The sequence below is a fragment of the Polyodon spathula genome, chromosome 27 (genome assembly GCF_017654505.1).
Source record: "Polyodon spathula isolate WHYD16114869_AA chromosome 27, ASM1765450v1, whole genome shotgun sequence".
Lineage (NCBI taxonomy): Eukaryota > Metazoa > Chordata > Actinopteri > Acipenseriformes > Polyodontidae > Polyodon > Polyodon spathula.
Genome location: NC_054560.1, coordinates 1,841,905 through 2,128,247, shown reverse-complemented (window position 1 = coordinate 2,128,247; position 286,343 = coordinate 1,841,905). Strand labels below are relative to the sequence as shown.

The 286,343-nt window shown below is 40.7% G+C and overlaps 6 protein-coding genes across 16 annotated transcripts; 2 read left to right on the top strand and 4 right to left on the bottom strand.

The window, feature by feature from the left end:
* The first annotated feature begins 14,292 nt into the window (after positions 1-14,292).
* LOC121301636 (ras-related protein Rab-3A) lies at positions 14,293-26,373 on the top strand. The gene is made up of 5 exons (XM_041231195.1): positions 14,293-14,374; positions 22,140-22,367; positions 23,890-24,008; positions 25,031-25,155; positions 25,926-26,373. The coding sequence occupies exons 2-5, from the start codon at positions 22,140-22,142 to the stop codon at positions 26,114-26,116; spliced, it is 663 nt and encodes a 220-aa protein (XP_041087129.1). The 5' UTR covers positions 14,293-14,374; the 3' UTR covers positions 26,117-26,373.
* Positions 26,374-38,362: 11,989 nt separating this feature from the next.
* Positions 38,363-54,595, bottom strand: LOC121301467 (gamma-interferon-inducible lysosomal thiol reductase-like). 3 transcript variants are annotated; one of them, XM_041230905.1, is made up of 11 exons: positions 54,414-54,595; positions 52,457-52,636; positions 51,897-51,971; positions 51,631-51,726; positions 50,723-50,875; positions 50,215-50,283; positions 43,381-49,351; positions 42,383-42,544; positions 41,939-42,015; positions 41,662-41,790; positions 38,363-39,622 (listed from the first exon to the last, which is right to left on the bottom strand). In XM_041230905.1, exons 1-7 carry the CDS (start codon positions 54,537-54,539, stop codon positions 49,286-49,288), a joined length of 765 nt encoding a protein of 254 aa, XP_041086839.1. In that variant the 5' UTR covers positions 54,540-54,595; the 3' UTR covers positions 38,363-39,622; positions 41,662-41,790; positions 41,939-42,015; positions 42,383-42,544; positions 43,381-49,285. The 3 variants fall into 3 exon arrangements, with proteins under 3 accessions (XP_041086839.1, XP_041086841.1, XP_041086842.1); XM_041230907.1 differs by lacking the exons at positions 41,662-41,790; positions 41,939-42,015; positions 42,383-42,544 and having other exon boundaries at positions 43,355-49,351; XM_041230908.1 differs by lacking the exons at positions 41,662-41,790; positions 41,939-42,015; positions 42,383-42,544.
* On the bottom strand, positions 39,521-43,570 carry LOC121301162 (mpv17-like protein 2). The gene is made up of 4 exons (XM_041230300.1): positions 43,381-43,570; positions 42,438-42,544; positions 41,662-41,790; positions 39,521-39,622 (listed from the first exon to the last, which is right to left on the bottom strand). Exons 1-4 carry the CDS (start codon positions 43,568-43,570, stop codon positions 39,521-39,523), a joined length of 528 nt encoding a protein of 175 aa, XP_041086234.1.
* Positions 54,596-92,241: 37,646 nt separating the features above from the next.
* Positions 92,242-137,813, bottom strand: LOC121301490 (phosphatidylinositol 3-kinase regulatory subunit gamma-like). Of its 3 annotated transcripts, none has more exons than XM_041230946.1 (16): positions 137,643-137,813; positions 125,784-126,499; positions 112,554-112,646; positions 111,221-111,295; positions 107,215-107,352; positions 105,712-105,904; positions 104,551-104,636; positions 103,718-103,823; positions 103,186-103,284; positions 102,485-102,665; positions 100,333-100,458; positions 99,473-99,615; positions 98,927-99,103; positions 97,529-97,600; positions 94,462-94,632; positions 92,242-93,503 (listed from the first exon to the last, which is right to left on the bottom strand). In XM_041230946.1, exons 2-16 carry the CDS (start codon positions 126,163-126,165, stop codon positions 93,314-93,316), a joined length of 2,232 nt encoding a protein of 743 aa, XP_041086880.1. In that variant the 5' UTR covers positions 126,166-126,499; positions 137,643-137,813; the 3' UTR covers positions 92,242-93,313. The 3 variants fall into 3 exon arrangements, with proteins under 3 accessions (XP_041086880.1, XP_041086881.1, XP_041086882.1); XM_041230947.1 differs by having other exon boundaries at positions 105,712-105,901; XM_041230948.1 differs by having other exon boundaries at positions 125,832-126,499.
* A 5,989-nt stretch (positions 137,814-143,802) lies between these two features.
* Positions 143,803-223,007, bottom strand: LOC121301233 (microtubule-associated serine/threonine-protein kinase 3-like). Of its 7 annotated transcripts, none has more exons than XM_041230384.1 (28): positions 222,884-223,007; positions 216,589-216,620; positions 180,698-180,786; positions 179,341-179,413; positions 176,263-176,283; positions 174,274-174,352; positions 172,119-172,276; positions 169,822-169,897; positions 168,063-168,272; positions 166,766-166,867; positions 165,753-165,885; positions 165,528-165,595; positions 165,007-165,095; positions 162,872-163,080; positions 162,033-162,171; positions 160,726-160,858; positions 158,855-159,020; positions 157,224-157,325; positions 156,458-156,580; positions 155,648-155,775; positions 155,187-155,317; positions 154,711-154,832; positions 151,961-152,161; positions 151,139-151,365; positions 150,784-150,906; positions 149,746-149,879; positions 149,049-149,230; positions 143,803-148,387 (listed from the first exon to the last, which is right to left on the bottom strand). In XM_041230384.1, the coding sequence occupies exons 1-28, from the start codon at positions 222,920-222,922 to the stop codon at positions 147,336-147,338; spliced, it is 4,341 nt and encodes a 1,446-aa protein (XP_041086318.1). In that variant the 5' UTR covers positions 222,923-223,007; the 3' UTR covers positions 143,803-147,335. The 7 variants fall into 7 exon arrangements, with proteins under 7 accessions (XP_041086318.1, XP_041086313.1, XP_041086314.1 ...); XM_041230379.1 differs by lacking the exons at positions 216,589-216,620; positions 222,884-223,007 and adding exons at positions 202,939-203,028; positions 210,871-210,962; XM_041230380.1 differs by lacking the exons at positions 216,589-216,620; positions 222,884-223,007 and adding exons at positions 202,939-203,028; positions 210,871-210,961 and having other exon boundaries at positions 155,663-155,775.
* A 17,036-nt stretch (positions 223,008-240,043) lies between these two features.
* LOC121301556 (bone morphogenetic protein 4) lies at positions 240,044-245,518 on the top strand. Its single transcript, XM_041231045.1, has 2 exons — positions 240,044-240,364; positions 243,448-245,518. Exons 1-2 carry the CDS (start codon positions 240,046-240,048, stop codon positions 244,230-244,232), a joined length of 1,104 nt encoding a protein of 367 aa, XP_041086979.1. The 5' UTR covers positions 240,044-240,045; the 3' UTR covers positions 244,233-245,518.
* The last annotated feature ends 40,825 nt before the right edge of the window (positions 245,519-286,343 follow it).

Below are 286,343 nucleotides of genomic sequence, written 5' to 3'. Positions count from 1 at the left end.
TTGTTCAGATAAGTCTATTATTAAAATAGACCTCCCCCACTGTCATAATGGTGAAATTAAGGACACCCCCAGAAGCATGTCGGTGAGCTGCAAACAAAGTAGAAGAGGGAGAGTAACAGATAATTTAATAGAAAATTATTGTTGTAATGCAATGTCGAGAAATAACTAACCGTTTATGTTTGTACATCTGCTATCATCACAAAATCTATAAAGCAGGGGGGTGACTTCATTCCCCAAACGCTACTTCTGAGCTTAAACCCTCAGGCATCAGGTTGCTTGCTGGCTTGATTCACCATGGCAAAATACTTTTTAAAAAGTTATTGTATTACAAACAAACTCTAAGCAAAATATACATCAATAATGCTTCATTAGTTTTATTGTGTATCTGAAAAAAATTGAGTAACATAATCATTTAAGATATTGAAAAGTGAATGGGGCCGGGCACTTTGGAGAGGGTGGGTACTTACTACCCCATTACCAGTTAAACTGGGCACTAACATGAATAAAGATTAACAGTCGCTATTTCGAGCATATACAGTATATAAATAAATGGTGCAACCATGACAATCCAAACGTGTTTGTTAGCAGTGTGTATTCATGTCTTCCATCTTATGACTGTAGATGTGTCTTTTCTGTCTTCATTAAACTAAAAAAAGTGTATTTTTTCTGCTCCGAGAAATAGCTCTCCAGTGTCTGTCTGTACTAGTCAAAGCAATGTTCCTGACTGTAGCATAGCATTAGAACTAGGGCGTCTGATTTGGGGGTTTTACCTGATTTCTACTGTCTACTGCTAGAGCTGAAAGCTGATTGCCTGATGATTCTGAAAAAAAAAAAAAAAAAAAAAACAACACACATACCTGGAAACTTATAAAATGGATCATCTTATTAACTTTATTAAATGTGGATGAACACTTTTCTCAAACGAAAATAATACCAAAATTCCAAATTCCCCACGACACAGCACCTGCAATGTAGTTGAAGCTTGAATGTAGTTTGCAACTCATGGACGCAGGACTAGTGTGAGCTTTAAGTGCTGCTAAATATCTTGCTGCTCGGTCCTGCACCAATTAATTCTATTTTGTTGGCAATCTTGTGAAATGAGCCAGAAAACGATCATGCTCTTTGTCTAAGTTCATAAATCATGAAATGCTGATGGAGCACTGTCAATTAAAAAACAAAAAAATAGAGAGAGTTTCCATGGCAATAGCTGTTGCTATAGTAATTAAAATTAAGCAATACATTTGCTATTGGGTGTTCTGAAGATTACAAAACAAATATGCTGTATCTCTGTCATACAGTACAGAGTTAAATTATACAGTGTTCAGAACATGAAAGAGTCTATGAGGACATGCTGTGCTGTATGTGTGTGCACTGGCGTGCACAGTTTGTTAAACATTATAATCAGTTCTCTGAACAAATCAACCAGATGTATATAACCACGTGCATAGGTCCCAAGTTTCATCAACTGGAATGCAGGGGGTGGGGGGGTCCTCATTCCTCAAGAACATTTTGGACAATGATTAATCTGAGCTAACTTCTTAAAACTACATTTCAAATCAATAAAAGAAAAAGAAAACAACAACAGTGATTGATTTCAAATGATATAATTTGCAGCTTGAATTAAGAATCCATCAATGAATGTAGTGTACATACAATCATACTGCACTACCTATAGCAAGCACTTTTGGTAAGGTAGCTGTGGCACGGATAGGCTTGAGGGTCAGACAGACAGGAAATGCAGGACACAGTGTCTTCATTGAATGCGCTGGTGCCAGATTTAATAAATAAAAGAGTTAAAAAAACAAACCACTCAAAATAAATAGACAAACAAAACAGTGAACACAAAACACCAAACAAGTATCATGCTGATCCTTCCAGCACAAGTAGCAATTGTTTATATCTTCTGTTATAAATTTCTCCTTCTCTCGCCCGCTCTCCACCACAAACACCCAACCCCCAAGTGTGAGACACGTGACTCTTTAAAAGCAGCTGTGCTGGGACTCAATGGCTAATCATTCAATCTGGCCCTGGTACTGTCTGAACTACTTTAAAAACCTGTTCCCAAATAGAGAATTTGTTTCAATCTATGGATAAGCATGTCCCTGTACTGGTCTGTTCCCTACTCTATTTACAGTTGCCATGGAAACAGCAGAGCAAGACTAGTGTGGTTTTCTCAGTGAAAATACCAAGGTGGCATTCTGGGATTGTTACTTAATGAGGGTCCAGTGCTAAGAGGTGGGTTTTAAATCTCTAACTGCTGGAAAAATCCTGAACGACTGTGAATATATTATACTGTCAGGGAAATGTTATGATAGGTGAATTAATTTATAAATTGCTTTTCTACAAAAACATGATTGTGACAGGGAGGACCATTTTGTTGGTTCTTGCGTGGATGTGTGCAGCTGGGACGGGCAACTGGAAACACGTTGCTAGGCAACCAATTGAACAGGTAGGCTGGCTAGATGCTGAGCTGACAGGGAGGTCCTGATTGGCTGGGAGGAGTGCCCAGGGAGGCTGCACGCATCTCAAGTAGCGTCTGCGCCACAGCCTGAGGTGACTGCACTGCCATGCTACACAGAGGGACGCTTTTTTTACATCAAGGAGGAGAGCGTCCGCTCTGCATGGTAACTACAACGGAACCCTTCAACTGCAAGACGGTGCCTGTGAGGCTCTGCTCATCCAGGACTCAGGACTCAATAAAGACCCGGAGTCACTGGGAGGCCGGGACTTCGGGAGCAACAGCAGTAGGCTGCATTAGGGGAGGTTGATCCCAGCCAGTATAGAAAGTGTTTCGTAGTGTAGTAGGTTCCTGGAGCGGGAAGACTCATTTAGTGAGACTAGCGCTTGCCTTGTGTGGCAAACTTAAATTTTGAGCTTTGTTTTGTTTTCTTTGTTAATCTGACACTAGGGCTGCTATTGCTGGTACCCTAGTGGCAGCACATGTGTTGTAATTAAATCTGAGTGCTTGTGCGGCATATCGACACCCAATGCTCTGTGTCTGATTAATTGTTATTCAGTGACAACCCACACATGTAACAAGTCCCCCTTACAGTGATACATACAGGTGATCTGTAACTTGTGTATTGTTCGGTCAGATTGTAAACTGTAGACTGCAGATGGATGAGATTTTGTTTTTGGTTTTGTGGCACAGATGGAAATGTGGCATAATATAAGAAATTGTACTACTCTAGACACTACACTGTACATCAATTCTATTTACACTTTTAACACAAAAGAAGCATTATAAAGGGCTTTCTGTGCTCTCTGTTTGTGTGCACATACTGTTGTTTCTCTTGAGATATTCTTGTACGTTGTACAGCTTTTTTTATAAAAGAGCAAACATACACACAAAGCCAGGCTAAATGTGACCCCAAGGAGTTCTGAATGATTCCATCAAAGCAGCCCGAGGTTCCATACTGCATGAGCTAGCGCCATGACAACATGTCAAAGATATTCTGTCCTTAGTGCCTGTCCTAGCACAGGATGCATGTATTCTTCAGAGTACAGTCAGCTGATATGCTAATGATTCAAATTCATGCAATGTGATACCTATTAATATCATACACTGCTGGAGATGTATTCATAGGCAAAAATGTGTTTTTAATCAGTCCCGGGACTCTCTCAAGCAGAGTCTGACCACCTAGATTAGGAGTGGCCAATCCTGCAGGCTTTCTGAGTATCTTTAAACCATCAATGGTAAAGACCTGGGAAATGATTTAGTATTGACCAGTTAAGAATATAATGGGTTCAATTAAGTAATTGGGAACTCAGGTGGAACGAAAATCAGATGACCCTGCGGCTCTCCAGGACCTGGGCTAGCCGCCCCTAAACAAGCTGACGAAAAGCAGCATCACACTGAGACTTAAGGAGCTCTGAGAAACTGGACTAAGCCCAGTGCTAAGAGGTATGAAGATATTGTTGAGGGAACTTCTCATATGTTTTTGTGTTCAAAGTGAAAATAAAGTCTGGGTCTGTCTGACATAACCTGGAGCAACGTAAAGAACACCTCGCCCTGCACGGTTGTCAGGGTTAGGGTACGTTCCTGAACACCTCGCCCTGCACGGTTGTCAGGGTTAGGGTACGTTCCTGAACACCTCGCCCTGCACGGTTGTCAGGGTTAGGGTACGTTCCTGAACACCTTGCCCTGTACGGTTGTCAGGGTTAGGGTGCATTCCTGTTTTTCAATTCTATTTCCAGTTCATTTTTAAAATAAGTTCGCAATTCCAGTTCCCATCCCATTTCAATCAATTCCAACATATCATTGATCAAAACTGCAATTAGCATTATTCTGTTAAAAAGAGCTTCTCAATTAATTGGCTTCAAATGAAAGCAGCTGAACAATCGCAACCAAAATATTCAAATTTCAATTCCTTCAAATGAGACACAAAGATAGGGCTTTCCACAGTATTTAAGCCAATGTTGCCACCTACTGGTAACTGTGGTTACTACTTGCTGAAGAGGAAAGGCGTCATTATTAAACTTGCAGATAGACTAAAAAAGGTTTGAACTCTGTATACAAAAATACATCAGACAGATTTCCCAAACCATGACCTTGATGCATGGTTCTGGCAGTGAAGCAAAACTGGTTCAAGCAAACATATTGCAAGCTCAAGCCTTGGAAAGGCACATTCATTTAAACTAAATCCTTGCTAATCAAATCTGTTTTCGTATATATATATATATATATATATATATATATATATATATATATATATATATATATATATATATATATATATATATTTACACACAGAGAGTGATTGTCTAATGTAATTGATGTAATTAAGTAAACAACATATTATTACATAACAGAAACTATCAGAAAAATAGCAGAAAGTCGGTTTACTGAAAAACACTGTGAGGGCTATTATTGACAAACACAGAAGAACAGCAACTACTGCAACTAGCTCCAGGTGTGCAAGACCAAGAAAGATATCTGCAAAATCTGGAAGAATGATCATTCCAGCAGCCGGGCAAAATCCTCAGATTACTGCAAAAGATTTGAAAGAAGATGACAAAGAAATTCACGAGCAAACAATTCAACGATACCTTAACAAGATGCAAACCTTTGTTAAAAACAATACACAGAAGAAAGCGATTGGAGTTTTCCATTGAATACTTGAAGAAGCCTGATGATTTCTTCAACCAAATTTTATGGTCAGACAAATCCAAAATATAACTTTTTTCACCAAGAAAGCAACAATATGTTTGGAGGAAGAGAGGAGAAGAATTTAAAGAAAAGTTCATCATGCCCAGTGTTAAACATGGTGGAGGTTGTGTGATGGTATGGACTTGTTTTTCTTCCTCAGGCACTGGTCACCTTTGTATTGTAGAAGGATCAATGAATGTTGGAAAATAACCAGACATTTTAAACTCTCATTTGATAACGAGTGGTAGAAGGGTTATTGGATGGAAGTTTGTATTCCAGCAGGATAATGACCCTAAGCATTCTGCAAAGTCTACAAAGGAATTTCTGAAAAAAAGGAAGATTACAGTTATGGATTGACCATTAACTGAACTTCCGGCGCAAAAAGGAACTAGGAACTAGAGTCGAATGCAGAACTCAAAGCTATTGTGTTTCGATATAACAACTTCAACCCGTATTTCCAGAAAGGTCTGCCTACGGTCCTGGTTACCTGATACAAAAAAAAGACTGCAAGCACTAAAGCAAGCAAAGGGTGGGTAAAGTATGGCAATGTCTTATAAGTTATAAACAGATCAATATTTCTGCAGTGTATTTTCATGTATGGGAATTAGGTTATATGTTGTAGAAACCCCTGTGTGTTTCTAGACAATTGAATATGTGTTTTTATACCATGTATTCCCTCTCAAAAGACAGTAATTTACCAGTCATGGTCCTCTAGCTAAAATCAAATAAAATCTGTATATATATATATGTGTGTGTGTGTGTGTGTGTGTGTGTGTGTGTGTGTGTGTGTGTGTGTGTGTGTGTGTGTGTGTGTGTGTGTGTGTGTGTGTGTGTGTGTGTGTATGTGTGTATGGGGTAAATGGGCTTGCAGAACAGGTAAAGAATATAACTGAGAAGTTATCCAGCAGCAAACTCCCCATCCCCAGCTGTGCTGCTTTCCTAGAAAAAGGAGAGCATTATGGGCACCATTCTACTTGTCAGATGTCTTGCTCATTCAGCATATTTTTTAAGATGAGACAATTATCTATACAGGGATACCAAGATATTGAGTAACTTAAGAGTAGAGGGTCTAAATAAGGAAAAATGGGCAATACAATCCCCACCCCTAGTCTTGCTGTAAATGATTGTTGTTTTCATAAATTGTGCCAGTACTGTATATGGGGTTGTGACAGGAAAGTATCACGGCCCAAGATGTTACCAGCAGGAATTAGAGACTCAGAGACATGAGCTGCAGTGACGCGTTGAATTAGAGACTCAGGGACAGGAGCTGCAAGTGAAGCGCTGAATTAGAGACTCAGGGACAGGAGGTGCAGTAAAGCGCTGTTTTAGTAAACAAAACAAAAAAAACACAGAAAAAATAAACAGGCACAAGGGGCAAAATAAAAGGTATAACAAACCAATTTTGCTGTCAGGTTGGGCATTCTCCAAAAACAAAAATCACAGCACTCACCTAAACACCACTTACTCCCTCACTTCTTCCTTATATACTTGTGGCAACTCCCCAGTTACATAACTGGAGAGTGGCCACACCCTTGATTGCTGGCAGGGATAGATTTTACCCTGCCCCTGCCAAACTTACCTTCCCACACACACACTGTTTACAGCAGCAGGGCTTCTGCCCTGCCACAGGGGCTCTAGCTACTGCAGCTGCGGCAGCTTTTCAGCTTCATGCCCAGCGTTTTCAATCTCTACGCCAGGCTCCAGTTACTTTCTCAGTGCAATCCAGTCCAACTCTCTCTCTCTCTCTCTCTCTCTCTCTCTCTCTCTCTCTCTCTCTCTCTCTCTCTCTCTCTCTCTCTCCTCCCTAACCAAGCAGATGAGCACAACCCTGCAGCAACAGCCAAATATGCAGCCAGCTTATCCATGCTCCACAGAGAGATTTTTTCTGACAACAAAGGCCTTCTGAAGCCTCTCACAGAGTCTGTTTCATCTCTCTCCTCCCATCTCCAATCCATTGAGGCACAGCTCGGACAAGGGCCCGTGCCACCCCTTCCCTCCTCCGCCTCAGCCTCCACGCCAGCCTCAGCCTCCATCCTACCCTCAGCCTCAGTCCCTCAGTCTACCCTCAGTCCTCAGTCCCTACCTCAGGCCCTGTTCTTCCCAGCAACCAATCCCGAGGCCCGAGGATACTAGTTGGCCACAGCTGCCTCCGCTTCCTCGTCTTACCAGCCTTCTACTTCCTTCAGAAGCCAATCCATCTCCTCACAGCTGTCCGTTAGATATGGGGGTACCATATTTTATGATTACCATAAAGCTTTCTCCCACAAATCTGGAATCCGACAATGTCATCATCAACTGGGCGACTCCGGATATGGATTTATTCAATCGGATTTTCAGCTGGCTGCTAGCCCAGGCCTATGGGATCTGTGCTTTTACAGCCCATTCTTGTCCCGCACCAGTCCTAGGATCGCAATGTTTTACTTTAGTAGTCTTCGAGGCATTTATGAAATGAAATAAACTGTGTAACTTGTGTTGAGTAAACCATGCTTAATGAATTCTGAGTATGTGCATAATTAATTAAACATAACAAAACATAGCATTGTTTAAGTTCAAATGCAAAAGGTAGATGTATGCTTTTGAGAATGTAAATTATTATATGATCAGATTGCATGTGCAGGTATATGTTCATATCTGTCGCTTTGTTTCAGCATAGATAAAGTGATTGTGTATGAAAATGCATGACAATGTTAATACAGTATCTGACTATCTGACTAAATGTTGTAAGGTAAGAATGCTTTCAAAAATAGACATGTTAACAGATTATATTTATCAATTAACTAAATGCAAAGTGAGTGAGGAAAAACTGGGTGAGGAACAGCCAAACTCAGCTAACAAGGTGAGGTTGCTGAAGACAGTTTACTGTCAAAAGTCATACACCATGGCAAGAATGAGCACAGCAACAAGACACAAGGTAGTTATACTGCATCAGCAAGGTCTCTCCCAGGCAGAAATTTCAAGGCAGACAGGGGTTTCCAGATGTGCTGTCCAAGCTCTTTTGAAGAAGCACAAAGAAACGGGCAACGTTGAGGACTGTAGATGCAGTGGTCAGTCAAGGAAACTCACTGCAGCAGATGAAAGACACATCATGCTTACTTCGCAATCGGAAGATGTCCAGCAGTGCCATCAGCTCAGAATTGTCAGAAAACAGTGGGACCCTGGTACACCCATCTACTGTCCAGAGAAGTCTGGTCAGAAGTGGCCTTCATGGAAGACTTGTGGCCAAAAAGCCATACCTCCGACATGGAAACAAGGCCAAGCGACTCAACTATGCACGAAAACACAGGAACTGGGGTGCAGAAAAATGGCAGCAGGCGCTCTAGACTGAATAGTCAAAGTTGGAAATATTTGGCTGTAGCAGAAGGCAGTTTGTTCGCCGAAGGGCTGGAGAGCGGTACACGAATGAGTGTATGCAGGCAACAGTGAAGCATGATGGAGGTTCCTTGCAAGTTTGGGGCTGCATTTCTGCAAATGGAGTTGGGGATTTGGTCAGAATTAATGGTCTCCTCAATGCTGAGAAGTACAGGCAGATACTTATCCATCATGCAATACCATCAGGGAGGCATCTGATTGGCCCCAAATTTATTCTGCAGCATGACAACGACCCCAAACATACAGCGAAAGTCATTAAGAACTATCTTCAGCGTAAAGAAGAACAAGGAGTCCTGGAAGTGATGGTATGGCCCCCACAGAGCCCTGATCTCAACATCATCGAGTCTGTCTGGGATTACATGAAGAGAGAGAAGCAACTGAGGCTGCCTAAATCCACAGAAGAACTGTGGTTAGTTCTCCAAGATGTTTGGGCCAACCTACCTGCCGAGTTCCTTCAAAAACTGTGTGCAAGTGTACCTAGAAGAATTGATGCTGTTTTGAAGGCAAAGGGTGGTCACACCAAATATTGATTTGATGTAGATTTTTCTTCTGTTCACTCACTTTGCATTTTGTTAATTGATAAATATAAACTATTAACATGTCTATTTTTGAAAGTATTCTTACTTTACAGCATTTTTTCACACCTGCCTAAAACTTTTGCACAGTACTGTGTGTGTGTGTGTATGTATGTGTGTGTATATATATATATATATATATATATATATATATATATATATATATATATATATATATATATATATATAAAAAACTGATACTTCCTTTAACCTAAAGTCCAGAAAAGAACATTCTTACTGAGATACTAAGAACTAATGTCAGGTGGGCATGAGGCTTTCATGTTTGAATATTCTTCGACTTTAAACGAATATTCAAATATTCTTTAGTTTTGAACAGTAGCTGAAATACAAAATGTGTACCATAAATACCTAGTATAGAAAGTAGAAAGTGTGTTATTTGTTTACGCACGATACTTTTTTGATTAGTGGTTTATACATGATGTTATAAAGATTAATAAAACATATGTTTCCTAGTTCCAATGCACCATATTTTCAGTCTCTCTCTACTGCTAGTGTTGGAGTTCTTCCAAGCACTGTTGATTCTAAATGTGCCCACAGCACTGCTGCAGCATCCTAGTGATCCACTAAAGGGCAGCACATTGTTCCAAACTCTTCTGTTCGTAATGTGTCATCCTGCAAGGTGTGCACTCATGTGATCAATACACAGGGGCTGCCTGCACTCCTCCCTCAGGGAGTTCAAACCAAAGGCTGAATCAATATGTAGCAGCTGTCCCTGCCTCCAAAGTCTCCTGCTAAAGTGGAGATCCTGGGAGGTATTGTTGATTCCAAGCTCCATTTTGATAACCATGAGCATACAATTTGTTAAAACACACAACAGCATACACCAAATGATAGTTTTAAAAACAGACACCTATATCTACACATGGACATCGGATAATAACATGTTTTAGCTTAAAATAAACAAATACACTGTTTTAATTAAGTTTTATTTGTTGACCATCCTAGCCAATGCTTTAAGCTCAGCACAGAAACCAGGTTGGAAATAGGTGGAGACTTAGAACAGAGGGTAGGAGATCATTCTTCACACAGAGAAAGGTGAGGGTATGGAATGGTTTATCTAGTCATGTTGCTGAAGGAGACACTTCTTCACACAGAGAGTGGTGAGGGGATGGAATGGGTTACCTAGTCATGTTGCTGAAGGAGACTCTTCTTCACACAAAGAGTGGTGAGGGAATGGAATGGGTTATCTAGTCATGTTGCTGAAGGAGACACTTCTTCACAGAGGGCTGAGGAGATGGAATGGGTTACCTAGGCATGTTGCTGAAGGAGACTCTTCTTCACACACACAGTGGTGAGGGGATGGAATGGGTTACCTAGAAGGAGACACTTCTTCACACAGAGTGGTGAGGGGATGGAATGGGATACCTAGTCATGTCGCTGAAGGAGAGTCTTCTTCACACAGAGTGGTGAGGGGATGGAATGGGTTACCTAGTCACGTTGCTGAAAGAGACACTTCTTCACACAGAGAGTGGTGAGGGGATGGAATGGGTTACCTAGTCATGTTGCTGAAGGAGACACTTCTTCACACAGAGAGTGGTGAGGGGATGGAATGGGTTACCTAGTCATTTGCTGAAGGAGACACTTCACACAGAGAGTGGTGAGGGGATGGAATGGGTTACCTAGTCATGTTGCTGAAGGAGACACTTCTTCACACAGAGAGTGGTGAGGGGATGGAATGGGTTACCTAGTCATGTTGCTGAAGGAGACACTTCTTCACACAGAGAGTGGTGAGGGGATGGAATGGGTTACCTAGTCATGTTGCTGAAGGAGACTCTTCTTCACACAGAGAGTGGTGAGGGGATGGAATGGGTTACCTAGTCATGTTGCTGAAGGAGACACTTCTTCACACAGAGAGTGGTGAGGGGATGGAATGGGTTACCTAGTCATGTTGCTGAAGGAGACTCTTCTTCACACAGAGAGTGGTGAGGGGATGGAATGGGTTACCTAGTCATGTTGCTGAAGGAGACACTTCTTCACACAGAGAGTGGTGAGGGGATGGAATGGGTTACCTAGTCATGTTGCTGAAGGAGACACTTCTTCACACAGAGAGTGGTGAGGGGATGGAATGGGTTACCTAGTCATGTTGCTGAAGGAGACTCTTCTTCACACAGAGAGTGGTGAGGGGATGGAATGGGTTACCTAGTCATGTTGTTGAAGGAGACTCTTCTTCACACAGAGAGTGGTGAGGGGATGGAATGGGTTACCTAGTCATGTTGCTGAAGGAGACTCTTCTTCACACAGAGAGTGGTGAGGGGATGGAATGGGTTACCTAGTCATGTTGCTAAAGGAGACTCTTCTTCACACAGAGAGTAGTGAGGGGATGGAATGGGTTGCCTAGTCATGTTGCTGAAGGAGACACTTCTTCACACAGACAGTAGTGAGGGGATGGAATGGGTTGCCTAGTCATGTTGCTGAAGGAGACCCTTCTTCACACAGAGAGTGGTGATGGGATGGAATGGGCTGCTTAGTCATGTTGCTGAAGGAGACCCTTCTTCACACAGAGAGTGGTGAGGGGATGGAATGGGCTGCTTAGTCATGTTGTTTGATGCTGAGAATCATTGGGATCCTTTAAGACCCAACCTGACAAATTTTTCAGCTGTAAGACCTGGACAAGCAACAATAGCCCAAATGGCTTTCTCTAGTTCACAACTTTTGTTCTTATATTAAAAATCTGACAGCAAATATTATTTTAATGTAGTGTTCTACAAAGAACATAGACATATAGGTGGAACTTGTGAAGCGCTTTGAGATACTGTGGTATGAAAGGCGCTATATAAATAAATAAAATTGAACTGAATTGCAATTGAAAATTTAATTGTATGACATGACATGGTTTAAATGTACTCCAAAGCACACCATTCTCTAATTAGTGCATTTCACTTTTATTAAGTGACCCTCCAGCCATGTCCTATATTGGGGGCAAATCTGCAGGAGGGAGCATGGCTTGGATACACTGCAATCCTAGAAGAGAAATGATCTTACTTACACTGCGGTCCTAAAAGAGAAACAATCTTTCTCCTGTCGAACGCTCTCGAGTACATGTTCAAAAATGTTGTACCCCAGTTGATTTATACAGTTAAACATTTTCAAGAGAGTAGTTTAAAAATACAATGCTGTGCTACAGACAACATGGGACACAGCAAAGATAACACTTTAATTCTTAAATAAGCATCACCTTTATTTGACTGTAAACTAGGACATAGGTTTATATGTGCAAGGCAAGATATATGTCTGTTCATTTTAGGATTGATTAAGCCTCAGATCAATTGGATTTGACATGCATTCAATGTGGATTCAATAAAAAGTCGATGGGAAACCATTTGTGTAAACAGTATGTCACACGTATGTTATTCCAAGTATTGTAAATCAGTTATTTTAATTTATACTTTACCATGATGCTAACACCCCATTTACTTATCTAACAGTATCCAGGTCTTAGATACCACATATCCAGTTATTCATTGCCATGTATTGTTTTATATGGTCATCAACTCTAATTTTGAATCTTTTAAATTTCTGAGGCTTTGTTTTGTATTGTTTCCTGATTGATGATATGTTCAGGTAGTCTTGTCCTTCCAAGATCACTTCACTTGGAGAGTGAAATTGTCCACGTCCCTTCAATGCCACCTTCTACCACGCCCCTTAATAATAGAGCATGACATTTTCAAGCACAATTGAACATCTGTGGTACATTTTTGGGATCAAGTGAACACATTTTAGAGTACTGTGTTGATAGATTGCCTTGTATATTCAAGAGAAAACAAACACTTTCGGTTTTGATAATGTGCAAGTGATCTAAGATCCCAGCAAAAGTGAGTCATCGTTCATTTTTGTTTCTAATTAAGAACTTGTGATACAGATTCTGTTTGTCAGCCATTTACATGAAAAGACAAAGTGGTTATGCAGATGCATTAACATTATGATGTTACTCAGCAGAAACACAGAATACTTTTGAACCCTACTCACATTACCAGCACTAAGAATAATCATCATTCTGTCTTGAAACCAAGAATGAAGTCAATAGAAATCATGGAAACATGAAACATTCACTGCCTGGCCACTATATTAGGACCGGTCTATCTGGTGTCTGTTTGGCATCTCTCTGGTGTGGGGCATGTTCTCCCAGTTTATATAGTGGGTCCCTTCATTATTCTGGAAGGTTAAGGAAATTAACTCCACCCAACAGTGGTACATTAACCTGAAGATCATGGCTTCTTTCTAGAGGATAATGCACCCATCCACCAAGCCAGGATTGTGAGCGAAGGGTTTAAGAAGCAAGACAGAGACTTCAGGCATCTTCCAGGGCACTACAATCCCTGGACCCCAATCCAATCGAGCATGTGTGGGATGAACCTGTGTGTATATGGACCCATCTGAAACGCTTGTCCTCTGTACTAGTACACACCTGACTGATTCATGTGTTACTCCTGTTATACATAAAAGCTTAATCTCGTTTTTTTCAAGTCAATTTTCACCAGGCACAAGAATGATAGCCAGTGCTCAGTTGTTAGGTGCTTCCATGTCCACGACTCCACCTTTCCACATTAACTCAATATTTTTCTACTAAACGTAAACACTTGCTAGTATGTCATCTTGGCAGGACTTTCTCAATGTAAACCTTCCTGGTTAAACAAACAAACAAATAAATACAATAAACAAGTCGGTGACTGTACTATACTATTAACACAAGCAGTGATACAGTGAGTTTGAAAATATTAGTTGTTATTAGGCAGTTGTTTTGTTTTTAAATCACATTTAACCTGCTCAGCAGTTAGTTACCCGCCCTGGTAATATACATATGGTCCTTTAAATTACAATAACACAAGTAGTGCATCAATTCCATAAAAGCTAACATTTGCGTTAAATAAGGTGTGATATAACGGCTCAAGAATAATGATGACGTTTCCAGATACGTACCCCTACAAACCGTGCCAGCATGGTTGTTGTGTTGTATTAAACCTAACTGTCAGTCAGGCCGAGTAATTCTAGTCAAAATTTCTATTACTATTTTTCTCGTTAATTATTGACAGCTCAGCTGGCAGCTTATGAATAATAGATGACGTGCGGTCTTGTGCGTCTTGAATATTTTACGATCTATGATAATATCGCGTCTCCATTGGGGCTCTGCGGTGTCAATCAACTCCTCTCACCAAGAACACCGCCTCTTAGTCTGCAGCTGTCAATCAAATGACGTTGTGTTTCTCCAGGTGCAAGACCAACTGCTGCATTGGTGCAATAGGAGCTGCAATACAAATATAGGGTAAGCGTTCAAATAATATTACAAATAATGATATATACCTATGTATATGTATCCATGTATTTATCCATCATCTTGCGAGATGATCCATATTACCTTTATTCATCTCAGTATGAGCTTTAGAAAGAAATGGTTGTTTTACTAAAAAAAGGACAAATAACCTTCATTTGACATAGGATGCTAAATAGAGATGAAATGTTTATTTTTCTGAATGCTACGAGAATGATATATGTTTTGCATTGTGTAGGATAAAATGGCAGGGTTGCAGGATCAGTGGTAATTGAAAAATGTCGAGTTTTTTTTTTTTTTTTTTTTTTTTTTTTATCAAGTCATCACCCTTTCTGTAACAGAATTCATTTAAAAACATGTATACATTACCGTACAACTACGGCTAATATTATAGCAGTACATATCATGTCTCTTCACATTATCCGGACGTTAAATTTTCTTAAACCTGATACAATGTTTAATTAAAATACAACTAAGTATTATTATTATTATTATAGTGTTTGTATATATATATATATATATATATATATATATATATATATATATATAGAGAGAGAGAGAGAGAGAGAGAGAGAGAGAGAGAGAGAGAGAGAGAGAGAGAGAGAATCTATCTAAGGGTATACATTCTATGTAATGTAATATTTAGCTTGTCTTCGGGCCGCTCCACTGGATGTAGCCTATAGTGCATTGTGAATAGGTCTTTTTTCCGGTTTACTGTTACAGAGGGAATGTTTAAGGTTTCATTCTTAGATAGATATAACGCGAACAATAGAAGGGTGATCATTCTGTCGGTGATTTAATAGCCTTAGCCCGTCTGTCTCCATTCAAGCCTCCCAGCACGGACAGTCATTTGTACCCTCATCCAGTGAAGCATGCAGCCCTTTCTCTACCATTCGTCAGGGTATGGCTAGTGTTACTGTACGATGCTCATGTTGTACGCTGATATATGGGTGCGCTGGCATCGGTCCGTTTTTTTATTTTTATTTTGTTAAAACACGTCATTCCAATTTGATTGGCATTGTGAAATGGGTGCATTTGTTTAATATTGGTAGTTTTGGTCATCCTTTTCATAACAGCGCATTCGCTTTAACTGCGGCTATATTTCGTGCATTAGCAATTGCGTACCGTAGTCTGGGTTAGGCAGTGTCGCTTTGGATTCGAGAGGCGGATTTTTAAAAACACCTACATTTTGCAACTCACATAGTCGTGTGTGATTCATACACTGTATATTTTAGTATTGTGTGTTGATTGTTATATCAAAATGAATCTACAATCTGACAAAGATGACCCATCTTGGCATCCCATAATATAATATTGCTAGCATTTACAACACGCAGACGGTTTTAATGAGAAAGCTTCTGTCACAAGGTCATTCTTACAAGTGCAGCGGGACCCCACATTTCCTTCACTACTATAAAATGCCAGGGGGATATCTAATCTTTCATCAGTGGTAGTCAGAATTGCATTTTGGGGTTCAAATGAAGCTACTCTTTCTATGCATTGCTAACAGATAGATATTTGGGGTACCTGTTTTTTTCAGAATGTTTCCTGAAAAGCATATGCCAACAAACTAAACTTTTCACAGCTCTGCTTGATTGCCTTTAATATCTGTAGAGTGGTATTTCTTGGAAGGTGTGAGTTTTGGGATTTCATTCTAAGAATGTGTACAGTGGGATGTAGGCTTCAGATCTGAAATGTGAACCCAGAATGTTGGGATTAGGAAGCAAGACTCTTGTCCGGTATACTGTTGTCAGTTAGACGCTACCATACTCCACATTTAGATTTACAGAAACAGAGCCGGGCACCCCTGCAGTATCTGTGGCTATAGCTGGTTTCATTGAAACGATACAGACATTGAGTTAGTCAGCAGGACCTGCCCGCTTTGCAGATTCACTGCTGAGCTGAGTTGGACTGGGGTTTGGTGAAATATTTTTTTCTCAATCTGAGGCTATTTAGAAATTTATTTGACCATCAGGTTTTTCCTGAACGAGTCTCAGATGCGTTAGTGTTTTAGGGTTTTTCAAAATTTTCTAATTTTGTCAAAATGTGCAAATATAAATATTAGTCATATATAGCTTTTTTCCCAGATTCTCCAGTATTCTGTTAATGCACAAATTAAAGTATTCTTATTAAGCACAGATATTAGAAATACTAACAAAATTTCAAAGGCATGAGTATGTTTGTGTGCAGAGTGAGTCATGCAGTCAGGGAAATGCAGGATTGTGTCCTGGGTGTGCCAAATTGCTGGTCTTTGCTGGGTTAGGGAGGCAAAACTGGCAGGGTGCTATAGTGGCCCCTACTGGCCAAGAACCTTGTAATCTTAAGCAGACACCTGCAGTGCTGGCCTTTGTCCTCTAGGGTCCGGTAGGAAATTGTACATTGAGAGGAAATTGTAAACTGAGAGGACATTGGTTTATGACACTAAATAAAAAAAGTGGATCGTAAATTAAAAGGATTATGCAAATTATTAATTTAACTTTTTTTTTCATTTTGAGATTCTTGATTCATGATTCTTGATTTAGTTAAAATGGGCTTTATAAAAAGTAACATATTTCTATGAACTAACGAATATAAAAAGACAATATACAAAATACAAAAACGCTCTCTAATATAAAAAAAGAACACCCCTAACAACCATCCTACCGCACCCTATCTCCGGTCAGCTGTGAGAGCTGTAAGAAGCAAATAAACACTGGGGTTTCTTGTTAGACAAGGCCAACCTTACAGTACTGGCTTGTCTGATTTCTTTAACTTGGGAGACAGGTAAGTTAAAAACTAAGGGTGAAAATGAAGTGTTAATGATAACATTCTCATCCAAAATGAAAGACTAAACGGTACACTGTCAAATGTTAAGGAATTAAATCTTATGTAACAGATTATAAACACATTTTGGTATTGATGTACTTTACAATGTAAGGTTTTTTTTTTTTTTTTTTTTTGGGTAGTTATTTTTGTGCATTTAAAGTCTAAAACAATTGAAATAAACTGCAAAGGGCTTGGATTCTGTCTGGTTTTGGGGGGTCAGACGGACATATTTCCCTTTTTGGGGGCATAGATAGAAAATGTATAACACTCGGCTAGGATTTTCTCTACAATTTACTGCTACCAAAATATATTCAGTGCTGTTGTATTACCAGACGACACAATGCTGAATCTAGAGGTTTGTGTTAACGATGTCAGCCTGTATTGCAGGCCGACTGTACTGGAGTTATATTACAAAAGGAATCAGCGGGATGTTTTTAATAGTGTTTCCTGGCTTTCTGTTCATGTAAAATCAGGTCACATTTCTAAAAGGATTACTAGATAATAATGTGCGATTCTGGTGCATCAGGATATAAACTGCCCTATGAAGTCATCACAAATGTTCCTTACAGACATTTCAAATCTTCTATGTAGAGCTGCAACTATACACTAAAGCAGGGGTCAAGGGGGTATGCAGGACAACTCGGAAATGCAAAAATAAAAAAATGAACATTGAAGAAAATAATGATCTTGAATTTTTTTTTTTTTTTAATGGTATTGTATATTATCTCTAAACCACTGTGCATAAATATTTCATTTTTGTTTAGCAGCTCAAAGGTAAGTATAGTGTAGTTTCACAATGATCATCCACCTGTACTCATGCGTGACTTCGACTGAGCGGAATTCCACTCTGATGTTAGGGTGGGTGAAGCAGGCGCCTGGCGATATTGCCCATGGAGAGGTCATGAACTTTACAGTTTTAAACTTGTCTTATAATTGAATACTAATCAGTGAAGCAAAAATCTTTCTGTGTACAAATGCTTCGTTTTACTAATCACATACTTTTGACGTTTTTTTGTTTTATTTAGGCAAGGTTACATTTTAGAAACAGCAATAGTGGCTGGTTGAATTGGTTTAGTTCAGTGTTTGAGAGAGTATCCAGATAATTCTGTCTTGCAAAAGAAAAACGAAGGAAGAAAACACAAAAGGGTCTACCGAGTCCCTTTGGATAAACTTTTTCATTAAAGCCAACATAAAAATGATCATTATTAATTGTTATAGTCTTATCTGAAGGTTAATGTTTTTGATGTTGTAAACATTTAAAATGTCACACACGGTTATGCTGAAGCAAATGGTAACGTGATTACAGTGCAGACTATGTCGGATCATTTATAATAACTTTGCCGAATAGAAAGCAAATATGGTTGATTAACAGTTACCAAAGAGATTTCCAAATATTGTCTTTTGATTCTGTGCATTCTACAACAAGAATTATTGTTTGGTATTCTGTTCTAAGCCAGCAGTTTGTCAGTCCCAAACTGTTATGACATAAATTCTGTATTACATAATGGGGGAGATTTTTAAATATGTTAATCAAGACTATTTTGCCTTTTATTGCAACTGTGGCACCATTCAGTAGAACGAAAATTGTGAAGGGGTACTTGAGCTGAAACCTCCAGACAGAGGGGGTGCAGTTTTTTAAAAAAGTTTGAAAACCACTACACTAAAATAAAGATCAAACTGGCAAAAACATGTCTGGTCACTTTATTAGGATCTGTCCCTAATATTAGTTTGGGCCACTGACTGTTTGCACTGACCACAGCCTTGACACAAGAGATCAACTCCCCATGTTGCTGGAGAGCCATTCAGTCATTAAGAGTTCAGGCTTGTTTCTTTCCCCTCTGTCCGTCACTGTTTGCAGCCACAGCTGTCTCTCTTGCCTTTGCCTTTGTCATTGCTGATCTAATCTGGTGGCTCTTGGAGCAGCTGATCCAATAGGACTGCCCTTGTTGCTGTGTCACCTGCTCCACCTGCACCCACTAGCATGCCTCTTTCCAGCACCGTTAGATCTCTCTCCATTTCTGGTAGACTTTTTGCAACTGTGCTGCTCCCACAGCTTTATAGTGCTATAGGAATCTAATTCAGGACGAGGATAAATCTAATTGGGTAGATGGGACCTAATAAAGTGGCCAGATTGGTAAAATTTGTAATATTTGTTTGTAAGAAAAAATCCAATATACTAACATTTAAAAATTCTAATCTGTCAAACTCAAATATTCAGACCAGCATAGGAAATATGAGGTTTAAATGCTTTTATATGAATCTTTCAGTCTTTAGAATATGATTGTCCCAGATTTCAAAGAAATGTTTGTATCTTTATTCAAGCCATGTTTTCCGGTTGTTGTGTACCTTGGTTGATTAGCTATTCAATATAATTTCTCTTTTACATAATTATCTTGGTGCTAAGATCAAATATCTTTGAATATTCTTTTAAACTGTTAGCAAATATTGCAATACCTTATTTTGAATTAGCTGGAAATAATTTATACCATATTACAGTAAAATAAAGTAAAATTCCTCAGGTAAAACCAGCAGGAAACAGCAAACTGCCCGTAGTGATGCGCAGTGCAGATACTGCCTGTAGTGATGCTCAGTGTGTGTGCAGATACTGCCTGTAGTGATGCTCAGTGTGTGTGTAGATACTGCCTGTAGTGATGCTCAGTGTGTGTGCAGATACTGCCTGTAGTGATGCTCAGTGTGTGTGCAGATACTGCCTGTGGTGATGCTCAGTGTGTGTGTAGATACTGCCTGTAGTGATGCTCAGTGTGTGTGCAGATACTGCCTGTAGTGATGCTCAGTGTGTGTGCAGATACTGCCTGTAGTGATGCTCAGTGTGTGTGCAGATACTGCCTGTAGTGATGCTCAGTGTGTGTGCAGATACTGCCTGTAGTGATGCTCAGTGTGTGTGCAGATACTGCCTGTAGTGATGCTCAGTGTGTGTGTAGATACTGCCTGTAGTGATGCTCAGTGTGTGTGCAGATACTGCCTGTAGTGATGCTCAGTGTGTGTGCAGATACTGCCTGTAGTGATGCTCAGTGTGTGTGCAGATACTGCCTGTAGTGATGCTCAGTGTGTGTGCAGATACTGCCTGTAGTGATGCTCAGTGTGTGTGTAGATACTGCCTGTAGTGATGCTCAGTGTGTGTGCAGATACTGCCTGTAGTGATGCTCAGTGTGTGTGTAGATACTGCCTGTAGTGATGCTCAGTGTGTGTGCAGATACTGCCTGTATGATGCTCAGTGTGTGTGTAGATACTGCCTGTAGTGATGCTCAGTGTGTGTGCAGATACTGCCTGTAGTGATGCTCAGTGTGTGTGTAGATACTGCCTGTAGTGATGCTCAGTGTGTGTGCAGATACTGCCTGTAGTGATGCTCAGTGTGTGTGCAGATACTGCCTGTAGTGATGCTCAGTGTGTGTGTAGATACTGCCTGTAGTGATGCTCAGTGTGTGTGCAGATACTGCCTGTAGTGATGCTCAGTGTGTGTGCAGATGCTGCCTGTAGTGATGCTCAGTGTGTGTGCAGATACTGCCTGTAGTGATGCTCAGTGTGTGTGTAGATACTGCCTGTAGTGATGCTCAGTGTGTGTGCAGATACTGCCTGTAGTGATGCTCAGTGTGTGTGCAGATACTGCCTGTAGTGATGCTCAGTGTGTGTGTAGATACTGCCTGTAGTGATGCTCAGTGTGTGTGTAGATTCTGCCCATAGTGATGCTCAGACTGTGTGTAGATTCTGCCCATAGTGATGCTCAGACTGTGTGTAGATTCTGCCCATAGTGATGCTCAGTCTGTGTGGAGGTACTGAGGACACGCGTACTGCCCTTTATCAGTGGAAATCAATAATCTGTGAATGTTATGCTGCCCTGCTCCAATAGCAGCTGGTATTTATATCTTCCATGGTTTTGGGTAGCTGCAGGATATTTCATTCCAGACTAACAAATTAGGTTTGTTATTGATTTCAGTGCCATAAAAAAAAGTTTATGTCGATCCTGTTGGGACTTGACATAAAGGTCAAAAAGTGACTTTTTTTTAAAGAAAAACCTTTGCTGCAAACTTCCATTTATTACATTTATATTATTATATGAAAATATGTTGTTGTTACCTTGTGAGTTTTGACTACAAAATCATATTTAAACATTATAACTGTTAGGAAGGTAATTCTAGGAAAGACAACAAAGTGCTCTAGTAGTATAGGAAAGAGAACTCCACTCAACACTGCAGAGCACTCTAGTTAGGGTTCTCCCCAGGAATTCTGCATAGCCAGGCGGCAGAACATTATAGCCAGGAGCACGTTTAACAGAAAAATAAACTTTCCTTACGTTAAATATATAATGCATAAAGTCACTGTTTACTGTCACCACTTTGCCCTTTGCAGTGATATTTAAAGGGTTTGACCTGCTGGGAAACAGTGGCAGTGTTGTAACGTACTCACAGACGTTCTTCTGTGTTCTGAGAGTTATATAAATATTTATATAAGAATGTCCCAACCAAGTGTCATCACTGTTGGATCAACCATTCTATAAATCCAGGGAACGGAACTTGGTAAGGCTATCCTGTAGCATTGAGAGTATCAGAACGTGGATTTGAGTTGGGTGATAAAGTAATAATTGATAATCATAAATCATGTTGTAACTATAGTACCAATAATTCTCTCTCTCTGTCTCTCTCTCTCTCTCTCTCTCTCTCTCTCTCTCTCTCTCTCTCTCTCTCTCTCTCTCTGTAAAGACTTAATATATTATTGGTAATATAACGTCATTTGATTATTGTTCAAAGCCTCTGTATGCCCTTCAGTAGCTCTAATTGTGTATTCCCAGCTGAAACAGGGGATGTTGCTATTATTGAATTCTGAACGGGATCTCTGGGTTTCTTTGAAAGAGGGCCCATTTTTAACAACAGTAATGAAACCCCAGTGTTGTGCAATAGAGAAGCTGATTGCAGGAGCGTCTCTTGTTTCGTTGCAGATGGCTTCAGCTACAGATGCACGATATGGGCAGAAGGAGTCCTCCGATCAGAACTTTGATTACATGTTTAAGATCCTGATCATTGGGAACAGCAGCGTGGGCAAGACCTCCTTCCTGTTCCGCTACGCAGACGACTCTTTCACGCCAGCCTTCGTCAGCACAGTGGGCATCGACTTCAAAGTGAAAACCATCTACAGGAACGAGAAGCGCATAAAATTGCAGATCTGGGTGAGGCAGTCTAGAGCTTTGATTTGTGTTTTTTTTTTTTTTTTTTTTTAAATAAAAAAGTCCTTTTAGTTAACAAAATACTTTCCTCTGCCATGCACATCCAGTCCTACGTCTAAAATGTGCAGTTTTGAAAGAAACACATATTTTAGCAAACATTTATTTGCATTTTAAAACATGATATCTGATACTGCACTAGGGTTAAAGGAAACTCTGCACTACCTGGGTCATCTGGAGGGTAAAATTGTCCCACCCTTTCACTCGGTTCTTTCTTGTCAATAACCAATCCACTGCTTCCCATGTTGGCTTAATTTAGTACAAGGTGCCTTTGCAAAAAGACAACTGTAATTCAATAGGTTCAGTGCGGCATATTTAATAACAGTGACAACATTTTGTTAAAGGGGCGTTTGTCTAAACCTAGATATTTAATAAGCAATTGGATGGGGTAAACTGGAATTCATTTGTACAATAATTCTAAAAGACATTTATACATTGAAAACTACTAAACCATTAGTCAAAAACCATTAGTTATGGCTGGACTGTTACTGTAGTATAGACATGGTTGTTTTTGGAAGGCCATTTCATTGTCTGTGAGATAAGGTCTGTTAGCAGCTGAGCATTTGTTATAGGTTACTGAGTAACTCAATCTGTCGTGGAGGAGCTGGGAGGCTGCCAGTGTGAACACTGAAAGGGCTGTAAATAGAGGCCATGGAGCAGATTACAGTGCAGTACTGGAGGCTGACAAGACCTCAGGAGACCTTGCTCTATTGAATAGGATGAGAAGCACTCAGGAGACCCTGCTCTATTGAATAGGATGAGAAGCACTCAGGAGGCCCTGCTCTATTGAATAGGAATAGAAGCACTCAGGAGACCCTGCTCTATTGAATAGGATGAGAAGCACTCAGGAGACCCTGCTCTATTGAATAGGATGAGAAGCACTCAGGAGACCCTGCTCTATTGAATAGGATGAGAAGCACTCAGGAGACCATGCTCTATTGAATAGGATGAGAAGCACTCAGGAGACCCTGCTCTATTGAATAGGATGAGAAGCACTCAGGAGGCCCTGCTCTATTGAATAGGAATAGAAGCACTCAGGAGACCCTGCTCTATTGAATAGGATGAGAAGCACTCAGGAGACCCTGCTCTATTGAATAGGATGAGAAGCACTCAGGAGACCCTGCTCTATTGAATAGGATGAGAAGCACTCAGGAGACCCTGCTCTATTGAATAGGAATAGAAGCACTCAGGAGACCCTGCTCTATTGAATAGGATAAGAAGCACTCAGGAGGCCCTGCTCTATTGAATAGGAATAGAAGCACTCAGGAGACCCTGCTCTATTGAATAGGAATAGAAGCACTCAGGAGACCCTACTCTATTGAATAGGAATAGAAGCACTCAGGAGACCCTGCTCTATTGAATAGGCTGGCTCTCTGAAATGCCTATTCTTACACGCAGAAAAATAAAAACAAGTCATGTCCAGTTTTCTGTTTCAGACAGTGAAAGCTGTTTATTCCTGTATTTCTAGGATACTGCTGGCCAGGAGAGGTACAGGACCATCACAACAGCGTATTACAGAGGAGCCATGGGCTTCATTCTAATGTACGACATCACAAACGAGGAGTCTTTCAATGCAGTGCAGGACTGGTATGTATCACACCTCCTTCATGTTTCTATACAGTGAGGTCCACGCCTCCTTCATGTTTCTGTACCTTGAGGTGCACGCCTCCTTCATGTTTCTGTCCAGTGAGATGCACACCTCCTTCTGTCTAAAAACGGATTAATGAACAGGCAGACAATTATAATCCAGGTGCAATGTTGTTTAACGGTTTTTAAATCCAGTGGCCTGATGGCAAAACAACAGTAAATAATACTAATGTTAATAAAGCAATACAGCGGCGTTTATTGCTTATAATAAGTGCTCTAGTGCTCTAGTGCTCGTGGTGAATACAGTTCTTTAGTGAAAACAAAGTGCAGTGCTGTTGATCCGGGTTTAGTGCTGGCCTTTGGCGACAGCTCCGGATCATGTTGGCTGTCAAAATAACAACAAACAGTATTTAATAACGACAAAACAAACACTCTCGATTTTCACAGCTCAGTTCTCTTTTAGTTACTAGTTTTAACCATTCACAAAGGAACAGATGACATCACTACGTCCCCTTAAATACCGTCAACAATGACCCCTTGATTAATGAGCGCATCCGCTCCTCCAATCCGCGGATGCCACGCCGTTTCCTGTCCGTGTCATTGATTTAGTGTCTGTAGCTCCGTCCCCTTTCTAGATGGCCGACTTTGGCCTTACCCTGGGAATTAACTGTTGGGCCATTCAGTCCAGGATACTCCGTTCCCTTTACACAGCACCAAGAATCTAACACCAAGAATCATTCGATCTCTGTCACACTTCACAGTGTCTTTTTTTGCAGTGAGGTGATCAAAACTGGACACAGTATTCTAGGTGGTATCTAACTGGGGCATTATAGTCTTAGCATTGCATCCCTAGACTCCACACTTTAGACAGTGTACCCTAACATTCTGTGTGCCTTTTTAATTGCCTCACCACATATGCGGGAGTCCACTGTAACCCCAAGATCATTTTCAAGTCAAGTCTTCTCCATCCCATTCATTTTGTACAGTGCATTTAGTTTCGTGGCTGTTGTTTGTGTTCGCAGGTCCACACAGATAAAGACATACTCGTGGGACAATGCTCAGGTCCTGCTGGTTGGTAATAAGTGTGATATGGAAGATGAGCGTGTGGTGATGGCAGAGCGGGGCAGGCAGCTGTCTGAGAGCCTTGGTATGTATCAACACTGCCAGGAGCTGGATTAATGCCTACAAATATTACATTCATTCATTAACAGATAAGGTTCTTTGGTTTGGGTGTTTTTTCCCTAGAAGAGCACAAAAGACACAAATTAATCACTCAACTTGCGGATTCAAATACTTCTTGTGAGCTCTTCATGGAAACATAATGAAACTAGTTAATTGTCAGGTTTCACCCCTATTACACTACAGGAAAGCAAAAGTTAACTTAACAAGTAATGTAGAGTTTCAAAGTTTAGGAAACGTATAATACAATTACATTAATAGTCAAGATTATAAATAGATAGTACATCTTAAATTATGTCACACTAAGTAATACCATTATGGTACGCGACGTGCGCTCCTTAAAAGGACCAAGTTGAAAAACCCTTGTAATCTTTGATGATATGCATTTGTGCATGCAACATTGTAAGAGAGGTTCTAGTGTGTGTTTTGTGTATTTAGATTTTATTCTTTTAGGAGTTCTCATTAAGCAGCATTAAGCAGAGCTGCACACTGATACAACTGTTTTGATTCACAATATATTCATGATAAGACCTCTCGTCAAAGGCACAAGAAAGGTTTGGCGTTTCCCATTTTGTTTTGTATTAATAAAAGTGTTGATTTCTTTGTATTTAAATTGAATGGAAAGTGTTTGGTGGATATTGCTGCATGTTAAATCTGTGAAAGCCCTAGTTAAGATCTGTCTGTGTTGAGATCACTCTGTGCGGCTCCGTGAATGTGTTTTTGTGGCCTTGCTTTTAGGATTTGAGTTTTTCGAAGCCAGCGCAAAGGACAATATTAACGTGAAGCAGACGTTCGAGAGGCTTGTCGACATTATCTGTGAGAAGATGTCAGAGAGCTTGGACGCTGCAGACCCTGCCGTCACCGGAGTTAAACCAGGACCCCAGCTCACCGAACAGGCCCCACCACCACACCAGGACTGTGCCTGCTAGAGACCCCATCTCCTCCTGCCCCAAATACCACAACCATCAGGAAGGAACAACATAGAATACACACACACACACACTCAGTAGTAATAGCCAATGGGACCTTCTGTATGTAGCCAATGTTCCAATATTCCACAGGATTACATAGCAAGCCTACAGTATCCTCCCAGTATATTCTATGAAAAATTATTCCATTGTCGTAGTGGATTCTTTTAAGACCTCAAAAATGTATATAGGGGACGTATATATTAATAAAATATGAATATCTATATATATATATTATATATTATATATATATATATATATATATATATATATATATATATATATATATATATATATATATATATATATATATATATATATCGAGGCCTACATTTGTTTTTAAAAAACCTAATCTAGGTTCAAGACAGACTTTACTTTTCATTATAGTATGGAAGTTTATTGGTGGTGGACAATCTAAGGGTAATTTAATGGTCTATTCTGCGTCGTGGAGAACAGTGCTTAGTGTGGTTTACCTCTGTCACCAATACTGATCCACAGAAGCATTACACAAACACGAAACTTAAGACACTGCATAGTGTGGCCCATCAGCTAAAACAGAATGTGGAAATGTTGTCTGCATTTTCATAACTGCTGAGATCAATATTTTTTCTTAGAAATTAATTGTTTTAATAATTTTATATGTGCGTGTTTTATGACTTTGACCAGTGCAGATGGCTCCTGTCGCCTTATAATGTAACAGCAGACTAGCATACAAAAACAACAACAAAAATACATGACCACTCAGCACCAGTATTCAGAACCATGATCTCATGTAAAGCGAGCAGCGTCAGTTTTACATTGCTATGCTATGGTGTTTTCAATCATTCTCAAGTTCTGTTTCTCAAAGTGCTGGGACTGAACAACCATCCTCTTTCCATTTCAATCATGTGACAATGCGACTTTTCACCTGGCTCCACCTTCTTTAGATTTATAGGAAGAGAGAGCGAGAGAGAGAGAGCAGTGGGACTGACAGGTTGAACAATCACATAATTTGAATGGTACCAGGTCATCTGTTCACTCCTGCCACTTAGGATTCTCCAGACAAAAGCATCTCAAAGCCAGGGGAAGGCAGATATAGAGAACAATGCTCAGCAGAGCCATTCAGAACGACCGCGAGCACCATGAAATAGCCGTGGAAGAAAAAAGCAATTCAAATGACCTTTGAAGCCACTTGCTGTTATTTGTTATTAATGAATGGTTTGTTTTGTGTGTTTTATTGTCTTGCAGTGCTTTGATAGACCCGTTAGCCTGAATGCATTGCTGAACTCAGTTTAGGAGGCCTATCAATAGTTTTCTAGCTGCATTCCTGCCATTGCATGATGGGCGTTTGACACGCATTATCCATTGCTGGCAGTGGCGTGGAACAGTATCAAGTTGTTTTTCAAAACCTTTAGTTCCCCTTACAGGCCAGACTTCATCAGTATCTCCACTTACAGGCTTTCTATGCATGTTTCTGACACCTTGAATTTCTTTTTTCAAAGCATCTGTTGGGATTAATAAGCCAAACCGTAAGTGTCCCTAGGGAATGAGAAATATTAACTTGAACTCTTATTTAACAACAGTTTGAATGAATTAAACAAAGTTTCCAGAATGCTGTTGGCTTTTTCAAGTGCTGTGGCTTATCAAAGTTATCAAAGCAATAATATGCAAATACCTTTTTTTTTTTTTTTTTTTTTTTTAAAGACAAGGCCAATTATCTAAGGACTGCTCCAGAGGGCATTAATGTGTCTTAAAATGCATTTTTAGGACTGGTCTGGTTTGTTGGTTTGGGAGTTTTAAGATTCTAAAGTCCTGTTTTAAGATTCTAAAATCACTGCTCCTTTATGACCTGCCATAGTTTTCCAGTTTATATATTACAGTCCGACATGGGTACTGAATGATAACAAGCCCTCTGCAGTTAATGCAAGCTTAGCTTGAATCACATCTTAGTTAATGTTTGTCTAATAAAACAATTAGCTCATTAACCAAGGCATTGGTTTGGCTTTTTATCCTGAACTGTAAAAGAACAGATATTTCAGAAGGATACATATTTTCTAAATAGTGTCAGATGATAACCTGATCATGTCAGAATACTGACTGTCGGATAGAGGAGGAATTTGACTAGTTTTCTGTGGGTCTCACTAGCTGCCTGACATTTCCCTCCTCATTCTTCATGTGCTGTGATAATCTCTCTCCCCAGGCGCTCTATCTGTCTTCCTTTTGTAAATACAAATTGTAAATAGAATTAGCCTCTGTCCCCCTGTGTGAATTATGCTGTACCTTTCCCCAGGCTTGTAACCGTTTCTTTTTGCATCTAGACCTGCTTGTGAATGACTCTTTCATATTTAATTAATAAAGCAATATACAACCAGGTTGTTTGATGGTAGCTTGGACAGTGCGTGGGTTGAAAACGTTTTAGGGTTCCTCAGTGATTTTTAGGTATTTATTTTTTGTTGTAAAACTGTCTGGCCACCATAGTAGGCATACAACTATTTCGACAAACAGTTTCTTTATGTGAATTCCCCTTGCATGTTATTGAAATATACACAGTCCACCAGTGAAAGCACTAGCCATAAATGCTGCTCTATTGATTACAGTTTCTTGTACTTTATAATTTGTACTTTAGAATTGTGATTGAGAAGTTATGGGTAATCTTCAGATACATACAATGAGCAACCCATCCTACAATTACCTCAAATATGAATTAATATTACTTAAAATATTCTGAAATTGTAGGCAGCGTGACATTAAGACATTTCAGGGTGGAAAATGAATAAATGACAAACCAGGTGCATATTTTCATGTTGGAGGGTCGCCCCAAGAATTCCTAATAAAGTGTCCAGGGAGTGCCGAGCAGGCCCAGTTCAGCTTTTATTAACGTTTCTATGTCTGGCTTTCTGAATAAATATACTCTGACACTGATGAAGCTTTCTCGACTGCACCATCTTTAGCAATACGATTGTGTGGTGAATAATAACATTATTTGTGAATAAGCTCCAATTGGCTTTGGAGCTGGAATAAAGGTCTCCATAGCAACAGACTGTCTCCATAGCAACAGTATTATATAGACACCAGATACAATATTACTTGTGTGAGAATTGCATATAATTGCTAGGTTCCTGGCTGCTAAGTTGCAGTCTTGCACTCCCCAGTAAGAGTTCGGGTCTGTGTTTCCTGTGGAGAGGATGTGTTAGTGGATCACCCCCAGCTTTTTGAGGTGTTGCTTGTTTGTTTCAGGTTTTGAATCATATCTTTAGGCAGAGCTGCAAAGTCCTGTTTTATTGGTTTACATGGATTTTGTTATAATTTATGTGGGAATAAGAGACAAGTTCGTTAACTTGTATTATGCAGTAGTTTACTCAAATAACTGTACAAAACTAAAATAAAAAGAAGTGTCAAAAATGTTAGATTGTGAACATTTCCTAATTTGCTGTACATGTTGTGAAAACGAAATAAAAATACCAAAAAAAGCTTAATAGCTGGAGTTTCTTCTACATTCAAACTATTACTGCTATATATATATATATATATATATATATATATATATATATATATATATATATATATAATTTTTTAATTTTTTATTTTTTTACAAAATTGCTGAATGTATAATTCAAATTTACATAGACAGAAGCTTAAAATATTCTTGCAGGTTAAACCAGTAACACACTAACCAAACTAAACTACTGTTAGTGAATTGAATAACCTGTCCAGCTATTTAAATTGTGTGTGTCTGGCATGAATGGCCAATACAAAGAGTGTACTGCAGGGAGAGATTGGTAGAAACATTCAGAGAAATCTTCACTATTAACATTAAACATAACTAAAATATACAAAACTATGGACATTTAAGATTAGGAGTACTATCTGAATAATATGTGGTTTAATCAAAGATACTAGTCATAATCTGTACATACTAACAATGTCTAAACATACAAAAAATATCGGGCTCAGATCATGAGATATAGCTCAATGAATGACAATGGCTAAAGATTACCAGAGCGCTGCACCCATGAGCACTGCATTACCAGCACCTACTACCAGAGCTCTGCACCCACGAGCACTGCATTACCAGCACCTACTTCTGCAGACGCACTGCATTACCAGCACCTACTTCCAGAGCACTGCACCCACGAGCACTGCATTACCAGCACCTACTTCCAGAGCTCTGCACCCACGAGCACTGCATTACCAGCACCTACTTCCAGAGCTCTGCACCCACGAGCACTGCATTACCAGCACCTACTTCCACAGCTCTGCGCCCACGAGGACTGTGCATTACCAGCACCTACTTCCAGAGCTCTGCACCCACGAGCACTGTGCATTACCAGCACCTACTTCCAGAGCTCTGCACCCACGAGCACTGCATTACCAGCACCTACTTCCAGAGCTCTGCACCCACGAGCACTGCATTACCAGCACCTACTTCCAGAGCTCTGCACCCACGAGCACTGCATTACCAGCACCTACTTCCAGAGCTCTGCTCACGAGGACTGCATTACCAGCACCTACTTCCACAGCTCTGCGCCCACGAGGACTGTGCATTACCAGCACCTACTTCCAGAGCACTGCACCCACGAGCACTGCACTACCAGCACCTACTTCCAGAGCTCTACACCCACGAGCACTGCATTACCAGCACCTACTTCCAGAGCTCTGCACCCACGAGCACTGCATTACCAGCACCTACGTCCAGAGCTCTGCACCCACGAGGACTGCATTACCAGCACCTACTTCCAGAGCTCTGCACCCACGAGCACTGCATTACCAGCACCTACTTCCAGAGCTCTGCACCCACGAGGACTGTGCATTACCAGCACCTACTTCCAGAGCTCTGCACCCACGAGCACTGCATTACCAGCACCTACTTCCAGAGCTCTGCACCCACGAGCACTGCATTACCAGCACCTACTTCCAGAGCTCTGCACCCACGAGCACTGCATTACCAGCACCTACTTCCAGAGCTCTGCACCCACGAGCACTGCATTACCAGCACCTACTTCCAGAGCTCTGCACCCACGAGCACTGCATTACCAGCACCTACTTCCAGAGCTCTGCACCCACGAGCACTGCATTACCAGCACCTACTTCCAGAGCTCTGCACCCACGAGCACTGCATTACCAGCACCTACTTCCAGAGCTCTGCACCCACGAGCACTGCATTACCAGCACCTACTTCCAGAGCTCTGCACCCACGAGCACTGCATTACCAGCACCTACTTCCAGAGCTCTGCACCCACGAGCACTGCATTACCAGCACCTACTTCCAGAGCTCTGCACCCACGAGCACTGCATTACCAGCACCTACTTCCAGAGCTCTGCACCCACGAGCACTGCATTACCAGCACCTACTTCCAGAGCTCTGCACCCACGAGCACTGCATTACCAGCACCTACTTCCAGAGCTCTGCACCCACGAGCACTGCATTACCAGCACCTACTTCCAGAGCACTGCGCCCACGAGCACTGCATTACCAGCACCTACTTCCAGAGCTCTGCACCCACGAGCACTGCATTACCAGCACCTACTTCCAGAGCTCTGCACCCACGAGCACTGCATTACCAGCACCTACTTCCAGAGCTCTGCACCCACGAGCACTGCATTACCAGCACCTACTTCCAGAGCTCTGCACCCACGAGCACTGCATTACCAGCACCTACTTCCAGAGCGCTGCACCCACGAGCATTGCATTACAAGCACCTACTACCAGAGCTCTGCACCCACGAGCACTGCGTTACCACCACCTACATCCAGAGCACTGCACCCACAAACACTGCATTACCAGCACCGACTTCCAGAGCACTGCAGCCACGAGCACTGTATTACCAGCACCTACTTCCAGAGCGCTGCACCCACAAGCACTGCATTACCAGTACCTACTTCCACAGCTCTGCGCCCACGAGGACTGTGCATTACCAGCACCTACTACCAGAGCTCTGCGCCCACAAGGACTGTGCATTACCAGCACCTACTACCAGAGCTCTGCACCCACGAGCACTGCATTACCAGCACCTACTTCCAGAGCTCTGCACCCACGAGCACTGCATTACCAGCACCTACTTCCAGAGCTCTGCACCCACGAGCACTGCATTACCAGCACCTACTTCCAGAGCACTGCACCCACAAGGACTGCACTTCCAGAGCACTGCACCCACGAGCACTGCATTACCAGCACCTACTTCCAGAGCTCTGCCAGAGCACTACTTCCAGAGCTCTGCACCCACGAGCACTGCATTACCAGCACCTACTTCCAGAGCACTGCACCCACGAGCACTGCATTACCAGCACCTACTACCAGAGCACTGCACCCACGAGCACTGCGTTACCAGCACCTACTTCCAGAGCACTGCACCCACAAGGACTGCACTTCCAGAGCACTGCACCCACGAGCACTGCATTACCAGCACCTACTTCCAGAGCTCTGCGCCCACGAGGACTGTGCATTACCAGCACATACTACTAGAGCTCTGCACCCACGAGCACTGCACTACCAGCACCTACTTCCAGAGCTCTGCACCCACGAGCACTGCATTACCAGCACCTACTTCCAGAGCTCTGCACCCACGAGGACTGTGCATTACCAGCACCTACTTCCAGAGCTCTGCACCCACGAGGACTGTGCATTACCAGCACCTACTTCCAGAACACTGCGCCCACGAGCACTGCATTACCAGCACCTACTTCCAGAGCACTGCGCCCACGAGCACTGCATTACCAGCACCTACTTCCAGAGCTCTGCACCCACGAGCACTGCATTACCAGCACCTACTTCCAGAGCTCTGCACCCACGAGCATTGCATTACCAGCACCTACTTCCAGAGCTCTGCACCCACGAGCACTGCATTACCAGCACCTACTTCCAGAGCTCTGCACCCACGAGCACTGCATTACCAGCACCTACTTCCAGAGCTCTGCACCCACGAGCACTGCATTACCAGCACCTACTTCCAGAGCTCTGCACCCACGAGCACTGCATTACCAGCACCTACTTCCAGAGCACTGCGCCCACGAGCACTGCATTACCAGCACCTACATCCAGAGCGCTGCACCCACAAGCATTGCATTACCAGCACCTACTACCAGAGCTCTGCAGCCACGAGCACTGCGTTACCTGCACCTACTTCCAGAGCACTGCACCCACAAGCACTGCACTTCCAGAGCACTGCACCCACGAGCACTGTATTACCAGCACCTACTTCCAGAGCGCTGCACCCACAAGCACTGCATTACCAGCACCTACTTCCAGAGCACTGCGCCCACGAGCACTGTGCATTACCAGCACCTACTTCCAGAGCTCTGCGCCCACGAGGACTGTGCATTACCAGCACCTACTACCAGAGCTCTGCACCCACGAGCACTGCATTACCAGCACCTACTTCCAGAGCACTGCGCCCACGAGCACTGCATTACCAGCACCTACTTCCAGAGCGCTGCACCCACGAGCACTGCATTACCAGCACCTACTTCCAGAGCACTGCGCCCACGAGCACTGCATTACCAGCACCTACTTCCACAGCTCTGCGCCCACGAGGACTGTGCATTACAAGCACCTACTTCCAGAGCTCTGCGCCCACGAGGACTGTGCATTACCAGCACCTACTACCAGAGCTCTGCACCCACGAGCACTGCATTACCAGCACCTACTTCCAGAGCTCTGCACCCACGAGCACTGCATTACCAGCACCTACTTCCAGAGCACTGCACCCACGAGCACTGCATTACCAGCACCTACTTCCACAGCTCTGCGCCCACGAGGACTGTGCATTACCAGCACCTACTTCCAGAGCGCTGCGCCCACGAGGACTGTGCATTACCAGCACCTACTTCCAGATCGCTGCACCCACGAGCACTGCATTACCAGCACCTACTTCCAGAGCACTGCGCCCACGAGCACTGCATTACCAGCACCTACTTCCAGAGCACTGCACCCACGAGCACTGCATTACCAGCACCTACTACCAGAGCTCTGCACCCACGAGCACTGCATTACCAGCACCTACTTCCAGAGCACTGCACCCACGAGCACTGCATTACCAGCACCTACTTCCAGAGCACTGCACCCACGAGCACTGCATTACCAGCACCTACTTCCAGAGCACTGCGCCCACGAGCACTGCATTACCAGCACCTACTTCCAGAGCTCTGCACCCACGAGCACTTGCATTACCAGCACCTACTTCCAGAGCTCTGCAGCCACGAGCACTGCATTACCAGCACCTACTTCCAGAGCACTGCACCCACGAGCACTGCATTACCAGCACCTACTTCCAGAGCTCTGCACCCACGAGCACTGCATTACCAGCACCTACTTCCAGAGCTCTGCACCCACGAGCACTGCATTACCAGCACCTACTTCCAGAGCTCTGCACCCACAAGCATTGCATTACCAGCACCTACTTCCAGAGCACTGCGCCCACGAGCACTGCATTACCAGCACCTACTTCCACAGCTCTGCGCCCACGAGGACTGTGCATTACAAGCACCTACTTCCAGAGCTCTGCGCCCACGAGGACTGTGCATTACCAGCACCTACTTCCAGAGCTCTGCACCCACGAGCACTGCATTACCAGCACCTACTTCCAGAGCTCTGCACCCACGAGCACTGCATTACCAGCACCTACTTCCAGAGCACTGCGCCCACGAGCACTGCATTACCAGCACCTACTTCCAGAGCTCTGCGCCCACGAGGACTGTGCATTACCAGCACCTACTTCCAGAGCTCTGCACCCACGAGCACTGCATTACCAGCACCTGAGCTCTGCATTACCAGCACCTACTTCCAGAGCACTGCATTACCCACCTACTTCCAGAGCACTGCACTGCATTACCAGCACCTACTTCCAGAGCACTGCACCCACGAGCACTGCATTACCAGCACCTACTTCCAGAGCTCTGCGCCCACGAGGACTGTGCATTACCAGCACCTACTTCCAGAGCTCTGCACCCACGAGCACTGCATTACCAGCACCTACTTCCAGAGCTCTGCACCCACGAGCACTGCATTACCAGCACCTACTTCCAGAGCTCTGCACCCACGAGCACTGCATTACCAGCACCTACTTCCAGAGCACTGCACCCACGAGCACTGCATTACCAGCACCTACTTCCAGAGCACTGCACCCACGAGCACTGCATTACCAGCACCTACTTCCAGAACACTGTGCCCACGAGCACTGCACTACCAGCACCTACTTCCAGAGCTCTGCACCCACGAGCACTGCATTACCAGCACCTACTTCCAGAGCACTGCGCCCACGAGCACTGCATTACCAGCACCTACTTCCAGAGCTCTGCACCCACGAGCACTGCATTACCAGCACCTACTTCCAGAGCTCTGCACCCACGAGCACTGCATTACCAGCACCTACTTCCAGAGTGCTGCACCCACGAGCACTGCATTACCAGCACCTACTTCCAGAGCTCTGCGCCCACGAGAACTGTGCATTACCAGCACCTACTTCCAAGGCAGTTATCGCTGGAAGGTCTCGTGGACCTTGATCCCTGACCCTCCGTTCTGGCCCCTGGCACCAATGGGATTTAGTTGTGGCCCGCAGAAAACAATCGCAAAATGTTCTCAATACTCTTTTTTCACAGTGGAGACTGCAAGACAGACCATGTGCGTGTGTTCAGCAAAATCTATCATTTAGGAAACTCCATCGTACCAAACAAATCTGTTGATCACACAATAAAACCACAACACCAATGCCCTGAGAAGGTGTCTCCAATTCACTACAAACCTCAGAGAAGCTATGTCATCAAGTGCACCTCCTTGAATGTAGCATGGAACACACTTGGAATAAATATCCACACAGCTGCAACGTAAGCTTTTGGTAAAAAGACTAGGCGATAAAGACTGCTGTGCAGCATACCTTGATGACTCCCAGTTAGTGAAGCAAAACGCTTGGTATATCTCCATCGCAATATGAACCCCCCCTCCTGTGACATGTGCGAAGCTCAAAGTGGTCAGGAGCTGAAGCCTGTTCAGGTTAGTGCTTTAGTCAGAGTGCTCAGTGTCATCTGTGCCAATCTAAAAATGCCTTGTTTTTACACTAAAAACCTTTCAATAATAATAATAATAATAATAATAATAATAATAATAATAATACTGTAAATGTGTCACAAACATTGTACTATCACCCATAACTATTAGACATGCAATAGTGCTGAATTTTGAAACGCTAAAAGAAACTTAATACATTCAGTGACAAACGACTTGCAGTCGAAATGTTTTTAATTGAATTTATTATGTTTTGCTATTTCTAAACTTTGCAATCAGCGTGCATTTCAATGACAGCGTGGATTGGATTGTGGGTTTGGCATTAGGATCTGAGAGAAGGACTATGTTAGTCTAACCCACTGGGACTGCTACAGTCAAGCAGAGAGAGCATTGAAGAGCAGAGTTGGGATGCACCACTAATGTCCTTATTGAAGCTCAACTGCAGGGATTTCAATCTGAACCACGAGATCTCTGGAAGTAAGTCTATTAAAACAGATCCGCTAACCTCAGTTATTTTTAGCCCAGCTTTCAAAACGGGTGGTGGCAGTACATTTAAACAGCACTCTAGCCCATCTGTTATGCATTCCTCAAAAAGATGTAACAAACGACATTAATAACAATCTTTATTAATACAAAAGATTATGGATTGTATTCATTCACTGATGCAGAGCACTGGTTGCTGGCTGTCTTAAAACATGGCCTACCTCTGCGCAGTACATGATTCTTGTGCTACCATGTATTGTGTCGAGTCACAGTAGCTTTGTCCTTTACCTGAGCAGTACAGCACCCATAACCTTACTAATTAGATGTCATCTCCTGCAATGATTCCTGTTAGAAGACACACCTTACACATGATGTATTAAATGAGCAAATAAAGAAAATGGTACTCATGAGCTACCAGTGTTGAAGATCTAATGGAACTCTGACAACCCTTAGCAGTGATTGGTTGTTTCTCTCCTTTCTCCAGTTTGATTGGGTACCACGTTTATTTCATTCCCAAACTATTGTCATTGCTGGAATATGGAACAAATTATATTTAAATATCAGTTTCAATTTTGAAACAATATTCGAACATGCAGCCGTGTTTATCCTGCACATTATTCCTATCTCTTTTTTGTTGCTAGTTCTGCAAATATACACACACACACACACACACACATACATACATACATACATACACACATATATATATATATATATATATATATATATATATATATATATATATATATATATATATATATATATATATATATTTAAAACACCACTAGAGGTTTATCACAAGCAAAGGCAGGCCTGTCAGCAATGGACTTGTGGGTGTTCCAGGCCACACTACTCTTCCCTTTCTGTGAAAGCTTGTGTCTTACAGTTACAGACAAGAAGGTATTGAGATTGATGGTTCATGAAGCACCTGTTCCTCATTTTCAATAAGAGGGTTACAGCATTACACACTATGAAGAGGATAATCCTCATCTTTGAATTATCATTCATCTTCTCTGATAACTCCAATCCAATTAGCAGCCTTATTCTACCTGCTGCCGTCAGTCTAACAGTATGGGCACTACAGTGATGGCGTATCCTTTAATTCAGTCTTATGCCTGGTGTTGTATACGTTACCAGCTCTTTCGATCGTAACTACAGTTGACAGTAAATTGTAAAACGTGCTTCATTTTAAAAGGCCCCTTATTAAGTCTTTTCAGTTTTTCATGTAGTCAGGTAACGAAATTAAAAGAGCACCTTAAAGATATAACCGTAAGAAGAGTTCTGTACTGTGTATCGTTATTTGTTTCATTGTAAATCATTTTTGTTCAGTTGTTTCTGCTGCCCTCCCAGGAACCCACTGCTTTTGAGAAGCCATAAAGCTATCCTAGAAAACTTGGCTGAAGCCATTCACTGACAAAGCAGTCTGTAACAACCAGGAATGGACCTGTGGCTTCTGTTACTGGCACGTGGTGTGCGGGGTGAGGCATACAGCCAGGGTAGCACAGGTTGATGGACGTGCAAAGCTGCCAGTCCTCACTAGGGATTCCACAGGGAGGCAAAACTAGCAGGGAGTTTCTCCTCACCACGCTACAGCACACCATGCTTGCCAGGTGCCTGCACCTTCCTCCTGAGCTGTTGTGGGGAGTTGCTAGGGTGAGGGAACATAGTTGGCATTCTAAACTTGGGAGAATAATGGGGGTAAGATAACTGGGCACTATTATAAATAAAATGCCAAAGAAACAAAGCTGTAAACAGAAAAGAATCTTTAATACCAATGTTATTTTTTTAATTAAATAATTTTCTAGAGCTCTAATTTGAAAATGTACATAAAAAAATATAATGGTGCCAACATCACGAAATATAGCGAGTCACCAGTGTTAATCATTTACTGTTACACAAAGCATGAGTTTGAAGCCAGAGCCCCATAAAAAATGTAGGGAGAGCAAGCTCCATCAGTAATCATAAAACCTTTCCCATGACGTTCCTACATTCCTTAAAACTATAATCATTCATTTTTCTTTTTAGTAAGAAAACATAATTGCAATGGCAGAATGTTACATTTTAGCAGTGTTGATTGATTATTCTTGCATGAGAAACACATCACCATATTTGGAACGGACACTAAAAATTAGTTCAGACACACAGCTGATGAAGTGAAACAGTGGTATTACTGTGGGAATGGGTGGATACAGTTGGAAAAAGTTCTTCTAAACATCGAAGTGGATCCAATTCACGCTCCCTCCTGCAGCAATGCAGGTACTCTTTGAAATGAGTGGCACGTATGGAATTATTCACTTAGCTACAAGCACTTTAATGAGATACCCTTCAGTGAACACAGACAAGCTGGAATACCACAATGTGTGTTCTAATCACCATATCATTCTGTTACTGCTTGCTTGAACACTCTCACTGCTTCAGTGACTTGAAACTGCTCAGTATAGCAGAAACAAAAGAATGTGAATTCCTGAGGCAAAGTACATTTCCCATCCCTTTTCAAAACCATGCACTTAAAAAGAAACAAACACGTTAAAGGCACACTTCCAATCATCTACCTTTCCTATCACTTCATTTCTTACCCAGTATGTGTCCGGTGTGTCTAGATCATTAGTTTCAGTGCTCTTTTCTCAAGGGAAGCACATTCGTGTAGCACAGGATTCAGTGCACAACAAGTCACCAATGGGCTTCACTGCACATCGCAACAGTAGTGTGCTTCCCCAGAAAACTTTTAGTAGTCTGGAGTGTTGGAATAGTTGAGTATTGAAAACAATGATCTATGCAGAGACAACAGTATGGAGTGCTACTGAGCACATGTATTATGATATTAAACAAGAAGGAAATGGCACATGTTCACTACACTACACTACACATGTTTGGCGCCAAAGCAGTGCCTTCAGATTCTGAGATCACTACTGTGTCTCTTCTAAGCACTTCGACACAGAGGTGTCTGACTCCTGGTCTCCAGGGTTACTGCTGGAGTCAGTAGGAAGAGCTTCTGTCTTTCCATCCTTCTGCAAACACAAAATACATTTCATTATTAGGGGTGTAGATACACTAATGTCACAATCAACCATGTGATAGTTACTTAAGAGGCATACAAGTAATCATTTCAATAATGTACTGTTTTGTTAAAAGGTTTTTTTGTTTTTTTGTTTTTTTTTAATTCAAGAAACACCTGGTGAACTTCAATGAGCTTTTGGCCTTGCATCACAACAAAAACCATACACAGCCCCCTGTCACAATCCGAAATATCATGTAAAGAAAGCACCAGGATTCATCGATATGTAATTAATGGATACAAAGTGTGGTAGGCCGAAGCCCTGCACATGTTAGAGGAATATTTTGTTCATTTATTTATGTAAATTTTTAGAGAGCCGGACGCTCTGTCTGCGACCGGCTCTCTAAAAATTTACAAAAATAAATGAACAAAATATTCTGCGGGGAAAAGCAGCCGGGGATCCCTAACCAGCAAGGGGCATGTCCCAGCAGAGCATCATGTGATAAGAGGTCAGCTGATACACCCTGGAGCTGCTGAAAAGCTAAGATCCACGCTATGTAGACAGCAAACCCTTAAATGCTCAAATCCTCCGCTCACCGTATGTGTATTTTATTATCATTCTTTCAAAACAGGGATGAGTTTAGGGATTTTAAACCCCAGCCAGGCCAGTGTGTGTCAGCGAGACCTCCCGGAGTAATAGGAGTAGTGTTCCACTTCTTGACGGCAACTTTTTATCTTCTGTACAGCTGTCATACAGTCGTCCGTCACATACCACTGTCGGTATAGTCACACGGTTGTTTTTTCCATTTGTAAATCTTCTGTGTCCTCCCCGTCAGGAAGCGGATTACCCACACCCCTATTCATTATGGACTTACATTTCACAACATGCATGTCAGTTTTCTAGTTGTAGCTTATTAAACACACCTCAGCTAAGACACACCTTGTACAGCAGACTTACAATGAAGGCGAACAGAGAAACCTGGAATGGAACTGCAGTGCAATGGGAGCAAACGATTCCCATTTCTGTGCAAGAACTACGTGGCGCATTGAGTGTCCTTCTACGATATGGTTTTGTTTCATCCTTTTTCTGCGTAGCACATGCTGTACTATAAAAACATATTAAACCACTGGACATATTGGACATCACTCCAGTCAAGCACTTGATGATCGCTTTTATCACACTGTCTTTAAAGAGAGTGACAGCTGCAACGCCAATCACATCCACTATCTTCAAAACAAGCAGCCTGCCAATCAAGCTGTGTATGTGATAATATACCAAACATCTACTAAACTACTGAAAACTATCACATCAATTAAATGTCTACACATAACTCCACCAAAACAATGTGTTACCTTACTTTCACCTTTATGGTGCCAAGTGGTGGTAAAAGCATGAAAATAATCCACTGAATAAGTGAACAAGCAAATTTAAGTAACGCATTAACAGAACTTATTACAAAAAACAGTCCCGCACCTTAGTGTTAATGTCTTAGATGTTGTTAAGAAGCAGGATGGCATCCACATTTTTTCTGAACAGGAATGCAGCTTGTTACACCTGGCTGAAAACCTGCTCGCTGGGGGCTGGCGCTGCTGGCATGCTTAATATGCTTCTGGCCAAACTGGCTGCTTCTAGAAAGAGATCTTGGTTGTTTTTCCACCATCCATTTATGTGTAATGGTATACAATTAATACAAATACAGTCACCTCATGCTTCTCTGCACGGGGGGCAAATGTGTACAGAGAAAACTCAAGCAGGGGTGTCGATACGATGGATCGATGCAACACCCCAGCCTTATACAGAAGCGTCACAGCCATCTGAAATGTCTTTGTGTCACATAGTTTCTGATGGTTTGTATCAGATGGAAATCACATTAAAATTAGCTATACTGTGTATTTACTTTTATATAACTTATATTATAAGCATAGTCTAGGGTGCTGTGCGAGACACAAGCTGGCATTCCCCCACTCAAGGTCAGGGGCCAGTAAGCCCACTCGTGGCCAGTGGGATATCAGAATCTCCTGGCCTGGCACCAGCTATCCTGGAAGTCTTACTCTGTGTTTGAGGTAGGAGAGGTAGGTGTCCCATCCCAATGTGATCACATTCACGTAGATCACACGGAGGTTGGCAGGTAGGAAATAGAAATTAATCATCTGCGCAGGAGGCCACACACACCAGTCAGCCTGCAAAGAGAAAATAAATAGTCAGACAGTTATGTACATAATATTACAAAATAAAATCAGTATATTGAACATTTTTATTCAGCAAGTAGTTTGCATTGTTTTCCCGTACTGTAAACAGACTTGTTACAGGCAGGACAGGCTTTGTTACCTTATAAAATTCCCAAAACTTGCTCATAAATTCCTCCCAGCCTTACTTCATAGTATGTCCTTCCAAAACTCCCATTCCTAAAAAAACAACACATGAATATATTAGCATGGCAGAGCTGTGCGTGCAACAACAATAACAAAATGGATGAAAACTGACTGAACATTTTTAGACATCGACTAGTCTCGGCTGCCAGTTGAATTTTACCCAGTTTGATGCCGAGTAGCTGAGCTTAAATTCAGTTTTTTTAAAGCTAAAGTTTGTTCACAGTGTAAACTCTTTTAATGAACTACTGATTCTTGGTTGATTTTAAACCCCCAAAACAATAAATGCATAATGGACCTATTATTTAAAAAGACGTCAGTTGACATGACTTAAAAGTGGAATTAACCATTTTCTGAAACGGTAAAGAATGGTCACGTATCCCCTAAACAATACACAGCTTACCCACAAAGTACCATCCGCCCAGGGTAGGAGAGGCAACAAGCTGATAGATAAGCACCTTCTTAGTGGCCGTCTTCAGAGCCCTCCCCACATACACTCTGTCCAGCCACATGTACCAGTAGTGCATGAAAGGCCCCATGGAACATCCTATAGCAAGCATGCGCCCTGTTGCAAACACAAAACAGGATGGAATTAAAATATGCAGAGCGGCCGTTTTCATCTGAGGCTTCTATGAGCAGATTTCCGAAGCTTGCAGATGTAGTTGAGCGTATTGGATAAGCAGTTACTTCACACACAGTGCAGCTAATGTTACATTTCAAAAGGGTCATTCCACCTCAGATGGACCCAGGATTCTTTTGATACTGCATATTGAAGTACCAGATAGGGTTTTAGGCAGAATTCTAAACGAGCACTGAAAAGCAGCCATGTTTGAGAGGTCAGATCTTTCACTCATTCAAGATCTCCTCTTGATACTCGCTGCACACACAGAACTGCTCTGCCGGTTTAATAATAAGGTCATGGATTTTAATGTGAAGGAGGCAAATGTTGACCAAAGTGCAATGACAGCAAGAGCATGTCATGTTGTACTTGTGATAACTCCTGAACCACTGCAGTTATCACCTTCTCTCTAGTTACTGCAGATAATTCACCACAGCAAACCCTATATATGCAATGTCAGCGTCACGGGGTAAATGGGTACTTGAGTACACGTTATTGCATCATTACACTATGTTCTACATTTGCCTCCATCACATTAAGATGTACTCAATTTGGTTTGGCATGTCCCAAAAGAACACGACTGTGGCAAATCAATCACAGGGATTAGTCAGAAAGTGACAAAAGGATATATGTGCTCCTGAAAGTTCTATATTGGTCTAATAAAAAAATAAACTTTGTTCAGGCATTTTTTTTCCCACTTGTTGAATTTATCGTTCTTTGTCTGCTTTCGAATGCACACTTCGGTATAACGCGTACCTGGGGTATACCCGTGTTACACATACCCGTCCTGGTCCAGTCCCACTTCGTGCCCGGATTCTTCCTGCTCTCCCGTGCCTGCTGAATCGTGTCTCCCACGGCCAGCATTGAACCGCAGCTCACCGTGTTGGTGACGAGGAGAAACCTACCATTGAAAAGCGGCTTCCAATATCCAGACAGCCGTACCAGGAACTCTCTACCCCGCTGGGGGAGCATGATTCACACGCGCAGTTAAAACAAATATATATATATATTACATATATTCACTATACATCCAAACTCGTCTCACGTATTCTTGTAAATAATTCAGAGTAAAGGTTGCATTTACTCTTCCTAATTTCCAAAGTGGCCTACGTCGGGGTGTAAATACGCACTCGTTAAAATCTATAACATGCTAATCGAACAATCACTACGCACACACTATGTCTAATATACAACATCCAACCAGCTGGAAAACGACACAAACGATATTCCGGTATCAATTTAACAGTCCGAATAGAACTTAGCAGTTTCTAGAACTTAGCTTACTTTCCAAGTACTGATTAAAACTAGCTCGTTTCATAATTAGAGGCATGCTTTCTCTGTACGTCTTTATCACAGAATACAGTTTCCATTCATTCTGTGACGGCAATCATTTCTAACAAGCTGTAGTTTGCTTTCAGGCACCGCTCACGTGTTCTGGTTTCCAATAAACACGGGTGCACAGTGACAGGTGCACGGGTACTGGCAGCAGAAGCACCCAATGGACATGTGCGTAAGTGACACGCAGGGTGCGTTCTTGCAGCACAGATTTCCGCAGTTCTGCACAGAATCCCGTTCTGGGAGGGCTGCTACGCGACGCCACGAAGCTCCACCCTCAAATCTGTGCAGATCTTTGAAAAACATCTGCGGGAGGCTTGGCTGCTGCTGTGAATGAAAGAACCGATCCTGCCAATCGTAATTCAAATTAACAGGTTCTTTCTGAAGTCTGCAACTGCGTGACCCGGTGACGTTGTTTGAGGCAGTTGGCAATGTTGGACAGGTTTGCGTAGATCATGCTCTCCCTGAACGCACACACTGTCTCTTAACCTGTTGCAGGCAGGTACACAGTAGCCTGCTCGATTTGCAGTCCGCTCCTCCTCTCCCAGTAGGATGGGGACTTTAATGCTGTCTGAGAGAAGTTTAAATTTTGGTGCTTGGCTCTCAAATTTAGGAGTATATTTTCCCCGTATTTCTATATATTTTGAGCACGACAACACGAAGTGCATCTGTGTATCAATCTCCACTAGTTCACAATGACGGCACAACCGTTCCTCTCTGCTAACCCAGGATTTTTTATATGTGCCCTTTTCAATGGCCAGGCTGTGGTCACTGAGTCTGTACTTTACAGTATTTCTCAACTGTTTGAAAGCATTTTTTGAAACTATAGTGCTGCTTTTTGAAATATTTGACAGGATGCAAAACAGCAAATGCATTTGCAAAATGTGCTTATTTATTCAAAACTGCAAATACATTCAACATAAGCATGTAATGCTTTCATAATAATTCATTCAAAACATAAATATCTCTTTGGTCAAGCAAACAAAATAAAAATTCTCTCCATCATTCAAATAATCTAATCCAATTTTTACAGCCCGATAGCATTTCAGTTTATTTGTGAATTCTACTTCAATTTTCAGTGTATTTGTTGTACAAGATACGGTAATTGAATTTATGATGTCATATACTTTATCCCTACACCACTTTGGAGGAGTTTAAGGAAAAGTCCTTCATGCCAGATTGAATCAAATGCTTTTTTAAAATTAACAAAACAAGCCTTTTTTTTTTTTTTTTTTTTGATGGACTTGTTTATTTGTTAGTGTGTGCATGGTGTAAATATCATCAGAAGTGCGGTGGTTTGGGAGGAATCCAATCTGACTCTTACTCAAGACATTGTGTTCGGTAAGGAAGGCCAGTATCTGGGCGTTAATGATACTGCAGAACACCTTCCCCAGGTTACTGCTCACGCAGATGCCGCGGTTGGGGTCCAATTTGTCTCCACTTTTATACAGATAGGGGTAATTAGTTCTTGATTCCAGATTTCAGGAACACACCCAGCTCCCAGTACTAAATTAAAAAGTTGAAGCAGTGCCTCCTGCATTGTACGGTTCCTTTGTTTCAGCATCTCATTGCTGATGTTATCTGTGCCACAGGCTTTCCCAGGTTTGAGGGTGTGGAGTTTCTTCTTTAGTTCCTGCATAGTTACTGGTGAGTCTAATGGGCTCTGATTGTCTTTTATCGTTTGTTCTAGTTTTTTTTTTTTTAGGATTGAAATTTGTTTGTTTTTTTTTGTTTTTTTTTTTTGGTAAAGATTTTCAAAATCGTTTTTCCATATATTGCCATTTTGGATTGCCAAATCTTTGTGTTCATTTTTTCCCATAATTCCCAAAAGGAGTTCTGATTGTTTCATTGCTCAGGTTGTGTTCATGCAGTCTTGTTTTTTCTTGTCTAGGAGGGGTTTGTGCTGCTTCAGTGCAGTGCAGTCATTGAAGCATGGCTCCAGCTGGTGGGGTCCCTGTGTTTTTGGTTTGACATCCGTCTCAGGTGTTTCCTTGCTGAGCTGTCAAACCATTTGTCTTTCAGAGGGTTTTTTTGAATTTTTTTTTCATTAGTATTTTGCATAGATTAAATTTTTTTGACAATTTCTCAAAAATACTATTAAAATTTTCAACAGCTAAATTTACTTGTTTTTTTTGTTTTTGTTTTTTTTGGAAGCAGGTTAGCATACTTCCACCTCGTCTCTGGTTAGTGCTCTCTGGTAGTCTGCAGTGCTTGACTGTGTCCATTTGTACCCGGGTCGCAGGGTGACCAGTTTTTCTGGAGAGTTGTGGTCTGTGGTGGGCTGCTCTGACCTTTTTAAGTATAGGGTTATGTGACTGTGGTCTGACAAGGGAGTCTGTTGCCTCACTATAAATGCATTAATATTTTTTGTGTCTATGTCAGTTATGGTATAATCTACCACACTACTACCTAGAGCTCTCACCTGCGAGTCCCCCCTGGTCCTGTTGTTGACCATGTACAGACTCAGCCCTTTACAGAGATGCAGTAACTGTTTCCTGCTCTTATTTACCACACTATCGTAACTGTTCGTCTGTGTGGTGTCTCCAAATAGGCGAGTGTTTCCCTTTGTGCTAATCAGGTCAATATCTCTGCCCGTCCTGGCATTGACACAGGTAGATTTGCTGATTAGATTTTAAGATCTCTCCTTTGATTTGGAGACAAATGTGTGTGCTCCCCACCCCATGAATTCCTATTTTATCATGCTGATAAATGAGTTCATACATAATTCATTATGAATTACAGACTTATTTAAGTGTTACTCACATAAATAAATAAATGAATTAATCAATATAAAATGGTAATTAATAATTAAACATAATGTACTAATCCATGGTAAGTAATGTATACTTTACAATAAAGCTAATGTTCAACAAGTCATCAAACTGACTGTATGGTCCAGACACTAACTATAGGACGTTTAAAACTTTAAACTAAGTTATAATGGACTGCAAAGGAATGCAGCCCCCATTTCATTATATACATCATTATAAGATACAACAAATAGAATCATTATGCAACTATAGTATAAATAGGTGATGTTGCTGGAATTTTCCCAAAGGTTTGGAGAAGGCGTTACTAGTAGCAACGTGACGTCAAACGGCGAGCAGCCACGTGCAGCAAGCACAGCTTGCTTTGGGATACGAGAACACACTCAAAGTATCGCCGAACATCCTTTTTCAATGCGTTGCACTGTCGTCAATGTAGTTTAGGTGTACTGTGTAGCTGAACTCCAATACAATATTATTTCTGGGTTAGAATTAACCACATTCTTTTATGTTTTATCTTTCTATTTGCTACTTGTTTGATTTCGTTTTACCACTATTAACTGAGAGAACACAACACAATGCCATTTCCAGCTTTTGGCTTGAAATCTTATTCTGGGAGACCGGGAGGGAAACTCCCCTGGTGTGCCATACAGTGGTCTCAAGCCACAAAATGACTTTGTGTTCCCTCAGGGAGTGTGTGTGTGTGTGTGTCCGTCTGCCTGCCTGTCTCTCTCACACCTCTGTCTTTAATGAGCTCTGTACTAAACAAAAAATAAATACAATGATATTCTGAGGGATCCAAACTTTGAATCTACGTCAATCACTGTACAATTTTTATCTAAATGGTAATAAATGTCTCTGTTATAGCTTTGCCCAAGCTAAGTTTTATCTGTGATGAAAATCCTTATGCAGTTGAAAATGTGGGTCCTATTCACAATAAAGAGTAAGCAGCTGTGAACGTCATTTAATTGTTTTTTTTACTATTTCCCTTACTTTTTATGGTGTTGGCGGTCTGTATTCTGTTGCTTCATTACAGTAAAGCATTCTGGGTAAACAGGATCAAGCAGCAGCTTTTCAGACCAGCCTTGCATTCACACTGGAGCAGAGTCCCGATTCTCAACCTCTACACAGCATTCACACTGGAGCAGAGTCCCGATTCTCAACCTCTACACAGCATTCACACTGGAGCAGAGTCCCGATTCTCAACCTCTACACAACATTCACACTGGAGCAGAGTCCCGATTCTCAACCTCTACACAACATTCACACTGGAGCAGAGTCCCGATTCTCAACCTCTACACAGCATTCACACTGGAGCAGAGTCCCGATTCTCAACCTCTACACAGCATTCACACTGGAGCAGAGTCCTGATTCTCAACCTCTACACAGCATTCACACTGGAGCAGAGTCCTGATTCTCAACCTCTACATAGCACACACACTAAAGGGATTGTCGCTAACAAAACAAGTACGTCAGAAACACATCCTCGCCACCACAGTCAATTCAGAAGAAGAGCTACTGTATCAGGTACCAATGACCTACATCAACAATATGTACAGAATAAGAATTAGCAATGAACTATTTGATAAGCATGAAAACAAATATTCCATAAATCTTACCTATTGTGCACTTCCATTCATTATATACAGGTCTTGTACATCCAGTTTGGAAAATAACACGTTCTAATAAGCACAGTATTATTTTAAAACGTGCTTTCAGTTAGTGTTACACTTCCAGGTCATGTCATTTATAAGCTAGCTGCTTCCCTTTATGATTAAGTACTGACGTAAATGCACCATAATGAAGATGATTGACTCCCATCTTAAAATAAATTCACACCATCTAAAATCATACAAAAAATCATTTATTAGTATATTGCAAGAGTACTACTACAAAAAAAAAAAAAAAAACATTCTGAAACATTAGTTTCCAGTTTGATTGTTGTCTGTGGAGAGTCACTTATTCTACCACCACACCATAAATTCACGTCCTGAGCAAGTTGATAAAAACCTGTGGTAGTGTTCGTAAATACAAAAATATACACTAATACTACAATTCAAGGCAGTTCCTAGTAGGAGATTCTTAAACTGCAGAGCCATATTTAATTAAGAAAAACTGTAGATTCGAAACATGTACTTAACAGAACATTAGCACAAGACCTTAATATTTTGCGGTTGATGTTTTTGGAGGTGAAACTCAAACTTCCTTTCTGTGTTACATGAAATAGGACTCCACCTGCACCTTACACTTACTGTACACAGGAAACAATGGGTCCTATTATGTGTAACACAGGAAGTAAACTGGTTTTACTTCTATCAAAGTAAAAATGTATAAATTTAAACAACACACACACACTATACTATACTCGTATTATATTTTTGAAGCCTTCGGAAACAAGAAGTAGCCCATTTACAGATCCATAGTAAAGAAATATTTCGGAAAATCAAAAGAATCATGGTTTCAGAAAATGCACCTTTGGGTACTTTGTACTGAACAATGTCCCCTCTTTAAAGTTGTGCAAATGTAATTATTAATTACAAAAATCAGCAGTTTAAAAACAATCCTATTTCCCTGTGCTAGGCAGCTCTTAATTCATACAGTAGTTAGTGGGCTTAGTCTTCATTGCTCCTGTACATGCTGCAGGCTTCTTACCCTGAAAATACACAAAGAAAAGTGGTGAGATCCTTTATTCTCTCTCCCTCCCTCTCAAGAAACAACGGTAAACTCAACTGAACTAAGAACGAAGAAGAAGCGCTAAAGGAATTAACAGAGGATGAAAAGACCAGCAGATGATATATAAGATGTAGAGCCTGAATTGCAAAATACATATGAAGTAGTAACAACAACAACGGCAGATTAAAAAAGGAGTGAGAATTTAAAATATAAAAACGGGTTTGTCCCGAAATAAATCAGTCCCAGAACTATTCCTCCAGCATACAAAATAACTAAGTCATTTAGCAGACGCTTTTATCCAAAGCAACTTAGCTGCTGCAGAGTCACTTACAGTAGGACCTCAGTTTCACATCTCATATTATTCAAACTATAAAGAGTCATTAGAAATGAAGCAAGCATGCCACCTAGAGGCTGGTGGTTTTAAATTAGGGGTGTGCATCACTGGGTTCACAACAATACTTTTTTTTTCCAATAAAACTGTACAGCCTACATTTCTGTGTTTTTATTTCTTAAAGTTTACCTTGCATTCATCTTGTTTTGTTGTTGTACAATTAGGTTCTGAGAAGTTGTGAGGTCACACTTATTTACTTGACAGCACACCTGAATTATTCATAAATAATCCTTATGTTTCCATGGATTGAACACCTATTGAACATTTATGAGACAAATGTTTAGTAGACATATTTCAGGCTATTCCATTACTTACCCTGGTGAAACATTAGCATAAAGAACGGTCTACTTCAGAGGATCAGATAAAGAATGCCCATACCAAGTCTCATCACATATTTGAAAGCGTGCATGGAATCAGAGGGGCCTCGGCTGGCTTTGTGCTCCAGGACTCACCTTGTATGTACTGCAGACTAGACTGAAGAGAGAACTCATGGCTTTATCCTGAATTGCATCTGTGTGCTCCTGCAAGCAACCAACACATTGCATTAGAATATAAAGGGATGAAAGCACTTGAAGCAAACACTACCACTGCACCATTTCAACTCTTTCGACTATTGGGATCACCCATTTTGAACTGATTTTGCAGTTGAAGTCAACTGCAACGATATTGAGCTTTTACCATGCTTTACTCTCAATATGGTACAGCTGATGTCAAGATCCTTACCAGCCTATAATACTCTTTATTAAGAAGACAGCTCTGTAGAGTTCAGCTGCTTATGAAGAGCGGTACCGAGAGCAATGTTAAGTAAATGTTAAGCAATGCTAATGTTAAACGGTAGTGTATCACACAACATTGCTAAGCTAACCCCTGAAGCAATAATCAATACTGTAGGAACTGATAAAGTGAAGAATCTGCTCAGGGTTTGCCTCGTCATTTAGTCTGCCTTGTTAATGCTCTTACCCCATTGACAGTCACCCAGGGCACATACTGGTGGGGTGGTTTCAGAGCGTCAGTCAGCTGTGCGTTGGCGTGCATCAGTTTGTTTCCCTGGTCTCCTTTAGTGCATGTCATAATGGACTCCCACTGCACGGTGGGTTCATACAGTTTCAGGCACTGAGAAAATTAAACCAATAGAACAGGACAAAAATGCAGGCTTTAATACAAAATTCAATTTTCACCATTATGTGTAAAAGTAAAATATAATCAATTATTTTTAATTATTTTTAAGAAAACCAGAAACAAAATGGTTAATTTAAAAAGGACTCAAAGTGGTTGTTTTGTTTCCTTTAACAAAAAAAAACGGTGCCTCTCGCACTTTTAGAAATCTGGCCCTTGCGTCTTTCTATTGAAGACATGATTTCAAAAGATAAATTAACATACAGCGGACCAATTGATCTGCATTGCTAGCTTGAACACTTCATATGCATCTACATATAAAATGCATATTTGTTATTAAAAGATGTAGATCATAATAGATACAATATTGCATTTGTTTCCGAGTTGGACAGGAGTTTTCATCTTTGGATATTCTTTCAAAATTTAAAACAAAGATTTGAATATATTTTGAATTAGCTGGAAACAAAAGTATTTTTTTTCCCCAGTAATACAGTAATATAGCTGGTACACCATTAAATAACATTTTAAAGAAAGGATAGAAACATTCTTCTGTACAGTAGAATGTGTGCTATTTCAGACGGCAGTTATGCAAGGATTTCAGTCTGTTACATGAATGTATACAAACACGGTTTGTTGCAACCGAATCATGCCAAGCAATAGCCCAATATCTGTGCCTAAATCTATGCGAGGAGAGCCATGTGGGGCAAACCTGATCTGCAGAAATAGTCTAAAGCTAGTTAGGTGGCACTTACAGCTTCTCCTGAGTGGATGACATCTTGAGAGGATTCCATGCAGAAGATGACTGGGAAGTATTTCTCAATATCACCCAGAGTGCCCATTATGCATGCCTGAGAGGGATAAAGGGTGTTCAATGACTATTCGCAAGACAGCTGAGAACAAAGACCTTGAGCAGCAAAGGAGAGAAGACACTGAATTAGTCAGACTTTGATTTCAGGGATATTGTGGAGCGGTGTGGATTGGAAAGCCTTGGCTAGCAGTGGCGATGTGTGCTACTGACCTCAATCATGTTCCCAAGACACTCCTCTTCACCGTGCTGGCACATAAACTGCCACTGCTTACCATCAAACTTCTCCTGGAAAGAGATGACAGAGTGGCATTATGAAACACCAAAAGGAAGGGAAAAATACAGTAGAGTTGGATATACCTGGCGAGAACATTTGGTTAATACAGTAACTTCACAAGTCACTCAATTGCTTTCATACAGTTCCCTTAATATTTTATGGTCTGCAATCATTCTGTGAGGTTCTGGTTCTGTTGCTCCAGTATGGCGTTACAGTTCTTCCTTTGCCTGGCTTTGCGCTTTTCTGAAGAATCCTAAGTGCCTTCCACATTCTCTTCAAATCACGCGACAACATTTCAAATAAGACTAGGATTATTACAGACAGAACTACGCTTAAGAGACCCACATGCACGGTTACCCGTTTGATTTTCATAAGCTTGGCCCAACTCAAACGGAACCCAATGAGATTGAAATGACTCCACATCTTGTCCCATTCATATTGAGCAGAGTCAAGGACTGGACGTGAACCACTGATCTCCACAACGACAATACTCTACCTGTGCATTCCCATAGGGCACCAGTGTAACGTTCATGATGTCCATCAGCAAAAGCCATGTGGGAAACAGCTGCATGACAAGGAAGCCTCTGCAGCCAGGACACAGACTCTCGTAGTACAGGCTGATCTGCACTGGAGCCTCACTCTGGCTCCTGTTGAACTCAACACATTGCTGTTCAACCTAATCAGACAAATACACACAGATTAAACAAGCTGGTTCATTGTAGGGTTAAAGTTCATGGAATTTTCAATAATCTTTTTGTTTCTCTTTGGTTTTGCCTTAGGTGGTGGCTTTTTAAAAATATAATCATATCACAAAGTAAGGGAACAGAATTCAGCTCACTTTACAATGCTGTTTAATTTACAAGGGATTTCCCCCACATTTCATCATTGATAAAGCCATTGTCTACTACAGGAAGGGAGCGGAACAGAACAGTGGGGCGAATAGAGAAAAGTGTAAGGTACTGCACGCAGGAAATAAAAATGTACATTATAAATATCATATGGGAGATATTGAAATTGGAGAAGGAATCTATGAAAAAGACCTAGGAGTTTTTGTTGACTCAGAAATGTCTTCATCTAGACAATGTGGGGAAGCTATAAAAAAGGCTAACAAGATGCTCGGATACATTGTGAAAAGTGTTGAATTTAAATCAAAAACAGTAATGTTAAAACTGTACAATGCACTTGTAAGACCTCATCTTGAATATTGTGTGCAGTTCTGGTCACCTCGCTATAAAAAAAATATTGCTGCTCTAGAAAGAGTGCAAAGAAGAGCGACCAGAATTATTCCAGGTTTAAAAGGCATGTCATATGCAGACAGGCTAAAAGAATTGAATCTGTTCAGTCTTGAACAAAGAAGACTACGTGGCGACCTAATTCAAGCATTCAAAATTCTAAAAGGTATTGACAGTGTCGACCCAAGGGACTTTTTCAGCCTGAAAAAAGAAACAAGGACCAGGGGTTACAAATGGAGTTTAGAAAAAGGGGCATTCAGAACAGAAAATAGGAGACACTTTTTTACACAGAGAATTGTGAGGGTCTGGAATCAACTCCCCAGTAATGTTGTTGAAGCTGACACCCTGGGATCCTTCAAGAAGCTGCTTGATGAGATTTTGGGATCAATAAGCTACTAACAACCAAACGAGCAAGATGGGCCGAATGGCCTCCTCTCGTTTGTAAACTTTCTTATGTTCTTATGAATCTTTCTTTTAGCTTTAGATAGTGCCATGGCTACCTCTAATCAAGCTGAGAGTGTATTTCTTGTTTACTCTTTGCTGTGTCTGGTGTGTCATATTAGAACTCTACAAATGACATGGGGGAGTGAAAACACTAAACTTTGGAAATTCCCTGAAGGAACTTCATTAGGTCGCACAATTATTTACATTCGAGTTCTGGAAAATCCTAACTGGGGTAAGTAAACACTCGTCAAATTACTGCATATTAATAATATTATTCAAAGCATTGCCAGCCCACAGCCTTTCACCGCCATGTTATTTTAGGTAATTTAAAGTTTTGCAACAAAATACTGACCAATCTCAAAAGGAACAGAAAGTTGATAAACCCTTAAAATTCCACAAAGTATGGCGCCTCTATGAAAAACGAAAGTGTGAATACTATGAGACTGTTAATCTCTAAGCACATTTTTTCGAATGTAACTTTGAAAAGTATTTAAAAAGTTCGATCTACTTTGTTTCTTATCGATTCGATTTACTTTGTTTCCTATCAGTACAGTCTAGACGATAAACGCTCAGTCAATTACAGTGCCTTTTTTTTTCTTTCTTTCTATATATATATATATATATATATATATATATATATATATATATATATATATATGTTATATTATATGTCTGTGTGTTTGTGTGTGTGTGCAATTTACCAATACAGATATTTGGCAAAACCAACAGCAAAATAACAGAAACTCAGCTAACGCTTGTTCTGTTGAATTACAATACCTGGCAGGAGACGGCTATCTCGTACGAGCTGCACCACTGGGACGGAGGGTACCTGCAGGCTGGCTTACAGACGCTCTCCTTCGCCGCCCAAAGAGCCAGAACCGACACAAACAAAACACACTTCATCCCGACACCTCCTTTCTACTACCCAACACTCCTGTTGTAGTCTGCCCGGCGCTGCACAGATACTTATTCGTTTGGTACTAAACTCCTCCCTCACATCTGCTTCCTCTCTTCCCCCCTTACTTGTGACTCGTATCACATGACTCAAAACCAGTATTGTGATAGCTCTAATAATAAACATGTAATAAAATAAAACAAAACTTTAACTCAGGTGAAGTTGTTTTTGTACACAAATCAGGGCCTGTGTGTCTGGAAACCAGGTATCGGTCTGGTAAAAAATAAACAAACAAACATCAGCCTGACGTATCTATCAGCAACTCTGAAGTCATGCGTGCAGTGAGAAAGTCACAAGTTTGTGCTTCATTCTTTTTCCATATTGAAAGAAAGACTTGCACCTGAGACATTATAGAAATAAAGCGTGCTTTATGAGTATCAGTACAAGTATTGATCTAGAATTTACAGGCGGTTTAAAAGCAAACCTGCACTGTATAAGCCGGATGTTCACAGATACTCATTTTGTGGGGTAAAATGTTGAGCAAACGTCTGAATGGAAGGTTTTGTGTGACGTAGGGCGGGACAGTCCCGAATTCCGAAATGTAAAGATTAAGTCCCGGTCCCGGGCTTAATGCCTCCGTGACGACATTTGTCCCGAATTCGTACACAGTGCAATCTTACAGTTTAGCGCCACAGTCAAACCATAGCATATCTGTTTATAGCGCATCATAGCACCGCCCCTGGCGTTTTATTTTGCAATGCCTTACACTCACTCGCTCACCAGTTAAAACAATACAAAAATATAAATGTATAGATCCAGGCGCCCCGTCAGAAAGCTTTCACACTGTACGCACGCCTGAAGCACACCGACATCTCGTCTCATGCCGGTAACGACTCTGCATCCCATGCTGTAAAGTGTTTCAGTCACAATGCTGCATTTCTGTTCTTTCCTGAGTTCTGAGTTTCCCTTTTTAAAAACGAATAAACACAGCGCGCTGCCATCGGCACAGAACAGCAACTACAGTGACAGCCAAATAGTCCACAATAGTAAAATCAGCAAATAAACCTATTTGAAATAAAGCCTTAAAAAAAAATAAAAAAAAAAATTATCTCACAAATATTTAATGCTGGTTCCATTTCTAATAATTTTACTCTCACAATCACTACAACTAATAGTTACTCCCCCCTCCCCACCCTCCCTTTCGGGGGAAACAGTATAAAAAGTTTAAAAATAAAAATGTAAATGTACCCCAGCATAAGAAATGGCAGGTGTCCCGTTTTTGCATTTTGAAAAGGTGCCCACCGTAATGTGACGGCTTGCTCGTGAAAACCTTTTGAACGCATTTGAATGAGCGGATAAACTACTCGGGGATAGGGTTACAGTCTAATCCAACGCATTTCCAATGGCTCAGCTGAACTAAATGTGTGCACTCAAATCAAGTTTTGCCACATTCCTTTCTATTTAGTTACCAACTACTAAAAAACAAAATACAGATATTGTACAACACATACAGATACTGTACACATGTACAGGTACAATACAATTCTGGATATAACATTTTAATGGTATTTTTGCAGTTTCTCAGTTCATACAATGCATGTTCCCTTTTTTTTTTTTTTTACCATACGTGTAAAATGCCCTCTTACTGGGCACCCAGCATGTATCTCATATACTGTACCAGTCTATAGGAAAGACTCATGAAATGAAGTCCCTTCAGCATGTGACTAATCTTAACCTCCTGTACTGGGGTGGGAGAGAGCGTGCGACCGGCGTAAACGATCCCAGTTATCGTAACGTTTGTACTCTTCTTAGATTCGTTGTTTTGTTTCAGTCATCACATCCTAGGAACTTTTTCAAGCTTAGAAGCTTCAGTGTGGCCCTAGTGCTCTCCTGATTACCTGTAAGTACAGCTGGTACACCAGAGTGTAACCATTAACCTGTCCCCCCTGCATCCTGTGAACGATGCCCACAGTAAGAAGATACATTAGCAAAATGAACGAGTACCTTTTTTATCTGCACCCTTGTCCCTCGACTGTCATTTCTTTCGTAGTGGTTCTTGGTTATTGAGTGTTGCGGACTTGCACAGTAAATTAGTATGTGCTATTATAGGGAAATGAAACATTTGCTGCTTATTAAACTATTATTAAGTCTTTCCTGAGCTGCTAGAAAATTCATGTTGAAAAGCCTAATTAGAAAATGTAGCCTAGGTCTGAAACCTAACACAAGCTACAATTCTACACCTAGGGACCTATTTTCAAAATGTTTCCTCCATTCTTCAATGAACTGCTAAGGAAAAGTAAAAACACAGCGAGTGTGCTGATGAGAATTTAAATTGAGTTGTTTGGTTCTAGTTTGATAAAATTAACAAGTCTTTTACCTCTTCCAAAAATAGGAGTTAATTAAAGACTGGAGTAAACACTTTGAAAGTATGGTCCCTAGTGACCTAAGTTGGTTACTAAAGGGGGAGAGGTTGCTAAATCGAGAAAGTAACAATTGATGTTAAACTCTTGAAGATCACTAAATGAAGATTAGTTCAGCAAAGACTAGCCCTGATTTTCAAAGGAAGACAATGCAATCCCCATTCAAATCAATAGCATCACACAAAAAAGACTTGCTCCTCGAAAGATTCTTATGATTTTCTCAAAAGTATAAGGTTGAATTTGCAGACAGTACTCAGTGCCAATAGCATCGCTTTTATTCCTCCTCACAGACCGTCGCACTGTTATAAAAGAGAACGAGAATCTAAAACTGCATACTGTCCTTGCTCATTTCAGTGACCCAGACTGCCAGGTTTTGCTTTCTAGTCCGTGGTTTCATTCCCCTCTCCAGCTTGGCTTGTATTAAGAAGTAGCAATGCTATCGGGTGACTTACAGCAAACAAGCTTGGATGAAACCTTGCCAAGATTAAGTGAACAAGAGTTTCTCTGTATAAAAATTCATTGGCAGAAGCCATCAAAGTAATTTCACAAATCTAATCTGCCCTTTGCTATGCAGGTCACAAGTGTGCAGTTTTGAAATAAACTCATGTTACAGGGTGTATTTTTGCATACACTAAATTAAATAAATATATATTCTTTCAACTAGTGTTGAACTTCCTTGGTGACCTGGAGGTCTGGCATTTATCAAGCAGCTGCTGTTTCTATTGCCTGACCAGCAACACAATCCAGGAAACTGCTGAGGTGAAATGGACTAGGAAGTGCAAGGGTAACAGAGAAGAAGGCATAGAAACAGAGAACTTTCTTTCACTAGACATTTGAAAATTAAACTACATGTTCATTGTAATATGGGTTTCTTTCAGAGCTGCATTTTGGTTACCTGTGTAGGGATAAGAAATGCAAAATAGGAAAGATTTATGGAATTATTTAGTTTATTATTTAAGAAAAGGTCATAGTTGTAGTGCTTTAAGTGTATTTCCTATTCTCTATTGTCATTTCTACTTTAAATCCTATGCTTACTAGCTATCCCAGCAATAGGGTTCAGTGCACAACGCAACGTGAATATGCTTCCCTGACTCACAGAATATCCATCTTTTTGGGGCCTATATCAAATGGACTATCTTAAAACTCCTAAATAGTTACATATAAATTGCTGAGTAGGTTAGGTTAGTAATTAAAGCGTTATATACACAGCCTGAGTTAATTTATCACCACTACTAGGTTTACTATTTAGGGAAGAAAAAAAATGTCACAGCAGATTTGAAACAGTTTAATAGCTCATGGGTGCAGAGGTTTATCATTATCACATGTTTGAGTTGGAGTTTGTATGCCCAGGTTTACTGCACTGCACAAAATAATTCAATTTCATGTAAAAACCTAAATCTGGTACTACTATCTTTTCTTTAAATAATGTTACTGGCTGAAAGCATGCCAGCCAATAAGTGATCATTTTCTTTGCAAGTTTTGCTGACATTTAACCTCCCCTGTTCAGTTTAGTCATTACAGCTTTGAATAAAAAAAGTTCGTTTAAAAAACTATGCATAAATTATTTGTAATTCAATAAAATGTGACATTATTGGTAGGGGGTGAATACTTCTGCAAACCATTGTATATATAAACATGTTGCTTTTCAAACTGAAGAGGGATGGAATGATGACAGGTAAGATTTACAGAATGATTTAGTTAGCCTCAAGCACTTTACATACATTTTAATGACAGCATTTTGCAAATCATTAATAAGTTATATTGTTAGGTATCCTTAGGTTTATATGAGTGTATTATCGCATTGTCAGGGGATGGCACATGATAGATTTATTAGTATCATATTACTAACTGCTAAAACAGAATTATGCAAAAAGATTCTTAAAAGTTAGCAGTGCTGCAGCATTTTCTTACCTCTTATTATGCCCTTGTTGAAATGCAGTTAGTGGAGATGTACTTCACAATTGTAATTTTGTATAAATCAATGTTCTTAAATGAAAAAAGAATAATAACAAAAAGAAAAAGCAGAAGTGTTTTTTTATTTCTATAGTTTTTTATTCAGAAACTGCTGAAATAATGTATATTTTCAAAGTACATTAAAAAAAACAAGGGGAGGTCTGCTTTGTGCTTGGACAACGCCAGTGCATTATATGCAATATTAGTGATGGTAAAACAAAAGGATGGATTATATTAACAGATAAACATGATTAATGGATATTTTGCATTCTGTTCTTTAATTTTGTTTCTCCCCACTGAACACGACTTTGTGGGGTTTGTATCAGCAAATGTTTTTTGTCCTTTTACTTGCTCTTGTAAAAACATCTCCTTACACTGTTACAGTCTTTACATTGAATGTGTAGGGTCGCAAAATGAAATGCAGAGATGATCACAGACAATCGATCACACATAAGAACATAAGAACATAAGAAAGTTTACAAACGAGAGGAGGCCATTCGGCCCATCTTGCTCGTTTGGTTGTTAGTAGCTTATTGATCCCAAAATCTCATCAAGCAGCTTCTTGAAGGATCCCAGGGTGTCAGCTTCAACAACATTACTGGGGAGTTGATTCCAGACCCTCACAATTCTCTGTGTAAAAAAGTGTCTCCTATTTTCTGTGTGAATGCCCCTTTTTCTAAACTCCATTTGTGACCCCTGGTCCTTGTTTCTTTTTTCAGGCTGAAAAAGTCCCTTGGGTCGACACTGTCAATACCTTTTAGAATTTTGAATGCTTGAATTAGGTCGCCACGTAGTCTTCTTTGTTCAAGACTGAACAGATTCAATTCTTTTAGCCTGTCTGCATATGACATGCCTTTTAAGCCCGGAATAATTCTGGTCGCTCTTCTTTGCACTCTTTCTAGAGCAGCAATATCTTTTTTATAGCGAGGTGACCAGAACTGCACACAATATTCAAGATGAGGTCTTACAAGTGCATTGTACAGTTTTAACATTACTTCCCTTGATTTAAATTCAACACTTTTCACAATGTATCCGAGTATCTTGTTAGCCTTTTTTATAGCTTCCCCACATTGCCTAGATGAAGACATTTCTGAGTCAACAAAAACTCCTAGGTCTTTTTCATAGATTCCTTCTCCAATTTCAATATCTCCCATATGATATTTATAATGTACATTTTTATTTCCTGCGTGCAGTACCTTACACTTTTCTCTATTAAATGTCATTTGCCATGTATCTGCCCAGTTCTGAATCTTGTCTAGATCATTTTGAATGACCTTTGCTGCTGCAACAGTGTTTGCCACTCCTCCTACTTTTGTGTCGTCTGCAAATTTAACAAGTTTGCTTACTATACCAGAATCTAAATCATTAATGTAGATTAGGAATAGCAGAGGACCTAATACTGATCCCTGTGGTACACCGCTGGTTACCACACTCCATTCTGAGGTTTTTCCTCTAATCAGTACTTTCTGTTTTCTACATGTTAACCACTCCCTAATCCATGTACATGCGTTTCCTTGAATCACAGTTTGAGAATTAATCTTTTGTGCGGGACTTTGTCAAAAGCTTTCTGGAAATCTAAATAAACCATGTCATATGCTTTGCAATTATCCATTATGGATGTTGCATCCTCAAAAAAATCAAGCAAGTTAGTTAGGCACGATCTCCCTTTCCTAAAACCATGTTGACTGTCTCCCAGTACCCTGTTACCATATAGGTAATTTTCCATTTTGGATCTTATTATAGTTTCCATAAGTTTGCATATAATAGAAGTCAGGCTTACTGGTCTGTAGTTACCTGGTTCAGTTTTGTTTCCCTTTTTGTGGATCGGTATTACGTTTGCAATTTTCCAGTCTGTCGGTACCACCCCTGTGTCAAGAGACTGCTGCATGATCTTGGTTAGCGGTTTGTAAATTACTTCTTTCATTTCTTTGAGTACTACTGGGAGGATCTCATCCGGCCCAGGGGATTTGTTTATTTTAAGAGCTCCTAGTCCCTTTAACACTTCTGCCTCAGTTATGCTAAAGTTATTTAAAACTGGATAGGAACTGGATGACATGTGGGGCATGTTGTCAGTATCTTCCTTTGTAAAAACTTGTGAAAAGTAATCATTTAACATATTTGCTATTTTTTTTTCTTCCTCTACGATTTTGCCATTTGTATCTCTTAAACATTTAATCTCCTCTTTGAATGTTCTCTTGCTTTTGTAATATTGGAAAAACATTTTGGAATTGGTTTTAGCTCCCTTAGCAATGTTCATTTCTATTTCTCTCTTGGCCTTTCTAACTTCCTTTTTGACTTGCATTTGCAGTTCTGTGTACTCTTTCTGCGTACTTTCTTTTTGGTCCTTTTTTAATGCTCTGTAAAGTGCCTTTTTTCGCTGAATATTTTTTTTAATTGATCTATTAAACCATTTTGGCAATTTAGTTTTACATTTAGATTTGTCTACTTTAGGGATATAATTGTTTTGCGCCTCTAGTACTACATTTTTGAAGAACAACCATCCTTCTTCTGTGGGTGTTTTCTCTATTTTACTCCAATCTACTTCTGTTAGTCTCTGTTTCATGCCTTCATAGTTTGCTTTTCTAAAATTGTAAACCTTAGCTTTAGTCTTTACTTTTGAGGATTTAAAAAACACTTCAAATGAGACCATGTTGTGGTCTGAGTTTGCCAGTGGTTCTCTGACCTCTGTTTTAGTTATTCTATCTTCGTTATTTGAAAAGACTAAATCAAGGCATGCCTCCCCTCTAGTGGGTGCCTTCACAAATTGTGTTAGGAAGCAGTCATTTGTCATTTCCACCATTTCTATTTCATCCTTCGTGCTACCCACCGGGTTTTCCCATTTTATTTGGGGGAAGTTGAAATCCCCCATTAGTATGGCTTCTCCTTTGCTACACGCATTTCTAATGTCATTGTATAACAGATTATTGTGCTCACCGTCTGAATCTGGCGGTCTATAGCATGCTCCTATTATTATGCCTTTTGAATTTTTGTCTGTTATTCTGACCCATATTGATTCGGTTTTATTTTCTTTGTCCAGGTTTAACACCTGGGCTTCAAGACTGTTTCTTATGTATAGCGCTACCCCTCCTCCTCTTCTGTCCTGCCTGTCTTTCCTATACAGTGTATACCCACAAATATTATATTCGTCCCCATCACTCTCAGATAACCACGTTTCTGTAACACCTATCACATCATAGTTACCTGTTAGTGCAGTAGCTTCAAGTTCTAGAATTTTGTTTCTGATACTTCTAGCATTTAGATAAATACATTTAATGGTTGTCTTACCTGAGTTGTTGTTCTTGTTTTGATGCGGTCTCCCTTCTGTTTTTTTTGTTGATTTCTCCCCCCTTCCTTTCTAGTTTAAATGCTTCCGAACCTGCTCGAGGATCTTTTCTCCGAGTAGACTGGTTCCCTTGTTATTTAAATGCAGTCCATCCCGTCTATACAGATAGTCCTCGTTGTAGAAAGTGGTCCAATGATCAAGATAGGTGAAGCCTTCCCGTGTGCACCACGTCTTCAGCCATGCATTTTGATTAATTATTTCCAGCTGTCCATATGGTCCTTTGCAAGGTGCGGGTAGTATACCAGAAAATACCACAGTTTTGGTTTTCTCTTTTAATTTCCTTCCTAGCTCTCTGAATTTGTTTTGCAGGGATTTTGGTCTGTCTCTTCCAATGTTGTTTGTACCGATGTGGACGACTACTACCGGGTCGTCTCCTGTTCGTTCTAGGAGCCTGTCCACGTTCTCAGTGATGTGCTTGACCGAGGCTCCCGGAAGGCAGCACACTGTTGTAGTAAGGGGGTCCAAACTGCGAACTGAACTTGCTGTGTTTCTCAATATGGAGTCCCCAACAATCATGACCTCCCTTCTTTTTGCTGTCTGGTCACCACTGTCAATAGGGTCCTGGATGTTGTTCCTTTCATTCTCTTGTTGTTGGTTCTGCTCATCAAAATTCTGAAGTGACTCAAATCTGTTGGTTGTTTTGATTTCTGGTGGTTGTGTTTGACGAAGTTTCTTTTTTTCCCTGCTTCTGCCTACCTGAACCCAGCTGTTCTGACCTTCTATCTCCCTGGTGGCTTTCAGTCTGTTAGGGGTGATGCAGACTTCCATGAATTGTGGGTGTGCCAGTTCCTCAAGATCCTGTTGCTGTCTCACTTCTTCCAGCTCCATTTCTAGCATGCTTACTAGTTTATGCAAATCCTGGATCGCGCGTCACTTTACGCACACTTGGTTTAGCTCCGCTGGGTTTTCTCGGATTTCCCACATCAAGCAGGTGTCACAGATTACTGGCTTGAAGACCATGTTGAGGGTTTTTTTTTTTTAAGTTTAGTTTCTTCTGCAGCTGTCAACCTGCTTTCAAACTGCTTCTAAACTGCTCTGTACTTTTCCACGCCTGTACTTCTCCCACTCGCTGTCGCTGGAAAGACTGCCTCGTTTAACTGCGTTGTTCTGCTGTGCTGTCGGCTCCTCCCCTCGCCCGTGTCTCAAAACGGCGCTGAATTTGAATCAGCTGCTCCGAGTTTCAGCTTGTTTGTTATCAGAAAAACACACGCGGCTGTTTGACTTTGAGCTGCTGCTATGTTTCCCCAATGTCCTCTGTTTTCTGATTATAGCAATTCAAGATGCAATTTCTCCTTTCTGCTTCGAAACTGCTCTGTACTTTTCCACGCCTGTACTTCTCCCACTCGCTGTCGCTGGAAAGACTGCCTTGTTTAACTGCGTTGTTCTGCTGTGCTGTCGGCTCCTCCCCTCGCCCGTGTCTCAAAAAGCTTTGGGGTATGATCGCCCCCTCCGTTGAGGTTGTTATGTTCACTTCAACCTGGAATTTATGACCTAGCAAGCAAGCCGGCATTGCCCTTCTTCTACCATTCCCCCACTGCCCCTGGACATCTGACCCAACCTAATGGTGTACTGAAACATTCCACCCTTCCCCCCTCCTTTCACAAATTCCTTACGAAACATTGTAAAACCGCACACAAATGATCGTTGGTTGATCAAGTTATAATATTTGGTTCCTTCAGTCCCCCCTTATGGTCCATGACCACAGGTCAGATAGACCATAGGACTTGATCTTCGGGTCCCCGCCAGAGGTTACTAGCACTTGTTGGGGACCTAATGTCTTAAATGCTCAAAGCATTTTGGTAGATGGGTGCAGGTCTCGGGGGTTGATGTTGTAGATGTCTGCGCTCTCGTCGTATGGTGCGCATGTTCCTCCTCATTCTCCAGAATAGGATGAGTACAATAATCAGGCACACAAATGAGCCTAAGCATGCAATCCTACCCGAGATGTTCCACCACCCAAACCAGTCAGGTTCACCTTTACCAGATGTCCGGGACAGACTTATTTTAGCCAAATCAGTAGCCATATTAGCATGTACCTCAGCTAACACTGCTTCATATTGAATTTCAGTTAGAGCCTCGGTTATTTTCTTAATTATTTGATATAAGGGTTTATGGTCTATTGTGTGCAAAAATGCCTGAGCTTGCTGGCCCTGATACCTAATCAGCTGAGGGGGTGAGGGATGTATAACATGGCTGCCTAAAGTCACAGTATAATTTACATATAAACAGTAACTAATATTAGTAGCACAGAGCTGGGTACCCATTGATAGATGACGCCGATCGGATGTCACACACCAATGGGTTTGGTTTAGCTGCACAATCTGCTCAAACCCCCGTAATGGGCGTACTACCGCCCTCAATGATAGATTAGTTGCGTTCATGCGAGCATTACAAGTACATACAACAATTCTTTTGACTTGAAAACAACATTCAATACTAAACATACTACCATTAGCTACCCATCCTATATTATTAAGGGTATAGACATGGTTTCCCTCTGGCATCCCCAACGCTTGCACCCGACGTAACGCCTGGCGTTGCATTTCGGTGTCCTCGAAAGGATCATAATTTGGTAATGTATGTCTGGAGTCTCGATTTGGGCGGGTGAGTACAGCGTCCCGTATGTCAGCCGCCCATTTGATTCCAAAGCCTCCTTTTTTATTCTGTAAAGATGATCTGTGTGAGATAGGGAGCCTATTATTTAATAGATCCGTTATATCACGATTAACGTGTGCCACCATGAGGGTCCCCATTCTATAACATCTCTCTTCATGTTGTGTAATATTTACATCTGTCATTACGGCCGTAATTAAGTCCTTAAAAGCTTTCACCACTAATTTAATAGCAACAGCATTATAATGTACCCCTGTAGCTGTATTGATAAAGCTTTGAGCATTATACCAGTTTGTCCCATCATTCTGCTGTTTCTGAAACTCAGCATTCACATTATTCATGAGCTGCCCCAAACCAACCTGCTGCTTCAGATAGAATATCTCGCTTGCGCCGTTTAGGGATATCAGTGGACTAGTAAGTACTCTGTTTTATGTATTGGGTGAGTGCATCTTTCATTTGGTCTGTGAATATCTTAGTCAGAGATAAGAAATCAGAACAATGGGTCTGTAACCATTCTAATGAGTAATCACAATGCACTGTGACTCTCTGCAAGAGCACCTCCTCAATGAACCCTAACGGTTCCCCCACCTCTATGAACCCATGTGGTGAAGGGGTGAAGGTCTGGGGACAGGGGAGGTGTCATTGCGGGGTGTAAAGACGTCAATACAGTATTGTTCAAGGGGTAAAGGTTGTTCTGCCCCTAGGTATGGAGGTACAACCTGTTTTTCCTCCTGGTTGCATGCGTTGTCCCCGGGGATTGATCTAATGAGTCAAGACAAAACATTTTATGGTTATACATTCGACACAAAACATTTCATGGTCATGCCTTCGTTCCAGACAATCCATATCCTCTCGCTCCTCTGTCCATCGAGGGGAGGCCTGAGACCTCCTTGACCTGTGGGTAGCAAATGCGTTCACATACAAGCTGAGCTACCCGATCGCCAGCTCTTATTTCAAAGGGCTCGGCCCCAGTATTTTGGACCAGGATACCTACATTTCCGGTATAGTCGGCATCCACTACGCCGGCCCCTATGCATATGCCATGCTTCACTGCTAAGCAGGAACGAGGGGCAAACCTGGCATAGCACCCAGATGGTACTTTTATTTGCATATCTGTCAAAATGAGCCTTTGACTTCCTGGAGGCACCAGGTAGTCATACGCGCTGTATAAATCAAGGCCAGCTGCCATTGGAGACCCCCTAGTGGGCAAGTACCCCGCAGGGATCAGTTTTGACCACTTGGAGGACATCCGCTTCTACGGTTAGACACGCCACCTTTTGTGGGGGTGGCTCGTTTGTCAATCGTTTTTGGTAGAGCTTTGTCTGGGTTTTGTGTACCCATTGCCCTTGGTTTTGTTTTTGGATGCATACACAATCTATAGTGTGTTTTCACTATGATTTGGAGATGAAAATCCCTAGCTGGACTGGGTGTGCCTAGTGCAGGGGCCTCACTGATCTTTTCTTTCAGGTCGTTGAACCCCTGCTCTGCTTCCTCAGTCCACTCAATACCTCCATATTTCTTGGGTGTGTCTTTTAGTAATGAGTACATAAGCCCTGCTGCAGTAGCATAGTCTTCTATGTACTCTCTAACATAATTAGTTGTTTCCAGAACCTGTCTTAGCTCATTGACAGTGCGGGGTTTGGGTATTAAGGTGAGGGCTAATTTCCTATCTGGGGTCATAGTCTTGCTGTTATAGCTGAGAATATATCCCAGGTATGTTACCTCTTGTTGTAGGAGCTGAGCCTTCTTTGGGTTGACCTTGAACCCTTGGACTTTTAGGAGCAGCAAGGTAGCCCTCAGCAGTTCCTTCGCTTCTGTAAGAGAGGTACTACACAACAAGTCATCCACATATTGCAACACAGTGCCATGTGGTTTGTCTTTCAAGGGTCTCAGAGACTTGGCAAGACATTGGTGGAACACTACTGGGGTAATAATATGATACCCCTGTGGCATGCGGGTCCAGGTGTATTGGACCCCTTGCACCATGAAAGCAAACTTCCATTAATCTGCAGGCCTTATTAGTAGGCTCCAGAATCAGTTGCTTATATCATGGATTGAGAACCAACTGGCCTCAGCTGGTACTTCAGTCAATATAGTGTGGGTTTAGCTATTATCTCTATCCATCTTGGGCAGGGCTTGGTTCAAGCATTGGTAGTCAATTGTAAGCCTCCACTTGCCCTCTCCCTTAGAGACTGGCCAAATTAGGCTGTTGGTGGGGAAGTTACACTCGACTACAGTTCCTTGCGTTAGTAAATCAGTAATAATGCCCTTTACTGCTGTCACTGCTTCAGGCTTGACAGGGTACTGCCGTTGTGGAAGATGGGCGTCTCCTTCAATTGTGATAAGCACGCCCACTGCCTTACCGCAGCCATTGCTGTGCAGAGCCCACACTTCCACACTTACATTTCGACTAACGCGTTTTAATTGTGAGCCAATTACAAATTCCACGGGTTCAGTTTTAAATGCTACTGCGTACCTCCATGGACTCCTTCAATTACTACAAACTCTTTTGTTACCGGGATTGGCAGATTCCAGCCCCAGTATCAACTAACATTTTACATGGGTGGCCTCTTACCTCCCCCCTTTGCTCCGACCGAGACCACCGCACGTCACTCCCCTATCTGTGCCTGCAGCCATGCAACATTCTTACATATGCATTATAATCTCCTTGCGATTCTTCTGCCGTTTCAAACTTTCCTGTAGCCACTGCCACTTTCCAACAAATCATCTTTAAGTATAAATACAGCCACAATTAAAGCATTGCTTAAAATCATATTCATTCTAAAACTTGGTGTGATTTCGCAGCTGTGAGCTGTGCCTCAACATCTACTATTATCACTTCTCTGCTGCTGGATAACTGCCCAGGCACCTGATCTGCATATTGTCTGCTCTCTGGCAACACACCCAGAATCTTATCTTACCCTGCTTCTTTGAGCTAAACTTTTAGCTTCCAGTCCTATTGCATCGCTGTTGCGATCCATATTTTATTTTAACCCACTCTCTTATATCAACTCCTGAACTAAAGCTGTCCATTCTCAAACTGTGACAGATTCTGTCCCTTTTCACAGTCTGAGCTGCACTCGGCTATTTTGTGAACACAGTTTACGTGTTCCCACTCATACCTATGTACAGGTCACATAGTGTTAAACACCTGCCTTTTCTAAAATGTTTCTTTATCTTTTGCTTAAACAAAACGAATCTAACCCAAGCAATTTATTAATAAAATTATCATTCTAAACTGACTTCTTACCAATATAATTTTCCAATATGACAAGTTACTCTACTTTGTGGATTTTATTAATGGTTTGCTTTCCTTTGCACCTTAAATTTACACATTGTTGGTGCGCTCATGGACTTTAACTAGGGTTTTAGGCCAATACCCTCATCCACCCCACTTCATGACGGTTAATGTAACAGGTTTTCTCTATTAACAGGTTGTCCTAACTCACAAATAGGTCAACATGTAATAGCCAACAGACCAACATATATTAGATACATATGTAACACCCGGTTCAGAGACTCAACATTATGCTCAACTGTTGCTACTTAAAATATGACTATAGTCTTACGTGTATGGTATAATCTTCACAAACATACAGCTTGCTAGCATGGTCGGCCACAATACAACTGTCCTTTACAACACACACACTAGTATCTGTCGCGAAAATATCTTTAACGTTCTCATCTAGATCCCTTATTTTGTTTCAGGTTTAGTCCCTGACTTATACTATCATTGCGTTATACATGATTTATTAAGGTCTCAGTTGCCACATTAATCTAGTTATCATCACCTCTCCTGTTAGAAGCTCCGTATAAAATTAATTGTGACCAACATAAACAAAACATCTCGTATATGTGCAAATAAAAACAGTTAATACTAGTAACTTTGGTGCGTCATTAAACCAAGTGTTCTCCATTCAAGAAAACACTATCTCCCTGTTTAGTTCAATACAAATTAAACAATCATCAATATGCAAACTCTTGAAAATAAAACGTTGACTTAATTCTGGATTTTAGAAACCAAATATTATTCTACCTGCCATTCTCTGGCTTTCCACTCTAAATAACCCCAATCTATTTTGTCCTTTTCTTCTCCCCTTGATTTGACATCAAGAAAGGATTCTGCATGCTTACTCGTAGTCAACGCCCTTTTGGCACTGTACGAAGTCCTTTGTTCCTTTTTGAAACCACTCAGTCTGCTTGTGGTCTGTGCTATCTGGTTGCCAATCTTTTTTTTTTTTAGTGCTGTCTGCTGTCTGCCCATTTCTCAGTCAAGTACTCTCGTACTCCTGGCTGAGACTTTAGCTTGTCATTTTAACTACTGTCCTATGACACGAACACCACCCCGATGTATCTCGCCAGCAAAAAATGCTTTTATATTTACACCATCTGAGCTGTATCATCTGTTTTCTCCTCAGATACACTCTACTGCACGAGTTACTCATTCCTAAGCTTCACAGAGACTCCCCCTGTTACTAGAGCTTTCTCGTCAGCACAGTACTAACTATGTAGTGACGATGCCTACCAGACACACACTCACCTGCCTAGTTACAACCAGATGAACACACTCAATACCTTTTACTCATTACACCTATGCAACTTCACAACCCACAGGTTTTTGGATTCCAGTTCACCCGCTATGTGCCCCAAAGTGTATCGCTTACCCGACATCTAGTCACGAGCCCACATACCAACAGAAGCGTAACGAACATCCTGGAATCCTGCCGACAACGCCAATTTGTAGGGTCGCAAAATGAAGTGCAGAGATGATCAGAGACAATTGATCACACCGATCGTTGCATCAAAGGTTTATTGCAGTGGTCATCAAAATACAGAGCGCTCCGGAGAATAACAGTCACTTCATCAGTAACTAGTGTATTCTGCCGGGGTAAAGCACATACATGGGTTATATAGTTCCTACATAAAATTCCCTGCTCCTATCAAGATTTGGCACACAGCAGACAATTCATCCATCCCTACCCCCTAAACTCATATACTCAACCAATAGAGGATAGCTTTGGGGCATGATCGCCCCCTCCGTTGCTGTTGTTATGTTCACTTCAACCTGGAATTTATGACCTAGCAAGCAAGCAGGCATTGCCCTTCTTCTTCCATTCCCCCACTGCCCCTGGACATCTGACCCAACCTAATGGTGTACTGAAACATTCTGCCCTTCCCCCCTCCTTTCACAAATTCCTTACTAAACATTGTAAAACCGCACCCAAATGATCACTGGTTGATCAAGTTATAATATTTGGTTCCTTCAAATGTATTGTTTCTACACCCGTGCTTTGCTTGTTGTTGTGAGAATGATGGTACGCATAGTAGAGAGAAAGAGGAAGGAGAAGAAAACATGTAGCTTAAGACAAAAATATCCAGTTCTGAGAAAGTTATGCGGAAACTGTGTACCACAGTCAGGGACTGGCAGTTCCAGTTTTGAATCTGTTTGCAGATCTGAGAGAATAATTGCTGAAGCATTTCAGATTACTGAAATAGTGCATGGTATAAAAGCAAAAAAACATAATCCAAGCCACTGGTTCAACCTCAATTTGCAAGTCAGTGCCTCAGAAGAACAAGTGTCAAACTTCCATTTTACAGTATTTGTGGTAGTATGGATGGGTAGTTTTTTTGGTAATTAGTGCAGTTTTTTTATTGCAAAGATATTTTAAAAATGAGCCCTTTTTAATCTGGTTGGTATTTCCTTGGTTTCCCAGGAGCACCATGTTGTTTGTGATTCTGACAGAACTATACAATCACATTCACAAACATGTACAAAAATTTTTTCAAAAGGATGGTTCCCTGAAAGAGAAGATGACCGCCAAAGCAGTACTTTTGGGATATGCCTGCTTGTCAGGTATTCGCTGAGCATTTTATATCAAAGCTGCCAATAGACCCCTCCATGGAGTGACATCCTGGGTCCTGCCTCCCGAAGTAATCAATAGTCACGGCGCAGAGACGTCGGTCGAATTTGCATTGAACTCGTGAATGCGAGTGATGAGGACCCTCCCTGGAGAGAAGGTCCACTGCCCAGTTTCCCACTCCTGGAAGATTTATAGCCCGAAGGGACGGGAAGTGTCTCTGTGCCCAGATCAGCAGCCAAAAGGCAACGCATGTAATCCCGGGGACCAAAGCCCTCCCTGGTGGTTCACGTACGTAACTACTGACACGTTGTCCATGCGGACAAGGTCATGTAGGTTGCACAGCACAGGGAGGAAATATTGAAGCGCAAAGCGGACTGCTCTCGGCTCTAGCACATTTATGTGCACGGATGTCAAGTGACCTGACCAGGATCCGCGGACTCCTCTGCCTGCCCAGATGAGGGGCTTGCCTCCACCAGCGTAGCGCTTTCCAACATAGGCAAGACACTGTCAGCTGACATTTTTGACACAAAATCAACTGTACTGTGGACCCTAGTTAAAACAAGGCCAGACAGTTGCGAATGGCAGCTACTCTGCCGTTCGATAGGTAGGCTCATATTATAAGAGAATCCTGCCGGAGACCCAAGTAGACCGTACTCTGCACCGGTATTAATTGGCTTTTTGCATCGTTGAGAGTGAGACCCAGCCTCGAAAGATGCTCCAACACAATCGCTGTGTGGGCCACTGCTCCTTCCTGGGACTGGGAACAAATCAACCAGTCATCCAGGTAGTTCACCACCATTGCAGCCACAAGGGATCTTTGAAAATGTGCAGGGGGATATGGAGAGGCCGAATGGCAGCACGGAAAACTTAAAGACTCTCCCCTGAAAGGCGAAGCGGAGATATTTCTTGTGCGCTGGACAGATAGGAACGTTAAAATACACGTCCTTTAGGTCCACTGCTATAAACCAGTTGCCCGGCTGGACAAACTGGAGGATGTGGCATGGGTGACCATCTGGAACCTCCTCTCCTTCAAGAACCCGTTGAGGTATCTTAGGTCTAGGATGGGGCAAAGACCACCGTCCTTTTTTTGGCACCAAGAAATATCCTAAGTAGAACCCCTCTCTTTGAGAGGTGTTTCCTACAAGACAGATGGCTTGTTTTTGAAGTAGTATTTCTACTTCTTGTCTGAGAGCCAAGACCTGGAGAGGATCGTTTACGGATGTGACTGTGATCCCTCAAACAGGAGGAAGTCCCGAGTGGAATTGCAGTGTGTAGACGGTGTGTACGACGGCGAGCACCCAGGAGTCTGAAGTGCCATTGCGCCAGCATTGCAGCTGGTGTTGTGCAAACAGGTAGATCTAAGGTGGCAAGCCTTCAGGGTCCCTGCTAGGGCTGCTGAGGTGGAGGTGCAGGCTGCCTCGGAGGCTGTCTGGGGAGGTTCCATTGGAATTGTCTTGCTGCTGCACTGGGGCCCCACATCCGGCATTTCCCCATCCTTGCTGACGGCCCCCTCAATAAGCTGCCTCGGAGGCCTGGAGGCTCTGTGGCACCATAGATATTGGAATAGTCTAGGTCCAGTAACTGCCGTACGCCATCACCTCCCCCTTCACTGTGCCGGGGCATAGGAGGGGAGCATTGCAGCCACCTGTCGGGACGCCTCTCGTTCTCTGTGAGAGTGTTGTAGGATCTCCTCTTCCACAAGTCCAAAGGTATAGCCAGTGGAGATAGGAGTGTCCAATAAGGCGGACTTGTCCACATCCGGGACCCTCGCCCGATTCTGTGCGCCACCACGAAACTTGCCAGACTTCTGCCTAGGGCTTGCCCTTGGAAACCCGAAATCTGTAACAAAGTGCCCGAGACCGTGCCTAGCTCTGAAGCTAGTGGCTTAAGGAGGGTAATAGAGCGCAGCATGCCATCAAGAGGCCTCCTGTGTTGGCAAGACACGTTACCGGCACTTCAGTCACGTAAGCCTTTTTCAGATGAGCTTCCATGATTCTTCATTGGCTGTTAGGGCATAAAGGACCCTTGGACAGACCTCCTACTGGGGAGGCTCGCACTAGTCCCACTATGGTGGAGTCCACCGGAGGGAACTGTGCCAGCCCTACCACCTCTGCACCTTCCATGGAGGAAAGTGCGGCCGCCCTCTTGGCCGGGTGTTGCCAGGAGGATTTGACCTCCTCCAGAAAGTTTGGGAACACCGGAAAAAGCTGGGGGGGTCAAAGCCTGTGCTGCCTTCCAGGAAACCTGGAGGAGGTTGGCGGCTCATTCCATAAGCGCCTGTACCGAGTTCAGAGCTCAGAGTTGGGGACCATTACTGGGTTCAGGTCTGGATCTTGAGTCTCTCCCATAAAGGAAAGATGCCTCATCTCAGGAAGCTGCTATAGAAAGCGAGTCCTGTTTCTCCTCATTCATAACCACGTCCTGCTCTGAAATGTCTGGAGCGAACACTGACGAAGCCGGAGTCTGCTCTGGGGCAGGCGCAGGGGGGCGGAGCCTGCTTCCTGGTAAAGTACTTGAGTATTTGGCCATCTGGCCCTTTAACTCAGCAATGTCCCTCACCTGGTCCTCATTTCTCGCTCGATTCCTACCCCTCGAGGAAGATCTAGAGCAGTTGTGGGATGAATGGGCTGGAGCCTGCGCACAAGATATACTCTGTGCTGGACTCGAGGGCAGGCGGAGGGGGGGAGACCTGAGATCCAGAGGCAGAAGACAGCTCTCCCAGGCTGGCCGCAAAAGGTCTTGTCTGTGAATTGCTCCATTCTATTCTGCAAGGTCTTTTCCTTGGATCCAGTGCAAATAATGCAGAACATTATCTGCCAAAGCAGCAGAGGCGTGCTCTATGCCCAGGCGACACACAAAGTGTGTTTGTCCTGCAGGGGCAGATTCTGCCTGCAGGATGTGTACTGGTGATAGACCGACATTGAGGCCGATAAATGCCAAAGCTTCGAAGCTCTGGAGCGTCGACAGAGCCGAAGCATTGAGGCGTCAAGGCTACGAGCACCGAGGCACCAAAAACGTTGAGGGGATCGAGTGCGCTGGTGCAATAAGTGATTTAGGAATGAGGGCGTCGATGCACTGAGGCATCGAGGTGCTGGAACACTGAAGGTGTCGACGCATCATGGCTCGAGGGTACTGAAAACACAGAGGACACCGCTGCAGGGAACAATGAAGCGCCACCGGCGTCAAAGTGCTGAGGCCACGTGTCCTTGAGGCACCGAGGGTGTCGAAGCACCAAGGGGTACTGAGGCTATGGAGCGCAGGGGCACCGAGGCCACTGATGCACAGGGCTTAAAAGCCTTGAAGGCATCAAGGTGTTGAGGTGTGGAGTCCTCGAGTCACCAAGGTACTGAGGTTCTGGGGCATAAGAACATAAGAAATTTTACAAGCGAGGAGGCCATTCGGCCCATCTTGCTCGTTTGGTTGTTAGTAGCTTATTGATCCCAGAATCTCATCAAGCAGCATTTTGAAGGATCCCAGGGCGTCAGCTTCAACAACATATATTACTGGGGAGTTGATTCCAGACCCTCGCAATTCTCTGTGTAAAAAACTGCCTCCTATTTTCTGTTCTGAATGCCCTTTTGTCTAATTTCAATTTGTGACCCCTGGTCCTTGTTTCTTTTTTCAGGTCGAAAAAGTCCCTTGGGTTGACATTGTCAATACCTTTTAGAATTCTGAATGCTTGAATCAGGTTGCCGTGTAGTCTTCTTTGTTTAAGACTGAATAGATTAAATTCTTATTTTTGAGACCAGTATCGGGTTATTTTGTGGTACCCGTTAAAAAGTGGTACATACAGCATGAGCAAATGATTTTAGCTCAGAAAACAAGGAAACACCCATCTGAAAGGTTTACTTAAAGTTACTTTTAAAATAATTGTTTTAACAATTCAGCAAATTTATGTGACTAATAGATGAAAGAGCAGCTTTGTCCCTTGAACACATTTATGTTGTAAAACATTTACATGGTCCATTTACATTCTAGCAACATAACACAAAGTAACACTGCTTCTGTTTTGTATGTGTTGTATGTGGGAGTGTGTACAGAGTAAGAATGAGAAATTAGTATATTTTTTACACATACTGCAGATAGAGATTTCTAAACAGCGATTTCTTTAACACTGCTGTGGTAGCAGATATCAGAGCAATGAAACTGAAGTAGTGTGGCTTAACCACTGCACTGCAATGTCAGCAAGTAACTACACAAGAGTCATCACAAGATTAAACCACAAACAGACAAGGCGAGTCATGCCAGCATTAGCGATTTGTTTGTATTGTAGGGATGTACAGGAGATTGTGTATCAAACACATTGATGCAAAACTATTATACACCAGGATGCCTCCTAAAAGTTTTACACAAGAATTTACAAGTCATGTTATCGTTTTCCTATGCTTTTCCCATGGTTATACTATGGATTTACTACAGTTTACCATGTTTTTTATCATGCTTTACCACACCTCTCTGTGCTTTACAATACTTACCTATGCTTTACCATGTTTTCACTGTGCTTTATTAACTTAGCTTAGTATGGGGAACTTTTAAAAAGGACAACACTGTGGATAGTGTAAAATGACAACTTGAATATATGGAAAAACACATAGAGGTGATGGGGGAGAGAGAGCTGGCCTTTCTCCTCCAGCGGCCGGCACCTCACATCCGCTGTGGAGCTCCTGCGTGTAAAGAGGGGACTGGCTTGGGGATCAGAGGACACCCGCTGACCTTCAGTCCTCCTGACCTGTGTGGAGAGTGGCTGTTGTGAGGGAACGTAATTGGACATTCAAAATTTGGAAAAGGGAGGATACGAAAGTTAGCGCTCAGTATAATGAATAGCAACGAATAGTTTTGAATAAGTGGTATTTAAGACCTAGTGTCACTGAATAAGCAAAAGAGGTGCTAGCGTTACCGTGAAGGATATTAAAAGGACTGATTTACAGAAGAGTACAAGACCGATATCCCCTATTTCAGCAGAATATGATACTCAGTAACTTCAGCTAAATAATGTTACTAGCAAGCTTCATCACAATCAGATAGACGGTTTTCAAAATATATGGAAAAATGTGATATATCTACACAGTAGTACTGTATTATCTCACACCAGCCTTAGTGCTGTATTACATTTTGCTGTGCTTTTACCATAGTGCTGTATTATTTTGCTTGGGCGAGTACGATCCATTTATAAAATATGACATCCAAAAATAACATTCTAGTGCCAAAACAGATTAAAAAAAATTAAAAAACACCAAGTGTCCAATCAAAAGAATCCGCTGTAGTTAAGAGCCAGTACTATTGGCTTGACACACGTGTATCCGGGGAGATGTGTCTGTGTGTGGCTAGCATGCAGCAGCACTGCGTTAGGGAAGCTGAAGGTGAAATCTCTGAAACCAGTCGCTCACTACTTCTTATCAGAGGAAAGCACCTAATATTCCAGCAGCTATCAGAACAGGCTGAGACTCAGACACCGGTTACAACACTGCACAATGGAAACATTGTCATGGAATTAAAATGATTCACTTACACCTCCCTACCCCCCTACTTTATTGTTAAATAAGGAACAGAGATAAGACAAAAGCAGAACCAAAACTGTACAGAAAATATAGCTCTCATTAACATGAAAAAGTGTACCACCCGTGTGCGGAAAAAATTTCAGACAGAAGGCTTCTGGTTCTGGAGCTGTGCGCTGAATAAATGATTCACCACAGGTGTATTGAATCACGGGTGTTAGCTTAGAGATGTGATGGCGCAGGAACGCTGCGGTGGACTGATTTCAGTGGTGTTGTTTTGCTTATTTGTATAATATAAATAAATGTGTGTGAACTGCAGCTTCCAGGTCTCAGTCTCCTTACCGAAGCTACCCGGTCACATACCCTTGCCCGATATACACTCCTTGCAAAGGAGCTGGCTGTTTTGTACAGCGGTATGGGCAGTGACAGAGGTACCAGGTTCGCGCCCGCCTTCAGCCTGCATGTGGATTGCCTCGCCCTGTGTGTGATGCGCCTGCCTGCGGGAACTGAGGTCGCTACAATATTCTGATTAAACTATACTCTTCTGTACAGACTGTTAATATACGGCATTGTCCTCAGCTTTTTCATCACACTGGTAGGTTAGATAAGTATTCACCCCCCATAGTCAATACTTGGTAGAACCATCTTTGGCAGCAATTACAGCTGTGAGTCTTTTGGGGTAAGTCTCTACCAGGTTTGCACACCTGGATCGTGCAATATTCACCCATTCTTCTTGGCAAAATTGTTCAAGCTCTGTCAAGTTGGATGGGATCGTTGGTGGACAGCAATCTTCAAGTCTTGCCACAGATTCTCAAATCGGATTCAAGTCCGGGCTTTGACTGGGCCACTCTAGGACACTCACTTTCTTGTTTTTAAGCCACTCCAGTGTCGCTTTGGCTGTGTGCTTGGGGTCATTGTCCTGCTGAAAGGTGAATCTCCATCCCAGTCAGGTCTTTTGCAGATTGAAGCAGGTTTTCCTCAAGGATTTGCTTGTATTTAGCTCCATCCATTTTGCCCTCTACCCTGACAAGTTTCCCAGTCCCTGCCAATGAAAAGCATCCCCATAGCATGATGCTGCCACCACCATACTTCACAGTAGGGATGGTGTTACCTGGGTGATATGTTGGGTTTGCACCAGATGTAATGCTTTGCATTTAGGCCAAATAGTTCAATTTTTGTTTCATTGGACCACAGAATCTTTTGCCACATAAGAAACGGTGCAGAAAACACCCTCAGAGGGTGTACGGAAAAACTTTAAAAGTTCGTCCTAAAGTGTACCCGAAAAAAGTCTTTATCAGAAGGAAGAACGGTCTAACACCTCATGGATTCGTAACAACTGTTTACCTGTCAGAGAGGACAGAGTTGGTACCTTACTACATACAGAACATCTCAACAGTAACTGGAGAACCACCGAAGACTGGTTACATGAAGAATGGATCGACGAGTCAAACCCTCTTGTTAATTACTTTTCAGGTTGTAACACAACAAACTGTGAAAACGTCCAAGGGGGGTGTATAGGCACTGTGTACTGTAGTGCCTTGTTGTTATTCACTACCATGAATACAGCCCACCAAAAGGAACCTTTACTCCAGTCCTACAGAATGATTTGGTAAGTTAATGTAGAACATCAATTACAGTGCTCCAAACATATTTAAACCTGTTGTGTAAACTGCGATTCTGCTTAAACAGTCAGACACTTTTTCAATGAAATCAGTCAACTTGATACAGGACTTATAGTCCTCTTTATATTTGTCTTTATTTCAAAGTGATAACTGAGGTTCTCATGTAGTATTTAATGACAGGGTGTTATTGAACCCACATAATTGAATGGAGAGGCAAGGGCTAGGCGTGAACTACAAACCACAGGGTTCAAAGAGGAGCGACCTGAGAAGAGCAAGCTCTGCAGCACAGAGACAAGGGTCTTGTATGCAAGGATTCTGAATGGAGGGAATTTGCACGATATTGAAATGTGAAGTCATAGAATTCTGACGTGAACGATTTCACTGTGTAACAAAAAAAAAAAAAAAAAAAAAGTGTTCCTGGGTAGTAAGTGTTATTTCCTAATTGCTTATGCCTCAAAAGTATAGAACATGGTAATTATTCCCCACAAACTTTCAAATAGTGGTATTTCAAAATATTTAGAAGTGAGTAGTTTTTCGAGATTTACAATTATACTGTATTTACAGTATAATTGTAAATCTCGAAAAACTACTCACTTCTAAATCTTTTGTAGTCATCTTTGTATTACTTTAGTATAAATACATGTTAATTTGGATTCATATGTTGTTTTTTTCTGACTTTATGTGAACGAAAATAGTGGAAATAGTGATATTTTGAAATATCACTGTCCTGGTCACAAAAGCAAAGTTTGTGGGGAATAATAGCCATTTTCTATACTTTTGAGGCATAAGCAATTAGGAAATAACACTTACTACCCAGGAACAAAAATTGTGTTACATAGTGTTTTCAAATGGCATATGAAATATGGAAAGAACATGCCTGATTTAGTAAGAGTTTGAAAAGTTTATGTAACCAAAGGAATTTGTTTAAAATAATTCTATAGGGGGATGCAAAACTGCTGCCATAGCTGTAGTTGCCTGCCAGAGGTGCGTGTAACACAAGCTAGTTCAGGCAGTGTCTACAGAAGACAGCGCCCTCTAGTGCCAAGTTTGTTTTTCTGGCAATACACAGCTGTGTACTAGGAACCAACTATAACAGGCAACTGGAACTACAGAACAACTCCTGAACTCAACACAGAGAAACACTGACTTTTAAAAAGACACTTTAGTAAAAGGATTGAAAGCATCATAAAACAATACAGGGAAAGTAAATAAAACAGACTTTTGAAACTATTTAAATCATAGAAGAACATATTTCACAAGACCAAGAGAAATAAAAACACAACTCCACTGCTTGAACCTCAAATCCAATTTATTGTCCATTGCGGTGGTGTTTTTTGAAATCTTTTTTTAAAAAGTACCATAGAAAACAGAGAGAGTACTAGTCTGAAACAAACACTGTGTCCGATTCAACTGTACAGACCTGTAACAGCAGAACCACTGGACCCGACAGCAAGCCAAATGATGAAAACAGAAAGAAATCTGGCTTCTGCACCTTATCAGAAGAGCTTGTGCTGAACTCACAACACTGCTCCCCCTAGTGTCCACTTTAAACACAATTCTAAAAACCTTAATATCAGCTACTGGAATACATTGCATATTGTACAGCGCCAAGCAGTTTAGACATTTTCAAATTACGCATTAAGTGTTTCTGACTTTTCTGTTCAACTTTTATAATCATAACCATCAGACCTTTACTGGAAAACTGTACACCTCATCATCTGCATATACTTCTGTGCAGTTTACCCAAAATGCATTTATCACATCACTTGAACAGTGTCATTACTGAAGGCAGCAGGATTCCCTAAAAAGCAGAACTTTTAACTTCAAAACAATAAGAAATAAACACAAGATACAGGATGAGTTTCTTTCTAAATGATCTAAGGTCAAGATTAATTTGAAACATTTCTATGTGGTTAATTGAAGTACACAAAATCTACAAAGTAGAAAATATTTCAAGCTAGCTTATTTTATTAAATCCATCAGGATAAAAAAAAACAAAAAAAAACAAGCAAAACATAAAAAAACAACTTAAAATAAAACTACAAAATAAAAATGACTTAAAGAAAGCCAGACGCAGTCAGGCCCCATTATTTAAGCTGTCAGGTGTTCCCAGATCCCAGGGGTTGGGTTAAAGTACACAGTGCTAACACAGCAATCCCAGGAAATCTCTCCTTGTGTACATTGCATCATTTCATAGGTACCACATTTTCCTATCAAGGCAAGTCTGTTTTTTGTTAGTTAAGGACATGTATGTATTGCTCCTTGCTGAAACTAGACTTTAACAATGTGGCAGTCATAAGACAAGCAGCGATTTGTACTCAAATGCATCCAGCGTCTGGGATTCTGTGTTCCTTGAAAGTAAATGGCAAACATTTAGAATGCTTTATTTCAATTGCAAATATTAAAAGGCAGGGACGCGGTGATCACATCTAACGATGTCCACTGTTTGCATGGGTCTTCATTGAAACACATGAAGGGAACACATGGGGAAAGGAAAACACCTCTCATTAATCTGAAACCAAGATGCATCTTTCTCTTTTAGTTCCTTAATCAAGCTGTCTTTCTTATCTTTCTACCTATAAAAATCTATTTAACTATTATCTGGACGTGGTTATATTTATGAAAAAACACAAAGGATGTATTATAACTTGTTATATTAAAATGGCAATGCTACAGATATACTTTGCTTCTATAAGCCATCTCTTCAGAAACAGATATGCTGAAGTTCTCCCTTCAAGATAGAAAGAGCCGGCAGCACCATCAGGGCCAATCAGAGCAGAGCAGCACCATCGGGGACAATCAGAGCAGAGCAGCACCATGAGGGCCAATCAGAGCAGAGCAGCACCATGAGGGCCAATTGGAGCAGGGCAGCACCACGAGGGCCAATTGGAGTAGGGCAGCACCATCAGGGCCAACTGGAGCAGGGCAGCACCACGAGGGCCAATTGGAGCAGAGCAGCACCATCAGGGCCAATTCGTGCAAGACAGCACCACGAGGGCCAATTGGAGCAGGGCAGCTCAATCAGGGCCAATTCGTGCAAGGCAGCACCATCAGGGCCAATTAGAGCAGGGCAGCACCACGAGGGCCAATTGGAGCAGGGCAGCACCATCAGGGCCAATTAAAGGATGAAGGGAACATTCTAAGCAGTTTAGAAATTTTAACTTCTGTCTCTTTCAGATCCAATTTGTTTCCAACAGAATCCACTTCAGACTGCTTAAGAATATGAAGTGTTTCAACTCAAGTCTGACCTTTAAACATGGAGGTAACTGATAAGATTACATGTAATGATTGTACTGTTTATTTCGCGTGCTATGCAGCAGCTCAGCTGGACTGGGCTGTAGCCAACTCCACCACCTAGAGACTTCGGCATAAACATACTGTTCCATGGAGCTTTCAATGCTGGTAAAAAGAATTAAAACTGGCGTAAAACTGTTGTACATCTAACTAAAGAAAGCTACTGTCCTCACTTGGGAATGAATAAAGCATGGGATATATTTGAGTGTCTATGTGTAAAATACCTGGTACTAAATGACAGAAAATACAAATTCAAATGAAAAAGCCCAATTTTTACTACAGAAAACACTAATACCAGAAATGCTACAACAAAAATTCCACACAGGAATTGATAATATACCACGGTAATTCAAACGTTATTTTAGGGCATACATTCAACATGAAACCTCTTAATCTTTAAGAGTTCACGAGCATGCTTTGCAAAAATACCTTCAAAAACCGACAGCTACTGGGGTGAAACCTGTTCAACATGGGCTCATTTCTGTGCTAAAATACTCGGTTTCCTCAATTCACACACAATTAAAAGAAATTGAGGTATTTTCAATTAACCTAAACGTCAGCACTGTTAAACAAAAACGATTGAATCTAGCTATGAAACTCCAACACAGTGCATGCTAGTCTCTATAGATTATTTATCTGTAAACATTGAAAAAAGTTTAATATTTTAAATTATATATATATAAAAAAACAAACATTTATCAACTTCAGTGTCCATTTCCCAAAAATATTCTCTCACTAATTCAAAGCTAAAATGGTACCCAAAGATTCTGTAGCCACTGGTTTATGCAGCTGTGTTAAAGTGCACACTGCTGTAGTAATATGCCTTTTCTTGGCTGTTGCTTATCTGAACTAACACTGGCTAAAAACGACAGAATTGCTTTCAGAGTTCCAAGACAGAAAGGTTTGTTCATTGGGAGACATGTGTGTGTAAAACTGGTTTAGGTATGGCGTCTACATGGCTAGTAGTTTCTCAATGATATTGTACCTGGATGTATTAGTGTGGTTAACAGTTTTGAGTTTATTCATTATCCTAATACACTGGACAGTGTACTTTACATTTATGTAATCTATTTTATCATATACCATCCTACAGACTTTTAATCACACTCTCCTATACTTTTCTGATTGCACTGATAAGCTGTTCATGTTACACAGTTTTGTAACCCTATGGATCCCAGCACAGACGATGAGGACACTGGTTACACAACTGGACTGGTTTATAAAACTACTGATACTGAAACTTTGGGTAAATGCTTTTCTAAGCTCAACACTCAAATGAAGCAGCTGCGTTTGAATTTCTAAAATACAACTTTTCATTCGTACATGTTAATGCCACTTAAAAAAAACTACTTCCAACACTGTTATGAATGTTTCCAAGCAGTTTGACAGCAGCTGTGCACAGACGTGCCCCGCCACTCACACATACAGGGGTGCAGGGCTGGCACAGGAATGGAAGCACCAGCTCAACACATGTGTCACACACTTTCTTTGGCAATATGGGGTGCTACCTTGTGTTGATCAGTAAAGTAACTGGCAACATAGAGGTTACACTGAAATAGCCTTTTTGGATTGAATTTCAGTGTGCAGTTTAGTTAAATCTTTGAACACTGCAGGCAAAAGAGGTCTCGGAAAAATCCATCAAAACAGCCAATTCAGCAGCAATAGCTAGTTTTGTAAGACTTATTTCCATGAAAAGACATTTAACGAAGACGCAGCTCTACGTGTCATTTTAATTGCTTTAAAACATCTTGTTACAGTTCCCTAGTACTACATTGTGTTTGCAATCATTATGATTGTAGCTCCTCTAGTTATTTTACTCTAAATCTGTCTTACCCTGGCTGTGAGCTTGTCTGGAGAATCCTAAGTGCCAGCAATGAACAGCCTATCTCATTCCATTCAAATCATGTGACAAAGGGACACTTCACCTCAGCCCCACCTCCTGTACATTAATACAGACACAGAGAGCAGACAGGCTTCACAGGATGTGAATGGAATGAGGAAGGCGGCTCTGTCCCGGCACTTAGGATTTTCCAAACAAGCTCAAAGCAGGTAAAGAGATGTAGAATGATTGCAAACACAATAAAATAGTAAGGCAAAAAATAATCATTTAAATGGTATTTGAAGCTATAGTTTAAAAGTAAGGTTATCATTTTGCAAAGTTACTGTACGTTTGTAACAAGTCAGAATTGTTATGGCTAGACTGATACTAAAGGATTAATGTCTTACTCGAATGGACAAAACATGTTTTGTACCAGTCACTATGGGCAGTGCGGGTGGTCGGGATCGGAAGTACGGGGCCCGCCTTCAGCCTGCATGTGGATTGCCTCGCCCTGTGTGTGATGCGCCTGCCTGCGGGAACTGAGGTCGCTACAATATTCTGATTAAACTATACTCTTCTGTACAGACTGTTAATATACGGCATTGTCCTCAGCTTTTTCATCACACTGGTAGGTTAGATAAGTATTCACCCCCCATAGTCAATACTTGGTAGAACCATCTTTGGCAGCAATTACAGCTGTGAGTCTTTTGGGGTAAGTCTCTACCAGGTTTGCACACCTGGATCGTGCAATATTCACCCATTCTTCTTGGCAAAATTGTTCAAGCTCTGTCAAGTTGGATGGGATCGTTGGTGGACAGCAATCTTCAAGTCTTGCCACAGATTCTCAAATCGGATTCAAGTCCGGGCTTTGACTGGGCCACTCTAGGACACTCACTTTCTTGTTTTTAAGCCACTCCAGTGTCGCTTTGGCTGTGTGCTTGGGGTCATTGTCCTGCTGAAAGGTGAATCTCCATCCCAGTCAGGTCTTTTGCAGATTGAAGCAGGTTTTCCTCAAGGATTTGCTTGTATTTAGCTCCATCCATTTTGCCCTCTACCCTGACAAGTTTCCCAGTCCCTGCCAATGAAAAGCATCCCCATAGCATGATGCTGCCACCACCATACTTCACAGTAGGGATGGTGTTACCTGGGTGATATGTTGGGTTTGCACCAGATGTAATGCTTTGCATTTAGGCCAAATAGTTCAATTTTTGTTTCATTGGACCACAGAATCTTTTGCCACGTCTTTTGTGGGAGTCTCCCACATGCCTTTTTGAAAATTCCAAGCAGGATTTCACATGGGCTTTTTTCAGAAATAGCTTCCTTCTTGCCAGATGTGTGGAGTACCTAAGCTATTGTTGACAAATGGACAGTCTCTCCTGTCTCAACCATGGAATGATGTATGTCTTGTAGAGTTGTCATTGACCTCTTGGTGTCTTCTCTGACCAATGCCCTTTTTACCTAGCTGCTCAGTTTGGGACAATTAAGATTTCAGGTTGTAACACAACAAACTGTGAAAACGTCCAAGGGGGGTGTATAGGCACTGTGTACTGTAGTGCCTTGTTGTTATTCACTACCATGAATACAGCCCACCAAAAGGAACCTTTACTCCAGTCCTACAGAATGATTTGGTAAGTTAATGTAGAACATCAATTACAGTGCTCCAAACATATTTAAACCTGTTGTGTAAACTGCGATTCTGCTTAAACAGTCAGACACTTTTTCAATGAAATCAGTCAACTTGATACAGGACTTATAGTCCTCTTTATATTTGTCTTTATTTCAAAGTGATAACTGAGGTTCTCATGTAGTATTTAATGACAGGGTGTTATTGAACCCACATAATTGAATGGAGAGGCAAGGGCTAGGCGTGAACTACAAACCACAGGGTTCAAAGAGGAGCGACCTGAGAAGAGCAAGCTCTGCAGCACAGAGACAAGGGTCTTGTATGCAAGGATTCTGAATGGAGGGAATTTGCACGATATTGAAATGTGAAGTCATAGAATTCTGACGTGAACGATTTCACTGTGTAACAAAAAAAAAAAAAAAAAAAAAAAAAGTGTTCCTGGGTAGTAAGTGTTATTTCCTAATTGCTTATGCCTCAAAAGTATAGAACATGGTAATTATTCCCCACAAACTTTCAAATAGTGGTATTTCAAAATATTTAGAAGTGAGTAGTTTTTCGAGATTTACAATTATACTGTATTTACAGTATAATTGTAAATCTCGAAAAACTACTCACTTCTAAATCTTTTGTAGTCATCTTTGTATTACTTTAGTATAAATACATGTTAATTTGGATTCATATGTTGTTTTTTTCTGACTTTATGTGAACGAAAATAGTGGAAATAGTGATATTTTGAAATATCACTGTCCTGGTCACAAAAGCAAAGTTTGTGGGGAATAATAGCCATTTTCTATACTTTTGAGGCATAAGCAATTAGGAAATAACACTTACTACCCAGGAACAAAAATTGTGTTACATAGTGTTTTCAAATGGCATATGAAATATGGAAAGAACATGCCTGATTTAGTAAGAGTTTGAAAAGTTTATGTAACCAAAGGAATTTGTTTAAAATAATTCTATAGGGGGATGCAAAACTGCTGCCATAGCTGTAGTTGCCTGCCAGAGGTGCGTGTAACACAAGCTAGTTCAGGCAGTGTCTACAGAAGACAGCGCCCTCTAGTGCCAAGTTTGTTTTTCTGGCAATACACAGCTGTGTACTAGGAACCAACTATAACAGGCAACTGGAACTACAGAACAACTCCTGAACTCAACACAGAGAAACACTGACTTTTAAAAAGACACTTTAGTAAAAGGATTGAAAGCATCATAAAACAATACAGGGAAAGTAAATAAAACAGACTTTTGAAACTATTTAAATCATAGAAGAACATATTTCACAAGACCAAGAGAAATAAAAACACAACTCCACTGCTTGAACCTCAAATCCAATTTATTGTCCATTGCGGTGGTGTTTTTTGAAATCTTTTTTTAAAAAGTACCATAGAAAACAGAGAGAGTACTAGTCTGAAACAAACACTGTGTCCGATTCAACTGTACAGACCTGTAACAGCAGAACCACTGGACCCGACAGCAAGCCAAATGATGAAAACAGAAAGAAATCTGGCTTCTGCACCTTATCAGAAGAGCTTGTGCTGAACTCACAACACTGCTCCCCCTAGTGTCCACTTTAAACACAATTCTAAAAACCTTAATATCAGCTACTGGAATACATTGCATATTGTACAGCGCCAAGCAGTTTAGACATTTTCAAATTACGCATTAAGTGTTTCTGACTTTTCTGTTCAACTTTTATAATCATAACCATCAGACCTTTACTGGAAAACTGTACACCTCATCATCTGCATATACTTCTGTGCAGTTTACCCAAAATGCATTTATCACATCACTTGAACAGTGTCATTACTGAAGGCAGCAGGATTCCCTAAAAAGCAGAACTTTTAACTTCAAAACAATAAGAAATAAACACAAGATACAGGATGAGTTTCTTTCTAAATGATCTAAGGTCAAGATTAATTTGAAACATTTCTATGTGGTTAATTGAAGTACACAAAATCTACAAAGTAGAAAATATTTCAAGCTAGCTTATTTTATTAAATCCGTCAGGATAACAAAAAAAAAAAAAAAACAAGCAAAACATTAAAAAACAACTTAAAGTAAAACTACAAAATAAAAATGATTTAAAGAAAGCCAAACGCAGTCAGGCCCCGTTGTTTAAGATGTCAGGTGTTCCCAGATCCCAGGGGTTGGGTTAAAGTACACAGTGCTAACACAGCAATCCCAGGAAATCTCTCCTTGTGTACATTGCATCATTTCATAGGTACCACATTTTCCTATCAAGGCAAGTCTGTTTTTTGTTAGTTAAGGACATGTATGTATTGCTCCTTGCTGAAACTAGACTTTAACAATGTGGCAGTCATAAGACAAGCAGCGATTTGTACTCAAATGCATCCAGCGTCTGGGATTCTGTGTTCCTTGAAAGTAAATGGCAAACATTTAGAATGCTTTATTTCAATTGCAAATATTAAAAGGCAGGGACGCGGTGATCACATCTAACGATGTCCACTGTTTGCATGGGTCTTCATTGAAACACATGAAGGGAACACATGGGGAAAGGAAAACACCTCTCATTAATCTGAAACCAAGATGCATCTTTCTCTTTTAGTTCCTTAATCAAGCTGTCTTTCTTATCTTTCTACCTATAAAAATCTATTTAACTATTATCTGGACGTGGTTATATTTATGAAAAAACACAAAGGATGTATTATAACTTGTTATATTAAAATGGCAATGCTACAGATATACTTTGCTTCTATAAGCCATCTCTTCAGAAACAGATATGCTGAAGTTCTCCCTTCAAGATAGAAAGAGCCGGCAGCACCATCAGGGCCAATCAGAGCAGAGCAGCACCATCGGGGACAATCAGAGCAGAGCAGCACCATGAGGGCCAATCAGAGCAGAGCAGCACCATGAGGGCCAATTGGAGCAGGGCAGCACCACGAGGGCCAATTGGAGTAGGGCAGCACCATCAGGGCCAACTGGAGCAGGGCAGCACCACGAGGGCCAATTGGAGCAGAGCAGCACCATCAGGGCCAATTCGTGCAAGACAGCACCACGAGGGCCAATTGGAGCAGGGCAGCTCAATCAGGGCCAATTCGTGCAAGGCAGCACCATCAGGGCCAATTAGAGCAGGGCATCACCACGAGGGCCAATCAGAGCAGGACAGCACCATCAGGGCCAATTAAAGGATGAAGGGAACATTCTAAGCAGTTTAGAAATTTTAACTTCTGTCTCTTTCAGATCCAATTTGTTTCCAACAGAATCCACTTCAGACTGCTTAAGAATATGAAGTGTTTCAACTCAAGTCTGACCTTTAAACATGGAGGTAACTGATAAGATTACATGTAATGATTGTACTGTTTATTTCGCGTGCTATGCAGCAGCTCAGCTGGACTGGGCTGTAGCCAACTCCACCACCTAGAGACTTCGGCATAAACATACTGTTCCATGGAGCTTTCAATGCTGGTAAAAAGAATTAAAACTGGCGTAAAACTGTTGTACATCTAACTAAAGAAAGCTACTGTCCTCACTTGGGAATGAATAAAGCATGGGATATATTTGAGTGTCTATGTGTAAAATACCTGGTACTAAATGACAGAAAATACAAATTCAAATGAAAAAGCCCAATTTTTACTACAGAAAACACTAATACCAGAAATGCTACAACAAAAATTCCACACAGGAATTGATAATATACCACGGTAATTCAAACGTTATTTTAGGGCATACATTCAACATGAAACCTCTTAATCTTTAAGAGTTCACGAGCATGCTTTGCAAAAATACCTTCAAAAACCGACAGCTACTGGGGTGAAACCTGTTCAACATGGGCTCATTTCTGTGCTAAAATACTCGGTTTCCTCAATTCACACACAATTAAAAGAAAGAAATTGAGGTATTTTCAATTAACCTAAACGTCAGCACTGTTAAACAAAAACGATTGAATCTAGCTATGAAACTCCAACACAGTGCATGCTAGTCTCTATAGATTATTTATCTGTAAACATTGAAAAAAGTTTAATATTTTAAATTATATATATATAAAAAAACAAACATTTATCAACTTCAGTGTCCATTTCCCAAAAATATTCTCTCACTAATTCAAAGCTAAAATGGTACCCAAAGATTCTGTAGCCACTGGTTTATGCAGCTGTGTTAAAGTGCACACTGCTGTAGTAATATGCCTTTTCTTGGCTGTTGCTTATCTGAACTAACACTGGCTAAAAACGACAGAATTGCTTTCAGAGTTCCAAGACAGAAAGGTTTGTTCATTGGGAGACATGTGTGTGTAAAACTGGTTTAGGTATGGCGTCTACATGGCTAGTAGTTTCTCAATGATATTGTACCTGGATGTATTAGTGTGGTTAACAGTTTTGAGTTTATTCATTATCCTAATACACTGGACAGTGTACTTTACATTTATGTAATCTATTTTATCATATACCATCCTACAGACTTTTAATCACACTCTCCTATACTTTTCTGATTGCACTGATAAGCTGTTCATGTTACACAGTTTTGTAACCCTATGGATCCCAGCACAGACGATGAGGACACTGGTTACACAACTGGACTGGTTTATAAAACTACTGATACTGAAACTTTGGGTAAATGCTTTTCTAAGCTCAACACTCAAATGAAGCAGCTGCGTTTGAATTTCTAAAATACAACTTTTCATTCGTACATGTTAATGCCACTTAAAAAAAACTACTTCCAACACTGTTATGAATGTTTCCAAGCAGTTTGACAGCAGCTGTGCACAGACGTGCCCCGCCACTCACACATACAGGGGTGCAGGGCTGGCACAGGAATGGAAGCACCAGCTCAACACATGTGTCACACACTTTCTTTGGCAATATGGGGTGCTACCTTGTGTTGATCAGTAAAGTAACTGGCAACATAGAGGTTACACTGAAATAGCCTTTTTGGATTGAATTTCAGTGTGCAGTTTAGTTAAATCTTTGAACACTGCAGGCAAAAGAGGTCTCGGAAAAATCCATCAAAACAGCCAATTCAGCAGCAATAGCTAGTTTTGTAAGACTTATTTCCATGAAAAGACATTTAACGAAGACGCAGCTCTACGTGTCATTTTAATTGCTTTAAAACATCTTGTTACAGTTCCCTAGTACTACATTGTGTTTGCAATCATTATGATTGTAGCTCCTCTAGTTATTTTACTCTAAATCTGTCTTACCCTGGCTGTGAGCTTGTCTGGAGAATCCTAAGTGCCAGCACTGAACAGCCTCACTCATTCCATTCAAATCATGTGACAAAGGGACACTTCACCTCAGCCCCACCTCCTGTACATTAATACAGACACAGAGAGCAGACAGGCTTCACAGGATGTGAATGGAATGAGGAAGGCGGCTCTGTCCCGGCACTTAGGATTTTCCAAACAAGCTCAAAGCAGGTAAAGAGATGTAGAATGATTGCAAACACAATAAAATAGTAAGGCAAAAAATAATCATTTAAATGGTATTTGAAGCTATAGTTTAAAAGTAAGGTTATCATTTTGCAAAGTTACTGTACGTTTGTAACAAGTCAGAATTGTTATGGCTAGACTGATACTAAAGGATTATGTCTTACCTAGACCTTACCCCCCCACCCCCACCCCCCCCACCCCACCCCCAACCCCCCCCCTGTGAAGGTAACTTTCTCAACACTTCATTGAAAGAGTTTTGAGTTTCAACACGCAGTACCCAGAAGTCGTCGACATCCATTTGTAAAGAATATAAAGTTATAACATGTTGAGCTGATTGGCCGTAACAAATTTAGACGTCGATTTTTTTATTTTATTTTGATGTGATCAAAAACACCTGACTCTGACAGTGAATTGTCTTAAAAAAAGCAAATAATAATAAAAAAAAAAAAAAAAAATCTGTTTTAAGCACAGACATCGTCTTTCATGGTGCATCCATTTATAAAGAGAAAGCTGTAGCTGAAAGTCCAACAGACAGAAGGCACTTCTGATTGCATTACATCAGCAATAGTATGTGCAATTCAACTGGTTCTGTCCAGAAATCTTTAGCTTGTGAGACAGGTCTTAGCTTGTGAGTAGGTATCAATATATATATTTATAGATATATAATATATATATATATATATATATATATATATATATATATATATATATTGTAAAAAACAGCTTGTCCTAGCAACTAAACATCAAAGCTGTACTAAAGAGCAGCGCCAAAAGCACCCCCCCCCCCCCCCCCTTCGAAATCCTGCACAGGGCAGCAATGCTTCTCTGTGTTGAGATCCTGCACAGGGCAGCAATGCTTCTCTGTGTTGAGATCCTGCACAGGGCAGCAATGCTTCTCTGTGTTGAGATCCTGCACAGGGCAGCAATGCTTCTCTGTGTTGAGATCCTGCACAGGGCAGCAATGCTTCTCTGTGTTGAGATCCTGCACAGGGCAGCAATGCTTCTCTGTGTTGAGATCCTGCACAGGGCAGCAATGCTTCTCTGTGTTGAGATCCTGCACAGGGCAGCAATGCTTCTCTGTGTTGAGATCCTGCACAGGGCAGCAATGCTTCTCTGTGTTGAGATCCTGCACAGGGCAGCAATGCTTCTCTGTGTTGAGATCCTGCACAGGGCAGCAATGCTTCTCTGTGTTGAGATCCTGCACAGGGCAGCAATGCTTCTCTGTGTTGAGATCCTGCACAGGGCAGCAATGCTTCTCTGTGTTGAGATCCTGCACACAACAGCAAATGCTTCTCTGCGTTGATGCTGGCTGTCTAAATTCAATACAAAACTTTTCAAAGCAGTAGTTCCACTTATAAATCCAGCCACCCTGACTTGTGTGAGGAATGGCCATCTCTTCAAGCACTCCTCAGTTTCCACATTTACAAGCCTCTGTATGCATCTCAAGTACTTTTTGCTCATGAATAAAGTATGTTATATATATATATATATATATATATATATATATATATATATATATATATATATATATATATATATATAGATAGATAGATAGATAGATAGATAGATAGATAGATATTTACACTGTATATATATATATATATATATATATATATATATATATATATATATATATATATATATTTTTTTTTTTTTTCTTTTTTTTCTATTACAGTACTGAGATAGATAGAAAACGTTCATGCATATTTGTTTTTAATCCATTATGTTCAAGATACTACAAAAGGATATTTTGCTGCAAATAAGTACTTCATTTGGCTTTGTGTTAAGTGCATCTTGCAGCGCTTGCACAAATCACACAATTAGGTTGTGCTGTGTGTGTATAATCTTCAAAGTGCTGTCAATTAAAAACAAACTATCGCCTTTTAATCTGTAAACAGGTGAGTTCATGTTGCCGATGTAGATCTGCATTACAAACACTTAAGCAGAACAGTGTGCAACGTCTTGTTATTCTTCGATCTATTGATGTTTAAAAGTTTTTAATTGAGATGAGGAAAAACACACATGATGATAATTTCCCAGTTTAAAACCGACAATTCCTTTTAAATCAAAAGCATTCTGCAGAACCTAATGACATCATTTAAGAGCGTCAACATGTTCAAAGTAAATGTCGGTTCTGTTTTTTTTTTTTTAAATCCTACCTGAAGACGTTACACACTGTTCTTATCCTTATGTGTTTGTAAATGCAGAGCTGCATCCCCATGCAAAACTCACCTGTTTACAGATTAAAAGGCAACAGTTTGTTTTTAATTGATAGCACTTTGGAGATTACACACACATAGCACAACCTAACTGTGTGATTTAAAAGTTTAACTGGCTTTCAGTTGAAATGTGTTGGTTCAGTAAGACCTTAAAAGAAAATTATTCACAACTGCTGCATTCGTCCCATCCCTAATGTGTCTGTGTTTTATATATATAAGTTTATATAAGTTTGTTTCACAGGGTACATCTATAAATGTTCAAGTTTTAAACCTAGTCATTTGTTTTGCATATTTATCTTATTAATTACTCCTTGTTCATTAAAGTTTTTTCTTTTAAAATCCGTGTTGCACATATACCCACGAAATCTCTTTCAAGATGTGATTCAGCAGCCAATGGAAAACAAACGGCATCTAAATCACGTAAGCAGTGAATTTTAATCCAAAGATTATTTGCCTAACTGACGTCCACCCACGCTTTGTACTGCCATGGAGAGCGGCAAAGTCTGCAGAATTCCTAAAGGACTGGGGAGTCCAATCCATTCTCCTGGGTTACAACAGCGTATTATACACACACACACACACACACACACAGGTATATAGTATTGTCTTAAAATTAACAGATTTTTGCAAAACAAAAAAAAAGGCTTTGCCGCCATCAGGTGTCAAATATCCGCAAATCTTGTTAATGTGAAGATCTCAAAATGAAGCTTCTGCATCAGGAACTGGTTTATGAGAAAACGCTCATTTCTAAAATTCCCAAGCAGCTTTGAAAATACTGGAGGAAGAAAGCAGGTAATATCTACTATGGGCTTTCAACCCTACACATTTCTCCCTTTCCATCACCGATCGGCAGATACACTGCTACGCCACGCTCGTTGCTCGTTTTGAGTCTCCAATTCTGAATCTTCTAACGGGCACATTTGGTGCAACCAGCCCCTCATTTTAAACGGTACAGACTGCTGTTCTTGAATTTCTAAAAATCTGTTACGGGGTGTGCAGTGACAATAAAAACATTTAATAAAAGCGCCAGTGTTGCTTCATTGTGATGTTTATTTCCGGTACATCACTCCTGCTTTCTTGGGGGCTGGAAAGGATATTTGTAAAGCACCCTGTCTGCTATAATTGCTGGAGTCGGGTCCTCATCTGGCCTGCTGTGACAGGACGGGGCAGGCGAGCGTTACATTCAGAGAATCGTTGTGCTGGACCAGAGAAGTGTGCTTGTAATGCAGGACCAGCTCTTTCAAGGAGGAGTACAGGTTGTAGGGCTCTGCAAATCCATAGCCAGTGATTGTCTTGTTGATCATGCAGTGTTTGATATCTCCATCCACACTGCGAGGAAAACAGAGACAGAAAGAAAAATCAGTGCTCCGTTATATTTCACCTTCTTGATATTAGAGTTCATATTTCTTTATTTTATTACCGTTGTTTAGCAAGAGAGGTGTAATAAACTACACGAGGGACTGGTAAACCAGTAGACCAGCCTGTTGTGAATCAACATCATCAAGTAGTTTCTATATTCCAGAAAGTCCTTTATCTCCACAAGTATGAATTACTTGTGTCTTTTTAAATTGTGAAAGAGGCCATTTGTCTTTTATCAGGGTTTCGTGGTGTGAACTGGAACAGCAAAAAGTGACAGAATTCTAAACATTTATTTGATCGACAATGCTTTCTTACTGTTCATGGCGCAATTTAATCCAACATTTTGATTAAAAGTGGTTTTCTAAAAAACAACTTTGAGTGGTAGTTTGGATGGATGTTTGGTCTTTACAAAAAAAAAAAAAAAAACAACAACAATTCCATTCATCTCACCCATTTTGCAGTTCCATTAGCTGCACAGGTCACAGATGTGCCGTTGGTAAAGACATGTTTTAGCAGACATGTGTTTTCATTTTAAAACAGACACCTGGTGCCACACTAGATTAACGAAAGTTCAGTTTGCTTGTCTTTCCTTCAAGGAAGTCTGTTTCTGCTTTACTTCCTTGGGAATTTCACCTCAGCAGTGTCTTCTGGGTCATGTTACTGGCTGAAAGCATGTCAGTCAATAGGATAATATCACCCTCCAGATAACTCAGGAAGTGCAACACAGAATAAAAACACGGCTTGCTAACAGATTTCTTTACCCTACTGTAGTACCAGATGTTTTGAAATGAAAATCCATGTTTTCAAAACTGCACATTTGAGACCTACTGCTGAATGGGATGTTCTTGGTGGAGAATATGTATGGAATTATCTTCAGTTACTGTTTGCAGAATAAGGTGGTTTATTAAAAAGAAGGAACCACACTCACACGACAGAACAAGCATAGGAGCCCTTCTGACTGCTCTCGCGGATGAGGAAGGTCCCATCCCGCTTGCCACTCAGCAGCTCCTCCGCGTGGACGCGGTTCATCTTCCCCACGTACCAGGTGTGCTCAGCATGGTGTGGCAGGTCCTCCTCTTCATCCATCATGGAATAGAGGCTGAGGGAGGAGGAGAGCACAGGGTTACTGTGGAATACAGGCTGAGGGAAGAGGAGAGCACAGGGTTACTGTGGAATACAGGGAGGAGGGGAGGAGAGCACAGGGTTACTGTGGAATACAGGCTGAGGGAAGAGGAGAGCACAGGGTTACTGTGGAATACAGGCTGAGGGTTGAGGAGCACAGGGTTACTGTGGAATACAGGCTGAGGGAGGAGCACAGGGTTACTGTGGAATACAGGCTGAGGGAGGAGAGCACAGGGTTACTGTGGAATACAGGCTGAGGGAGGAGGAGAGCACAGGGTTACTGTGGAATACAGGCTGAGGGAGAAGAGAGCACAGGGTTACTGTGGAATACAGGCTGAGGGAGGAGGAGAGCACAGGGTTACTGTGGAATACAGGGCTGAGGGAGGAGAGCACAGGGTTACTGTGGAATACAGGCTGAGGGAGGAGCACATGGTTACTGTGGAATACTGTGGAATACAGGTTACTGAGGAATACAGGCTGAGGGAGGAGCACAGGGTTACTGTGGAATACAGGCTGAGGGAGGAGGAGAGCACAGGGTTACTGTGGAATATAGGCTGAGGGAGAAGAGAGCACAGGGTTACTGTGGAATACAGGCTGACGGAGGAGATAGCACAGGGTTACTGTGGAATATAGGCTGAGGGAGAAGAGAGCCCAGGGTTACTGCAGATAACAATCAGAGCTGCACAGCACCTCTGGCCCTGCTGAAGTGAGGAGAGTACGACAGGGCGGCACAAAAGGAAGTCGAGTATAAGCAGGTTTAGAACAGAAGCACTTTAATACTGAGTTATAAATGCATGAAGCAGGTTACCATGTGAAGCGTCTAAAACACTAGTTAACTGGCATTTCAGACATCTACTAGATAGATGCTAAGATGCCCACTGGCCTCTTCTCGTTCCCAAACTTTTCGGATGTTCTCTTTCTGTACTAAAGCCCAGTTCTGGACAAGGTAATTTTGGACTGTAGTCTACGACCTTGCAAAAGAGGTATTTGTGCACCAAGTCAGAAGTCTTTATAATACTGGGATAGAGGACAATACATGTCCATGTCCATGTATGTGGGAATAGTGTATTTTTACACACATGTGAACAGTTCAGTGTTTTGAACTGTATCTATTATAGACATCTGATGATCTTTCAGCCACTCAGAGCATGCTTTGTGTCCACTGCATTCCACCACACATTACAGGGAAACCCACTTCACGACATTAACTAAACCATATTGCGTTTCTACCATGCTGTATTCAGTGTCGGTATGGTTAATTGCACAGTCAATTTAAAACAGTGGCATCACAACTGGCATCCTGCCCTCATCACTTAACAGTATTCTCTTCATCACCCTTTTCAATGAGCAATCACAGTGAACTAAATAAAGGTTTGTCATGAATACAAATTTAAACTTCTATATTAACAGTACAGCAATATATAATAGAGTTCGAGGACTGCGAGCGCCTGTGTGTGGGTTATATTGACCACTTCTAATCCTGATGACAGTTCCACACAGACAGACACTCGCCATCCCCAAACCTATAATATAACCTATACACCCCTATAGCTATTCTATACTGCATTTTCTTAATTACAACGTTATTGTTAATAAAACTTTAAATACTAAACACAATTTATAAATTGATTCTTTTAAAATAGTATTACTCCTTCCCTCTTTTTGTTACAGTCCATTTCTCTATCTACAGTCTTGAATAGACTTGACTAGGAAAGTCCAAGAGGTTGCTAGGGTAAATAACCGTTGGAGGATTGGTCAGGCTCACAGCTGAGGTCATGCATTGTTTGTGACGTGTTGCAGCCATGTAGCATAGAAAATCTGTGCTCTGATTGGCCAAAAGGACACAGCAGTCAATTATTGATAAACCATTTTTTTCATATAGCATGTTACTATATGAACGAATTTCCTGTTAAATTTAGAAAGTGATCAGAGATGGGCGGCAAAGCTGGCTAATTCTCTACCCAAGAAAATGTACGAATGACCAGTTTTCGTCTGGTTCCTAGTAACTGACTGATCTCAAAGCCTAAAGGATCTCAGTGATGCAGCATCAGCAACATGTAACCCAATCCATACCCTCACCACTCTCTGTGTGAAGGGGCTCCTTCCCCCTGTCCTTAGCCTATCTTTCACTTCATTTCCAGTTGAGACACCTGGGCCTGGTTTCTGTGCCATGCTACTGATTAGAGTGAAGTTTGTTGGTCAAGACCTCAATCAAGTCCCTCAACTCTTCTTCCAGGCTGAATAGATTAATTTCCCTCAATCTATCTCCACAGTCCAATCCTCCAAGCTCTGGGATAAGTTTGCTCTTGGCTGGACTCTCTCCAGGGCCACAATGTCTTTTTAGTCTCCCCAGTGTGTTATACAGCCTCATCATAAATCCATTTGATTTGTACTCTACACTTTGGACAAAATAACTGCAGGCTGTGTTTCTATCAAGAATTAAGCTGTAAAAAAGTATTTCATTACTTACAGAAATCAGATACAATAGATTCATATTAAACCGTAAATTAACCTGTGTATTCTAGTACATTTCCAGTCCGTCACCCGTTTTGTTGTATCTGTCTATTGTTTGAAAGTTGTAATAAAATGTCTTAATATCTCAAATATCTTTGGTCTGACAGCTGGGAAATAGCCAGCATTCTTGAGCATGTTTTTTTTCCCCATGTGTGAACACAGGGTTGTAACTCACTCATCAGCTTCATTCTTGAGCATATTTATTTCCCCATGTGTGAACACAGGGTTGTAACTCACTCATCAGCTTCATTCTTGAGCATATTTATTTCCCCATGTGTGAACACAGGGTTGTAACTCACTCCCCAGCTTCATTCTTGAGCATGTTTTTTATCATGTGTGAACACAGGGTTGCAACTCACTCCTCAGCTTCATTCTTGATCCCCAACCATTCATTGATCTTCCTCTGCCTGGTGCCTTTCTGAGTCAGCCAGCTGGAAAACAGATGCAAATCCAGAAATATTACACAGGGACAAGTTAGCAAGCCTCGAGCAACCATTCACCCAAACACTAAAAAAAGATGTGCTTGTAACGATACAGGCGATTAAGGCTGAGATGATGCATCGATTTATCTATCGTTGACAGCTCAAGCTGTCGTATTGTTTTTGTGTAAAGGGTTTAAGCAAAGGATATTTTTCATTTTTACTAAATGTGGAATCTGCAATTATGTTTTGAATTAAGCACAGAGCTCCTCCGCTTCCCTCAGGTTTGACTCTCTGAATCTGCATGCGATTGAGTTCACCTTCTCCACCCTGCCCCGCCCCCTGTGAGTGTTTACTGATGGGATTGGATCTGTGCAGGAGCCTTCAAAGTAACAGAGCAAGTTAAGAGCGTTGTGTTTGAATTAAATACTGTATCAACCGAGCTACAAATACAGTGCCTTCCGCTGTTTGGCAATTATTTTCTAAAGTAAGACAGCAAGAAAGTAAAGCACAGAAAGTAATGTTTGATCTGAATCACCCAAAGTAAAAATTAAGAAAAACAACCAACCAAAAGTTGTATCTTTGGTCAGAAGTATTAAGCATTGTGAGCAGGTACTCATTCAGTAATGGTGGGCAGATTGTAAGCAAGTGAGTCATCGCTTAAATTTAAAACAAAAACGTGGACACTATAAGGATCCTTAACACAATTAAAATAGAAGCCATGAACAACACTTGTTAGTAAACTGCTGTGGACAGTGCTAACTTTTTTTAATTTTTTTTTTTTCTCTTGATTGGTTTTTACTCTGATTTGTTATGGATTTGAAACAACTTTTTTGGGGGATTCTGCTTTGACCCCCCAACTGGTACAAATCAACACAAATAAGGTTATTAAAAAAAGGGTTATATATTTAAACAGATGTAATCAATGTAATGTGCATAACAGTTTTTGAAGAATGACAGCAATGTTACACAGTAATCCACTGCTCCACATCTATTACTGCTGGGGTTTTTTGTGCGTTTTTTTATTTTTTTACCCATTTATAATGTCGATATATCGATGCATCAGCATTACAAATTGTTAAACTGTTAGTCAGGGGGCTGACTTTACCGTGTTTATACAACAAACTGCTCTGAAAAGGGTTCTTTTTACGACTCCGGGTGCAATTTGCACCAGAGAATCACAGCTAGTATCTGGAACCGTTATGTCTTCGGAAACCAAAAAGTCATCCCAATATATAAGGCATCTTGTGATACTCATCCTTTCCTATTATTGAAGCTAGGACTGGGCTCATGTCTCGTGTTCTCACTGTCGGATGAGAAGACGCTGGAGATGCTTACACTAGGTACTGGTCTCTGATTTTGCGCAGCTGCATCAGGTCTGGTTTCAGGCTGTTCATTCTCTTATCGATCTCACGGTTTTCGGCTGCCTGTTTCTTCAGATCCAGCTCCAGCTTCATCTTGCTGTCGTGGATCTCAGTGACACGAGACTTCAGCTTCTCCGAGTTACTCAGGATCCTGACGGAGGGAAACAGGTTCCACAAGACTTTATATTTACTGATAAAAAGAAATACAGATTTTCTTTTTATTTGCTTTTATTTTTTATTTACAGCGCCCAATTACCTCTGGATCTCAGGGCAGGAGAGCTCTGCTCAGCCCCTCATTACCTCTGGATCTCAGGGCAGGAGAGCTCTGCTCAGCCCATCATTACCTCTGGATCTCAGGGCAGGAGAGCTCTGCTCAGCCCCTCATTACCTCTGGATCTCAGGGCAGGAGAGCTCTGCTCAGCCCATCATTACCTCTGGATCTCAGGGCAGGAGAGCTCTGCTCAGCCCCTCATTACCTCTGGATCTCAGGGCAGGAGAGCTCTGCTCAGCACCTCATTACCTCTGGATCTCCTTATCGTTGCCCTCACGTCTGAACTTCTCAATGTACTCCTTGCTGTACCTCTCCTGGGTCTGACACTGCTCTTCGAAGATCTTGATGGTTTCATTGAATGCTTCGATCGCTGTTCTTTTCATCTGCAGCTCCTGGCAGTAAACAATGAAGGGAGACTGAATTTTTATGGATTCTCCAAATCTTTTGGCTAACATTACTGAACTGAGTGCTTAGCCAGCACACACACTGGTTATCTGTGTGGTCTCTGGGTTTACACAATGTCTCTTTCTAGTGCCTGTATGGGCTGATTGTTGATCACTCCCACAGCACAGTTAGATTATTCAGTCTCTGTGTTTTCATTGCTTTGAAGAGAACTGGCATAATACACAGCGCTGTATCAAAGTACAGTCATTAAGAATTTACTAAAGCTAAAGCACATTTATGCCAGCCTCTTTTTTTCAACACAGATATTAAAAGCATACTTAGTCTTCAAAATTTTCCTAGCACCTTTTAAACATCACTTCAGAGGTACTCGGCAAAAACAGGGCCAATAAGTAGAGTTTTCTGCTGAGATCATTACTTGCCATGCTTATTAACTATACCATCAACTGGGTCAGACACCAATGCCCTAAACAGAGTCTCACACGCAGTGTTAGATATTTGATGATCCTAACTACTTACTGCAAGAATAAGAAATGACACAAAAGTTGTGTGCAGTTCAATCTGAATTAAAGGAATGCTTAAAGATCAGCCTTCACATGAATGGATTCCAGATGAACACAAATGAAGACATTGACTTCCTCGAGTGGAACTTGAGTGGTAGTGGTTTCCAGCCTGCCCATGTGGTGGGGTGCAGGGCAGGAGCATACCTGGGAAGTACGGGTGTACTCCTCATACAGAATGTCGTACTCCTTGCTCTTCTCCTGGTACTGCTGGTGGTACACTTTGAGCTGCTCTCCCACGGCTTCAATGCTGTCCTCTTTCACCACCTGATCCTGCATAAAAACAAGCATGTCATTTCGATACATCTCCTCCGCCAAGGTCGATCACACACACACAGACTGACACTGACACACACACACACAGACTGACACTGACACACACACACACAGACTGACACTGACACACACTGACACACACACAGACTGACACTGACACACACTGACACACACACTGACTGACACACACACACTGACACACACACACACACACACACACACACACTGACACACACACACACACACACACACACACACACACACACACACACACACACACACACACACACACACACACACACACACACACACTGACACTGACACACACACACACACTGTGACTGTGTGTGTGTCCGTGACTGACACAGACTGTGTGTGTGTGTCTGACTTGCACTGACTGTGTGTACTGACTGTGTGTGTGACTGACGGACTGACACACACACAACACACACACACACACACACACACACACACACACACACACACACACACACACACACACACACACACACACACACACACACACTGACACTGACACACACACACACACCACACTGACACACACACACACATGACACACACACACACACACACACACTGACACTGACACACACACACACACTGACACTGACACACACACACACACACACACACACACACACACACACACACACACACACTGACACACACTGACACTGACACTGACACACACACACACACACTGACACTGACACACACACACTGACACACACACACACACACACTGACACTGACACACACACACTGACACACACACACACACACACACACACACACACACACACACACACACACACACATGAACACACTGACTGACACCTGACTGTGTCTGTGTGGCACACACACACACACACACTGACACACACACACACTGACACTGACACACACACACACACACACACACACACACACACACTGACACACACAGCGACACTGACACACACACACACACACACACAGACTGACACTGACACACACACACACACACACACACTGACACACACACACACACACACACACACACACTGACACACACACACACTGACACACACTCACTGACACTGACACACACACACACACACTGACACTGACACTGACACACACACACACAGACTGACACTGACACTGACACACACACACACTGTGACTGTGAACACAGTCACGTGTGTGGCTGGACTGAGAGTCTTGATTTAATCAGATATATCCATCTTTACACATATTTTTTTGTCTACGTAGACTAATTTGGGTTTACATGCCAGTCAAAATATAAAACTTATTCCTTAGGTTAATCTACACGTTCACAGTACTTTTTCATCTTGTCCATACCTTATTCGGAGGGTAACGTATCCACAAAACCTAGGGTAAGGACCAAAATTGAGCTGATTCCACGTGGGCTAAAAACAAATGAACATTTTTGTTGATCAATCTTTTTGGACCTTACACACAACAAGTGTCATGAAAAAGTAGACAGGTATGGGAATAAGCCTCCCATTGCATAGGTGTTTGATCCATTCCCTGATACACCTACATCCTACGTTATTTACATATTTAACCAAGGTTTTAACCTTATTTTCTTTATTAGCACTAGCAAGATCAGTGGAACTTTCTTCCATTGTAGATATGCTGGTTCTTTGATTGGATTCATACTTGATTTCTAATAAGTACAGTGAAAGTTTGGGTTTATGCTGCTTCTTGGTATGAAACCCCTCTCTGTGCAACAGCGTGGTTTCACTCTGAAAGACAGTGCCAGCAAGCAGTACTTTATCTACAAATCAAATACTCTAGTCGAACCCTAAGAACATAGCCTTGTGTTAGAAAGCTAATCCGGAACAAAAGAACCAGACTCTCAGCATAGCAAGAGGGGAGCTCAAGTAATGTTAATAAAGCTAAGAGCTAAGAATAGGGAGAACACAGGCTGGCAGCCCTTCTATGAAGCTGGCGTGCTTGTATTGGGAGTTCCGGCCCAGGTGTGCCCCCTGGTTACCTGCTGGTACTTGGAGACAGGGCACAGCAGTCGGGTGTCCAGTTTAGCGTTGTACTGTGCCAGGGACTCGTGCCGGTAGTGATTGATTAACTCCACCACAGACAGGAAGCTCAGGGGCTCCGAGAAACCGTACTTGTTGTCCCGATGGAAAATCTTTATCAGCTTGTTGTTGCCTCCTTTCCTAGAAATTTCAAAGAGAAAAAAAAAATAAAATAATCTTACTATCAAATGTTTTTCTGTACCATGGGAATCGATCAGTGTTTATGCAGACATTCAGAACAGTAAATGGAAAGTGATCACATCACGTGATAAAGCCTATGAAACACTAACACACTCTACTATACCACCGTAGACTAGGGTCCTGCATAAGCAGCAAGGAGGATGCCTGGGTCTGACAAGTCTCCTCTGTGATGCAGTGTACTGGTGCTCTGCAGGCTCCTCTGTGATGCAGTGTACTGGTGCTCTGCAGGCTCCTCTGTGATGCAGTGTACTGGTGCTCTGCAGGCTCCTCTGTGATGCGGTGTACTGGTGCTCTGCAGGCTCCTCTGTGATGCGGTGTACTGGTGCTCTGCAGGCTCCTCTGTGATGCAGTGTACTGGTGCTCTGCAGGCTCCTCTGTGATGCAGTGCACTGGTGCTCTGCAGGCTCCTCTGTGATGCGGTGTACTGGTATTCTGCAGGGTGCCGCTGTGTCACACTTGCCTGAGGGTCAGAGTGTACTCTCCCTGAATTTTACTGGACGCGTCTCGCACCAGGAACGTCCCATCCAGTGTGTCCCTCATCTTTTCGTTCACCTCCTCTCTGAGGACGGAAAGCAGGAGCGATTACACAAACAGATACACACTGCCTGGCCACTTTATTAGGACCTGTACATGAAGACATTAACAGGCTGACAAAAGCATTGCTCAAGTTCATCCCAAACATGCTCAATTGGATTGAGATTCAGTGGTGGCCTGGAAGAGGCTTTCATATGTGCACAATTCTGGCCCGATGGAAGGGTGCTCCATCGCCACTCAAGTAGCCATCAGCATCGGGGCCGGGTGGACTTAATTTGCAACAATGCTGAATTAAACCAAGGCTTGCGAAGTAATGAAGAGACCCAAGGCATCCCAGGAGAGCATGGCAATTCATGCAGTATAAAACAGGGGATGGCGAATCTGCCATCACCTCTGCCAGCTGATACTTTGCACATCCACTGTTAGTGGAAGCTTGCAGGCCCACTGAAGCTGCTTACCTTGAGATCTCTCCCCAGTACCACTCAGCATCGCTCAGAGACATGCTGTTTCCATTGGCCAGGCTATTTGGGGCAGCCTTGGGCTTGGGTGGTTTCGGAGGAAGAGCTATAAAAAGGGGAAAATAAATCCTCATCACCTGACTGTTCACACACTGCAACTCTAGACACATTCCCAAACAGTCTCTTTCCTTGTGGGATTGCAAAACAAGTTTGAAAAAACAGCAAGCCATTTTCTGTATGTAACAAGCTATTTGACACAGTCTCATTGAGAAACAACTGTCATGCATCATTCATATCTATTGACACCAACTTGCAAAATTCATTTAGCACGAATAACTCTTCCATACCTGTGGGTATGCCACGAATGGCAGAATAACTTTACAATAATCACAGAACTACATTACCATTCATGCAGTATTTCTGGTTATAAAACAAGTACAATGTATGAGAGGTAGCAAAGAACAGTCGACTGGTAAAATGACAGACGACCAACACCATGCCAGAGGATTGGGAAATAATTGTGAAGCGGTTTCAGATGGATGGCAGTGCACTTGAAGTCCAGCAACATATAAATGCTATTTTAAAATCTACAGCACAAACAGCAAAGTGTTACGGAACAGTACTAGAGCACCAGACGTTATTACATACGTGATTTAAAAAAGAAAAAAAAAAAACTGACTAGGTCACCCTAATTATTCATTGTTCTACCTGTATAAAGTATGGAAACATAGGTATTTTAACCCTAGATGAAACTTGAGAAATTTATACTGTGCATCTGCTTAAGACTGCGGTTAGTGTTCAGTGTTGAGAAGCATTTTCTGAGTCCTGCATACCTGGAGGCACTTGTTCGGGCTCCAGGGTCCTGTTCAAAAGCAGCTTCTCCAGGATGAGCACAGGAAGATCCAGACTCACATCGCAGCTGAGAACGACAAGAGAGGTATCCATTCACGTCAGGACCGGACTGCACCTATCTGTGATCCACGGGCCACTCAAAACCAGCAAGCTACACATCTGATGTTTGCAATCACATAAATACTGTTTGTTTATTAAGTCTGTGTTAAGGTGCTTCCACCCGAGTTCACAAGCTGCTCTTTAGTTTTAGCTGTCTCACAGATGTATGTAAATATTTTCTGAAGCCACCCTTATAAAAGTCTCCGATAGTAAAAGCACAGCAAAGCACAATAAAGAAGTCAAAGCACTGTTAAAGCAAAGGTAAGTATTGCAAAAAGCACAGGGGAGGTTAAAGCATATTAACTATGACAAATTGAGAGTATAACCAAGGCAAACCAGTGGGGAAACTGCAACATTGCTGTGGGAAATGTCTCAGGGTTCTTATAGCTCTAATGAAACTGTATGAAACAGAAACACTGTGCAACGCTTCACAAAGTAGACCACAGCCCTTTCTAAATCCGATGAGATTTATAACTGCACTGTTGGAGCATCGCAAAAACTGCAGGGTACATGGAGGATGACATGCAAAGGAAAATGTCTGACTGAGGCTCTCTGTGATGCACCATTTGGCCACCAGAGGGGTGTAGAATAATATCAACATTTAATTAGAAAACAATGCAAAACGACAATATTACACAAATTATGAATCACACTGTTTATTGGAAACCACCTATAAATGCTATAGTTTAAATGTTATCCAAGTGTTAATTATGGCTGAACGTTTAACCATGCAGACAAAACACAGGTGTCAGCCTTAGTGTTTACACAGCAGTGCACAGTTCTATTGCTTCAGTGTCTTTTCCATATCCAATGAAATGCTGCACGCATACAGTCTTGTGCACATATTGCAGTCATGAAAAGGGATGGAGAGCTACTTGTAATGGCTTTTCAGATTGGCTGCAAACATTCCCAGTATGTTCAAGGAAATTAAACAGGAAATTAAGCAGGAACTCACAATACTTCCATGAACTGCACTGTATATTGCTTTAATAACGAAAGATTGCAATCGTCCAACACAAAATTCAAAAGTATCCCAGACTCACCCTGCGTTTGGAAGCCTGACGAGCAGGGGTCCGAAAAGCTCTCCCAACGATCGTGGACTCTGCTCCCAGCGCTGTCCCAGTTTTGAGAAGTGCCGCAGCAGGTATTGGAGTGTGAGGGAGTTCTGGAGAGGGACCGGAGGAGACTCGAGAATGCTCAGCAGCCGTGTGTAGCTTTCCTTGGGAGACGCTTCTACTGAAACAAGGGAGAGAAGAGAGCGCTGTGGTCAGATTATTGGACTGTGAGTCTTGCTACAGATGTCAGAGAAATGTTTTGCAGTTTCTGGGCAAGCCTGAGCAAGCCGGCATTGAGGCTAGTATTAAAATGACCTTGAGGGGTTAGCAACAGTTATTTATGAAATATAACGCTGTTGATATCACATCAAAAGGGCTGAGCAAATAGGATGATGGCAATAAGCAAATAAGCATAAAACACTGAAGTGCTGATAAACCAACATGCCTGTTTAGTGGTGGAACTTGAGCTCACACTAGATACATTGATTACAATAGTGTTCATTAATACAATGCGTTTTCAATATGCAGCCAACTGTACTGTGCATGAACATAAGGAAAGCTGTAAGTATACACATTGCAGAATTCTGTAGACTACTCTTGTACTACTGTGAATAGTTCGTAACACCTCAATTCTGTACAGCAAGAAAACCTTCTAATGATATGCTTGTCCCGAGTGATATTAAGTGGGGTGGAAATTAAATTTTAAAATGGTTAAGAACCTATATATCTACACCATATATGGTTAAAATAAAGGCATAACTAATTTTCTGTTTTTAGAGAGAAACACACACCCAAAACCCACAGATGTATTTACTACTTAAGTTACACAGAGCTAACAAAATAGTGAATCTTATCTAATACGTATTACCCTCACTTTGTATACCTGTGTATCTGATTTGATTTATGATGGTATTTTTTTCATCTAATTTAGAAAAAAATAAAACATTCCTGTGCTCTTTTCCATTCTGCACTTGACTTGCATGTATTCCTACAGCTGGTAAAATGTGTGCCTCTCCCCAGTGTGTAGAGACTGTGTAGTGGGCTGGGTGCTCCTCCAGCCTCTCCCCAGTGTGTAGAGGGCTGGGTGCTCCTCCAGCCTCTCCCCAGTTTGTAGAGACTGTGTAGCGGCCTGGGTGCTCCTCCAGCCTCTCTCCAGTGTGTACAGACTGTGTAGTGGGCTGGGTGCTCCTCCAGCCTCTCCCCAGTGTGTAGAGACTGTGTAGTGGGCTGGGTGCTGCTCCAGCCTCTCTCCAGTGTGTACAGACTGTGTAGTGGGCTGGGTGCTCCTCCAGCCTCTCCCCAGTGTGTAGAGACTGTGTAGTGGGCTGGGTGCTCCTCCAGCCTCTCTCCAGTGTGTACAGACTGTGTAGTGGGCTGGGTGCTCCTCCAGCCTCTCCCCAGTGTGTAGAGACTGTGTAGTGGGCTGGGTGCTGCTCCAGCCTCTCCCCAGTGTGTAGAGATGTGTTATGGGCTGGGTGCTTCTCTACTCACCGTTGCTTTGCAGAGCGCTCTGCAACTCAGTGTAGACAGAGCTGGGAATCACTGGGGAGGGCAGGTCCTGCAGGTAAGATCTCAGAGCCTCCGACACAGCGAGGACATCACACTGCTCCAGGTCCAGCACAGTCAGGTCTGTCCAAGGAACAACAAGACTGTCAGAGCACCACAGGAATTGAATGCACAAAGGTTTAATGCATGGGGACTGCAGACAGTAACCTTACTACTGAACACAGGTTTGGCTTTACAGAAACAAACGCATCAGGACTGTAAAAAAGTAGCCTGTACTGTGTTGTGGCCTTTCTATTAGTTTTACTGTACTAGCTTTTGCCATCAATTCTCACAGCAGAACCTTTAAGCATACCTGCAGACATAGTGTTTGTGTAAGCCCTGGTATACAAGACCCCTACAGCAGGGGTTCTCAAACTTTTTCTTGTGGGACCCCCTTTGGAAATGTTTCAGGCTGCGACGACTCCTCACCTCACCCCGCGGTGTGATATCATATGAAATTACTGTACATCAGTGAAGCTCCATTAAATTAAATGGAGGAAAACCACACACACACACACACACACACACACACACACACACACACACACACACACACACACACACACACACACACACACACACACACACACACACACACACACACACACACACACACACACACACACACACACACACACACACACACACACACACACACACACACACACACACACACACACACACACACACACACAGGTGTCCCTTCCTGCAATTTAGCAAATTCTGAAGTGCCTTGAACCCCCATAACCCTGGGCACTTTTTGTCCCTAGAGGAAAGCGTTTCCGTTAATGCTAGAGAAAGGTGGTTGATACCACCTATGAGCCAGCAGCTGGCTGTGCTTGTTTTCATTTGCAGTGTTGTGAAAGCATGGGTACTGTAGGGTGTGCGTGTTGGAATGGAGAATGTGGCTTGTATGATTGATTCTATACCAGCAGCAGCTGACGCATCCATGCAAGCTAGGACTTGCTTGATATCTTAGCATGTACTGAAGGCACGCACACACATTTATATAAGAATGACTAAACTGTCTAGGTGGCGCGGAGGGCTTATTCACTACCTTCTCATGGTTTTACTCTAAGTCCTGGATATAAGTCACAACCCAGCACATAACAGCTATCTTGACAACATGAACAGTCAAATCACACTGTTCCAAACTATACTGTTAAGCAGATGCAGGGATGTCCCCAGGCCTCCCCTGCCAGTCTGACAGATGCTACTGTGCCTTAAACAATAAGGATTGATTGCACTTCTAGCACACTAGATTACTTGCACGTTGCTGGGTCAGCACAAAGGAATATCCCCTAGAAAGCGTCCTGAGGGCATCAGATGATTATTAATGGTTAGGTTTAGGGTTAGGTATTGGGTTTGAGGTTAGGTTTTAGTGCAGGGGTTGCTTAAGGTTAGAGTTGGGGTTGGGGTTGGGGCAGGGTGGCTTGATTTCGTAGAGTTGCCGAGCTCTGAAAGTGAAAAGTGGGAGTGTTTGGAAAATGCCCTCGAATCACCCGATACCCTCAGGACACTTTCTAGGGGATATTCCTTACGTTGCATTGCCGGCTGAAAAAAAAATCTTGGAACTACATGACAGCAGTCCTGACACAACATTTAACCAATCAGAGAGTAGAAGGGGCGGGTTTTCTAAGCACTTAAGAGGCTAAAACGTTAAAAATGACTGCTAAAAAAATGTGCCAATTATTTTCAAAGCAAAAATAGTGACAATGAATGTTGGATTTTCAAAAAAAAATCGGCTATCGGCACAATCCACTGCCTAACACTATATTTGCACCGGCTACTTTATTAAAAAATATAAGATTACATTTGGTCATTATCATTAAGTCTGTATTATTGTACATATAGTACATAAGCTATACATATGCACCAAAAAAATATATAAAAAAGTGTATCCTTTTGTTGTGATATCGTAAAAATATGTACCCATGTGCTTGTGAGAGATATTGGGGGTTCATGTATAGAAGCTGTACACCTTTAAGAAGAAAGGCTTGATAGGATATCAGCTGAACACTTGCCAGTTGACATACAAATGCTTAAGTGCAGAGGTGCTGGATTATTACACTGCGGTTCCATGCAGCAGTTACGATGATGACCAAACGTGTGCGAGTACTGTTGTGTTAAAATGAACTGCTGCACTCAAAAAATGTACAACAGCGAAAAACAAAAAGAGACGTGCATTAACAAAATACCCTGAAAACTTAAAAGAAAACAATTTCAAAGAAGCAATGAGCTCAATAATTAAGCTAAAAAGGAAGTGAAAAGGTTCCTACATTATCTTTCCCCAGTCAAATCGTAGCATGCCTAAATAAGCACAATAATTTACCATCATAAAACACTAATGAAAAAGAAAATGTAGAACATAAAAAAAGCACAACCAGATCTAGTCAACGAAAGACAACACATTATTCAAATTCTTTGTTGTATTATACATTTAAGGGAGGGAGAGTTCATTTTATAATGTTCTGCCGCCCGGCTGAACAGAATTCCTGGAGAGAATCCTCAGATCACACTGCTGGGGTGAAATAACCAAGGAAGTAAAGCAGGAAGAGACTTTCAGGAAGGCAAGGCGAGCAAACCGAGTATTTTCTTTAAGCTGGTGTAGAACCAGGGGTTTTAAAAGGAAAGTAAATATTTGCAATGACATGTGCTTCTTTCAAAACTGTACATGCGAGTGCAGCACCACGTACACAGCTATGGCTCCATAAGTCGAATGAAACCTGCTGAATAATGTTACGCTAACATACTGAATTACCGATTTGGAGTTTTCCATGTACTTACCAAACCAAACACTTTGAAATGTAACACGAAATACTATTATGGTTTCCGGTAGACTGCTCGATATCATTTTGGAGTTTCTTTGATTACATGATGTTAAATAAAAGATTCCAATTATGTTCATGTAATTTTTAATGTCTCAACCCTCACATTCCAGGTGATGCTAAACTTTTGGCCCTAGCTTTAAGTGTATCTGGCGCTGTGATCTTTTGAGCGGATGACTTTTGATCAGAGTCGCTCTGATTGTTGACCCTTTGCACACTCTGGAAGTGCAGCAGTTTTACCCCTTCTTTCAGATCTCACACACACAATGGGTGGAGGAGTCATCTGAATGGCTTTCTAGACACCCCTTACTATTGTATTGTGTTTGCAATCATTCTGAGTCGTTGTAGGTCATCATTTCTCTCTAAATTTTGCCTGGCTTGAGAAATAGTCAAGAAATAAAGTCACTGACAAACTGTTCGACTTGGGAATCAGTGTAGAGCGCGAGGGGGGAGTGGGAATCGATGTAGAGCGCGAGGGGGGAGTGGGAATCGGTGCAGAGCGCGAGGGGGGAGTGGGAATCGATGTAGAGCGCGAGGGGGGAGTGGGAATCGGTGCAGAGCGCGAGGGGGGAGTGGGAATCGATGTAGAGCGCGAGGGGGGAGTGGGAATCGATGTAGAGCGCGAGGGGGGAGTGGGAATCGATGTAGAGCGCGAGGGGGGAGTGGGAATCGGTGCAGAGCGCGAGGGGGGAGTGGGAATCGATGTAGAGCGCGAGAGCGCGAGGGGGGAGTGGGAATCGGTGCAGAGCGCGAGGGGGGAGTGGGAATCGGTGCAGAGCGCGAGGGGGGAGTGGGAATCGGTGCAGAGCGCGAGGGGGGAGTGGGAATCGATGTAGAGCGCGAGGGGGGAGTGGGAATCGATGTGAGCGCGAGGGGGGAGTGGGAATCGCGAGCGCGAGGGGGGAGTGGGAATCGGTGCAGAGCGCGAGGGGGGAGTGGGAATCGGTGCAGAGCGCGAGGGGGGAGTGGGGGGAATTATATGGAGAATGTGAGTATCTGTGGAGCCCTGTTAGAAATGCTTTTAATATTGCAGCGTACAGCTTTAACTTTTGTCACAGTGCTATTGCTGCATTAATCTCCTCCATCTGCCGCAACTGGGATTTCCTTTGCAAACTCGTTCTTACCGGTTCTCAGGGACTGTGTGTTTTCAGAGCCAGCGAGGGAGCCAGGTGTCCTGTACAGAGTCTCACTGTCCAAACCTGCAGCCAGTGAAACAATGATTACAGCAAATCCACACAAAGACCAAGACAAGCTTTAAAACCACTGGTTAGGAATAATACACACATTCATAAACATATAAACTTGGCTATGAAGCAGTGGCAAACCAATCTAACCAGCAGAATCACCCTGTCCTGCATTTCCAAAGACATCAGACTTCTGGTTATGAGATTGCTGTCGGAACAGATTTTCATTTTATTTTCAGTTTACATTTTTTATAAAAAAAAAAAAAAAAAAAACCTGGCAATTTATCAGTGTTTGTAAAAAAAAAAAAAAAAAAGAAAAAAACTAAAAACAGTGAAAATAATGAATTTCACAGTTTATCCAGAGGATGGTCGCAAAGGCAGCTCACCTGCTTTTGAATGCAGACTGTGAAGCTGGTGAAGTTAAACTGCATCAGTGCTTCAGTATGTCAAACTGACAGACCCCTATTGCACTAAAACAATTTCCCACAATTTTGCTTGTTTGTGTTATTATCTTAGTTATAGTTTCACTTTATTTTTAAAACTGTTCCCGTGTGGTTTTTGCAAACCTTCTCAAATAGTGGTTTGTTTGTTTATTTTTTGGTAAGTCTGTTCTGGTTGCAGTAATGTATGCAGCATAAGGGTGTTTATATCTTAACACTGACTTATCACATAAACACAAGACCTGAGTAACAGCACTACAAACCACACAGCTGCAACAGCTCTTTGTGTAAAACGATCAGTGTGCAGCATCTGATTGTCTATGTAAAACACTGAATATGAAATTAACTGGGCTACAGAGTAGTGTCCTGCATAGAACACTGCGCTAGAGTTTAAAGTCAAAAGTATTAAACGTGATCGCAAACATCTTCAAAATGTAGGGGCACTGTATAAAACAAGAGGGAGGCTTTTCAAAGCTTTGAAAACTGCCTTCAATAAACCACTACCTGTTGTGTTTTTTTTTGTAACAGTTGTTTTACAGTAATTCACTCTGAAGTTTTAAAACAAGCTCTAATCTCATTTAAACAGAAGAAAGGAGTTGTACGAACGAGGAGGCCATTCGGTCCACCTGAGCTTATCCTAGCAGCTTATCCTAGTCTCAGAACTTTGTCAAATCGGGTGTTGAAGGATCCTAGTGCTGCAGAGGTGTTCCAGTCCCTCAGTGTGTGAAGAAGTCTCCTGCCCTCCGAGTCTCCACTTGATATCAAACTGTATCCTTTGGTTGAAGGGGTTCACTTTGTCAACTCCCTTTGAGCGTAGATATCCATGTCCTTACCTTTCTTCTCAATGGCTTCGATCAGTTTGACTAGAATGGGGGGGGCATTATCTGGGGGAGCAAACTGCTCTGTCAGGTCAAGTAGAGAGGAGACTGGAAGACAAAAAACAAGGTCCAGTTATAACACAGAAAAAAAAATGCATAGCCCCAGCCCCCCAATACAGACACTGTACTATCTGCGCAGAGAGGACTCCCTCATTAAGAGCACCACACCGCAGCCCTTGACAAAGCAGATATTCTGTGCCGAAAACAAGCGAACAGGAGTGAAAACCCTGGAATTCAAGTGAGCGAGAGCAGTGTGTAACAGAGAGGGGGTTGTTCATGTATGTGTGACTAAAGCCCCTTTCACACTGGCACTCCTACCCGGGTCCTGACCCGGGTTCTGCCTACCCAGGCCAGAATCCCGCGTAATGTGAAACCACGTACCTGGGTCGTACCTGGCTTGACTTTAGCTCTGGATGTGGGTCGACACGCTTTGACCTGGGCTAAGCAAGACAAAATGCATGACGGCCATTCATGAGCCAACGAAATAACAAACAGCCGCGCCTGCGTGAAGGCTTCACTTCCGCAAGGAACATTTCTGTTTATTCTGTTTAGCCATATTTTCGTTCCTTGAGACACAGAATCAGCCAGACTGCGGCAGGGATGAGGAATCATTTGCTCTAATCAACATGTGGGCCGATGGTTCAATCCAGAGAAGCTTGGATGGAAGCGTCTGTAACAAGCTGCTTCCTGGGCACTGATACTGCATTTTGCACTTACATCTGTCAAGCAGTGTGAAATCACTTGCGTGGCAATTTCAACACAACGGACTAGAAGGCTTTCTCTGTGTCTTTTAGTCTAAATGTTTGCATTTTAGGCTTTCTAAATTGATCGATATAAAATTTTTAATTATTTTTTAAAAAATTATTATTTTTTTATTTATTGCATTTATATAGTGCTTTTTATACAAAAGTTTCGCAAAGCACTGTACAGTACATAGCAGAAAAAAAAAAATCACAATGCATTTCTATAGCATGTCACACATACAACTGCCACAATCAGACCCATAAAACATTTAAAATAACAGTATATAATAATAATACAAAAGAAGCCATTTTAAATAAGGTTTATGTTCTCTATTCAAAAGGAGTTATTTAAGACTGGAGTAAAAGTTATGAAACTATAGGCAGAAAGAACAGCCTTTCCATTTAAACTACTGTGGAAACAGTAGGGGAATTAAACTACACAACTATTGCGTGAGGAGGCTGGGAGTCTTGAGCACAGTAAAGGATTGCAATAAACTCCTGAACAAGAAAAACCTGAATGGCTTCCAGGCTTTTTATTTTAGCCAAAGCCTCCTTTTGTGCGTAACCGCAAGTACAGAGCTTGGCAGAGCGAGGTTCCAGGCAGCGAATGCATAAACCACGTCTGATTATTCATCCTGGAGTTCAGACAAACTGCCAGGTCAGCACATTCCAGCTCACGAGTGCACATTAAAACATGGAAACAGAATGCTGAGAGAGAGAGAGAGAGCGACAGAGAGAGAGAAAGAGAGAGACACACAGAGAGAGAGACAGAGAGAAAAAGAGAGACACAAAGAGAGAGTGAGAGAGGGGGAAGAGTGAGAGAGAGAGAGAGTGAGAGAGAGAGAGAGAGAGAGAGAGAGAGAGAGACACAGAGAGAGAGAGAGAGAGAGAGAGATACACACAAAGCTCACACGTGCATGTTAAAACATGGAAACAGACTGCCGAGAGACACAGAGACAGAGACACACAGAGACACACACACACACACACTCTCCCAGGCACCCCCACTCACTTTGTTGTAGTTTATGCAAGGGTGGAGAAGGTCAAATATAGAAAGTGCCAATAAAAAAAAAAAATCATCAAAAAGTCTGGCTTGAACCAAAAAAAATCTAAAAACACAACCTCCCCCCTCCTCTGGCAGGAATGTGTTCAAAGCTGCAGAAACAAACCCAAGTGCATCTTGCTGAGAGAGGAGGCTGATGCTTTCATCCTGTGCGAACGTATCTAGTTTTTGGAAAGCGTTTATCCTTTGAGGTAGGGTACCAACTAATAACTACAGCTTACAATGCCGCTCGCTGTTATTAAACATGGCTGAGTGAGCAAATACAGCCATTTAAATAAACAAACAAAGTAAGGCTTGGGCAATGCCTAGTTTTTCAATATTGGCATCGTTCTCCAAAAAAGCCAATGCATTGATTTATGAAGGGTAAAAAAATCGTCCAAAAAACACAGCAATAAATGTGGAGCTGTGGATTACTGCGTAACATTGCTAGGAACGCTTTAAAAACTGTCATGCATATTAAATTGATTATATCAGTTTATGCAAATTGTAATTAAATATATTCAATTGTTATACAATATATACAAAATGTTCTACCTTATTCGAGTTGATTTGTACCAGTTGGGGGGGGGTCAAAGCAAAATAAAAATAAAAAACTTGTTTAAAACAGAACAGTGAGAGTAAGACAGAAAAAAAAACCCTTACTTTAAAAAAGGTCGCTCAGATGACTAAACGCAGATTTTGTTTGAAGTTTTGTAGGGTGCCATCTCATTACATGGTCACACTGATTAGTTGTTTTACTGTAGTATCCCAAACATTACTTTCTTGCCGTCTTACTTTAGAAAATAATTGCCAAGGCATTGTATTTGTAGCTTGGTTGATACAGTATTTAATTCAAACACAATGCTCTTAACTTGCTCTGTTACTTTGAAGGCTCCTGCACAGATCCAATCCCATCAGTAAACACTCACAGTGCCGGACGTACTTAAAAGGCTGGAAATTATTTTAACAGCTCTACTGTGGTAATTAAAAAAAAAAAAATAATAATAATTTAAAAGTCTGTGATGACAATAAGATCTGAGAACTAGCAACGTATGGCTGTCCTCAGAGCTTCATTGTATGTGGTTTCCAAACATCATATGCAGTTTGCTATACAAAAGTATTTGTTAATAAGGTGGTTATAACTGTCAGCTATCTCACTGACAGACTGGGTAGCAGTGAGTGCTGACAGTCTCACTATTTCATAAAAGCTTGTTGCGGTAAAATAATTATTACACAAGTTTTAATAGTATGTGCCACATGTGTAAAGACAACACAGCCCCAAACGAATGCACACGTGATCATAAACAGTAAGATCTACTGTTGACAAATTCTCAACAGCAAAGCCCAGAGAAATGACGAAATCTAAGGTATGATCATGATTGTCATGTTTAGCACACAATAGACAGGAAATCAGCGCATTGACAAACAGGACGCACTTGGTATGAACAGGCCGGTAATACACATTAAAAAGATAAAGATTAAAAAATGAAGAGCACTCCTCAGCACAAAGTTGTTTACAATTGTAATCTGCACAAGCAATAGTAGCAAGTCCCAAAATATGGGACTATTTTTTAAAACCCCCCAGGTTTAAATTATTAACTACATGATTTTCACTATGTTCTGCATGCCTACTTGTCCCCAGCTTATTGAGGTGCAGACAGTCTTTTGAAAATAAATCCATGTTTTCCCAAACAACAGTCCCTGTTGTTTTTAAAGTCAAGACCTTCTTGCTACACCAGCCAGCTAACCATGTGTTTATTAATCTTATTCTGCTAACCGTTTCATCTCCTCTGCCAGTACCAGGTAGTAACCCTGGCAACACAGTCTTCCCCTTTGTTTGTCAGTTTACTTTTTTGAGCTAGATGCTGAATCAACTGATTTGAAACTCAAGGTGTTCCAGAACCCCCTGCTGCGTTTACAAGAAACTCATCACGTTATCTTTGCTTTGTCCTGAATTGTCCATATCACAGTTATTGTTTTTTAAACATATTGCCAACTCATTTGAAATTAAACCACACATCATGGGTTATAAATCAACTGGGCAATATTCTCAACATTTACTTGAGTGCATTCTCCAGGAGAAAAATAATTTCTCCAAGGATCGCAGTGTATCCAGATCACGCCCCCTTCTGTAACAGCGCTGCTTTTCTGTTCCCACACGCCACTCATTTCAAATCACCAGCATTGTTGCAGGAGGGGACATGAACTTGATACGATGCTTACAAGAAAAATGTTTCCCCTGGCAAACATTCCTGAGTCAAGTTAAAAAAATAAGCAATTCCCTAGTCCATTTACCTATGATGTGTGAAAAAAAAATATCAAAGGAATGTGATGTTGAAAAACCACGTTTTGAAAAATATATAAATCGCTGCGATATGGACAACACAGGATCAGCAAAGGTAATGTGCTTCTTGGTTCTGGAACACTAAGAGGGAGGTCACATTTATGACCTGTATTATCTGATCAGACAACAAAGAAGATGGGGGCTCTGAATGAGGGTCATGGCCCCTATATGGCAGAGCGCTGGTTTTTTAGCAGTCTGGTCTGTGAGTCAGTGGACAGCTACACTTCCTGCCCTCTAGCCACAGGCATCGCTAACCTACCCTCTAGCCACAGGCAGCAAGAGCCTGCCCTCTAGCCACAGGCATCGATGTTGAAGAGTTGGGGTCAATTCCATTTCCAAGCCCAGTTCACTTATACAGTTCCAACTCCTACTCCGTTTCACGGCATTGTTTTCACTGAAGTTTATGCCATAGGCTTTATCAGGTTACCTGATACGTTCATTAAGTTGTATACAGTATTTATTTGCTCAATAAAGCCTTTGTTGTAAAATGATTGGAATAAGAATTTGAATTGATTAAAAGGGAATTGGAATTGAAAAAATGGAACTGACCCCACCTCTGCTTGAAGCACACAAGGTTTGTAGGTCACAGATCCTACAATTAGAAAAAACCATGGGAGTAAATCTGAGCAAAAGCACAGGAAGGGACTCAGTCCCAGGAAGCAACAGGAACCTTCTAACTGCATTAAAGTGAAATACATCCATAACCATTTAGAAACACTAACAGAAGCTCAATCCAATGAAATGTGTTCACTAGACGTCCTTCTCAATATCTGCACTCTCAAAAAAATGGTTTAAAAAAATGACATTAAAATGAGCTAAAGTTGGTCAACATCGAATCCAACGCACCCCAGAAAAAATAAGAATGGGATATCAGACTGCAATGACACCCCATGGCAGTCCCATCCAAGGTAAAACGATATTTCATCTCTGGCCACCACAAAATTCCCATCATGAAAGACTCTTGTCCTTTTTAAACTGTCATTCTGAGACCTAACATTTATTTTAACAAACAGTCCACATTTAGAGCCTCAAGATGACAGGTCTAAGCTCCAGGTCAGCCTGGTATAACCCTACTTAGGGTATTGAGAGTATCAGACTGGGGATATGTGGGGCTGTTCATCCATCTATCAGTATAGCACACATTTTTGCAAATATCAACCAACTTTGTCTAATTTTGGATTTACAGCCGTGAACTTCACAGAAATTAATCGCGATCCTTTCTATACATGATATATAGTATTGCAATAGAAGTATGTACCGTTTCTATAGTAATACAAGAACCAAAAGCACAACAGAGCTCTTGAATGAATAAATGTTTTTATAGTTGTACTGTTACACCTCTACAGACTAAAATACTTTTTACATTTGTATAATATAAACAATGTACTGTTCTTCTGTGTAGTCCTTGTTGGTGCTACATTTGAAAATAAACAGCCTTCTTTTAAACAGATCGGCATGTACTAAAAGTAGCATATGAGGATAGCAGGCTTTATTCAGGGCGGGTTCCACACAGCCTTTATTTCTTCAGACACGAACCCTGATCCAACACACAAAGAGATGACTGGGCTGATCTACCAGAGAGAACTGGATACCACACAGTCAAAGAGCTTGTCAAACTCGCAGGAGTGTCTGAAACAAGGTCAAGCTAAACAAACACTCTTTTCTTGCCTCAATGAAGAGACTGTCCCTTTTCAAAATGAGCTGCAGAGCGAGACTAGTTTACTAACTGTGCAACATACAGAAACCTGGACCAAATATCTTTCAAGCAGAAAAACTGCAAATGCAAGCTATAAAAAGTGTAACTCAAAACAAAGTTGGCATTCATGTTTTTAATCTTATTTGGTGCTGCCACAATGAATAGATTTAAAAGTTACAAGTTTGTCAGTAATGGCTATTTCCCGTCACAGCTTAATTCAAATGACAACCTTATGTACAGAAAATTATAGCATAGGCAATAGCTTCATTAAAATTGGAAACTGGTATTTAAGACCTAGATGAGCTTTTATCAAGGAGATGAGGTGTTAGTTTCCTGTTAAAGTATATTAAAATGACTGGTGTACAGCATGTGGAAAAACGTTCTCAAGATGCATGTAACAGTGCCTGTACATCCCACTAAGAATCCGACCATATATCCAATAACTTTTAAAACAAAGTTTCATCACAATTTATTAAGTGGTTTTACAGATGTATTGAAAAATATAAAGAGTGACAAACGCACGTCACAATGAGAGGATAACAATACATACAGAATTGGAGAAGCCATTCATTTCCATTTGCAAGAAGTACAACAAAGGAGTTTTCCGGAGATACCTTTTCACAGGCTCTGCTAAATGTCAAATCCACTAGTTTTCACGACTACAAAGGGAGTTTAATGAAATAAAAGGCAGTTCTAAGATACTGGATCCCTCTATCCTCTCCTCTAAAAACACATTCTTAATACAATTCTGCAGCATTTTCAGGTGCAATTACCATTTCTCCAGGAACTTTGTGGTTTGGAAAAGGAACAAGGCAGCCCCCCCCCTGCGACTAATGTAAATTAATACAAGGCAAATACTGAAGCAGTCATGTGATCTGCTTGGAATGTGCTGTTTCAGCAAAATACCCCCCCACCCCTCCTGATATATAGCTTTCTCTTCTCGCAGATTGTGCTGGCAGGGAGCCAGGGTTTTTTGGAAAAGGGAAATTACTGAGAGAGATTAAGCCCAGCCATAGAAACAGGGGCAGGTTGGGGTGGTTAGCAGAAGGGGCTTGCTGGGGCTCCAGAGGGGAGCAAGCCTCTTATCTTTGCTTTAACGGTTTCGTGGCATGTAGGGAAAAACTTTTACACAGATTGTTAAACAGTGCCGTTAAATATGAAAGCAGATAGGATTCAGAGAGCTAAATTCTGACAGCTAACTTAAAACAAGTGTTTTAAAATTCCCCTTGACGTGATGTCAGAAACAAAAAATGAAATAGAAAAGTGAATACGAAGTACAGTCCGTTACTTCAGACACTCTGTAATTTCACATTCATGCGATGCTTTTTAAGTTCTTTTGCAACTGGATAAGCGGTTCTCTGTAAGTGTGCCATGTGGGTACCTACACATATCACTGGGGAGATATTAAATAAACACCAAGCTGGATTTTCACCAAGTGCTGTCAGCAAAATATAAAGGGGTCCTGTGTCTGTAAACAACAAGTGAAGCCGAGACTGTACTTCATAACAACGGGAACCCTGAAACCTCCACAGTACAGCTACAATTACAAATACTAAAAGAAACTGCATACATTCAATGACTAACGTTTCAGCTAGATGTCTCAATGTTATTAATGAAAGTGGCAATATTCAAAACACAGTGCCAACATGGGGCTTTTTATTATAATGCTGGCCTTGGAGTGTAATTTCTGTCTTTTTTACATTTCCCTTGCTATCTGATGGTGTTTGTAATCATTCTGCATGGTTCTGTTACTCTGATATTGAGTTCACAATTCTCAATCTGCCTGTAACAGCATTTGAGTTTGTCTGGAGAATCCTATGCGCCGGGAATAAGCCCATCAAAGCCAGTGTTACAAATGAATTTGTCACTTAATAGACGTTTTTAAACAAAGTGGCTTGGAGACTAAACTATGCATCTGCAACTCCTGTAGAGTGACTTGCAATAGGACCTCCGTTGTTTCACGTCTCATCCGAAGGATGGAGCACAAGGAGGTTAAGTGACTTGCTCAGGGTCCCGCGCACAGTGAGTCAGTGGCTGAGTGGAGATTAGAAAGGTACCTCCTGGTATCAAGCCCTTTTCTTTAACCACTGGACCACCAAGTAACATGATACCAAAACTCAGTTTGTAGGGATTGGAATTTTAAACAGTTAACCGCATAAACTCTAAAGTGGTTAACCGTTGAATAATATGCAAGATGTATGACCGGTCACATGACATTTCATCAAAATGCATTTTTTTTAATGTATTCATTTTAGTAATTTATCATCATATACAATCGGTCCGTCACGTTTCCAACTTCTGTGATGCCACAGTAAGGGCGGATATTATAAAAAGGAAGGGGTGTGGCAATTGCCCTCAAGTAGTTTTTCTAATTGGTGCAACAGACAGATTGACACTGGGGCTGGTTCTATTCTTGGACGATCTGGCGCTTCATTGGTGCACTGTGTGTTCAAGCTGTAGTGGGCTTGGTATGGTTTAGTCCACACAGGTTAAGAAAGGTGTTTTTTACTGACGTTTGTCGTATAAGGATTATTTACTGTGAATTGTATAATGGTTATTGTATAAGGGTTATTTACTGTGACTTGCATAAGTGTTATTGTATAAGGGTTATTTACTGTGAATTGTATAAGGATTATTGTATAAGGGTTATTTACTGTGACTTGTATAAGTGTTATTGTATAAGGGTTATTTACTGTGAATTGTATAAGGGTTATTGTATAAGGGTTATTTACTGCGAATTGTATAAGGGTTATTGTGTAAGGGTTATTTACTGTGAATTGTATAAGGGTTATTGTATAAGGGTTATTTACTGTGAATTGTATAAGGGTTATTGTGTAAGGGTTATTTACTGTGAATTGTATAAGGGTTATTGTATAAGGGTTATTTACTGTGAATTGTATAAGGGTTATTGTGTAAGGGTTATTTACTGTGAATTGTATAAGGGTTATTCCACACCAAATGCACCAATGGCCCATCTCACCATCTTGTACTCTTTTTATATCACACGTGAATGTACCTGGAAGAGTTTCAAGAAGAATCACAAAATATTAGCTCTGAAGTCTTATTATTTTAGTTATGGGTCTTTAGGGGATGCGGGGGTGGGGGGTTTGCACTGAAAAGCAGCCATGTTGGAGAGGCCAGATCTTTCGCTCATTCAAGATCTCTTCTTGATACTGGCTGCACACACAGAACTGCTCTGCCGGTTTAATAATGAGGTCATGGATTTTAATGTGAAGGAGGCAAATGTTGACCAAAGTGCAATGACAGCAAGAGCATGTCATGTTGTACTTGTGATAACTCCTGAACCACTGCAGTTATCACCTTCTCTCTAGTTACTGCAGATAATTCACCACAGTTAGCGTCACGGGGTAAATGGGTACAGAGTTATGAGCCCCCAAAGTGGATGTCAGGCCAGAAATGGAATCCTTTCAGCACCCCAGAACTCAAAAGGGGCAGCAAATACATACTTGTGCTTTTAATACGTCATACATCTACAGTCTGGAAAGAAAATGAGAATTGTAAAACTTATCCTTCTACTTAAATAGGGCACAGGTTTTGTACACTCACTGATGGTATTTTGTTAGAAATAATCAATTTAGCAAGGTTTACGTGCATCTAAACAGCAAACTGATGAAACAGCAAAACGTGGTTTCTATATAAATGTTCATCCTCTAAAGTATGTACAGTTTCTACATTATATATTGTATTCAGTTGAACAAATGTGTATCCATCTCTTGAGGAGACTCGTCCCTATGGCAATACAGAAAGGTCTTTCTAGGACTGAGTCAGCCCTTTTAGTTTTTTTGAAATATAATAAATCACAACCCAGCAATGTGAGCACCAAGCCTGGTTAAGAGAAATGGATTTCCCTTCATGGTTGCCTGGATCTCTTTCAACACGTAAATCAACGAAAGACTTGCAGCCCCTGGTAAGACTGACTGCGTCGATGAAGAGAGAGGCCTTTTCAAACTACAATCCAGTATGTAAGAAGTCAGATTATTTCAGAGCAGATTTAGCAGGATTTTTTTTTTTTTTAAATAATAAAATAAACACACTAACATGTCTGACTCAAACTGTGCAGTGAAATTTATTTTGTGGCATTCTCCAAAACAAACACTGAATAACCCCAATTCTCCCTTTGCAGAGTTTTAAGAATGCCTGCTAAAGTGTGCAAATTCACACCCTGCTTTGGGCTTCCTACAGCTGAATTCCTGCTTTAAGAGCTGTTTTGGCAGAATTGAACAGAAATGAAATGCACAGTGACGGTGGGCAGTGAGCAGGTGAAGATGGATGCAGTGTTTGTTCAACACAGTCATTCATTTTCACTTCGCTAGACAGCACAGCCCATGTTTGGTAATGACAGGACCTGCAAATTGCTGGATTGCAATTCCATCAAAACGCATGTCCTGCTACAAGCAATCGCTTCAGAGAGCATTATCTCAACTGGGCCTGAGGTCACTATTCCTGGAACACAACCCAAATGGAAAAAAAGACACCTGTTCAGTCAAAAGAACAGGAACCCCAGTTTGAAAGTTGTTGGTTTATAATTTGCACCGGGGTTAATCTTTAAATAAATATTAATCTCAGCTTTCTGTATTTGGGTCGCTAGGTACTGTAGGAGATTTTGCTTATTTCGCTATATACTGGAGTACAGACCCCTATACCCCCAAAATCTGATACTCAAAAAGTTTAACTAAATAATATTAATATCAAGTGTCATAACAATTGGATAATAGATTCTCCAGATATATGGAAAAAAGTGACATTTGCAGGAGATTTAATCTCCAGCCAGAATAAATATTTGGGTAAAAAGCTACAGAAAACCAACATATTTATTAAAGCCTATTAAAGGGTACATCAGCACTACATGAAAAATAAACTCTCTCATCTCAGCTTGCTGTTCTGAATTTATTTGGTCATTGTATAATAATCTGTATGCGCCCAAACATCAGATTGAGTGGGAATGTCGAATTCAGCCACAGATTCCAGCTCCCTATCAGTTTGTGAACAATCTGATGTTTAAATATTGTCTGGCATTATTTCGGAACGTTCCCTGTGCACAGTCACACTGTGTTGCGGAGGGAAATTTGAAGTTAAACTGTTAAAGGTTTTAGTTTGAATGAAATGTCCTGAAATCAAACCTATTTTTTATTTATTTATTGTTTAAAATCATTTAAACCTTTGGCAACATGAAATAAATAAATAAATAAATAAATAAATAATTATTGTGCACTGCAGTTTTACTTCCTTTCAAAAGGTATAAACTGCAGTGTACAAAAATGAAAAACGTGCACGATTAAAAAAATACATTTTTTTTTTTTTTTCAGGATGCTTTGGACAAAAGCCCTTCAGCTGTGTAGAAAGAAAAGCAAACACAGCGCTTTTTCCAAGAATTCTGTGGATGATGTCATGATTATGTCAGAATAGAATGTTCATTCCAACAGGTTCCAAAGTTCCTAGTTTGAGGATAAACTCGCCTTCTCTTGGTTTCCGAGCAGCATTTGTTCCATGACTGATCCCACAGATGGTGATGTCTTCAGCAGCCATTTATAAATTTGGACATATAAATGAATATGAAGAGTAGCTTTTGCCAGGGAATACATTTTAAGCAGTATTTGATGGAATACTTGTCCCTGCACTAACATATAAAACGTGTGCTTCATTTCCTGACTGCAGTATACACCATGCCGTTCTGACAGCCTCTCAGCTGGGCCTGGCTCTCAATCACATGGCTCCCCTTTACTTCTCAGTCAGTCTTTGTGCTGATTATATATATATATATATATATAAAGAATGTCTATGCACATCATTTACTTGTATACAGAAAAAAATACAGTAAAAGTGTGCAGACCCTGTACGCACTACATGATTCTGCAGTTCACATACCAATATAGTGACCACTCACATTCATTAGAATAACAGTGGTCCCTTTTCTTTAGGGGTCTGGCCTCAAACAAAATCCCTACAACAATTGGAGAAACAGAATCTAATGGGAACATTGTTGATCGATGGAATGACAGCTGAACTGAGGAATGTGTCAAAGAGGCTGTGGACTGAGGTCAACTCTGACTCCCCTCCAGCAGACTGGGAACAACACTTGCTCTACAGGGGGGTGAAGGATGAAAGGCATCCTGGAGGACAGGCCAACGAGTAAGAGTCAAGTACCAGCCACTGTGTCACCCAGACCTGCAACTGCACAACCTCCTCCCCGAGATCTCAGCGTTACCTTGTGGAAGCAAGCTACCCCCTGTTAAAACACAATGTGCTGAAAATATTATAGGTATGTAAAAACACTACCACTGCATTATGGGAGATAGTCATTTGAGCGCCTCTGTGGTTTTAAAAGATCTTCCAAGGACTACAGATTACAGGGCTTTATGTGTCATCCATTACTTCAACGTGCCGAGTCAGAGAGTGTCTCCTTCAGTGTATTCATTACTGTTCACTACAGGGCAAAGCTTTGGAAGCAATGACTGCAGTGGCCACAAATGGACAGTGTGAAACATGTTCTTTCTATTTTATCCCAAAAACTAGTTCCCTGAATGAGGACTGCTAAGTCATTGTAGTAGTGTTGTCCTTGCAGTCCTTAGCCAGAGGGTAAAATGAAGAAATCTGGTGAAACCCAGTCAATCCACACTGGAGGGAAGAGGGTTTGGAGCACCACTGTACTTGCAAGACTGAGTGCTCATTAACATCTTTATATAAAGCAGAGATGATTAACTAACACACTGTCCTTCCGTATCATTTGTTGCCTACAAACTTAGCTTACTTTGTAGTATGTATATATCAGTTAGGGAAGATTAGCCCATCCACTCCCTGTATTATAAACAGCACTGATCATTACTATTAGTCTGTAAATGGGTGATCAGGAGGGCTCGAGGTGTGGAACAGCTTTATCAGGAATACCACCAAACAGGGAATTACAACAATCCTACCTCGGAGGAGCAGCCTGGGTGCAGGGGGCCAGTAATCCTACCCTGCAAATCGGAGGAGCCCCCTGGGTGCAGGGGGCCAGCAATCCTACCTTGCAACTCGGAGGAGCAACCTGGGTGCAGGGGGCCAGCAATCCTACCTGGCAATTCGGAGGAGCAGCCTGGGTGTAGGGGGCCAGCAATCCTACCTTGCAACGCTGAGATGCAGCCTGGGTGCAGGGGGCCAGCAATCCTACCTTGCAACACTGAGATGCAGTCTGGGTGCAGGGGGCCAGCAATCCTACCTTGCAACACTGAGATGCAGCCTGGGGGCAGGGGGCCAGCAATCCTACCTTGCAACGCTGAGATGCAGTTTGGGTGCAGGGGGCCAGCAATCCTACCTTGCAACGCTGAGATGCAGTTTGGGTGCAGGGGGCCAGCAATCCTACCTTGCAACGCTGAGATCCAGTTTGGGTGCAGGGGGCCAGCAATCCTACCTTGCAACTCGGAGGTGGAGTCTGGGTGCAGAGGGCCAGTCCCTGGGGCTGCGGGGAGGGGTCTTTGCAGCCGTGGTTTGTTGGGGGCCGGAGCCACGACTGGAGCCAGATACTCCACGTAGGTCCCTGGGAAATCTCCTTTCTGTTTGGTGCGCTCGTTGAGTCCCACAATCCATCCAATGTGCCCTGGATGCTGCTCGTCCCCCTCTGTGCAGCCTAGAGCACGCAGGGACGCCTGCTTAACGGTCAGAATGTCTCCCGGCATTAGATCGATGTCTTCTTCACGGTCCTTGTTGTACTCATAGAGCGCACGGTACTGAAAAGCTTCAGCCATTCTGATGTGTCTGTAAATACAAGTGTTTATAGTCCTGACAAAATCAACCTAAAGTAAGCATCATGCTGCTGGTGCTGTCCTCAGCTGTTCAGTGGTGCCCAAGGTCCATGATCAAAAGCACTCCCCTCAGTTTAAAGCCCTGGTTCAACCAGACTATAGAACAAAGGGACAGCTTGACTGACATAATCCGGTGTGCCTCCGAACCAGAACAGTTCTGACTTGCAAGAGAACTGAAAAGGTTGCTTCCAATCTGACAGCGTGGATGAGCTGGTTTTTGTCAGTCGCCCTCGAAAATTGAAAATCCTGTCCAGGACTCCCAGTCAAAAGACAAAACCTAAAAAAGAAATAAAACAAATGTGTCAGTAAGTAAGTAAAGGGTGTAAATCCAATATAAAATCAGGGCTCTCAGTATTGAAAGTGGCAGACCATGAGATGTACATAAGACACTCAACCACTGACACCTGTTAGCAGCAGCTACACTTCTACTGTGCTTAGTGTAGATCTCACACACTGAACGTCAATGGCAAACCACAACAGGTTATCTATAAATCACAATGCAGGCCTGACAAAGCAAACAGTGTGCACGAAACACACACTCACCTTGATGAGAGGTAGCCACCAAACACTTACAAACAGTACAGAATAGTATACAAGTAAGAAATGGCAATTAATCACAGTTGAATATCAAGTTTTAAATTGGACACGCGGTTATCCAGATATATGCATGAATGTAACAGTGACATGCAGACAAACAGAGGCACGCACACCCCCAGCATCTGATACCCTCAAACAGAGGCACGCACACCCCCAGCATCTGATACCCTCAAACAGTGACGCAAGTCAGCGATGGTCAGCTCTTTTCTATTGTATCAATATCTGACGTCCAGTTGGTTTTTGGTAAAACCGAAATGAAAGTTTACATTTACAACAGGAAAACCAAACTGCATTTGTGCAGCCCTGAGAATGGCACATACCAGTATTAGGCACATTGTTTTTTTAACTGATTACTAGGGGTCGACCTAATTCGTGATTTCATGGAAATTGAGGGATCACTGCAAAATTCACCTCTAGGGCCAATGCATACAGGACAAGCATGAAGAGAGAAAAAAAAAAAATTTAAATGAACTACTGCACACCACAAGTGATCGCAAACGACATATCTTAATTTTGAAGATATTTTATCTATTTATCTATATAATATTTTAATTTTTTATTCCTTTGCAGTCCTGTGTGCACTGCAAAGGAACAAACATTCTTTGATTTAAAACATAGTTGACATGTGAACAGTAAACAGCCTATCAGTGCGTCTGTACTGGCTTTTCTGTGACCTGTACTGTACAGCAAGAGGTGGGACAAAGTCAGTGTTACTTTGTTGCATTGTTACTTTATTTTCAGCATTGGAGGTAAAACACCAAAAATGGATGACAAAGCAAACTAAAGTAAGTACATTTTGGCTGAGGATCGGGTCAAGAAATGTCCCCAAAAAAACTTTACATGCAGATCAAGGCAAATTGTTTAGCACATCTTGTAATGTGACTTTGGAGAAAATGCAGTCGATCGCTATTTAGCTTCAGAATCACACACTAAACGAAAGGCTAATACAGAGGCTGCTGAACAGAACATAAAACAAACCACAGCTTTTAGAAAACGAACGTGAAAGTCAGCGCAGACGAGAAGTATTCCTGTCGTCTGCAGCCTGGTGAAATCAGCACCACTGACACGATCTCGCACAGCCACCTCGCTTCAAACAACCTACTACTTACTTTTTAAACACAGTTACAATTTGAGACCCAAATAGGCACATTTTCCTTCTTTTGACTCGGTACCAATAAAATAAATTTGTGAATGGGACAAACAACATCAATGAAGTACTGCATATATGGCCTTTATTAAAGAATGCCAGATGTCCTCGGGTAACGAGGTTCTGGGCCTGTTTCCAATCGATTTCCGCATCTGTATAACTTGGCAAAGCTTTTGCCTTGCACTTCCAACCAATTGAGTGGATGCAGAACGTGCAGTCCCAATGTATGGGCAAGTCTTCACAACACAGAGAATGTCAGCAGCAACTGCTGAGGGATGTTGCATGCTTGCCTTTAACAAATGACAGCACTCTGTTTTAGTAAGGAAGCAAGTACCACTATTTTAGGAGTTTACTGTGATGTGAAATATGATCTACTTAGGTTTATTTAACAGGTCTGCGAAATCCTAATTTTATTCTATGACCTACCTGGGAAAAATCTGTAAATTCTCTGCGATTTAAGTAGAACCCTAGTGACAAACTGATTACAGTGTTATTGCATTGCTCATACTAATGTATCAATTATACAACTAGGCACAATGTAGAAAGAACTTACTTATTTATTATTTTCCTGGTACCCCCAACTCAAGCAGCTTGCAGCTATCTGTCTGCAGCATCCCTTTCATTTCTCTTCCAGCTTCACAATGGTTCAGGGCCTCAGCTAACCTTTTATTTTCCTTCAATACTTTTGCATTTGGCTGTTTTAGTCAGTTTATTACATTTGTTGTGAGGTCTACACAGAGTCATTTAACAGACTCGACACACTTCCAGCTTCACGTCTTCGGATGCATTTTACAACAAAGGGTTGAGGTTTGGGTACACAGGCCGGGTGTTTGCTTACGCCTGCTCGTACTAGCACAGCACTTTCAGCATTAAACTGTTTTACAAACCAGACTCCAGGCAGTATAAAACTGTGGTTATCCCTACTGTCAGAATCAAACACACAAGTCTTGTCACTACTTTTGATGTGTCACTATATTGACTATTATGGGATGTTAATATGAATCATCTACATGCAAGAAAGTGCGTGAGGAACTGTCGCCAGGTTAGTGCTGAAACTGTCAACGCATAAAAAACAAAAACAATTTAAAAAAAAAAAAAAAAGTCAATTTTGGTTGGATTTGAAATTTTATGCAAATGTAGGTTTCGGTTTGGGAAATCACACCATTGTACCCTTAGCGTGTGAACTATAACAGACGGATCTACGGACAGACAGACACACTCCTATATCCCCGGAATCTGATATGCTTAATAAAGTATGCTGAAAACTGTTAATACCAAGTTTCATGACAACTGGATGAACACGACCCAGAAGAAACCTAGCTGATCCAGGAAGTAAAGCAGCAACAGACTTCCTAAAAGGCAGCTGGGAACTTTCTTTAACCTAGTGTAATACCACAGGTTTTAAAATGTTAAGACACCCAAAGACTTAAAAATATTTAGCTCCATCCATCACTACATGTATCCCTCCGAAATGCTCACTAACTTGAGCTACAGAAACACCTTACAAAGTTTCATCATGATTGGAAAAACTGTTCTCTAGATGCATGTTAAAATGTCACAAGACAAAGTTACTTTTGAAACCCCTTTCTTGCTATAATACAGCACCAATAACCAGAGTTAAAGAATCAGACTTCTAGATCCCCCCTTTTCCATTTCAAGAGACATGTCCCAACATATCCCTGTAGAGCACAAAGGGATCTGTTCCGGTTCTTAAAGGGGAAGTCTTGAGCAGACTGGAGAATTCTGCTCCCCTGGTTAGGCATGTCCTGTTTTTCTTGGTAAGCCCCTGGCATTCTCGGTTTGTGTAAATGTACGTACATCCCAGATTGAATCCCTGCTCACCGCCATGAGTAAGACAGCATGCTTCTCCTTCCCAGAATCCTGCGGTCACCTGGTGCAAAATAAAATCTGCACCCTAAACTAGATGAATTTGAGAGAGTAATGTTAAACTAGATGAAACATGTCAATCTGACCTTTCAAAGCCATGAGCTGTGGGATGTGAACCCCATAGTATATAAGGGTCCATTCAAACGCATTGGATCCCACACACTCACAGCAAAAACAATTTGATAATGTGTCTCGGACTAGACATCGTTTGGTTAGAGTTCGTTCACACGGGTGAAATGCGACAAGCTTCGGTTGTCCGAGTTCTTTTAAGTAAACTAAAAGGGCAAGGATTTAGAATATTTCCTTATTTAAAAACACTCCAAATTGGTTGTTATTTTTTACTCCCAGAAGCAGCTCATGTGTGTCGGCTGCATTCCTTCACTGGGACAGAGCAGCATGGAAGAGAGTGCGAGAGGCTAGGAGTAACACAATATCAATAAATTGAATACACGTTTAACATGTACTCTGATCGTCTTTCACACAAACAAACGTGATCCCTCCAAAGTGATGATCACATATGCTAGATAAGATGGTCTGTATTGCGCTAGCTCGGTGTACTTCAAATAACTAATTACTGATTTTAGGGGAGAAGGAAGCAGTTGCAAAGAGCTATTCTATTCTATATTCAAAATGAACAGTCTGTTATGGGGCAGATTTAGCAGAGCAGAGCCGTACACTTTAATTGAATACTGGGTGGAAATCAATGTCAAAATTTGAAAAAAAAGAAAGCAGAATATGAGCTTGAATATGTTTGAATATGCTTGAATATGCCCATTGTGTTGCTGTTGCAGTGGTAGACTGGCTTCAGGTTGGATTGGACAGCCTGGTTATCAGGACTGCTGGTATGATGGAGGGATTATTAGAATTGGTGTGAGGAGGTCAGGAACAGTTCAATAGGCTTCACGTTCAGATAAGAACATAAGAAAGTTTACAAACAAGAGGAGGCCATTTCCGGCCTATCTTGCTCGTTTGGTTGTTAGTAGCTTATTGATCCCAGAATCTCATCAAGCAGCTTCTTGAAGGATCCCAAGGTGTCAGCTTCAACAACATTACTGGGGAGTTGGTTCCAAACCCTCACAATTCTCTGTGTAAAAAAGTGCCTCCTATTTTCTGTTCTGAATGCCCCTTTGTCTATTCTCCATTTGTGACCCCTGGTCCTTGTTTCTTTTTTCAGGTAGAAAAAGTCCTTTGGGTCGACATTGTCAATACCTTTTAGAATTTTGAATGCTTGAATTAGGTCGCTGCGTAGTCTTCTTTGTTCAAGACTGAACAGATTAAATTTTTCAGATTCAGATTTCTGCACATGACATGCCTTTTAAACCCGGAATAATTCTGGTCTCTCTTCTTTGCACTCTTTCTAGAGCAGCAATATCATTTTTGTAGCGAGGTGACCAGAACCTAACTCAATATTCCAGATGAAGTCTTACCAATGCATTGTACAGTTTTAACATTACTTCCCTTGATTTAAATTCAACACTTTTCACAATGTATCTGAGCATCTTGTTGGCCTTTTTATAGCTTCCCCACATTGTCTAGATGAAGACATTTCTGAGTCAACAAAAACTCCTAGGTCTTTTTCATAGATTCCTTCTTCAACTCCATTAGAGGTTTCTCCTCTAATCAGTATTCTGTTTTCTACATGTTAACCACTCCCTAATCCATGCACATGTGTTTCCTTGAATCCCAGCTGCATTCAGTTTGAGAATTAATCTTTTATGCGGGACTTTGTCAAAAGCTTTCTGGAAATGTATACAAACCATGTCATATGCTTTGTAATTATCCATTATCGACGTTGCATCCTCAAAAAAAAATCGAGCAGGTTAGTTGAACACGATCTCCCTTTCCTAAAACCATGTTGACTGTCTCCCAGGACCCTGTTACCATATAGGTAATTTTCCATTTTGGATCTTATTATAGTTTCCATAAGTTTGCATATAATAGAAGTCAGTCTTATTGGTCTGTAGTTACCGGTTTTGTTTCCCTTTTTGTGGATCAGTATTACGTTTGCAATTTTCCAGTCTGTCGGTACAACCCCTGTGTCAAGAGACTGTTGCATGATCTTGGTTAGCGGTTTGTAAATAACATTAGCAATGTTCATTTCTATTTCTCTCTTGGCCTTTCTAACTTCTTTTTAAATCGATCTAGTAAAACTATATTGCCAAAATATTTACATTTAGACTTGTCTACTTTAGGGATGTAATTGTTTTGCGCCTCTAGTACTACATTTTTGAAGAACAGCCATCCTTTTTCTGTGGATGTTTTCTCTATTTTACTCCAATCTACTTCTGTTAGTCTCTGTTTCATACCTTCATAGCTTGCTTTTTTCTAAAATTGTAAACCTTAGCTTTAGTCATTACTTTTGGGGTTTTAAAAAGCGCTTCAAATGAAATGAGCAGCACAGGCAGCGATCACAGAGTTATCCCAGCCCGCTGACAGCAGGATTAGCAGGATTTAAATACCCAGCACCCCAGGCACAGCTACTGTGTGCTCTCCCTGTTTCTGGTACTGTTAAATATCCCAGTGATTCAGCAAATGACTAGATAGCCCATTCCATCCCCTCACTGTGTGGAGAAGAGTCTCCTTCCCTCTGTCCTTGCTCTATCTCAAACTTAATTCCCTCCTGCACTGGTTACTGTACTGTGCTTAAAGTACTATGTAGGGTTAGGTTAGCTCAGTGTGTTCACAATTTAAAGACTTCAGTCATGTTCCCCTAACACTTCTTGATAGGCTAAACAGATTCAGTTTCAACTAACAGTTCAAACAAGACACTTACTAATTAACAGTTTCTGAAGTTAGTTGTCATAAATATTAAACTTAAAATTGTTAATATATAGTGCTAGGACAAATATTTAACAAATGCTGCTTACACTGTATTAAAAAAGAACCACTTGATACTTCTGTAGAAGAGGATTTACCATGAGAAAGATTTCTGGCAAGGGAAAGCAGGGCATGAAGACTAACATGGTTTGAATCATGCTTGTTTTCCAGCTGACTCAAAATGAAGGAATAGGCAAATATCCATTTTGAAAGAATATTTCATGACAAACCCATTACTAAAACATTCAAGGCATGATTTACACGGTTGGTCAGCTATAGCAGTTTATATGCAGCACAGCAAAATCTATTCTGTTTGGAACATTTCTAGACAATGCATAAAATGTTTTTTGCAGGACTATCAACATTAGCAGTAAAAGTATTTAACATTTAGGCTATATTTACTCATCCATTGTTGAAATTATACCAAATGCTGTGTTCCTTCTAGTTCACCGTCGGGCTTACTCATGAATAACCAGTGAAGGGCACTTACACAGTAAAATATAATGCTTGGACGCATGTCCTAATCAGGACTGAACCAAATGATCAAATCATGAAATCTGAGGGAACGTTACACAGATGTTAGCCTTATTGTTTATCAGGAAGTACATATAAAGACAGTGTTATAAGCGTGTTTAGGAATTGCTGAAGGGAAAAAATCAGTTATAACTAGAAATGGGTACTTTTTGTGAACAAAAACACAGCAGCCATTCTGCGGGACTGCAAGCTGCAGCACAACCCCAATACAACCCTTTCACGCCAGCCTGTCTGGGCCATAGGTTACTTTACTGTCCTCATTTTAACTGCAACCTTTCAATTCAACCAAAGATGCTGTATGTTGTATTCATTCATAAAACCTTGAACTTTAACAACAGCTAGAAGATGCAAAACCTTGGCGTAAATCATGTCAGCCATGCACAGAAGAGAGTTATCGTCTTTCTTTAAGAGAACCTGATTTATTTTACTGTGCTCTGCTACAGATTGCACGTGGAATATGCTTCCAAATGGATCTGGAAGCATATTCCAGCACTAATGAACCCTGTCTTTCTAGTTACTAATAGTAGCCGATAGGTCCAGGTTTAAATGCTTAGTGAATGGCTAACCACACTGTATAGCAGCTGTAGCACAGCAGTGACATGTACTGAAGCCCACACTTTATAGTATGCTTTTAAAAGGGTTCCAGAACCCCCTGCAATGTTACAGTAAATACAGGATGTCACCTTTGCTGTATCTCTTGTAGTACTATACACTGTGTATGGAAATATGGATGGAGGTGTCAGTAGAAACTATAGCTACCAACAGGGGGCTGTTGTGCGAAGAGAGGAAGGTCACTCAGTGTCAGGGCGTAATTTGAGGGAGTTTGTAAACAAAAATTAAAACTACTGATCGTAAACAGTGTCACAGGGGCAACAGTTGGATGTAGTTTTGGTTATGAGGCTTTAACCAATCACATGCCAGAATTTCTAATGACCGATTCACAAACATATAGACAGTAGAAACTCATTTATCCGCGGTTTCCTGATGAGTTTTATCTCTGAAATACAGTATATTATTGTCATTGTAGGTTTACGGACCACAGTGCGTGCACACGCACACACACACACACACACACGCACACGCACACGCACACGCACACGCACACACACACACACACACACACAGAGAGACACACGCACGCGTCAGTCTGAAACCTGTGGCGTAGATGTGAAGACAGCAGTGCTACAGATGGGAGGAATCGTGTCTTAGAAATATGAATAGCAGAAGGATGCCGATTCTGCAAAAAAATCCCAGCAAACATACTTTGCCTCACTGAAACATTACCAATTAAAGACATTTAAAAAAAAAAAAAAACTCTTAATTAAAGAGGCAGGCTTTTTGGTGCTCACTACCAGACTGTATGAAGTAACGTTTGGGTTTCAGCTCTACACTGTACTGGCACAGCATAGTGTAGACTCACCGAGCATCTAATCAACTGAAAAACTGGGGCTTACTCACAGAAATAAGGGTGTTTTGAAGGCTTTTATAAACTACTTACCCTCTTAACAGTTGGAAAAGATTCTATGTATCCAGATGGTTATCTATCTATCTAATATATATATATATATATATATATATATATATATATATATATATATATATATATATATATATATATATATATATATATATATATTAGATAGATGTCATGCACGGGGGAAGGCAGCAGCAGGGATAGTAGGTGATATAATCACACACAAAGACAATAAGCCCGATATACACTCCATCAAAAGAGCCATCTCTTTTGTATCGGCACTGTGCTCTGGCGCTAGAAGATCTGGGTTCACGCTCGCCCTCTGCCTGTGTGCGGATGGCTCCAAATTCACACACACCCAACGTCACCCTAAACACACGTTCAATCGAAATATCATTAAAATACAGCAAGAGCAGCACCACTCCAACCCCAAGAACCCTACCCTACACACACAGTAATCCCGCAGTACACAACTCACCGTACCTGCAGGCAGTGTGGCTGGCAGCACTTCCACAGGCATATACTGTACCATTGCCAGTAACCTTCTCAAGATCAGCATGGTGTTTCACTGTTGGAAATGTTTGTTTGTGCAGCCCATTTAAAAAGCATTCCGTTTTTACTTCAGATCTGGTGGTTAACAAAGAGTGATCCAAAAAGAAGCCTAGTACTCGAGTAGGGGAATGCTAAATCGTTTCCTCGGTTTCTATTGGTTGGCTGGTCTTTGCTCAATCACTAGGCAGGCTGTATCAAATGAAGGAAATGTTCTAATATTAGAAATGTAACTAGGCAGTGTAGGAGTTCTGAACCCAAAACTCCAGCATTTCAACAACTTCTAATACATGTTAATGATGATAATTCAGTAATTGAGAGGGTTTTAGCCAAACCCAGTTCAATTAACACAAATAAACCTGACATGACAGATCCATGTTATATTGTACAGTAGTATACAACGATATTGTAAAATATTTTTATTATTACTATAATTCTCTGAATATAGTTGACGGTCTATGGTCAGTAACATTTCAGCATTTTACACATATCTAGAGAAGTTACTGAGTGTATCTTCAGAGGTGTGCTTTTCAAAACAAAAATGATGTCGTCTAATTGTCTATAACGTACATGAGAAGCTGATGGTATATTTTGAATAGATTTATTTTGTATTTATAACTAGAAGCTAGCTAGACAAGGCCTTTAAAGTAACTGTAGCTAAAAAATAATCCCATGCATTTTTGCACTTCCATTTGCTACACTGGACTGAATGGTGCAGTTTTGAAAGAAACACATGTTATAGTTTGTAAAACATTTGACACATCTTTAAACAGCTTCTAGTTCTCAATTCCTGTGCCTTACTCACCGGAAATCTGTCACACTTGCACTTCCTTGCTAATTTCACCTGTCATTGGCTGGGTGGTTAACGACACAGAAGCCAGTGAAGGCTTGGAAACAGTTCCACTCACAGGTGACCAAGGAAGTGCAACACCATCTGAAAGCACGGCTTACAAACAGATATTTCTTTAACCAACTATGGTATCTGATATGTTGTTTTTTTTTTAAATAAACGTGTTTCTTTCAAAACTCCACATTTGAGACCTGTGTTGCATACAGAAGTGTACAAAAAGTACAGTTTATTAAAGTATTTTGTTAGCTACAATAAATATCAACATTCAGACTTATTTTACTTGAAACTTAGCATACACACTAACTTAGGAGGCACAGTTTCAGTATCTTGTACTGAGAAATTACACATAATATATTTGATTTGTTTACTGGTCTGCAGTTTTGAGTGGCGTTTTCTTACTAGACCTGTCTGCAGTTCTGAATATGAATACACCTGCTGTGTTGAGGAAACTAAACTAAAATGAAACCTTACAAAAGGAATGGCTTTATATCTTCAGAGAACTTTCCTTCCACATGGAACTGAGACAAGCACAGTAAAGAATACACAGCCCAACATAGGTGCAGCACCAAACTACAACACAATGAAAGCAAAGTGTTATACAGCTTGACTTTTGACTCGAAAACTGAAGAGCACCGATTTAGAACTTGTGTAGAATGAGAATTAGCCAACCTGCATGTCAACACAGTCAAGTTATATCCATCATTATTTGTGTCTTACTCTCTCAGACTTGTGCAACAATCTTGCAAACTACAGAGAACAGTAACACTGTAAAAGACAACTGTATATAGCAATCATTTGGAAAAACCGACTGATAAATATTTAGTTAAAACGTATTTGCATATAAAATTACAATTTCATAAAATAATAAATACATCGCCGAACACTTCAACCACTTAAATGAATTGAGAAAACAAAACGTAATGCAGCTTAACATATAAATGTTACCGAGAACTGTAAATCAGTCTAACTGTGAACTGTAAAATCAGTCCAACTTTGTATCTGGTGAAATGTTCCGATTATGGAAATCAACCAAAGCAGATTTGGGCAAAGCTGTACTGTGCTCAACTTGTTCTGGATTCCGATTTAAATTAAAATACAGCTTACCACAACCAGCATCAATGGTAGTACACAAAGTATCAAAAAGGAGACAAACAAACGTTTACTGTTAAAAACACTGAAATGAAAAACTTTCAATAATAATAATTAATCATCATCAGTATCATTATTAATATCATTTGAAGTATACTGGAACGGTACCGACACCGTAATTAAAATACAAGATAATGTACAACATATATATATATATATATATATATATATATATATATATATATATATATATATATATATATATATATATATAGACACACACACACACACACACACACACTAATGCAGAGCTGTGAAATGCCCGAGCCGGAGCTGAGCTCTGTAATTCTGCATGTGCGAAGCATCTGGTATGCAACATATGTGGTTAAATTCGACACACTTGTAGCTCCGCTGCTCCTACCACCATTTTCCAGTTTAAATCCATCAATTCTGCACGGAGAACTTTGAAAACTCACCCAAAAACACATGCGTTGACATCTCCCCGATAAATGGCGTTTCTTCTCGGTTTCCTCTTGTGCTTTAGTGGGGATCATTCCCGTCCAGACTCGAAACCGTCCCTCTCCTCCCAACTAAACCCCTCTGTGCCTACTCAGCCATATTCCAGCACAGCACAACAGACACTCGTCCACAGACAAATGGTGACGGGCGGAGTCGAATCTGCCGGAGAAAACCGAATATTGCCGGAAAGAAACGGGAATATTTGCGGTGAAACGGAAGGAAACAGATGTGTGAAGTCAGCATAAAGTACAGTTTAGGTACATTTAGGGTTAAGCAATACGGTTTAGCTTAAATGCATGAAGGTGGGTGTCTTAAAATGCTTTGTGTTTCGCTTTATTAACAATACAGCCAGCCCCCTATTTAAATTGAGTATTTTGTGGTTCTACAATTATTTATTTGTTTACTTTGATTTGAGATATGGAAATATTTAAAGCATGTACAATGCTTTTATGGTGGGGGGAAGAAGCTTGTGTGCTTACAGCTAAAACTAGTTTTGGGGAATGTCAACAAACTACACTTCTGCTGTTTGAAAATAAAACACTGTGTTCATTTTGAATTCCAAATTAGATTTCCACTTTGAAGAGATATCTGTCTTTTCACAACACAGAGTTAATTTCCTTCTTGTGTTACAAAAAAGAGGACCCCATCTGCACCATGGATCAGTAGAATATGTGCATGATTGTGTGGTGGAAACGCAAGGTAAGAACAAATGAATCCTGCTGTATTTCACTGGTCACTTTGTTTCAGTTGAACTAGCTTTAGTTTATAGCAGCTGTACAGCAGCATGCACTGCTGTGTTTCATTGTTAATGTTAAAGGAAAAGGATTGTGGTTAATGCAGTAATTCCATACATCTTCCACTTACATTAGTAGTTGTCATACAGTCATTTCTGTGTAAAACATGATCTCTAGATACTAAAGATCAGGGTTGGCGATTTTTTTATTTATTTTTTAATTCTCTATTTAGTTTTTTTTCATTTAAAGGGTACCTAAGGGCCTTTTTATTTTATTGTGTTACATGTTCCCACGTGTTCCTACAGCTGTTCATGTAAGGTGTGTGTATTGTTTTAATTAATTTTTAAAAATATATATTTTGACCACTTTTTTAAAACTTTCCTTGTCTCAAGATGGCTTCACATGTACCAGCATGGACTTCTCAGAACTACATTTCCCATCGTCCTCTTGCTCAGTGGTAAATCCATCCAAGTTACATATGTCAGCAGGAAGGTGATGGGAAATGTAGTTCTGAGCAGTTCTTGTACTTGCACCCCCAAAGTCATCTCAGCAGCATCAGCATGCATTTTATATTTTAGAACATGTCTGTACTACACTTGGTTAAAGAAATCTGTTTGCAAGTCAAGCTTTAAGTTACTGTTGCACTTCCTTGGTCACCTGGAGGCTTCTTCCCTGTCATTAACCTGTTAACTGCCAGGCGTTCAGCCAGTAACATGACCAGAAGACACTGCTGAGCTGACTTCCGAAGCACAAGTGTAACGGTAACAGATTTCTGAGAATAAGGCACAGAAACTGAACACTTCCTTTAACCTGACGTAGCACTAGATATCACGTGCTAAAATGAGAAAGCATGTTTCCAAAACTCAGTCTGAGACATATGTAGCTAATGAAAAGTGCAAAACACATTTAATTATCCTATTCGCTAGTTACCAAAAATGGTTTTACAGCAACTTTAAAAGAAATGTATTTGATGTTGTTTACAAATTGTTTGTACACTACAACATTAACCTTGATGTCTGTGTACTACATGCTTTTAAAGTGAGCCTTTTCTAACATGCACCACATGAAACAGTATTGCCCAAACAAGAGTTTCATTCAGTGCGAGAGCAAGGGAAGGAGAGATCAAGTGTGGAACAAAACATTAGTCCCAGATGGTGCTTAATGGTTTATTTCCAATGGAAAAGTATGACATCATATCCTATTGTATGACATGTTAACTAGTTTTGCCATAAGCTCAGTGGAAATGTTTGTTTTTGGGTGATTAAAAAGAAAACAATTACTGGAATTATTATTTCTATTCAGAAAATGATTTCATAAGGATGCCCTTGTTTTTTCTGATCTGGAGTTAGCCCCAGCAATACCACTCCTATACTGCTGGAAAAAAGGAAACTGGACCAAACGTGGTTCCTTTTTCAGAGCTTGCAGGTTCCCTACCCAATTACTGGTCTTTTCAGTTCAATCAGGAGTTACCCTGAAAACGGTATGCTTGAGAACTCAATAATGCTCAATAATGTTAGTACCAAGTTTCATGACAACCGAGTAAGCGGTTCTCAAAATATATGCAAAATTGTAAGTGTGAGATACTGCTGGATAGACAGCCCCATATATTACTAGGATCTGATACTCAATAAATTATTCAAAATAGTTGGAGTTGTAGTATAAAGATACATTTCAATGAACCCCTATCAATGTGGTACCCAGTTTTGGTCACTGCACTACAAAAGACATTAGACTTGGGAAGGTACAGCAAAGGTTGAGTAGGCTGATCCCAGGACGTGATGATAATATCGAGTTTTCAAAATCCTAAATGGCAAAGTTAACCCATATCACTACTTCAAAGCACGGAGTAGAACCAAGAGAGAGGGCACAAATGGAAGTTTAGAGAAGGTAGGAAGATTGCTATTCCATGGACTAGCCTACGAGGTGAAGCATCTAAAACACTAGGAACATTAAAAAAAAAAAACAACACTTCTGCCCTACTAAATGAGATCCCCTGGTTAGGGCAGATAAGCTAGGAAGGGATGAGTCTTGCTGGGCTGAACTGCTGCTTCATGTTTATATGTACTGAGTTGTGTTCCGGTCTCTGATTGAGAGGGACTATATTTTAATTATTTCATTTATCACTGTCAATATAGTTCAGTGGAGTGCACTACACATCTGTCACACTTTAACCTTGCGTATTCCCTGTCTTACTGTGTCAGTGCTACTGCGTTACTACTTTGGTCATTTTACCCGGGTTAAAGCATCTTACTGGCTGCAAAACATGCTGATTGGGTGCTGACAGTAAAGACCCAGAGATGGTGTGAGGACAATTTCACTCTTCCTGGTGACCCAACAAGTGCAAGACAGTCTAAAAGCATGACTTGCAAACAGAGATCTCTCTGAACTAGTGTATCAGACATCACATTTCCTACAATACAAAATAGCACAATTTGAGAGCTAGTGAATGGATGTGCGTGGCAGAGGAGATGTATAGAGCCATTGTGCAGCTACACTTACTTTAAAAGTGTATTTTACCCAGGTGAAATAACAGAAAAAAATTACAAGAACGACACCACAGTGTTTCATATCAAACTTCATCTGCAAATGAATTTATTACAACATAATGACAGCACTTAGAACCCAGAAAACAGGCGTTCTCAATATTGACCTGGATTCAGACACATCACCGCAGGAAGGCAACAGCACATTATTTTCCCTTGGCAGGCAGTACACACACTGCCCAATCCAACACTGTACAAACTCAAATATATAGAAAGCAACCCTGTTCCCAAACACATACAAAGTTACTCATATAACCATGAACCATGCTGAATGATGGCTGTCTTTACACAACATTCAGTGGTGCTTGTGACTAACATTATCAAGCCAGGGCACGATGTGCTCTCTAACACTGTGATCTGTGTCATGGCACAGAAGCACGTGCACAGCTAATATCATGTGTCTGTTACCAGTGACATGCAAACATGCACAGGAAGATGACAAAGTATGTACTATAGCTTTGCAACACATCTACTGTAATACACAAACCACTTCATACAGTACTACATTGAAAAAGGAGTGGCTTTCCAAAGTGGGATTTACAAAATAAATATCTTAATACCACACGCCTTTGTCCTTTTTGTTTTGTTCGGAAAAGTGTAAACAACCATTTCAAAACGGTCAGAATGTTAATATATAAGCCAAGTTTCACAGAGTTTCTTATAATGTTACCTGATAATATCAAACCCGAGATTCATTCTAAATGATAAGCAGATAATAAAACAGATAACTGTGATAGATGACTAAAAATTTTTTTTTTGGCATTTTAGGTAGCATTAGCAATAAAAACTATACTGCCGTTTTTAATTTGGTACATTGAGCAATAACAGGATAGCGACATCATACCTGAAATAAGATCCTCGAGTCAGTTGTTGGAAGGAGGGATGTGCTAATAATATTAAATATCCTGGTAAGCACTGTGTAGCGCAGTACCTAAGCTATTATTTTATTAGCATCTCTGGTCCCCCTTTTCTTTTTGTTTCCAGTTATTCTTCAATTACAGTGCAATAGATTCTTGGTGCCAAGCCACATCCTGTCAAGTACAGTATGTCACCATCGCTAAAGTCCCAAGAAGCAAAAGCAACTTTAAACCTTTTTCTTCTACATTTAAAATACAACTAAAACAAATCAATCCCAATAATAATTGTAGTTCAAATGAGAGGTACATTTTGAAACCTCTCATTTAGGGTGTTCTTGTTTACCTTCGGTTAAGTGGAATTTTAAAGTAGCTCTATAAGAACTATTTTAAAAAAGGGAAAAAGGACAAGGGTCTAGAAGATAGGAATTGTGCCTACAAGCAACGGCCAGAAATGAAATATTACCTATAGCTGTTTCTACTACCACAGCACTGATTTTCAGATCTTTCAGTCTACTGCAACATTCTTAACCACCCCGTATGAAAAGCAGGGCTTACTTTTGCAATTTTGTTCTTACTTTGCATCCATAGTAGGTATATATATAATATAGATATATATCTATATATTATATATATATCATATATTATCTCTTAAACAAAAAAAAACCAAAAACATAGCCAGGAGCGCCATCTTTAAACGACTTCAATCATGAGCGTGCTACTTAGCATTATGAGAAGGGAGTACCGGCAATAGTCAAATATGTTTTAAAGATGTATGCAAAATGTATGCAAAGTAGGAAGAAGTGCGACAGCACAGCATACAGCATTTAACTAGTGGAGTTTTGATGTATTGAGGTGTCCGGAGAGCAGCGCCAATGAAACAGAACAGTATGCTCTGCACCTCAACAAATGAGTCTCTTGTTTCAGTGTTTAGAAGATGAGCAGACAGGATTCAATACAAATATTTCCGCATATTTCACCATATCTCAAAGTAAATCATTTATTTTTGGGTTTCACGTGTAGGCACAATTTCCATCTCACAGATCCTTGGAATTTGAAAATCACACTTAAATCTTGTACACAACCCCCAACATTTTACATATAAAACACGGAATCACTGTGGGAGGACACAGTTCCCATTTCAATATACACAGGGATACACATTACAGTACAAATTCAGTTAAAAAACACATTAACACTAGAAGTTAATATTTGTAATTTTTTGTCTTTCATTTAGCAAAGTTACTTTTTTTAAAAAAATTTATTAGTTGCCAATTTTATTTTTATTTTTTCATTTTCTCCCAATTTAGAATAACCAGTAATTTTTTAGGCTCAGCTCACCGCTACCAGCCCCGTGCTGACTCGGGAGCAGCGAAGACGAACACACGCTGTCCTCCGAAGTGTGTGCCGTCAGCCAACTGCTGCTTTTCACACTGCAGACTCACCGTGCAGCCTCCTCAGAGCTACAGCGTCGGAGAACAACGCAGCTCTGGGCAGCTTACAGGCAAGCCTGCAGGCGCCCGACCAGATTGCAGGGGTCACTGGTGCGCGGTGAGCTGAGGACACCCTAGCCGACCTAAGCCCCTCCCCCAACCCCCCCGGGTGGTGCTTGGCCAATTGTGCGCCGCCCCCTGGGAGCTCCCGTCCACGGTCGGCAGTGATATAGCCTGGACTCGAACCGGCGACCTCCAGGCTATAGGGGGCATCCTGCACTCCACACAGAGCGCCTTTACAGGATATGCCACCTATTTAGCAAAGTTACTTCCTACACATACTGCATGTAAGCATTAGCAAATGTAAACATCAGTCTATATCAAATATAGTAGAAAAGGGTTAGGCAGCAATAGTGAGGTCAAATTAGACAAAAACGCAAGGAAGGCAATCCGACCATTTTAAAAGTTAACAAAAACACAATAAAAACAAATACCTAACTTATTCTACAGTTTTTGGGATGTGCAGCACAAATGGCAAAAATGTTTTTAAAAAAAAATCAGCAAATACATGAAAAATTGAGCTAGTCAATAACAAATGCAAGTTAAAATGTGTGGTATTTATATAAAAAGTAAAACCCTGTTACACATACAAGTACCCTTTAAAAGCTTGATTTTAAAATAGCTTAAAAATCAACATTTACATTAAAATTCCAGATCAAAAGCAAAGTTATTTCTGGTCAAACCTAAAACATCCGGTCAGTTCAGACTTTTAGCTTTCAATGGTCCGAAAATTTACATAAAAAGTCCTTCTTTTGCTACGTAATGGATGTTTACGCATGAATGAGTAAGTAGGCAATATTCCTGCTCATTCTCACCCCTTTGAAGGAAGGGCAGGCTGGAGTCTGCCACACTAAACACTGACTCTTAGTGGGAAGGGATGGGTTTTGGCCAATGGCTTAAACAACATTTTTTTGACAAAACCAATTGTTAAAACTACACCTCTTCTACAGCGACTCATTTTGATAATGTATGAGGCGGAGCCTAACCTGGCAGACACAGGATGCAAGACAGGACTACACCCTGGACGGGATGCCAGTCCATTGCAGGGCACCACACACATAGGGCAATTTACAGTGACCAATCTACCTGAACAGGATGTCTTTGGACTGTGGGAGGAAACCGAAGTACCCGGAGAAAACCCACGCAGACACAGGGAGAACATGCAAACAATACACAGACAGACCCCTAGGCTGGAATCGAACCCAGGACCCTGGCATTGTGAGGCACGAGCGCTAACCAACACGTGCAGCTCACAATGTGGCAAATATTCATGATACTAAAGTGTAGAAAAGTTAAATGTAATTAATTTAGAGCTTTAAAAATAAATAAATAAATAAAAGCACCCCTGTGGCTTCAAGAGCTCTCAAACCAACACACAGTGCACACATGAGAAATGCCACATCCCTCTGTTGTCTCTCTCATTGATCTGTTTCTTACATCCACTAGGGTGTTGCAGGGGAAGGTGTTAACCATTACACTCTGGTGAACCAGATGAACCTAGACAGAAGTTTGACAGCTCTCGAACAGAAAAGTGAATGTACAAAATTAATCTAACCCAGACCACGTGGGTTATTCTGATATTACACACCTGGTCTTGGAGTGAATATGCAGGGTGATTTTGTTCTTTGACTCGTTAGCTAGGATTGTATCAGGTGATGTTGGCAGTCTTAACTTAGTCCTGTAAAAATCCTGGGTTTTCAGTGTCCTCATTAAGTTTTCCAGTGCCCCTGGCCTGAGTTGTCTATGACATGTTCCATACTAATATTTGTTCCCGTGGTGCATGGTTAACCACCCTGCATATGCAGCAATCAAGTACTGGAGTTCTGATGCATCCAGAGAATGACTCAAATGAACGGGGTGTGCAGTACCTCAACAAAATGATTAGCCTCTGGTACTCTTTACAAAACACAGATTTTCTTTTCTTTCAGGTGTTGTTTTCTGGTTAAAATCCATAACTATAAAACTCAAATCGTGCTACATGTTGAAATATTAAAATAAACAGTACATTTCATGTCAAACGTTTCAAACAAAACTCTAAGACACTGAGGAAAGGCTTCTAGGTCGAAGGTTTTGGCATTTAAGTTTTTCAGTTTTACTAAAATCATAACTTATTAAAATCACCCTATTTATACAATACATGTATAGTCAGTAATATGCTACCTCTTTATATTAATTTTATTCGGTTCATTTAATACTGTGCTGCTAAACTAGTAAAACTTCAATGCAGTTTTAGGATTTATCCTACCTACTAAAATGCCTATGTCTCAAGCCCTTACAGGTATAATGCCCAGCAAACCCTGCTTCTTAATGTATTTTTTGGCAAGCTCTACAAACAGCTGTTGGAGAAAAGCTGACAGGAGCAGAAATGAAATGAAAAAGCTAGGATCAACATCCAGCTACTCATGCCTTTTCAAAAAAATGATTCACAAAATGTAAAAAGATGCTAAAATCACTACCCCTTGAAAAACAGACAAGTGTGTCTGGAATATAAAGTCGAGTTAGTCTCCTTCATTTAAGCGTGGGCACACATCGTTGCTTACAGAGGCTGTAATAACATATTTTTCAAGTTAAGGACAGGATACCCTATATTTGGTTTAAAGGTGATAAATGTAGTTCTTTTTTAGTTCTGAAATGAAGATCGTATAAAAAGCCTGGTTTACACAAAAAGATTTATCTTTAAGTTAGGGTAAGGGAAGGGACATATCCCCTTGTATCTGACAGTTATCAAAACTTATCTAATTAAATTAGTGGTCTTATTAGAGCAACAGTCACGTTAGGAACACTTTGCTTCCCTGACATGAGAATAGTATTACAGCACACCTCAGCAAGCTGTGAAACACTGCTCATCACTGCATTCCCCTTGCTTACATTGAAACATGCTCATCACTGCATTCTCCTTGCTTACACTGAAACACGCTCATCACTGCATTCTCCTTGCTTACACTGTGAAACACCGCTCACTGCATTCCCCTTGCTTACACTGTGAAACACCGCTCACTGCATTCCCCTTGCTTACACTGTGAAACACCGCTCACTGCATTCCCCTTGCTTACATTGTGAAACACTGCTCATCACTGCATTCCCCTTGCTTACACTGTGAAACACCGCTCACTGCATTCCCCTTCCTTACATTGTGAAACACTGCTCATCACTGCATTCCCCTTGCTTACATTTACTTTCTCTTTCTGTCACAAAACTCTTAGAAACTAACATCCAAGTACAGCAGGTACACCAGAGTGTAACTATTAACCTGTCCTCCTGCAACACTTCCAGGAGATGTAAGAAACGCCACATTTGCTTTTAGGACATTTCCAGGAGCGACAAGTTAATGGTTACACTCTGGTGTACCCGCTGTACTTTGGAGATTAGATGTTTGAGAGCTCTACTGAGGCCACAGAGGTGCTTTAAACTAGCTTAAAAAAAGTCACCATGATGGGATTACAGAAATAGAAAATGATCTACAAAGTTAAAAGTTTAAAAGAAGAAAAATACATGGTTATAAAGTTTATTGAACCATAAGAATCTGGTGGTGTAAAACAGGCTTTAGTTTTTGTTTTGTCTGAGAAGTCAGTGGCGTTTTTCATAATAAATCTACTGTCAACTAGTTTAAGTAGAAAATTGTAAATAAGGTTTCTAACTTAGTATTGAACAATGGTGTGTATCTAGAAATTTGGTTTAGGAAAGTCCTTTTAAGTTATAAAATAGTAAAGGCCTGGTGCCCCAGAACACACATTTTAAACACAGTTCAGCGTTTCTCTTGGCCCCAGCTACAAATCCTATTACAAAAAGTCATAAATAAATTCTGGCAAAAACACTCCTTTTTTAAAAAATACATTTACAAAATCAAAAAACGTTGGCCTGCATAAATAAGGTTAGTCTCTGTTTTTGTAGAAAACTCTCTTTTGGTGACAGTTTGGTCTTAAAATTGTCATAGGTTGCGTGAAGACAGGGCATTTGTGAGCGATCAAAGACTGGAATGTATTTATTCATTAAATTCCTTCAGATATGGGTTAAAAACCCAACAGTTTATTCTTTCATCTTCCCTTTCCTTCTCCCATGTGAGAGAGACAGGTCCTCCTTTCCTGGCTTCTCATTCAAATTGTACTTTTCTGACATGGCATGTGACATGTCAGCGGATGTGGTCCTTTGCCCTTTCCTGACTCCCAAATCATCCTCTGATGTGAGCAGCACTGGTATTGGTCTTCCAGTCGCCTCCCTCTCCTCCTCCTTCTCTTTCTCTCCATCTTGGCACATGGAGTACAGCTCCTGACACTCCCAGGACTTCTCCTCTTCTGAGCCCTGCACAGCAATCTGAGGCACGCAAGTCTTCCTCCCTTCTCCCTTCTGGTCGCTCTCAATCCAAGATGCTTTGAACTGCCGGCTGCACGCGGGAGGCCCCTTTTGCTGTGGCTCTTCGCTGGACACTCCCACATCGGGCTCGTCAAAGCTCACCTCCTGCACCGCTTCCTGCTTCTTGAAAAAGTCCCTGCGCTCAGACAGGTTCAGTTTCCTCATCACCACCATGTCATCGTCTCTAAGTCTCTGGGCTCCCAGGTAGCTGAGACGACCCTGCTCGCTCACACTGGAGCCCATGTATCCCAACGCAGTGCCACACTCCCCCTCAGAGTCCCCTACAGCTTCACCAGTGTCCAGGACTTCCAGCGTGCGCTTGCGTGGCACGTAGCCCTTCTTCTCTCCATGGTAAGCAGACAGTTTCTCATTAGACTGGACCCTCTTGAGGAGGGGGGATCGAGGGGGCTCGCCGCTGCGGGGTCGGACGGCGTGACGGATGATGGTTGGAGGGGAGAGGGTCTTGCCATGGTAGGAAGAGTGAAGACTCTTGGTGAAGCCAGGCAGAGGGGAGGGGGAGCGCTGGGGAGAGGGGGGCTGAGGGGGTGGGCAGGGGTTGCAGGCCAGCGGGGAGGGGGGGATGCTGCTGGTTGATTTGCGGCGTCCCACCTTGTAGCGCTGGTTGCTCAGTTTGGGGGCCAGGCCGTGCAGGGAGCTGGGGCGGATGTGTCCTGCTGGGGAGCTGGGAGTGCTGGAGCAAGGGGATGTGCTGGGGGGAGAATTGGTGTCTGCAAAGAAAGAAATGTATATTACTTAATGGTTACTTGAAAAATCGGTTTTGCCTTGCAGCAATACTACCCTTTGATTCTGCACCAGAGCAATACATCCCGCTGTTCATCTCGGTATGCTTTCAAGCTGTTCACATTCCTGTGCGCTCACACCAACAACAAACAAGAGAGTACTTCACAAAGAGAAAAAACTGTTTTTTATTATTTATAAATCTTGCATATGTATGGTTTTCCTGTTTATAAATATGGTTTACAAATCCTTTCATTTTGCTGTTCATTGCATGTGTTATTTACAAAAAGCATGAAGTTTGTGTATATCAAATGTGCGTCTTACTTATTTTACCTGCTGAATAATGTTACGTTAACATACTGAATTAAACAGCGCTTTTTAGATGTCCACATACTTAATGACAAAAATTGAAAAATTTGATATTTCGAAATCTAACATGAAAAAATACTGTTATGGCTTCCCATAGACTTCTGCAATGTCAATCTTTGATTACATGATGTTAAATATCCAAATTATGTTCATATAGTTTTTTTTTTATTTTTATTGTCTCAATCCTAAAATTCTAGGTGATGCAAAACTTTTGGCACTAGCTGTATACTTGATTTCTGTTTTCTAAGTGATCACTGTGAAGACTGTGTGACAGGCTCTCACCCGAGGGCAGATCCGGGGCGGGGCTGCGGGAGGGGGTGGAGGGTCCGGGGGACAGGCTGTGTGTGGGGGACCCCGGCACACTCTCACTGGAGGACACAGAGTGCTGCAGCCCGGAGGAGAAGCTGCGGCTGGTGTGTAGGACAGTCGGCTGTTTGGAGAGCTTCTTATAGATCGACCGCCGTCTGCAGAGATGACATGACAGAGTTTTATATCACTACAGAGCTTTGAATTGGTCTACAGCTTTACTACTGACGTACAGCATGGAAAAGCCTGTTAAAAACTGTACGAGACATCAACAGTACATGTTATCCTTTAGAAATACTCAAAGAAATGCAAATGACAAATGTTTCAACTATGAAGACACATAGTGGAAATGTTTGCCATTGAAGTTCTGTAGTACTTCCAAATTCAGCACTGTGTTTAATAGTTATGGATGGTACATCTTATCCTTGTGTAGATGTCATCCTGCACATAGGCATACGGCTCAGTTTGAAAGTAAAAATTTCAAGACTTTTTCCAGTCATTTATAGTAGTTCCGGAGTGCAATCTTGTGAAGCTCTGTCGAGGGCATCTCTTCTGATAAGACATTTTAAGCAGCCAGAAACTGCCCATGATCTCTTTCTTATACCATAAGAGCCTACCCCTACATGTGACATTTAAACGTGGATGACAATGTGCTGGTGTACTGCTGTCTCACCTGTCCTGCCCGTCCTTGCGGTTCTTCTTGCTCCTCCGAGCCATCTTGCTCTTACAGCTGGTCTTGCGGGCCGGCCCGGTCTTGATTGAGGTGTTTTCCATGGCAGTCGTCTGCAGAGCTACCTTGTTACCACTCTGAACAGAGAACAAGCGAGACAAGATGATCAGACGCCACAGCAGCACAGGAACTGAACCATTCAGCCTGCCCTGCTTATGAATAGGACTTTAACCCGTTTCTGAACAGGTGGGTACAAAAAGATATTTGAGAGGGTTAAAAAACAATAGGATGTAATTAGGTTACATGACTAAAAAAAAAAAAAAAACTTAAAAAAAAATGCTGGGTTTTATGAATTCCACAAAAACACATTTGAAGAAAGAAAAGCCAGCCAGAAACCATATTACAGTCAGCACTCAGCTATCCGTTACACAGATACACGTCAGTTGTACAGCGCTTCCTCTAGTTTCACATGCCCAAAATGCAGCCAAAACAAAGCAAACAAGACAAGCTACTGTAACGTAACAGTTAACCAATAAACAGTTTTAGTTTCTAAATCTTTTGGTTTTGCTAAATTGCATTGCCTTTTATGTTGTATGCAGTTCTGCGCATGGATAACATTTTGCTGTTGGGTCGTTAATGGGGAATTTTACATATCGCTACAATACGTACCGGTTTTGACAAGTGATATTTTCAGAATCATATCGTTCTGAATTAAAATACTACTTTTAAAAATATAGTACTCTACCAAAAAACCAATACAGTACATCTAAATGGAAGCCTACTTATTTTAAAACACAGTCCATTCAGATATGTACTTGATATTGTCTGTTTTTCAGGGAACACAAAAAAGATACAAAAAATGAAATAATCAGATATGCGTCACACGCGTTTAACCGTCACAAAGCAAAAAAGTAAAAAGCAAAAAAAGAGCATCACTTTCAGTCAATATAATCGAGTTGAGAATCATTAGGTAGCACTTAAAGACACCAAAACAATCCAAAATTAACAAGAAAAAAAAAGAGAGACTGACAGCACCCTCACCTTGAGCAGCAGCTCAACCACCTCCGTGTGCACCAGGCCCCGCACGGACTCCCCGTTCACGTGTGTGATGAGATCCCCAGCTCTCAGCCCTGCCTCGTGAGCCGGACTGCCCTCCTCCACACTCTGAAACAAGCAAAGCAACTGGTTTAGAGCGTCTCGCCCCCTTTCCACAATAACTTTACATCAAGTGTGTACGCAAGTTAAAAACTAACGTTACTACTTTATCAAAATGTAAGGCTTTAGAATCCCTAAAGAGGGTTAGGAATCCCAATGAGAGTGAATGCCAGAGAGATGCTTCAGTGTGTGATAACGGCAGACAGTCAAGGCTCCTGGGATCCCAGTGAAAGAGTCTCACCCAGACCATGTGGTGCACAGCGTAGACGTCGCTGTCTCCCAGGAAGACGCGGATGGCTCGCAGGGTGAAGCCGTACTTCTTCCCGGAGCTGTGGATAATGATGGGCGGCCGCAGGCTGCTGGCGCCCAGGGAGATGTCACGACTGGGGGAAGAATCTCGCGAGGAGGGGTTGGAGGAGAGAGAGTGTGGAGAGATGGGACTCGCCGTGGGTCCACTCCCCATGTCGTCTGGAAACACAGATAAGGACAGGAAAGTGAGCTAATGTACACACAGACACATACTGGGTATAGAGACACCACATTAATGAATGAATGAATGAATGAATGAATGTGTCAGGTTTTTCGTTTACTGGTGGTATAGTGTTTAACCCAAATAAAGACATCAATATGGGGTAATTATTGGGTCTAATTATTGGGTCTAAAATCAGAACCCCCCTAATAGATATATTTTACTAGTTTTCTTGTAGTATGGTAATAACATTTTTTTTTTATACAAATTCAAAATGTAATATTGGAACATTTACATTTAACAGGAAAATACTGGATTTTGACAATTTACTGTCAACCTGGACTAGCAGTGAACTGCATTATCAACTAATTACATATGGAGACAGCTCCGTCACATGTTCTGTATTTATGGGAGTAAGGCTACACTGATCTCATGTAAACCACAGGAAATGGAGGGCTACCAGGAAGCAGCTGTTTGTATTTTCTAAACCTACACAAGTACGGGGTATGCCAAGCACAATTAAAGGGCAATGCTTTTGTTGACGGAGGAAGCTGGTTTTAAAGCTTCTTAGCAGAGGCAGCTGAGCGAGGTTACCGGCAGTGATGATGAGGGACAGGGCCGACACCGAGGCTGACTTGGGGACCTTGTTCCTGGGAAGCACTCTGGGTTTCTCTGGGGTGTCCAGCTGGTGTCCGAAGCGGTGGCTGCGCAAGTGATCCTGGGGAGTGGAGTGCTTGGTGCCGGTGCTGTTACTGCGCAGGCGAATCCGCTGAAGACTGGGGACCACAACATCCGCTAGGAAATACAATAGAGGGACATGCTAGCATTGGAACAGTGCACAGCTCTCTACTGCTACACTGCAGAGAGAGAACTCGGACACTGCTCCAGCATTAAACATACAGTGGCTTGCGAAAGTATTGACCCCCCTTGGCATTTTTCCTATTTTGTTGCCTTACAACCTGGAATTCAAATTGATTTTTTGGGGGTTTATATCGTTTGATTTACACAACATGCCTACCACTTTGAAGATGCAAAATATTTTTTATTGTGAAACAAACAAAAAATAAGACAAAAAAACAGAAAATTTGAGCGTGCATAAGTATTCACCCCCCCCCCCCCCCCCCAAAGTCAATACTTTGTAGAGCCACCTTTTGTAGCAATTATAGCTGCAAGTCTCTTGGGGTATGTATCTATAAGCTTGGCACATCTAGCCACTGGGATTTTTGCCCATTCTTCAAGGCAAAACTGCTCCAGCTCCTTCAAGTTGGATGGGTTCCCGTGGTGTACAGCAATCTAAGTCATACCACAGATTCTCAATTGAATTGAGGTCTGGGCTTTGACTAGGACATTCCAAGACATTTAAATGTTTCCCCTTAAACTACTCGAGTGTTGCTTTAGCAGTATGCTTAGGGTCATTGTCCTGCTGGAAGGTGAACCTCCATCCCAGTCTCAAATCTCTGGAAGACTGAAACAGGTTTCCCTCAAGAATTTCCCTGTATTTAGCGCCATCCATCATTCCTTCAATTCTGACCAGTTTCCCAGTCCCTGCCAATGAAAAACATCCCCACAGCATGATGCTGCCACCACCATGCTTCACTATGGGGATGGTGTTCTCAGGGTGATGAGAGGTGTTGGGTTTGCGCCAGACATAGTGTTTTCCTGATGGCCAAAAAGCTCAATTTTAGTCTCATCCGACCAGAGTACCTTCTTCCACATACCTTTTGGCGAACACCAAACGTGTTTGCTTATTTTTTCTTTAAGCAATGGCTTTTTTCTGGCCACTCTTCCGCAAAGCCCAGCTCTGTGGAGTGTATGGCTTAAAGCGGTCCTATGGACAGATACTCCAATCTCCACTGTGGAGCTCTGCAGCTCCTTCAGGGTTATCTTTGATCTCTTTGTTGCCTCTCTGATTAATGCCCTCCTTGCCTGGTCCGTGAGTTTTGGTGGGCGGCCCTCTCTTGCCAGGTTTGTTGTGGTACCATATTCTTGCCATTTTTTAATAATGGCTTTAATGGTGCTCCGTGAGATGTTCAAAGTTTTGGATATTTTTTTATAACCCAACCCTGATCTGTACTTCTCCACAACTTTGTCCCTGACCTGTTTGGAGAGCTCTCTGGTCTTCATGGTGCCCCTTGCTTGGTGGTGTTGCAGACTCTGGGGCCTTTCAGAACAGGTGTATATATACTGAGATCATGTGACAGATCACATGACACTTAGATTGCACACAGGTGGACTTTATTTAACTAATTATGTGACTTCTGAAGGTAACTGGTTGCACCAGATCTTATTTAGAGGCTTAAGAGCAAAGGGGGTGAATACATATGCACGCACCACTTTTCCGCTATTTATTTTTTAGAATTTTTTGAAACAAGTTATTTTTTTTTCATTTCACTTCACCAATTTGGACTATTTTGTGTATGTCCATTACACAAAATCCAAATAAAAATCAATTTTAATTCCAGGTTGTAAGGCAACAAAATAGGAAAAATGCCAAGGGGGGTCAATACTTTCGCAAGCCACTAAGTGAACTCAAAACAGCACACCAAAATCTAATACACTTATGCTTATTTACTCTACAGCTTCAAAACACTCAATGAGAAGGTAAAGCCAGAGTGACAGTGTTTTGGGCTCATGCTTTCTTCAGTGCTAAATGAACATTTCAACTGTCATGCCAGAGGCTACTATAAAACCTTCTATAAGAATGAATATGATATCATTGTATCATTATTCATGCAAACACTGTATAACATGTCATGACAGATCTTTAACAACTGGGATTTTAACTATTATTTAGTAATTATTAAAACCCATAATTAAGATTCAATGCTAGAGCTGAAAAATTGTTCCTGCTGAAATGACTGCCCCTTATTTAAAGTAGCTTCATATGTCACTTTCATTGCCTTTTTTACGTTTTCCTTGCTGTTTTATGGTGTTTGCAAATGATTCCGGGTTCTGTTGCTCCAATATCGAGTTATAATTTTTCTCTTGGTCTGCCTGTAACTTGTCTTTGGGCTGCTTTGAGCTTGTCCGACGAATCCTAGGTGCCGGGACTGAACAACCTTCCTCATCCGTTTAAATGATGCGACAGCCTTTCAGCTCTGCCAGCCCTGCCTACTCTGTCCGTCTATATAAACGTAGAGCAGGTGGGGCTGGCAGAGTTGAAAGGTTGCAACATGATTTAAAAGGAACGAGGAACTTTCTCCAGACAAAGCAGTTTAAAGCCCGGTAAAAGCAGTTTAGAGAAACATGGGAACTCAATATTGGAGCAATATAAGTCACCCAAAGCCTGCAAACACCATGCAGTAAGAGAAATGTAAAAAGCAACAGCCGTGTACGCCTCTCACCCTGGTCCTCGGTGCTGAAGGCCAGTCGAGGCATGGTCTCTAGGCTGTGTGTGCTGCTCATCACCAGGGGGCTGGCACTGCGCTCGGGCTGGGAGGAGCTGGAGGAGGCCCTGGGCCGAAGGCTGGGGGAGGAGGAGTGAAGGACACGCTTTACATACTGGGTCCCCAGCACAACTCACAGGACCGGCTTCACATTTTACACCCTCTGTATTACACATTCAAATCAACTGACTGCCAAGCCAGTAATGAGACTAAATTGTTAAAACAATGTGGATCAATGGTTCAGAAGGAATACAGCTGTGTACCAAACAGTAAGGCAATATTTTGGGTTCCCTTACATTTTAATGATGTTTGCAAATCAGTAGTTGCAATTAGAATGACTCAGAATGATTTCAAACATCATTCAAGATAAGATGACAAAATGAAATCAAGAGAGTAAAAAGACACCAGTGCTCCAGATGAAAAGGTGTGCATACTACTGCCTTGTGCTGCTTGACATGAGTCTCTGGTCTCCACTGTTCTCCTCCTTCTCCTCACTGTGACTGCGCTCTGTCGAGGAGAAGCTCAGATTGGAGGGGTTCGCCAGGTACTCCGAGCTGCTGTACACCTGAAACACAGCCAGCAATCCACACCCACTCAATACAGGGAATATTACAGAGCTGGGCTGATCACAGGAGAAACTACATTCTGATTCAATACAGGAAATATTCCAGAACCGGGCTGATCAGAGAGGAAACTATATTCTGACTCAATACAGGAAATATTACAGAACCGGGCTGATCACAGAGAGGAAACTACATCCTGATTCAGTCCTAGTATAATTACATACCTAAAAACACCCTCTTCATTTTATTCCTTCAAATACTGCACACGTTTTTCATACTTTGTATGTAGTGTTCTTGATCTTAAACGGAAGCCCAATATGAGTGTTGCTCACTTGATGTTGCTGTACCTTGCTGAATCGATGTGAGCAGGATGAAAACTGCCTGATTTCCAGAGAGGATTCCTCATCGTTGGTTTCATCGTCCTCTTCAGAGTCCAGGTGGTGATATCGTTCAGACCGCGCTGTGGAGAAAGAATGCAGCTCAGCTTCAGTTCCCTTCTAACCTGGAGATAGAAGGGAGCTGAAGAACCGATACCCTATAACTCACCAGGGAATCCACCTGCATTGCATCAGACAGATCGCTGCTCAATTCTTGGCAATTCTCCAGTGCTTTAAAAATGCTCTAAAAAAATGTGTGGTTCATCCTAGCAGGGTACCCAACATGTATTCTGTGGTCCTACACTAGATTGCATTCTCAGGTTTGCCTTGCTCTCAAAGTATGTACTGATTCACTTCCACAGTCATTTCACCTCAGCTGTGTCTTCTGGATCAAACCATGTCACTGGCTGCAAAGCATGTCAGTCAGCAGGGAAAGCAGCTGGTTGGTTAATAATAGGAAAGGCAGCATATAAGGGCTGGGGACAAAAGTGTAACATTACCTAAAAACAAAAGCTTGCAAACAGATTTCTTAAACCAAGTCGGAGTACCAGATATCAAGTTAGAAAATGAAAATACATGTTTGCCATGTGTTTCTTTCAAAACTACTCATTTGCGACCCTTGAATGGAGGTGCATGACAGGTTGCATTATTCTGTAAGCAACAACCCTGAAGAAACCACATGTCAGGTTGAAGAGTGCCAGTATCCAGTACAGACAGCTCCTCCTGGACGGTATGGAAGCAGTCAATGGGCCTCTCTGCACTCACTGTCAAAGTAACTGGTGTCGTCCTCGGCCTCCAGCTGTGGGATGAACTCTGCTTTGTGACGGAGAAGCCCATTCCAGTCCAGCCCATAGAAAAAGGGATGCTGCTTCACCTCAAAGGTCCCACCTGCAGATAGAGAAGCAGGCAGTAAGTTTTGACAGTGCAGTACAAGTATCTACAATTAGCAGTTCACTGTTTTTTTTTTTTGTGAAGCTCACAGATACACTGAAGCCTCGCAGCCATGTCAAGCATTGTGTGTTCTGATTCCAAAGCTATGTATCAAATATTTTAGTTTTTGCAGGACTTGGGTATTTTAAGACAGACACAGAAGTATTACAGCTATGGAAATGAAAATCTTATTAGCTTATTTCTCAGTTAACAACTGCATGTCTCGTTCCCTTGGATGCACAAATGCAGTTTGTTTGTTTCTATCATAAGCGACTTGCGTCCCTAACCTTACCCGTGCCCATGGCTGCTCCGGGCTGGCTCTCTTACCCGTGCCCACGGCTGCTCCGGGCTGGCTCTCTTACCCGTGCTGGGCTGGCTGTCTTACCCGTGCCCTTGGCTGCTCCGGGCTGGCTCTCTTACCCGTGCTGGGCTGGCTGTCTTACCCGTGCCCATGGCTGCTCCGGGCTGGCTCTTACCCGTCCTGGGCTGGCTCTTACCCGTCCTGGGCTGGCTCTCTTACCCGTGCCCACGGCTGCTCCAGGCTGGTTCTCTTACCCGTGCCAGGCTGGCTCATTTACCCGTGCCAGGCTGGCTCTCTTACCCGTGCCAATGCGCTCCAGGGGGCTCTGCCTGAGTAGGCAGGTGATAAGATCCTGGGCATCGGCAGGCAGGGCATCACCCCCTTCAGGCCAAATGATGTCATCTGCAAGACACAAAGCATGGCAGAAGAGTTCAGACAGGATACAGCAAACCGCTTTGAAAAGCACACCATTTACCTTTTTATGATGTTTACAATCATCAAGTGGTTCTTCTGTTTTGAGAAGTCTGGCTTGAGTTCTTGACAAGCAACTAAACTGAAGATCAGCTTCTCAACTGAGGTAACACCTTCACAAATACTGGGGGGATATTTTGATGAATTGCAATAAAATAGCAAGTTCTTATTACAATGACTAAATGCGTATTAAACTTTGATTTATGATATTAAGGGTATATATATATATATATATATATATATATATATATATATAATATATATTATATATTATATATAGTGAGATCCACCAATTTTAGGAAGGGACGATTTTGGAACACCGTGTAATGCCACAATTGGGGTGTGTATGGGGTTTAAATTGTGGTATTATAGGGGACGGGACACCATGAAACATTGGTTTTATTGTTTAGTTAATCCCCTGCACCTGGTGGTAATTGTAAATTAGAGCCAGGTGCAGGGTATTTAAGAGAGGCAGCCAGTCTGTTCCGGGCTGCTGCTGAGAGAAGAGCCCGACTGTGTGAGTGAGCAGTCGTATCGAGGTATTGTGTGAGGGTGTGTTTTTGAATGTTTGTGGCAGGTAAACGGTTTAGCCGTCCTGCATGATAGTTAGGTTCCTGTTTATGTTTAGTTAGTGCTCCAAAGAAGGAGCTAGGTGTTTGTTTGTTTTGTTTAATTTATTTGATTGGTGTTTATTAAAAGTGCGCGTCAGCGCTAAGAAAATTCAATTTCTGTGTCCTGGGTCTGGTCTTAAAGGGGCAACGAACTCCGTGAGTGAGAGGATCGTTTACAATATATATATATATATAAAAACCAAAAGCAAAGATATATTGATCAGTTAAAGTTACAAATGCCAGTAGAAACCAGGCAGTGGAGAGAATGTTAAATACAGGCTTGTGGTTTTACCATCGCTGAGAATGGGGTAAAAAATAAATCTGTACTTTTTTTAATTAATTCTTTTAAATATATTTCAATTGATTATGATATTCTATGTAATGGTACTACTAATATTGTTATTGTAATCAATACAACCCACCTGGATCATTGCACTGTAATTTCAATAACAAGGCACATAATCAGATTGCTGATCTCACAGCTATAACTATAAATTGTATTAAACATTCACCTCCACTGATGCCTGCCTGACTTACTTTTGCATTGGTAGCAAAACCTATTTTATCTGAAACATGTAACAGAAACTTTAACAGGTGGGTCCAAAGGCAGTTTAAATCTTTATTTTTATGTATGAATAAAAAATTCCAAACTGAAAAATCAAATACGGGACATCGTGGAAAGGACTTTCTTCATAAACTTGCCTACACCAGCATGGAGAAAGTGTAAATGATTATCCCGTCTCGCACAGAGACAAATTTGTACATCGAACATGAGTAACCTAAATTAAACTAATTCCTATGAATGATTGTCATATTTTTATTTATTTTTTTAAATAAAGCAATCCTTACCGCTGACGACTTGCCCAAACAGCTGCTCCGGTGTATCTCCGAAGAAAGGCACGCAGCCCACCAGGAACTCGTAGAGGATGATGCCCATCGCCCACCAATCCACCGGCTTCCCGTAGCCCTGCCGCAGGATCACCTCAGGGGCGATGTACTCCGGAGTGCCACACACCTACCATACAACACAGACAACCTGCCATCACACCGAGAAACCAGCCACGCTCACTGCAACACAGGCAACCTGCCGTCACACTGAGAAACCAGCTACACTCACTGCAACACAGGCAACCTGCCATCACACTGAGAAACCAGCTACACTCACTGCAACACAGGTCGTCACACTGGGAAACTAGCCACGCTCTCACTGCAACATAGGCAACCTGCCATCACACTGAGAAACCAGCTACACTCACTGCAACACAGGTCGTCACACTGGGAAACTAGCCACGCTCTCACTGCAACACAGGCAACCTGCCATCACACTGAGAAACCAGCCACTCTCTCACTGCAACACAGGTCGTCACACTGGGAAACTAGCCATGCTCTCACTGCAACATAGGCAACCTGCCATCACACTGAGAAACCAGCCACTCTCTCACTGCAACACAGGCAACCTGCCATCACACTGAGAAACCAGCCAAACTCTCACTGCAACACAGGCCGTCACACTGAGAAACCAGCCACTCTCTCACTGCAACACAGGTCATCACACTGGGAAACTAGCCACGCTCTCACTGCAACATAGGCAACCTGCCATCACACTGAGAAACCAGCTACACTCACTGCAACACAGGTTGTCACACTGGGAAACTAGCCACTCTCTCACTGCAACACAGGCAACCTGCCGTCACACTGAGAAACCAGCCACGCTCACTGCAACACAGGCAACCTGCCATCACACTGAGAAACCAGCCACGCTCACTGCAACAAGGTCAACCTGCCATTACACTGAGAATCCAGCCACTCTCTCACTGCAACACAGGCCGTCACACTGAGAAACCAGCCATTCTCTCACTGCAACACGGGCAACCTGCCATCACACTGAGAAACCAGCCACTCTCTCACTGCAACATAGACAACCTGCCGTCACACTGAGAAACCAGCCACTCTCTCACTGCAACACAGGCAACCTGCCATCACACTGAGAAACCAGCCACTCTCTCACTGCAACATAGACAACCTGCCGTCACACTGAGAAACCAGCCACTCTCTCACTGCAACACAGGCCGTCACACTGAGAAACCAGCCACTCTCTCACTGCAACACAGGCCGCCACACTGAGAAACCAGCCACTCTCTCACTGCAACACAGACAACCTGCCGTCACACTGAGAAACCAGCCACTCTCTCACTGCAACACAGACAACCTGCCGTCACACTGAGAAACTAACCACTCTCTCACTGCAACACAGGCAACCTGTCGTCACACTGAGAAACCAGCCACTCTCTCACTGCAACACAGGCAGTCACACTGAGAAACCAGCCACTCTCTCACTGCAACATAGACAACCTGCCGTCACACTGAGAAACCAGCCATGTCCCATCCCTAGTCACCTTTTCAAGGCTGGGAATTTTGTACTATTTAACATAGGCTAGATCAGTCAGAGAGTCCTATAGAATTAATAGCCATCGCCATCTAGTGATAAACTAGTTTGGATCAAGTTTCCTTTTCTTTTGATACATTGCTGTGGCATTACTAATATAAAAAGACACTTTGGCTAGCCTATATAATGAACTCACAGCTCCTAAACTCATAGTTAGAGCAACTTAAAACAGACTTGGCAAAAGAAAGTACAATGTTTGAGTAATGTCAATAAGAAGCACTCGGCATGATTGCATGATAAAAAGTTAACAGTGTTAAACCCAGCAGCCGCTTACCTGCTTATCAATAAACTCCCTGGTGTCCTTCTCGATGTGTCCTTCATATAGATTGGTTGTCATGTTCATAAGGCCAATTTTCGAGAGCCCAAAGTCAGTGAGTTTGATGTGTCCCATCGATGTAATCAACAAACTGCAGAACACAAAGAAATGGTCAAACTGAGCGTCATTTAGGAACAAGGAAGTTACACACAGGGAAGCACAAGTTTTACAGTTATGTTCTGTGTGTTGCGTTCAGCTGTAATACTCACAGTAATAGTCTGCCATTTTACTTGCTCTTGAGTAGTTTCCGATGCAGAACGCAAACAAAAAACCAGAGAGCTTGCGTAACTAACACTGTGATTCAACTATTCAACCAACATGCAAACTACTCTGTAAAGAGCACAGCAAAAACAGCTTCAGTAACACTTGTGTCAGACAGCTCAGAGACTTACTGTTTCAATTCAAAAAGCCTAATTTACTCAACACAGTGAATCAAAACAACACAAACACAAGAACTGCAGCACTCCAGATCTGCACTCATATGCACCGAGGACAGGCTTATTCTCCCTGTCCTCTTTTAAGCACGTTCTACCATGTGATTACTGTATATCGTATCGTAGTAAAGGTAAGTATCGTGATACAAGACCAAAAGCAAAACATTGCCCATTATAGCTCCCCAATGCTTCTTGAATGAAGAATACGTATATGTTTTATAGTTGGTATGAACACATACTCTCCCTATCTCCTTTAATTATTGTCTTTTAACAAAACAGTCCATCACTATATTAGTATTTGATCTTATTCATAAAAGTAGCCCATCAGGACCATTCAATGTATGGCATCTCCATAGAGCCCCATATTCTGACACACTAAATAACTGAAAGAATGTCTTTGGCTACTTTCATTTCAGCAGGATTAGGGGCTCTCTAGAGGGGAGCCCGTGCCTCCACTCTCCCCAGCGGCTCTCTAGAGGGGAGCCCGTCCCTCCACTCTCCCCAGCGGCTCTCTAGAGGGGAGCCCGTCCCTCCACTCTCCCCAGCGGCTCTCTAGAGGGGAGCCCGTCCCTCCACTCTCCCCAGCGGCTCTCTAGAGGGGAGCCCGTCCCTCCACTCTCCCCAGCGGCTCTCTAGAGGGGAGCCCGTCCCTCCACTCTCCCCAGCGGCTCTCTAGAGGGGAGCCCGTCCCTCCACTCTCCCCAGCGGCTCTCTAGAGGGGAGCCCGTCCCTCCACTCTCCCCAGCGGCTCTCTAGAGGGGAGCCCGTTCCTCCACTCTCCCCAGTGGCTCTCTAGAGGGGAGCCCGTTCCTCCACTCTCCTCGCTCTTACTTGTCAGGTTTGAGATCTCTGTGTACGATTCCATAGTTGTGAAGGTACTCCAACGCCAGCACGGTCTCAGCAAAGTACATCCTAGCCATGTCTACTGGGAGTGGGCCCATGTTCTTCAGCAGGTTTGCACAATCGCCACCTAAATGGGGACACAAGCATGGAAATCAGAGGGAACAGGGACATGTGGAAGGAAGGGGAATGGTGCCTCTCATATAAGATTAAAACCAACTAGCGCTTGTATCAAATACTGTAGTACACAAACTGGAACAACAACATAGTGGTAAGATATTTTTGTACACAGTCCACAACTACAAAAATTTGAAAAAAAAAACCTAGTGTGCAAGTTTTTTTGAAAATGCTGCAGCAAAACACAGTTTCTGGAATGCACTCATTCTTTGATTCATAACTTAAAGTGAAAAATAGGTATTTGGGAGCAGAGATTCTGACAAACTAGGTATTTATTTGTTTATTTATTTATGAGTTCTGGCCTTTGCTACAATTACTGTGTTACAGAACACGTTGCAAAGTTTACAAGAAACACCATTCATTTCAATCAGAGCACGCATTGTCGCAGGAGGGAGTGTGATCTGGATACACTGCGATGTTTAGAAGAATATTCCATTGTAAAAGCAAACAAAAAGAATAAGCATGAAAAAAATATAACTAATCCAGAATACGTTGAAACAAAATTGCTGCGATATGGACAATACTGGATAACGCAAAAGTCATGTGTTTCTTGTAAACACTACAGGGTTCTGGGTCTGCGATTAGCCTGGGTGATTTTCACTGGGCATTTACACAACCTCCATCGATCTGCTGCTCAGCCCAGAGTGGCTTACCTTCCACATACTCCATGACCAAACAGAGGTGGCGCCGCGTCTCGAAGGAGCAGAACATGCTGACCACGAAGGGGTTCTCCGCGAAGGTCAGGATATCTCGCTCCACAAACACCTGCTGGATCTGGTTCCTCAGGATCAGGTTCTGACGGTTGATCTTCTTCATTGCAAAGCGCTGCCGAGTGTCTCTGTGTCTCACCAGGTACACCGCCCTGCTCAAATCAACAGCATGTCAGGAACAGACCCCATACACACTCACAGAAACCTTGCAGCCAGACCTCCCCTTGTTCTTGGAATGAAGTGCCAGGAATTCAAATAATCAGACTCTTGCTAAAAAGTACATGAAGTCTTGACTGTAGGTTTATTAAAAGGAGTTGTTCACTCATAGAAGAGCACTTTACAAGGTACAACACTATGGTGTGTGAACTATGCATCAGTTGCACAGTCACTTTTCTGTTTGACTAGCTGACTATTTGGTGCTATCCTGAATTAAATTACTTATTTTGCCAACAAGAGTTTTTTTTTTGTGACGAATAAAGGAGAGGACAACGACCATGACTACTTAACCAGGACTGGATTTCATGGGAAAACAGGGTACTGCCATAGCTAGCCCCTTTGATTCAGCGCCATTCAAATTATGTTTCTGGACAACTCTAAAAACTAAAACATCACAAAACTGTTTTAAATAATGTGGAAATATAAAGATGTACAGTCAAAAACGACAGTGTTGAAGACGCAAATTCCCATTCTGCCAGTAATGCTGTGATAACTACCAGGGCTACAGAACAGCTGTGTCCACGCACACAATGTGCGCTGAAGGATTCCGTCAGGACCCGAAGATTAGTTTCTAGCTATAAATCCATAGCTTTCACTCACAATGTGGTTTCTTGCAATCTACACTTTACCTTCTGATTTAACCCATACTTTCTTTGTTGCAAAAACAAAACACTGTTCTTATACACCGCTGATCTATAGAAAAAACAAGAAACAGTGTCCTTAGCTTTACGTACTCCAATCTGCCACGGAGATGCAAGACAGTCATGGGAGCTCATCAGAGAGGAGGTTTTTTTCATATGTATGTGTTTTGTTTTTTTGTTTTTTTTAAATGCTTGCTTACAAACACTTCGTAAACTTAATTGCAGATTACAGTATAGAAAGTTGTGACAATCTAGGTTTTCATTGTTTTTTTATTTTGATAAATTTCATTTTTATAATTATAAGGCTACAAATGTAAACGAGACGGCGTGAGCTTGCTAACCATACAAAGCTTACATTTGAAGGTGAGCCCCAAACCCTTCTGTTTATGGAACACGTATTTGTTTTCAATGCATTAAGAGACTTTGGACCAGATTAATAAAATGATATTGTGTATTGAATTCAACGAGTTACATACTGTGTTCTATAAAGCTGTTCCATCGATAACTTACAGATCATGTTGCCAGCACTTTGTTTCTCATCCTATTGCGATTTCCCCCTGGTATGTTGTGAGCTTTCACAGTAATGTGTCTATGTTAAAACAACACAGGTAGTAATTGTACACAAGCCCTATCTGGACACAGTCAGTGACGTAGTTTTAAAATAATTGTTTGTTGTATAATCAGAAAACATTTCAAAACTACACACTAAACTGCTTTTCATTTTTTGAGTAACTGAGTTATCGATTCCCTTATCACATCTGAAGTAAAATAAAATATATTAAAGCCTAACTCATACATTCTGAATAACTATTTGTTTGGGTTAAATAGCCATTATAGTTCCATTCCTGTCATTTTTTTTTTTTCACTGCCCATCTCTGAACCTTTGTGTTTCTTTTAAGCTCTGCGTTTTATTTGTAGCTCATTCCTTTAAATCCTGGGTTTTTGCACATCTTTCCGACAGGCAATTCTGAACTACACTGATATGAAATGTGAAATTACAACCATGGCAATTTTTGCCACTGAACTGAAGCAATGTTCCTCTGCAATATTCAAATATTTGCCCTAGCACTATTGCACTCTGACACCACACATTTAATACAACAGATATTCATCTTAAGGATGGAAAGTGCAGTAAGCAAATGTTGCTGTCTGTCTGTCACTTTAACCCCAAGGGCACTGGCTAGCTGGCTGTATATGAAGCTGCCAGCCTCTCTCACTCACCCATAGGCCCCGTTGCTGATCAGTTTGATGGTGTCAAAGTCGCTCTCTCTCGGTTTTCTTCGTGACGGAGTGGAGGAGGCCCGACTGTGCTGTAATGTAAATGTCAGGAACTGTAAAGCACTGTGGCTCATAGAAGAAAACAAATGGGAGTAAAATAAGGAGGATCTTCACTTTAATAGTATCTCGCCAAAGTGCAGAGGCTATTACAAAATGTTCCAGATTGGCGGCTCTGTATAAAATATATAGAATATTGTATAGGGTACTGAGAAAAACTGGGGTGAAAAATCAGGCAATATAATACAGCACCCTATACTTTATAGTTAAATAAAATGAAATTAACATCATTAATGAACATCATTATTTACATTTGATACAAACTATTTTATTCAAATATACTGAGGACTAATTTCACATATTATATATATATACATATATACACACACACACACATATATATATATATATATATATATATATATATATATATATATATATATATATATATATATATAGTGACTTACATCTAAAGACTCATCTGTATCTGGTACGAGAGTACTGGCAGAGTCGTATTGTTCCAGCTGAACCATGTCTATTGAGAGAAAAGTGGATTTAAAAAATAATTCGTACACTGCAATGAAAATACAGGTTTGCTATAAATTGTCAAAACTGCCCATTTGAAGCCTCTACAGTGATTGGCAGTGCACCCTGGGTAAGACTTATACAATCATTTCGTGGACTGCTCTCACCCTCCAGGGGGTCCTTGGTGAGTCCCAGCTGGCTGATGATGTAGCGGGGGATGTCAGTCTTGATTCCCTGACCGACCTTTGCATGACCCTCTGCAGCTTCCAACAGGTGATAAAACTCTTCAGGGTCGAACTCCTGTTAAAACAAAAGCTGGTTAAAAGAGCCTGTACAGAGACACAGGGTGTTAAACAAGAACACCTGCCTCATTTCACAGCTCCATCACTCTCTCAAAATGTGCAGTTTCAAAAGAAATGCATGTTATAGCAAACTGGCACTGCACTCTGACTAGGAAATCTGTTCCTGCTTTACTTCCTTGCTCACACCAGCAGTGCCTTCTGGGTCATGTTACTGGCTGAATGGGAGGCAGCTGATTGGTTACTGACAGGAAAGAAGCCAGAGAAGGATGGGGACCCAACAGGTGACCCAAGAAGTGCAGAACAGTCTAAAAGCATGGCTTGCAAACCTATTTCTTAAACCCAGTATAGTACCAGATATCATGTATTAAAACGAAAATACACGTTTGCTAAAATTTCACAACTGCACATTTGAGACATGTGAAACGGATGTGCATGGATGAACATGTATGCAACTATTTTGTTAGCTACAATCACTTTTCATTACTGCGTTTTTCATATTTTGTGTTTAGTGCAGTTTGGCCATAGTTCTGCGGCTGTTCTGCAGTTCTAGCTGCCTGCCATGGATACATATTACAGATAGGACTGTGTCTAGGTTAGTAAGCTCCAGTGCCATCTACTGAACACCAGCTATGGACCAAGTTTTGAGTTGCAGGTAATACTGAGTAGCTTCATCTGTGCTATCATTTCAGCCGATCTCGTCTGTGTTACATATTTCAATGACCAGCAAATAGTAGTGAATATTAAATTCTAAACACAAGCACACAAATAAAAGAAAAAAAAACCCACACCACACACAGTATTTGATTTATTATTGTAAATAGCGGATTATAATTTGATGCTACTTCCTCTTAATGTATTTGATGCACAGGACCCCTTACCAGGCACTCCAGCAGTCGTGCGGGACGCGAGATGACAATCAGGATCTTCTTCACCAGCTGATCGATCACTGGGACCTCCTCACTCTCCGATCTCTCATGGGCCTGGCAAGAGGAATACAGCATTGCATTCAACTGATTCAAACACATCATTCCTACACTGCATAACGACACTTTCAATTAGCAACTAATTGTGATGCCAATTACCTTAAATTATAAGAACATAAGAAACATTTGGGAACGAGAAAAGGCCATTTCAGCCCACCAAGGGTCGTCCTTTGTTATCAGGCCATTTTCCCTTACTGGGGTGGGGGGAGGGGGACGGGGACAATGACTACGTTTAAAAGCACAGAATCTTTTTTTTTTTTTTTTTTTTAATGTTCCCAGTGTTTTAGATCCTACTACTTCACCTGGGCAGCTATTCCATGCATTTACAACCCTGTGTAAAAAGTGCTTTCTACCTTCTGTTCTAAACTTACTTATACTCAGCTTCCACTTATGCCCTCTTGTTCACTTGAAGTAATGTCTCGGGTTAACTGTATCTATAGCATTTTCTAGGCTGAAGAGATTTCATTATTTTAACCTCTCCTCATAGCTCATGACATTTAGTTCTGGGATCAGCCTGGCTGCCCTTCTCAAGTGCAATGATGTATTTTTTGTAGCAAGGCGACCAAAACTGCACACAGTATGCTAGATAGGGTCTAACTAGAGCATTGTATAATCTTAGCATAACCGCTAAACTTGTATTCCATGCTTTTTGCAACAGTCTAACATTAATTTGCCTTGCCTTACAGCTCACAAACACTGTACAGCACTAGAATACAAGGCAAGGATTGCAGCACACACACACACACACACACACACACTGTACAGCACTGGAATACAAGGCAAGGCTTGCAGCACACACACACACACACTGTACAGCACTGGAATACAAGGCAAGGCTTGCAGCACACACACACTGTACAGCACTGGAATACAAGGCAAGGCAGGCAAGGATTGCAGCACACACACACACACACACACACACACACACACACACACTGTACAGCACTGGAATACAAGGCAAGGCTTGCAGCACACACACTGTACAGCTTCAGGGTGTTCGTTGAAAGTTTTAATATTGACCTATGCCTTATACAGCTTTTTAGTGTAAAGCATTCATGCTTTACACTAAAAAGCATGAATGCTTTACACTAAAAAGCTCAGGGTGGGAGGGGGCTGGTTTGGGCTTGCTCCACCCTCTTCACTGTATTACGAGATTGATCGGGGGCCAGAATTGTGCCAATTGGAAGCTCACCTCGTGTAGCATCTTCTCCAGTTTCTCCTGCAGCTCAATGAAGTAGCGGGATGTGACCAGGCCTTCAAGGGACTTGTCCAGGCAGTCTCTGGCCAGCTCTACCAGCTGGTGGTGGATAAATCCCAGGACCCCATCAGCCAAGGGCAGGGTGCTGTCTGGAGAGAAGGTGGTGATGATATCCTGCAACCGCTCCTCCATCTGAGCTGTGGCCTGCAGAGGCAAAAACACTCCGTTACACACAGATGAAATACAAGCAAAGAATCTTCAACAGAAGAAAGGGGAGATTTTAAACCCTGAGCAGTAACAGTAAACCTGGGATATTCTTTTAAATGGAAGTGTATATTAAAAAAATAAAACACTATTGCAAATAGCATTCTGTTTTTGCTCTGGCCAAGGTTAATTTGAATATTTTGGTCATTGGCCATGAAATGGCAGACATAACCAAAAAAAAATAAAAAATGTTTTTAATTACCAGCCAACCAAAAAAAGGAATTTAGTTCAGTGACCACGAAAGCAGAATACTACCGTCAACATATTAATGATATGCCTTATAAACAAGACACAAACCATCAAAAACATTCAAATCTATAATTAACTATCTATCAAATCATAAGACAGACAGGGATGATTGGAAGGAAGCAGTTTTCTTGTATTGACAACCCTGTCAGAGGCAGCTGCGTTAGCACACAATGACGGAATGAACCCGAGCAACTGTAATATATAACAATCTGAGGTAATATGTGTCACCACCTCTTCGTAGCTCTTACATTTTCCTATATGAAAGAGGCTCACTTCATATTAAATGTGTATTTGATTTTTAATGCTATTTTCTTCTATCCGACACTTCCTGTTGAAAGAATGCATCCGACACACATGCTTCTAGGAGTTCAAACCCTTGTAGGAAAAACACTTGAGATCGTTTTATTAGACAATGCCGCTTCCTCACCGCATTTTTTAATTCTAATAAAACAAAAACATTCGAAATGCTTGCCATTTATTTTCTTTTTTCGTTAGCTTCAAATAAATGACCATTAAAAAAACCAATTCCCCTTTACCATAACGTGTGAGTTTTTCATAAAGGAGTATTAGCAATAGTGTACCGGTTTTGTGGTTTAAGCACATGGTGGTATTTATACTGTTCCTGTTATGCTACAGTGCACAAATATTATATTTACGTTCCTGTATCTTATTTGTGTTCCTGTACATCTACCACTATCAATCTGCTCCCCCCCCCCCTCCCCCCCGAGCCTCACAGCCACTTCTACCTTGCTGTCAATCACCATCACTGCCGCTGTCAAGTTTCTACTGCAAGCACGCTTCAACCAAGCACGAGTACCTGCAGCCTCAGCAAAGTGTCCCAACCACTATATTCACTGTCAGTGAAGCACCATTTATATTTAAACTCTAGACCTAATTATGATTATTATAATGCTGCCTAATACAATCTACAGCAACACGTTGTATCATCTTACTCATAGCCATACTAAATGTAAATAATAGTTAGTTTATTTTGATTTACTGTGAACTGATTAAGTTGTACTTTGATAATGGTTTTGAAAGAATTAGCAGAGCCAAGCGACTGCAGCAGGAAAGCCTACTAATTCTCCAAGTGGTTTTGTTTAATACATGTTATTTATAGTATTCAAAAGGTTAAGACAGTTATCGTACCATGGGAACGTTATACTGGCTCACCCCTAATAAGCACCATGCACCTTCACTGCCAGTGCAGCCCGTGCTGGAGTGCGCAGTGCACACTTACCCTGGGGAATCTCTCCTTGTACACGTGATTCATCATAACAATCTCATTATCAAACGAGCCACTTGTCCTTCCAGGGCTGAAAAAAAGAAAATTAATGAGACTGAAACCCATTGGATAAATCTCATTTTCTATGGCAAGCCAAATACTAATTTAGAGACATCTTAAATTAATTTATAGATATTTCTAAATCAGTTACAGATCTCAAAAAATCTGAAGATCTCTCAAACCATTTAAAGATATCTGTAAATTAATTCATATTTGAATGAAAGCTGGATGGCAGTGCTGATTAAGATAAAGGGTGATTAAGAGAGTTGCTCAGGGCTGCTGTAGCCACACAAAGTCATGCTGGTGGCCATATTTGGGAAAACGGCATCTTAGCAAAACATTTAAATGCAACGTATGTAATTCTGTGAGAAACGTAGCAATCTTTGATGATGTTGAGAAAGATTTTTAATGATGCTTCAATGGATGAGAAATATATACAGTACCAGTCATAAGTTTGAGTACACCTGCTTGAAACCAGGTTTTTCATGATTTTCTATGCTTTTAACTGTATAAACTTGTCTATAAACACTTAATATTTCATTATATGATACATATACTTATATAATCTGATAATCACAAGTGAATTGCATTCAAAAACGTAATTTTTAAATGAAAATGTAAATCTTGTCAATTTCAATGAAATGGTCACCCAAAGCATGGGGATTTCAGTCTGAAGCCCAAGTCAGTTAAAAGTCTGAAATGTGTATAACACGGAGTTAGAACACTGGCCTAAGTATAAAAATGTCTTTGTTAGATGTTCTCTGAGTTAACTAGCATGTTACCTAATTAACCTTTTGTCACCAATTACTGTTAACAGGTGAGGGTCCATGATTACTATAAATATAGGTAGCATAGGCACAAGTTTGTCATTCCTGTATGAAAGGGAGCAGAAACAGGTAAAATACGCTCAGTTAAGCAAAGAAAAAACACAGAAACTGGACGTTTGAGGAGTGGAAGTCGGTCTTATGGACCGATGAGTCAAAATTTGAAATATTTGGGTCAACCACTGAGTATCTGTAAGACGCAGAGAGGGTGAGCGCATGAGTTCTGCATGTGTGGTTCCCACTGTCAGGCACGGAGGAGACAGTGTAATGGTCTGGAGTTGCTTTGCTGGTGACAGAGCTGGTGATCTTTACCAAGTCCATGGCAAGCTCAACCAGCATGGCTATCATAGCATACTTCATAGGCATGCCATTCCATCAGGATTATGGCTAGTTGGGCAGTCTTTCATTCTTCAGCAAGGTAATGACCTCAAAGCACCTCAAAGTTGTGCAAGAACTATCTGGCAAAGAAGGAAAGTGAAGGACAACTCAATCTAATAACCTGGCCTGCAGTCTCCAGACCTCAATCCCATAGAACTTGTATGGAACAAACTGGACAGAACAGTCAAAGCAAAGCTACCCACAAGTGCCCTACATCTCTGGGAATTGCTGCAGAAGAGCTGGGAAGACATGTCGGGTGATTTCCTGCTGAAACTTATTAACCAAATGCCTCGTGTTTGTGAGGCTGTTATTAAGGCAAAGGGTGGCTGTTTTGAGGAATCCAAGATTTAGAGAGAATTTTCAATTTTCCTGAACATTGCTTTGATACTCCTCATGTTTTGTTTTGTATATTGTAACATGTGTTTTCATTTTCAAGTATTTACAGAAACGTATACGACGTAAAACATTATCAATTATGAAAAAAACCTAGTTTCCAGCAAGTGTACTAAAGCTTTTGACTGGTACTGCATGTACAAAATGAAATATTACAATTGAGGTACTTCTTGCATCCAGTGGGTGCTGGTGGAGGAGGGCCAGGTTAATTGTACACTAGATGAAAAGTCATGTTTGACAGCTCTACAGAGGCCATAGCATGCTTTTAACAGCAGTTTTTTTGTTTTTTTTTCTCACACACTTTTCCCCCCCTTTGTGTTTTACTTGTTGGCTTTTAAAAATAATGCCACCCCACATTGAATTACATTGAGAGAGCAGCTCTACCAGAGGCTGTGTGATCGGGGCGCAGGGACAGCGAGTGCAGAATTGAACTGTATTGAGCGAGCAGCTCTACCTGAGGCTGTGTGAACGGGGCTCAGGGACAGACAGTGTTAAATTGCATTGAATTGAGAGAGCAGCTCTACATGAGGCTGTGTGATCGGACAGCAGAGACAGAGAGTGTTGAATTGCATTGAGAGCAGCCCTACCTGAGGCTGTGTGATCAGGGCGCAGGTGCAGCAAGTGTTGAATTGCACTGAATTGAGAGAGCAGCCCTACCTTAGGCTGCGTGACCGGTGGCGCAGGGAGGGCGAGTGGCGCCCCTCCTCGTCCGTCATGCTCTCTGTGCTCCGGAAGTGTCTTGACAAGAAATGCAGCTCGTCCGGGGTGGGCTGGTAGGGTAGCTGGTGCAAGTGTTCCTGGGAAGAGGATGAAGACTGTAAAAAACAAAAACAACAGATTAACAGATTACTCAATCCAGCAAGGCCTGCTATGCCCAGACTACCAACACTAGATGATCTGCCCCGAGTAAAGGGAATGAGCTGAAAATTGATTCCAATACATCAGAGTGCAAGTAGCTGCAAGTGCCATGTTCTTATTTAATATATTTGAGCTTTCTCTGGTGTTTGCAGTCACTGGATGGTTCTTCTTGCAGTTGATCAACCTGTTCTAGATTCTTTTCTGTTAAGGGGAGTTGACAAGGAGTTTAAGTTTCAATTCTACTCTCCTGCCATAGACAGGATATAAGTTATAAAGCAAGAATCAGCATCATATAGCGATCTGTTCCTTTAGATCGAGTTTCCTTGTATTTTGCTAGCAATAAACTGCTGTCCACTAGTACCAGTACTGCTACGTGACAGGCATGGTACTCATCAGCAGCTGTTCTTTATGACAACATGATCACTCAACCAGAATACTCCCTCAAAATCGCACCATCATAAATGTATCAATCTGTTTGCATCACTAAATGTAGTTCTCAAATTGTGCGAATGAAAATATATTGAATATTGTAAATATAGCACAACAAACTAAATTTAAACTTGTTTTTACTGAAAAACAAATGGTAACATCTAATCACAAGCGCTGTCTGTGTTACATGCTGTCAGATCAGAACTTCACAAACACTGAGCATGGAAGCTCCAGCATGCTATTTCCCATATTACAACCGGACACAATTAAAGGTGCGGTCACCAATTCCATACACAAAATATTTAAAATACAAACATGCTGAGTTCATTGCAGTCATCAGCTGCATAGATGAGTCATTCAGCAGAATGAGGCAACAAACAAGTGAGTACAGACATAACAAACCTGGTTGTAATGGGGTAGGTCTCAGTTTCACAACAGCAGTTTAAGATCGCACATAGTTACTGGTACACGTGGTGGTCCCTGCTGGAAACACTGGTACTTGAGATGAAAAGGTTGAAAAGCACTGCACTAAGTGATGCTGGCGCCTACATATTCCTACAACAGGAGGCGAGCCCTGGAGAGCAGGTCCGGAACTTAAACACACTTAGAACCGCATACATCATAAAAAAGGGGAAGTGATGAATAAATCAAGCAATCTGAATCCTAACAGAGGTGTTGAGGGGGCAGCGGGTTAGAAGGGTCCACTTCTTTCATCCTGAATGAGGACGTAGGAAAGGGAATTAAAAAGGCAGGGGACTCTTCTGCCTGCCCCAACACTGCTGCTGATATTGAGCAGCAGCTAAAACGCAAATTCAAGCTTAAAAATACTTTTGTACGAAACAGCATGAATATACTGGACTTCACGCCAAACAGACTCATTTCCTCAATTTATTTATTTATTTATTTATTACTAGGAATGGTGAAACGAGTTCAGACTGCCCCAGCACTGTACGGTTCGTGGATATGCTTGGTTTCCTGTGTTAACGGCAACTTCCCCTCAAATGCTGGCATCAGGCTCAGGGGTTCTACTGTATTCCTACATCACAGGAAGTGAACAGATACAGTCCTTCCTCTTGCTCTAAGATTTAAATCTATTACAGGTTTACTGCCCAAGTCAAACCCATCTTGTCACACTTGTACCAAACCTCTTCATGTAACCGTTGTGGCTATTTGCACTACAGTCTGCTGCCCTGACCATTCCAAATCCAATTCCAATCACAAAACAGTGTATGGAAGATATGAGTAATGCATTCAATGATTTTAGGATGATTTCACCCTCCAGGTGACCAAGGAAGTGCAACACTAATGACAGCTTGTAAACAGAGATTTCTTTAACCAAGTATAGTCCCATAGATCATGTTTTAAAAATGAACTGTTCATTATAATGTGTTTCTTTCAAAACTGCACATTTGTATATTGAATGAAGTGCACAACAGATTCATGGAATTATTTTTCAGCTACAATCACCAAACAGCCTCCTCTTAGCCTTTCTGATGCTCTCATGTGAAGCAGGACAGTCACTTACTGAGACAGTCGAACTGGGGGTGTTGGTACCATAGCCAGAAGAGGGGAGAGAAGCCAAAGACCATCTTCGACCATCCGCCCTGGAGAGAACAAACAGAAACAGGATTCCTATTTAAACAAGCACACACGGACCGAATGCATTTTAATATCAATGCATCATTTCACAAAATAGGCCATGCATCAACACAGTAACCATTTCACCAAACATAACAGCAGTAATTATGGTGCATTTGGAGATGCTGATAACAGTGGTAAGCTAGCATGCATATATCTCATCACACTGGACTGTCACCTGAACATCCCAGATACAGTCATTAAAAACCATGCACAGGACTGATGCATCACCTGATGCAGGCTGCATTTTTTTCACAGAAAATCTTTGAAATCTACCCAGTGTGTGTATATGTAATTCCCCGTCAATGTCCAAATAGTGTAAATATATACAGTATCCCCCCCCCCCCCACTTAAAACTAAACACAGCAAATGTTTGCCTTATTGACACACTGCATTTGGAACCTGGCAGCTGGTTTAGTTTGCGTCCAGTAAATTAAACGAAAAAGGTGCCAGCTGCATCAGAGATGGGAAATATTTCTGCTAAAGATTGCTCTGTCCAGTACAAGAAGGGGACATGTCATGTGTCTGTTGCTATTTTTATATTTATGTTTTTATTTAGTTTGATAATTCACCAATGGTGAAAATAGAATGTCTTCAAAAGTTGGACATACATAAACAAAATGTTCTATAATTTAACATTTTGAATAAGTCCAGACAAAACAATCTGCTTTGACACTTTTTTTCTACTCTAATAAATATTACATTTACTTGTGAAGGATACTGCTCTGTTCAGACCAGGGGTCTCCAGCCTGGTCCCAGAGAGCTCCTATCCAGCAGGTTTTATAGATGTCTTTACATCATCAGTGGCTAAACATCTAGAACACCAATTAATCTTGACTAATAAAACCAATAATTGGTAGTAAAGTAACAGATTGGTTGAAACGAAAACCAGCAGCTACAGCAGCTCTCCAGAACCAGGGTTGGAGCCCCCTGGTTTAGACTGAAATAAGCCCATTGTTAGAGGGGAAAAAATACAAAATAAGAAACTAAAGGGTTGATGTAAACAGCCTATACCTGCCAGGATAAACTACAGCTGGATTGTTCTACATGGTAGCTCAGCTGTTCGTGAATACATTTGATACTTTTGTCAAACAATATACCGGTATTGTCACTGTAACGTGAACAAACTGAAGCAATTCCTGTTCAAATATTAGTTTTTCCCAGCACGTACACACATACAGAAAGACTATGTCTGTTATTTTGTGGTGTACTATAATCAGGGCTTCTAGTTTTTGGGTTTTATTTTTGATCATGTGATGTCCCTTTAAACATATTTTGAGCTGATTCGCTTTCTTAATCAAACACTAGTTACCAAAGGAAGTTGCTTCTTGTCACCCTCATATCCTGATTAAGTTAAACGACGTGCATTGACCTCATCTGATTCTATCTGAGCTTGCATTTTCGTTCTGGATCTAATCCCCAAATTCATCTTATCTTCCACTGCGTTAGTTTCTAGTAGTGCATCGTTAATTTAAACAATCTGGTATTCAGTTAAGGCTTAACAACTATTAACTAAGGTTTAAAGTGACCTATAATATAGTACAGTCATATCATAGTGGCTTCAAAGTAATTCATCTTTACATACAACGCGTGTAAAAGTACATTGCTAATGGTATTTTTTCTAAGCTATTACGGAGAAAATGTATCAATTGTGTAATGCTTCATGTTCACTGCATTCCAATATATATCATGTAGCGAATAGCTATGAAAAAATACCATTAAAACCATTCATTTAGAGAATCTCTAAAGTGGTGGCAATATCATATTAAGGCAAGAGTTACTGGAATTGTTTTGTTAAGAGCAGAAAAGCAAAATAAACATTGGGGTTACCACTCTTTAAGAAGGAAAAACAACAAAACAATATATATTATTGTACCTGTCAGTCCTGGGCACATGACTGTAGGTGTGAGAGGAGAGACAGAGAGAGAGAGAGAGAGAGAGAGACGTGGTAAGATGTATACATTAAAGTTGCTACAGTCATGACTTTTTTTTTTTCTCAAAAGCTAAAACAGCACCATGAACCAGGGGGTAGAAGTGAACACACACAAAGAAATGTAGTTTATTTCAACCCATGAATACAGAAAACAAATGATCTCTATAAAAAAACAATGAGGTGCTACATTACTGCTAATAAAAATGTTTACTTCCTGGAAAAATAAGAGCAACACACATAGAAAAGGGATTTTTTTGGAACAAGCAACAATTTTAAAACTTTCCCAGCTGCCCCACTGCTCTGAGCTGGGAGAAAACACGCTACGATTCCCGATAATCAGAGCAGTAGGGAAATCAATCACAGAGGTATTCAGTGCTGGGACATGGGGTTTTCATGCTTGAATTTTCTTTCAAAATGCAAAAAAATAAATAAATAATAATATTAGAATGTTCTTTAAATCTGGGGGTAAAAAAGGATAATTTGTACTGTATTATAGAAAAAAAAATCTCTCTGTAGTAAAATAAACTCTGGCACCCCGTACATGTTGAATTCCTTCACATTGAGCAGAGTGAAGGGATCTAGCCGCTGCCAGACCATGTAAACAACATGGGCAGGTTTACCAACACATGTAGCCACAGTGCCTGTGTCTGGGTTTGATCCTGTACCTATCTGAACTCGCTTCATTATACACCATCTCCATAAACAAAGAGCCGCCTCATTGTAAAGAAATGCATGGAAGCTGCTTGCCTGAGGTCGGTGGCTGTGCTTAAATTGTTTCTATCTGACGAGATGATTAGGCATATCAATGGCAGAACTATATTCAAACAGACTGATGATGCCACAAATTAAATGAAATGGGTAACTAGCCCAGTCTTTACATTTAATGTTGAAAAGTCTAGAAATCAAAGTAGAAGGCAGGGAGTTTGGGGGTCCTCCCCCAGTGCGGGGGCAGGGGGCAGGGGGGTCCTCGCCCCAGCGTGGGTACAGGGGGTTTGGGGATCCTCCCCCAGTGTGGGTGCAGGGGGTTTGGGGATCCATATGACATATGCAACAATGTAAGACATACAGATGGACCAATACACAGAGAGACACTCCCATGTATTGCCAGAATCGTCCCATGCTTTTTCTATCTGCAGCTGAAAAACTGGTTCATGCCTTTGTTTTCTCCAGAATCGATTACTGTAACGCCCTGCTCGCTGGGGTGTCTGAAAGCATCCTCACTAAAATTCAATTAGTTCAAAATTCTGCAGCCAGAATTGTCTTGGTCCTGCTCAAGAGATCACATCACTCCTGTCTTGGAGGCCTTGTACTGGCTGCCTATCAGGTTTCGAACTGATTTAAAAATTTTATTGCTGACATTTAAAGGCTCTTCATGGGCTAGCACCGACTTATCTGTCAGATCTTTTATCTTTATACACTCTCACTCACAACCTCCGCTCTGCTGATCTCAGACTGCTGTGTGTCCCGCCTGCTCGCCTACGCTCTATGGGCGGCAGGGCCTTCTGTTGCTATGCCCCCAAATTATGGAACTCCATTCCACTGATGATCAGGTACTCTGCTTCTTTGAGTGTTTTTAAAATTAATTTAAAAGACTTACTTTTTTGGAAAGGTGTTTTTATAATTGTTTTATCTCCTTGTGTTTCTTTTATGCATAATCTGTTTATTTATTGCAGTACTATTAATTGTGAAGTGCTCTTAGACGACTGCTTTTAAGGGCGCTTAACAAAATAAAGTTTATTATTATTAGTAGTATTATTAGTATCTGATACTCCATAACTTCTGCTAAATAATGTTAACACCAAGTTTCATGGTAACTGGATAAAGTTTCCCAAATAAAGTGGAACGTCTGAACAACCACATTCACTCATTCTAGTTTTGCGAAAATGACTTTCGCGTGTCTAATTATGAATTAACGTGTTGCTGACCCAACCCTCATACTATTACAGGTTGTAAAATAACAGCTGTTAAACTGTAAGGCTGTAGACTTTTATTCTTCTTTGATCTGGGCCAGTCCTCAACCTTATGATGGGTTGATCTGGGCCAGTCCTCAACCTTATGATGGGTTGATCTGGGCCAGTCCTCAACCTTATGATGGGTTGATCTGGGCCAGTCCTCAACCTTATGATGGGTTGATCTGGGCCAGTCCTCAACCTTATGATGGGTTGATCTGGGCCAGTCCTCAACCTTATGATGGGTTGATCTGGGCCAGTCCTCAACCTTATGATGGGTTGATCTGGGCCAGTCCTCAACCTTATGATGGGTTGATCTGGGCCAGTACTCAACACTGCTCATTTTAAGCAGGGTGTTGCCTCTCTGAAGGTGGAAACCCTGACTCATTTTTCTGTGAGTCACAGCTTAGAAAAATGAACATAAAAAGCATCCACCCACCCTTTCTGTACTGTGTAGGATTTGTGAGTCAGATTTACCACCAAATTGTGTGCCTGGGAGAAAACAAAATACCTAAGCTTTCTTCATTCTCAACCTCCTGACTTTTGTAGATGTGCAGAGATGAGATGAAGAGCTCTCAAAAACAGATGGAGATATCTACCCAGGGTAACACCGTAAACAAGAGTCTAATTGAACTTCACAACATCCTAAATGCTGTAGATAAAGTTAATCCAATTCACTACTTCAAAATCAACTACAAGAGTAGGACGAGGGGGCAGGGATGGAAATAAGATTCCTATTGCATAGCAGTTTCACCCATTCCAGGTTTTACTCTGAGCCCGATTAGTCAGTGTATAGACAACAAGCTCAGGTGTGTCTCAAACTCAGAGTCAAACCAGTACTGGAAACTGCCATCATCATTTCTATCTCTTCCATCTACTTGTGTTCTTAAGTAACGGCTGCAGAGCTTGAGCTGGCTATGAGCAAAGGAGCAGTAACTGACATAATTAAACACATTTGCTCTTGGTTTGCTCTGCTGGCTAAGCAGCTATTAAATAGTACAGAATAGCTGCCAAACACTGCAATCTCTGGAAAAGCCGTGTCAGGCAGCATCACTGCAATGCAAAGCCTTACCTGCGAGCGAAGGGGAAGTTAAGAGCAGTGCTGGTGGACAGGTTTCTGGGACTTTCCAAAGGACTGCTTCCAGCTGAAAGAACAAAGAGAATTCAATAGTAACACTGAGTATGCATAAACACAATGGGGTCCATTTAAATAAACTGTGACCTGTCTGAATACCACACTGTGCACATCATTAAAAGACTGAAAATGTATCACTATAATACTGTTTGAGAAAAATGTGTCTTAAAAGCAAATCAGCTGCACCCCATAATAAAATAAATAGAAAACCTGTGGCAGCCAATAACCACTCTGGGCTCTCCTCACTGATTGGTATGTATGGGAATCCAGGGCAGGTTTAGTGTTCTAGTAGATCTCAACTGATATGTTAAGTGAGTGAACATTTTGCGAGCGTAAAAAATGAATTAAAAAAAATCTACAATAATTACTGCTGCGGATCATGTATAATAATTTCTATTCTACTGGTGGCAAATCATGTTGTACAACCTGCAATGTTTCACTGGATCACATACATCCAGCGGCATTCAGACTGCGACAGCAATCAAAAACAAAGGTTGCTGATAGTGCATTGCTTCAAAACGAAAAGGTAAGAAAAAAAAACAAAAAAACCCCACAAAATCTGAAACAGCGGCACTTGACAACAATAATGTTAAAGATCATTAGTTTTGCTGAAGACAGATGGCTACAGTTGGGACTGATTTAATAAAAAATATGTATAAAATACATTAAAGCAGGTTACTCTTGATCTCTGCATCACCATCCTGTATTTGTTGACAGATGCATATTCCCAGTAACTTAAAGAAACATAGATTACGTTCTTGACAGTAAGTTAATATTTACAAGTCGTGTTTTTAATTTCATGGAATAGTCGATTTCATTAAAATATTATTGATTTGTTATCGTGGGGTCCCAATCGATAGATAATTCGATTGTTATCATTACAAGCCTAATACGTAATGAAAGAGTTTTACCTGTAATCACTAAGCACTTGAAAAACATAAGTGCGACATGCATACGTTCCTCCATACATCCCTAGATTCTAAAATAAGACTTATGGAATGATTATGTCAGCTACAATCACTTCACTAACTCCTGCAATATGTCAATAACAGTAAACAGAGATTGCGCCCAGTTTTAGTTCAGTCAGACCTTGGTAATAATTTGCTATTCCCTACAGCTGTATAAACAACTCCTATTAGCAAACCCACAGATTTAGCAGGTCCCACTTGTTCAGACTCCCAAGTCATTTTAATAATATACCTGAAAAGAAGAGTTCTGAACCCAGGACTGAGTTTGTCAATGCAATGCTGTCACAGTCTTTGTTTCTACAGTGGAGAAAGGGCTGTGCTCTTACCTGTCGGCACGGACAGAGGAGAGAGGGGGCGGGACAGGGTGGGAGAAGGTGTTCCAACAACAAGACTTTTGCGGTTGCTGCTGCGGCAACTGGAAATAAAAGAAATAAACTGTTAACTCACTATTCAGCTTCGCACACTTGGACATGTACATTAAAGTCATTCCCACGTTTAACCTGAAGCCTCAGTAAGAACAAGTTAGATTTCTGCAGCGCCTTTCATCACAAGGATCCCAATGAACAACTAAACCATTATATTACAAAGTCCAACAGAAAATTTGATTGAACAGAATAAAAAAAAAAGATTTTAAAAAAAGTAGTTTGTAGAAATAGAACAATTAACACTAACATTCATTTGCCTAAATATCATTCATGCTATTTTGCTACAATGCATGTTTTTGAAGTTTGAGCTCAGTAGGGTTCATATCAATATTTTCTCTACTGACGACCACACCGCCCCCCCCCCAGTGTTCTTTTCCTGTTTGGTAGCTGAGCTGCAAACACTGTTACTGTATTTAGCAGGCTTCCTTCGTGCGCCTGTTTCTTGTCGTCGATTACTATGCCAGTGTAAAGTGCTTTGCCTCCAGTAACAGGCTCTGACCCAGAAGACACTGCTGGTTTACTGCACTTCAAGCAGACTAACTTCAGGACTAGAAAATCTCCAGGAACTGAACAAGATGCGTCCCGATTGCTTCTCACTGCTGTAATCAAAAGAGCCACTTACTTAGTTTAGCAGATCTGATCAAGTGGACCAAGCTAGACTGATCATGGCAACTAACCAAATAGGCCCCTGTACATAGAAAATATAAACCTTGTAAATACAAGTATAATTGTAAATCTCAAAAAATCTCTGACTATGTGAACGAAAAGACACACATTTGCCCATTTTCCCACTGGAAATAGTGATATTTTGAAATATCACTGTCCTGGTCACAAAAGTAAAGTGTTACATAGTGTTATGCTTCGAATACCATTTTTTGCTGCTGCGGCAACTGGAAATAAAAGAAATAAACTGTTAACTCACTATTCAGCTTCGCACACTTGGACATGTACATTAAAGTCATTCCCACGTTTAACCTGAAGCCTCAGTAAGAACAAGTTAGATTTCTGCAGCGCCTTTCATCACAAGGATCCCAATGAACAACTAAACCATTATATTACAAAGTCCAACAGAAAATTTGATTGAACAGAATAAAAAAAAAAGATTTTAAAAAAAGTAGTTTGTAGAAATAGAACAATTAACACTAACATTCATTTGCCTAAATATCATTCATGCTATTTTGCTACAATGCATGTTTTTGAAGTTTGAGCTCAGTAGGGTTCATATCAATATTTTCTCTACTGACGACCACACCGCCCCCCCCCCCAGTGTTCTTTTCCTGTTTGGTAGCTGAGCTGCAAACACTGTTACTGTATTTAGCAGGCTTCCTTCGTGCGCCTGTTTCTTGTCGTCGATTACTATGCCAGTGTAAAGTGCTTTGCCTCCAGTAACAGGCTCTGACCCAGAAGACACTGCTGGTTTACTGCACTTCAAGCAGACTAACTTCAGGACTAGAAAATCTCCAGGAACTGAACAAGATGCGTCCCGATTGCTTCTCACTGCTGTAATCAAAAGAGCCACTTACTTAGTTTAGCAGATCTGATCAAGTGGACCAAGCTAGACTGATCATGGCAACTAACCAAATAGGCCCCTGTACATAGAAAATATAAACCTTGTAAATACAAGTATAATTGTAAATCTCAAAAAATCTCTGACTATGTGAACGAAAAGACACACATTTGCCCATTTTCCCACTGGAAATAGTGATATTTTGAAATATCACTGTCCTGGTCACAAAAGTAAAGTTTGCAGGGAATAATAGCCATTTTCTATACTTTTTAGGCATAAGCAATTAGGAAATAACACTTACTACCCAGGAACAAAAATTGTGTTACATAGTGTTATGCTTCGAATACCACACCCTGAAAATAAAGTGATACAAGCTATTTCACGCAATGTTTTTCCTTCTTTATGCAAGTCAAAGGTTGTTATAGTAGAAAACATTAGCAGAGGCTTTGCGTAAACTACAAAACATAAGGAGTATCAAAACAATGTTCAAGAAAATTGGAATCTTGGATTCCTCAAAATTGCCACCCTTTGCCTTAACAACAGCCTCATAAACACGAGGCATTCATTTAACAAGTTTCAGCAGGAAATCACCCGACGTGTCTTCCCAGCTCTTCTGCAGCAATTCCCAGAGATGCAGGGCACTTGTAGGTAGCTTTGCTTTGACTCTTCTGTCCAGTTCGTCCCATATAAGTTCTATGGGATTGAGGTCTGGAGACTGGGCAGGCCAGGTTTCTGGTCATTATCTTGCTGAAGAATGAAGAACAGCCCAACTAGCCGTAATCCTGATGGAATGGCATGCCTCTGAAGTATGCTATGATAGCCATGCTGGTTGAGCTTGCCATGGACTTGGTAAAGATCACCAACTCTGTCACCAGCAAAGCAACCCCAGACCATGACACTGCCTCCTCCATGCTTGACTGTGGGAACCACACATGCAGAACTCATGCGCTCACCCTCTCTGCGTCTTAAATACTCAGCGGTTGGACCCAAATATTTCAAATTTTGACTCATCAGTCCATAAAACCGACTTCCATTCCTCAAACATCCAGTTTCTGTGTTTTTTGGCCCAGACAAGTCTCTTCCTCTTACTCTGCACTCTTAACAATGATTTCTTTGCAGCAATTCTTCCAGTTAGGCCAGCTTCACGCAATCTCCTCTGAATAGTTGATGTTGAAACATCTGTACTTCTAGTAGCATTTAGCTGAGCTTGTATTTCAGGGGCAATAAATCGCCGGTTCCGCAGACTTGTGACTCGAATGAACTTGTTCGCTCATTCTGAGGTCACCCTTGCCCTGTCTGACCTTGTTCGGTCCTCATGAGTGCCAGTTTATTCAAATCGTTTGATGGTCTTGGCCACAGCAGTTACAGACACTTGAAAAGTTCTTGCGATTTGTCTTAGAGATTGACCTTCATTTCTTAAAGTAATTACAGACTTTTTTATTTGCTTAACTGAACGTATTTTGCCATTTTCTGCTCCCTTACATTCAGGAATGACAAACTTGTGCCTATGCTACCTATATTTATACTAGTCATGGACCCTCACCTGTTAACAATAATTGTTGACAAAAGGTTAATTAGGTAACATGCTAGTTAACTCAGAGAACATCTAACAAAGACACTTTTATACTTAGGCCAGTGTTCTAACTCCGTGTTATACACATTTCACTTTTAACTGACTTGGGCTTCAGACTGAAATCCCCTTGCTTTGGGTGACCATTTCATTGAAATTGACAAGATTTACATTTTCATTTAAAAATTAAATTTCTGAACGCAATTCACTTATGATTATCAGCTTATATAAGTACACATATCATATAATGAAATATTAAGTGTTTATAGACAAGTTTATACATCTAAAAGCATAGATAATCATGAAAAACCTGGTTTCAAGCAGGTGTACTCAAACTTTTGACCGGTACTTGTTAGCCATGAACAGTCCAAAATATTAGGTTATTTGTATGTTTTTGATTAAAATCAGGATTTGGAAAGTTTTACGTTGAACTTTCTGTGAATTGGTCCACATTTAGTGTACTGTATTTCATTTGATTTAGTTTAATTTCCCGTATGATCAAAGAATAATGTGTAGTACTTTGTTTTAGATGGCCTTGTATAGTGACTGTACAACAAACACATGCATAGCCTCTAAAAACCTTGGTTTGCAATGAAGATATACCACACTAACTGCTCTCATGCTCACTCTGTCTGAAAAACAAACAAGCAAAAACGACAGCCATCACTTTAGCTTATCAAACTAAACATGAGCTCCCACTAACTATCCCGGCAATGGGCAGCTCTCCAGTAGAATCAGCCTAGTCTAAACAAACAGAACACCACTTATCAGCAATTAGTGGAACAAGATAAGGCATCAAAGCTATCTTATCTGAACATGGCTGTAGCTAACGACTGTCATAAATCTGTCCTGTCATGCAATTTCACTGACTGTATTAGATCTGAAACGTGGAGTTTCAAGACATCATAATTTCAAATTAGTTCACCAAGTCAAATAAAATTCTCAGTTTGCTTGTCATACTTCCTAGGTCATTTTACCTCAGCAGTGTGTTAACACTAGAACCGCCATGCGGGTCAGTTTGACCCATTTTAAAATGTTAATTACTTGTCCGTTGTAAATCGTATGTGTATGTCAGTTTTTTACTTTTCCTAAATACATTAATTAAATATCCTGCAGCGTTTGATAACCAGAATCACAAAAATGGCAAAGTTAAACAGTTCTATCTAGAACCGCCACGTGGGTCAATGTGACCCACGCATTACATTTCATGTATTTTATTTTTATTTTTTTTAAACGTAACATAAGGAGGAGGCTGTGTGGTCCAGTGGTTAAAGAAAGGGGCTTGTAACCAGGAGGTCCCTGGTTAAAATCCCACTGACTCACTGTGTGACCCTGAGCAAGTCACTTAACCTCCTTGTGCTCCGTCTTTCGGGTGAGACATTTCTGTAAGTGACTCTGCAGCTGATGCATAGTTCACACACCCTAGTCTTGTACCTTGTAAAATGCTTTGTGATGGTGTTCCACTATGAAAGGTGTTATATTAAAATAGATTATTATTATTAAGAAATTCTATTTTTTTGTAAATGCAGCAAACAAGACATGCCTCCTCCTCCTAGCACACTTTTTTTATTTACTTGAAGCCTTTCTTTGTTTGCAGACTGACTACGAGGCAGAGATTGCCATGATTGTGGATTTGTCAAGATGCCATCTCAGTGAAAGCCTAGTTGCTTATTTTTCAATGTACCTGGGAGACAATAATCATTCGTTTTGTTCCAAAAATGCAACCGGGAATATATCAGAAGGAAAAATTGAATCTTGAAAGTAGTCATTTTGATTGCAATACGGCAAGCTGCACTCAGATGCATATAGCAAACTGAAATGACAGGTAGGATAACAACTTATGTGCCTAATATGAAATGCATGTTATAGATTCTTTTTTAGATTACTTTTAGAAAAAAAAAAAATCGTTTTTACAGGTTTGTATGTACCAGTTTACATGTGTTTACACAATAGTGTTCAATGGAACTGCGTCTGTGTTTACAACACAGCTCCTGGATGCAGGCACAGTCAGCTGGCAGATGGGTGCGCTCCTCCATAGAGTCCAATGGAGCCATCAAAACGGAAGTAGTGTTGTATTTTATTTATGTAGTATTAGAAACAGTGCTTTCGGTTTTACAGTTTTGTGTGTACATATACCTGTTTACACCTGTACACAGGTATATGTACATACCCGTTTCTTTTGAAATGTGTATTGTATTATATTTTTTCAGTTTGTAGTCGTGCTGTATATGCGCTCATTTTAAAAAATAAAGCCTTTTATGTTGAACTTTCCACTTAAATACGGTGTTTCTGCGATGCAATGTTAGACATGATGTTCATGAATAAAACTTTTCAGTTATATCCATCAGTATGACTTTCATTTTCATAACGAAGCAGTTTAAAAATGTAAGGGTCAAAGTGACCTGCGTGGCGGTTCTGGTGTTAACGGCTGTAAAGAACATCAGTTATTAGGGGAAAAAGCTGGTTGGTTACTGAAAGACATACAGCCCCTGCAAAATTCATGTTTTAACTATGAACTAGAGATGGGATTTGAGAACAAAAAACAAAGCCAGGGCATAATCTCAGGGAGTGAAAAGGATGACGGTACTGCCCTGAGGTACAATGTTGTGCAGAGACGGTTCATTTATCGCTGAACAGAGTGTGAATTTCCTAGCACAGTGCAGCCTGGAATCTGCAGTTCTGGCATAACTTTAAACAGCACAGACTCCACAAAAAGGTCTAGGTAGTCAAACCTAATGCCAGACAAAATTATTTTACACATGCGCCACTTAAATGACCACAAGTTAACACTAGAATCGTTGCGGATAGTCGTACCTAAAACCAACCAACAGTCATTATGAGGGTTACATTTTAAACAACATCAATATTAAAATGAAACACAATTATCGAATACAACTCAAGTTTTACTCAAGCCCATCATATCAAACATCTGCACAGTATTTAAATGAACAATTAAACATAAAAGGGCTTACTTTCTAACTTCCCCATATATAAAAGCACTACTTTAAAAAATGAAACAAATATAATAAACATTTCAAAAGAAACTAGTGTGTAAGCAAGTATACGTACATACAGAACTGTAAAAACAAAAGCAGTTTTTTTTTTTTATTATTAAAAACAGAAGTAACATGTCAGCTCTTGCATGTGTGTCACTCGGTGCGGTCCAAGCAGGAGATGGGTTTCAGGGGCTAACAAAACTACTTTATTAAACAGGGTCTGTGTTTGGGTCAGGACCACAGGCCCCAGCTCGATCAGTCCCCTCACACACAGAGAAGAGAGTGGACCACTACTCTCATGGGGGGGGGGGGGGGGGGGGCTGTAGACGTCATGGTCCGCCACCCAACAGCGGCTCTCACACAAACACACACAATGATTGCTAATAATGAAATGAAGATTAATAAATATTTATTTTGAGAAAAAAAAAATATATATTTTTTTTAATAAATCAAGAGTAGTGTCCTTTACTGCTTACAAAGACCCTAAATGTGCATTATGTTGTTGCAATCACTCAGGTGAAACAATGTATTTTAATTTGTCCAGAAATCAATATTATTAAAAAAAAACTTTGTGGACATATTGTAATGTCCCTTAGGTCATATAATAATATGTTTTACACATGTATCTCTAAGGAGAATGCATAATAAATAAATGAATATATTTTGTTGAAACGCTAAACGTTTGAATGGCTTCTGAAATACAGTACTTTACAACGTTTCCCAGTGTCCTAAAGAAAGGGACACAAACTACAAGATTCTACTGTAAAATATTGATTTTTTTGTGAATTATTACAGGAAGAGTCAGATACAGCCCAAAAAACACCTGGTCCTCGGGGAGCATCCCACTGTAAAACACTTAGTCTAAAACCTGGTTTTCATTTCAACCTAAGCGCTCAATTACTGTACCATAATGTATCTCATTTTTTGATCAACTGGACAAATTTTTCAAGGTCTTTTACAGGTTTAAAAAAAAAAAAAAAAAAGCACTTGATTCAAGGTACACGACCTATGAATCATTTGAGGCCTGGAGAGAAGTGTTAAATGTGTCCAATTAAGGAATTGAGAGCTCAGGTGGAACGAAAGGCAGAAGACAATGCAACCCTCCAGGTGCTGCGTTTGACAGCCCTGCTCTAGTGGATGCATTAAACACACTGAAACAACAGATGTGCAAAGCTTAAAAAAAAAAAAAGCTAACATTTAATTATTATAGTACGTGCTGCAAAGTTCAACCAAAGTACATACCTACTTTGCACCCAGCACTACGAGTACGAAGAAAAAAACATAGGAAAATATATTTTACTATGATTTACATATTTACAAGAAGGTCAGTGACATGCTTCGCCTACCATAGTTTTAAATACATTATTAGAATAATTAGAGCTATCAGTTTGACCCGCACTCAATGTATGCTTGTGTAAAAATGCAAGTTTGACATACAGATACTAGATTCTGATGCAATTAATTACAAAAAAAAAAGTTTTATCAATTCCACAGCACAGCTAGTTAAGCTGTCGATATCACACTGGATACCCTGTCTTCCTGTCTTCCACAGAAGGACAGACCCCCCCCCCCCCCCCCTCCCACCCCCCCCCTCCCCCACGTGTGTGGGTCACTGTGGGCTGGGGGTATGGGGAGACCCTCCCGGCGGGGGAGGTATCTGGGGGACGGGGGGGTATACACCCCTACCCCCTTCCTCCCACACCCCCTAGAATTGGAGAAGCCGTTCTCTAGATCTGTATAACATGCAGCTTAAGTGCAATCCAGTGAAACAGTGTCACAGCTTCTATAAAGCTCTGCCCCTTCATCTGCTTCTCTCTCTGCAGGCTGCACATCCCCACTGAGAAACCACACAGTGAAAGCTGACATTACTAGGTCATGGAAGACACCAAGTATATGCCAGTTGCCTGGAAACCCCACATCCGATTCACTCAACTAAAGCAGTTTGGAAAACTACCAGACTAGTACATGCAATCTCACAGAAGCTAGATGCATTATTTCCCATTATAAAACACCAAGCTTCAAATGTTGCAATGGCCAAGTCCAATTGAATGAGCTCTGATTTCATCAGTATGTACTGTACCATCTCTTTCCAATATGTAAAGCTGCTGGCTTTAGTCTACAAACCACACAAGGTCCATACCAAGCTTAAACAAAATTTAAATAACTGCTTCCCTAGATAATACGTAAGTGTGACATACATACGCAAGGATGCATTAAGACTCCTATTGCACAGCAGTTTCCCCCATTCCATGTTTTACTAGAACTCAATCTCTCCACACTGATGCTGGAAGCTTCCTAACAAACATTCATTGTGACGGATGCACGAGGCAGATCTTACATTTCAGACTGCAGAGAAAAATATGTAGGGTGAACATGAGGACTGTGAATTTAACATCAGGGAAATGTTGGAGTGAATCAATTTATAAATAGCAATTTTAAGAGACACTTTGTAGGTGATCTGTGACATGTGTATTGTTCGGTTACAAACTGGGCTGTAAACTAGACAGGACTGGCTGCTGTCCCAGTTTGATACTGGAACGAGAGACTGGTTGCACGGTGCAGATGGAATCTCATGTAAATATACCTTGAAATCTTTGTCTGTTATGAAATTTGACTCTGTTTTGAGTTCACATTGCAAGAGGCAGCAGTGAGTTAATAGTCAGAGTGTGTCTGTGTAGCTTTCCAGAAGAAAGTCCCTTCACAAGTATCATCCCGGTTTAATACAGCTGCCTTATAAGATGCTCCTTCATGTTGTCCAATTCCAGTCTCAACTGTTCTGCACACACTGGTTAATGTCTCCATTAACCCATAAGGGCCAAGTTAGGAGTGGAAAATCCATTTTGTAATTTAGGGTGGGGGTGGAATAGCCACATACATATTTTGAAATCTATAAAGATTTTCAAATGTAGGTTTTTACAGTAATAGCACTCTTATGTAAAAACTATTTATAAAAGCGTGTGTATTTAAGACTAACCATATTCATCCAGCTTGTGGATACTAAAAATACTTTTAAATATCATTGCATAAAGCCACGGGTATGTGTCAAATGAGTTGGAAGTGAAACGGTTTTGTGAACTTCCGTTTTTATCTCCGATGTTCAAGCTAACGCAATCCACAGTCGTCGCTGTTGTAAATAAAGACAAAAAAACAATAAAAACGAATGTACACACGCGCTGAATACATGTTTGTGTTGGATAGCTACAGTGTGCATAAACAAAACAGACTAGCAACAATACCGATACTTAAAGTTGATAAAGTGTGTTCTATTTCTTAGATGAAAAAAAAGTTTGTTTTTGTTGCTAGGAAGAAAAAAATAAATAAACATTTGCGCGTTGGTAAAGATGCATGACGTAACCACACCCTTACCTGCACACAGTAGCTGCCTGTGTTGTATTTTCAAAATATTATCCACAGAAAAGCAAAAAAAAAAAAAAAAGAAGGAATAGCATTTTTAGAAAATGCATACTGCACGTAAAGGTCCACCCCTTCGAAACAAAGGTACAGCATTTCTACCGCAACGACGGCGTGGCGCATGATGCACTTAAACAATAAAACCAACTGAAAATGTGAATTACCTTTTGGAGCGCTGCAGCAATGCGCCCGTCACATAGTGAGTCTTATAACTCGGCAGAGCAGTCCAGTAGCTCGGGTCCGACATGGTCCCGGTCGATCGATTAAAACAAAGCAGCGAAAAAGCCTGATGATAAAATAAAATAATAATAAAAAAATCCCCAAAATCTCTTCTGAATCTACGGCAAAACAAAGCGTTCTGTGTCCCGGACAAGATCAACTCGTACGCAGCCCATGACGTACATGGCAGACTCCATCACTACCGAGCAACTGCCTTTGTGTGCTCTTCCGTCTCTCTTGGTCAAATGATAAAAAGCATTTGGAATTTGTTCACAGGCACACCAGCCATGTTTCTAAGGTGTCCCCTCGCAGCGCTAGACCAAAAAAATCTGAAATAAGTAAAGCAGGAACATAACCGCCCCAGCTCCACGCTAACACACAAACAGCAACATCCTCACAACACCAGCAGCGGCGCGCACACAAACTTCGTACTGTACCTGCAGGAAACGCGTCAGTGATCCTTCTGAAGAGAGCCGGGCAGGGGTGGAGACGGGTAATCACGGTGCAATGCCAGATTGTTGCTTACTGACTTGCTAGTTTTTGTTTAACAACTTAAAATGTCGAACACTGTTAAGAAATGAAGTGTAACTGTGACGTTTGCGTTTTTAACGTGTATTAAAAAGAATGTTAAAAGTAGAAGGGTGAAAGATTGACTACTAGTGTAGTGTACTGCAAGGCTATATTTCATGAAACTACTTGGGTTTTAGTAATAGGAAGTAATTCCATATGCTGTGCATGGTGTTCATTCTGATCTATATTTTACAACACTCCGATATACCAACAGATATACCATCCCTGATATGTAGTTACATTATAACCCGATATGAAAAAAAAGTTTAAAAAAAACGCCAACTGTTTCAATAAACCATTGTGGAAAACGTCCTTGCCCAGCACAAAGCAAATAGGCACAGCTGTAAAACCACCGATGGTGGTTTGAAACTACAGAGAATTCCTGTCAGGGTCCGGAATTCACAGCACCAAAATAACCCTACGTTTTAATCTTGGCATTCACTGCTGTTTTCTGCGGTCACAGCTCACACGCTCGCTCAATCGCACCCAGTTTCGCATTCAAGTTCAGCGCTGGACTGTGTCCAGTCCCCAGGCTCGAGCACCCTCTTATTATATAACCTCCCGTCATTTCCCATGCTGAGTAACGGAGTGACCTGTTCCCCTTACAATACATGTAACCTACAAAAGACAGAAGCGACAAACCGAACAGATAACAAGTCCTGCAACAAAGCAATTGTCCGGGTCGTTACAATATATATATTTTTAATTTGAAAGTAAAAATATATCAACGCATGACGAAATTTATGTACAAAAATCTTCACTAATAAATATACAACCAAACAAGAACTGTTGAGTGTTTATTTTCATTTCATACAATATTAAATGGCAGTGAAAAATAAATAAATACACAAATATCATGATAAAGAAATGTCTATATTGATTTATGTATTCATTTATTTCAAAATGTATCCACGTTTTACTTTTACCAAATATATAGGCTATCCTTCAGTATAGCTAATTCTCAGAAAAATGTATGTTCCTTTTTGTCCAGTGGGGACCCACAAATAGCGTTACTCTCATCAACCGTACTTCCTTGCACCACAATAAGCGTTACCTTTACAGGAAACCATAATTTTCAGAGCTCAAGATCAGAATCTCAGAATGATGATGGGAAAAGTGAATCCTTTGAACCATTGCTTCACCAGAAAGGTTCACTGATCTGAATCACAGTGCTTCATGCTCTTTTGTTCCGTGGTATATCTGATCTGAATCACAGTGCTTCATGCTCTTTCATGCCATGGTATATCTGATCTGAATCACAGCTCTTCATGCTCTTTCATGCCATGGTATATCTGATCTGAATCACAGTGCTTCATGCTCTTTTGTTCCGTGGTATATCTGATCTGAATCACAGCGCTTCATGCTCTTTGTTCAGTGGTATAGCTAATCTGAATCACAGCGCTTCATGCTCTTTTGTTCCGTGGTATATCTGATCTGAATCACAGCGCTTCATGCTCTTTCGTGCCGTGGTATATCTGATCTGAATCACAGCGCTTCATGCTCTTTTGTTCCGTGGTATATCTGATCTGAATCACAGCGCTTCATGCTCTTTCGTGCCGTGGTATATCTGATCTGAATCACAGCGCTTCATGTTCTTTCGTGCCGTGGTATATCTGATCTGAATCACAGTGCTTCATGCTCTTTTGTTCCGTGGTATATCTTCTCTGAATCACAGCGCTTCATGCTCTTTCATGCCATGGTATAGCTAATCTGAATCACAGCGCTTCATGCTCTTTTGTTCCGTGGTATATCTGATCTGAATCACAGCTCTTCATGCTCTTTCATGCCATGGTATATCTGATCTGAATCACAGCGCTTCATGCTCTTTTGTTCCGTGGTATATCTGATCTGAATCACAGCGCTTCATGCTCTTTTGTTCCGTGGTATATCTGATCTGAATCACAGCGCTTCATGTTCTTTCATGCCATTATATATCTGATCTGAATCACAGCGCTTCATGCTCTTTCATGCCGTGGTATATCTGATCTGAATCACAGCGCTTCATGCTCTTTCATGCCGTGGTATATCTGATCTGAATCACAGTGCTTCATGCTATTTCGTGCTATGGTATATCTGATCTGAATCACAGCGCTTCATGCTCTTTCGTGCCGTGGTATATCTGATCTGAATCACAGCGCTTCATGCTCTTTTGTTCCGTGGTATATCTTCTCTGAATCACAGCGCTTCATGCTCTTTTGTTCCGTGGTATATCTGATCTGAATCACAGCGCTTCATGCTCTTTTGTTCCGTGGTATATCTTCTCTGAATCACAGCGCTTCATGCTCTTTCATGCCATTATATATCTGATCTGAATCACAGCGCTTCATGCTCTTTTGTTCCGTGGTATATCTGATCTGAATCACAGCGCTTCATGCTCTTTCGTGCCGTGGTATATCTGATCTGAATCACAGCGCTTCATGCTCTTTCATGCCGTGGTATATCTGATCTGAATCACAGCGCTTCATGCTCTTTCATGCCATTATATATCTGATCTGAATCACAGCGCTTCATGCTCTTTTGTTCCGTGGTATATCTGATCTGAATCACAGCGCTTCATGCTCTTTCGTGCCGTGGTATATCTGATCTGAATCACAGCGCTTCATGCTCTTTCGTGCCGTGGTATATCTGATCTGAATCACAGCGCTTCATGCTCTTTCGTTCCGTGGTATATCTGATCTGAATCACAGCGCTTCATGCTCTTTCGTGCCGTGGTATATCTGATCTGAATCACAGCGCTTCATGCTCTTTCGTGCCGTGGTATATCTGATCTGAATCACAGCGCTTCATGCTCTTTTGTTCCGTGGTATATCTGATCTGAATCACAGCGCTTCATGCTCTTTCGTGCCGTGGTATATCTGATCTGAATCACAGCGCTTCATGCTCTTTTGTTCCGTGGTATATCTAATCTGAATCACAGCGCTTCATGCTCTTTCGTGCCGTGGTATAGCTGATCTGAATCACATCGCTTCATGCTCTTTCGTTCCGTGGTATATTTGCTCAATACAATGTCTTAAAATGTTAAGGCATTAGTAAAATGTAATGCAATCAATACTAAATTAACATAAGGACAACTACACTATTAGTTTACAGAGAAGACAATGACCCTTAATATATTTTATACACATTATTAAGCAATTATTGATGTTCTCATTTATAGAGAGAATGAGTTATTTAAACAATCACTATATATCTGTTTGTAGGCATATTTCAGTGTAACAACGTCACCATAATAAATTGAGAAATGCAGAATTCATGTATTTCCCATTGGAATCACCTGAAGCTCCAGTCAAACACCGAATCGTTTGAATTGCCTAAAGCATCGGTTCTCAACCAATGGGGCACGCCCCCCCTTGGGGTGCGCGTGAAACCCTCCAGGGGGGCGCGGTGAATGTTTGAATAATAACATACTAGTAATAATAATGATAATAAAATACAAAAATAATAATTTAGAAAACTTTAAATGTGAATATTACACATTTACACTCATTATTATTATATTTCTTATGTTAATTATGTTTAAAAAAAAAAAAAGTGCTTAAACTAATCAGTGGGCCAATCAAGGGCGAGTTCGTGCTATCTATCTCTGAACCAATTCTGAAATCTTGGTTCACGCAATGACAAGGCATCCTGAACTCTTTTGAGTTAGGTAGTAATTAAAAAAGATACAATGAATATACTATATATACAGCTCCGGAAAAAATTAAGAGACCACTGCAAAATTATCAGTTTCTCTGGTTTTACTATTTATCGGTATGTGTTTGGGTAAAATGAACATTTTTGTTTTATTCTATAAACTACTGACAACATTTCACCCAAATTCCAAATAAAAGTATTGTCATTTAGAGCATTTATTTGCAGAAAATGACAACTGGTCAAAATCTCCAGACCTGAACCCCATTGAAAGCCTCTGGAATGTGAGCAAGAGGAAGATGGATGGTCACAAGCCATCAAACAAAGCTGAGCTGCTTGAATTTTTGCGCCAGGAGTGGCATAAAGTCACCCAACATCAATGTGAAAGACTGGTGGAGAGCATGCCAAGACGCATGAAAGCTGTGCTTGAAAATCAGGGTTATTCCACCAAATATTGATTTCTGAACTCTTCCTAAGTTAAAACATTAGTATTGTGTTGTTTAAAAATGAATCTGAACTTATTTTCTTTGCATTATTCGAGGTCTGACAACACTGCATCTTTTTTGTTATTTTTGACCAGTTGTCATTTTCTGCAAATAAATGCTCTAAATGACAATACTTTTATTTGGAATTTGGGAGAAATGTTGTCAGTAGTTTATAGAATAAAACAAAAATGTTCATTTTACCCAAACACATACCTATAAATAGTAAAACCAGAGAAACTGATAATTTTGCAGTGGTCTCTTAATTTTTTCCAGAGCTGTGTGTGTGTGTGTGTGTGTGTGTGTGTGTGTATATGTGTGTATATATATATATATATATATATATATATATATATATATATATATATATATATATACACACAATGCATATATATATATAAATGTTGTACACAACATGGAATCAAAATGGATTTAATTAGGAGTTTTTGCCACTGATCAGCACAAGAAAGTCCATAATGTCAAAGTGAAAAATAAAATCTACAAATTGTTATAAATTAATTACAAACAGAAAACAGAAAATAATTGATCGCGTAAGTATTCACCCCCTTTGCTAAGGCACACCTAAATAAGCTCTGGTGCAACCAATTGTCTTTAGAAGTCACATAATTATGTGAATGGACTCCACCTGTGTGCAATTAAGGTGTTTCACATGATTTCAAGATAAATACACCTGAGGCTGGGAGGTCCCACAGTTGGTTAGTACATTTCCTAACAAAAACTACATCATGAAGACGAAGGAACATTCAAAGCAAATCTGGAATAAGCTTCTTCAAAAGCACCAATCAGGGGTAGGCTATAAGAACATTTCCAAGGTATTGAATGTCCCCCGGAGCACAGTAAAGTCCATTATTAAGAAATGGAGAGAATATGGCACAACTGTGAATCTGTCTAGAACAGGCAGTCCTCAAAAACTGAGTATCCGGGTGAGAAGGGCACTAGTCAGGGAGGCTACCTCCAGGCCTATGGCAACTCTAAAGGAGTTACAGTTTTCCTCATCTGAGCTGGGAGACACTGTGCATACAACAACAATAGCCCTGGTGCTTCACAAAACTGGAATTTATGGGAGAGTGGCAAAAAGAAAGCCATTCTTGAAAAAAACTCACATCAAATCTCGGCTAGAGTTTGCCAGAAGGCATGTGGGAGACTCTGAGACCTAGATGAAGAAGATGCTGTGGTCTGATGAGACCAAAATAGAGATTTTTGGCCTCAAACCTAAGCGTTATGTTTGGCGCAAGCCTAACCGCACATCATCCTAAGAACACCACCCCTACTGTGAAGCATGGTGGTGGCAGCATCATGCTATGGGAATGCTTCTCTGCGTCAGGGCCTGGAAAGCTCGTGAAGATAGGAAAATGGATGCAGCAAAGTACAGAGAAATCCTGGAGGAAAACCTGCTGAAGTCTGCAAGAGACCTAGGACTTGGGAGAAGATTCATCTTCCAGCAGGACAATGGCCCCAAACATACAGCCAAAGCCACACTGGAGTGGCTTAAAAACAAAAAGGTCAATGTCCTGGAGTGGCCCAGTCAAAGCCTGGACCTCAATCCAACTGAGAATATGTGGAAAGAATTGAAAATTGCTGTTCACCAAAGGTCCCCATCTAACTTGACGGAGCTTGAGCAATTTTATAAAGAAGAATGGGCAAAAATTGTAGTGTCCAGATGTGCTGTAATTGCTGCCAAAGGTGCCTCTAACAAATATTGACTCAAGGGGTAAATACTTTTGCAATCAATTATTTTCTGTTTTGTATTTGTAATTAACTTAGAACAATTTGTAGATTTTATTTCACTTTGACATTATGGACTTTTTTGTGTTGATCAGTGGCAAAAACTCCTCATTAAATCCATTTTGATTCCATGTTGTAATATAATAAACTGTGGAAAATTCCAAAGGGGGTGAATACTTTTGAAAGCCACTGTGTGTGTATATATATGCATATATATATATACCTACACCCACACCCCTACTGGATTTGACCCAGCATGAGGACCAATCTTTGCACTAACATGCAACACAATACCACTCAAACATTAAGCAGTCACGCTACAACATTCCCAATAATCATAAAAAATAATAAAAGTTCCCAATAATTTTTTGTTTTTGTCGTTCATGCATTTGCACATCAAACAATTCCTATAAGAGTGTACAACTTTCAAAAGTGAACAATGTCATGTTAGGTTATTGCATTTATTTAGAATAAAATATTATAATCAAGATGTTTTTCTACTCTATGCGAACTTACACAATATTTGTCTGTACAAGCAGGGAACTGAACCCTATTTGCTCACCTAAGAGCAGTGCTGCCACTAAAGCATATTACAGCTGACCCCTCCGCTAACTGGGTAACACAAAATAAATCATGCTGTTACGTTGTACACATTGGTTATTGTACATTAGATTATTTTGAAATTGACACAAAATGATTTTTTAGCTTTTATTGTTTTAATTATTATTACTAACTTGCCCTACTTAGTAGCCTAGACAATTAACACAAAATAGATCATGGTCCTACAGATGCTCAGAATGAGCTGGAGGGGTTAGCAGCACATGTGTGCAGTCTATTGTTCACGTTGGGGAAACCAGAAATGTCACAGAAATTTGTTTTCAAGGTTTGTAAGTACACCCTGCTTTTAGGGAAAAATAGGTACTTGGGTGTTTGCCTCAAAAATGTTTTGCAATGCACGAGAAAAAGCAGACTGGGAAATGCCAGCAACACCTATTGCGATTGAAAATGTGCTTTCGGAAGTTTTTAACAAATTGATGCAATTGCTGGCAGCTTTAGTACATCTCATTATAATATTTGAGAACCCTCATTTGCACTCCACCCCGTTTTTGCAGGAAGGCCAATAATTACGTATTCATCTAAGGCTGAACCATAAAGAAAAACTGCTGCCGCAAAACGTTCCCTACAAAGTCGCTAACAGCATTGCGTTTGTTTAGTATATTTCACCCTAGACTTTTGACAAGTTTGTAAATGATTTGCGACTATTGTGACAGCCGCAACACGTTAGTACATCTACCCCTATATAGCTACAGTACAATTTATTAATATAATAACATCACATTTCTGTATGATATACTTAACATGTGTATTCATAGATTTTTGAATACTTGTCATACTGTGTGATTGCTATTGTTCAATTCAAGGAAAACCAAAGACCGTGCAAACATGTCAGTAACATGAACAGTAAGATGAAGTTGATGACTGTGGCAATATGTACAAAACAATACAGAATACAAATCATCAAGTTTCGTGACAATCTGTAAGCACTGAATTATTTATGAGAAGAAGCCAGAATAAAAAAGTTGAACCTGTGCCGTCAATTTAAAATGTCAGGCAGTATTGGAATAGCAGTTCTTGATTATTCTAGAGACCTGTGTACGAGCTACATTGAGCACAGCCTCTGAGGGTCCTGCTCTCTGTGCTAAATTCAAAGAGGCTGTCGTTTTAATCAGCCACTAATTATTTTCTGTGCAAATGGGTTGTAATTTTCTTTATGAAAAAAGCAATTAATAAAATAAACTAATTAAACTGCTTCACCCTTTTAGGCCTCAGAGTATCTGTCACTCCATTTTGTACAAAATCACCAGAATTTTCACTTTACTAGTTAACACAGGGCTAATATTTATGATTTGCTTAATATTTTTGGTGTACTCTAGTTTTAAATGCTTTCTTTAAGCAATGTAGTTAGATAGGTCTCCAATTTAATGTACTATATGTAAATCTCTGATTCTCACTACACAGTACAGCATTGAAATTCAAAATGATTCGAAACAACCAGTTCTGAATCCCTGATATTCTAATTTCCATGCAGGTCAGGTTTAAATATCAAGCACACTGGAACCGAAAAGAGACTCTTTACCAGTCGACACTAGAGGGTGCTGTTTTAAAAAAAAACATTAGGTCTTTGTTTTTTTTTTTTTTTTTTTTTTAAATGGCAGGCCTTGAACTCAAGCATCTAAACAGAGACTTACCAGACAGTAAAGAAAACACAGAGTGATTGCAATTGTGACCACTCAGAATGACTGCAAACATCATCAAAGATATGGGGACTGAAACACAAATAGTTACTTTACATGAGATGGAAATCAGTTGTGTGACTAATTAACTGGAAAGTGACACTATCAGCAGTGTGTCCTCATTGACTCCTGTTCTATTCTGTCTGGGACATTGCAATGTGGTGATAATAAGCAGATGTGACATTAACAGCGGTTGTATTAAGCAGGTTTGACTGCTGGTTTTAATTTCTGAGATTTCAGGCAATTGACAAACACTGCCACAAAGCCTGTCTCAAGTCTCACATGTAATTCTCTCGATCTGTCACTAGATGGAAGCATCTGTAGCTCGGCTCCCTGATGAGTTTTCTGGCACAGACGTCTTTGAAATATCTGACAAATTAAGTATAAAAATACAAGCAAAGAACCACATCTTCAACAGAAGTAAAGGGGTGCCAGTGATAATCTCTGGATTTTCAGTGCTAACAAGCATTCTTCCCCCGCCTCGACTAAAAATTCAAAATCAGTGCTATATTACAACCCCTAATCCCTCATCGCTTGGTACTGGATAATAGTACAGGACTGTAGTGTGCTGGATTACAGCTCTACTGAGACACCTAATACTGTACTGTAATCACAAACTACTTGAAAAAACTCTATTACAGTACACACAATAGACATGTCCAGGTATACCTTGAATTCAAGGGCTGAATTAATTTTAATTTTCAGTCTCCATTGTGTAAACAAGGATTTTACTGTAGATGAACCATACCTGCAAACATGTGCATCATACACGATTATAAAGTAAACAAAAATCACAGGACCTGGACTGCACTGCTGGATCTCCATTAGTTTTAGGCAGATAAGTCTTACAAATCACGCCTGATTCCAGAAGAGACAGGCTCTGATTGTAAACATTCAATAGGGATTGTAGAGGGGATCACACCATTCATTTCAATAGGGATTGAATATATATGTATATATGCCCACTGTAAGCGTGAAATACAAACATACAGAATCCATTTATCCTGAGATTATAACATATTCAATAACTTGTGCTAAAGGTCCTTAGCAAGTTTAATCACAATAGGAAAAGTGGTTCTAAGTGTAAAGTGTAAAGTGTGACAGAGCGCAAGTGAATCCAAGTCATAAATCTCCCTCCCGATCTGTGAGGATGCTGTATAACAGGAACAGTGTGCCCCAGGGAAAGTTGGAAGTCAGCCATCCAGAAAGGGACGGAGTCACAATACCAGAAGCATCGTCTTAATGAGGTAGGCAATCCTATGTGGCAATCGCGGACTGGAGGAAAAACGATTGCACTAGCTACCGAAGGGGGCATGGCTGAGGGTATATCAGGGGATGTGGTGAAGCGATCTGCTCCTTTGTTATTGTTATGGAAAGCCGGAGGAATATAAATGTACAGTGAGTGTTGTGTTTGTTTTGTCAGTCTAATAATTGTATTGTTTGTCATTGTTTGTCAGCTAAACTATCTGGGAGCTGTCGCATGAAGCCAGCACCAATACCGGACTACACTTCACCCCTGTGCACGATAACACCACTTGAACCTAGAGCACTCACTGTGGACTTGTGATCGTTTTTGTGTTTGTTCAGTGTTTATGTGTCTGTTATTTTGGGACTGAACTGGTTTAAACTGAGCAATACGCATTGGTGTGTTTTGTCAGTTACTATCACTGAATGTTGCACATAGGCAACGCAGCTACATAAAGAGCTGTTGGATCGTGAACTGTGTTGTGTCTTGTTAGTGCTGTGCACTGCATCACCTCTACACCTGTGCACTGCAAACCACTTTGACACAACACCCCATTCAACTGTATCACCAGCAGAGGATTAGAAGAGGTAAGATAAGCTTGGGTATGATATATCAGGGTTATACATGGAAGATGTGCTTGCAGTTCAGTAGCTGCTCTTCAGTTCTAGTTGCTTGACTGTTTTTAAGTAAGCTGGATCTTTAAGTGTTTATACTAACACCAGAACCATCTTGTGCATAGCAGTGTGTTGTCAACAAAACAAAAACACAATTCAAAGTGACAAATCATTTCTATTAAACACTTTGGCTGATCTAGACTAGGTTACATATATCTGTGGTAGGCAACTAGAACTGAAGAGCGCCCTAACTTATAAAAATATCAAAAAACCCAGGTAATATTGCAACACAAAACACCCAGAAAGATTACAAAGATATACAGTAAAATTAAATGTGATAAAGTCCCACATAGCCCTGTAAGGTACTAGCTTGAACAGCTTTCCTGGTAAGAGGGCAGTGCTTTGTTCTGATTGGCAGGCTTATTGACACAACAACACTTTCTAAAGTACACAAGGATGACAAGGCTGTGTTCAAGGCCAGCAGCACTGCTGGAGGGATGACTGTTGCTAGGCAACCCTGTTTCCATACTATTGACAATAGCCCTCACACACTTGCTGTCTGTCAAGTAGGAAAAGCTCAGGCTATAAAACAAACAGCTGAGTGAGAACTAGAAAATGTGGTTAGAAACATATCAGTACAGCATTTTTTATTAAAGAGCCATTCAATACAAACTGTTTGTACTGAGATGTCTCTGTAACCCTTTCAGAGATATCTCTTAGTACAGCAGGTACCCCAGAGTGTAACCAATTAACCTGTCCGTCTGATTGATCAGCATGAGAATGCTATGCAGGCAGTTCCTGGTCAGCTGATTAATCAGTCAATTAACCGCCTGGAGAAGACACCGCACCATTTCAAAATAAGAAAGAGATGTTTGTTTTGGGTGGGGAGTCCTGTGACAGAGTTAGAGGAGTCAGTTCTGGTAGGACTCAGAGAATGTATAGTCCAGTGAAGGCGCTGCTCAGCATGAACTTTACCTTAAAAACAGAGTTTGTTTATGGAAAGTGTTTGTTTGGCCACCATGCTAATGTTTATTTTGAATGATTATTTGGAAAAATAAGAAAAGTTTATTTTATAAAAGTTCCAGTCTGGCTGCTTTACCACACAGCTCTGACAACTTCCAGCACACTGTAGAGTACCATAAAGTGTCCAGACAGGCTCTATATTGCTATCTACACACATTATACCTTCCTTAGATAACTGTGCTGACCCTGCTTCCTATCTGCAAACTTGTTTATTTCTAGAACTGTTTCTCTGGCACAGCAACCCACACAACCTGGAGAAAGTCTTAAATAACATGACATGGTGCACACAGACAAGCTCATAGAAACGTACTCTCTGACCGGCCTACTCGATATCTCAATTAATACTTGGAGAGCTACAGCGCGGCATATACACTCTGCTCTAGAAGCTACGGCAGGCACAAGCATTTACATTACCTTTTTAATACAGGGACTGAAAACAGGGATAGAAATGTCTATTTACACACAGAAGCAGTGTGAGTAAAGCAGGAATGAGACTGCTACCCCTGTAATGCAGTGTTAGTAAAGCAGGTGTGAGATGGCTAGCTTACCTGCAGGGGTAGTGTTAGTAAAGCAGGTGTGAGATGGCTAGTTTACCTGCAGGCATGCAGTGTTAGTAAAGCAGGTGTGAGATGGCTAGCTTACATGCAGGGATACAGTGTTAGTAAAGCAGGTGTGAGATGGCTAGCTTACCTGCAGGGATGCAGTGTTAGTAAAGCAGGTGTGAGATGGCTAGCTTACCTCCAGGGATGCAGTGTTAGTAAAGCAGGTGTGAGATGGCTAGCTTACCTGCAGGGATGCAGTGTTAGTAAAGCAGGTGTGAGATGGCTAGCTTACCTCCAGGGATGCAGTGTTAGTAAAGGGCTGCAGGGACTACATGGACTGCAAGGGCTCAGGAGTGTTGGGCTCTGACAAGTAGGAGACAAACTGCAAAGCAAGACACATCACATCGGTCAATTCACTTACACAATCGATAAGAGAGCACATTTTCACTACCACTACAATGACTTTTCACAATGCATAACAAAGGAAACAGGTGTTTTTACAAGGGGTATCGAACACCCTCTTAAAAGACCTTTTACTCATTTACACATTTTATTTGGTTGAAGTCTTGGAGTGAAAGCAACACATAACTCAATTTTTATTCAAATCAGGGACAAAACAAATCACTTGTGATATAATATCGCATTGTCTGCTTAATTATACACAGTTCATCAGCCAGCAAATAGCAGTGCTGATACCTGCTGGCAAATAAACTCTAGTTAGGTTAAAAAAAAAAAATTAAAAAAAGCACTGGCTGAGACAGTTGCTAGGGTAGAGACTGGCTTGGTTGCCTAGCAACTTGGTAAACGCCAGAGAAGGAAGCTGGATAATGATAACCACATCCATTTACAAATACTTATTTCAAATGTTTTTTTTTGTTTTGTTTTTTTAATGGATTATGCTATTTCAACAATGCTTAGGTCTTTATGCTATATCAGAATATTTTTCTTACATGCATTTAGTTGTTTTGTTACACTATCATTCATTTAAAAGGATACCGTAACAAACCCACTGCTCTCAGATAGCTAATATACAGCTGGTTACACAGACCCCGATTTCCACTAGTCTTGCACCACCTTACCCAAAAGAACATTAGGCAGTGAAATATTAGTGTTGATCACGGTCTGTGAAATCAGCCAATGAAGTTTGATCTGTCTGCTCTGCAAATGGATGACAATTTCGACACAACTGGATATGCAGTTCTCTGCACGTGAAGTGTAATAATAATGGGTTCAGTCGCCTCCACTGTATCAACAGTATAGGGTCCTAGGCAAACCACAGGGTCATGAATGGCTGTTAAAACATGCAGACCCAAGGGTCTCCCTCAACCTCCCTTCAGGCTTGCCCTGTGGCTGCCAGCTGCAAAGCCCGCGTTGCTTGGTGATACATCAGACTGCTCTTGTAAAATAATTCTGCTAAAACAACAAAGTCACAGATCTGCAGGTTGCTTCTGCTTTCAAAGCACGTCTCTGGGGCAAATGAAAACAAAACGGCAAATGTGTGCGTGGGGAGCTGGAATCCACTGCACAGGAGCAGAGAAGAAGATTATAGAGTAAGCGTGTTTGATATGACAGTGCCTCACAGGATTGCTGTGTGAGCATGTAGCTCATCAAACGCTTGAGTTAATGCCTTCAGCAATGCGATTACTCAAACATATTATAACGGGGTGCAGGGCTTTAGTCAAAATTTGCCAAAGTAAGATAAGAAATTGCATTATGGAATATACCATTGGAGATAATGACTGACTTATTTCACATTACAGAAAATGGAAATGGCAATATAAAAACCAATACCATGGCTAAAATATGCACTACTATCAACATTATCCACCCTGTACAGTTTATTTATTTATTTATTTTTAGAACAGGGTTTCCCCCTCCACCCTGTGCAGTTTATTTTGTATTTGTGTATTATGATTTATTTAGTGTTTATATAAATGACGTCAAAAGCTGTGTTTTGTTAATTATGATTTATTTATTATTTGTATACAGTTTCTGTAGAAAGTCTACACCCCCTTGAACTTTTTTCACATTTTGTTGTGTCAGTGCCTCAGAGCTTCATGCATTTAAATGAGGATTTTTTTCCACTTATCTACACACCATACTCCACACTATTAAGGGGAAAGGTCTCTACCAACTTTACATACCTAGATTTGGCAATATTTGACCATTCTTCTTTACAAAACTGTTCAAGCGCTGTCAAGTTCCTTGGGGGAACGTTCAAGGACAACAATCTTGAACTAATGCTACACATTTTCGATTGGATTTAGATCGGGCCTCTGACTGGGCCACTCAAGGACATTTACCTTTTTTTTCCTTAGCCACTCCAGTGTAAATTTGGCTGTGTGCTTTGGATCGTTGTCATGCTGAAAGGTGAACTTCTGTCCCAGTTTCAGCTTTCTTGCAGAGGGCAGCAGGTTTTCCTCAAGGACTTTTCAGTACTTTGCTCCATTCATTTTCCCTTCTATCCTAACATGTGTCCAATCCCTGCCGATGAGAAACATCCCCATAACATGATGCTGCCACCGCCATGCACAGCAGAGATGGTGTTCTTTGGGTGATGCGCTGTGTTGGGTTTGCGCCAAACATAATACTTTGCATTTAGGCCAAAAAGTTGCATTTTAGTTTCGTCAGACCACAAAACTTTTTGCCACATGGCTACAGAATCTCCTGTTTTTTTGCATACTTCAAATGGGATTCAAGGGGGGCTTTCTTGAGTAAAATACAGGCCTCACTCCACTCAGGGATGCCACGCCCACTCTGCTCAGGGATGCCATGCCTGGATCGCCTGGGGTTAGCTGCTGCTCCACATCGCTTGGGGTTAGCTCCTGCTCCGCATCGCCTGGGGTTAGCTCCTGCTCCACATCGCCTGGGGTTAGCTCCTGCTCCACATCGCCTGGGGTTAGCTCCTGCTCCACATCGCCTGGGGTTAGCTCCTGCTCCACATCGCCTGGGGTTAGCTCCTGCTCCACATCGCCTGGGGTTGCCTGCTGCTCCGCATCACCCGGGGTTGCCTGCTGCTCCACATAGCCTGGGCCTGCCTGTCTCCTTTTCCTTTTTGCTGAGGGTCCCGTATCTCCTGGAGTTGCTAAGGGTTCCGCTTCGCCTGGGGCTGCTGAGGGTTCCGCTTTGCCTGGAGTTGCTGAGGGTCCCGTATCGCCTGGGGCTGCTGAGGGTCCCGTATCGCCTGGGGTTGCAGAGGGTCCCGTATTGCCTGGGGCTGCTGAGGGTCCCGTATCGCCTGGGGTTGCTGAGGGTTCCGCTTTGCCTGGGGTTGCTAAGGGTCCCGTATCGCCTGGGGCTGTTTTTGTCTCTTCTGCATCCCCTAGGGTTGCTGCCGGGCCTGCTTCGCTTGGGGTCGCTGAGGGCTCTGCTTCGCCTGGGATCGCTGAGGGCTCTGCTTCGCCTGGGGTCACTGCCTGCTCTGTATCACCTGGGGTCGCTCCAAATCCTGCCAGGCAGCAGGAAATACGGTGGCCACAGCCCTGCAAATGGGAGCTGCTCCCGCAGCCGCACTTTTGCGACATGAAGTACTTTGCACGTTGCACAAGGGGGGGGGGGGGGGGGGGGGGGGGGGGGGGGGAATGACAGGGCGAGGGGGCACATGTCAAATAAAAAAATTTTTTTTAATTATTTTAGAACTGGGTCCCCCCCCCCCCCCCCCCCGCCCCCGACCCCATACAGTCAAATCAAACATTTTGTGTATTATGATTTATCTAGTGTTATATAAATGATGGTGAAAGCCGTGTTTTGTTTATTATGATTTATTTATTGTTATTTGTAAATATGACGGCAAAGCACCATGTATTTTGTTATTGTTTTGACAGCGTAGAGAAATGTTTTTGTTTTGTAGTGTGGATGGGAAGCCCTATCCATTAATTAATAAATTCATGCAGATGGTGACCTAACTAGTTAAACCCCTCGGCCAAGGTATAAAAAGGTGCAGCTCTCCATGCTCAGGGTGGGTGTGTACAGAGCAGAGTATGGGAGAGCGAGAGGCGAGTAAAAAAACGAAACTAAAAAACAAACTCAGGGACAGTGAAGGCAGTTGCCCAGCCTGACCTTAGGTTTTGTTATTTTTTGCATTCGTGATTTGTTTTAGTTAAAAACCTTTTATTTTTTGCTGTGAGTGAGTGTTATTCTTCCTGCATCTGGCCTGACATCACTGCAACGCCAGCCTGTCACACCATGATATACTAACTGTCTGAATAGCTGGGGTGCAATTATATATTGCACTATAAAAACGGACTGCTAATGAAAACTCATTAAAGAGCTCCCGTAGGATGTTTTAATGAATGTAGCTACAGCTGGCATTGTCACTTCAATAGAAGATGCATTTCAGTGACAGGTGACATGGTACAGCACTGTCTGCAATGCTTATAGCCAGCATGGTATTCTTGTTATTCATATAAAAATATATATTCAAATATGTTTGTTAAAGGTATAGATTTTTGTTAACCTATTAATTGTAGCAAAATAGTTCAATACATTTTCTCCAAGTGCATATTTCTTGTGAAAAAGGCAGAGAAAATGTAAACTTCCTTTACCCTAAAGTAGTATGTAAGTTTATTTATATAGCGCCTTTCATATAACAGTATCTCAACAGGCTTTACAAGTCAAAACAAATTGCAATAAAATGATAAAACAATAAAAAACATGAACATGAAAAAGTTCTAGTAAAATAAATCAAAACCCCAAAAAAGCATCAATATTATTAGAGAAATTTAAATTAAATAAAACACTTTGTTAACATTTTGTATAAAATAAGTCCAAAAAAGTGAGTTTAAATCTTGATTTAAAAATACTAAAATCACTCTGTACCTCTAATATCAGATGGTAGTTTATTCCATGATCTGTTAGCATTGTAACCGAATCCTCTTTCTCCTTTCCTGTTAGCATTGTAACTGAAAGCTCTTCCTCCTTTCCTGTTAGCATTGTAACTGAAAGCTCTTCCTCCTTTCCTGTTAGCATTGTAACTGAAAGCTCTTCCTCCTTTCCTGTTAGCATTGTAACTGAAAGCTCTTCCTCCTTTCCTGTTAGCATTGTAACTGAAAGCTCTTCCTCCTTTCCTGTTAGCATTGTAACCGAATCCTCTTTCTCCTTTCCTGTTAGCATTGTAACTGAAAGCTCTTCCTCCTTTCCTGTTAGCATTGTAACCGAATCCTCTTTCTCCTTTCCTGTTAGCATTGTAACTGAAAGCTCTCTCCTTTCCTGTTAGCATTGTAACTGAAAGCTCTTCCTCCTTTCCTGTTAGCATTGTAACTGAAAGCTCTTCCTCCTTTCCTGTTAGCATTGTAACTGAAAGCTCTTCCTCCTTTCCTGTTAGCATTGTAACTGAAAGCTCTTCCTCCTTTCCTGTTAGCATTGTAACTGAAAGCTCTTCCTCCTTTCCTGCTAGCATTGTAACTGAAAGCTCTTCCTCCTTTCCTGTTAGCATTGTAACTGAAAACTCTTCCTCCTTTCCTGTTAGCATTGTAACTGAAAGCTCTTCCTCCTTTCCTGTTAGCATTGTAACCGAATCCTCTTTCTCCTTTCCTGTTAGCATTGTAACTGAAAGCTCTTCCTCCTTTCCTGTTAGCATTGTAACTGAAAGCTCTTCCTCCTTTCCTGTTAGCATTGTAACTGAAAGCTCTTTCTCCTTTCCTTTTTGTCTTAATCTCTGGGAGGGACAGAAGACCAGAATCAGCCGACCTTAAAGCATGTCAGAAACTTCAGAAGAACATTCTAACTATCAACTAACCTATCAAGTGAAAGAGATGCAGCAGCAGCGAGTGCTGATAGCCCCCGTATATGAGAGAGCCTGGAGGCAGTTGATGAATTCATTTTGTGACTTTTAATGTAACGCACTGCACTCTTAGTCTGTAAAGGCAACTTAATCTCAAAAACAATAGCAAAATGAGCAGATATAGTAGGATCTAATGTTGACAATTTTTGAACATCTAAGCCATGAGAAATGACTAACTGTAATGTATGGCCACGATCGTGCGTAGGGCTTGTAACATGCTGAGTGTAATCAAGAGAATCTAAAAGCCTTAGACATTCCAAAGATTTAGGATCAGATTCAACATCAACATGTACACTAAACTCTCCAACTAGAAGGACCCTACTGTGTTTAGCAGAAAGCCATGACAGGAAATTGGCAAATTCTCTCAGAAAAGATTAATTAAATTGAGGCAGACGGTATATGATTACAGTAAGAGCAGGTAATTCATATTTAACATTAGTGTCAACAATTCAAATGAAGAATAATATTCATTACTTTGTTTAATATTGGTATTTGTGTGACAAATAGTGCAGTAAAGATCTGCATACAGGTATAGAATGGGTGCCATTTGGTTGTGTGACTTCTATTTTTAAGCAAGTCGGTCTCAGCTGTATTTGTTCTCCCGCCCCCCTCCACCTATAGTTTCAATTATTAGGTAAATGACGTTTAATATATTCTGACAATCTACTTGCAGATCTTAGTCTGCTGTAAATGTCATTACCTTTACCAGCAACTAGTAGTAAGCCTGATAAAAAAGATTTTGCCTCCCAGTTTTTTTTATTTTTCTATTTCTTTGTCAGAGATTTGAAATTTTCCTTTGAAGATTTACATGTTTGTCATATTGAGATATCTGTCTTTTTTTCTGACTGGCTGTCATCTAGCTTACCTATGTGGTTTTTGTGTGAAATATTTAAAATCACACATGTGGTTAAATGTCCAGGAGTTATTTTTATTACAAAAAAGTAATGAGCACATTTTGCAAGACAAATGCATTCTATGGCTGAGCATCCTGCGCGTCATTAAGAGAAACACTGCTTACGAAACACTGATAGCCACACAATATTTTAAGATAGAAGAAAAATGGGATCTATTTTAATAGCTGAATTTCATAAAGACTTGACAAAACCCCAGGTCTGAAGAATGCTCTTTTCTACACCCAGCCCACCTGTCAGAAGGGAGGAGCTCCGTGCTGCAGACTCTGTACTGCCCTGTAAGCGTAGAGAACCTTCAAATGAGTTCGGGGAGCCACAGTGTTTTTACTGATATCTTAATCATAGAAAATGGAAACCTTCATTGCATAAACAAGCTACGGTATGAAAAACCATGACACACCAGTTTGCATTTGTGTGAAATCCATCTTCAATAGAGGAACTGTAACAGTTCAATAGATATTATAGCTTGTGTAGAATTACACTTACTGTAAATATCTTAATATCAGTGTAAGGCACACAGAGCAGGTGGTTGCTATTGTAGAAGCAATAGTGGCTGCTTGCTTATCTCTGTAGCATGATAAAAGCAGTCAGCTTGTAGACTCAGTGGAATTGCCTAGCTGCAGTTTTTCCCTGGTATAACCAATTCCTATACTTTAGCTGCTTTTAAACAGACATTTGTCTAGTAAAAGTATTGTAAAAAAAAAACAGTATATGCTTACAAAAACAACTAAACTATTTTGCAATCCTTCTGAGTTTCTGTTCTGTTCTTCCCATACTGAGATGATCTAACTTGAGAGTGTCTGGAGGATCCTCAGTGCCATCCCTGAACAGCCTTCCTCATCCCATATTCCAAATCAGGTAACAATTAAGAAATATAGCACAACAGGGTGTGTTTCGCTGTGGGATATCGCTACCCTGGGGTGCACTGGGAGACACGAGGCAAAGCCGAGCTCCTTCAACAAACCAGAGAAGTGTCGATACCCCATGACACACATTTTGTGTGAACATATATATAGAGATAGATAGATAGCTAGGTAGATAGAGATATACTGTACTCTACAAATTAGTTATTTCTCCAGCATAAAACAAGCATCATAGCAAGTCTACTTTGCTATTAAACTATTAATAATTATATACTACCTCAAACTTAACTCACAAAAAACAACAACATTGAATAATATTATAATACATTCCCCATATTTCATAATGATATTCCTCCCACTGTTTCATGAATCATACAAAAATAACATTATTTTTCATCATTATTAGACAGATAGACTGTACACCATATGCATTTTTTTAACATAAAGATACTGTATAAAGATAAATATAAAGATTCTATTCACAGCCTATTCTCAACTCTTGCGAATCATAAACAGACATGAATAATACAAAATGCAACATGCCCCTTGCTCATTTTTGCACCTACTGAAGCTCTACACATCTCCTCTCTGCATTATTTATTTTACATGTGAATGCAGAAATGTCAGACATCAATATTAACAAGGAAATGTAATATTAAAATACTTACTCCAGGGTTAGAGAAGGGATTTTCAGCTTGTCTCTTCTAGATTTCATAGCTACTCACGGCTCACACTAGCTGATGTTGTGTGCTTTCCTTCCTCTATACAGATAACTGCACAAAGCCAGTCACAGGCAGCATGGAGCAGGGGCTGGATCTACTGCAATCCAGTGTGGATTCCCCAGGCATCGCCTTTTAACTTAGCCCTCTACGATTCCTTCTAGGAATAGAAATCTAACACAATCTGTAACAGAGTTACAATGATGAGCCATAGGAGATAGGTGGTGAAATAAATAGACGACTGCACTGAATCACTGAACCATGTGACTGTTGGGGTGAGAGGGGGTGCACAATCAATCTCCCTGCCCTGGTTGTTCTTCAGTGTTTTCAGCATTGATAATCGACGTCATGTGAATCTGGATTTCAGATGTAGTTTCCTCTCTTGGTAATCAATTAGCCACAGGTCACAGTTTGATTTGGATTTTTGTAAACTCTGAATTCAGCTTGAGGAAGAGAAAATGTATGTGAAAGTAAATGAAGGACTCGTAGAAGATGAGGAACAATGGCAATAGCCACAGAACAGTGCATACAAGCTCCTCAATCCTGACCTGAACCCCCTGCCTGCCATCCAGTCCTGGGTCTCTCTCAAGCAGGCTGACAATATTGTTCAGTGTATGTGGTTTGTTTGGCTAAAGGGTCCATTTAAAAGCTAACTGCGTGTGTAGATATTGGCCGCTGGTCCACACACCACTGAACATCCCTATTTAGCATGTATCAAATATCAAAAGAAATAATGACATTACATAACCAGTTAACTCTTTGCACACCAGTGTTATCACTTGAAAGTATGGGTCAGAACTGGGCTGAAATGTGGGGAAGATTCGGTTGCATAAGCCATTACTATATACAGTATATCTTAAAAAGTGTGACAGAGAATGGAACGGACAGACAGACAGCCTCAGATGTGTGTAATAGTTCTATTGTCCAGACTGTATAAGATGACAGCTCTGCTACAATTAGCGACCGTACACAAAACACACACACAACGCATTAACTAACATCTGTGCAGTATTTAGGTGCTGCCAGTGTACTTATGGACACCTAATCTATGAAACTCTGGAATATTCTGAAGTCTGAGCAAAACTGCACAAGGATACACATGGACAAATAAGAATGTGGTATTACAAACTTCCATTAAAGATGAAACAGCTTCACAGTATATATACTGTTTTTGGCCTTCACTTGTAAGAAAACCCCATCTTATAGACCTTTGTTCTTTTGTAAAAATAAATAAATAAGAAATACAAATTGTGATACCCGAGTAAAAGTTTACCAAGGTAAATCTACACAGTAATTTTGCAGTTTTTACCACACCTGACCATGCTTTACAATGCTTGACTATGTTTTTTCATACCTCTCTGTGCTTTACAATGCTTGCCTTTGATTTACCATACCTCTCAGTGCTTTACAATGCTTCCCTGTGCTTTACCATTCCTCTCTGTGCTTCACAATACTTGCCTGTGCTTTACAATGCTTGCCTATGCTTTATCATGCTCTCGATGTGCTTTATTATAATTTGCTATGCTTTTACTATGGGAAACTCTTAGAAGGCTAGTCCCAGAATGAAGCTTCATAAATCTATTTTCACATTAGGCTACACAGACAAAATGCCTGGTTTTGTTTTCGCGGTTTTGAGAGAGTGGAGTCACCAGTTCTATTTAGTGCCTCCTAGAATATCAAAGCTCAAATCTTTAACCTAAATAGCCATTGAAGCAGCCTGCTGATTGACAATCCAGGCATTCGTCGCTCAGCACCCCTGGTTTGATACAGCAGAGCTAACCCATCTCCACTGCATGCCTTTGTTTCTGCCGTGTTGCCAAATTCCGTTCTCATGGCAACTAACACAAATGGTCCAAGTCAATGGTGATCTGAGTGGGGGAAAAAAACACCTTGGGAAATTGCACTAAAATGAGGGTGTAAAAATATACCCTTTCATACCATATGTTGTTCATATTGTACATTTGTTTTTTAATGTTTATTTTTCAGGAGTGCACAAATGTATCACAATCTTTACAACAAATGCAATTTGCACTATTTATTTGTGAAAGTATACTGTTAGTAACAAAACACTTAGGGGTAGATGTACTAAAGTGTTGCTCCTGTCGCAAGAATCGCAAACCAGTTTCAAACAAGTCGGAAGTCTCGGGTAAAATGTACTAAACATGCGCAATGCTGTTAGCGACTTTTAGGGAATGCTTTGTGGCAGCAGTTTTGCTTTGCAGTTCAACCTTAGATGAATACGTAATTGGCGTTCCTGCATAAATTCACAAAAAAGGGGGCAAATAGTGCAAATGAGGGTTCACAAATATTATAATGAGATGTACTAAAGCTGCAGACAATTGCCACACTTACAATTGCATCAATTTGTTCAGAACTTTTGAAAGCACGTTTTAAACAGTCGCAATTGTTGCTGGTATTTCCCAGTCTGCTTTTTCTCGTGCATTGTAACATTGGCTGTATCACAGCAGCATAAGAAATGTGCTCTCTGCTGCACTTAACTGAGTGGCAGAAACCTGGCCAGGTGACCACGTTCTGTATGGATAAGACTAATTTCATTAATTAATCATTTAAGATAAATTAACTTAGTAACAGGGTTTGTTGGTAAAAAAAAAACTAAACAAAAAAAAAGAAAACTGAAACTAAAGCTTCATAGTCGTTCTTTCCTCACATTTTAAAGTTACTTGATCTCTGTACTAGTTCTCTATTGTCTGGGTTCTATAAAGGGGACTATTCAAATCAATATGAGATCGGGGCATTAACAATCAAATTATTTCCCTAATTAAGAGTTAAAAAAGGTTTAGGTGTTGTTTAAATAGTTTCTTTTGTTCTGGTGTTAGGGGTTCAGGTTTGTTGGGAGGAAGCAACCTTTTCAGCTATCATGTGGAATAAAACTCAGTGAAAGAAGATATTCTCAGTGTTAAATAGAAAGTGCTTTGCCAATTACTGTACAGATTTATATTTTTACATAATGTAATGTGTAGCGTACCCAAAACACATTAGTCCAGTTTAGCGAGGGGCTACTGCATGATTATGAAAATCTTTTTGGGGGTGAAGGTTGGGGCCCCACTATAGACTCTGATGGGATTAAACTGCCTTTCGTTTTTTATAAACGGTAGATAACAGAATTAAAATAGGTAAAATGAATACAGAGCAGAATGCATTGTACAGATGACGTTTACATTTAACAAAACAATGTTGTTTTGTTTCTTGTACCCTTGCATGTATAGACGTTATCTTCAGGCTCCCTCTGCTGCAGCACCACAACTCAACTCCCGCTACTTATTTGAACAATGTCACACATCTCTCGCAATGTATGCTAGAGATCTCTCTAAGATGACGCAACGAATATTTAAATTAATATATTGCGGCTCTTTTCATTAACATATTTTCTCTTGGTACATACGACAAAATGTATACTTTGCAAATTGTCGCAACAAAAATGCAAATCGCGATATGTTTGCATTGCGACTGGCCCATCTTAGTACATCTACCCCTTAGCGATCCCGGGTCATTAATCAACTGGACAATACATTCTCAACGGCAGTGTTCTGCAGTAGAAAGAGAATTCCTCTTATAGGGATCGCAGTGTATCAGATCATGCTCCTGTAACAATGCTGGGATACCTTCAGACAATGGGATTATCAAAACTTAATGTTGATTCAAAACTGTATCACATCTGTAAGTACAATTATAAGTCACATCCCCATTGGAACCAATTAGCAGCAACTACACTACTACCTTTGCAGAGAGTGTAGATCTCGCACTCAGAATGTTATTGACAAAACACTTGAAATGCTTAAATCACAACTGGTTCAACAGAAACAGATTACAGTGATTTAACAGTCTGTTTTTTTTTTTAGATGTAATGACCTATATGTTCGGCAGCTGCCTCTAATCTAGCAGAGAGTGCATTTTCTCTTGCACTCTTTGTGTGACACACCCAACAATGAGTGTGCACTTACACTTATTAACATACTGTACTAACAGTATCATGGGAAAGTAGATCAAGATGACCTACATTCCCAGAACATGTAAAAATAGGAACATACTGTATGTACAGACAGAGTTCTCCATACATCACCAGATTTTGACACTCAATATGTGCTAAAGAATGTCCTAACCAAGTCTTATCACTACCTTTTAAACTGTAGGGGCCAACATTAAAGGAACCCTCCCTCCTCACAGTACACTGGACATTACCATTGTGAAGCCCCCAGGGTTAAACTCCCCTTGCATAGCTATCTGGTTCTTGAGTGAATAGAGCATGTCATGATCCATCAACCTGGATAAGCAGTTGCAAGCGTGTCACGCTAGTTTTTTGTTAATAAAATATAACCCAGTAAAGACTGCCACCGAGAGGCAGCAGTAGCATACTGCAGTGGAATAGAGATTCATAGCCTGATAGGTTATCTGCATTTTTTGTAAAAAAAAACAATAAGCCCTACTTACAAAACTTTAGTAAGGTTTTCAGGAATGTTTTGTAAGGGGCTGTTTTTTTTTTCTTTAACCAATATGGATTTATAAAGAGTAACTGTTTCCTAACGTATCTTAACACACTTATTGAAGAAAAAGACAGTATTTAATTGCAGTTGAACCATTAAAAAAAAAGTATGATTAAATTTGAAGCTAGCTTTTTAAATAAAGCTTGCAATAAATTAACCCTTTTTTCATTAACTGATTTAGTCAGAGTTTGAAGTGTATCCTCATTCTTTTAAACCAAAAGAACATTTAAAAAAACGGTCTTTTTAAAAATATTCCTGAAAACTATTTGTGCAACTCTCAATCATTTGTATTTTAAAAAGGGTGTGTCAATCTTTTTTATACGATGAAAAGCATGAAAGTCGCATTGGATGCGGTTAATAAGAAAATGTGTGACAATAAATATCCCAATCCCAGCGACAATTCTCAATCACCAGGGAGTTATATCGGGATGCAGAGGAAGCACCTACCTGCACACTTCAGAGTCTTAGACCCATCTAGAGAACTGCTTATCTAATTCTTTAATATTATTGGGAGCATCTGAATCTGGGGATATAAGCAGTGCCTGTACTGTATGTCTGTCTTTATGTATAGGAATATGTCACGTTTACATTCTTAGTTTACCTAGACAACCTCTTGTCCAATCTTTTAGGTTCCTGAGAGTATCAAAATCTGGGTGTTTATGATGGAACCTGTCTGTATTTATGTATCCTTCACATATATACGGATGGCATATTGATAGTTGTCATGATACTGATGCTATAATGTTGTATTACAGCAGTGGTGGAAATTTGTTTTTGTTGCTAAAATACATGCATGGCAGAAAATGAATAAAAGAGCACGTGCAAATGACCATCGATGCTCTTCCGGTCCCTATCAACTGACTGACCTCAAAGGAGAGCCTTAAAGGACTCCACTGATTCAGCATCAATAACATGGGGGCTGTAGGTAATGCACTCCACTCCCTCAGCACTCTCTGTGTAAGAAGTGTCTCCACTGAAAACTAAATCCAGCATTTCCGATAGAGCACATATGTCACCTGTCATCAAGCCCCCGGCAGGAGAAAGGTTTGCAAACACTCGCAGCAGACCACTGCATTACATCAGATTAGGTGTAGATATTTACCAGCCAGACAGAAGATATTGCATTCGTCGAGAGAGTCATCAGTAATGAACAGTTGGTACTTACACGCTGCCTCTCCTTGGAAGACTCAACTCCTTCTGTGAATTGAAAGAAACGAAATGCAAGGCATTAGCAGTCAGTAAATGAAAGTGTACTACTGCAGCATTCTGGATAGGTGTTTTAAATTAACAGGACTGTAACTGGCAATAGAATTCCATAAATCCTGTTGTGCACTTCCATGTGTTTATCTGGATCTCAGATGTGCAGTGCTGAAAGAAACACATGTAATAGTAAACATGCGTTTCCATTGTTGCGTTGCCTGAAGCATGAAATTCGTTCCAGCGGTTCAGGTTTTGTTGTCATAGGAGTAATAATAGTACAAATAATAGAATTCAATTAATTTTGATAATGTAGTAAAAAAAACAAATGTTGAGTGATCAGCAATACAAATGTTAGTCTGCAAGTTAGGTATTTGTTTTTGTAATGGTTATTGCCCATTGGTAAATTATATATATATATGGTATATTTCGCCAAACATTTAAAATAAAATATTTAGGACAGGCAGGTACATCATTAAACAAATACAGAATCGCCTCTCAAACACAAGAAGTAAATAGCAAATGAACCAATAGTTCAACACTTTATAAAAATAATGAACTTAGCATAAATTACCTACAATTTAGAAGAAATACAATTAGATACATGGACAGTACAGAAGAATAAAGGAAAATTAATGAATATTCAATAGCAGGATGCCCGTTAAATAGAAAGGAATAGTAGATCGTGACATCTTTAACTGTGCAGTAAATGACATCACAAGCACATTAATAGATAGAAATACCATGGCATCAAAATCCTATAAGTACCTTCACTGTTTGTTTTCAAACACACTTTCCCTTGACAAAGGCATGTAAACACACCAAAACGTCGGGAAGGTGGTTCATAACTTCGTTTTTGTTTTTGTTTTTGTTTTTTGTGGCCACTGTGTATTAAGGTTGCGGTTTAGGCGCGGTTATATATATAAACAGTTTACACACACACACACACACACACACACACACACACACACACACACACACACACACACACATATATATGCTTTCAAGATGGTTTTTTTTTTTTTTTTTTTTTTTTTAATTATTTGTTCAAAAACAACAATAAGAAAAAAAAAAGATACAAATAGATAACCAAAACATTCTTAAGATTCCCTCTTTATCACCACGTGAAAGAAAACGTTTTATGTTGCGTTTACAAGTGAAGAGTTGCTGCTAACAATAATGACGCATAACACACAGTTCTTGCATAACAGTACAAACTCAGTCACACACTTGAACAGCCACTACAGCATCTATTGACAGTGTCGACCCAAGGGACTTTTTCAGCCTGAAAAAAGAAACAAGGACCAGGGGTCACAAATGGAGTTTAGAAAAAGGGGCATTCAGAACAGAAAATAGGAGGCACTTTTTTACACAGAGAACTGTGAGGGTCTGGAATCAACTCCCCAGTAATGTTGTTGAAGCTGACACCCTGGGATCCTTCAAGAAGCTGCTTGATGAGATTTTGGGATCAATAAGCTACTAACAACCAAACGAGCAAGATGGGCCGAATGGCCTCCTCTCGTTTGTAAACTTTCTTATGTTCTTATGTTCTTATGTAATAAACTTTCAGTCACAATTTACAGTAAGTTATAGTACTTACACCACCGGCCCACGATCTTCTTTCCCGTTGCTAACCATAGATAGCAACGGGAAAGAAGATCACTGATTGGCTAGAGAGGATGAAGGAATACCAATCCACCGCTAGCAAAAGACAATGTGAGTGACGTTTCCTTTTCTGTTAAAGTCTATTTTTCAGCATTATTTCACAACGAAATTACATATAAATAGAACTATTGCTGTCACTAAAAGTTGCGGTAAAGTTGTGGTTTCTGTAACAAATTCACAACTTATATATAAACAAATAAAAACAAGCTGTTGGTTGGAGGAGACGATTTTATCCCCAGGTGAAATGTCGAGGTATAGAACATATTTATGAAAGCATTTTAGCTACCACAGAAAAGGTAGCTGTAATTTCACATTTCCACAAAAAGAGTCTTCAGCGTGGTGCCAAATCAATTAGTTGCTGTGAATAAACACAGGCTGTGAATAAACACTTTGACACATGCATGCAGATTCCTATATGTGACAGTAATTACTTCTTAGGAAATGTCATGCTGGGCCCTGCTCGACAGGATAATGAATAACATTAATTTGGACCTTTTTATACTTGTCGGGTAGTTATGAAAATGCTTCATGGAATACAATTAAATACTTGTAAATTTAAGGTGACAGTGTGCACCAGCAGCCACTGTATTCAGATATGAAAAAGGCTTACCTCAAGTCGTTGCCTTCGTAGGAATTTCATGACCAGAGTTTCTAATATAAAGTCTGTGTCTTCAATATGATTTCCAGACCTGGGCAATGTTTCACCTTTACAGAAAACACCTCTCTTATTCTCACTGCTTTGGTGGTGCGAGACTATGTCAGTGACCTGTTTAACATAGATTTAGCTGCAATGACATGAGCTCCTTCAATCATTAATGGTCTGCAAAATGACCCGTCGAAACCTGAACTAGCTAGTGTGTTTCTTAATAACTTTACAAAGCTAATCTTGATTAGTGAAATGCTAAACCATGAAGCTGTTACTCATTTATGCTGGAAGGCATCCTCTTCCTTTTTCAAAACAGGCACTTTTATGAAGCATGCTTTACAGAATGACGTGTTAGTTTTTATTGTATTTACTGGGGTAGCTTCAGTAACCAGGCTAGTCAGCCACCTGGAATCAAGTGGGGTTTTTTTTTATTATTTTTATGTTTCTGCACACATGGGTATTTCACATGTTTAAAAACGTCACCTGCACATTTTGTCTCCGAACAGGCCTGGGGAAGGTAGAATTGTTTTTCCTGAGTCTAGTATATACATGTCCTCTAGAGGTGCACCAGTAACTTATTTCCTCTAGAACAGTTGTAAATTTTCCATTGCAAATCTTTTTAAATTCAGAAAATTCTTTAGAGTAATCATAACTAGCAAAACCGTTCTACAAAATGTCTCCACCATGCACATCTATTCACTGTATAGGTCTCAAATGTGTAGTTCTGAATGAAATGTATGTTATAGCAAACAAGTATCATTTCATAACATGATGGGCTCATTCACTAAACCTTCTTAAAAGTCGAAACAAGGTGTGTGTTAACACAGTCCCTTAACACAGGTCTTATTTCTACAAGTGAGGTGGTATTTACTACAGTGAAGCGCCATGGCGAGTGTTATGGAATTCATTAGCATACCACAGCCCATGCCCACGACCTAGGAGCTGAGCTGGAGGAAGCGTGGAGGAGAGGAGAGCCTCTATCCTGCACACAGAACAAGTGGAGAGACCGCCAGGGCTGATCCACACAAAATGTGTTTCCATCAAACAGTTTTATTTTTTTTCTTTCTATCAACGGTATCATATTGAATCAAATACTCCACAGCTATGGCCAAAAGTTTAGCATCCCCTGGAATTTTAAGATTGAGACTGAACATAACTTTATTTGACATCATGTAATCAAAGTCTACCAGAATGCATAATAGTTGTTACAGTATTTCATGTTAGATTTCAAAACGTCACATTCAATTTTGTTAGTTTTTCGTTAAGTATATGGGAACATTACAAAGCGGTGTGTAATTCAATATGTTAATGTAACATTATTCATCAGGTTTCATTGGACTTTATGAAGCAAAATGTATTCATTCTATAGGGGAATGCAAAACTTTTGGCCATCACTGTACTTGCCCCCCATAATTATCAAATAATTATTCTTGAATCATCTTGTAATATAAGAAGAAGAAAAAAACTTGCTGGAGGAGCACAAGACAGAGCAGTTAATTCAAATTAAATAACACATATCACAGGATCAGAGGCTATCTGATTCTGGACTGCCATTCGATCTGCTTTTATTATTACAACGATTACTCCAATTAGTTATGAGGGACACAGACAGTAAAGTTTAATGATCTTGCATTAATTGTTTCTAATTGTTTCCTATTTTGTGTCTGCTGGCTAGGTCTATTAGATTTTCTTGATACACAGAGATGTTCTTTCAGCACCAAGAAACAGAGCTTGGGAAAGGGATAACTGTTTTTAGTCTGGAACCATTAAAATGTATTAAATGGTGAGAAGGAAAAACTTGTGCTGAAAGGCAGCTTCTTATAAGACAGGTCTGTGACAGAGCGAATGAATCCTAGTCAACATCCTCCCTCCCTTCTCGACCTGTGAGGACACGGTATAACAGGAACAGCGTGCCCCAGACTGGATGGTTTGGCAGTTCATTCCAGGGTCAGTTGGAAGTCGGCCATCCAGAAAGGAGGCGGAGTCACAATACCAGAAGTCATCCCCTTAATGCGGTCGGTGATGTGTCAGTCATGTATTGGAGGAAACATGATTGCATTCGCCACCGAAGGGGGGCGTGACTGAGGGTATATCAGAGGATGTGGCCGAACAATCTGTTCCTTTGTTATGGTCACAAAAGGACCTGTAAAGGAGTGCAGCGAAAATATAACGGTGAGTCTTTTGTCTACTAACTGTTACATTTGTCATTTGTAGATGGATAATTAATTTGGGAGCTGTTGCTAAAAGCTAGCACCCTCCCTGGACTGCTCTACACCATTCCTGTCACCAGTATTGCATTAATTACCCATTTGCACTAGGAGCACTCACTATGGGACTTGTGATAGTGTGTGTGTGTGTGTGTGTGTGATTTATTATTATTTCAGGACTGAACCCTGTGATTTACCTGCGCAACACACATTGTGTAGAGTCAGGTATTATTATTTCAGGTTGAAAAACAAGCAATCCAGCTGAATAAAGGGCTATTTTGACTGTGAACTGTATTTGTGTCATTCCAGAGCACCGCATCACCACTACACCTGCACACTGCAAACACTTTGCCACAGTCTCTGCTCATAACACCTGCTTTCCATCTGTGTTGATTTAAGGTGCACCTTATTGTTCTCACAGTTTAGTGAACACCATGTGCATACCATTCCCCTCATTAGTGCTATCTTTTCCACATCATTTGAATACATTACAACGCATTAGGCATATTCAGCAGATCCTAATCAACCCAACATCTTATTTTTAAAGCATGCATGTTCACGTGTGCTATAACATGTGTTTCTTTCAAAGCTGCACATTTTAGACTGCAACCAAACATTGTATGGGATACAAGCACCGTTTTCCTCCGCTTTTTGTCAAAAGCTGATGAAGTGCAAAATGTTAGCTGCAATTACGTTTAAATGTGTGGTTTCTTATGTTCTCATTTTTTGTTCTTCATCAAAACGTGTGTTAAAGTACAGTGACATTGTCACATTATTTGTATACCAAATAAATAAAAACATAAAAAGGTGCTTTATCCTGTGCCTCTCTTTTATATATATAATTTGTTCTGAATTATATCTGTTTTTTGGGCTAATGCTTGCTCTGGGGAAATAGATTTAGCACAATTAATTAAGCACACATCCTGTGTGCTGGTTCGAGACACTAACTGCCCTGTGTTGCTTCCTGTGGAGTCTGCAGCTCGAGCTTGACTTGCAGAGATATCGCCACGGCAACAGATGATGCAAGCAGATCCTGTTGGTGACGATGACAACTTCGTTTGCCTCAAACAGGTTGCTTTGGAAACGCAGTGTTACCAAATAATATCCAGACAGTGACCCTGAAGAAGTTTCAGTTGTAAATCATATTCGCTCACTATAGTTCCTAAATGTGTTTTTTTTTTTTCCTGCAAAACAAGTTCCTTTATGTATGCATATTTTTTATATTGCTATGAAAACAATAATAAAACATATATATTAATATGCGTCAGTGATAAGACTTGATAATCTTTAGTTGATAATTAGCTATAAATCACAAAGTTGCTTCATCTTTTAATGGACAAATAATGCTTCTGTTTTTTTTTTTTGTTTTTTTTTTTTTTACATATGGCTAATGAATTGTTAAACTTCCCTTTTACAGTATTATAAAAAGCAAACCCATACACGACTATTACCTTAAGCGCAATGACTTCATACGGCTTCAGTGAGCCCTAAATAATAAGGCAAAGTAACGCAACATTGTATCGGCATTATCAACATCGTTATTGACATAACTGTATCAGCATTATTAATATCATTGTATCAGCATTAGTAACATCATTGTTGCAAATCCGTGGTATTGTGTGATAGCCGATTACATTAAATAAATAAAAACGTAAATGCTTAATTTAGAAAACTTCCAAATACAGTACCGGTATTTATTTGGATGCTAGTTTTAGATGCGAGCGTGCTGTGCGGCTTTGTCTCACCTGTAGCCCGCGGCGTCTCAGTATGTTTGGCTCGTCCATGGTTCGGCAGGCGGACGCTCCCGGTAGTCCTGCTTGTTTCTCTCAGTTCATCTTGCACTAGTTCTCAATGAACGAGCTCACCGCTGCCCTGGCTACTCAGTATCCAGCTCTGTCGTGTTGCCATTGAACAGGGAGGGCTGTGATCAGCTGACCACACCAGCGATGAATGAACACAGACTCGCGTAGCTATCCTTCCTCTCTCAAAATACATGGAATATATGAAGACCGAGGATATTTAACCCTAGTGAATTCGACTTGCCGAGGGGTTAGGAATTAGTGCACACTATTTGCAATCGATATTTATGAATCCGGTTCTATAAATCATTGCATTTATACGAGGTTGTCAGTGGGAAATATTGTTCATATGAAATTATGGCTGGATTTTAAGATTCACATTTTAATTTGTTTAAGGCAAAAGTAACTTTTTCGTTGCGTTTGTACTAATGTTGCCGGGCTACGCAAATTCTCAAAACAAGCCTCGCTAACCATGGTCAGACCGTGCAGACTGCTGTGCGCAGGAGGGACGTTATGGGATGTGAGAGATATGTGTTACTCTCATGCCATGCTTCATTACACCTCATTGTAAAAATATCAAACGTGTATTTATTTAGGATTTTGTTTTTCATATTTCATAACTCGTTTAGATTTAAAAGTACAAGGAAAAAATACAGCCTCATGTTTGTGACTATCGTTCGGGAAAGAAAACAAACGGGACAGCAAAATGGTTTCTGGTAAATAGGGTTCATGTTGAGGGAGGGAGCAGTTCAGTCTCCATGCCTCAAGCCTGCCCTGGACTGTAGGGAGCTCCCTTTCTCTGAGGGGGTGAGGGAGCAGCTCAATCTTCCTTCTGAAATATCCAAGTGAAAAAATAATGCTTTAACCTCCTTCAATATACCAACAAATACATTTCTTCAGTTTTAAGAATATATTTGAGGACTGAAATCTACTAAATGAACAAGGAGGCCTCCTGCAGAAGCTTGATTCATTGCTATGCTTCTCAATGCTCATCTGTCTGTTGTGCCACACAGCTCTTTGGCTGTTGTTATGTGGAAAAGCTGCTGTTATTGCCAGACTCAAAGTGGCACAGGATTTTCACACAAAGCCTGTCTCTCGTGTCACACAAGGCGCTCCATTATTTGTGCCCAATAGCATCAAAACCCTTTTGTTCTGGCTCTCTGGTGGTGAATAGCTGTGCTACATGATCAGATGAGGACAGCAGACTGAGTCTGTTCTCCCAAAAGCGTTGCTTCAGTTCTTAAAGGTGCAGTGTCACAATTCACACATTTTTACCTATATCTGGAGGATCGCTTATCCAGTTGTCAAGAAATGTATTATTAACATTGTTTAGCAAAATGTATTAGTAATATTAGATTCTGGAGATAGGGGGTCCTTTCATCTATCCCTCTGTATTTCATGCTTAAATGTTTGCAGTAATCTGGAGAATTGTGCTTTTCATTGCTAATACTTTCATTGCTAATTCTATGCTATGCTGCAATACTGTTGATGTATATCATGGTCATTAACTGCTTTTCTATCACATTGGTAGCTCAGACTTTGAATTTACAGCTGTGGCAGGAGGTGTATGTTACAAAAAAAATGTAAAAGCTTCAAATTTTATTTCAAGGACTGACTGTCTGAATGTCAAATGTGTGTGTGTGTGTGTGTGTGTGTATGTGTATGTGTGTATATATATATATATATATATATATATATATATATATATATATATATATATATATATAACGTGTAGTTACTTGTCCAGTTGTCACAAAACTTGCTCAGGGCTTCGTCAGCTCATCAAGTATCTGAATATGTAGAATTTGTCTGTACAGTACAAGTTATCTTTTAAGGAAGTCATATAAAACCTGTGTTTAGTATTATTGGTTTGTGTTAGCCACAGGTTTGTTGATGCATTCAGTATTCACACTTTTAATAACAAATGTTATTTTGAAAATATTATGAGAATCATCATTCTGCTAAACTGAATTGCAACTTTGTAATCTGATTTTAAAAAGCAACTCTGAAATACCACAGCTATTTTGTATTCATCTTTATTTTAAAATTACGGTTATCATTTCCTGTTCAGAAATCCTGGTGAATTATTTAAAAGTTTCAGTCCCCTGTGGCCTCAATAAACCCCTCAGAATCACGTCAATCTGTAACACCAGCGTGCAACCATTAAACTGTCCCTCTGCAACACTTTCCCTCAAATGGATAAAATAAATTGCTGCAAGAGGACAGGTTAATTGTTACACTCTGGTGTACTGGCTGTAGACAGAAGCCATGTTTAAGAGCTCTATTTGGCCACAGGAGGTCTTTAAATGTTTTAAAAAGGCACCAACATGGGATGACTGAAACAGAAAATGATACAAAAAGTGAATCTAAAGGCTATTTGTTTGAATAGTGTCAAAACCATAGCGAGTCACTATTTAAAGTTAGGATGAAGATTAAAGGGTACGATTGCTGTGGTTTATAAAAAGCACAGTGAAGTGTAGTAGAGCACAGAGAGATCTTGGTAAAGCACAGAGAGGTGTGGTTAAAGAAATAAAGAAATGTGGCTGTACTGAGTGTTTGAAAGGTACGGATGATGGTGTTTAGTGTTTAGTACATCAGGAGACATATTAATGACGAGGCGACTCAAAGGGTTCACTTAATGACCAGTTTTATATGTAACCTCACTCTTAAAATACAATTTGTAATTATTTTTTTTTCCACTGCATAATTTCAGCTCCACACTGCCAGAAATTGTTCTGATCTTTCCATTAGGGGTGTATATGAACCTCACTTCTGCAAAACATTGAATAAAATATCACCAGTACTCCATAGAAAATAATGCAATTATTGCTTTAGAAATACAAAAGCATTATTTGCCATTACAACGGAATTAATCAGTAGAGGAATAATAACACATTATATCAACTTTTTGTGTCTGCAATAATTCAGAGTGGCGTTGAGTTCAGGAGCTGCTCTTCAGCTCTATCAACCTGCAATACACACATGTAACATACAGTAGGCTAGATGAAGTGTTTTTGTATTAGTGAGCTCCAGCACCGTCTAGTGTACAGCAGGGTATTGCACAAAAGGAAACTTGATCCAAAGCGATAGATCACTAGTTGGTGCTGGCTCTTACGTCTATAAAAACACTCTGGCTGCTGATCTTGCCCTTCTTACATGTCTATGCAACTAGAACAGAAGAGAATGTCCTGAACTCGTAGTCAAAGCACGTGGACACAGACTCCTCAAACATTATAAATCACATCAGAAATCCACCAATCACAGTGAAGTATTTGCTAAGATTCCGATACCCATTGCCCTGTGTACAGATGCCACCCCGTGCAGAGAACACTGCACCTAATTCCAATGTAAAAAAACCCACAGACCTGGTACCTTTAAGAAACATTACCAAAATGCAGAGATAGAAAAGCAAAAAATGAAATCGCTTAAGAGACGCTTAATGTTTTAATAATAAGTCTCGCCACAGCACAGCACCTGTTGGCTTGCTTGCATTATTCAGGGGCTGTGCCAGATGATTCTGGACTGAACCATTTCCGAGGGGGGGGGGGGGGATAAAAGTTATTTAAAAAAAAAAAAAAGAAATGTTTTAAAAGCTATTTCTGAGTACAATCCTCAGCTTTGCCTTGCGGTCCTCTCGTCCAAACTGGGTGAGATGCACAATAAGAGATACCCTACATACAACGTATATTAACTTTTATATTTTAAACAAAGTGTGTAATAATATTACTATGAATGATTGTAGACATCATGAAAAGATAAGGGGACAGTAAGAAAAAAAATTAAAAATTGTAATTTCACAAGTTGATCATTTAGTTCAGTATTTGTATTATTTACACATGCTTTTCAATGAGTATCCAGCAGAGGGGGCTATAGCTCTCAAATGGCACTCTCCGGCCCTGTTTTAAGCTTCATCTCAGTCTTTCAGGAGTAGCTTGGTGCAGGTGTTTTGCTTGCTTAGATTCACTTTGTTAAGCAGTTTCTGTTTCACTCATACACATCAGTAAGAATTACCTCATATAACTAATGTGCTATTTTTTACATTGTGAAGGTGACTTTACATGCTGTGAATAGCAGCACATTGGAAATGTATTAACAGGGGTCTTGATTGTATGCTGGTCTTTTTACAAGGTGACCTTGAGGGTTTTCTAATGTTTATTATATATGTCAGGTCCCTGAAGGGGTTTCTAATGTTTCTTATATATGTCAGGTCCCTGAAGGGGTTTCTAATGTTTATTATATGTCAGGTCCATGAAGGGTTTACTAATATCTATTTTAAGTCAAGTCCTGTCCCTGAAGGGTTTTCTAACGTTTATTATATGTCATGTCCCTATTGGAAACTATTAGCAGCAACTACACTATTCTGAGTGTAGATCTCACACTGTTAATGACAAAGCAGTCACAATATTTTTTATTTAGATTTAATGACTGTTTGGTGGCTTCCTCTAATCATGTTGAGAGTGCATTCTTTATATATCAGACCTGGCACAGCAAAGAGTGCAAGAGAAAATAAAACACACTCTCAACTTACAGTGCCAGGAAAGTTTGTGAACCCCAGTGATAATTATGGAAATTCCATAGTTTTACCATGACAGACTTCTTGAATCAAAACCAGTCTTTTCTTAAATTTCCAGTAAGGTTTATATTAACCAATTCCATGTCTTTTGAAACAAAATGATGTATGAATTAGGCATACAATGAGTAATTAAGTTTCAGGGTATGTGAAAAGGTAAGTGAATCCTGCTTTTATCAGCTTAATTAAGGGAATAATTAGAATCAGGTGTTTAAATAATTAGGTAGATCTTCAGGGGTGAGTTTGGGAGGCCCCACCCTATATAAAGATCAGAAACTTTGTGAGTTTGGGCTTCACCATACAGGTGTGTGGAAACACGTCATGCCGCCATCAAAAGAAATCTCTGAGGACCTCAGAGAAACAGTTATTGATGTTCATCAGTCTAGAAAGGGTTACAAAACCATTTCTAAGGATTTGGGGCTCCACCAATCCACTGTCAGAAAGCTCAAGACCACAGTCACTGCCGAGGAGTGGTCGTCCTACCAAAATCTCTCCAAGAAGAAACCAGAAAATCATCAAGGAAGTCACAAAGAACCCCAGAGTAATATCTAAGGATCTGCAGGCCATTCTCACCTTGGCTAATGTGAATGTTCATGGCTCAACTATCAGAAAAAGACTGAACAAGAATGGTGTTCATGGAAGGATAGCCAGGAGGAAACCACTGCTATCTAAAAAGAACATTGCTGCCCATCCAAAGAGCACATAGATGATCCACAAGACTTTTGGAACAATGTTCTGTAGAACTTTTTGGCCTCAAACCAAACACTGTGTTCGAACAGAAGAACCTCATCCCAACCATCAAGCATGTTGGTGGGAGTGTGATGGTTTGGGGCTGCTTTGCTGCCTCAGGACCTGGACGGCTTGCCATCATTGACACAACCATGAATTCTGTATTGTACCAGAAGATTCTAGAGGAGAACGTCAGGCCATCCGTCCATGAGCTGAAGCTGAACCGAAAGTGAGTCATGCAGCAAGACAATGATCCTAAACATACAAGCAGATCTACAAAAAAATGGCAGCAGAAGAAGAAATTCCGCATTTTAGAATGGCCTAGTCAAAGTCCGGACCTAAACCCCATCAAAATGTTGTAGCAGGATCTGAAGAAAGCTGACCATGCAAGGAAGCCCTCAAATGTCACCTAGTTGAAGCAGTTCTGTAAGGAGGAATGGGCCAAAATTCCTCAAAACCGATGTGAGAGCCTGACTAACAGTTACAGGAAACCTTTAGTTGAAGTCATTGCTGCTCAAGGTGGTGCCACCAGTTACTGAATCTAAAGGTTCACATACTTTTTCACACATGGATATTGAATATTGAATCATTTGTGGAAAAATAAATGTTGAAAAAGTGTCATGGTTTTGTGTTATTTGTTTAATCAGGTTATCTTTATCTATTATTAGGACTTAGATTAAGATCTAATAACATTTTAGGTTTGAAATATATGAAAATCTCAATGGTTTCACAAACTTTTTCTTGGCACTGTACAGTACCTGGTCTATCAAATATTTTAGATATTTAAAAGAGCCTATGAACTATGAAAAGGCAATGGTGACTGGTGCATAATTCATTGTTATAGTATTTTCAATACATACTCCAGGCTCCGATCCCTCTACAAATACTGCGATGAGAAGAAGAGGATGAGGCAGAGGTGCTGGTGGTGCTGGAGAGAAGCGCTTGACCCCCCCCCCTCCCCCCGTTGATGACACAGCCCTGACGAGGGCTGAGGAGAGCGGGGACAGCAACCACAGGGACTCCTCGTTGGAGTTGCTTCGAAAGCAACTTCAATCCACATTATAAAAACCAGGTGCTGAACCACCCTGAACTGGAGGGGGACGATTCACATGATGAAGCCTATTTATAGAAACAGACAAAAAAGCAGCATGTGGAGCAGCCTAAGGGCATGCTAAACAAGGCAATATTGTCCATCACAGCTAGCAATAATAGATAGCACACACATTGCCTAGTGTAAATAAATATATATATAATTTGTGTGTCTTTGTTACTGTAGATATGTATACGTTCTCAGCTGTTTCTTCCCACTTTTATCAATACAGTAGACCAGAGCTGTCCAACTTTTCTAGATAAAAGGGTTCTAAAAATATCATGTGCAAAGAAAAAGTTTACTGAAAAGATGTAATAGCAACTATACTCATACTCTGCTGCGGTAGTTTTATGCTCAAAAGACATTTTCCACACATTTCCTCCATTAATTCACTCCTATTTTTTGAAAGCAGAAAATCCTATTAATGTGACAAAGTGAAAATCTTAAAAGTGAAACGTGAAATATGTCATGTAAGTTATTTGGCTCTTGTTTTGTAAAATGTACCTCTTAAAGAGCCATATTGTATTTGCCATGCATGGTAGAAAATTGATATGATATCTGCTGATAACTTTTGGCTAGTATAAAAATTTTTTACGAAAGACTATTAATTTTTTTATATTCTTCTTTAGCAAATTAATGTTTTTAAATCCAAGAATTCACATTGCTATACGTATCTCTCCAATTAAACAAAGAAGCAGACACTTAAGCTTGCAGTTTGAGGCAAGGGTGATTATTACCTTCTGAAGAAGGGACTAATAAGAAAGTGCATTTGCAGTAAAACGTACATCCTGTCATGTGGTTATCTGTGTATTCAGGCCAGCGTCTTCACAGGCTTGCTTATTTTTAAAGAACATTCAGTCCACACTTTGTATTTTCTACATGCAAACCTCAAACAGCATTCAATGAAATGAAATAAAAAACTTTCATTTTACAACTTCTGGAAAGTTTGTGAAAGAGCTGGGCTTTTCAAAAAGCACTTTTCCACATGAAACTAAATCATTAAAACTCAGTATAACGCAACAGCGGTTGCAAATATCACACAGATACAGGAATGTGAAACTGCTGAAGCTGCTTTCTCGTTAAAGTGCATAAAACTAACACAATAATTCCAGAGCATCTGATGTAATGTGTATTGTCATAACATCGTAGATATCTCCTATTTGAAAGATGCACACATGATGTTGAATGTGTATTTCAGTTTTAATGGTATTTATTTCTTAGCTGTTAGTGAATAAACAATGAAGGAGCACAGGAGACGCGCATTTCCTCTGAGAGTTTGAGTTTCTTTCTTTCTTTTTATTAAGGGAGTTAATCAAAACATTCCACATTTCTGCTTTGTGTCTTTTTGTTAGAACTCCAAGCAGCATCACGCTCTGACTCACTTTCCCAGCACCAACTGCTGCTTTTTCTGTTTTCAAAGATGACTGTGTTCCTAATTGCAACATAAGAAGATTCAGAAGAACATTAGAAGATTTGAGATAACAAATGGAGGGCTTTCAGCCCATCTAATCTCGTCTATTTCCTAGCAGGTAATTGATCTGAGAGCTTTGTCAGGTCAGGTCTTAAAGGATCCCAGTGATTCAGCCTCAATAACATTACTAGGTAGCCCATTCCATACCCTCCCCATTCACTGCGTGGAGAAGTGTATCCTTTCCTCTATTCTAGTCTATCTCCACTTAATTTTCAATCGTGTTAAGCTTGACTTAAAAATATTGATGAATGCAGCCTCTCTAACAGAAAGGGGTAATGAGGGGGTCCCTGAGTGGCTCACCTGGTAAAAGCACAGTGGCGTGGTGTGCAGGGCGAGTCATACAGCAAGTTTACATCCTGGCTGTGTGCAGTCACCGTTCTTCATCTAGGGATTCTGGAGGGAGTGTTGCTTTGGCTCTGCCGCTCCTGTGGGTTAGGGAGGCGAAGGAACTGGCAGGGACTGCTCCTTATTGCACTGCTTCTGTGTGGGGAATTGCGGAGGTGAGGGGAAAATGATTGGACATTTCAAAGCAGTTTTGGAGGCAGCTGGAACTATTCCAATTGACAGAGATCTGCAGTTGCAGGCATTAGTATTATCACCCTACACTTAATGTAAGAAAAATAGGTAATTATTTCCACGTCTGAGAAAAGTGCTCATAGCAAACAAAGATAATGACTACAGAACAGAATAAAATATAAAATAGCAAAGCCCACACTCGGCAATAATCAAAAAGTACCACAGAACATATTCAACTGAAACGCTTGAAAGAAGTGGACGTCCAAAGAACATTACAGGTACAGCAGATAGGAGAATCATCCCACAGCTATCCATAATAAACAGCCAAGACTTAAAGAAAGATTTCAAAGCATCAGGTATAATAGTGTACAAAAGAACTGTACAAGGCATCTGAACACAAAAGACTTGTATACACGTAGACCTCACTGCAAAACACTTTGAAAGAAAATTCTTAAAACAAGCCATCTGAAATTTGCCAAGAATTATGAACAGGAACCTGAAGCATTTTTTTCTGGTCCAATGGATCTTTTCCACTCAGATGGACCACAGTATGTTTGAGGAACAAAATGAAAAGCCTTAAATGAAGAAAACCTCCAATTAAACATAAAGATGGTTCGATCATAATAAGGGGCAACTGTTTCTAAAAGTGTGGGGGGGGGAACAAGGTTCGGGGATGAGGGTGTAGGTGGAGGGTTGCAATGGTTTTCATCAATAAATGAAAATACTATTTTGAGAATACACTAAATGACCTCAATTCCTTTGAGTTTGCATTAATTTTCTATATGAAGACGCTGCTCTTCAGTTCTAGTTGCTTGCCATAGATATAAACAGCAGTTATAAATGAAGGTGAAAAATCCCTGACTTTTAATTAGTGAATAAGAAGTGGACACCCAGGATTAATCTTTCATGTTGAAGCTCCTTGCCACTCAGACAGTGCATGTCCTTTTGTTTTGCTTGGTAGCTCATTTTCCATAACTTTGATCATATTTGCAATCATTCTGACTGTTTTTGCCTAAATACTGAGTTTTATTTAATGTTTGTTTCATATCACCTGGGTAAGTACTTTGAACTAAAAACATGTGTTTTAAAAAGCATGTAAATGTGTAAATACAGTCAGCACTCACATATCTGACCCTATAAAATGTTTACTTCATTGATGGTTAAACGCGTGTGACGTATAGCTGATTATTTCATTCTGGCCTGTTCCAACCCTTGTCCATTTTTCAGGGAACACAGAAAAGATAAAATGTCAAAAATACATAGCTTAATTCAGAACGATACCATTCTGAAAATGTCACTTGCCAAAAGAGACGACTGTGGACATGTGGACTCTAACACAGTACATACTTTTAAATCTGGTGCATATTGTAGCGCTATGTAAAATTCCCCATTAACGACCAACAGCAAAATGAAATCAAAATGTTACCCATGCACAGAACTGCTCCAAATGTAAAAGGCAATGCAATTCAGCAAAAGAATTTCCAGAATTAAAACAGTATTACATTTTATATTGCAGCAGCTGGTCTCATTTGCTTTGTTGTTACTGGTGAAACTGAAGGAAGCGCTGTGTAACTGCACAATAAAGAGAGACTGATTTGCACATGTGAGAAAAAAAAAACCACACAGGCTGTGATGGATAAATACACTGTAACATAGAAAACTGAAAACTGGTGACAGTCTGAAATCATGTGTGACGGGGAAGGGATACCCACTGGGCGGCACCATATTTCCAGTCTCAGTATTGTGATGTGTATTGTACACTACTGGACTTGAGTCAGCTGTGGTCTGGTACAAAATCTAAAGCAGGCAAATTGATATAGGAGACATTTTGTTTCTCGTACAATACAACACAGGTAATATTTTAGGGTTACAGATGGTTACAGGCAACAGCAGTTCAGTTATGACATTCCTTATCCAAGAACCCACACAAGGAATGTCAATACCAGGTTTTATTACTATAAGAACAGAACATGTATGAACGCTAAAACCAATGCTTGTCAGTAGCTGATGTTACAAATTCGGTCTTAAAGGATTCTAGTGATTCAACATCAACAACAGGGCTTGGTAACCCATTCCATCCCCTCAGCACTCTGTGTGGAAAGGTGCCTCCTTCCCTCTGCTCTCAGTATCTCCACTTATTTCCAACTGGATCGTCTGGTCCTGGATTCAGTGCTAAGTTTGGCTGGGATTAACTGTGTCAACTCCTTGTAAGGTTTTAAAGACTCTGATTAAGTCTCTCCAAATCTTTTTCATGCTAAGCTTAACAGATTCAATGCTCTCAACATTCTTAACGAATTCCTTTAAGTTCTGGGATTAGTCTGGTTGCTCTTCACTGGACTCTCTCTTTGTATTGCAGGGACTAGAACTATTCACGGTATTCTCAGGATACAGGTGAAGGTATAAGTGTGACATAATCACTACAAACAGACAGTGCCCCAGATTCTGATCAACTGAACAGCTATTGCTAGAGGATTTTCTCATCAAGTTGCATCACAATTGGATAACAATCCTGTGGCTAGAATGGTATCCTTGTAGCTGATAATAAACACAATTACCATGGCCATCTACAAAAAGGGCTGAAATAACAATGTTTTTTGTGAATTGGTCAAATGCTGCCATATATATATATATATATATATATATATATATATATATATATATATATATATATATATATATATATATATATATATATAGTTGACACTATTTTTCTGTGATTTTTTATTGCTTTAATTCAAGCTTGCAATTCAACAACTGAAATCACTACATTTTCAGTGTCCAGTGTCCAGTTTTCGAAAATAAATGTGTTATAAAGTTTCTTTTGATTCTCGGTAAAATTCTAGGTGATGCAAAACTTGACTGGTACTACATCCGGTTAAACAGATCTCTTTTTGCAACCCTTACTTTCAGAGAGCCTTACACTTTCATGGCAATTTCATCCTCCAGAGTGAAGATGTTTCTAACCCTTTCGGTCTTTCTGTCAGTATCCAACCAGCAGCCTCCTCTAATGACAGACATTCTTTGCAGCCAATAAGATGTACGTCTCTGAAGACACTGCAGTGCTGGAATGGTCTGCAAATGCAAGTGTAACACACATTTCCTTTTTTTTTCAGAATGATGTTTTATTGGCTTTTGAACAGCACTCACAAAACACTCATCTCCCAATGCAATACAACCAAAAGAGTTCATATTAAACAGAGCTATGCAATTCCGTAACTATATGACATAAATAAATAAATAAATACATTAACATGTCAGTGCTCTCAAGTCGAAAGCATGTAGGTATAAACCATTACAGCATGCCAGAGACCAGAACACTGCCTAGATGAAGACATTTCTGAGTCAACAAAAACTCCTAGGTCTTTTTCATAGATTCCTTCTCCAATTTCAATATCTCCCATATGATATTTATAATGTACATTTTTATTTCCTGCGTGCAGTACCTTACACTTTTCTCTATTAAATGTCATTTGCCATGTGTCTGCCCAGTTCTGAATCTTGTCTAGATCATTTTGAATGACCTTTGCTGCTGCAACAGTGTTTGCCACTCCTCCTACTTTTGTGTCGTCTGCAAATTTAACAAGTTTGCTTACTATACCAGAATCTAAATCATTAATGTAGATTAGGAATAGCAGAGGACCTAATACTGATCCCTGTGGTACACCGCTGGTTACCACACTCCATTCTGAGGTTTTTCCTCTAATCAGTACTTTCTGTTTTCTACATGTTAACCACTCCCTAATCCATGTACATGTGTTTCCTTGAATCCCAACTGCGTTCAGTTGTTCCACAGCAGGGTACAGCTTTTTTTTAAATGTATTTATTTATTTTTTTTTTTTTAGCAAGAATTAAAAGATTAAGAACTAGTCTTTGTTCTGGATAAAAAAAAGATATAGAGAGATATTTATATGAGTATTAAAAATTGTATTTATATGAAGGAAAAGATCTGGCCAGAATTTAACTTTTGTGCAATACCAAATTAAATGTGGCAAGTCATAATTTTCTTTGCTACATCTCCAGCATACATAATTATTTATTAATGTACAATTATACAATTGATACTGGGATAAAGTAAACATTATGTAGTATTTTATATTGCATCGAACAGTTTTGCATTTTGTCAGGATAAACAGACATTTTTACTGACCAATTTCCAAATATAATTTTCAAATTTAGTTTTAAATGCATTTTCCCAATATGATTTTAAAGGGCCGTCAAAGACCATTTGACTATCATGAAATAGCCTGTATAATTGTGACACGAATCTATGCACGTTTTTAGAGTCAGACAAAAACTGCTCAAATTTGGTATTCTGTGGCCAATAAGGTGATCCACTATATAATTTAGAAAGAGTGAATTGAATATGATTATATACAGATGAGTCACTTAAGTTGTATTTTACTTTGAAAGTCTTACAGAGGGAAAGAAATGATCAGTAATTATTTATCTAATTGTATTTATATCAGCATTGATCCAGGAGTTGCTCCCAAGACATTTTTTCCTTATAGATTGAGACTGGATTATTCAAAATATTTGAAGAGAAATAAATTAGTCTTTTATCATTAAGTTCAAACATTGCTTTCTTCAGAAGATAATTTGGAACTCTAAATCTCTATATAAAGAAGTCTCTACCGATGGCGGGGGGGGGGGGGTACTTTGTGAAAAGGACTTCCGAAGCAGACAGACAGCTTTCTTTTACCTTGTGTAGCACCAGGTTGCTTTAATATTAAAATACATGTTTTTGCGAAAGCATATTTTCGATCTAAATAATGGAAGTGCACACTTACAAGATTTTTGAAGGTCATTTTTAAAAAATGTTTTTAGCTAAAATCACTTTAGTTCCCCTCGGACATTTAAAAAAATACAAAAAGGATCTTGATTATTCAAATTACATTTACAGTGCTTTGAAAAATAAGAACAAACCATTGCACCACTGTCAATAATGTGTGACTGGAGGTGCTGTGTTATTAGTGTTGTGTAACTGAGGGTGCTATATTATTAGTGTTGTGTGACTGGAGGTTCTGTATTATTAGTATTGGTGTTGTGTGAATGAAGGTGCTGTATTATTAGTGTTGTGTGAGTGGAGGTGTTGTATTATTAGTGTTGTGTGAGTGGAGGTGCTGTATTATTAGTGTTGGTGTTGTGTGAGTGGAGGTGTTGTATTATTAGTGTTGGTGTTGTGTGAGTGGAGGTGTTGTATTATTAGTGTTGTGTAACTGGAGGTGCTGTATTATTAGTGTTGGTGTTGTGTAACTGGAGGTGCTGTATTATTAGTGTTGGTGTTGTGCAACTGGAGGTGTTGTATTATTAGTGTTGTGTAACTGGAGGTGCTGTATTATTAGTGTTGGTGTTGTGTGACTGGAGGTTCTGTATTATTAGTGTTGTGTAACTGGAGGTTCTGTATTATTAGTGTTGTGTGAGTGGAGGTGCTGTATTATTAGTGTTGTGTAACTGGAGGTGCTGTATTATTAGTGTTGTGTAACTGGAGGTGCTGTATTATTAGTGTTGTGTGTGTGGAGGTGCTGTATTATTAGTGTTGTGTAACTGGAGGTGCTATATTATTAGTGTTGGTGTTGTGCAACTGGAGGTGTTGTATTATTAGTGTTGTGTAACTGGAGGTGCTGTATTATTAGTGTTGGTGTTGTGCAACTGGAGGTGTTGTATTATTAGTGTTGTGTAACTGGAGGTGCTGTATTATTAGTGTTGGTGTTGTGTGACTGGAGGTGCTGTATGATTAGTGTTGGTGTTGTGTGAGTGGAGGTTCTGTATGATTAGTGTTGGTGTTGTGTGAGTGGAGGTGCTGTATTATTAGTGTTGTGTGACTGGAGGTGCTGTATTATTAGTGTTGTGTAACTGGAGGTGCTGTATTATTAGTGTTGTGTGACTGGAGGTGCTGTATTATTAGTGTTGTGTGACTGGAGGTGCTGTATTATTAGTGTTGGTGTTGTGTGACTGGAGGTGCTGTATGATTAGTGTTGGTGTTGTGTGAGTGGAGGTGCTGTATTATTAGTGTTGTGTGACTGGAGGTGCTGTATTATTAGTGTTGTGTGACTGGAGGTGCTGTATTATTAGTGTTGGTGTTGTGTAACTGGAGGTGCTGTATTATTAGTGTTGGTGTTGTGTGACTGGAGGTTCTGTATGATTAGTGTTGGTGTTGTGTGAGTGGAGGTGCTGTATTATTAGTGTTGTGTAACTGGAGGTGCTGTATTATTAGTGTTGTGTGACTGGAGGTGCTGTATTATTAGTGTTGTGTAACTGGAGGTGCTATATTATTAGTGTTGGTGTTGTGCAACTGGAGGTTCTGTATTATTAGTGTTGTGTAACTGGAGGCGCTGTATTATTAGTGTTGTTGTTGTGTGCAATTTGACATAAAACCAAAGTTCATGCTGACAGAAGCCTGTCCTAATCACCTTCCACTCGCTCGCCTGGTATTATTTATAGGAAGCATATATTTATTTGGATGTCTGGTACATTAAGTTAAATAAGTTTCCATGTACTTTGATGCTTTATTGTGTCTGCTCTACAGAAACGAATTTCAAACAATGATAAATCTATCGAAGGAGGAAACCAGCAATTGCACAGCCTCCTTTTATAGTCCGAATGCCGCTGACTCGTGCCAGTGTGATTAGTCTGTCGTTAATGTGTTAGTCACGCCAGGAATGTAAACATGCCAAATGTGCGCTATATGGATGAAACCTGTCCGAGTCTCCCTGCTGCTGTACTCAATCTGAAGAAGTATGTAATGAACGTATCAGAATTACACAACATAATAACCGCATTATCTGAAAGTAAAACGACTTACGATATTTACAAAGGAAATTGATTGCGTAGTGTCATCGTGACTAATGTGTATTGTATGCAATCATACCAGGTCAGTTGCAATGAACAAAAATTAGCGTACTGGGGATAATAATAATATTTTTTATATGGCGCCTTTCATAGGGGAGCACGATCACAAAGCACTTCACGAGACTGGGGTGTGTGTGAGAGTCACTTACAACAAGGTCTCACTCGAAAGATGGAGCACAAGGCACTTGCTCAGGGTCACAAGCCCGTTTTTTTAACCACTGGACCACACAGCCTCCAACGGATGATTCTGTGGTTAGTGCGGAGGACGGCACTAAACTAATATGCAAGTTAATACCAAGTGCAACGAACTAAGCAGCTCAAGACAGTCCCCAGCTGCGTATTAAGCTTTCTCGATTGCAACGAACCCAAAGCAGGGGCGTCATTTGAGAAACATGTATAAATTGTATCTGAAAGTACAGTTTGAAAACTTGTAAGAATGTGTTGGTTAACATTTATGTATTAGCTAAATCTGGACTTTTTGTGGTTAAATCTAGAGGAAAGTACGCGATTTACATTTAAACAGGTGTTGTGAAATATCTGCATCCCATGGAATCTTTGCACCCCCCGCCCATGTAAATATGGGAAAGGAGCAGTTCACGTCTTTAGAATTGGTTTCAATGCACAGTTAAAGCGGCAGGTAAACGTCAAAGGCGAATAAGGAAAATAACTATTTAAAAAGTGTTGAAATTAAGTTCTAAGCAGAGCAATATACAAAACAATTCCATGAAAGCGGAGGGAGCAGCTTTAATGAGAAACAAACTTCAAATTAACCGAAGCCTTTTGTGCAAAAAATCTACCTCTGCATACATTTGATATTGCAGCTGGCTAAAGGAGGGGGGTTGCCGTTCTGCAGAAGCTTGAACCCCGATCTACGGCTCTTGGGGTTTTTCCTCTGAGGTGCTAACCGCTAAAAACTAAAAGTTAATGTTGAGTTTTATTTATTTATTTATTTATTTTACATCGGACCAGGTATAGGCCTACATGTTAAAATTAAAAGGTAAGCATATTCCTGCTACTTTTTTAAAAGTTAGGCCTGCTGTTAAAATATAATCTATTTAATGTTTACTTGTGACTAAAAGCGTGCGGTGTAAAGCACACTGAATACATTAAATCTGTATTTACTTTTCACAAATACTACAGTAATAGAGTGTATTACACGAATAGCCTACATATATTTAAGTTCAAATATTCCGTAAAATTGTCTAGTTTTAGCCGTGACTGTGCCGTGATGTACATATTTTCACCCTAGCCACGATTGCCATCGTTTGGATGTACTGAGAAATTAAGGTTTTATAGGGTATACATGAAATATTAACATTTTTATCAACACCTGTTATAGTCTACAGTGCACCTGTGCTCTTGTAAACCAAAGCATTTGTTTGGTGTGTGAATTGAATAGTGAGGACCAATAAAGTTTTGTTTATCCTCTAACGCAGCTTGATTAATTTTGGTGGTGTTTAGCAAAATGTGTTTATAAATGTGAGTTTGGTCTAAGAAAATGGGAAAATATTAATGCAAGTCAGCCTTAGTATTTAAATTCGAGCGTAAATACCTTTCAGTAGCCTACATAAGTTTCTTAAGTTCGAAAAATGTTTAAGTACATTGCGAGTGGACATTTAAACAAAAATGCAGCGAGATGTAAAATAAAGGTAGCAGTGTCACATTCCACATTCTGCATTTCTGTTAATAATAATAATAATAATAATAATAATAATAATAATAATAATAATAATAATAATAATAATAATCTCAAGCCAAATTAGGAAATACTGTAACCGGGGATCCCATCTCACGACAAGTGATGCGTGTGAAAAGGTGGAGTTTAAGCTCAGTATAAATGGGAGCAGCCTCTGGAATTTCATTCATTCGTCTCAGCACAGACCATGCTGTCATTACAGAGAGCTGCATGCGTCAGGTACCTCGTGGCCTGCGTGCTTTTACTGTGTGGAACGCCGGGGGCGGAACTGAGCCCGCGCCACCCGCAGCCAGCACGGGACACGCTGCTCCTCGAGGCTGTGAAGAAGGGAATACTCGAGGCTGTGGGAGTCGCGAGCCCGCCCGTTCCCCGCGAGGCAGTGCCCACGCACGAGCTGTGGAGGGCGCGGAGCCTGTATGAGGAGAAGCTCCGTGAACTCCGGGAAAACACGACCGGACAAGACATGCAATCAGCCGAGACCAGGACAGTTCGACTTACAGCAAAGTGTGAGTAAAACAGACAAGCAACATTAACTGATGTATCAGTCGTGTTTTAACAACTGTTTTGGTAACTTTTGTATTATTATTGTTATTATTATTATAACATGGTTTGCGCTTGGAAGGAGCCTTTCAGGAAAAGATAACTAAATGTTGTAATGTACAGTATTATTATTTATTATTATTATTATTATTATTATGAAAAGAGTTTTAGGTTTAGGACGTAATTGAAAACCAATTTTACTAATATAGCAGAATACTTTGTACCCTAGAAAAAGCCTTGCAATTAATGTGACAGAATAACACTGCAGAGATATCTGCAAACCCTATATGAACCGCATATTTCCTTTCACAACAAAATAAATATGCATTCATCTTAAAATAAATAGAAAATGTTTTTCATGTAGGCAAAGCACAACAGTTTGTGTTATACATTTTTAGAGTGTGTTATTATTATTATTATTATTATTATTATTAATAATAATAATAATAATAATAATAATAATAATAATAATATATAATAATAATATCTTACTACTACGACTACTGTTAGTGTGGCAAACATGCAAAAACAATCATGGAGTTTCCATGTGGGGCAATTTACACCTGAAATGGCGATGTGCGTGCACGTTTGGGAGAATTACTCATATAAATCAGGTTTGTGGCCAAAAAAAAAAAAAAAAACAGCCAAAGAGAGGGATAGGGTGAATCTAATTTACTCGTGTAAATGACGAAACACAAGTGAAAAACCACGCCCAGTTTCACATGGAAACCCGCATTTCACCTGTAAATGTTAATCAGCGTGTTTATCCTTAACTGTAAATATTGCAAGAGAGCAGGTCAGTTGTTACTGTGGATTCCAAGACGGCAGAAAGTAGTGGCTGATGGGCGATTTTATGGTTAGCAGTGGTGTAGTTCATCTTTATGATAATGCAGATGGCTTTCTTATTATTTGTTTTTGCTGTGTCTTGTTGTATATCTCTTGTGGGTTTACAGTTTTGTATACAACCACTTACCATGAACTGCGTTATGCCTGTGTTATAGTATTAAAACAGCAGTTTGAGAGTGCCCTTGCTGTAAAACCTACACTAAAGTTAAACTCAAAGTGCAAGTGAGCTGCTCAAATGTAACTGAGTTAATTCCCGTCTTTTTTTTTACCCCAATTTTGGGAACGAATTAATGCACTTCAGTCCGTTTCATCAGTATCTGCCACCTCCCATTCAAGTGCCCACTACCCTTATTTGCCCAAGCGTGATAATGAATGCTTCCTCAGCAGCTGTCAGCCGTCTGGATGGGTAGGGTTTCTAAGCCAGGGTAGTATACGCAGCATCACTTGGTCCTCTGTATGCTGTATTGACGGTTTTCAGCCATGGTGTCACAAAGACGACTGGAGTGGGGGACGTCAGACCAGAAACAGGAACCAGGAAATAAACAAAGAGATGGAGTTTTGGGGAAGCTGAGCACTTCCTTGCACTCAGCATTTTAATAAATGAACAGACAGTAAATAAAAAGGTTGTAACAAAAACAGCACACGGCATGTGAGGTCAAAATAAACAGACAAACAAAACGGACTAACACTAAACAAACCCGGTGAGCTGATATTTTTAACTACTACTACTATTATTAATATTATTATTAATATTATTGTTACCTCCGTCTCTAATCCCGTTCTCCACTCACTGAACACACAACCCCGAGTATGTGAAAAATATGTAGCTTTTATGTAGCTGTACTAAGACTCGATTGCTAATCAATCATTCAACTGGAGTCTCTACAACTGCACGTGAATTAATAAAGTGCAATTCCCCGTGCTCACATATTATTACATTTTACTTGCACTTGAAGTGCTGTGCAATACTCGTGCCTAAATACGAATATACATTTTAAACACTCATGTTACACAGACCCATTTATATCCCTTGTACCAATGACTACACACCAAGATTAACACACAAAATACAACACAATATACACACAGGGACGGGCACTATGCCACACATGGTGATCTACAATACCTGTTGGTCAGTTTCATTTTATACCTCCAAGTTTATTTTTAATTAATGAGTCATAAGATAAATTAGTTGAAGCAGTATTCACTACTAACGACATGACACCCCACTAATGACATTTGAAAAATAATTTGGGAAAGAGCAGTAAAACACATTATTAACCAACCAGACACAAGGTATTTTGCTTTATTACAGCAGCTTAGAATCACTTGTGTACCAGTTCCCTGCGCATGGAAACCACATTTTCACAAAATTTCACTAGTAATCTTCAAAAACAGCACAAGTACTTTACGCATAGCTAATTTACATATCAACAACCACCTTTCACATTCATTTGCATGAAGTTGGATGAAAAGCCCAATTTACTCAAGTAAAATAAACTTAGCAAACGGAAACCCCAAAAAGCATTTTACACAAGACATTTTTGTCATGTAAATGTCTCAAGTTAAAAAAAAAAGCTTGCATGGAAACCCCATGAATGATGCTACTTTTTAAATTAATGTTTTCTTGTTTTCACAAGACACCAACAATACATTTGTAATATGAAGACGGTATGTATGAAGTTTCACAAATATCAGTTAATAGAAACGTAGGCAAGCTGTGGCCAAGTGTTCAAAATAAAAGGGTAAATTAATGTTAAAGTGAATAAATAAATATAACCCTTTGGGAACCTACCAGTGGGTCACCTATATATCATATATATATATATATATATATATATATATATATATATATATATATATATATATATATATATATAATGAAACAGAAATATCTGATAAACAGTTTTATGGAGTTCGAGAAGTTACCCTCCAAGACAAAAAAAAAACACTTAAACATACATAATATGCCTTTAATATCTTTAACTTCTGTGTTTGTTTAGTGGTTTAAGATTTAGAAATTATTATTACACCAAATGTAAATCTTATAATAATAATGTCCACATATACATATATATATATATATATATATATATATATATATATATATATATATATAATATATTATAATATATATATATATACACTCTATGAACAGGTTAAAGAAAACGATTTATAATAACTTTCTTTATTTCTTCTACAGTAGAACCTTCTGTTGAAAGTGTAGAACTACACAAAGGAGTTGCCAGCCAACACACTCAGAAGTTCAAGGCAGTTTTCCACAGGACTAACCTAATTACAAACAAACTCCACATCATACGCGCTGAACTAAAGCTTTACGAACAACTAGTTAATGCCCTTCACCCCAGAAAGCTTCCTTCCAGGATTACCCTTTACAAACTACAGAAGACTGCTCCGGACAGTGAACCCACTGCAAACCTCATTGCCTCAGATCTCTTGGCCTTCAAAAACATTGATGTCAAAGCCGTCGTTTCAGAATGGCAAGCAAGCTCGGAAATCACTTTGGAACTGGGGATCGAATTTGTTCCACAAGCCAATGAAAGCCTCTTATCCTGGGCAGAACTTCAGCAACTCACGCTGCAGATCGAAACCCAGGGAAGAGAAGATAGACAGAGAAGGAAAAGATCTGTGGCATCCAAGGAGGACTGTAAGAAAAATGAGAATGAGTGCTGCCGAAAATCGCTGACTGTGTCTTTTAAGGAAATTGGCTGGACTGACTGGGTGGTTGCTCCCGAATCCTACACCATGTATTTCTGTGATGGATCCTGTCCTCATAATTACAAGCCAGCTAGCATGCATGCACAGATCAAATCTAGAATGCACTTTTTCTCAAAAGGAGCAACACCTGCTCCCTGCTGTGTCCCAGCCTCATACGAACCCATGGTTTTAATGCACTATAACACTGAGGGGAAACTGACTTTGACTCCTTTCAATGATATGATTGTCAGCAAGTGTTATTGTGCTTAGGTTTATAGGAATGTAAGAATGTAAGAAAAAGACATTCAGCCCATCAGTGCTCATCTGGTTCCTTACTTAATCTCAAAACTTGAGTCTGATCTTAAAGGAGCCCAATGATTCAGCTTCAAAACTATGACTAGGTAACCCATTCAATACCCTCACTGTGTGAAGGTGTCTCCTAACCTAAGTCCGTTTCCAACAGTGTCCTCTGGTCCTGGTTTTTCTACTGTGCTTAGAGTATAGGTTGGGGTTAGCTTTGTCAGGTCATTTTAAGATTTTAAAGACTCCCTCTAATGTGTGTGCAGGTAACACAAAATAAACTAAAAACTGCCATACTATTTATAATTCAAAGCTATAGAATCTGAAAATGTTGCAAAAGTGTGTATGAAAAATGTTAAATATATTGTGTGTTGTTTGTCCAGCCTGCACACTGATAAGCCACAGCTCTGTGATTATACTGAGATTACCCCAAAAAGTGCATTATGTGGATTCTAAAGGGCTCTAAAGCATCCAAAAATATATATTATAACTTCCACTGAGTGTCAACAAAACAGTGTGCAGAAATTGTGCTTAACATTGTACATGATTGTGGAACACAGTAGCTTTCTTTTTATATATATCTTAAATGCATTTGGTCTTTGTTTTTGTATCACGAACGAATTCCAGTATGTTGTTGTTTTATCCCAGGCTGCTTTCAGTTGAGGTTGAAGCTACACAGCCAGAAAAGGGTTTGGCTAAAATCAGCAGCTAGTTCAAAGTTCAAAGACAACATAATAAGAAGGGAACTTTCACTTACATATGACGTAGTGCAGCATGTTTCACAATTAATCAACAATTTTCAAACACTGCCTTCACAACTATATCATATTAGGGATTTTAGGAATAAGATTTCTTTACTGTTTCTTATGTTTCTGCTGATATTAGTATTTACACACAGCTTAGTAACTGTTCCAGCACAGTTATTTTTTTTCCCCAACTGGGTCGGCTTCTGAAAAAACTCCTACAAGCTGATGTGGTTTAAAAAATGACTGGTAGTGTAAATATTACTGTTGTATTACCCTACTGGTCACCTCACTTCAGGATTTTAGGAGTCTTTTCAGAAGCAGACACCATAGTTGAAGTAAATATTAGTAAGCTTGGTAAATAGCATAGCAACTCAAAGTTAAACATATCAGACACGTAAGGTAATATTAAATAAAATATGCCTGTGCTTAATTGATCTTAGGTTTCTTAAGATACTGTTTTTCAATATTTGAATGCATTATCACAAATACATTTCTGTATAAAAAAGAAATATGTTAAATGAAAACCTATTTAAAAAGTTATTCTCAGGCACAATAATAAAGTGCTGTGCAATATATTTAATATAGGTAAGTAAGAACAAAAGTATTTATAAAGAATCATATTTATTGTAACTTATTTACTATTTAAATATTTATTTAAAAAAATGTTTTCTGAATTTGTAATATTACAGACTTGTTAAGCTTTATTTTTGATAATAAAATGATTTTTAAAGAACTCACTGATTTTGTTCTTCAAAGCGGACACCTGCAGGGCTGGTCTTTGTCCTCCAGGGGCTGTAGCTCACATCTGCTGTCTAATCTGCTCTGTTCTGCTCTGCTAATTATATATATAATTAGACTTGTAGGACTCAAGTCACATTTTTCGTGACTGAGACTCGAGTCATGCCGGCAAAAGACTCGGACTCGACTCAGACTCGACCTTGTGTGATTCGGACTCGGACAATTGATCTCTGTGAGATATTAACAACGAGCACTTTTTTTATTTTCTATTGCACAAGTAATAGTACAGTTACTAGGAAGCTGCACAGTAAAAACCCAACAAAACATCCAATTGCTGGTTAACCCTATTGTGTTTGCAGCCAATCATAGTAAGAATAAGAAATTGGAAGCAAGTTAGGTTGTGGCGTAAACCCCAACACAAATCCAACCTCAACAATCACAGACTACGTTTTTTTGCATTAAGTTTTATAAGGAATAAATAATGTCAGCATGGTAAACAGGTAAATAATTATTTGGCTTTTAACAAGCCTTTTTCTTTGTTGCTTTAACCGTGTTCGGTTTGTTAAGCACTGTAGATATACAATGTAGAAATACATTTCTAAAATAGAGCATTGGTCACCTTAATAATTATCAGAAAGTCGCTGTGTGATTAAATATTCTGTGCTTTGCCATCACGGTTTGCAAGTAACATCAATTAATTTACCTGGCAAATTCAGTGTGAAACTAGGCACTAAATTCTTAAATTGAAAATTGCCTTCCGTCAAACAGGCATATCAGACTGATGAGAGAAGGTTAAAAAATGCCGAAACAACTTCCACTAAGAAAGCAGGGAAGCGCCCATTCAAATATGGTATGCTGTTTTCAGTCATTTACATATTTTTAAATTAAATTGATCATATTTTCCAGTCTTTTACGTTGTTTTTAATGTAATTTATCAATTAGGTTTGCAAACATTTGTCACATGCAATAAATTGGGTCTTGTACATTTTTTTTACTTGCGGGGAACTTGCAAATTATTCTTTTTAGATAAATTAATTGATTCCAGTTTAAGTTTTCAAAAAAATAACGTAATGGTAAATGTACCTCTTTTTAACAATAGGAAAACACCCATCAGATCGTGATTGATTGTATATGCACCAAAATCTGACAGCGCACCACTACATTGACTATAGTCCAGATCACGGCTTCTATCAAAGTGAAAAACAACATCCACAAATTTGAACTTGAAGTCTATTTATAAATTTCAGCTATATTCATCAAACAGTATTCCAATTCCAAAAGAAAAGAAGATAGTGACAGAAAAGTTGAAAAATAGAATAGCTAGAAAAAAAAAATCAATTTTTTTTGTATTTTTTTTTTATCACATTTTTTCTCAGGGATATCAGACAATGTCCGTTAGGTAAACTGTTCCCCCAGTACTAGTTTGCTTCAAGGACTCGGACTAGGACTCGAGACTCGAAGTCAAGGACTCGTAACTCAGACTTGGACTCGCGTGATAGTGACTCGGATTCAGACTTGTAGTCAAGTCCTCAAACCTCGAGTCCGAGTCCGAGTCACCAGGGTCCAGGTCCGAGTCCGAGTCAGTATCATTCGAGTCCGAGTCCGAGTCATCAGGGTCCAGGTCCGAGTCCGAGTCAGTATCATTCGAGTCTGAGTCCGAGTCATCGGGGTCCAAGTCCGAGTCCAAATCACTATCATTCGAGTCCAAGTCATCAGGGTCCAAGTCCGAGTCCGAGTCACTATCATCCGAGTCCGAGTCATCAGGGTCCGGGTCCTAGTCCGAGTCAGTATCATTCGAGTCCGAGTCATCAGGGTCCAAGTCCGAGTCCGAGTCACTATCATCCGAGTCCGAGTCATCAGGGTCCGGGTCCTAGTCCGAGTCAGTATCATTCGAGTCCGAGTCATCAGGGTCCAAGTCCGAGTCACTATCATTCGAGTCTGAGTCCGAGTCATCAGGGTCCAAGTCCGAGTCCAAATCACTATCATTCGAGTCCGAGTCCGAGTCATCAGGGTCCAAGTCCGAGTCCGAGTCACTATCATCCGAGTCCGAGTCATCAGGGTCCGGGTCCGAGTCCGAGTCAGTATCATTCGAGTCCGAGTCATCAGGGTCCAAGTCCGAGTCCGAGTCACTATCATTCGAGTCCGAGTCATCAGAGTCCGAGTCTGAGTCATCAGGGTCCAAGTCCGAGTCCGAGTCATCAGGGTCCGGGTCCGAGTCTGAGTCTGAGTCATCAGGGTCCGAGTCCGAGCCATTGGGGTCCAGGTCCGGGTCCGAGTCATCAGGGTCCGGGTCCGGGTCAGAGTCGCTATCATTCGAGTCCGAGTCCGAGGCATCGGGGTCCGGGTCCGAGTCCTAGTCATCAGGGTCTGAGTCCGAGTTCGAGTCTGAGTCATCAGGGTCCAAGTCCGAGTTCGAGTCCGAGCCATCAGGGTCTGGGTCCGAGTCCGAGTCAGTATCATTCGAGTCCAAGTCATCAGGGTCCGGGTCCAAGTCCGAGTCGCTATCATTCGAGTCCGAGTCTGAGTCATCGGGGTCCAAGTCCGAGTCCAAATCACTATCATTCGAGTCCAAGTCATCAGGGTCCAAGTCCGAGTCCGAGTCACTATCATCCGAGTCCGAGTCATCAGGGTCCGGGTCCGAGTCCGAGTCAGTATCATTCGAGTTCGAGTCATCAGGGTCCAAGTCCGAGTCCGAGTCACTATCATTCGAGTCCAAGTCATCAGGGTCCAAGTCCGAGTCCAAATCACTATCATTCGAGTCCGAGTCCGAGTCATCAGGGTCCAAGTCCGAGTCCGAGTATCTATCTTCCGAGTCCGAGTCATCAGGGTCCGGGTCCGAGTCCGAGTCAGTATCATTCGAGTTCGAGTCATCAGGGTCCAAGTCCGAGTCCGAGTCACTATCATTCGAGTCCGAGTCATCAGAGTCCGAGTCTGAGTCATCAGGGTCCAAGTCCGAGTCCGAGTCATCAGGGTCCGGGTCCGAGTCTGAGTCATCGAGTCATCCGAGCCATTGGGGTCCAGGTCCGGGTCCGAGTCATCAGGGTCCGGGTCCGGGTCAGAGTCGCTATCATTCGAGTCCGAGTCCGAGGCATCGGGGTCCGGGTCCGAGTCCTAGTCATCAGGGTCTGAGTCCGAGTTCGAGTCTGAGTCATCAGGGTCCAAGTCCGAGTTCGAGTCCGAGCCATCAGGGTCTGGGTCCGAGTCCGAGTCAGTATCATTCGAGTCCAAGTCATCAGGGTCCGGGTCCAAGTCCGAGTCGCTATCATTCGAGTCCGAGTCTGAGTCATCAGGGTCCGGGTCCGAGTCACGAGTTCTTGACTTCGAGTCTTGAGTTCTATAGATTACTAGGGAGTTCTTATAAAAGCATACAATATATTACTAAAAAAAGCTGACTGAATAATAGCTACTACACTCAGACACCGCTTCACTAGTTTTCAGTGAACATGTTTAAATACAGGTTGTATTTTGACTCTACTAACATCTATTAAAAGCAACAGATTATGAGATACTTAATAAGAGCCATATTGATGAGCTAAGCCAGTGACTCGAGCCGTCTGTCAGACAGTGCATAGATTACATTATTTTCATGTCCCCTTAACTGAGTTACTACATGACATGATCTATAATATATATATATATATATATATATATATATATATATATATATATATATATATATATATATATATTAAAAAACAAATTCAAATCAGAGAATATAATCTTATAATCTTACACAGTATATAGTGCCTATAGAAAGTCTACACACCCTTTCACAATGTTCACCTTTTGTTGCCTTATAGCCTTGAATTAAAATGCATTAAATGTGAAAAAAATATTCTAGAATTTTTTTGAAAATTAATTAAAAATAAAAACTGAAAAGGTTTGGTTGGAAAAGTGTCCACCCCCCTTTTAATAGCAATCCTAAATTAGCTCAGGTGTAACCAATCGCCTTCAAAATCACACACCAAGTTAAGTGGCCTTCACCTATGTTAAATTGTAGTGATTCATATGATTTCAGGATCAATTCAGCAGTTCCTGTAGGTTCCCTCTGCTGGGTAGTGCATTTCAAAGCAAAGACTCAACCATGAGCACCAAGGTGCTTTCAAAAGAACTCCAGGACAAAGTTGTTAAAAGGCACAGATCAGGGGATGGGTATAAAAAAAATCAAAGGCCTTGAATATCCCTTGGAGCATGGTCAAGACGATTATTAAGTAATGGAACGTGTACGGCACCACCAAGACCCTGCCTAGATCAGGCCATCCCTCCAAACTGGATGAGAGAGCAAGAAGGACACTGATCAGAGAGGCTACCAAGAGGCTAATAGCAACTTTACAAGAGCAACAGGCTTTTATGGCCAAGACTGGTCAAAGTGTGCATGTGACAACAATATCCCAAGCACTCCCCAAATCTGGCCTGTATGGTAGGGTGGCAAGAAGGAAGCCATTACTCAAGAAAGCCCACCTTGAATCCTGTTTGAAGTATGCAAAAAAACCATGAGGAGATTCTGTAGCCAAGTGGCAAAAAGTTTTGTGGTCTGACGAAACTAAAATGAAACTTTTTGGCCTAAATGCAAAGCGTTATATTTGGCGCAAACCCAAAACAGCGCATCTCCCAAAGAACACCATCCCTACTGTGAAGCATGGTGGTGGCAGCATCATGTAATGGGGATGTTTCTCATCGACAGGAACTGGGGCACTTGTCAGAAGAAAAAAGAATGGAGCAAAGTACACAGAAGTCCTTGAGGAAAACCTGCTGCCCTCTGCAAGAAAGCTGAAACTGGGACGGAAGTTTACCTTTCAGCATGATAACGACCCAAAGCATGCAGCCAAAGCTACACTGGACTGGCTAAGGAACAAAAAGGTAAATGTCCTTGAGTGGCCCAGTCAGAGCCAATCGAAAATTTGTGGCATTACTTGAAGATTGCTGTCCATCAACGCTCCCTAAGGATCTTGACAGAGCTTGAACAGTTTTGTAAAGAAGAATGGTCAAATATTGTCAAATCTAGGTGTGTAAAGTTGGTTGAGACCTATCCCAACAGACTCACAGCTGTAATTGCTGCCAAAGGTGTTTCCACCAAGTATTAACTCAGGGGGGTGGAGACTTATCTAAATATGATCTTTCAGTTTTGTATTTTTAATATATATATTTTTTTCACACTAAAACCTTTTTTCCCCTTAACAGTGTAGAGTATGGTGTGTAGATAAGTGGAAAATAATCCTCATTTAAATGCATGAAACTCTGAGGCACTGACACAGCAAAAAGTGAAAAAAGTTCAAGGGGGTGTAGACTTTCTATAGGCACTGTATATAATGTCAATGAAGTGACAATTTCACCTCAGTTTACTAAGGGATTAGTGGAAACTCCTTGTAAAAACCAGGGTGGATCGCAAGCTCATATCTCAACTATGGCAATAAAATGTGGTTCTTCATGCTGAGATAATGGATTCTATAGCAATAAAAAGACACAGTAAAAGAAAAAGGTTTCCTCAAACAACTGCCACCAAATTTTATTTTTATTTTTCTGGAGAAATAAACAACTATGGACAAAGGTTTTTCATCACTGTGACAGGGATGGCTTTGTGGTGACGGCTTCTGGCTGCGATGGCAGCAGGGGCTCCTACCCTTCTGTGAGGGGCCAGTTAGCTGGGAAATGCCCCCACTCCCCACAGATACCAGCAACAGTATCGCACACCCATGCTGTGCAGGAGGACTTCCCAGCCATCATCGTCCTGTGGCTGTGGCTTTGGTTCCACATCCTCTTCCTGAGGTGGTGGGGAGTGGTAATAGTCAGGTGACACACGCCTGACCTTGCCAACTTCAAAGCACCACTCTTGCTGCTGCTTGTGCCACTGCCTCCCACCGAGACACGATGGGGCTTGAAACCAGCCCTGCACTGCTGCCGCTGCTTCCTTCCCATTTTTTTTTTCCACACACAAAAAATAAAAAAAAAAAGCCTGCAGTACCCGTTCTGGCCTGAGTCCAGGAGGCGCTGGTGATCCCACGCTGGATACCATGTGTGACAGGGATGGCTCTGTGGTGACGTCAGGCCAGAATGCAGGACGAAACAGAAAGTGCAGTACTGCAGGGCAAACGACGCTGCTCCATTATAGTAGTAAATGATTTCATGCTAGATTTCACAATGTAAATTTTTCACGTTATTTCATTAAGTATATGGAAAACTATAAAGCAGTATGTAATTCAATACGTTAACGCAATATTATTCATCAGGTTTCATTCGACTTTATTAGTTTATTCTATAGGGAGATGCAAAACTTTTTGGTCATAGCTGTAATATAGCTGGTATTTATCAATAAATAATCCCTAGGGTTAATTATTATATTAGTCTTGTTCATTAATTCGATTTATGTCTACAACTCCCCCCGTTTAACAAATGTGAAATTCATGTTATTCCTCCATCCAGTATTTTATATGCAAAGTTTATTGTTTGATAATATGATTTGATTATTCCAATGAAAACGTGCTGTAATTATGTCAGTTATTTAACAGGTCTTTACCATTTGATCTTTTATGACATTAGTCATGACATTGCATGACACTGGTTGAGAAACAATTTAAATATGTGGTTATGGCTTTTGGCCTAGAGCTGTGTGCAGTTTAGCAGTGAAGGCTGGAGAAACTAGTCTGATATGTTTACTTTAGCGGCAGTGTTGCCACATTCTGGGTATTTGGGATATGGCCGAGGTAGCCACATCATACTCTTCGAAGATTACTCACCACAGTATTGTGAAATATTTCAATAATAATATAAGGGTTATAAAAGCTTGTTATAGTAAAACCAGCTATTTCTTTCTGTGCCAGCAATGATTTTCCAGGCTTACCCTTCAGTTTTAACATCTGTAGTTGTAATTCTTGTCCCCTGCTGTGGATGAAATCCTCTGTGAAAGGAATATAGTGAAGATCGTATGTGTGAATATCCTATAGCCCCCTTCACAATGCATTTTACCATCTATCTGGACAAGCACTTATCTAATTGTCATGAAACATGGTACTAATATTATTCATGTTATTGAGAATATTATATTATGTCTCTATGTCACACTGTTTTTAACATGTTTGCATATACCTGGAGAAACGCTTATGAAATTGTGATGAAACATTTCAACCCCAGTTCTCATTCTGGGCTGTGCTTTTGACAACATCACGTCATCAACTTTTTCATCATTACAAATTAATTACAGGGCTTGGAAATTTTATATCGGCCGGGCAGGCTAATGGTAATGCAGATGTGCTGTCCCGACAATCTTGCCTGGAGCCAGTGAATGTGGACAGCCTTGTACCTGGAACCTGAGTGCCAGAGGAACTGCTTCAGCCACTGCTGGGATGTCAAATACACATAACTACACTTCAAGCCATGGACCCTGTAATCGCACCATGTTTCAAGTTCTGGAGGCGGGGAGAGTTCCAGATCATCAAGAAAGGAAATCTATCCCCAAGCTAGTGCTGGAACTGCTTAGGCAGTGGGACCAGGTCCAGGAAAGCAATGGAGTTCTGTATCATCAGATCTCTACCCTTGATGGAGGCAGGGAGCTTCTGCAATTGTTGTTGCCTCAAGCCCTCAAACAGGAAGTTCTCACCAGCCTCCATGATAACCAGGGTCATACAGGAGTGGAATACGAATCCGTGAGCTGCCACTTCAAGCCAGTGATAACTCTGGACGTCACTGCACCTGTATACAAGCGAGCACCCTGGATCAAGCACTGCACCTGCACCTAGAGCACGCACTGTCCGGAGACGTGTCTGTATCTGTGTTGTGTGTCTGGGTTTTGTATTATTATTATAGGACTGCATCCCCTTGGTTTATACACTGGCAATACCCATAGTTATTATTATTTAAATGGTCAAGCTGAGGTAGAAAGTGGTAGAATGTAATAGAATGTGGTAGAATGTGATAGACTGTGGTAAGTCGACCCGCTAACTAGGATTAATTAGACCAGATGAAGCTTAGATGAGACCAATGCCATCATTACTGGCAGTATGTAAAGGTGTAGCATTTCCTTACTAACAGACATGGAGACAGTTCACTGCATATTGGTGTAAGATTTCCTGGGGCTGCAAGTTTAAGTGTGTTTGCTTGGATAATCCTTTTAAATGTTGTTTTTAAACATTACCGTTTCATTGTTAAAGGTGCAGTTGGATGGGGAGCCTGTCAAGTACGTATGGTCCTCGTGTGGGACGGACTCTCCCTAGGTGATGTTTCTCTATTTTAAGTAACAAAGGTATTTTTGTATCTTTTATTTTGTATATGGAGTTGGCGCTATTTGATTTATTTTTGGTGTTTTAGGAATATTGTGCCTACCCCCGATTTTGCTAGGGTTTCTTATTTCTGTTTTTGTTTTTAGTATTGGTATTTTAATTCTCCCTTGTCATTTTATTAAGTGGTATGTGTGCCCCTCCTGTCTTCAGACATAATGTGTATCTTTATATCAGTAAATCGTCCAGTGGTAGTCCGAAAGAGCAGGGGAAGGGGGCGGCTCCTGTCTGGGTTTTCCTTCCCACCTTTCACCTCCCAACACGAGGAACTGTTGTGTGGCGATTTATTTATTTATATATTTATTTATTTTACGGGGGTGTTTCTTTGGTTATTATATTGTTTGCACATTTGATCTTCTTTTTGGTATTAGTCACTTAAGTTAAATTATTACACAGTCAGGCCTGGTTGATTTAATTCCATTTTTCACTAGTTCTGCCTGTGCTGTGGGCGGGGGAGGGGGGCCTGTTCTTGGATCTTGGGATGCGTTTCCTACCCGGCTCTTTGTGCGCTTTGCAGCAGACTGAAATAACAACTTGTCTCTCTTGGTTAGGTTGTACAGAAGCAGCAGACAGAATTGTCTTTGTTTTTTTTGTCTATGGGTGCCCTTGGAAGCCCCATGTGCTTGCACCTTGAGTAAATAAAAGTCTTTGATAATTTATCATATACTCCTTGCTTATTGTCACTTCATTTGATTGAAGAGAACTGTGAATTGGGGAACTCAAACTCTTTAGATTCATATAGTATGTACAGGGAACCTCTGTCCTATTCTAACCTCTAGAGGGTGGCGTAGGCATATTGCTGCCCCACCCCCTCCCCCCTCATCAGAATCCTGGGGAGTGTACCCTACAGTTAGCTACAATGTCATTTGTTTCCTATTTATATAAAGTAAAGGTCATTTAAATACAGGAGTTATCTTGTTTCCAGTAGTTATTGAGACATCTCCAAAACAAATGTGAACGAGGACATTTCCGAGCATTGCCACAATAAAAGAATGAATAACTGTCATCTTAAATGTCATTACAATGGTTGTAATGAGTAACTGTTTCCTTAGCCTTGGCACTATATACATTAGCTTTGACTTTTGCTTCTTGGGTTTAGTAAAAGTTATACATTCAATTGGAATTGATGCAGCATGGAACTTTTTGGATCAACAGACCAACAGATAAACAATCACGAAGAACTAATGCTAACGCAAGCAGGCTGTCACAAGGATCTGAATTGTAGCCTGCACAAACAGTCAATCTCAATGCAGCTCTGAATCGTACCCTCCAAACACAATCAATCTCTATGCAGCTTTGCGTGGCTGGGTAGAACAGAGCCCTTCACATAAATAGGGGGCAGGGCTTAGCCCTGCTTATTAATGTGTTAATTTAAATGGTATTTAAAAAGTATTCACTGTAAAAACACAATGTAGTGTTATGATTTAAATATATTGATTTGTGTTTATTTAGAATAACATTTTGGTTTGTTATTGCTTGGTTTGGATGTGGTCTGGTAGGAGCGATTGTTAGCAGTTTGTCTCTGTGTGGTGGAAACTTGAAAATCAATAAACTAATACCCAGAATGTCTTTTAAGAGTTTTATTTACCCAAAGCACTTTCTCGAGAAAGTATCAGACACACAGAGTGCAAAAGCTGTCTGCAAAGAATCTGATACCAAGCAGTTTCAGTACACAATTTTTGTAAGCCTGAATAGTGGAACTCGGTCTCAGCTACCTCAAGGGTTTTCTTTGGTTGCGGTCAGACTGAGACATTCCTGCCCTAGAATACTGAGTCAAATAAGTTTCATAGCTGCTAAACTCCTCTTTACTAAGATTCAAAGGTTACAAAAACACACTCAGTATTGTTCTATTTAAACATTTCTAGCACATTCTAGCACACTCTGCCAGACATGTCATGAAAATGTATGGTCGGCAGTGGATTAATTATGAACAGAGCTGCTGTCGACCCAGGCCAGAGCAGGTACTGTGGGGTTACACCTTTTTATTTATTTGAAAAAAAATGGAAAGAAAGCAAGGCAGCAAGAGAAGAGAGGGGAAACAAGGGCTGGAAGTCTGCATGGCATGCCAAAAACAGGAGCAGCGATGCTTTGCTGTTGCATGTGTCGCCCGACTACCACCCCCTATGTCAGGAAGAGGAATGACTGTCAGCCCTGAGGAGGAAAAAAAGGGAGGAGTGGCCACCCCCAGAACCAGCTTGTACTAGCTGCAGCAGCAAAATGGGAGAGCAGCCGGGACACCTTCCTCAGCGTGGTAGAGGTCACCTGTTGGTGCCCCAGTGCTCCTTCTGCCTGTGCTATGGACATGAAGAGGACAGCTGCCTAGAGGCCGATTGGGACACAGGCGTGGACCTGGAGTGGGAGGAGCCCGCCTCCAGAGGGAGACTACCTGCTGCTCCCGCCTCCACCGCCAGAGGAAGATTACTATTGCTTCCACCAACACCAGAGGGCAACCTGCCTTGCAAACCTCAGCCACCGTTGCAGAGGCTGCTGAGGGGAGTGGGGCAAAAGCCAGGTGTCTGGCGACCGGCACAGACCAAACTGGGGCGGCTGTCACCTCCCGAGAGTCCTGCACCGCTGGGGCTGCAAAGCCTGTATCGTCAGTTTGCCATCGCCTGGGGATGCAAGTTCGTCATCGCCCAGGTATGCCTGCTTATAATTACACAGGGATTTGTGCTGTCCACCGGCAGCTGTTTTGTTGCTGGAGAATCTGTAGCCAGAGCCTAAGAAAAAGGAGCCGCTGGCTACAGAGAAGGGGGGGAGGTGAGAAGACCACCTCCACCCATAGCAGTTTCACTGCTGAAGTATTACCACTGCCAGCGCCACCATCACTGCCGGAGTGTCCCGCGCTGAGAGCAGCATGGTCGCTTTCATCGCCACCACTGCTTCCAGAGTACACCGCACCGGTGCCAGATCTCCTTTGGCTGGAGGAGCCAGCATTGCCATTGTCAGCTTTCCTGCTGACAGCATTGTCTTAGCTGGAGGAGCCAGTCTGTTCGCTGTCAGCATGGCCACTGCCAGTGTTGGCATTAGAGAAGAGCCTCCTATCATGACGGCCACCCATGGACTCATGGTCGCCTCTGTTCTTGTACTATAACCAGAACTTTTGGAACTTTAAGGGGAGAGGTGGCTGCTGGGGGTCAGGTGTGCTGCGCACAAGTAGGGGGAAAAAACGGAGCCTCGCACATAAATAGGGGGCAGGGCTAAGCTCTTTTAACAAGTGTTGATTTTGGTATTATGATTTAAAAGGTATTCAGTGTTTAGTTAAAAACACAATGTAGTGTTGTGATTTAAATGTATTGTTTTGTGTTTATTTAGAATGATATTTTGGTTTGTTATTGTTTGGTTTGGATGTGTCTGGCAGGTGTCTGTTAGCAGTTTGTCTCTGCCAGACGTTTTGTGAAAATGCGTGATAGGCAGCGGATTAATTATGAAAAGAGCTGCTGTCGACCATGCAAATATTAAAAACCCAGTGCAGAAGATGAGGAGAAACATGACTGTCTCCAGGGGAGGAATGGGTGTGTATGAAAGACATGGGAGACGAGAGACAAAGTGAGTTAAAACAAAGTGAAAGTATAGGATCAGTGAAGGCAACCATAATATTTTGAAGGAATGGCTTATCTACAGTTTAATATCATACCTGTTTAATATCCTGTTAAGTGTTTTGTATAACTCTGTATTGTTGTGTCTGATTAAATAATAATTTCCAGTGCCTGCCTGATGCTAATGAAAAACAGTAATGTGAACGGAAAGAAAACAACCTTAATTCAATGCACAATTAATCATCAGATGAAAATTGCTTGATATTCCAACATGCAACAAGTTACTTGTAATACTTGCAAATTAATTCTTTTGATTAATTTATATTATGTTTTTGTTTTCAGGGACAAAATTGCCAGATGTTACACTGAACAAAAATATAAACGCAACATGCAACAATTTCAAAGATTTTACTGAGTTACAGTTCATATAAGGAAATCAATCAATTTAAATAAATTCATTAGGCCCTAATCTATGGATTTCACATGACTGGGAATACAGAATACAGGGCATCCTGATCTGTTGGTCACAGGTACCTTAAAAAAAAGGTAGGGGCATGGATCAGAAAACCAATAGGCATCTGGTGTGACCACCATTTGTCTCATGCAGTGTGACACATCTCCTTCGCATAGAGCTGATCAGGCTGTTGATTGTGGCCTGTGGAATGTTGTCCCACTCCTCTTCAATGGCTGTGCGAAGTTGCTGGATATTGGCTGGAACTGGAACACGCTGTCATACACGTCGATCCAGAGCATCCCACACATGCTCAAACGTGTCTGGTGATTATGCAGGCCATGGAAGAACTGGGACATTTTCAGCTTCCAGGAATTGTGTACAGATCCTTGCGACATGGGGCCGTGCATTATCATGCTGAAACATGAGGTGATGGCGGTGGATAAATGGCAATACAATGGGCCTCAGGATCTCGTCACGGTATCTCTGTGCATTCAAATTGCCATCGATAAAATGCAATTGTGTTCGTTGTCCGTAGCTTATGCCTGCCCATAACATAACCCCACCGCCACCATGGGTCACTCTGTTCACAACGTTGACATCAGCAAAATGCTCACCCACACGACGCCATACACGCCATCTCCCTGGTACAGCTGAAACCAGGATTCATCCGTGAAGAGCACACTTCTCCAGCGTGCCAGTGGCGCTGAGCTGCAGTCAGGTGAAGACCCTGGTGACAACGAGCACGCAGATGAGCTTCCCTGAGACGGTTTCTGACAGTTTGTGCAGAAATTCTTCGGTTGTGGAAACCCACAGTTTCATCAGCTGTCCGAGTGGCTGGTCTCAGACGATCCCGCAGGTGAAGAAGCCAGATGTGGAGGTCCTAGGCTGACGTGGTTATACGTGGTCTGCTGTTGTGAGGCCTGTTGGACGTTGTGGCAGGCTGGCGAGTGGATAGAGGCCCAGAGACAGACTACAGTTCAAAAAAATATACTTTTATTATAAATAGATACAAAAATAAAAAGGCACAAGGGCCAAAACAAAGGGATTGAAACACAAAAAGAAAGACAAAAAGCAAAATGTACAAAATAAAGGTTTCCAGGCTGGGCAATGCCTTCACTGGATTTTTAGAAAATTGCAAAATCACAACCAACAAAACACCAACCTGCTTCCTCAGCTCCCTCCTCCCAAATGACAAGCAGAGGCCTCCTTTTATGTCAGGTGGCTGGGTGCTGATTGATCGTAAATTAACCTAATCAACTAATCAACCCCAGCCACCTGAACATAAGAAACCCAGGCAGGTAGGGGAAATTAACCCCATCCCTGCCAATTTAAAAAGGGCAGAGCTTGGCTCTGCCACACACCTCCCCCCATGTACAACGTACACCGGCCGCAATCGGCCAACTCCCCAGGCATCCTTGGGCGGTGTAAGGCAGGCATCCTTGGGCCATAGTTCCTCCCTCTCTGGCTCTGGGAGCGGCTGCGGCTCCTCCCTCTCGGGCTCTGGGAGCGGCGGGTCCTCCCTCTCGGGCTCTGGGAGCGGCGGCAGCTCCTCCTCCCTCTCGGGCTCTGGGAGTGGCGGCAGCTCCTCCTCCCTCTCAGGCTCTGGGAGCGGTGGCTCCTCCCTCTCGGGCTCTGGGAGCGGCGGCAGCTCCTCCTCCCTCTCGGGCTCTGGGAGCGGCGGCTCCTCCCTCTCGGGCTCTGGGATCGACGGCTCCTCCCTCTCGGGCTCTGGGAGCGACGGCTCCTCCCTCTCGGGCTCTGGGAGCGACGGCTCCTCCCTCTCGGGCTCTGGGAGCAGCTCCTCCTCCCTCTCAGGCTCTGAGAGTGGCGGCAGCTCCTCCTCCCTCTCGGGCTCTGGGAGCGGCGGCTCCTCCCTCTCGGGCTCTGGGAGCGGCGGCTCCTCCCTCTCGGGCTCTGGGAGCGGCGGCTCCTCCCTCTCGGGCTCTGGGAGCGACGGCGGCTCCTCCTCCCTCTCTGGCTCTCAGTAAGGCAGCTCACCCCTCTTTATTGGAGTGACCGGGGCATCTCCCATGTCCACCGCCAGGTAATTAACCAGCATGAGGGCAACCTTTGGGAAGGACGTCGGGTGGTGTTGTTCCTCCCACTGTTCCCACCTCTCCCCATCTTGATGCCACAGCGTGTTGATAACTATGGGGAGATCGTGGACGAGGTCTGCCTCAGGGTGCATCAACCAGTCCCAGATCTCCTGGGACGGTGGTGAAGGTGGTGGGGTGGCCCCTGATGCCCAGGGTGAATACTGCACCTCTTCCTGGGCCTGGTTGTAGGGGCATCCTGCCCAGTTGTGGCCGTCCTCCTCACACCGGCCACACCAGTTTGCCGGTGGCACATCTGGGCAGGACCGCCAACGATGGTCCTCCTTCCCGCACCAGGAACTCCAGGGGAAGAGGCTGGCTGGGACCTCCAGTGGTGGCTGCAGCAGCTTATATTTCTTCAGATGCTGCTTGTCCTGCCTTTTCCGCTGTCTGCTCTTCTTTCCCATGTTTTTTAAAAAAAAAAAAAATTATCCCAAAAATTCCACAGAAAAAAAATACTGCTCTGAGCCTCTAGGTGGCGCTATCTCACTTCTGACACCATATGTGGCAGGCTGGCGAGTGGATAGAGGCCCAGAGACAGACTGCAGTTCAAAAAAATATACTTTTATTATAAATAGATACAAAAATAAAAGGCACAAGGGCCAAAGCAAAGGGATTGAAACACAAAAAGAAAGACAAAAAGCAAAATGTACAAAATAAAGGTTTCCAGGCTGGGCAATGCCTTCACTAGATTTTAGAAAATTGATAAATCACAACCAACAAAACACCAACCTGCTTCCTCCGCTCCCTCCTCCCAAATGAGAAGCAGAGGCCTCCTTTTATGTCAGGTGGCTGAGCGCTGATTGATCGTAAATTAACCTAATCAACTAATCAACCCCAGCCACCTGAACATAATAAACCCAGGCAGGCAGGGGAAATTAACCCCATCCCTGCCAATTTAAAAAGGGCAGAGCTTTGCTCTGCCACAGACATACTGCCAAATTCTCTAAAACAATGTTGGAGGCGGCTTATGGTAGAGAAATGAACATTCAATTCTCTGGCAACAGCTCTGGTGGACATTCCTGCAGTCAGCATGCCAATTGCACGCTCCCTCAAAATTTGAGACATCTGTGGCATTGTGTTTTGTGACAAAACTGCACATTTTAGAGTGGCCTTTTATTGTCTCCAGCACAAGGTGCACCTGTGTAATGATCATGCTGTTTAATCAGCTTCTTGATATGCCACACCTGTCAGGTGGATGGATTATCTTGGCAAAGGAGAAATGCTCACTAACAGGGATGTAAACAAATTTGTGTGCAAAATTTGTGAGAAATAAGCTTTTTGTGTGTATGGAAAATTTCTGGGATCTTTTATTTCAGCTTATGAAACATGGGACCAACACTTTACATGTTGCGTTCATATTTTTGTTCAGTGTACATTTCATGAATAGGTAATTGTGGAGAATCTGCAGTTGCTAATGCAGAATTTGAATTTAAAGATTAAAAATATACTTCATCTTCACTTTCATCTTCAAAGTAATACATAGGTAATATATTAATTTTAAAATAAAGTAATCAGTAATAAGAAATTAAATTAATATTACAATCACTGATCCAAATAATTGGTGTCTAACTGTGAAAAATCAAGGAATCTAATTACTGCTCAGCCACCAAAAAACTATACATTAGTTGATCAACAAAGTTCAGTAGCTTCCCATAGTGTGCTGGAACATTGATTCAGCTGGAAGAGAGAGCCCGCTAGTCAACAACACCTCCTCCCATACTGCAATTTTCCTTAAAGGCTGGCAAGGTCATAAGAACATAAGAACATAAGAAAGTTTACAAACGAGAGGAGGCCATTCGGCCCATCTTTCTCGTTTGGTTGTTAGTAGCTTATTGATCCCAAAATCTCATCAAGCAGCTTCTTGAAGGATCCCAGGGTGTCAGCTGCAACAACATTACTGGGGAGTTGATTCCAGACCCTCACAATTCTCTGTGTAAAAAAGGGTCTCATCTTGTCGTGTTGTCCTAGTGCTATAAAATGCTCTTTAAAATCCAGCTGTGGCTTATCACTGAAAGCTGTTTATCAATATACCATCCTACATCATTCCTTCTCTGCCTCCCACACCCATACACAACCATTAGCTATTATTATTTATTTGTTTGGCAGATGTTCATAGCAGTGTCCTCAAGCCCTGTGTGCTGTTTTGTGTCTGAGTTTTTCCAGTACTTATATACAGTACTTATACACTATATATAAACCAGAGGAGGCCCACCAGTGCTCATCCAACTCCAAATTGTATCAAGTCAGGCCGTAAAGGACTATTTATTATTATTTGTTTATTTAGCAGAAGCCTTTATCCAAGGCAACTTACAGAGGCTGTGTGAACTATGCAGAGTCACTTACAAGAACTTCTCACCGGAAAGACGGAGCACAAGGAGGTTAAGAGACTTGTTCTGCGACACACAGTGAGTCAGTGAGTAAATCAGAATTTGATCCAAGGACTTCCTGGACTATACAGCCTCCTATAAAAGGATCTCAATTCAGCACCCCTGGGTAACCCATTCCACCTCCTCACTCTGCCTGTCTCCTTCCAGCTAAGTTTATATCTACTTCATTTCAGTTCTGTCCCAGTCACTGTACTGGACAGACCTTAAAGACAGCAATGAATTTTCTCCCAACCCTTTTTTGTTCTAGTCTAGATAGATGTAGTGAGGGAGCCTCTCTTCCAATATAATTGTTTTTTTTTATTAAAATTATGGAGAAAAAACACTTTTTTTATATAATGACAACATAAGGAAAGTTGATAAGCTAAAGTTAATTCATACAAACAGTTCCAAAAAATAATCTTTTCTGTAGGAAGTGTGTTACGAATTTCTGTGATTAACAACCTACAAAGTTACCAGACTTACCTGAACCTAAAAGCTTTGTACAATTAGACTCTACTTGTGTTAAAAATCACTGTTCAGGTTAGAAGAAATACTAGACTTTGGGAAATTGGACATAATTTAAAATATGCACATATATATAGCAATATTTTTGTAAATACAGTAGAGATTCAGTTTTCCAAAGTAATTGGGACTGATCCTAGATTTGTTTGGATAATCGAGCAGGTATTAATAACAATTACTGTGCCTTTAATAATGTATAGAATAAAGTTAACACACACAAGTACTTAGTGCACAAGTACCTACTGATAATGATATATAGCTAGTAACCTGTTCTATCACATTAAGCATACAAAATTACAAAGCTTTACAAATCACTAAATGAATGCAATTCAGTAAAACGTTAATACCTGCAGTTAAGGTAATGAAATACTGTCATTAAATGTACCATCTGTCAAACTCTGAATGTTTCAAGAATACAATTCAGTGCAACTTTGACACATTACAGAATTTTAGGAATCATTAAACTTCAGAAATGCACTAAAATGTTTCTTCGATACTTGCTGTTAAGGCATTGTAATAACGTGTAATCGAAATGAATGAGTTCTTAGCTACTCGGCAACAGACAGGATCTCCAGCCCTTACTCACCAAATAGAAGAAAAATCAAGAACTGTGTGTGACTTTGTTTTAATTTGCTTACAATTTAAAGCACCCAGTGCTTCAGCTAAAGTTGTGGTGGTCTGAATAATTCTGTAACTTGCATTTGCCTCAGTTTGCTGGTCCTTTTTTTGGCAGCTAAATCTGCCATTTTAGCAGCAGAAGCTGTGTGCATAATACACCACACTTGATTCATCGTTCGGTTGATTGGACAATACAATTGTTCAAAGATCGGATAATTGACTCTCTACTGTATAATGTGATATGTTGCAATATAGATTCAAATATGCATATTATTTCTGGTTTATGATTTGGATATAAATATATTGAAAAATACATATTTAAAAAAATCTCAACATAAATCGCAAATATATTTATGTCAGTATTATATAGGAAAAGTTTTTTTTTTTGTTTTACACAAAATGTTTTTCATATTTATATATACTGTTTATACATGTGTAGAGAGATCTAGCTTCAAAGACCCTTTTCATAATGTGGTGGTCCTCGAAGAGAATATTTGTCTTACTCTCATTTTGGAATGTTGCATGCATTCAAATCCAACAATAGAATGACTGGAGAATTGCACAGCTCCAAATTCTCCAATATAAGCTGTTAAATATAGGTTGAAGCAGACTTTCCAACCATTATTCTTATATATAAACAAAATACAGTGTGAGTATTGCTAGTGCCATGGTTATTTCAGTCACTAGGATAGCTGTGAACACCATGGTCCAGCTCTTCAGGGCTCCTCTGGGTTACTCAGCTATCTTCATTTGTGGATAAACAACAGGAGTGCTGGACTGCCACAGACATTGTTTTGCATATAATCTTGTTAAACTAACAAATATATTTGTATTTGATTTTATAGTTTTTGCACAAAAGAGCCAACTTGCCAAAGTTTCGGTTTGTTTATCATGCCTTTGTCAAGGGAAAGTGTGTCTGAAAACAAACAGCGGAGGTAAGCCTTGTGTATAAGCTTTTGATACCACGTTAAGATAATATACATATAAATATATATTTGAAATTTAAAATGTGCAATAATATACTGCAAATATATATTTGAATGAATATATTTTATATATGTATATGTATAATGATATATATATACACACACATCTGGACCATTAAAGGTTGTGATTTATTGATTGTTTCACAATATATTTTTCAATGTATTGCACCATTTGTATGTACATACGCCTAGATGCACTGCCTACAGTATTTTCCCTTTCATATATCAATTATTGTATGTGATACATTACGCAAGAGATAAACACAGTGGTTCTCTGAGAATTACACATAAATAATCAATTTGTGAGTTAAGACATGAACAGCTTGAGACTATCAGTGTTTATGCCTTCCCTCACTCATCAATGCCTTTCCCCCTTAGTCATTGTGTATCTCCTGTGTACGGCACTTCTCAGATTTGTTCTGAGTGGGGTAATGTAATCACAAAGCCTGTTGAGGAGTGTTGTATAAATACATCCCAAGAGCCAGCTTAGTCAGTACTGAGTGATGAATGAGCTCTTCTGTGTATTTAGCTAACAGCTTTGCTTTATAAGTCAATACATGATGTGCTGGGGAAGAATTCTCCTGTGAAGGGCATATAGTGGAGGCATACTGTATGTCTGAAGAACTGCTTGTCATGAAAGTAAGTTTTAACATTATTTAGCAGAAGTGATTAAGAATATCAGATTGTGGATCACTAGGGGAGTGTCTGTCTCTCTGCATCTCCATCCATCTGTATGTCACACTGTGATTAAACATTTCACCAATTATTATACAATTCCTGCATAAAAGATTAATTCTCAAACTGAACGCAGTAGAGATTCAAGGAAATGCATGCGCATGGATTAGGGATTGGTTAACATGTTGAAAACAGAAAGTACTGATTAGAGGAGAAACCTCAGAATGGAGTGAGGTAACCAGTGGAGTACCACAGGGATCAATATTAGGTCCTCTGCTATTCCTAATCTAGATTAATGATTTAGATTCTGGTATAGTAAGCAAACTTGTTAGGTACTGCACGCAGGCAATAAAAATGTACATTATAAATGTCATGTGGGAGATAATGAAATTGAAGAAGGAATCTATGAAAAAAACCTAGGAGTTTATGTTGACTCAGAAATGTCTTCATCTAGACAATACGGGGAAGTAATGTTAAAACTGTACAATGCATTGGTAAGACCTCATCTAGAATATTGTGTTCAGTTCTGGTCACCTCCCTACAAAAAGAATATTGCTGCTCTAGAAAGAGCGCAAAAAAGAGCGACCAGAATTATTCTGGGTTTAAAAGGCATGTCATGTGCAGACAGGCTAAACGAGTTGAATCTATTTGGTCTTGAACAAAGAAGACTAGGCGGCGACCTGATTCAAGCATTCAAAATTCTAAAGGTATTGACAATGTCGACCTAAGGGACTTTTTTTTTTTTTTTTTTTGCATATTATATTTTTATTTTCTTAATTGCAAACAAAAACAAAGCTTAACAAGGTTCAATCAAATACAGACAATGTAAACAGCATACTTCAGTGGTTCAAATTAAATAATCAGAAATAATAATACCAGCCCCCCTCCCCTTCCCACCCACCCACAAAACAGGAGAGGTTCCCCCGTTGCCATTATAAAGTTAATGTTATTTTGAAAGCATTCACCTGTTCTTAGTCAAGACACATGTGGAGACCAAACCCTGTGAAAGTGTTCTGGTTTATGTTTGAGATTATAGTAAATGCAGTCCAGTGGGATATAGCTAGACAACTCATTCAGCCATTGTGTTATTGTTGGGGGTTCAGCAGATCTCCACTGAACTGCTACACATTTCTTGGCTGCACACAGTGCTAAATTTACATATTTTTTTCTGAAAACAGTATAGATTACCCAATAGGCATAGCTGGGAGGAGACTGGGAATTCTATCTCAGTATTCAGTGAAATGACCTCAATCACTCTTTCCCAAAAGGTGGTTAGTCTTGGACAGCTCCACACCATATGCAGGAAGGATCCTTTTTCTATCATAACCAGTGATTTACAGAATATAAAGCTACAATTATATTCTCTTTTTTCACTCAAGAGTAATCAAAACGTCTATTGCCGGACTCTACACAGTCAGTTATGCTAACCCATTAAGAGATGTGTGAAAATATATACAGTAGTCTATGTCCTCTTGCATATTCTACAAATTAAGATTATTATCTAACTTTTTCCTTGAATTTACTGTTTTCATTTACACTGATAGCTCGAATGTTGAATTTAGTGTTTCATTTATACTGATATTTACGGTTTTCATTCATACTGAAAGTTCAAACAGAATACAAGAATCACACACTTTGTCATTTATTTAAAGAAGGGGTGGTTGTCAATAAAGCTAGTCTGTGCTGTTTTGACAATAGAAGAAAAGGAATCTGTTTATTTAACTTTGTTTTCTTGGCTGTTATCTTTGTATCACTTACACAGTTTTAAGAATGCCAGTGGAGTGGCTGTTCTCTTTACATTCTCTGTGTATTACACACTTCCAAACTCCTGGAAGCTCCCCGCTCCAGCATTTATCAAGAAGCATGACTAAAAGATGCAAGTCGCTGCTATTAGAATGTATAAATCTAAATGAAGGAATTGAAAGCAGTGAAGCTATGATTAATTAATTAATGTACCCCACTTACCTTGCAAGAAACCCAGCAGCAACTGGATCTTACTGATCTTATCTTATCTCTCTAATCCTGTTCTTTCACCTGAGTTCAGGAACTGCTCTTCAGGTCCAGTTTCTGCCCCTCTATTCTATTAGATTCAGTATCTGACATGGTATTGGGCCACCGTTTACCCTGATTCCAGCACTACCGTGGCATCGACTCCACAGGGGGCTGTCTCAAGGGATGTTAATCAATTTACTAATTATTATATCACACAATTGGTATGGAGAGGTAGGCAGAGAATCAAGATGAACAATCTATACTGGGGATTTCACAGGGAGCTCTGGTGCTAGGTAAGGGAGGCAAAACTGATAGGGACTGGCCAGGTGCCCGGTGAACTCAAGCGGACACCTGCAGGGCTGGCCTGTGTCCACCATGGGCCAGCAGTTCTGCTGTGGAGCTCCTGGGTGTAGGGAGGTGAGTAGCTTGGTTCCCACTCACCTTCAGTTCAGACATGTTGTGGGGATTTAATACATTCTAAATTGGGGAGGGTAAATAACTGGGCACACTACATTAAAATCAGAAACTCTTTTCATTGACAAAGTCATTTAGAACGTAGATTTTCATTTCTATCTTTCCAAAGCACACGATTATTGTGGCTGTAACTTTTTATGGTGTTCCCCAGCCCCAGCCAGACCACTCTCTACGCATACATATACCCACGTCACAATACTGCCATCACAATACTGCCGTCACTATAAACTGCTGCACAGAATCCCTACGCAGCCTGCCAGAAACCCAGAGAAATACCCCGCTGCATTATATCAGCACTTCCAAGTTAAGGGTTCTGCCAGCTCATTCCTGGATCAGAATTGACGTCGAGAGCATAGGACTGAAGCACAAAATATTATCCCACTTGAGCCTCAGGCTCTATGTTATGACATTCCAATACGGAACTTCTTTTAAACTATGTCACAAATATTTGAAATAGTAGTTCACTTATTCTCTTTGTTCATTTAAATTAATTTACATTTTTGTGCATTAAATTAAATATCTGTTTGTATTTTTTACAAATGAATTAACCCTATACCTTTACATATTGGTCTGGTATACTATAAAAAACAATATACCATTAGTATATTATAATATTAATCTATGCTATTTTTGGTGTTGTACCTATTAATTGGACTTTCGCAATCCAGTTAGTTTACTAAAATACTATTTTAGATACCTGGTCTAAATAATTGCTGCTGATTTTCTTCTGAGGATTGCCTTGTCAATTAAGATGTGATTATTTGTATAAATTACCTAGTCCTACAAACACCCTGCTTACTGAGTCTGTATCACTTGTTATAAAACTTCCGATCTGGGTAATTTAGAACTGTCTACAATTTTAAACTTGTCTTTTTAACTTGTTTTGTCTGTCTTGGTTATTCTGTCCCTGTTCTGCGTTTCTGAATTCTAAAGCACCTGTTCAAGTTTTTATTTTGTATGTTACTGTCCTGAACTGCAAGTCTGGTTACCAATGTAAAGAGAACCATTTGGGTAAATTGGGGCACTGTGTTGCTGTTACAATAACACACATTTTTTTTTTATTTTTGGGGATGTAATTGAAGCACACTCATTAATTCAGTTTCTGATTGGAAGTTAAAGCTAGCCATGACCTGTCAGCGCTTGTAATTCCCAAGGGGCAGTTTCGCTACATACGGATGGCATTTTTGCTTACCCAGCAGCACTGCATACATGAATCTGCAATGAATCCATTCATATACTGTGGAAGGGTAAGGTTACAGTCAAGTCTAGCAGCTAGAATAGCAGAGGCAGGAGACAGGAGATTGCAGGGATAGACAGCACAGCCTACTGCTAAAGTAACTCAGAACAAAGGAACTGGTTCCTCTTTTATACCCCGTGATCAGGTCTAACTTGCAGTCTATCCAGTAGAACCGGGGCACATTCTTTGCAGCAATGGCATTTGAAATCCTCTACATGCATGCGGCAAAAGATCCCAGCTCAGGCTCATTTTTCCTTGGTCCCTGCTGTTGACTTCTGGAACAATCCTCACAGGATTTACTCTGATCAGCACAATATTACCCTGGAGTTTAAACTGGGTTGGCAGAAGCAGTTGGAATGAGCCCAGTGAACAGAGCTTAAGGTAAAGAATGACGGTGATTAAGTTCTTCAGTGAGCCTGCAGAATTGGAGGAAAGGGTCACTCATGAAGCATTACTGCTGGAGCTGCTGCACTTCAAGAGACTGGCTTCACACTGCACAAGAAGCATTACTGCTGGAGCTGCTGCACTCCAAGAGACTGGCCTCACACTGCCAGAGCGATTGGAAAGCTCTGGAAGAGGGACCCACTGGGGGCGTGTAAAAGGAATTGACATAGTTAGCCCAAACCAATAAAAAGGCAGCACAGAAACCAGTCCCAGAGGACACAGTTGGAAACCAAGTGGAGATAGACTAGGACAGAGGGAAGAGACATGTCTTCTCCACACAGAGAGTGCTGAGAGTATGGAATGGGTTAGCTTACCATGTTGTTGGTGCTGAATCAATGGGATCCTATGAGACCCAACTTGATAAAGTTTTATAATCAGTCACTGAATCAATCAGCTACTCTGAACTGGACGTGCACTGAGCTGAATAGCCCCTTCGCATTTCTACATTTTCTTCTGTTCTTTATGTTTACACTCTGGTATACGATATGAGCTCAGATAGAAGACATGTTTGAGAGCTCTGTGAAGGCAGAGGCCTGGATTAACTCAAATTCATGATGGTGCTATGCTTTATAATGGCGATGGCATCATGTTTATATAGGAGGCTGGTCCAGTGGTTAAATAAACAGCCTTGTAATCAGGAGGTTCCCCGATTCAAATCCCGGCTCAGCCACCGACTCACTGTGTGACCCTGAGCAAGTCACTGAACCTCCTTGTGCTCCGTCTTTCGGGTGAGGCGTTGTTGTAAGTGACTCTGCAGCTGATGCATAGTTTGCACACCCTAGACACTGTAAGTCTCCTTGAATAAAGGCCTCTGCTAAAATAAACAAATAATAAAATATTACCTGCAGACCCTGGTGGGAACATTCACAAAAACCTTTACTCCAAAGTGTCAAAACTAGAACTGAACAATATTCTTCAGACTTCACAGAAATAATAATGTGAATTGCACTTTGGAATAAATTGTCCAATTCAATTTTTGCTGGAAAAAAAGCACTTTAGGAAATTGAAAATGGGTCCAACATTTATGCAGCTTTACTTACATTGCCAATATCTTGTATATATTTCCAAGTCTGTGAAATTCAGAAGAGTTTTCAGGAAATTGCTAATCTCACAAATGAATATCTTTAAATGAATAAACAGGAAATGAATCACAACTCAGTCTACACTTGATATCCCAGTGCTTGCTCTCTCTCCTACACTCTCTCTCTCCTCTCTTCTCTCCTCTCCTCTCTCCTCTCCTCTCTCCTATCCTCTTTCCTCTCTCCTCTCTTCTACATGCTCTCACAAACATTTCTCTCTTCCTTTTATACCATGTGGCCAGGGGATGATTGACAGTTATTCATTCAATCAATCACCCCCTGGCCACATTCTACATAACCACTCACAGTCAATCAAACATAGTCAATCAAACATCACCCCCTGGTCACATAATGTATTGTCATATATACAGGCTGAGTAATCAGTCATGCGCTCCAGATGTTACACACTGTTTTAGTGCCCTGTCCGGGCAGTTTTGTCTTCATCTGGCTTTCACAGAGCTTCAGTGTAAATGTTGTTTCAACTAGAGATGGCAGAAGAAAGGGCGTCCCAAACAATTCTCTTAGAGCTTGTGGAGGGTATTCAAGGCCATGGCATTGTTGGCTGCGTTCAGGGCACCGCTACACCATCAGTGCCACCACCATCTGCTTTAACTGGACTAGTATCTGAAACTGATAACTGGGAGCTGCAGACATCTTAGAAGGAATGTGTCGAGGGACACACATGTATTTGTTTTTTTATGCATATTTAATAATGCCAATAATACATTTTTGTGTATTTAGCAACAGTATCCATGTTTTTTCAGTTCTCGTTCCACTCTGAACAACTAGAACTAAAGTTAGTTTAAACAAAGTTAGTGAGCTCTGAACTTTCTCTTGTGGTCAGCATCGGTACAGTAGTAGTTTATTTTTTTTAATGTTATTGCATGGATGAGAATCAGTTTTATTGTTTTATTGTTTAACATTGCATATTTCTTAATTCCAGAACGGCACGTTCTCTTTCTTTTTTCGTGTTGCTGTTGTTCAGTTAGCACTCCATAAATAAAAACCTTGAAATACCATCTTGATTAATTATAAACATTCCCACACACACAATTGACTTTAAATTGTATTTTAGTGTGTTTGTGAATTAAATTCAGTGAAATCAAAACATGCAATACATTTGTGTACATGCCTTTAGTCGTCATGCACCTGTATTATGAAATAATCTTCCAATTAAAAGCTAAAGCTGACTCAATAAATGCATTTAAATCTTTTAGTTTTGTTTATTTTCCCCATTTGTCTTGTTGTTGTATTTCCCTCTTTGTGCACAGATAAGTGCTTGGTGTCCTTCTGTATCTCAGTGCTGTGCAGTGCAGGGGTGCTCTGGGTGAAAAACTGGCTTCATGGCTGCAGCTCTCTGACTCTCACTTCTTCTGTGAACACGCAAATAGAAAACTAAACAACAGCTCTCTGGCTCATTAGTACATCCAGCGCAAGGGGCCGTACTCATGTAGCTGCTTCCTCTTTACACGGCCCAAACTCCTCCCCACAATCAGCCCGTCACCATGGTAACTCCAATCGATGTCTGCCTCGCAGCTGATTGCAATGGAGTAGCTCAGGGCGAGTTAGCTAGGGGAAAGCTTACAGAACGCCCTTTCTGGTCGGGAGGGAGAGTTACAAATTTCCTTTCTCTCTGTCACATATCTCACCCCTCAGAGTGATCTCGAAGGAACACTCGGTCGACTCTAAGTTCCCCAGTGGTATCTAAAAAAATCTCCATTTTGATGCTCCTTACTCACATGATGTTTCATTGTATACTGGAAGGGTTGCAGAGCCAGATACCACTGAGTAGTTAATCTCCATAGGAGCCTGTTTTTTACTCATATAAATGATAGGGTGCTCTACTCCGTCAACCTTTTGGGACAGGACTGCTCCCAGACCAGTTTGGGAGGCATCAGTCTGGAGGATGAACTCTTTGCTGAAATCTGGTGAAATGAAAGCTGGAACCTGGCATAGTATCTTCTTTATTGTATCAACGACCCTCTGACAGTCTTCTGTACACTTTACTAGTTGTGGTCTTTTTGGTGAGAACGACCAGGGAGTTGACTATGGTTGATCTCGAGCTCCATGGTGAGGGAGTGAGGCTACCCAATGGGTGGTGAGAAGGTGCTGGTCCGGGGGTGAGGAGCTGAGTGGAGGAGGAGGAGGAGGAGTTGTGGTCTTCGTGGCTGTGGGAGCCTAGAGTCGAGGAATGAGAGGAGAGACATGCTGACATTGAGTCCTCATATGCCTCTGCTAGGCGGACAGCTTCCTCCAGTGTGGTGGGACGATGTAGGCTGACTCAGGCTTCGCTCTTTGCACCCAGCGCTAGGCTCCACTATTTCTGCGGTTGGGCGAGTATCGGGTCACTTTGTCAGCCTGTCTACAAATTATTGTGCCACCACACAAGGTCTGACACCCAGGGGCAGCTGGTATGCCCGAAACAGGTGGTGGTGGTTGATGAGGTAATAATCCACAGCGTCATTGTTTGATAGGCCGTCTGAGCTTCCTCAATCAAGCAGGGGCCCAGTTTAGTGGCCTCCACTCCCGTGGCCATCTGGCTGCCATTGCCTGCCGCTAAAAGGTGACAAAATAGGCCTTGGTGTCATCCTCCAGTGTCATCCTTATGGCCTGGGTTTTTGGAATTTCCACCTCTGGTTCTGGGGGCGGGTTCCTCCTGGGACCAAGGTTCATCATGGTGGTCATCCTCTCCATCATACCCAGCAGCTCCTATCTGCTCTCCCCCTGTCTCTCCCTTTCTTTTCTCCTCTGATCCTCCTCAATCATCCCTTGCTCCTGTGCCTCCATCAAATGCACTACAGTGGGTTCCATTGTACAGTCCTAGTATCCCACAGATAACGCCATGTTTTCACGGTGCGAGTGGTGCAGGTGAATAGAAGAAGGTCCACAATGTTTATTTCATTCCCAAAATGATCTGTGTTTTTATTAAATAAACAAATAATAAGCAATAGTATCAGATGCACAACACGGCTGATTCCAGTCCCCAAATTGTAAAGGAGTCGCTCAGGGCACTTACAGCTACATGCTTCCCCCTAGATAGCAGACTTCAGGTTTCATCCTTCCAGCGAGTTAGCCCTTATAGGGGAAAGGTTATCACCAACCTTACAGAACGCCCTTTCTGGTCAGGAAGTAGACTTACAGTTCAAATTCCTTTTCTCTCTGTCACACTGCCCTTGAGAAACTCATCCTGCAACTATCCTTGAGAAACTCATCCTGTAACTGCCTGAGAAACTCATCCTGAAACTGCCTTTGAGAAACTCTTATCTTGAATATCTGGCCCCCACACAGCTCAGGAAGTGAGTAGGCATCCCCAAGCCAGTCGTCTCTTTACACCCAGGAGCTCCACAGCGGTTGTGAGTGAGCCACTGCCCCCTGGAGGACAGGCATGAACAGTACTGTTGGGTACAGGGAGTGCTTGTGATGCATTCTGCAATGGGATGGACTGAGCTCAGGAAATTAAGAACAAAATGTAACCCCACTTGCTCATTTTTGGCTAGCCCCTCCCCAATGCATTTGAATCAAACACAAATGTGAGTCTTTTTTCTCTATGTTTTTCTTACTAAAGTTAAATCATTTCCTGAAATAATCTACTGATAATGCAGCAAAGTAACAGCTGTAACACAGAGCTTGAGAAATACTGTACCAAAAGAAACGTTGTAAATGCAGCAGGCAATGTTTCAAAGACACTCCTATCCAAGGCTTTTAAATATATGTTCTATTGCTGCAGCATTACCAATCCACTGACCCCCCAGATGGACATTAGTTTGACTGTTTATTTTTTTAACTTCAGTGAACCTCACAATTCAAAGACAAACATTTTATTATTAAGAGCAAGTTCTGCAGTGGTGAGGTGAGTGTATTGTATGCCTGTACACCATGCTTGTTATCTATTGAACTCTGTATTAGTACATTCACAGTTATATATCATAACGTAATACTGCCCTCTATTGGCTGTTTAGCATAACAGTTACTTATAGCCAGTGTTCTGCATTTCTGGTTTATTTCGAATTTTACCGAAAAATTACAGGATTTTTTTTACACTGAACCTCGTTTTTTACCTATTTACAGTGCCTATAGAAAGTCTACACACCCTTTCAAAATGTTTACCTTTTGTTGCCTTATAGCCTGGAATTAAAATGCATTCAAATATTTTTTTTTTCATTTATCAACACATCCTACCCGACAACTTCCAAGTGAAAAAAATATTCTAGACATTAATAGAAAACTAAACACTTGCACAGAATTGCACAGATTAAAATTAAAGACTCTGATTCTGCTTCATCATACATGCCAAAGACATTAATCATAAACCAGAACTCCTATTATTCCACATGTAAAGTGTGTATACTGAGATTTTTTGTCTTGATTTTTACAGATGTTTCAATTAAAAACATTTTGACCCGTCAGGTAATATTGAATTGTCTGTTATTGTGTTTATATTATTCTGATTGTTATTCTAGTGGCAATAGAGCTTTGGTTTGTTATGTATTTTGTATGCTGTTGATCAAGTGTGTTTGATACATGTGACAGTGGATTGCTGTATTTAGATTAGAGCACTTCCCTTAATGAAGTTGCCGTAGCTGTACGGTTTTGTTATAGCCATATGTTCGGTAATCTTTCAATAAAAAGTCTAATAACTCATTTTCAGTGTTTACTGGTGATAGCTAAGGACTGAAGAATAATAAAAACAATAATAATAACCAGTAAACAATATAATAGTTTAACATTGTGTGTGTAAACAAAGTTTCCTGCGATCTAGATACCTCTGTGTTTCTCAGAAAATAATGTGATTGAGGATGGGGGTACGCCAGGACCATCGTCCTGTTACAGTTGGTGGTAGGGTGGGATGTGACGCCTCTGAGGAGGAGACCCAGAGGGCGATATCCTGAGGAGACCGTCTCATCGCCGGAGATCGTGCCGAGGAGTTCGAGTTGGAAGCAGAGTGTTGAACGCGTATGACGAATGTTTGCGCTGCTGTTTCTGTGAGGGAGTTCACTGCATCGCCAGATTGCGACAGTATTGCCCCGTGTTTGAAGACCTGGTGCTGGTTCGTACATGACTGTCTTCTTTTATACCTGCCTGCAAAGTCGTCGGCAGGAGGATTATTCGATCAGTTGTGATTTTGTCTGTGAAATGTCAGTCATTGTATTTACATCCTGCTAGTCTGTGATCATCAGTTGTCATAATTTGAGTGAAGTATCCAGTGAAAAATAAATATTTATACCTGTGAACAGTACCACAGCGCTGTTTCCAGTGTGCTAAAGGCCTCTGTGTTCCAGAGAATAATGTCATTGTGGGTGGGGGTGAGCTTGGACCTCACCTCTGGATCTGTGGTTGTTTCGTGTGATCCACAGTGTTCTTGTACCGGGGTTTCCTCTTCACTGGATTGATTAAAGGTCCAAGGTACACAGTATGTGATCCACAGTATGTGATCTTGGGGTCATTCTTGTATGACTTTTGCGATGGGTCCCCACTTCCTCGTGTCTCTTATTCTTACAATGTTATCTTCGGCCAGTGAGCACAAGGACTTTGTGGATCAGTCATAGAGCTGTTTCTGTCTTTGCAGCGCCGGCTGTGTGACATTCCTGCTCATTTCTATGCTCTGCGGTTCAAGTACATGTCTTACTGCTGGCAATCTTGTTTAAAGTTTGCGGTTCATCAGAAGTTCCGCAGGTGATTTGCCACTTTCAAGTGGTGCTGCTCTTTAAGCAAGAAGTGCAGGACTGGGACCCACTCCTCTTTCTGCCTGTCTGCTTGACTGCCAGCTGCTGAACTGAAATTTCTGTTGTCGGTATTCCCTGTCTTGCAAAAATCCATTTGTTTGTTTGATCACTTGCTTTTCTGATGTATCAGACAAGAATGCAGCCTCTGGATATAATGGTAATCTATGACTAACAGGTAATCTTTACCTTTAAATTGAAACAAGTCGGCTCCAACCTTTCTCCAAGGTTCTGCAGGCTTGCTGTGAGCTTTCATTGCCTCCCATGGCTGTTGGTATCTGTGTCATGGTATCTCATTTGACATGTTGGTATCTCATTTGGTTGGTATCTCATTTGACATGTTTCACATTTCTGCTCTACATTTTCAATGTCCCTCTTCGTATATGGTCAATATGCTTAAATGTCCCTTGTGCGCTAGCTGTACCATTGCACATCTCATAGAGGTGGGTATGATGATTCAGAAAGCTATTAATGGCTTAAGGTCAGTTTCCAGCACTACTGATTATCCATAAATGTATTTGTGAAACTTTTTGCATCCGGTTGACACACTCAGTGGCTTACTTGCATCATAGAATTTCAAAACAGGTTCTCTAGTGAGCGTTAGTTTCAGTTCTTTTCACTCTGGTTTGTTCATGCTTCCTCTGCTGTTCTAAGACGCTCCTTAGTGCTACCGCTTTTGCTGACAGGTTCAGAACAGATTTCCCTGATTATTTGGGAAACTTTGTAGTTGTATTTTGATAGTTGTGAAGGTGAATGCCCAGCCTACAGTCGTTGGAATTTTGTTTAAGCCTTTTGTTTTGGCCCTTGATCCGGTTATTTAGTTCCTGTTTATTGTGTTTGTGACTTGTTTTGTTAAACCTTTTTATTTAGCACTGTGAGTAGCGTTTTTGTTTGTACAACCTTTTTTATTTTGTGTTTATTAAAAACATGCAGCAGTGCTTAAACTGCAGCTTTCCTTTTCCGAGTCTCTGTCCCTGCCAATGCCATCTGGGCCTGCAACCCTACCCTGTCACAGTTTGAATTATAGAAAGAACACACATGAGGCTGTGTGGTCCAGTGGTTAAAGAAACAGGCTTATAACCAGCAGGTCCCTGGTTCAAATCCCAGCTCAGCCACTGACTCACTGTGTGACCCTGAGCAAGTCACTTAACCTCCTTGTGCTCCATCTTTCAGGTCGTTGTAAGTGACTCTGCAGCTGGTGCATAGTTCACACACCTTAGTCTCATATCTTGTGAAGCGCTTTGTGATGGTGCCTCACCATGAAGGGCACTATATAAAAATAAAGATTATTATGATTTGCTGTGCTTCCTGGACTGTGACATCACCCACCCAGCCCCCATGACATGTGATTCCTGGTTTGTGACTGACCAGTTGTCTTTCAGCTGTATTCTGTACTGCAGTGGCAAACAGCCAGTTCCTATGCTTTGGGTTGATGTATTAATTTATTAATAACAATTATTCTAGCACCAGAGCACACCAAAGGTTAATGTCTAACACAAAATCAGCACTTTCTTCCTAACGTGACTATTAAGAACCATGCACACTTTATCAGCAAGGGATCCCACATCCTCTAGTGATACTATTTACTATTTCTACATGTCACACTATTGACTGTTAAGTAGTTCTGGATGATAATATTCTAACATACAAAATTTAAGCTGACATTCAGACCCCTGAATAGTAAAAATACGCAAAAGATTTTAATGAGCAATCCGTCTCACTAGTTCAATGGTACCTCAGTATGATTAATTTACTAACTGCTGAATGACTGGCAGAGCATTTGTTTTTTATTTTACCGAACAAATTATTTTCCTGAGTGGTGACTGCCAAGGCTGGTACAATATTCAATGCAGTGTTGTCCTGTTGTCCATTAAACCAACAGTACGAAGATCACTCTGGAAATCAGGACTTTAAGGATGTGTTGCAGTAAGAATACCTTTGTTAAGAAAGGGGAACAAGACTAAAAGGCTCAAATATGCACAAGAACACAAAAATTTGACTACGGAACAATGGTCAAAGGTGCTTTGGACTGTTGATGGATGGACAACGACACCTGTGCCTTCTGCCAGTTCTGTTGTCAATTCAACCCTTGTCTTCTTTCTATTCCTTAAGGATATTATCTTCAAGTGTTGCTCATCCTTGTTAGACAGCTTTTTGGGTCTTCCAGTCCTGGGTTTGTCAATCGCAGATGATGTTTCTCTGTACTTGTTGATTATGCTTCGGATACCACACCCTGAAAATCGAGGATTGCAAGCTATTTCACTCCATGCTTTTCCATCTTTATGCAAGTCAAGGTTGTTACAATAGTAGAAAACACCAGTGGAGGCTTTGAGTAAACTGCTGATGATATACTGTATGTATTTCAAATGTGCAGTTATATTTTATAAAAAAAAGATGTAAAATGCCAGCATTTCTGTTGAGATTGCTCAAATGTGGATGACAAAATCAGCTAGTCATGTGTTTTATGCTGTCTTAAGGTTTGTCACTGAAACGTGAGGAATATTAAAATAAATATATATTTGGAGGCTGTGTGGTCCAGTGATTAAAGAAACTGACTTTGAACCAGGAAGTCTGTAGTTCAAATCCCAGCTCAGCCACTGACTCATTGTGTGACTGAACAAGTCATTGAACCTCTTTGTGCTTACAGGTGAGACGTTGTTGTAAGCGACTCTGCAGCTGATGCATAGTTCACACACCCTAGTCTGGTATCCTGTAAAACGCTTTGTGATGGTGGTCCACTATGAAGGGCGCTATATAAAAATAAAGCTTCTCATGATATGCAGTGCATGTGCAGTGCTTCCTGGTCTGTGACATCACCCACCCTGCCCCTATGACATGTGGTTACAGGCACTTTTCCTGACTTGTGACTCACCAGTTCCCCATTGTCTTTCAGCTGTATTCTGTACTGCACTAGCAAACAGCCAATTCCTTGAAATGCTTTGGGAAAGTCCCTGGCAATGTTGCAAGTTATAGGCATGTTTCCCTGCTTCTGTTTGTTAACTGACTTTTCGCAGTAAAGACGTCATTATTGATTATGTGAGCTCTTTTAATCAGACCTAGCTTTTCACATGTTTTTAAGCCTAAAGTAGGTTGCCGTTCACCTTGTACAATTACAAACAGCAGGTCTACTGTGTGTCCCTTGCAAGTCCCTTGAGCTCTGCACGTCCTTTTGGTGGGAATGGGTTCCTCATTGTAAGTTCAGAGGTTTATTGGGTTCTTTAAAAGTCTGTTTTAATTCCCAGGAGCTTGTCATGGGCAAAATGGCCACCTGTGCTCCTGTGTTCATTTTCAGAGGTATTATAGATCCATTCACTTGCAATCCATTCATTCTTTGTTCCCCGATGGTCTGTGACTGATCCTATGAAGAACATGTCGTCCTCATCCTCACTCGAGTCACCACAACCACCACCACAAAGCGCTTTACAAGATATGAGACTAAGGTATGTGAACTATGCATCAGCTGCAGAGTCACTTACAACAACGTCTCACCTGAAAGACAAGGAGGTTAAGTGACCTGCTCAGAGTCCCACAATGAGTCAGTGGCTGAGCTGGGATTTGAACCACAGACTTCCTGGTTCAAAGTCAGTTTCTTTAACCACTGAACCACACAGCCTCCAAATATATATTTCTTATAATATTCCTCACATTTCAGTGACAAACCTTGAGACAGCATAAAACACACAACTAGCTGATTTTGCCATCCACACTTGAGCAATCTCAACAGAAATGCTGGCATTTTACATTTTTTTTTATAAAATATAACTGCACATTTGAAATACATACAGTATATCATCAGCAGTTTACTCAAAGCCTACACTAGTGTTTTCTACTATTGTAACACCCTTGACTTGCATAAAGATGGAAAAGCATGGAGTGAAATAGCTTGCAATCCTCGATTTTCAAGGTGTGGTAACCGAAGCATAATCAACAAGTACAGAGAAACATCATCTGTAATTGACAAACCCAGGACTGGAAGACCCAAAAAGCTGTCTAACAAGGTGTAGCAGGGTGGTTGGAAAGCCGTGCTTAAATATTGTTTGTTTATTTTTAGAACGGGATCTCCCCCTCCGGCCCTGTGTTATTTTGTATTTGTTTATTTGTTTTTCATATTGTGTATTTATTATATTTGTATATAGATGACGGGGAACCACCATGTGTTTTGTTTATTTATTATTTATTGTATGACGGCATAGCTGTGTTTAGTTTTGTTATTGTTTTCCATCCACATTATAAAACTTGTGCAGAATATGGTCACCTGCATAAAGAACTGCAGCTGTCTGTACTCCGTGTGGCTGTACGGAGGAGAGCGAGACAGAGAGAGAGAGAGAGAGAGAGAGAGAGAGAGAGAGGTTAATTTAAAATAAATATAGGATCAGTGAAGGCGAATTCCCAGCCTGACCTTAGTTATAGTTATTATTTTGTGTTCACGATTTGTTTTTGTTCATCTTTTTGTTTTGCTCTGTGAGCAGTGTGTATTTTTGTTTAAAACTTTTAATTTATTTTTGTGGCGCACGCTGCATCTTTGTTGAAACTGCAGCTACCTGACCTGTGTGTGCTTCTTTCTGGTCTGATGTCACCACTCAGCCGTTTCCTGTCACACAAGCATAAGCGATACTTGAAGATAATATCCTTAAGGAATAGAAAGAAGACAAGCATTTAATTGACAACAGAACTGGCAAAAGGCACAGGTGTCATTGTCCATCCATCAACAGTCCAAAGCACCTTTGACCATTGTTCTGTTATCCAATTTTTGTGTTCTTGTGCATATTTGAGCCTTTTAGTCTTGTTCCCCTTTCTTAACAAAGGTATTCTTACTGCAACACATCCTTTAAGTCCTGATTTCCAGAGTGATCTTCGTACTGTTGATTTGATGGACAACAGGACAACACTGCATTGAATATTGTACCAGCCTTGGCAGTCACCACTCAGGAAAATAATCTGTTGGGTAAAATAGAGAACAAATGCTCTGCCAGTCATTCAGCAGTTAGTAAATTAATCATATTGAGGGTACCATTGAACTAGTATTGCTCATTAAAATCTTTTGCATATTTTTAAAGAGGAGACTATTTTTTATTCAGGGGTCTGAATGTCAGCTTAAATTTTGTATGTTAGAATATTGTCATCCAGAACTACTTAACAGTCAATAGTGTGACATGTAGAAATAGTAAATAGTATCACTAGAGGATGTGGGATCCCTCGCTGATAAAGTATGCATGGTTTTTAATAGTCACGTTAGGTAGAGAGTGCTGATTTTGTGTTATACTTTAACCTTTGGTGTGAATGGTGCTGGAATAACTGTTATTAATAAATGAATTCATCAACCTCCAACATTTCCCTGACCGTATAATATATTCACAGTCATTCAGCTCTTTTACAGCAGTCAGAGATTTAAAACCCACCTCTTAGCATTGGACCATCATTAGGTAACTTCCCCCGCACTCCTAACAGGCCCAGTAGAGATCGATTTGAACTCAAATCACTAAAAAAACATGTTTGGAAAACGTGGACTGTCAATTAAGCTTGCTACCAAACCAAATTATTCAATGAGTTGTCAATAAATGTCCACATTTAGGTAAATAAATAATGATTTTGTATGGATTAGTCTTGTCCAGACTTGAAGCAGACTGGATTGTAGATTGCAGATGGAGCCTACACCTTTGAGGCTAGAAAGCTTTTGAATTGCACCTGTCAAATTTCATAAGTTTTTGTGGTTTTTCACAGTGAAGTTTTAAATGCTGTGCTTTGGCCGGCAGAGGAACATGACAGTAAAGAACCTCTCAGACTCTTCAATGTGTGAGATTCATGATGGGAACTGACTGTTCTCCTTTTACAAAAGAAGAAGTTCAACCTCTTATTCAGCAACTGCCATCTTGAGGTTTTGTAATCTACCATACAGTAAGCTTGCATGTCAGCAAAATTAAACTAAACAAAAGAGCTAATAACCCCATTAAAACCCCTTCACTCTCATCATGCATCTGAATTGACCATGTTTGCATATATACATGCAAAACATTTCAATGCACAGTATGACTTCCCTGCAGGGAAATAGAGGGTAATACCATTTTTTTTTAAAGTTACTATTTCCTGTTTTGCTGATCGTTCGACAGCTAACGCCCTGACTGTACTGTGCCTGGTAAGAGCCCTCAATACGTGTCTATAGTTATACATTTATACTGCTGTGATAGCTGCTGATTTCACTCCACCATGAAGTCATGCTGATTTTATACTGCTGAGATAGTTGCTGATCACACTCCATTGTGAAGTCATGCTGATTTTATACTGCTGAGATAGCTGCTGATCGCACTCCACTGTAGCTGCTGTGAAGTCATGCCGATTTTATACTGCTAAGATAGCTGCTGATCGCACTCCACTGTAGCTGCTGTGAAGTCATGCTGATTTTATACTGCTGAGATAGCTGCTGATCACACTCCACTGTGAAGTCATGCTCATTTTATACTGCTGTGATAGCTGCTGATCACATTCCACTGTGAATTCATGCTCATTTTATACTGCTGGGATAGCTGCTGATCGCACGCCACTGTGAAGTCATGCTCATTTTATACTGCTGAGATAGCTGCTGATCGCACTCCACTGTGAAGTCATGCTGATTTTATACTGCTGGGATAGCTGCTGATCGCACTCCACTGGGAAGTCATGCTGATTTTATACTGCTGAGATAGCTGCTGATCACACTCCACTGTGAAGTCATGCTGATTTTATACTGCTGGGACAGCTGCTGATCGCACTCCACTGTGAAGTCATGCTGATTTTATACTGCTGGGATAGCTGCTGATCACAGTCCACTGTGAAGTCATGCTGATTTTATACTGCTGAGATAGCTGCTGATCACAGTCCACTGTGAAGTCATGCTGATTTTCTCAGCATTACCTGACATCACACTGACGGGATCTTGTGGCTTGGTTTCCATGCATTCTTGTTCCAATGTCATGAGAATGTGAGGTAGTGCGCACACGTCACCCACGCTCCTCATGCCGAAGGAAGTAACACGGCCAAAACATGATACTAAAAAGCTGCGCATGACAAGTCCGAAAGCCAATTATTTATTAACAACTGAGATCTGCTTAAAGTAGCCCTGGCAAAGCAATTCTCAAAACAGTAACACAAACACTGTTCACACATTTCACGGGCTTACATTCAAAATGCACAATTCTAAACCATATATTCAATTTCCTAAATGCAACTGTTATACTTTAGTGCATGTTTCACATGTGAATGTCTTCTTTGCAAATTACATCAATCTCATTGCTGTTGCTAACAATCAATTCTTGTTCATTTAAATAACATTCTCCATGTGAAAATAATGCATAGCTTAATTGATCAATCATTTATGAAACAGTAACACTGCATAAAAGGGTGTGATTTTCAATGGAAACACATTGCAGTGTGTGAAAGCATGGAGCAAGCAGAGGAAGGTGGTCCTGGATGTGGACGTGGACATGGACGTGGTATTGTGGGCAGACAGCCTGGACAAGTGAGACAAAAGCATGCTGCTGTCTCAAATGAAATACAAGCAACTGTCATTGAACATGTCATCAACAGAGGCTTGACAATGAAAGGGGCTGGGTTGATAGTTCAACCAAACCTGAAACGCTCCACGGTTGCAGTGGTCACCCGCACATTTCATACTGAGAATCGGTAAGTCAAGTGCATATTACAGAACACACACACACACACACACACATATATATATATATATATATATATATATATATATATATATATATATATATATATATATATATATATATATATATATATATATACTGTAATTACTGTATGAGCATGTTTTGTGTCGCATTAGCATTTCACAGTAAATATCCATTGTGTATTCATTACTCTGCTTTTAGAATTGAAAGGAAATAGAGTAGTGGTGGCCGTGGTCATCTCCTCGCTGAACTGCAGAGTCGACAATAGTTGAGATGGTCCGTGCCAGTAATGACATCCACCTTCGTGAAATACAGAGCAGGATTGATGAGGACGATGATGTACTTCATGGTGTGAACAATGTCAGTCACCAGGTTCGAATGAAACAAATCTATGAGGTACCTTTTGAAAGTGAAAGAGTGAAGGAATTACAGTACCAATATGTACAAGTAAGTTGACTATAATGATAATGCAATATACGACCAGAAACATGATGTGAAACGTAAACATTCTCAATTACTGAGTCCTGTTCTGAGCAGGGACCTTAGTTCTGTGAAATGTTGTGCTGGTCTCAGATTTCCTTCTTGCAGTATTAATAAACCTGAACACATCTTTATGTTTACAGAGAATGATGGAGTAATTGGACAGCGTGCCACTGTGGAAACATGATTCTTTCCAAGGTGCTTAGCCAGACAGAACATTTGCTGTGATGTGGATGAAAACATGTGGCCGGACAGGCATGAATGACTCGCTGTTCAATAAACATACATGTACTGTGCAAAAGTTTTAGGCAGGTGTGAAAAAATGCTGTGAAGAGGGACGGTCCCGCTGAGCAATGCTTTTCGTTTCAGTTAGGCATAGCTATGTACGTGTTGCAGTGCCTCTGCACAAGGGAGTTGACAAACTTGTAAATACAGCGATGGACTCTGGTTTTATGCACCGCAAACACATTGCCAACTACCCAGTACTCAGCTGAGTAACCCTAACCCTGTACTCAGCTGAGGATACCAGCCTATACAGAACAATTGCCACTCTTTTTTCTGGCTTCATATCTTCCTTTACCAGTTCCACTATAATTGCCCTGGTGACGCAAAATGACATCCACTGCAGATCTGAAAGCACAACCTCTTCACACCAGCAAGATGGACATGTGTCCAAACCGTCCTTTCACTAACCACTGGCATTAGACAACAAGGCATAAGGACTTGTGGTAGAGGATATTTGGAGGTTCAAGCTCCCAAAACAAAGGGAAAACATCCACTGTTCCCAATCCAGCAGCCTTGGGAGCACACGTGGAAGAATCCAACGTTTGTGCTGGTTTTCAGCCATGGTGATCTGCAATAGCTGTGTTGGTCAGTCTCATTTTATACCTCTTAGTTAATTTTTAATAAACAAGTTGGGTGATAAAGTAGTTGAAACGGATTCAATACTAATGACATGCCACCCCGCCAATGACATTTGAAAAACAATTTGGGAAAGAGCAGTAAAACACATTATTAACCAACCAGGCACAAGGTATTTTGCACAAGGCAAAAGGTATTTTATATTATTACAGCAGCTTAGATGCACTTGTGTACCAGTTCTCTGCGCATGGAAACCACATTTTCACAAAATTTCACTAGTAATCTTCAACAACAGCACAAGTACTTTACACAAAGCTAATTTACATATCAACCCCCACCTTTCACATTCATTAGCATGACGTCCGGTTTACTCGAGTAAAATAAACTGAGCGAATGGAAACCCAAAAAAGCATTTTACACAAGACATTTTTCTCGAGTTAAAAAAAACACACATGGAAACTCCACTACTGACACGTCTAAATCCAGTGTCACCAGCAGAAGAGACTTTAGTCATCTAGACCAGTGGTTCCCAACCCTGGTCCTGGGGACCCCCTGTGTCTGCTGGTTTTCATTCCAACCAACCTCTCAGTTACATAACTAGACCCTTAACTGAATTGACAAGATGCTTAGTTGTTTTCAGCTTTTAAACAGTTGGAGATTTCAAGTTAACTATACCATTTTATAAATAACTTTTTAGGAGCTGAGGACAATTAAAATGGTCCAATGAAGCACATTAGTTCAATTAAGGGTTTCATTAAGTAACTGAGAACTCAGCTGGAATGAAAACCAGAAGACGCAGTGGTTCCCCAGGACGGGATTGGGAAACTCTGCTCTAGACGAGCATAAGTGATTTAGATGCTTAGTCATTTATGATGATGATGTACAGGTAAGTAAGCTGGTCTGAGCTGAGTGGGGGTTGGAGGGGGGTGATGCTGGGACGCCAGAATCACTGTCGGGCCATCTTGAGGTGTCATGGGCTAGTCAACGAAACACTGAGAATGGAAGCTGCCCACTTGAAGACCCCAGAGATGTACCCTACTTAGCTCAATCCAGACGGTTGTCATGCTGATGTGCTGGGGAGATCGCACCGGGTTGATCCCCGGAGCCAGCATCGCAG

Bases quoted from the DNA above. Each gene is read 5' to 3' on its own strand.
- LOC121301636 (XM_041231195.1), top strand. From the start codon at position 22,140: ATGGCTTCAGCTACAGATGCACGATATGGGCAGAAGGAGTCCTCCGAT. The intron at 22,368-23,889 runs GTGAGGCAGTCT...CTGTATTTCTAG, and splicing joins GCATAAAATTGCAGATCTGG to GATACTGCTGGCCAGGAGAG. The intron at 25,156-25,925 runs GTATGTATCAAC...CCTTGCTTTTAG, and splicing joins GCAGCTGTCTGAGAGCCTTG to GATTTGAGTTTTTCGAAGCC.
- LOC121301162 (XM_041230300.1), bottom strand. From the start codon at position 43,570: ATGCTCCCCCAGCGGGGTAGAGAGTTCCTGGTACGGCTGTCTGGATAT. The intron at 41,791-42,437 runs GTGCTTATCTAT...TTCTCTTTGCAG, and splicing joins TGAAGACGGCCACTAAGAAG to GCTGACTGGTGTGTGTGGCC. The intron at 39,623-41,661 runs GTAAGACTTCCA...TTGTGTTTGCAG, and splicing joins TCTCCTACCTCAAACACAGA to AAGGATGGAAAGACAGAAGC.
- LOC121301467 (XM_041230907.1), bottom strand. From the start codon at position 54,539: ATGAAGTGTGTTTTGTTTGTGTCGGTTCTGGCTCTTTGGGCGGCGAAG. The intron at 52,637-54,413 runs GTATTGTAATTC...TTGTCTGATTAG, and splicing joins AGATAGCCGTCTCCTGCCAG to GTTGAACAGCAATGTGTTGA. The intron at 51,972-52,456 runs GTAGAGTATTGT...ATCTCTTTCCAG, and splicing joins TGCCCTATGGGAATGCACAG to GAGAAGTTTGATGGTAAGCA.
- LOC121301490 (XM_041230946.1), bottom strand. From the start codon at position 126,165: ATGGCTGAAGCTTTTCAGTACCGTGCGCTCTATGAGTACAACAAGGAC. The intron at 105,905-107,214 runs GTGAGTAGAGAA...CCCTTGTTTCAG, and splicing joins GAGCGCTCTGCAAAGCAACG to TAGAAGCGTCTCCCAAGGAA. The intron at 104,637-105,711 runs GTGAGTCTGGGA...TGTCGTTCTCAG, and splicing joins GTCAGGCTTCCAAACGCAGG to CTGCGATGTGAGTCTGGATC.
- LOC121301233 (XM_041230379.1), bottom strand. From the start codon at position 210,917: ATGAAATCTAGAAGAGACAAGCTGAAAATCCCTTCTCTAACCCTGGA. The intron at 203,029-210,870 runs GTAAGTATTTTA...CTTGCTTTGCAG, and splicing joins ATCCCTTCTCTAACCCTGGA to TTTGTCTCCTACTTGTCAGA. The intron at 176,284-179,340 runs GTAAGGCTTTGC...TCACACCTACAG, and splicing joins AACTTCCCCTTCGCTCGCAG to TCATGTGCCCAGGACTGACA.
- LOC121301556 (XM_041231045.1), top strand. From the start codon at position 240,046: ATGCTGTCATTACAGAGAGCTGCATGCGTCAGGTACCTCGTGGCCTGC. The intron at 240,365-243,447 runs GTGAGTAAAACA...TTTCTTCTACAG, and splicing joins AGTTCGACTTACAGCAAAGT to TAGAACCTTCTGTTGAAAGT.